The 235,388-nt window shown below is 40.8% G+C and overlaps 5 protein-coding genes and 1 pseudogene across 8 annotated transcripts; 3 read left to right on the top strand and 3 right to left on the bottom strand.

Moving 5' to 3' along the window:
* Window positions 1-50,173: 50,173 nt before the first annotated feature.
* Window positions 50,174-76,168, bottom strand: aarsd1 (alanyl-tRNA synthetase domain containing 1). The gene is made up of 12 exons (XM_072249659.1): window positions 76,028-76,168; window positions 70,653-70,781; window positions 66,781-66,940; window positions 64,929-64,986; window positions 61,880-62,036; window positions 58,027-58,143; window positions 55,818-55,948; window positions 54,895-54,961; window positions 53,429-53,520; window positions 52,282-52,336; window positions 51,531-51,625; window positions 50,174-50,638 (listed from the first exon to the last, which is right to left on the bottom strand). Exons 1-12 carry the CDS (start codon window positions 76,064-76,066, stop codon window positions 50,500-50,502), a joined length of 1,239 nt encoding a protein of 412 aa, XP_072105760.1. The 5' UTR covers window positions 76,067-76,168; the 3' UTR covers window positions 50,174-50,499.
* Window positions 76,169-82,921: 6,753 nt separating this feature from the next.
* Window positions 82,922-105,399, bottom strand: ptges3l (prostaglandin E synthase 3 like). Its single transcript, XM_072249660.1, has 8 exons — window positions 99,128-105,399; window positions 97,703-97,816; window positions 93,582-93,648; window positions 91,783-91,881; window positions 90,853-90,939; window positions 89,010-89,063; window positions 86,537-86,561; window positions 82,922-84,255 (listed from the first exon to the last, which is right to left on the bottom strand). The coding sequence occupies exons 1-7, from the start codon at window positions 99,148-99,150 to the stop codon at window positions 86,556-86,558; spliced, it is 450 nt and encodes a 149-aa protein (XP_072105761.1). The 5' UTR covers window positions 99,151-105,399; the 3' UTR covers window positions 82,922-84,255; window positions 86,537-86,555.
* Window positions 105,400-107,161: 1,762 nt separating this feature from the next.
* LOC140191862 (ceramide synthase 6-like) lies at window positions 107,162-136,724 on the bottom strand (annotated as a pseudogene).
* Window positions 136,332-162,165, top strand: rundc1 (RUN domain containing 1). 2 transcript variants are annotated; one of them, XM_072249656.1, is made up of 6 exons: window positions 136,332-136,605; window positions 146,500-146,936; window positions 151,694-151,852; window positions 153,422-153,620; window positions 154,064-154,174; window positions 154,813-162,165. In XM_072249656.1, exons 2-6 carry the CDS (start codon window positions 146,571-146,573, stop codon window positions 155,667-155,669), a joined length of 1,692 nt encoding a protein of 563 aa, XP_072105757.1. In that variant the 5' UTR covers window positions 136,332-136,605; window positions 146,500-146,570; the 3' UTR covers window positions 155,670-162,165. The 2 variants fall into 2 exon arrangements, with proteins under 2 accessions (XP_072105757.1, XP_072105759.1); XM_072249658.1 differs by lacking the exon at window positions 136,332-136,605 and adding an exon at window positions 136,716-136,810.
* Window positions 162,166-179,068: 16,903 nt separating this feature from the next.
* Window positions 179,069-183,290, top strand: rpl27 (ribosomal protein L27). The gene is made up of 5 exons (XM_072249229.1): window positions 179,069-179,171; window positions 180,156-180,238; window positions 181,281-181,450; window positions 182,375-182,485; window positions 183,205-183,290. Exons 2-5 carry the CDS (start codon window positions 180,158-180,160, stop codon window positions 183,251-183,253), a joined length of 411 nt encoding a protein of 136 aa, XP_072105330.1. The 5' UTR covers window positions 179,069-179,171; window positions 180,156-180,157; the 3' UTR covers window positions 183,254-183,290.
* A 5,231-nt stretch (window positions 183,291-188,521) lies between these two features.
* On the top strand, window positions 188,522-206,809 carry ifi35 (interferon-induced protein 35). Of its 3 annotated transcripts, none has more exons than XM_072249708.1 (10): window positions 188,522-188,625; window positions 189,900-189,955; window positions 191,799-191,882; window positions 193,874-194,032; window positions 196,002-196,118; window positions 196,947-197,094; window positions 198,734-198,840; window positions 200,276-200,462; window positions 202,461-202,573; window positions 204,413-206,809. In XM_072249708.1, exons 2-10 carry the CDS (start codon window positions 189,932-189,934, stop codon window positions 204,596-204,598), a joined length of 1,125 nt encoding a protein of 374 aa, XP_072105809.1. In that variant the 5' UTR covers window positions 188,522-188,625; window positions 189,900-189,931; the 3' UTR covers window positions 204,599-206,809. The 3 variants fall into 3 exon arrangements, with proteins under 3 accessions (XP_072105809.1, XP_072105810.1, XP_072105811.1); XM_072249709.1 differs by lacking the exon at window positions 188,522-188,625 and adding an exon at window positions 188,691-188,803; XM_072249710.1 differs by lacking the exon at window positions 188,522-188,625 and adding an exon at window positions 189,461-189,605.
* Window positions 206,810-235,388: the final 28,579 nt, after the last annotated feature.

Here is a 235,388-nt window from a genome sequence, read left to right as displayed (position 1 = left end):
ACTAACAATCTGAATCCATTAATAACCTTGATCAACGAGAATGAGCCTGGGGATAATATATGAGGAGTGTTTGATGGCTCTGGGCCTGTACTGACTGAAATGTATTGAATATTGAAAGGCCTAGATAGTGTGGATGTTTCCAATAGTGGGCAGTCTAGGACTAGATGACACAGTGTCAGAACACAAGAAAGCCTCTTTAGAACAGAGATGAGGAGGAATTTCTTTAAAAGGTGGTGAATTTATGGAATTCATTGCCACAGACAACTATGGAGGCCAAGTCATTGGGTATATTTATTTATTGAGATACAGCTTGGAATAGGCCCTTCCAACCTTTCAAGCCATGTCACCCGCCCAACAATCCCCCAATTTAATCCTAGCCTAATCACGGGACAATTTACAATGACCAATTAACCTACCAACCAGTACATCTTTGGCTTGTGGGAGGAAACTGGAGCACCCAGAGGAAACTCATGCGGTCACAGTGAAAAACGTACAAACTCCTTACGTTCATGGTTGGGTGTGAAGCAGATCACTGGCTTCAAGGTTAAGGAAAGGAAGATCGTGGGCTGCCTGGATAAGGCCAACGAGTTGAACTTGTTTATCAACATATTCAGCATGGGACCTCCTGCTGTCCCCTCCCCAACTTGCCCAAACCACACATCCTCCCTCTCCTTGAAGCCTTTTTCCTTCACCCCTCCCTCCCCTCTGGTGAGTTCTTGTGTTCCAAACTCCCCCCCACCTCCCAACTTTGGAGTATCCTGCCTCCATGGGGATGACCACTTTCCCCACCTGACTGTGACTGCAGGTCAGGTTAGGAGACAGCTGGAGAGACTATATCAAGGCAAGGCTGCTGGGCTAGACGGTATCAGCCACAGGGTGCTGAAGGCCTGTGTGAGCCAGCTGTCTGGTATTTTGCAGTATCTTTACAATCTGAGTCTGAGTCAGGAAAAGATACCAGTGCTATGGAAGACTTCCTGCTTGTTTGCTGTACCCAAGAAGGCAACTCCGTCTGAACTTAATGACTACAGACCAATTGCCCTCACATCTCATGTGATGAAGGTGTGGGAGAGGCTGGTCCTGACTTTACTTGGGCCACAGGTGAGATTTTCATTGGACCCTCTACAGTTTGCCTACCAGCCTCATGTGGGAGTGGATGATGCCATCATCTACCTGTAGCACAGAGCTCACTCCCACCTGGATGATGCTGGTGGTATTGTGAGAATCACATTTTTTGATCTCCCTAGTGCCTTCAATACAATCCAGCCACTTCTTCTGAGTAAGAAGCTGCAAAGGATGAGTGTAGACAAATCTACTATCTCCTGGATTACTGACTACCTGACATACAGACCCCAGTTTGTACGGCTGGGTGGTTCTCTGTCTGAGATGGTGGTAAGTGGCTCTGGAGCCCCACAAGGGACTGTCCTGTCTCCGTTTCTAATCACACGGTACACCTCAGATTTTCAGTACAAATCTGAGTCTTGTCACTTGCAGAAGTTCTCTGATGACTGCAGTGATTGGGTGTATCAGAGGTGGGCAGGAGTTGGAGTACAGAGGACCGGTGGACAAATTTGTGGAGTGGTGCAGGAGGAAACAGCTGCTCCTGAATGTGGCCAAAACCAGGGAGGGTGGTGATTGATTTTAGGAGGAAGAGGACTGTGACGAATCCTGTATACATTCTGGGAGAAGAAGTTGCAGTGGTGGAGAAGTACAAATACTTGGGTGTTCACCTCCACAACAGGCTTGACTGGAAAACCAACACCAAGGCTGTTTACAAGAAGGGGATGAGCAGACTCTATTTTCTAAGGAAGCTGAGATCCTTCAATGTGTGCAACAGGACGTTGGATATCTTTTATCAGTCTGTTGTCGTGAGTGCAGTTATCTTTGCTGCTTTATGTTAGGGGAGCAGCATCGGTGCTGGTGATGCAAAAAGACTAAATAAACTCAACAGAAAGGCTGGATCCATCCTTGGCTACAACCCAGACTCTTTTGAGTTAGTGGCGGAGAGGAGGTCACTAAACAAACTGTTATCCATTACGGACAATCTGGCACATCCTCTCCATGACCTACTGAATAAGCAGCAGAGCACCCTTTCAAACAGGATCATTCAGCTCCTCTGTCACAAGGATTATTCCAGAAAACCTTTCCTACCAAATGCAATAAGCACATACAACAGTTTATCTCTGTGTGACAGGAGAACACACATCATCGTACAATAGTCTCTGCTTTATTATTTTGTAAATTATTATTGCACATTGGTAAATTATTATTGTATATATTATTATTCTGTACTTTATTATCAGTTAAGTCTGCACACTGCTCAGTGTGTTTTTAAATGTTGCTGCTGTAACGATAGAATTTCCCATGGAATCAATAAAGTATTTATTAATTATTATTATCATTATTACAGGCAGTGGTAGGAATTGAATCTGGGTTGCCTCTACTGTGAATTGTTGTGCTAACCACTATGCTACTGTGCTGCCTGAAGTGGATGTTGATAGATTCTTGGTTCGTAAGGGTGTCAAAGGTTACGGGGAGAAGGCAGGAGAACGGGCCGAAGAGGGTAATAAAGCCTAATTCTGCTCCTCTATCTTATTGTCTAATTGTCAAAACATAATTTGTAATGGTCATTTTATCAGGGTTCAGATGCGCTTTGTATTAGATAAATTTATTGGATCTAGAACAACCTAAAGCTGCCTTTCATTTTTTAAGTATTGCTTCCATGTGTACGTCATGAACTATCATTGGACTGAGAATGTGTGAGATTCCCTACCCATCACAAAAGCCTAACTTTCTTTTTTTTGTGTGTGTGCCATACTCTGCCAGAGCCTTGGTGACTACTTTTTCAAGTGGTTGTCTTGGAGGAAAGATTCTGTGAGTGGTCCCCCACGTCCTTCTCACAGCGCAGTATTTTTTACGAGGCCGAGTTGCGAGCTCGACACTCAACCCGGCACGGATGGAAAGCGTGCCTGGGAGCAGCCCGACTGGATTTGAACTCGGGAACCTTCACTCCGGAGTCCGGCGCTGATCTCACTGCGCCACCAGCCGGCCCCTGATTTGCTTACCATATGGAAATCTCAATTTAGTTAATGAAATTGCTGTGACATAAATTATTATCTGTGTTGAAGGCATTCAATAAGTTAATAACCCTGAGTAATGTGAAGTTAACGTTCTGACTTGTAACATGTTTATCTGCAGAGTTCAATGTTCAATAAGGTGCTCTTTTGAGCTTCCACAGGTCACACGCTAAATAAAGCTACACCGTTGAAAAATATAAAGAAGGGTTTTCTGAAAACGTTCAAGATTCAAGTTAATTTATCATGTGTACGTCGGAACATGCAGTGAAACGTGTCGTTTGCGTTAACAACCAACACATGCAAAGGTGTGCTGGGGCAGCCCGCAAGTGTCGCCACACATTCTTGTATCAACATAGAATGCCCACCGTGCCCGGCAGAACAACACAGAACACAACAAGTGACAAAACAACAACCGCAAAACAAGCCCCTTCCCCCCCCAACTTCCCCCCACCCACTCACAAACACAGTCCTCCAACACCAGGGCTTTCCGTCTTCTTCAGCTTCAGGCGGGCTTACTGATTAGGTTAAAGGACCAAGGCTGGGAAATCCAATAGTATGGACATGATTTAATTTGAGTGGGACGCAACAAATGATAATTTCTTTGGTTAAACGGCACAGATCTGGAAATTTAATTGGCTGTTCTCAGTCATCCACAGAAAGTGTGCTTCTGCATTGGACTGCACATAATAATGCAGCACTCACCTATAACTTTGCCTCGTAGACCTGTCCTTAGGTGCTCTCAGCCCAAAGAGGATTTAGGGCATTGGTTCCTCTGCTGCAAAATTACTTAAAAGGGGCCTCTCTGAACAGGTCCGAGTCCTACATTAGGAAATCCACCCAGGATGGTTCCCTTTAATTGATATACTAACTTGCTCTCCCACTAGCATCGACCCTTACTTTTAACCTCCAGGATCACAATCTTCACCCAAACTGACTCACTTTATCCTCAGGTTCCAAACTCTCAAACTCTAGACCTTCCACCCACCACCAACTGAGCCCTAGCTCACTCACTTCCATCCGAAGCAACGATCGGCCTCTGATTAAACCACCAATCTCCCTCAGCTCGACATAAATTGTAGGCCCCACAAGCGGTAAACAGCTGCAAATGGTGAACAGTTGCTCCAGACCAGCATATCATTTCTAATCTCTGGCCTCTCTTTCTAGAGGTTCTCCATACCTGCCCGTGGCATCTCATCTGGTTGCCAATACTGCTTTCCACCACAGCTTTAATTCCTTGCTCAGTGTATGACTAATTAAGTAGTGCTCAACACTTGAGCACTTATTGCTACTAAATTCTCAAGAAGCCATGGTCAAAACCTGCTCGCAGTGCCATATGCTGTAATGGTCTATGTTCCATTGATAGCGACAGATACATTAGAGACATTTAAAAGACTCTTAGATAGGTACAGGGATGATAGAAAAATGGAGGGCTATGTGGCAGTGAAGGGTTAGATTGGTCTTAGAGTAGGTTAAAATGTTGGCATAATATTGTGGGTTGAGTCACCTGTACTGTGCTGTAATGTTCTATGTTCTTACAATGATTGTTTCTGTGCTGTGGCACAATAGGTTAATGTGCTTCTGTAGTAAATAACTGAGTTATGGATCATTGTTCTGATGAAGAATCATTGACCTGAAATGTACATTCTGTTTTTTCTCTTCACAAATGCTGCCTGAGATGCTGAGTATCCCTAGCACTAATTGCTTTTACTTATTAAAGAAGATTAGATTAAAATAACACACGGGGTTAGGAGAATAACAATGTATTTTGTACTTGATTTCCAAAGGATGCTGCTTCAGGATTTTTCAACCATTTAATCCAATGTCCTCAAGAGGTTCAAACATTGCCATTTTAAAATAGAAAATAAGTAAACTCTTCTATTCAAAACAAGTTAAAGGAGATTAACAAGGAATTTACATTACTGATTAGTGTATTGTCAGTTGTGGGAAGTTACCAGAGTCCATTGTTAGAGACAGAAGTTTCCAATTCTGCGTGAGCATTGGCTACGAATCACACATTGCAATGCATCTGCAGATTCTGTTCCAAATAAACCTGGATCTGGCACTAGCAATTAAAGCCAGATTTCTCTCCTAGGTAATTAAACATTTGGTCAGAAATGGGATAATCAAGAAAGGGGAATGGGGGTGTAAAGGGTGATTTGTCTCGTAGAAGCCTAGTTATTTGTCAGGGTAACAATGTGGGGGGATCTAGACCGGTAATTCTCTGGATTTACAGAAAGCATTTGACAAAATTCCACACAAGAGGTCATGGAATTGGAGGCAGCCTACCAGTATGAAAGTGGAGTTGTTAGGGGTGTAGGAGATTTGGGGACAGCTGTCCCAGCCACACTCTAGCCTGCCCTTTTGCAACTGCACAACCAGTCTCATTCCTTCCATGGTGCCTACATACCTGGCTCCATTCCCACTGTGTTCCAGTCACATTCTGGGCTTTATTCACATCCATGCCCCATCCACACACACCTCACCCTGCTCTATGTTCCCATGGTCCCCTGGCTGCCTAGCAGCAGCCATGTTGAATTGGGTTCAAGAACAGAAAAATATGCATTTGCACAGGACAACAGCCCACAGCTATCTGACTATGGTTATTGTGAGCACAAGATTTTTTTTAACTAGGCACCATAGAACTCCCACTTGCCTATGTATAATGGCATTTCTCTTTTGTTCTATTTATTTATTTTTCCAACAGTAATTTTTTATGTCTTGCATTGTTGCCACAAAACAAACAAATTTCAAGACATACGTCAGTGAAAACAAAATTGATTCTGATTCTGATAGTAGTTTCATGAATATTTGGCAGAATTGAGTTAGGTTTTTGTGGAGTACAATAAACATTACGAGTCTGAAAATATGGCACAGTTTGTCGTTTTAGTCAGGGCCATCCTGTTAAAAAAAACAGGAGGTGTACTAACCTTACTTTGCTGTATTTAATTTAACCACTGTCCCTAACATTGGTAATAACCAGTCACACATTTCAATCCAAGAGTGAATTTCTTCACCCTGCGCAGCTAATCACTGCCACACAGCTCTTAACATTTAGTCACCTGTTATATTTAATCTTCTTTTCAAAATTTATTTCAATTTGAATTTACAGTAGTTCCACTCCACACCTTCATATTGGAGAATTAGCTTAATAAAATGTACAGAAAAGGACAATCAGCAGATGTCCCTGACCATGTGGTAGAATTTTGGACTTGGCATATATTTAATTATACAAATCCATCGATCATTGATATGACCTGAACCAAACTCACTGAATGCTACTCACGGGACTTGTATATTTTTGTACAGATTCAGTTTATCTTTTGTTTTGTGCCTTGTCAGTGCAAAACATTAAAAAGTTTATGTTTGTAAGAGGTTGGAAGTTACTCATTAAAATGCTGCCCTTTGCTTTTTGCCCCACTTACCATATCATTAATTAAACAAACTCTGGTTTCTCTTTGAACTCTTCAAAGATCGTCAGTAAGAGTACAAGTAATGGGAATAGGATTAGCCCATATGGACTCTTAACTCTACTGCTCCATTCAATAAGACTGATGGTTAATTCATACCTCATCCACCACCCTGTCCTATTCATAATTCCCTTCACTTTCTTGGTGAAAAAGATTGTAACAGTTTCAGGTTTTAATAGCAAAGAGCTGTAAGTGCTGAAGATCTGGAATAAGAACAGAAAAATATTGGAAGCACTCAGCAGCATCTCTCTACTGCCCATTACACCACTGGTGTTTAGGGCAGGGTGGAATATTCTCCATCTCTGGTGGTGTTCAGGGCTTCCTTCATCATGTCAGCAGCTTCCACTTGGTTTTCACTACTGTCACACATGCAAGTTCCGGGTGGAGACTCAGGAATACTGTTGCACTCAGATGTAGGAGGATTCTTCACTGCTGTTTCCATAACGGTTTTGTTTAACCAGTCAGGGTTGTTAGCCCTGAGCTGAATTTGAGGATCAGTGGACCACTCTTAGTCTGGCCTCTACTCTTTGACCTTTTTGGCATTGGTGGCCCTACCAAGAGCCAAAGCGTAAAGACCTGACTCCAGCCAACATAGCTCTCCGGGTCACTGAGGCATGCAAGCCTCCAAACCCCAACAAGGTTGTGGTCCTCTTGGTGGTCAGCAGCATCTGTGGGGAGAGAAACACAGTTAACACTTCATGTCCTTAAAATCCTTTGTTAAATGTTAATTTTCCAGGGATATTGCTTGGCTTGGGGCTATTTCCAGCATTTTCTATTTTTCTTTCAGGTTTTAGCATACCTTAAGATTGACTATCCAAACCCTTTTAGAGAGAGAATTCCATAGCAGCCCTCCAAGCAGAGAAATTTCATTCTTAAATTGCCCAAGTAGTATCAGGAAACCTCCCGCCAGGATATAATCCCATTCTACTGCATCATTCAATGTGATTAATTCTTTAACAAATTTACATTTGTGCATTAATAATGAGAGAAGAGCGCTGTCAGATAATTTTTCTTTTATGTTGCAAATATGTGTTGATGGTATCCAATATACTTAAAACAGGAAGATTTAAGGTGCAGAATGGGAGAATAGTGATGGCAGTAGAAGTCAGAGCAGGGAGCAGCAAAAAGGATACTGAACAGCAATTATTGCAACATGTATTCAGCTCAATAGTCCAAGATCATAGCGGATATGGAAGAGCAAACTGCAAAGGAAGGCTAGGGTTAGATACTAGTCAAACCAGTATCAGAAGCAGGTTTGACATACTAGTGTTGAGAATGCATAGCAACCTCCTGTGTTGTATTACTGAGGTCCCAACAAAAGGGGGTTTTACCATATGCTTTCAATGCTGACATACCGTAGAACTTCACACCTATAAACACTGGCACTGAAAATTTGACCTATTAGATGGATCTGTATCCCTATTTGGAACCAGATCAGGAAGTTTTGTTTATTTGCTTTAGGAGGGAGCGCATCCAATTAATGTAATTGTTTTATCACACTAAATTTTGCAAAGATGCATTTCGATCCCATTAAGCACACTGGAAAAAGGATTTTCAAAAAGATTCTGTCACTTCAGGCTAACTGGAACATCACCATGCTAATCAATTACAATCACTGTTATTCTAAAACATGCTAATTTTATTTAGATTAGCCAGAAGTTTTATATTTTTTAGAATGCCATTAAAATATCATTAGAACTTCCTTCCAATAATGGGAAGGAAGGCGCCAGGATGGTGGGGAAATAGCATACCTTTGTGAAAATAGGAAACCTGACCTCAGCCAAGCAAACTTCCAGAGTTCCAGTATAACTCCATGGTTGAGGGGTCAGAAGCATATCTCCATTTACAGTCAGGGAATTAATTGCAGCATTCAAAGTCTGGCCTCCTGATATTTTGTCAGTGATCGGGATTAAATTGTTGCAAGGTTTGGGAAACCTGGCAGCTGAAGGGAATCAGGAACTGTCATTAACTGTCATTGAAACTCTTACCAGGTGAGGCAGAGGAGGTTTGTCCCCCTTGAGCGCCCCTCTCCACCTAACAAGGCTAGCTTCCTTGTCAGGTAGCTATGAGTACCAACAAGGTACTCCTAGCCAACCCACCTTCTTCACCATGATCTTTCTTCCCTCTAGCCCCGTCAGATTCACTGTGTTCTAATCCAAACCCATGGTTGCTCTCCAGCAAGCCCCCACCCACAGTCAGAGTCCAGCCCATAATCCAAGCTCACCACAAGATCTAGCCTAACTTCCACAACTGTGATCTGAGCCCATCCCATGATCTCTCTCAACTTAATAGATTAGTGAATACTGTCCCAGGTGGCTCCCAGCTACAGACTTCTTCACAGGATCTCCTGCCAGTCAACTTTCAGTCTACGGGGTTAGAAACAGAATGAATAACTCTGATATGGTCTCACTATTGAACCCAACAGGATTCTCAGCGGTTTGAGACTCCCTATCACTAACAGATTCCTTCCCTGAAAATCCAAAAGACTGCAGACACTGGAAATCTGAAATAAAGGCAGAAAATTCTAGAAATACTTGGCCCGTCAAGTGGCATTTGTAGAAAAAAAACACTAAGTTAACGTTTCAGATCGGAGAACCTGACTCAGTTTTGACGAAGGGTCTTCAACATGGAAAGTTAAATGTGATTTTCTTTCCACAGATACTGCCTAATCTTTAGGTGGTGAATCTGTGGAATTCAGTGCCACAGATGGCAATGGAGGCCAAGTCATTGGGTATATTTAATATGAGGTTCTTCATTAGTAAGGGCATCAAAGGTTATGGGGAGAAAGCAGAAGAGTGGGTTTGAGAGGAAAACTAAACAAGCCATGATGGAATGGCAGAGCAGACACGGTGGGTGAGTGGCCTAATTCTGCTCCTGTGCCTTAAGGTCTTATGATCCGTCAAGTGTTTCAAACAGTTACTTCTTTCATTTCACAAACCTTCCCTGTCTTCCTGAAAATATTGGGACTGCAATATTAATAATTAGAAATAGTTGTAAACTGGGGTGGGTTCATTATCTTGATAAAAGCTGAGCAGAGTTTATTTTGCAAACAGCCTGATTTTGCTGTCATTGGGGCATTACATGTTTCTGACTAATCAGTGCCGTAGAATCAATCAATAGGTATACCGCTTTGAGGATAAACATTATAAATTGTATCACGCTTGTGCTCTTGGGAAGAGGGATGACAAAATATTACCTGTGTCAATACTCTCAACAGGAGCAATAGAAAAGAATCCTGCAGGCAAATTTCCTGTGTTCCAGAGAGCCCACATGAGCCCAACCCTGAATCCTATGAGACCATTCTGCCCGACGACATTCAGTTGGATAATGAGAAACTTGTTGAGAAGCCACTGCAGGTGATTGCTGGCTCTTAGTCTCCGAATGGCTCTGGAAGCTCCAACCTGCCTCCAGTGCTGGCCAGCCTCATGGACAGCCTGATGGTGAAGGCACATCAGGCTGGCTCCTATTCCAACTCCAGTGTTAACGTCCGGGAGCTGCTCACCTCCATCACGAGCAACGAAAATCTCATCGTGGAGTTGGTCAGAGTTTTCAGATAAAAACATTCAGTTTGGCCATAGGATGTTCTCACTTTTTGGTTTACATATTATTCTCTAGCAATGATACAAACACTCAATGTGCTTAATGGCATGGGTTTAAAATTGATTTGCAGTTACTAAAAGATGCAACATTCTTTATACCAGTATTGCCACATCACTCAGTGAATTATTGAGATAAATTCATATTTCTTTTGGTGACTCACACATTGCATTAGGGCAGGACATTGAGAAATCAGTTAGTCTCCGATGTCCCAGGTGCGACAAAGAGTAAAACCAGCCCTACAACCAGCTTAGCTGAGAGAAGCTGAACTTAAGTCTACCTGAGGCATGCCAGTTTGAAAGAGAGGTGACCCCAGGGTTTCAATGCAATGTTCTTGATAGAAGCTACAAGGTAAAACAATATTAAATTGCCGAACGAAGAGTAACAACTATGGAGAAAGTGCAGTGCAGGTAAACTATAAGGTACAAGATCAAAATGAGCCAGATTGTGAGGTCAAGAGTCCAGCTTACTGTACTGGGAACCATTTAATAGTCTTATAGCAGTGTGGCAGAAGCTGTCTTTGAGCCTGGTAGCACAAGCTTTCAGGCTTTTGTATCTTCTACCTGATGGGACGGGGAGAAGAGAGAGTGTCCAGGTTGGGTGGGGGTCTTTGATTATGTTGGCTACTTTACTGAGGCAGCAAGAAGAGTAGACATAGAGGGGAGGCTGGTTTCTGTGATGTGCTGTGCTATGTACACAGCTCTCTGCAGTTTCTTGCAGTCACGCACAGAGCAATTCTCGGGCCAAGATGTTATGTGTCCAGATAGGACGCTTCAAATTGCACTGTCCCTTTAGCAACAATAACATTAGTTCATAAATCAATAAATATTTTGGTTAAATTTACCTGAAAAACTTTCAAATATATTTATACATTTGTTCTGAATGTTAAACCACATAATTTTAAGGCTTATATTACTGAAACTGACTGCGTCAGAATCAGGTTTAACATCACTGGCATACGTCGTGAAATTTGTCTTTGTGGCAGCAGTACAATGCAATACATAATAATAGGAAAAAATGTGGATTACAGTATATATATATATATATATATATATATAATAGTTAAATTAAATAAGTAGTCCAAAAATAGAAATAAAAAAGTAGTGAGGCAGTGTTCATGGATTCAATGTCCATTTAGGAATCTGATGGCAGAGGGGAAGAAGCTGTTCCTGAATCATTGAGTGTGTGCCTTCAGGCTCCTGTACCTCCTTCCTGATGGTAACAATGAGAACAAGGCATGCCCTGGGTGATTGGGGTCCTTAATGATGGATGCCTCCTTTTTTGAGGCGTTGCTCCTTGAAAATGTCCTGGATACTACGGAAAATTCCCAAACAATAGGACAATATTGTATTGCAGGACTATTTGTGGTTACTGCTTTCACTTCTTGTATGAGCCTCTAAATTATTTGTTCACTGTTTTAATACTAGATTCTACAAAACTTTCTACCAGCTCAGGCAGGTTTATTATATTGTGAAATTTTAATGCTGCCGTTATTCAAAAATAACAATGATGAAGGTTCTCCACCCACAATGTTGACTGTTCATCTTCTTACATAGATGTTGCTTGACTTGCTGAGTTCCTCCTGCATTTTGTGTGTATTGCTCAAGTTTTCCACCATCTGCAAAGTCTCTCATGTCTATAATAGGTTATAGACCACTGCTCATTCTGTACCTATCTCCCCATTGTAACTCTGCCCATCATAATTCTATTGATTTATTAAATAACTACAAGGGAATTAACTCATTATTATAGTGATGTACGATATGATGCTTCATGTTTATTTAAACATTATGTTATAAATATACCAGTATGATTCAAGAAGGATGTACTAAAGATATTTTGATCTTTTCCATTTCATGAATGTGAAGCATTCAAAAAAACCTCCACAAGTACATTACCTGTTCTTTGGGGTTTCCACCTCAAATTTTAATGTAAATCTTTTAGCATCTTTACTATCTTTGATGAAAACAGTAAATGCCAAACTTCAAAAAGTTGAACTCAATAAAACTCTTTCACATTCCCATTCCTAACTGATTTTCACCAGGGATACGGTGCATTCTTAGAAACGGTGTACATTAGATAATTTACATTATTTCAGATTGTAGTTAAACCTTCATTTGTGTGTGATTGCTGAGTGGAAAAGATGATCACATAAAAAGAAGCATTACTTTTCTGTAATGGTTGGAGGAACAACATCTTATATTCCGTCTGGGTAGCCTCCAACCTGATGGCATGAACATCGACTTCTCTAACTTCCGCTAATGCCCCACCTCCCCCTTTGTACCCCATCCGTTATTTATTTTTATACACACATTCTTTCTCTCACTCTCCTTTTTCTCCCTCTGTCCCTCTGAATATACCCCTTGCCCCCCCCCCCGTCTTTCTTCCCGGACCTCCTGTCCCATGACCCTCTCGTATCCCTTTTGCCTATCACCTGTCCAGCTCTTGGCTCCATCCCTCCCCCTCCTGTCTTCTCCTATCATTTTGGATCTCCCCCTCCCCCTCCAACTTTCAAATCCCTTACTCACTCTTCCTTCAGTTAGTCCTGACGAAGGGTCTCGGCCTGAAACGTCGACTGCACCTCTTCCTACAGATGCTGCCTGGCCTGCTGCATCAACCAGCAACTTTCATGTGTGTTGCATTACTTTTCTGTAGCCATATTCTCCTTAGAACAAGAAAGCTGAGACACCTGACATGCTTCCTTTCCGAGGTGGCCTTCCATTACATTTTAACCTGATGTTGGCTTTGGCTATCTTCATCTGGTGGAAAACTGTTTTTCTTAAAACTCTGTCCATCAGTTCCTTCGGTAATTTCTCTCCTCTCCTAGTCATTATTAGAAATTAGTTGTTACATATGCACAGAAGTCCATAATATTGAATCTGGGTTCTGATCTGACCTGATTCAGGATAATTACAACTGAAGTCTAATGGCTTTATTCTGTCTTCTGCAATATAACTGTGATTATAACTTCATCCGCTTATTTAATTCTAGAGAAAGATTAAAGAAAAAAAATTAAGATAACCATGCAAAATTCTATCCAGTCAATTGAATTGTTACATAAGCGTGTTACTTAAAACCCATTGACATTTCACTGATTAGGTACAATGAACTATTTTCTCATGCTCAGCTCTTCTTATCATGTACAGATTGTTTATTTGAAAATCACGGACTTCAGTACATGGAGTTAATGTGTGACTTGCAAAAAATGTGCAGATCATAATGCACTGAGGGAAGGATCTATACGAACCTGCTAGACTTCACTTATTCATTTCTCACGGTAAACTGAATCTAACATTGGCATAGATCTTTACAGAAACTTTTCTAGTGTTTGTAAACTTACCACTAGTGCCACATTCACCAATCATACATTCTGCTCAGAGGCACAATCACTTTCTTCCAAATGAACAACCCCTCTAACGCTATCATCATCCTTGTAGAGTCACCTTACCAAACCCACATAGAGGCAGCTCACCAATCTTCATTCTATACTGCCTACTCTTGTTTTCAGGATCTTTGTTAACCACAATCGTACTTATAGAACATAGAGCATTACAGCACAGTACACGCCCTTTGACCCACAATTTAACAAACTCCAAGGTCAATCTAACTCTTCCTTCCTACATAACCTTCCATTTTTCTGTCATCCACGTGCCTATAATTTGCAGGATTATTCTAATTTCTCTTCTGAGACAAAGGAACAATATCAATTATTTGCCAGTGCTCTAGTGACCTCACCTTTGGCTAGAGAGGACGCAAAGATCATGGTCAAGGCCCCAGCAATCTCTTCTCAGATTATGAGTGGCATAGATAGACAAACTAGCATCTTTCTCTCAGCATCAAAGTTTCTTATACCAGACAGCATGCATTTAAGGTGAGGTGGGATAAGTTCAAAGGGGATGTGTGGGGCAATTATTTTTTACACAGTGGTGAGTACCTAGAAAGAGCTGCCTGGTGTGGTAGAGGAGGCAAATCTCATAGTGGTGCTTCAGAGGCTGTTAGATAGGCACATGAATGTGTAGAGAATGGGGGGGATATGGACATTGTGTAGGCAAAAAGAACTCATTTAGTTTAATTAGATTGACAAACCATGGTGGGCCAAGGGGCCTGTTTCTGTGCTGTATTGTGACAACAGTCAACTGAGGTCTGATATTCTGACTTTAATTGAAAAAGGTTATGAGTAACAATGGTAGTTATCCGTATGTCTGCTGTCGAAGCTTTTTTTCTGCCTGTCCCTCCATCTCCCTTTATGATAATGTTGAGGTCTTTCTCGTGCATCCACACTTGTTTATATCAACAGTTCTTTATAACACATCATTTCTTTCCATCTCTCTCGCCTCTCCTGTTAAAGAGCTGCTGCTTTATTTATTCATTTCTGGGCTGTGAACATTTAGTACATCTCTAATTGCTAAGCCATTAGCGAGCTACTTTCTTAACCAGTGCCAATGAAGGGTCTCAGCCTGAAACGTTGACTGTTTATTCCTCTCCATAGATGCCGCCTGACCTGCTGAGTTCCTCCAGCATTTTGTGTGTTGCTCTCGATTTTCAACATCTACAGAATCTCCTGTGTCTCTTAACCATTGCAGTCCTTGTGTTTGTTGTACCATTAGATTGGGAACTTTAGGATTGAGACCATTAGATTCAGGTTTATTATCACTATTTTGTGAAATTTGTTGTTTTGTGGCAGCAGTACAGTGGAAACATAAAAATTACTATAAGCTAATAAATAAATAAATAAACAAATGGATAGATAGGTAGAAGGTACAAAAGAGGAATAGCAAGATAGTGTCCATAAGCTCATGGTCGATTCAGAAATCTGACGGCAGAGAGGAAGAAGCTATTCCTAAAGCATTGACTTCATGTCTTCAGGCTCCTGTTTGATGGTAGTAATAAGAGACTATGTCCTGGATAGTGAGGGACCTTAATGCTGAATGCAGCCTTCTTGAGTCACTACCTTTTGAAGATGAAGAATCCATTTTATAAGAACAACAATGGTTCTCCATTTCAGGATAATGTATTTCGAATTTCTATTCATTCTGATTTGATCAGGTCTCCTTTGGAAGACCAATACAATTAGTTTCAGTGTTACTGTGCAGTTCATACTGTATGTAGCTCAGGAATCTCTTGCAAGATGGAAGAGAACTTCTTTTTACCCTTATTGGTTAAGCTTGGATTCGATAAGGTTCGTATCTGAGTCATAGTCCCAGGTAACAAAGTGGCTAAATCTGTCTGTCTAGTTCATTAACAGAACATAGGTCTGATTTTTCAAATGTCTAACATAGATTCAGCCCTATACCCAGACATTATTTCTCTACCAATAGACTGCTAAGCTATTTGCTTTAGCCAAATCCAAACTGCACTCTCTGATTCCTGTTCAACTCAGTACTGAGCTTTGAATACCACATCCTAAACCTCACTAACACCTCATACTTCTACTGATGCCTTATTTTGCGTCTATTTCCACATCTCCTGTCCACATCTGCTGAAACACCTGTCAACTGTTTTAAATATGCAGCTCTTCCAAATGCCCTTCTGATATTTTCACAACCCCCACCCTTTCAAAATGCCTCCATCCACATCCTGTCCCCTGTACCATTATCTCCATTGTCTTCAATGCTTTCCATTCGAAATACTCAACTTCACTTACACATTGGTCATGGCTTTGCTCTATCCAATCCCTGCACAATCTTAAACTCAAGAAATTTTGCAGATGTAGGAAATCCGGAGCAGCACACACAAAATGCTGGAGAAACTCAGCAGGTTAGGTAGCATCGACGGAGAGGCATAAACAGTCATTTCGGCCCAAGACCCTTCATCAGGACTGATCGTTTTAACCCTACCACGACTGCATGGTCCATTCTTTCTTCTCTATTAAGTGTTGGCCCGTGGCCAAGTGGTTAAGGCGTTGGTCTAGTGATCTGAAGGTCGCTAGTTCGAGTTTTGGCTGAGGCAGCGTGTTGTGTCCTTGAGCAAGGCACTTAACCACACATTGCTCTGCGATGACACCGATGCCAAGCTGTATGGGTCCTAATGCCCTGCCCTTGGACAACATCGGTGTCGTCGAGAGGGGAGACTTGCAGCATGGGCAACTGCCGGTCTTCCATACAACCTTGCCCAGGCCTGCGCCCTGGAAACCTTCCAAGGCGCAAATCCATGGTCTCACGAGACTAACGGATGCCTGTATTATGTATGGATCAATGTGTTTTCCCAGTTAAATTTGCTACAAGGCAATGTGTTGTTAACAATTCAATCTGCCTGTCAGTCACCACCGCTACAATTGTAACCACCACCCCCTCCGCTGGGGATAACCCCTCACACATTGAAAAAGTGCCAAGAGCTCTTTTACACTCCTAAATTTTAGGCACCTCCTGATTGGTTAAGTGCCTTGCTGAAGGACACAACACGTAGCACTGAGTGTCTATTCATGGTCTTCTGCTGCTGTAGCCCATCCACTTCAAGGTTCAATGTGTTGTGCCCCACTGTTGTAAAGTGTGGTTATTTGAGTTACTGTCACCTTGAACCCATCTGGTTATTTTCTTCTGACCTCTCTCATTAACAAGGCATTTTCACTCACTGCATGGTTTCTGTTTCTCTGTTAACTCGAGACTGTTGTGTGTCAAAATCCCAGGAGATCAGCAGTTTCTGAGATACTCAAACCACCCTGTCTGGTGCCAGCAATCATTCCACTATCAAAGTCACTTAGATCGCATTTCTTCCCCATTCTGATGTTTGTTCTGAACAACAACTGACTCTCTTAACCATTTCTCCATGCTCTTATGCATTGAATTGTGCCACATGATTGGCTGATCAGATATTTGCATTACCAAGCAGGTGTACCTAATAAAGTGGCCACTAAGTGAAAATCAACCTGAGAAATTAGACAGGGCTTCAATTTAGCATCTTATCTGCAAGGTGCAATAATTGACAGTGTAATAGTCCCTTTGACCAGAATTCGCAAACTCAATGAACCCTAACCATGACAGTAATGCCAGTTGCACTCAGAACACTGAAGGGTTCAATCTTTAACTGAGGGAAGTGATTTGTCAAGGAGAAGTACAATTGGCACCACTTACACTTGGCTTATTTCCAGGCCTCTGCCAAGACCAGTTACAACTGGCCATCAAATGGTATGTGGCAGCAGCCCAAGTTAACTGTGTCTGCACTTCAGTTATTCTTTCTTTCTGTTAAGCAGCCAACTCTCTCTCGTGGTCCAGCCTCTGATGCTTAAGATGTGTTCAGTAGCTTGGCAGGTGATAATTCGAGAGTGTGAATTCAAAGCAAGCCAGATGTGGTGACAATTGTTAACCTGGTAACCTAGTTAGCCTACCTTTAGGCCTTGGGAACAAACATCATCTTGAATTTCATAACAGCAGCTGAGAAGTTCAAGCTCCACTATTTTTTTAAACCTTAAAATCATAGAAATTTAATGAAATAGGAGCCCACTTAAGACTCAGAGAGTATTTTTATTTGTCACATGTACATCGAAACATACAGTGGGATGTGTCTTTTGTGTTAATGACCTACACCGTCCAAGGATGTGTCCACAGTGTCGTCACACTTCTGACACCGACATAGCAACCCTAACCCATATGTCTTTTTGGAACGCGAGAGGAAACGGAAGCACTTGGAGGAAAACCGTTTGGTCATGGTGAGAAGGTACAAGTTCCTTCCAGACAGGAGCAGGAATTGAAGACCAGTCAGTGATCTCAAGTGCTGTAAGGCACTGTGCTAACTGCTATGCTACAGTGTCACTCTCATTATCAGTAAGCATGACTATGTAACCTCAGTAGCTCACTAATATTCCTTCGGCAAATAAAGAGTTTGCCTTTACTCAGTCTTACTCTAACTTGTATGTGAATACAACACCTAGATGCCCCTTGAATTGGCTTGGTGAGATGCCTAATCCCAGTGCAATTAGAGACAGGCATTAAAGCAATTAAACCCACATAAATATGAATGAAAAAAAATCTGAAAATTATTTTACAGAATATCAAATGTCAATGGCTTGTTCTCAACTGTTCTCAGGATGAGGGCACCATCCCAAACTGAATGGCTTGTTACACCATTTCGGAAGACAGATAGCATTCGGTCACGTTGGTGTGTGTCTGCAGCGAGGCCAATGTTGGAAATGCAGGCGGGGAGTTGTTGCTGGGGTCTTTGCGCAGGAGGCTGGTGTTGGGAGTGTGAAAAAGGCTGGCTTTGGGGCTGTCTGTGGGGGGGATATATGCTGGAGGGAGTTACTCATGGGGATGTGTATGGTGTGTCAGCGTTGGAGAGTGTGTGGGGGTAGAGACTGGGGGGTGTCGTTGTGGAAGACTTCATGAGGGGTTGGTGAGTTGGAGCCGGAGGGTGTGCAGGGTATTGGTGAGGGTGTGTACAGGCGGGAGTTGCAGGTGTCTATGATGGGTTGGTGTTGGGGGAGAGTGTGGCACTTGGTGTTGTCATCGTGCAGTGGGTTGGTGCTGATCATGTTTGGGTTTATGCATGGGAGCTTGTTGCTGAATGTAATTATGGGGGGGAGGTGCATAAGAAGCTGGGGTTGATCTTGTGTATGGTGATTGGTGTTAGAAATCATGTGTGGAGCCTTGTGGCTGGGCATTTCCCTGATGGCTGGTGTTGAGTTTGTTTGGGGCTCAGTTGTAGGGGTTACCTAGTGTTGGGCTTGTGTGGGGTTGGTGTTAGGGTGGGTCTGGTGTTGGGGGTTTCTCTGAGGGATGAGTGTGCAAAGGGTGCATGGGGACCAGGGGTACTTTGGGGTCGTGCAGAGGGGCACTAGAGTTGTGGGTGTGCAGAGGCTAAGCTTGTCTGGAGAAATATGGAGCAGGTCCTTTGCCCCACGATGTCTGGGCTGCAACACTGCCAAATCAAACTAATCCCTTCTGCCTGAACATGATCCATATCGCTCCATTCTCCCCAAAGCCTCGTAAATACCACTATCAAATCTGCTTCCAATATACCATATATTTATGAATTTCTGATATACCAATTAAATATATTTCTACCTATTTGCTACTTAGGCTGCAAAAAAAAGTCATAAAACTTTTCCAATGAGATATACTGAAGTTTGGTACAGAGTCCAATGTCTACGGTGACTGGAGACCAAGGCTGCTGATTAAGCCTGTTATTAATTTGTGGTCCTCGTGCAAATGTTATTCATTAACCCAGCCAAGTAGTACCTTTTTATATTTGTGTTTTCTTGTGTTTTTTAAATGTCAATAGCAAGGTCAGTAAAGGTTTCAAAACCACTGCCATGCAGTCATCAATAAGTTAAACAAGACCACTTTTCCTTCTTTCAGTTCCCACAAACTTGGGTTGTTTTCTCTAGAGCACCAGAGACTGAGGGGGGACCTGATGATGGTTTATAAGATTATGAGAGGCATAGACAGAGTGGACAGACTGTACCTTTTTCCCTGGGTTGAAATATCTAATACCACTGGGCATGGAGTTAAGGTACTATTTATTTATTGAGACACAACGCGGAATAGGCTCTTCCAGCCCTTCAATCTCCCAATCTAATCCGACCCCAATCACCGGACAATTTGCAGTGACCAATTAACCTGCCAACCCGTACGTCTTTGGACTGTGGGAGGAAACCAGAGCACCCGGAGGAAACCCTCGTGGTCATGGGGAGAACATACAAAGTCCTTATGGGCAGTGGCAGGAATTGAACCCAATGCAAAGCATTGTGCTGACCGCTACATTACCTTGTTACATTACTTCTTTGCGTTCTCAGTCATTGGTGAGAGGGGGCCATTTCTATGGAGATTACGAGGGGCCAGTTTTTTACTCCACTCTTCATGGATCTCAAAAGACCTCTGCCTAGTATTAGAAAAACAATATAAAAACACACAAACATTATTTTGATCCATACATCCATTGCCAGGACAGTCATCTGCAGCTTGCTAATGTGAAGTACTCAATAACCGCCTGCCCAACACATGTCATTATCATTGTGACAGATACGAAGCTTGAAGATAAATATGAGCATATTATGAACTTTAATCAACCTCAAGGATTGATTTTCATGTTTGGACAACTTGCTTGCACGTATATGAAAATAAATAAAGTTTTTTATAGATGTAATTGACATGCTAAACCAACAGATTAAATGCTTTGTACTTTTCTTCCAAAATTCCATCAGTTTACCTCAAAGGGAGTAACTTTCAAGAGCAGAGTAAAACTGCATGATAATCTTCCTAAGCAAGCACAAATGTTCTTCCATTCATTGGAAACTGTAATTCTCCAAGAAACTGAATAGTATGCACTGGTAAACACAAGGAATTCTGCAGGTGTTGGAAATTCAAGCAACACACATCAAAGTTGCTGGTGAACGCAGCAGGCCAGGCAGAATCTCTAGGAAGAGGTACAGTTGATGTTTTGGGCCGAGACCCTTCGTCAGGACTAACTGAAGGAAGAGCTAGTAAGAGATTTGAAAGTGGGAGATGGAGATTCAAAATGATAGGAGAAGACAGGAGGGGGAGGGATGGAGCCAAGAGCTGGACAGTTGATTGGCAAAAGGGATATAAGAGGATCATGAGACAGGAGGCCCAGGGAGAAAGAAAAGGGGAAGGGGGAAAAAAACCCAGAGGATGGACAAGGGGTATAGTGAGAGGGACAGAGGGAGAAAAAGGAGAGAGAGAGAAAGAATGTGTGTATATAAATAAATCATGGATGGGGTACAAGGGGGAGGTGGGGCATTAGCAGAAGTTTGAGAAGTCAATGTTCATGCCATCAGGTTGAAGGCTACCCAGACGGAATATAAGGTGTTGTTCCTCCAACCTGAGTGTGGCTTCATCTTTACAGTAGGGGAGGCCATGGATAGACATGTCAGAATGGGAATGGGACGTGGAATTAAAATGTGTGGCCACTGGGAGATCCTGCTTTCTCTGGCGGACAGAGCGTAGGTGTTTAGCGAAACGATCTCCCAGTCTGCGTCGGGTCTCACCAATATATAGAAGGCCACATTGGGAGCACCGGACGCAGTATATCATCCCAGCCGACTCACAGGTGAAGTGTCGCCTCACCTGGAAGGACTGTCTGGGGCCCTGAATGGTGGTAAGGGAGGAAGTGTAAGGGCATGTGTAGCACTTGTTCCGCTTACAAGGATAAGTGCCAGGAGGGAGATTGGTGGGGAGGGATGGGGGGGGGGACAAATGGACAAGGGAGTCGCATAGGGAGCGACTCCTGCGGAAAGCGGGGGGGGGGGGGAGGGAAAGATGTGCTTAGTGGTGGGATCCCGTTGGAGGTGGTGGAAGTTACGGAGAATTATATGTTGGACCCGGAGGCTGGTGGGGTGGTAGGTGAGGACAAGGGGAACCCTATTCCTAGTGGGGTGGCAGGAGGATGGAGTGAGAGCAGATGTGCCTGAAATGGGGGAGATGCGTTTGAGAGCAGAGTTGATGGTGGAGGAAGGGAAGCCCCTTTCTTTAAAATAGGAGGACATCTCCCTCGTCCTGGAATGAAAAGCCTCATCCTGAGAGCAGATGCGGCGGAGACGGAGGAATTGCGAGAAGGGGATGGCGTTTTTGCAAGAGACAGGGTGAGAAGAGGAATAGTCCAGATAGCTGTGAGAGTCAGTAGGCTTATAGTAGACATCAGTAGATAAGCTGTCTCCAGAGATAGAGACAGAAAGATCTAGAAAGGGGAGGGAGGTGTCAGAAATGGACCAGGTAAACTTGAGGGCAGGGTGAAAGTTGGAGGCAAAGTTAATGAAGTCAACGAGCTCAGCATGCATTCAGGAAGCAGCGCCAATGCAGTCGTCGATGTAGCGAAGGAAAAGTGGGGGACAGATACCAGAATAGGTTTGGAACATAGATTGTTCCACAAAGCCAAAAAAAAGGCAGGCATAGCTAGGACCCATACGGGTGCCCATAGCTACACCTTTAGTTTGGAGGAAGTGGGAGGAGCCAAAGGAGAAATTATTAAGAGTAAGGACTAATTCCGCTAGACGGAGCAGAGTGGTGGTAGAGGGGAACTGTACCAGTATGGACTGGTATATTTTTTAATCACTTTCATATTACTCGCAGCTGAGCCAGATTGCAAATAGTCATTTAGTTGCATTGCATTTGCATCACCTGGTAAAAACACAATAAATGCTTATAAATAAGTGGAAACATCAATTATATTCCACAATGCTGCTTAATTGCACTCATTTATGGAAGAATTCAGACCTCTGATTAGTCAAAATGAGTTTTAATTAAGAGTTAAATTGCAATCTAACGAATAAAAGTTCTCAATCAACCACCCTGACATTATTAGTCCTTTGCTAACTGAAAAGCAAGGTATGTTGGAAATCTGAAATGCTCTGATGCAGTATTTTGTTGATTGTTGGTTGTTGATTGATTCCCATCCACATATGCTGTCTGACCTCCTGGATATTTCCGCTTTTTCTATTTTTTTTATTGATAGTTCCTCTTTCACATTCCTTGATCAATTGAGCTGGGTGATTACTTGTTCTGAAACTCTGTGGTATGAAGGGTTGATGCACCAAAACATTTGTCTCCGGCTGGGTCCGAATAAGAATTCAAATATATTCCCAATACATTTTTTTCACAATCCCCTCAATCAGAAATATAATGTCAATGAGCAAAGATTAGTTTTGAAAAATAAGATTATTTCATCTCAGAGAAATTATAGGAAATAAGATAATGGAGTCATCGTTGAGTGAGATTCATCTGGGTCTGTCTGCAGTACACCCATATATGAGCTTAAGGTGAACAGAGACATAACACAGCTAGACCCAAAGCACCTCACAAGTAGTGCTGCAAACTTTTCAAGTTTTCTAGTGACCAGGTTAACTGAGAAAATTAGCTGTTGACAGAAAGGTAAACAGAGGTTCTTAAAGTCAGAGTGTATTGTCATATGCAATCACAAGACAACATCAATTATGCATGTTTTTGTTGTCTTAATTAAATAGGTTTAAGTTCAATTTTAGTTTATTAACTTTTAAATCTTAAAAAATAATTTTAAATTATTTGTCATTTAACTCAGATGGCAGCTTAGACAGCTGGTGAACCTGTTGGGGAAGCCTTACCAGCTATAAGCTCCCGCTGAGCTGCACAGCACTGCCTGGGGCCTCACCCTTGAGCTGGTGACTGGGCTCGAGAGGAAGACCAGTCCACAATGCAAGGAAATGCATGGTCATGCCCACAGGCAACTGGTGACTTTTGGGCTGAGGAAAATTTGACCCCATAAAAATTCTTAAAATCTTAAGTATTCAAAAGTTGACACGTGTTTAATTCTTGTACTTTGTTTCTGTATTTCAAATGTCCAGAATTTACTATATTCTTAAAGATTTCAATACTCCTTCCTCAGTAACTACCAATGTAGTAGATCACTGCAAGAATTAAAGGCTTGATAGAGGCCTCCCAACAGTTGTGAGATGCAAACCTCAGCACTATCATACACCGCTCCAGAGAATCTCTGTGGGTTTACTGTGCACGCACTTTCTGCATGCTTACAGTATGGTCACTAGATGCTGTGTCATCTGTTACACAATAGGAAACTTGCTCACCAAGTCCAACTTGTCCAATTACGAGCAGTGAATGATTACACAGGAAATCCTGATACAATTGAAGCCCTTTACCATGTGATACCACATTTTACAGATTTCTGTGCTCCATATCAGTGTCTCACTTAAATATTGCAATTGGAATTGACCTTGGTTTGTTTTTGTTAAATGTACCAAGATACAGTGAAAAGCCTGATCATACAGGTCAAACCATTGAGTTAGAAAAGCAATAACAGTGCAGAACAAAGTTCAAAAGCAACTGAGAAAGTGCAGTGCAGGTAAACAATAAAGTGCAAGTTCGTAACCAGGTAGATTGAGAGGCAAAGAGCCCATCCTATCGTACAAGAGGTCTGTTGAATAGTCTTAAAACAGTGGGACAGAGCTGTCCTCAAGACTGGTGGTACGTTCTTTCAGGCTTTTGTATCTTCTGCCCGATGGGAGAGAGAAGACAGAGTGTCCGGTTGATGGGTGTATTCAACATGATTTTCCTTACACTCACATTGCATGGCAATCTCAAAGTTTTCAACTCTGATTAGATCTTCCAGAAGTCCTCAAGATGACTAACAGGAATTTATCCTTGGTTTTTTGTGCATTATAGGCTGTCCTTGACCCTGGTGGAACATGCTTTCAGATTTTTGTATCTTCTGCTCGATGGAAGTGGGAAGGTGAAAAAATGTCCAGAGTGGAAGGGGCTTTTGATAATACTGGCTGCTTTACTGCGGCAGCGAGAAGTATAGACAGAGTCCATGGAGGGAAGGCTGGTTCTGTGATGTGCTGAGCTCTGTGACAACTCCCTGCAGTTTCTTACAGTCACATGCAGAACAGTTTCTTACCAAGCTGTTATACATCCAGACAGAATGCTTTCTATCATGCATCAATAAAACTTGGTAAGAGTCATCCGATACATGCTAAATTTCTTTAGCCTCCTGAGCAAGTAGAGGCGTCGCTGAGCTTTCTTAGCTGAGACATCAGTGTCGTTGGACCAGGACAGGCTCTTGGTGATGCTCACACCGAGGAGCTGTACCTTCACATGCGTATCCAAGATATTCCAGAAACACAATTTTGGCAAGTGACTGGCCAGATTTATTCAACCTGTATAGTGAAAATATCTTGAGAAGTATCAAAGACATCAAAGGATTCACAATTGGAGGCCATAATATAAATAACATCAGATATGCTGATGACATCATACTAATAGCTGACTCAGAAACAAAACTTCAAGAACTACTCACTATGGTGGCAGCAGAAAGTAATCGCAGAGGCCTCTCAATCAACACCAAGAAGACAGAAAGCATGGTCATCTCCAGAAAGACAAACATCCCATAATGTGTGATCAAGATCGGAAATACAAACATCAAACAAGTCAACAAATTCAGATATCTTGGCAGCCTAATAACAAGTAATGGCAGGTGCGACCACAGATATCAAATACAGAACAGCAATGGCGAAAGAAGCTTTCCAAAAAATGAAGACCATATTAACAGACAGAAAGATGAGCACGTACACTAAAAACAGAATACTTCAGTGCTACATTTATTCTATCCTGACTTAAGGAAGTGAATGCTGGACCATTACCCCAGCAATGGGAAAGAGACTAGAAGCAGCTGAATTATGGTTCTACAGGAGAATGTTAAAAATATCATGGACCACACACACATCAAATGAAGAAGTTCTCAGAAGAGCCCAAGCAGTTCGATCACTCATACCAACAATAAGAGAAAGACAACTCAGATTCCTAGGACACATCATGCGGAAAGATGAACTAGAAAAACTCATACTCTCTGGAAAGATTGAGGGGAGCAAACCTAGAGGAAGACCTCGGCTTATGTACATCAAAAGCATAGCCAGGTGGCTACACATCGAGGAAATGGAAGTCATCCAAAGAACAAAGGATAGATCTATATGGAAAACCATGGTCACCAAAGTCCGCATCGGATATGGTACCTAGACAGACAGACAGATTGGTATTTGATCACAACAGGAGTTCCCTTTTGTACTTTGTTGGAGTTTCTCCAGATTGATCCTCACTGATGCCATCAGCACTTAACTTTCCAGGCAACAAAAGTATTGCAAATATTTAAAGAAGCAGATGGTAAAAACAAGGAATGGAACAGATTGCGGCTCTCTTAGAAATGGTGTCCATTGTTTCTGAATTTAACTGTTAAATTACGCCAACCTTCAAAAAATAAATTCAAGAAATCTTTGATGTTGATGTTGTTTGTCTCAAGTATATCAGGCACTCAAAGTACTTTCAACATAAATCTCTGCCTCCACCACCCTTGCAGAGAGTGAGCTCCTGACCTCCATCTCTCAGCAGACAAAAAAATTTTTCCTCATCCCACTAATTCTACCTTAAATTCACAAGCTTTGGTCACAAAATTCTTTGCTGTGAGAAATGTTCCTTTTCCTATCTATTCCACCTGGGCCTCTAAACATTTGATAAACATTTGCTGTTGTTTAAGTTGAGCTCTGATATCACTGTCAAAGGAACTGGAAAATCACTAGGGGAGGCAGAGCACAGAGCAAAAATAGTTAAAGTGCACAGAGGAGCATCGATGGTGCATGATTCCATCTGTAGCGGGAGCTCCTTCACAGACAAACTCAGCAATACCACTGAAAAAATGATCAACATTCCCCTGCTGATCTCTAGTTGGTGAAAGACCTGCAGAAATCCCAGCAACTTGTGTCATTAGTTTGGGCATGAAGGAAAACCATTCCAGAAATTCATGAACACAAGAGATTCTGCAGATGCTGAAAATCCAGAATAACATGCACAAAATGCTGAAGGAACTCTAGCGGGTCAGGCAGCCCTTTGACTCTTTATTCCTCTCCATGGATGCTGCCTGACCTCCTGAGTTTCTCCAGCGTTTTGTGTGCATTACTCCAGAAATTCATCCTGTCTCTGAAAGATTTCTCAAAATGTTCATTTAAACCTAAAAAAAAATAGTTTCAAAGTGCTATACTGGAAAAAAGTTTCAAAACTTCGTGAAACTTTCACTTAAGTTTAGGATATCACGATAGCACAGTGGTTAGGATAACACTATTACAGCACCAGCAACCTGGGTTTGATTCCGCCATTGTCTGTAAGGAGCCTGTATGTTCTCCCAGTGACTGTGTGGGTTTCCTCTGGGTGCTCTGGTTTTCTCCGACCTTCCAAAGACATACAAGTTAGTTCATAGGTTAATTGGTCAAATGGTCGTAACTGGGACAGCAAGAACTCATTGGGCCAGAAGGGTCTGTTTATCTAAATAAAAAAATAAACCACAAACTCTCTGCAGTTTCACAACCAATAAGACACATAGTTTGTGTTTAAGGGGCGAACGTTACTTTGATGAGGGAGATTTCCTTTTCATTTTAAAATAAAGCTGTGATATCTTTGACATCCACTGGGATGGTCATGTGGTGATTTGTGTCAAATTTCATCTAAACAAAGCCACTTTCCCTCATGTCAGCACATTCCATGCAGTACTGCTGTGTCAATCCAATCCATGTGTTCCAGTGCCTGACTAGAGTTCAAACTGCAAATGTTCTGGTGCTGGTATCACAGCTACTCCAACCGGACCAAGCTGAAAAGTATGTGCTAACCCTTAGGTTGATTTTAATGCAAATATCACTGACGACAACCCTGAAAGCACTTGGATCAATAGAATCTTGGGTCATCTTCTGCTTTGCTGTACGTTCGCTAGGTCAATGCAGTGTCGTACACTATTCCAACAGATTTGTGCCAAGTAAACAACAAAATGAAAATGTAAAAACTTGTCTTTCCTTAATTGTGGCTACCCCTCAGCATTGCGAACAGTACTAACAATTGAGTTGATTCCTGCTCTTTCACTCTGAGCAAGATTAGGGTTTTCCTCTGGCTCAATGCCCACACCATAAGTAGTCACTTTCAAAAGATCGTTCTCTATAATTTTTGCCATTTTCATGTTGTTTAGAAAACCCACCAGTTTTAGTGACTAAGTGCACACACAAAAGTATGGTTGTTTTGCACTAAAACTATCTTTTGCGAAAATGTTATTCACTTTGTTATCTTGAACTTATGTTCCTGATAACAGAAAGTCCATGTGGTTTCAAAGTGGTAAACCATTAACCCAATAATAGAAACAGAAACTGTGAGCTGAAGACATAGTAGTTCAGGCTGCACTATGGAGAGAGAAACAGAGAAAGCATTTCAATTAGATGGTTTTCCAGGGAGCAAATTGAAATAAATAGCCAAAAGTCTTGTGCATCCAGCGCACAGATGCGCTTGGGATGCATAAGGTTGAAATACTGTTGGCTGCTTCAGGAACTCTCCTCTTGCCCTTAAAAATCTGCCAATCCATTTTTCCAACAGAAAAGAGGCCATTAGATCTATTGTGTCTAACCAGCTCTCTTTCGGCCCTTTCTGATATCTGCTGCTTTTTCTGTAACTTTGCAAGCTTTTCTTTGCCATATAATCCCCTTTTGATGGCCATATTAGACCTGCCTCCAATACACCCACTTTCCAGCTTCCTCCTCTCAGGCAACACACATCAAAGTTGCTGGTGAACGCAGCAGGCCAGGCAGCATCTCTAGGAAGAGGTACAGTCGACGTTTCAGGCCGAGACCCTTCGTCAGGACTGACTGAAGGAAGAGTTAGTAAGAGATTTGAAGGTGGGAGGGGGAGGGGGAGATCCAAAATGATAGGAGAAGACAGAAGGGGAAGGGATGGAGCCAAGAGCTGGACAGGTGATTGGTAAAAGGGATATGAGAGGATCATGGGACAGGAGGCCTAGGGAGAAGGAAAAGGGCGGGGGGGGGAAACCCAGAGGATAGGCAAAAGGTATAGTCCCTCTGTCCCTCTCACTATACCCCTTGCCCATCCTCTGGGTTCCCACCCTCCCCCTTTTCCTTCTCCCTAGGCCTCCTGTCCCATGATCCTCTCATATCCCTTTTGCTAATCAACTGTCCAGCTCTTGGCTCCATCCCTCCCCCTCCTGTCTTCTCCTATCATTTTGGATCTCCCCCTCCCCCTCCCCCTCTCACTTTCAAATCTCTTACTAGCTCTTCCTTCAGTTCGTCCTGGCCAAGGGTCTCGAACTGAAACGTCGACTGTACCTCTTCCTAGAGATGTTGCCTGGCCTGCTGCGTTCACCAGCAACTTTGATGTGCGTTGCTTGAATTTCCAGCATCCGCAGAATTCCTCGTGTTTGCGTTCCTCCTCTCAGGGTCCACCCTGAGCTGGCTGGTATTCAAACAAGCACCAGAGGCTAGCTTGAGCTGCCAATAACCCAGGCTTGCTGCCGCAGTGACAGCTCATCTCCAAAGACCAGGCCCATTTTCCTCGGGTGCTAAGTTGTGACCAGTGCTCCCAGTGGCTCTGCCCTCATTGACGTGTTTGCCCCTTTGCAGCTAAACGCAACACTGCAGCCGCTCCTGAATGGTGATGCCAGCAACAATTCTGGATGCACCTCTTTTTCCCTTATTAGGGAGAGGGAGATCCTATAGTATGTCGAATACTGGGTGAACAAGTAGTCTGTATCTTTACTGATGCTTTGCTGCATGCTTGAGTGCTCGGTGGGGGACACCGAGGCTTTTTTTGCTGGTGGGGGAGGGGGGTCATTGCTTTGTTGCTGCTTATATGTGGGAGGGGAGCTGGGGGGGAGCTTTGGGGTTCTAACATTTAACTGTCATTCATTCTTTGGGGCACTCCGCTTCTTGTGGATGGTTGTGAAGAGAAAGAATTTCAGGATGTATATTGTATACATTTCTCTGACGTTAAAAGCTTTGAAACCCATTGAAGTTGGCTCTGTGGACTGCACAAGAAAATCAGAAAATGATAACTACCTTGGCTTCTCATTTGACTTTCCATATAAAAACTAAACAGCTGGTAGCCTTGCAATTAATCATTTGGATTCATATGCTGCTTCAACGCCACAGAATCGGGTCATGAAATAACTTCACAAAAATGTAACTGAGTCTATAAGGCAGAAACAAACCACTTGGGCCAACTTGCCCTGCAGATGTTTGTGTTCTATATATGCATCTAAAACTGGACACCACTCTTTAATCTCTGCAACAGTACCCACTGATACTTGCAGTAATATGCTTGCTGTAAAAGTAACTATACGAGGGGTGAATCATGAGTTCGTGGCCTAAGGTAGAAAGAGATGAGTTATTAACTTCAAACTTTCTGCATTTACACTCAAAGGGTTGAAGTGCAGGTGCATGTAACGAGAACTGTATAACTCATCTCAGTCTACCTTAGGCCACGAACTTATCAATCACCCCTGCTGTAGACCACTTCTACAAAGAAGGGATCCGTATGCTCCACGGCCGCTGGACTAAGTGTGTAAATGTAGGAGGGGACTATGTTGAAAAAGAAACGTGCTAGGTTTTCTAAAATTGACTCCTTTTACCTTAGGCCATGAGCTTATCAATCACCCCTCGTACATAAAAGAAAGGCCAGAAATCTGAAATGGGATATGTTTCCCTCCACAGATGCTTAATACTTCAAAAACTTCTGTTTTAATTTACAGTATCTTCAGTATTTTGTTTCAGAATATCTAAATTTGAGACCTACAGTATAGTACCTGCATTACTTGAAGTAACAGAGAACCCTGAAAGTACACTGTAAGGCCCTGTTTATTTATTTATTGAAATACAGTGCAGAAAAGGCCCTTCTCTCCCTTCGAATCTCGTCACCCAGCAGCCCCTGATTTAACCCTAAACTAACGAGAATGAGAATCAGAAACAGGTTTAATATCTCCGGCATATGTCGTGAAATTGGTTAACTTAGCAGCAGCGGTACAATGAAATAAATGGTAAATAAATATCGGGAAAAAAGTGAGTTACATTAAGTATATATGTATGTCTATTAAACAGTTAAGTTAAAACAAGCAGTGCAAAACAAAACAGAAATAAAAAAGTAGTGAGGTCAGGACAATTTATTATAACCAATTAATCTACTGACTTGTACGTCTTTAGGCTTGGGAGGAAACTGGAGGACCCCGAGAAAAGCCACAAATTTCACGGGGAGAACATGCAGACTCCTTACAGATGATGTCAGAACTGAACTCCGAACACCAATGCCCCAAGTTATAATTGTGCTAAACACTATGCTACCATATCAGTGGCTATACCTTAAACATATGTAACTGGCTGTAAACTGGGAGTGGGACAAGTACATGCTTAAAATGTGAAAGACCTTTCTTTTAAATCTCAGATGTCAATCCTGTCAGAAATTGAAACTTAAACCAGCCTTTACCCTTTCAAAAGTTGTTTAGTTCTCGTACTTTGTTTCTGTATTTCAAATGTCCAGAATTTACTATATTCTTAAAGATTTCAATACTCCTTCCTCAGTAACTACCAATGTAGTAGATCACTGCAAGAATTAAAGGCTTGGTAGAGGCCTCCCAACAGTTGTGAGATGCAAACCTCAGCACTATCATACACCGCTCCAGAGAATCTCTGTGGGTTTACTGTGCACGCACTTTCTGCATGCTTACAGTATGGTCACTAGATGCTGTGTCATCTGTTACACAATAGGAAACTTGCTCACCAAGTCCAACTTGTCCAATTACGAGCAGTGAATGATTACACAGGAAATCCTGATACAATTGAAGCCTTTACCATGTGATACCACATTTTACAGATTTCTGTGCTCCATATCAGTGTCTCACTTAAATATTGCAATTGGAATTGACCTTGGTTTGTTTTTGTTAAATGTACCAAGATACAGTGAAAAGCCTGATCATACAGGTCAAACCATTGAGTTAGAAAAGCAATAACAGTGCAGAACAAAGTTCAAAAGCAACTGAGAAAGTGCAGTGCAGGTAAACAATAAAGTGCAAGTTCGTAACCAGGTAGAATGAGAGGCCAAGAGCCCATCCTATCGTACAAGAGGTCTGTTGAATAGTCTTAAAAGCTGAACTCGAGGCTGGTGGTACGTGCTTTCAGGCTGTTGTACCATCTGCATGACTGGTGACAAGTGATGTTCCACAGGGGTCAGTGTTAAGACCACTTCTTTCCACATCATATGCTAATGACTTAGATGACATAATTGATGGCTTTGTAGCCAAATTTGCAGACGATGTGAAGAGAGGTGTTGCAGCAGGTTTTGTTGAGGAAGCAGGGAGTCTTCAGAAGGCTTGGGAGAAATGGGCAGTGGCAGATGGAATATATTGTAGGGAAGCATATGTTCATGCACTTTGGTAGAAGGAATAAAGGTGCAGAAAGTTCAAAAACTCTGAGGTGTAAAGGCCATTGGGAGTCTTTGTGCAGGAGTTCCTAAAGGTTAACTTGCAGGTTGAGTCAGTGATAAGGATGGCAAACACAATGTTAGCAACATGATCCTCTTTACATTCTCTCTGCATGACGATCACAATATGATCTTCCACTCTAATATAATCTTCCAGAAATCTAGAGGTGTCACAGAGGTGTAGCAGTTAGCATGATGTCATTAGAGTTCAGGGCATCAGAGCTTGAACATTCTCCCCATGACTGCATGGGTTTCCTCCGGGTGCTCCAGTTTCCTCTCACAGTCCAAAGAGGTACCGGTTGTCCCATGATTAGGCTTGGACAGCGCAGCTCAAAGGGCTGGAGGGGCCTATTCCGCACTGTATCTCAATAAGTAAATAAATAAATCCTAAGGTTAAATTCTAATATTTGTGAAGAAACATTTTTCTCAAACAGGTAAAGGCAACTAGTTCAAAGTTCAAAGTTCAAAGTTTCTGGTTGCCACTGTAATGTGGGAGAGCAGGTTCGAGGATCCAATGAGTGAAACCGGAGACACAGAATTAAAAATGAGTGTGTGAGGTATTTATTTAAGAAAAGAATATTAAAATACTAAATTGGGCATCTAGCTCAACAAGTGTTCGTCTAAGCTACCCGAAACCACTTCACTATACATTCAGTTACCCTTCAAATGAACAGATACTCTGCTAAACCTCCCTGATTTATTAAACCCAAGAAGTAAGCATGCTACTTAACTAAACAAACCGCGGGGGTGGGGGGTGTTTATGTCTGCAGTGCTCTTTGTCAGTTGTCCTTCAGGACTGATCACGAATTCAGCCTGAAGATGGGCAGAAAAGAAAGAGGGCGGACCCTCTGTACGTGCCATCCTTTATACCCCCCGAGTTCCCCGGAACTGGAGATGGGCTCCAATGCGCCCATAAGTCAACCATAGGAAAAGAGCGTTGCAAGCTTTAAATGGACCAATCTGCGTGCTGGAAGTGGCTTTTGATCAGAATGAACTACGCCCTCAAGAAGACAACTGCGGCTTGTTGGGACCCCATGACTTCATAGGGCCTTTGTCACCATCATTCTCCACGTAACAGATTCGAAAGCCAAAGCCTTGCATGATTATGTCTGGACTCTCTTAGTATTACTGTAGTACTTTGAAAATTGGCAATGTCCTTTATTGGCATGACACTTCACCTTGCCTTCACAAAAATATGTTATTTTTATACAGTTTCCCAGTTAAATTTCACAAAGTGCACTTGTTCTACTTCAATACTCAAAGTGTCACACCCTGCTCAGAGTTTAATCAAACAAAAACTCCTGAGGGTAGGAAAAGAATGCCGGACAGTCGTTAGTCTGATTAATGGTGTCACAAGGAAGGGAAGTGACAATGGTTAGTGGAAGAACTCCAGAGATCGGAGCAAAGAGCATTGAAGTCATTTTCATTCAACTGGGGCTAAATCAAGTGAAGAATGCACAAAATCTCAGAAATGGAGATACGTAGTGCTCTGAAAGAACTGTAAGATATACAGAGTTGTGAAGATCCAAAGCTGTGCGGGAATTTCAAAATGAGAATGAGAACTCTAAGAATACAAGAGTTGGTGGGTTAGGACCCAAAGACTGTCAACAAGCAGAAGATGGAATCAGGTTTTCATTAGAGTACGGAGAGCAAAGGTATAATGCTTATGAAGTTAAGAGTTAATCAAGCATAGGGGTAATTGAGTATTGTGGTTACAAAAACATCAACAACAATTTGAGCAACAGCTGGGCTGAATTAAGGGAACAAGTAACATTAAGGGAATGTCAAACACTAGCGAGCACAGTCTTAAGGTGAGAGGGGGAATGTTTAAAGGAGATCTGAGGTATTTTGTTTATACACAGAGTGGTAGGTGCCTGGGAAGTGGTGGAAGCAGATACAATGGCAACGTTTAAGGGGCATTTAGAAAAGCACAAGAACAAACCTGGCATGGAGGGATGTAGACCATGTGCGGGGAGATTGGATTGGCATGGACCTTGTGGGCCAAGGAGAAGATTCCTGTACTGTTCCATGTTCTATATGGAAACGTAAGTTCTGTGATGAAGAGGAAATGGATCTGATCAGCTCAGAGGAAAATGAGAAACTAACTTCAAGCAACACACATCAAAGTTGCTGGTGAATGCAGCAGGCCAGGCAGCATCTCTAGGAAGAGGTAACGTCGACGTTTCAGGCCGAGACCCTTCGTCAGGACTAACTTCAAACAATTGGTTTAGCCTTCGTCAATCCCATTCTCCTGCTTTCTCCCTGTAACCCTCAACTCCCTTATCAATCAGTAACATATCAATCTCTGCTTTAAATACACCCAATGGCTTGGCCTCCACATCCCTCTGTGGTAATGAATTCCACAGGTTCACCATCTTCGGGCAGAAGTAATTCCTTCTTATCACAATTCTAAGGGGACGCCCTTTCTGCCTGGTTCTGCTCGCTGCTCCGCAGCGTTTACTCAGCTCTGCGCTGCACTGCGGCCGTGGCCGGCTCCAGCTGCAGTGATGCCAGCCTTCGTGTCTTTCATAAAACTTCCGTTCTGAATGCTATTTGCTTACTTTTATTGTTTGCATGATTTTTTTTCTCTCTACACACTGGGTGTTTGAGAGTCTTTTTTTTAACTAGTCCTTTTGGGCTTCTTTGTTCTGTGGCTGCCTGAAAGGAGATGAATCTCAAGATTGTATATAGTATACGTACTTTGATAATAAATGTACTTTGAACTTTTCTTCTGATCCTGTGCCCTCTGATCCTAGCTTCTCCACATCCATTCTATCCAGGCCATTTGGAAAAGACAATTCCCTATTAAAGAAACTTTTGCTCATTCAGGCCTAGGTGTCAGACAAACACTCTGATGGCACAGAGGAAATCAAGTAAAAGAAGACATTGGCTTCTGGATAAAAATATTGTTCTTTTTTTTTTAGCATCTTATAGATTTAAATCAACAGCTCAGTGACAGAGCTGCAGCATCAGCCAATTCCTTGACCTGCACAAATTCTGAAGTATAATATAATACAGAAATTCTAATTTAACTATTTAACAGGGAGCTGTGAAAGCGTTGATCAGCAACCACAGAGGCAAAAACCTAACAGAAGTGTGTGGCCACTTGAAGGAGTAGGAGACTGTTGAAGATTAATTCTTGTGGATGAAATGCAAAAACATTGCCAGCCATGTTTTCATTACATTCCCAATGCAAGGAAAGAAATTTTGCACTTTTCACAAAGCATTTTGGTTTTTTGTACGCTCACTCACAAGCAAAAAATATGGGCATTTATAAACATTGTCATCATTGCTAAATTCTGAATACTTTTGCACGCTCAACAATTCAGGAGCAGCTACTCACACTGTTCAGCCTTCCCCTCCGCCATCAGATTTCTAAATGGACATTGAACCCATGAACACTACCTCACTTTTTTTCTGCTTTTGTACTACTTTTAATTTAACTATTTAATATACATATATACACTTACTGTAATTGATGTATTTATCTATTTTTCTTCCTCTCACCGGGGATCGTATACAAACGTTGTTCCTCAGATAACTCTGCTAACAGCCATGTGACTCAGCGGTGAGCAGACCACCTTTTATAAATAATATACGTCTAGGGTCGGTACGGTTTGGGGTTCAACCAAACAGGAACGTTGGGATCTTCTGATTAAAGGAATCTTGATTTGAGTGAGTGCTGTGTAAATACTACCCACACACAATTAGCAGTCGCCAAGAAATAACAGATCGTACACTAGCATAAAATTATAAAGAAAGTATATTTACCAACTTTCAACTTTATCAAACAGTTAACAGAGAAAGAAAAGATAAAAGGACCTATTACAGTTAAATCAGTCTAAATGTGCACATAAACGTTGGAGTTCGTTTCTGTAGTAGCTGGATGTATCACTCTACTCACTGCGCTGAATTCTCATCATCAGCCACAGGAAGATCTTCCCATCTCATGAAGCACTCCTTGCAATAGGGTCTCCCCTTCAGATGGGATCCCCCCGGCGTCTTCTCTGGTGCTCATCTCTCCGCAGCTCCCCCCAAAAGAACACAAACCAAACTACTGTCCTTCAGAAATCGCTTCCCACTCAGCTCTCAAGAATGCTCTGTGCCATCCAACTCCTGATTGGCTGACACAGCATTCCTAAATTGGACAATGTGGCTCCTTATCTTTAGCCAAAGCCAAAACACTTAACAGCAGGACGCACCGCTTTTACAGAAAAGTGCTAAAACAAAATATCTCACAGCATAGCAGTAGAAATCTTAACGGGGCATAACAATGTATTTCATTATACTGCTGCCGCTAAGTGATCAAATTTCACAACATATGCTGGTGATATTAAACCTGATTCTGATTCTGATGAAGTCAATGCTATGTAATGACCTAATCATCAATCATTTGGTCAGGTTCTGAGATATTCCAGTAACCAAGGTGTAGGAAAAACATGTGTTGGAGACAGTGCAAAGGAGATTCGCCAGGATGTTAGCTGGGATGCAGCAGTTCTGGTTTGAGGAGAGAATGGAGAGGCTATATCTGTTTTCTGTGGAACGGAGCAGGTTATCAGAAGACATAAATAAGATATATAAAATTATGAGGGGTTTTGATATGGCATACTGCAGAAAACTTTTCCCTAATTCAGAAGGAAATTTTAAAACCAGAGGACACAGATTTAGCAAGTGGGCAGAGGCTTAGAGGGGATTTGAGGAGGACATTTTTCACCCAGAAGTAAGTATGTGGAATGTACTACCTGAAAGGGTGTTGAAGCTGGGCTGCTGACAGCATTTCCGAAATCTAGATCAGAATCCGAATCAAGTTTAATATCACTGACATATAATAATAATAATAATAATAATAATAGTAAGTACTTTTTTGATCCTGAATGGGAAATTCTTTCATTACAGCAGCAACATTTAAAAACAGCAGTATGCAGACTTAACTGATAATAAAGTGGAGAATAATAATATACTCAATAATAATGTATCAATGTGCTATAATAATGTATGAAATAATAAAACAGAGACTATTGTACGATGATATGTGTATCAACAGAGATGAACTGTTGTATATGCTTATTGTATTTGGTAGGAAAGATTTTCTGTAATAATCTTTGTGACAGTGTGGAGCTGAATGATCCTGTTTGAAAGGGTGCTCTGCTGCTTATTCAGTAGGTCATGGAGAGGATGTGTCTGATTGTCCATAATGGATAACAGTTTGTTTAGTGACCTCCTCTCCACCACTAACTCAAAAGAGTGAAGAGTGAAAATTATGTGAAATCTTTGTTTTGCAGCAGCAGTACAGTGCAATACATAAAAACACAAACTACAATAAGAAATATATATAAACATTAATTTAAATACATAGTGCAAATAGAGAGCAAAAATAGTGAGGTAATGTTCATGGGATAGTTCATTGTCTGCTCAAAAATCTGGTGGCGGAGGGGAAGAAGCTGTCCCTAAAGTGTTGAGGGTGTGTCTTTAGGCTCCTGTACCTCCTCCCTATGAAGAGCTTGCACAAGCAAAGAATAGATGCAAATCTCAAGATATTGTTATTGTCATGGGAGATCTAAATGCTAAAGTGGGATAAGGTGCTGATGGAAATACCATAGGAAAATTTGGACTAGGGGAAAGAAATGAAAGAGGTGAGAAATGGGTAGAATGGTGCAAGATGAATAATCAGGTCATTATGAATACCTACTTTAAAAACCATCCAAGACACTTGTGGACCTGGAAAAGTCTAGGTGATAACACTAGATATCAAATTGACTTTATTACTATAGACCAAAGATTTAGAAACTCAGTGACTCAATGCAAAACATATCCAGGTGCAGACTGTAATAGTGACCATAACCCAGTAGTATGTCATGTAAAAGTAAAACTTAAAAAACTAAAGAAGCAAAGACCTGAATAATCCCTTGACTACTTGCAATTAATTAAAGAAGAAAACTTAAGACAAAAATTTACAATTGAAGTAAGGAATAGATTTCAAAGTCTAGAAACAGAATCTGTTGAAGATGATAGCAATCATGTAGAAATGAAATTTAACTCTCTAAAGGATGCCTTGGTAAAATCAGCAAAGTCAGTGATTCCTAAAAAAGAAAGAAAGCACAAAGAATAAATGGATGACAGATGAAACCAAAAATCTAATGGAAGAAAGGAGACGGAAGAAAACAGATCCTATAGAATATAAATCCTTAGATTAAAAAAAGTTAAAAGCTTATGTCAAAAAGCCAAAGAAGAATGGTTAAACCAGGAATGTGAGCAAATAGAAAGAATCCCTGTTACTGATCCAAAAAGGTTACATCAACAAATCAAGAATATCACTGGTAAAAAGCTCCTCTGTTCTTCAGGTGGATGTTTGAAAGCAAAGGATGGTACCATTATCATGGAAAAAGATGAGATTATGAACAGGCGGACTGAGTATATTCAAGAATTGTTTGAAGACGATCGAGGCGAAAAACCGGAAATTAAGAAAAACATTGAAGGTCCAAGTATTTTAAAATCTGAAGTTTGTAATGCAATAAATAAGATGAAGAAAAGAAAGGCAGCAGGTCCTGATGAGTTAGTAACAGAACAAATTATTGCCCTTGAAGATTATGGAATTGAAAAACTTGCTGATTTAATCAATGACATTTATGAGACTGGAATAATACCAGAAGAGATGAAAAAATCAGTATTTATCACTCTTCCTAAGAAAGCTGGAGCAATAGAATGTGAATTACATAGGACCATAAGTTTAATGAGTCATATCACCAAGATACTTCTAAGAATTTTGATGACAAGAACTAAAGGTAAGATACAAGCTGAAATAAGCAAAGAACAATGTGGTTTTGTGAAAGACAAAGGTACAAGAAACGCAATATTGATGTTGAGGATACGATCAGAATGAGCTATTTAAGTGCAAAAAGATTTGTTTGTTTGTTTTATCAACTACACAAAAGCATTTGATAAAGTGAAGCACAATAAGTTATTTGAAATATTACAGAAAACTCTAGATCTAGATTTGAAACACCTCTGCCTAATCAGAAATCTGTACTGGGAACAAACTGCTGCTGTAAGAATAGATGGAGAAGTGAGTCAGTTTACAAAAATCAAGACAGGCATTAGATAAGGGTGTGTTTTCTCCCCTGATTTATTTAATGTGTACAGTGAAACAGTATTACAAAAAATAAGAGACATCTTGGGAATCAAAGTTGGCGGTGAAAACATCAATAATTTCAGATATGCAGATGACACTGTGTTAATTGCAAGTATGGAGGAAGAACTACAAAATTTAATTGATATAAATGTTGAAGAAAGTGCAAAAATGGGTCTATCTATCAATTGCAAATAGACAGAATGTATGGTGATATCCAAAAAGAAGGAGAATCCTATCTGCAGGCTGAGAATAAATGGGGAAGACATAAAACAAGTAAAGAACTTTTGCTACTTAGGAAGCTGGGTGACATCAGATGGCAGGTGCGACTTGGACATCGAAAGAAGAATAGAGATAGCAAAAGACAACTTTACGAGAATGAAGAGTATCCTGACCAATACTAAACTAGGCATGACAACCCGCCTCAGAGTACTGAAATGTTACATTTATCCAGTTATGTTATATGGCTCAGAATGTTGGACAATATCTAGTAACATGAGGAAACGAATTGTAGCAGCAGAGATGTGGTTTTTGAGGAGGATGCAAAGAATATTCTTTATATCCATGATATAAAGAAGAAGACAAAGACAAATGATGATGGAGACAACAGCCAGAGAATTGGAAATGAATACCAATGAATTGATCCACTTGACCCGAAACAGGAGTGTGTGGGGCACTGCACCTGATGATGATGATGACCTCCTCCCTGATAGTAGCAATGAGAAGAGAGCAGGTCCTGGGTGATGGGAGTGCTTAATGATGGACGCTTGGAGACATGATTAATAGGAAAAAGTGGCCACCAATTGGCTTAGATGAGTAGGGTCAAATGGCCTCTGTCCATACTGTACAATTCTATGACTTTATAACATGACAATATGCCCCACAGGATTTCAAACATACATGTACCAATTATAAGTGCTTTACCACTGATTTCAGCTTACCTCCAAAGGGAACTGATGTATGTTAGGAATCTGATCTGGGCAGAGAGCAAATTACAAATCAGAGAAAAATTGGGTGAGTGGCAAAAGGTAAAGAAATTCAGCTGGTAAACTGCTTCCTAGATGAAGAATTTCAAATGCAATACTATAAAGTAATAATGAATCATGAAAATAATTAACCACATCTTGCCCACTTGGCAATAATATCATTGGTATTATGTCAGCCAAATCGCAGAATCCCTCTGTAGTTGAGCAGAATAAGAACCAAGGAGACTGCTGCCACCTGCTGCTGAAGGGAGTTACTGCACATTCATGCTGAACACCAGATAATGTCTATCTGTTCAGAAAAAATAAGTAGATCACAGAATTACAATGGGGTTACTAAAAGTTTTCTGTTCACAGTATGGGTCAGAGCTTTAACTAAATGGTAGACTTCCTACCTAATAATAAAAGTGTGGAAATTGAATTTGGTTGTACAAAAGTCTGATGAGTGGAGATAAAAGCTTTATTAGGCTTAATATGTAGTCTGATGTCTCTACAATTCCTATTAGGGGAGGATTATTGTTCTCAAGGTAGGAACCCATCGAAGTCTCTTGCTGTGCATACCTATCCAACCTACCAGTTCAATGCTATGAAAGTTTTGAATGGAGGTAGTGCCAGGATGCACTTTTAATCATCGTTTAAGATTAGCCATGCAGCTGGATGTGAAGTATTAAAGACAATTCCAATGGAAGGAGTTTGTGGATTGGTCATCTAGGTTTAATTCCTCAGTATTAAATGGGATTATTTAAATCTTAAATGTTACTATTAATACAGGACTATTCTGGACTTGGCAAAGGTGGAAGTAAGTTGCTTACATAGTGATTACAATAGAGAAAGCGGCCATTTGGCTCATCAGATGCAGTACTTAAGAACCTCCAGCAGAGCAACACCCTGGTCCCATTACCCCTCTGATTCCCCCTGATGTCCTGTAACTTATTCTCTCTCACATACCCACCATATTCTCTTTCTTTTGCCACTTACCTACACAAGGCAGCAATTTACAGCGGCCAATTAACTGATTAGAATTTGGGAGGAAGCTGGATTCCTGAGCTGAAACCCACTCAGTAATAGATAGAGTGGACAGCCAGCAACTCTTGCCCAGGGTGGCAATAGCCAACACCAGAGCACACCCATTCAAGGTGAGAGGAAGAAAGTTTAGGGGGGATGTAGGTGTAGTTTTTTTTTAAAACACACGAGGAGTGGTGGGTGCCTGGACTGCACTGCCAGGGCTGGTGATAGAGGATGATACATTAGGCACATTTAAAAGGCTCTTAGATAGGCGCAAGCATACAGGAAAATATGGTGAGTTATAGGCTGTGTAGTAGTGAAGGGTTAGATTGATCATGGAGTATGTTTATATGGGTTGACACAACATCATGGGCCAGAGTTGTGGGCTCTGCTGCACTGTACTATGTTCTCATAGAAAGAGCATGCAAACTGCAGTCAGTCAGGATGATTGAAACCAGATCCCTGATGCTTATTTATTTATTGAGATATAGTGTGGAACAGGCCCTTCTGGCCTTTTGAACAGCACTACCCAGCAACCCCTGATTTAAACCTAACCTAATCACAGGACAATTTACAATGACCAAGTAACCTACTTTGGACTGTGGGAGGAAACCAGAGAACCCGGAGGAAACCCACGCGGTCACGGGGAGAACGTACAAACTCCTTACAGACAGCGGCGGGAAATGAACCCGGGTTGCTGGTACCGTAAAGCGTTGTGCTAACCACTACGCGACAACACCACACTGGTGCTGTGAGGTGGCAGCATGATTCAATGATTTACGCTATTTAAATGAACGGAAATCAATCTTTCATTGTAGCCGTTGGTAGGTTGGCATGTATCTTGATAACAGAGAGCATTTAAACAAAAGAGGACAAAATTAATGTGTTTTCTGCATTGAACTCTCAAGCACATGCTGCTTAAAAATGTCATGCTATAAATTCCTGTTTAGTGCATCAATATAAAGTTCAGCTGCAGCTACACCATATATTCTGTGATATTGGCAGAGATCTGTCAAGAGTAAGACAGTTTGTTGCAAGTGCCATTACAAAGTAGGCACAGCAGTGCCTCTACTTCCTTAGAAGATGCATGGTTGACTTGCAATACTCAAAAGATGTTGGCCAAAAGTTGTGTTGTTTCATCATGAGCTTCACAAAAATCCTATTTCACTAGCTGCCTTGCCATTGAAGTGTACTGAAAGCCATGTACGTTTCAGTTCCATGGGTCTGTTGTGAACATGGAACTGAAATTCCATCTACAGGTATTTAACCTTATCTTTCTAGTTCAATTCTCAGTCGTGCTAGATGAGCTAAATTCAGTAAGATGCAAGTACATTAATAGACACACGACTGCTAACGTACCTGCATTGTAATCAGTTATCTTAGTTGATTGCGTTCAGCTGGATTCCAGTGCACATCAGTTGCCAGGCTCCACCAAGTTAGTTAAGTAGGACACGCTAGAAAATGCACTGAACCTCTACCTATATAATCCTTTCATTGACTAGGTTTTGATACGTTACCTTCTCCACTAACATACCGACGACATCTGAAGGCACTTGAAAAGTTCTATCAACGCTGTCTTCGAAACATCTTAAATATCAGCTGGGAAGATAGAAGAACCATCGTCAGCGTGCTGAATGAAGCAAAAACAACAGGCATTGAAGCCTACGTCATCAAGAACCAACTACAATGGAGCGGTCATGTTGTTTGGATGAAAGACGAACATCTGCCGAAACAAATCTTCTACTCCCAGCTTAAAGAAAGCAAACGCAAAAGAGGCAGACAACAGAAGAGATTCAAAGACGTCTTAAAAGCCAACATGAAGAAATGTAACATTGACATCAACAATCGCCAAGGACAGGAAACTAGCTATCATCCGAGAAGGAACAGCAACTTTCCAAGCCAACAGATGTGCAGAATTAAAAGAAGAGAGAAGAAAATGGAAAGAGAGGCAGCAACAACCAAAGTCTGATCTGCCACCTGGAACTACCTACCCTGAATGCGGAAGAACTTTCAAAGCTAAGATTGGAGTTATAAGCCACTTGAGAGCCCATAAATAGATCAACAGAACGAAGACCATCATCCTCGACCTCGAGCGATAGCCAGGACGATTCAATTTGCCCATCTCCCACACACACCTCCCACTGTGTTCCCCCACCACCACTACTGTTCCCATCTGGCCACACCACCTCCCTTATTTAGTTGCAAGCTTCAGCTTCCTTTCCTTAGCAGATTCCATTACTCCCAAGCCCCTGTAGCTCTTTCCATTCTTCCCTCCTCCATCTGCCATTTCTCACCTCAAATCACTAACACTCAGCAGGTCTGGCCCCACCCCTTCCCCCTCATCTCTTTATATCGGTCATCTCCCCTCCATTCTTTCCATCCAAATGAAGGATCATGACCTGGAACATCAGTAGTCCTTTTCCCCTCTACTGTCTGCATTGCTGTATTTCTTCAGCAGTTGTGACATTTTGCTTTTATACATTTAAACCTGCCAACAATCAGTTGGGAAAGCCTCAATTACTGCTACAAGATTAACTCAATCAAGAAAAAAATCCTTCCCCATCCTCAAAAATTTCTCAACCCCTTCCAGCAGCATTATGGTACAAGAGCTGAATCATTTCATTGCTGACATCACTTGGGCAGTTGATCAGCAGCTTTGTTTACTATTTTGCAAATTAAAATCCTTTCTTAAGCGATGTTCTTGTTATTCAATTACAAATGCCAGATGCTGGCTTGTTCCCAGGGTAATGATCTAATACCTCAATGCAAAGGCAGAAAGTAGTAATTTCTATGGGGCACTGATCTTTGGAGCTTTGTAAGGATGTTATGCCAAAGAATTGGAGTCCAACTGAACAAAGTACAAAAACCAAAAAAGCATCTTACATTGATTAAACACAAAAAAGCAGCCCAATTTTTGTGTCAGTTCTGAAAATGTCAAAGGAACAATGAAACTATACATCTATGAGAAACTATTTTAGATGCTGAATGCACTGAAGGCCCTTTGAAAGTTCTACAAACTATGTAGAGATTTATAGCAGGAGCCAGCCATTCATCCCTTGGAGTATTGTGCACTTGAGAATGTTATGTGCGGTTCTGGTCAAAGTTCAAAAGTTCAAATTAAATTTATTATTAAAGTACATATATGTCACCATATACAACGCTGAGATTCATATTCTTGCAGGCATATTCAATAAATCCATAACTGAATAATAACCATAATAGAATCAATGAAAGACCGCACCAACTTGGGCATTCAACTAGTGTGCAAAAGACAACAAACTGTGCAAATACAAAAAGAAAGAAATAATAATAATCAAATAAGCAAAAAATATCAAGAACATAAGACGAAGAGTCCTTGAAAGTGAGTCCATATGTTGTGGGAACATTTCAATGATGGGGCAAGTGGAGTTGAGTGAAGTTATCCCCTTTGGTTCAAGAACCTGATGGTTGAGGGGTAATAACTGTTCCTGAACCTGGCGGTGTGAGTCCTGAGGCTCCTGTGCCTTCTTCCTGATGGCAGCAGTGAGAAGGGAGCATGTCCTGGGTGGTGGGATTCCCTGATGATGGATGCTGCTTTTCTGCGACATTTCATGCAGATATTCTCAGTGATGGGGAGGGCTTCACCCATGATGGACTGGGCCACATCCATTACATTTTGGAGCATTTTTTGTTCAAGGGCATTGGTATCTCCATACTGGGCTGTGATGCAGCCAGTAAATATACTCTCCATACACATCTATAGAAATTTCTCAAAGTTTTAGATGTCATGCCAAATCTTCACAAACTCCTAATGAAGAAGAGGTGCTGCTGTGCTTTCTTTTTAATTGCCCTTATGAGCTGGGCCCAGGACAGACCTTCTGAAATTATAACACAGAGGAATTTAAAGCTCTGACCCTCTCTACCTCTGATCCCTGATGAGGATTAGCTCCTGGTTTACTCCTCTTGTGTCACCTCTCAGCCAGAATTTCAATCTCCCTCCTATATGTTAATTCATCACCACCTTTGATTCAGCCTACAACAGTTGTGTCATCAACGAACTTTAATATGGCACTGGAGCTGTGCTTAGCCATCATAAGTATAGAGCAGGGGGCTAAGCACACAGCCTGTAGTGCACCTGTGCTGAACGAGACCGTGGAGGAGATGTTCTTGTCAATCTGAACTGACTAGTGCCTGCAAGTGATGAAATCGAGGTTCCAGTTGCACAAGGAGGAATTGAGGCCAAGAACTTGAAGCTTATTGATTAGCTTTGAGAAGATGATGGTATTGAATGTGAAGCTGTAATTGATGAAAAAAAAACATCCTGATGTATGTATCTTTGCAGTCCTGATGTTCCAGGGTTGAGTGAAGATCCAATGAGGTGGCACCTATTGTGGATCTGTGACTCCGGTAGGCAAACTGGAGCTGATCCAAGCTGCTTCTCAGACTGGAGTTGATATGTTTCATCACCATCCTCTCAAAACACTTCATCACTGTAGATGTAAGTGCCACTGGAGAATAGTCATTGAGGCAGCTTACCACGTTCTTCTTAGGCATCAGTATAATTGAAACCTGCTTGAAGCAGGTGGGTACCTCAGACTATCGTAACAAGAGACTTAAGTTCTCAGTGAATGCTCCAGCCAGTTAATCAGAACAGGTCTTTAGTACTTGGCCATGTACTCCATCTGGACTGGATGCTTTCATGGGTTCACCCTCCCGTAGGCTGCTCACATGTCGGCCTCAGAGACTGAAATCACAGGATCATCAGGGGCTGTGAGAGTTTGTGATGGTTCCTCCATGTTTTGAGAGTCAAAGCAAGCATAGAAAGCATTGAGCTCATTTCACTTTATAAGAGGTGATGGCATTCAATCCCTGCCACAATGGTCGGGCATCCTTCGTTGATTCAAGTTTAGTCCAGAATTGCCATTTCACCCATGAGGTAGCTTTCTGGAGATCATATTTGGACCTCTTGAAACTTTCTTGGTCACCAGACTTGAATGCCTCTGATCTGGCCCTCAGCAAATTGCAGATATTATGGTTCATCCAGGGCTTCTGATTGGGGAAGACTCTGGATGATCTTGTCTACGACTGTTTTTATGAAGTCTTTAACAACTATGAATATTCAGATCTACAGATGAGTCCTTGTACATGGCCCAGTCTTTTGACTTGAAGCGATCCCTTAGCCACTCTTCTGCCTCCCGCGACCACCTCTGGAGTTTTGTTCTTTAGCCTCTGCCTGTGTGCAGGTAGAAGGACAGCCAAGTGATCAGATTTTCTGAAATGTGGTCTGGGCATGGAACAGTTGGCATTCCTTATCTTAGTATAACAGTGGTCTAGTATGTTGGGACCTCTGGTGCTGTGGGTTATAAGCTGATGGTAATTGGGCAAGGTTTTCTTCAAACAAGCCTGGTTGAAGTCCCCGACTGTGATTTGAAATACATCAGGATGGAGATGATATCATGCAGAATCTCGGGCACTTTTCATAGTCAGCCACTGGTGGTATGTAAACTACAGTCAGGATGATGGAGAATAACTCTTAGGTAAATAGAACAGACAGTATTTGGTTGTTTAGTGTTCAAGGTCAGGGGAACAAAAGTTCAACTAAACGGCCACATCAAAGCACCATCGAGAGTTTATCATGAAACACACACCTCTACCTTTTGCATTTTCCGAATCAGCAATTTGACCATTCTGTAAACTGAGAAGCCCTCTGGCCTGTTTACTGTACCTGGTGTGCTAGGAGAAAGCCAAGTCTCGCTCAGACATAGAACACAACAATCCCTCATTTCCCTCCAATACAGCAATCTTGACCTCGGGCCCACAATTTTGTTCTCCAGCGACTGCACATTTGCTGACAAGATGTTGTGTAGATGGGGCCTCATCCCTCTGTGTTTCAGCCTGGCTTAGAGTCATCACTTCTGACCATGGCGATGAACTTTCCTCCACTTAAAGGTGCCTGACCTGCTTCATCCACCAAGTCCTGACGAAGGGTCTCAGCCCAAAACGTCGACTGTACCTCTTCCTAGAGATGCTGCCTGGCCTGCTGCGTTCACCAGCAACTTTGATGTGTGTTGCTTGAAATTCCAGCATCTGCAGAATTCCTCGTGTTTATATATTTTAAAGTATTGTGTGCAGCTCTCAGGATGTCACTGTGGTTCACCATGTCATCACCTCCTCCTTTTATAAGGAGGACATCATTAAACTATAAAGAATGCAGAGAACATTTACGAGGATGCTGCCAGGACTTGAGGCCTAAGTTCTAGGCAGGCTAGAGTTTTATTCCTTGGCGTGCAAGAAACTGAAGGATGGCATTATAGAAAAGCATAAAATCACAGAGGGGGAAAGGACATAATCATTTTCCCAGGGAAGAGGAACTGAAAACTAGATGGTGTAAGGTTAAGGTGAGAGGTGAAAGATTTAAAGAGACCTGAGGGACTTCTTCACACAAATGGGGGCAGCCGAGGCAGATACCGTAACAACATTTAAAAGACAGTTGATAAGTATCTGAATAGGAGTAGTTTAGAGGGATTTGGGCCAAAAGTGAGCAGGTGGAATTTGTTTGTTGGGTGTGAGGTCAGCATGGGCAAATTGAGCCAAAGGGCCCAATTCAATGCTGTATTACTCTGACTTGATTTCCACTTACTCACTATCCAACTCCTTTATCTTAATCACTTCTGCCTGCCTTTTTGGCATTCATTCTTTGTCTGTCCAATCTCACCTGAACATTGACAGTTCTCACTTGATTACTGAACTCGGAATGACATCTAAAACTTTGACAAACTTCTGTAGATGCGTGGTGGAGAATATATTGACTGGCTGCATCATGGTACAATGCTCTTGAACAGAAAATCCTATACAAAGTAGTGGATATGGCCCAGTCCATCACAGGCAAAGCCCTCCCCACCATTGAGCACACCTACATAGAGCACTGTGACAGGAAAGTACCATCCATGATCAGAAGCCACACACACAAAATGCTGGAGGAACTCAGCAGGCCAGATAGCATCCATGGAAAAGAGTAAACAGTCAATGTTTCGGGCCTGAGACGCTTCATCAGAGACTATTTATTCTTTTCCATAGATGCTGCCTAGCCTGCTAAGTCCCTCCAGCATTTTGTGGGAGTTGTTTTGGATTTTGCAGAATTTGTCATGTTTGTTATCCATGATCAGGAACCTCCACCATCCAGGTCATGCTCTCGTCTTGCTGCTGCTATCAGTAAGAAGATACAGGAGCCTCAGGACTTGAACCACCAGGATCAGGAATAGTTATTACCCCTCAACCATCAGGCTCCTGAAACAGAGGGGATAACTTGACTTACCCCATCACTGAACTGTTCCCACAAACTACAGACTCTTTTTCAAGTACTCATCTCATATTCTTAATATTTATTGCTTATTTAGTTATTTTTCCCTTTCTTTTTGTATTTGCACAGTTTGTCTTTTGTACACTGTCAGCACTGTAACCGCTGTCTTTCATTGCTTCTATTATGGTTTCCAGATTTATTGAGTATGCCCACAAGAAAATAAACCCTGGAGTAGTATATGGTGACATATCGTATGTACTTTGATAATAAATTTACTTTGAACTTTGACCTCCACAGCTTCCCACACCCTGCTATAAATAAATCTCCTGAAATTTGCATCTTCCATTCTTGATTTATTGGAAATATTCAAATCTTATTTATTCTGTCGCACCCATCATAACCCAACATTTATTTACCATGGTTTGTTGGTATACCCAATGCATTTTGTACCAATGTAACCTTTAAACATGTGTCTGCCTAACATGCTTAATATCAATTTTCAACCAGCATTGGGGATAATTATCTTCACATTGCTAGCGCACTGAAAGGCACTATCCCAGAATACAACCAAGGCCATTTTCAACAGAAGGCATGGCCAGTGGCCATGAGCCTGATAAGGGCTAATGCTGTGGTCTGCAGAAGACACATATGGAGAGACGAGCAAGGTTCATGATCAGAGCTGATGAAGAGTCTCGGCTCAAAACATCAGCTGTTTATATCTCTCCGTAGATGCTGCCCAACCTGCTGAGTTCCTCCAGCATTGTGTGTGTGTGTTACTCTGGATTTCCAGCACCTGCCAAATCCCATGATGAAGATCAAAGCTTTTTGATGTTGGGTCGAATCAGAGAGACCTCGGGCAGTTAGGGAGGGTCTAAGTTTGAGACTGGTCCTTTGGGAGGTGGGGGGGTGGTCAAAGGCAACACCACTGGACAGTCAATGAATTGGGAGTACAAGGGCGGACAAGTTAAGGACTTCTGTAACAGAGAGCCCATTCCACCTTTGTGAGAAGACCCTGCTATTCCAGGCCTAACTCATAATAGTCATGGATGCATAATTAATAATAGTCTCTTATGTGACTAAATTCCCTTGCACTGGAAAGTAAAGTTGATTTTCAATTGCTGTAAAGGAATGTTTCGCAGCATTTTCTCAAAGCTGCACTGACAGCCATATCTCACAAATAGGTAAAACTACAGAGTATATCACACACATCAAGGACCATGCGATAAAATACTCGTGTGCTTAGATACTAAATTGACAGAAAAACATGAAAATTAATACAAGGGACAGATGTTAACAATGAGTACCAACAATGCTACACTGTCCTCAACTTTCTCCTCTCCCCAATGAATCCTGACATTTTTTTCCCTGTTCCATGTTAATCTTTCCTATCTTCTCATGAAGTCTAAAGTTGATGAATGATGTCACTGTCATCCATCCTTTAAAATGGATCCTAGTTGTAAACAAGAACATAGATGTTTAGAAATAGTAGTATTATTAGCAGCAGTGATGTTGATTCTAAAGAAAAATAAATGCTGGATTCAAAAGGACATTCCAGCAATATCACAGGCAAATGGACGGGAAAAAATAACTGAAGCATGGATATTTAAAACTTCCCATTGGCATAAAGACAGTCAATGTAATTGGGAATGCTGGGATTTATTATCCATCCATACATTCCCCCTGAACTGAATTACTTCTCTGAAATAGACTAAGAGTCAGCCCCAAAAGTTGGTCTTGAATCACACACAGGCCAGAATGAGCAAGGACAAAAGAAGTATGAGTGAATCTGATGGATTAAACAAGCAATTAACCTCCAATAGAGCAATTTTTCTTTCATAGGGCATATTTTGGAAATGTACGGGGTGATGAACAAAATTTGGTCACATTTACAAGTGAAAAACTTCCACCTTCATTTATGACAGAATCATTTTATTTATTAAACTTGATATGACAATCAAAACTTTGGTAGGAAAGAGTGATTATACTTTCATCATTCATTCTGACTCACAGTTACAAAGTGAATACAGCCTGAATCTAGTGCCAAGGAGAAACAGTGCTTCCCTGAGGTAACCTCACTTCCTTTTGGAACCAACTTGGTACTAACATTGAACTTACAAGGTTGGATGTGAGAGAAAATATATAGTAATACCAAATTAATATAAATATTCATTTAAAGAGGAAGTATTTTTCAAATAAAACTAAAACGCCAAACATTTAAATTTTCATCTATCTCCTCTGTAAATTCATTCTTCTTTTTTGTCCTTCATGAGCACATATTGCTGCAGGAGGGCTTCCACTTCTGGACGCCTGCTCATTTTATTCGCTTTCCCCTGATAACGACCATGTTTTCCAGCTCCTTTTCCATCAAGGATTCCAGCAACTCTGCATTTGAAAAAAAAACAAGTCAAAAATTCCACTAAGTAATCAGCCAGGAAATTATACTCTCCTTAAAAATTTATTGAAACCATGCCATTGCTCTTTTCTAATAAGTACTTTCCCCAAGCAGTGTGATAAAACCCTGTTTTCACTATATGAAGAACAGAATATAATAGATTTGGTTTGTGGTAACAATTCTTTCCCACCTTTTCTCCATTTAATTCCCTCCCTCTTAATTCCTAACTTAATTGAGAGAAACTTCAGCCACCCCACCATCATCAACCCTGAGATATTTACAAGAATGATATATTAGTTTCAACCTTCTGTTTCTTAAAAGAAGAACCAAGTCTCTGCTGGGCAACAAAACAGGACACTGAAATCGTCATTCACGTTTCTTATTACTATTTGCTAATTTTGTGTGGTGTTGAAACATCAGCTTCAAACAGTATTTTTTTTTAAATGGGGTAAAGTCAGAAATAACATTTTCATTATCTTGTTTTAAAAAAAAAAATTAGATGTCGACAACTTCTATCAGTTAAGAGGTCAAAAACTAGAAAAATCCCCCAGACCTGTGATGTTCACGTCACTGCACAGTTCCCCGGAAGAATTTTGGGGCACATAATGAGTAAGCAAAAATTTGTTTTGTATAGAAGGGAATACTAACATGACAGGACTGACTTTAGTACTTACAAAGGGAATTATTTGAGTATTCAGGAACTCTGGCACAAACATCAAAATGTCTATGTTACAAAACATTCTCTCTTTTATAAAACCAAGTGATGAATGATTAGTGACAATATAAATGATCAAAGTGGTGCATAAGCCCTCCAAATATATTAGGCAACCATTTTGCAAGTTGCCCCAACACAGATAAAGAAATCAAGCAATAATGTCTTACTTTGTTCCTAATGCTTCAACAGCATCCACTTGACCTGCCAAAAGGAATAACCCTGCTCCTTTTTCATCTCCAACTGTTAAGAACAGCAGTATGACCTAAAGATAAAAAACAATAAACATCAGTAATATTTCAAATACTTAACATTCCTGGACTACCTGAAGGTGATTTCTTTCATACAGTGGGAAATAAAACCATGCTCTGCTTTTGGATTCTGCATCAGTTTCATTCTGAACTTTGGTATAGGTGAAATGTTCCATTAGATTAATGCAACAATTCTTTTTGATTTCCATTAATGGTTGCATTAGTGTGACATGTTTCTATTGTCCACTCCAGTGGCCTTATTGATTGGCAATTTTGTGTTCATTAATACCTACAAGTTTTGATTAATTTTGTTATGGGAATTGTCAAATAATACACTAATTGAAACTTCCAAATTCAATTTGTTCTTAAACATTGTCGTCAATAGAAGTATGCCATGTCAGAATGGGAACTTGGAAATCACCAACTCACACGCATGGGGAACTGAATCAGCAGCAGCTTGTATTGGAATAGCTGATTCACTGAGGCTCACATTTAGGAGTGTATAAGAAAGGGCAAAGGATTTGAGAAGGCATAAAGAAAGAATGGGCAAAAGCAAGACAAAAAAAAAAACTAAGAACCAGCATACAGTAAAACAATCCAAATCTGAAGGATAAATGACAATGTTTCATAATCTCTATTTTACACTGCCTATAAAGGGTCCCTGTCTTACCTCAGTGACAATTTCATTTGCTATTATGTTCATAAATTCACTGTCCCCTTCTTTCCTGAAATAAAATACACAAGTTCCAGAAGTCCAATTCATAATAATGTAACAATCAGTAGAAATACATGATTATAGATTTCTCCACAGAGTATATGTTAGCCAAGTATGATTTACTAAACTTCCCTGTTGTCTAAATTTGAGTGCTCCCAGTAGCCAGTGTCAGATACAAGCAGCCCAGTCTGCACTAACAGCAGCTTTACAGTGTCTCCTGGCAGTTCGTTCCATACAGCCACCAACTTCCACGTGAAACCTTTCTTCTCAAGTCCCTTTTTCGACCCAACCAAGCTCTGAACGTTCTGCAATTTCTACACACCGTTTCAACTATCTTTAAGATTCCATTCGTATCAAACCAATCAGGCGAGCTCAGGTTTCCTCAAACAACAGCAGGAAAGATTGCTTCGATCACCTAGTAGCTGTTAACTGTTTCCAACGTCTCCAATAAACTATCTGCTGCAGCCTGTATGAAGAGGTATCCACAGTGCTGTGGAATATGGTGTACTAATATAAATACCACCAACAATGGAAAGGTAATATAACTACCAATCAGACTAATGTAGCAACTTCAAGAGGAATCTGTACCTGGGGATGTTGCCATTTCCTGCTGTCTTTCCCCTTCTCTATAATGTTTAGGAGAAGTTGCTCAAGAATGTAGAATCTCTGCAGTGGATCCAGCAGGTGGTGCACACTACAGCCATACTCTACCGGAGACACTGAATGTTTAAGGTGTATGATGGAATGCTAATTTGTCCCAACTGGTGTTGAACCTATTTGAGCTACACAAATGCAGACAAATGCAGGGTATTCCCCCACATTCCTGACTCGTGCCATATAGATGATGAAAGGGCTCTGGGGAGACTGGAAGTGAATAACTTGCCACAGAACATTTAGTCTCTGCTCTATTCATGTGGGCGTGTTTAGCTGGTCCCATTAAGTTTCAGGTGATATAAAAGAGATCAGTGATGCAGAGGTGCTCAGCAACAATAATACTTAATTATCTGCCGTTGCTTTCAATGAAATAATGCAAGAGCTGTGCCCAAAACTCAACCATCTTTATCATATGTTAAGAATATTGGTAGAATATCCAGTTACTCACCTATGCAAAACAAGTATCTTGCATTTGTTTGGATCACTTTTAAAGTTCTTTGCAGTCAACAGAGCCAAATCCCTGAGCAGACTCAAGTTATTCTTCAGATTAAAAAAGAGGCATCGTGAATATTCTATCTGAGAGCTAAGTTCTTCCCAAGATTGCTCAAACTAATATAATATAATTACGTACATGCCAGAGTCTAGTATCTGGTGGCAGCTACAAAATACCTGTTTTAACTATAAATATGAGTTAGGGTATTATTTTAAAAGGTTTTCTACTAATAAAAACACTTGTGCAAAAGTTCAAACTCTGATTTCTGAAGCACGTAGCATTAGGCCTCAGAATAAACCCGTTTATTTAAATGTAAATTTGTGTAAAATTTTAAGATTTCTGAATCTAAATACTAGAAGGCCCTATTCATAACACTATGGGAGGTAGAGTGCTTTCCCCAGAAGGAATACAGTAACAAGAACACAGCTCATCACTACCTTTTCAACAGCAATTGAGGATGACTAAAGTTGTTGATCTTGACAACACTCACATTGAATAAGTGAACTAAATTCAAATTGACATTTGTATACAAATCCCTCGTATATTCTACTGGCATGTTAATATGACACCAAGAAGAAAAATTATATCAAATACAAGGAACTCATGAGTTAAAATTGTTTGCGATAGGACATGAAAATGATTGCATAAATTTAGTAACCATTTAGCAAGTACATTGGAACTAATTGTTTGACATGAAAGCTAAAAGTTGAAAGTAATCATGTGGCACTCACAGCTGGATGCAGGTGGGATATAGTTTTCAACTGAACTAACTTGAAGCTTGGAGGTAAAATGTACAAGGATTTGACAAAAGAATGTTTCTACTTCTTCCTAAGCAACAGAATTTGTAATTTATTTTCCTTCTTCAACAAATCCTACCATTTAATATAAAACAATACTGTCAGAACGAATTAAAAACACTCAATTGAGGTAAAGATCCCTTCAGCTGCAGATGATAAAGAATGTCCACTTGAAGTCCTTTACTGTCAAATCCACTAACATCTTGTTGTAATATGCAAGGATTAGGCCAGAAATGACTTTGATATTAATCAAGTGTTTTACTATTAATTTTTTTTCTCCTATTTATAAGACGGTATTAGTCCCATTTATTTTATATGGTTTAAATGCTGTGAAATAATAGTATTGCTACTCTTCGGTTTATTTTGGAAGTGGATTATATATGATAACATTCTAAACAAACTATTTCTACAGTTGAAAAATGATAAAACTAAATTTAAAACAATATAATTTTCTGAGACAGCACTACAGCCAAAAAAACTTTCAACAGAAAACTCCTCCCCCCCACCCCCCAAAGATCTTCGAAAATTTTCCCTTGTTATTTCATTTTGCTTTTTGGATACATAGTGGCAAACTAAAGTCCTGAATTGGAAACATATGCAATCAGACTGAAGTTTCTGCAATACCTTTTGAAGCAATTTAACTGATTTTTGCAGTCTGTCCACAGCTTCAACGTGTTGCTCTGGTCCATTTCTGCAAAGTTACGTGAAGATAATTCACATCAAACAGCCAGTAGTCTGCATTAATTTTACACACAACAAATATCACACATTTTGAACAGCGTAACTTGTGCTTTTTATACTTTCACATGATATTGAAATGGTACAGGTAGTAGGGCTAACAATGACTGAAACAGTCTTTCAACAGTCCCTAAAACAATTATAATTTAAGAAGCTTTTGATTTATGGGCTAGAAGCCTGTTCATGAATCTAAAGACTTGTTGTTCTCATTCCAGCAGTTCTTGAAGTATGGCTTTAACAGTCAAAGCCAACTGTTACCTTTGAAAGGAGCTACAGCCCAGAACACACTCAAAGAAACCAGAGTGCCGTTGCTGCAGCCTTATGGTTTTGTTTCTGCTGTAAATGTACACGAACTCCAATATCATAACAACATAAAGAGAGAAAGGTACTTCTAACACAACTTCTGGAAAAGCTGAGCTGCAGTAAAGAGAGTCATATGCCATCAGAAAGTAATCACAAAAAACTATAGCTCTAGATCATTATCCTGAAAACCTGCCTAGTACAACAAAAGCTATTTACTCAGATTTCTCATTCTCAACAAAATCAGACGTTCTACCTTTTAATCAGTTTTTAATTGATAAACTGTAAGCTGCAATCATATATTGAAATCCTATTATAATATTGCCAGTCCATAAGCTGACAACCAAATACATAATTGCTTAAAATTACTACATATCATAGGTATTTTTACAATGATGCAGTTTAAAGAAATTAGTATAATACAGAAATAGAGCTGTAAAGTGCAAAAGTCGATGTAAATTTATTTTACATTGTGACCTACTGGGAAGAATAAAGAATATTCCACTTACTTGAGGAGCGATGTCAATGCCTTTTCCACTCTCAAACTCTTCTCTGCATACTTTAGCACTCTGTTCCCGACCAGGAAAAGCAAATTTATTTTTTTCTTCTTACCTTTTTCTGTCCCCAAAATTTTAATAGCCTGAATAATGAACCAAGACAAAATTAAAATTTGATTATAATAGGATCAACAGCAATAGCATTACTTCTGCCTGTCTAGCTAAGCATTTTCTGCAGTATTTTGTTTTTGAAAAACAAATACTCATGTGATCTGTATGTGTTATCAGTTGAGCGGAGTCACTAACTCTGGAGGAACAGTGATTGAGGAGCAAGACACTGCATTATGGCATTAGATTAGATTCAGTAACAAACGATAAGAGAGGAAGCCTGACAAAAAGCTCAGTCCAGCAAAAAATAAGTCTACATTAGACTACATATAAATTGTTCAATTCACATGGTTATGCTAAATGGCATGAATAAAACATATAGCTGTCAATATGAGTGAAAAATAAATGTACTGTACACAATCTGGCTACAGTCTGACTAACCAAACCAGGCCCACGTGTAGATTAAGTCAGGTTTTAACTTTACACCCATAAATAAATAAAGGCATCCATTAGTCTTGCGAGACCATGGACCTGCACCTGTCTTCATTCTTCAGGGCGCAGGCCTGGGCAAGGTTGTATGGAAGACCAGCAGTTGCCCATGCTGCAAGTCTCCCCTCTCCACGACACCAATGTTGTCCAAGGGAAGGACATTAGGACCCATACAGTTTGGCACCAGTGTCATTGCAGAGCAATGTGTGGTTAAGTGCCTTGCTCAAGGACACAATGCATTTTGCCTCATGACCTTCAGGTCGCTAGTCCAATGCCTTAACCACTTGGCCACATGCCTACACTACTTTACACCCAAGTGTGACAAAATACCAGAAGTTATCGGAAGATTGATGCCGATAAGAGAGATAAGAGAGAGACAAATGGGGGAAACATTCAAAATGCTAATAAGAGAGAGACGAGAGGGATTAACGAAAAGAGACACAGTTCCGAGTATTGTTTAGACCGGTTGCTTTGAACCTGAACTGTTTGAAGTTTGATGGACAGGTGATACCCCAGCAGGGGGATAAAAGGACCAGGTTCGCTAAGGCAAGACACACCACGACACCACGAGATAACGAGACCCTGGAAAAGTGGTGTGCCCCCACAAGTTGGTGGGAGTTTTGGAGGTCTGCTTGCGGGACCAACCATAGACGCACAGGGTGAGAAGGTATGATTGGCGGGAACCTGGTGCGTGTGTCCGCCCTTGCCTGGGTGGGGGGTTCACCGCAGAAGAACGATTGTATCCGGAACGGAGGGGTCACAGTCGGTGACCTCAGAAGACATTAAAAAGGGCTCGCGCCAAAAGCTAACTGCGAGGAATATCAAAGGTCTGTCGAATCCAATTTGAATATCAGCATTCGCTCTCTCTCTCTCCCCAACGGCACAACAGCGATTACTGCGAACTGAACTAAACTGAACTGAGTCACTTGAGACTGATCATTTTACCCCTAGACTGCGATAGAGCTTGATTGATCCTATTATCCTAGTTCTGTGTACATGTGTGTTTTATCATTGCTAACCTGTTGCATTTATATCCGTACGATTAGAGTACTGTGTTACTTATTTCTTTAATAAAACTTTCTTAGTTCCAGTAATCCAGACTCCAACTAAGTAGTCCATTTCTGCTGGTTTGGCAACCCAGTTACGGGGTACGTAACACAAGAATATATCTAATTGAGGTTTCCACTTAGCTTGAGCATTAACATTTTAATGTGTCTGTGTACACAGAAAATCAATCACATTTTCAGAAAAGCACCAATGAACAATTGCTCATTTATGCTGTGGGATCAGTATTGGTCTGATCTTAATTCCCAGTACTTTCAAACAGCTGAGGGGCAAAATTTTTATGACTAAAGATTAAAGACTCTTGAAAACTTGTGACTGAACTACTAGACATTAACAGCTGCTAGAAATTAACTTTCTCTTGGTAAGCTAGCACAATAGAAGTTGTTTACAGGTTGAAATCATGCACCTTAATGTGATGAAAATTGCACTTCATTAGCCAGTGTAAAACTACTTCAAAGCACCTGAACCATGTCATGAGTTCTTCCCTGCTTTCAAGCAATAAATTACCTCCATCATAACTCCATCATTTACTAAAAACAAGGTAAAATCTTTTACTCACCTGTAGGTGACTGAGATTTGATACATGTGTTCCACAACACATATTTTCATCAATTCCTACAATATCAATAATTCGCACTGGACCCACATGATCTTCTGGCAGACCCTGACTTCTAGCCTGGAAAGCAAACATTATTAACAGAATTTTTAAAAAAACTCTGAAATATTCTGTAAACATTTTGACCATGACAGATCATTAACACATTGCACATTGACACTACAGGACTTAAAACTCTAGTTTCTGAAGTAAAACACTCACTCTCAAGAGGAGCATGACAACTGCTCAGCCAAAAAAGTGTTTTTGTACATTTTACAAAACAGAACATGATTCAACTTACTGGAAGTAAAAGTCATACTTAAACACAAAATAATAGGAGTAGGATATCTGGTCCAACAAGCTGGACCGCCATTCAACATTATCTTAGCTGATCTGCTCCAATACAGTATAAATGCTACTGGTTTTAACATTGGCAAGGAATATGGCATTCTTTGATGTAACAAATTGCTACTAAATACCCTTCCAGACACAACCAATTAATGAAGAACTTCATTAGAATCTGTTCACAAGCCATTAATTCAGCAACCAGACTTTGCAGCCAGACACCCACGAGTGCCAAGAGACTCAGCAGCACAACACCTCATCTTACAGGAGAAATATAAACTAACATTAGAAGTGCAACCAATCTACAATGAGTCAACCACTGGGATACAATCCTGAAGGGGTTGATGCTGTGCCATGGTTTTATGGAATTGGACCCCCAAGCTTAAAATGTTACCCGAGGAATTTAAATTTGACTGCTTTTAAAGGTTTTTTTTAAAAGATTATAAATACAGACACTAACATGCACTTCCTTAATGTACTTGACTGTATTATTGGAGTGAAGGTAGTGGAAAGAAACATGACCAGGTTGGTCACACCCACTTCAGCCTGTCGCCTGCCTTACAGACCAGTCACACATATAATGCAATCATTATATCTGTATGTTTTTGACAAGTTTTCTTTGCTCATTCTATTTTACATTAATGAATTTTCCTTTTAGTAACTACTTGAACTCAAAAAGTTGTGAATTTACACTGCTATCAAGTGGCATGGTGCATTGAGTTAGTGTCCACCATTGTATTCCAATGGCAGACTTTGGTAACATGGGTGCGCCCTCAATAATAAACTAACTTGGTGTCCTCCTTGTTCACACAACACTTCTAAATCAGTATCTTATATAGCCTCGGTGTGTTACTGACAGAGGGCCCTTAGTTATTACCTACTTGATGTTCTTCTAGTGTAACATCAAGCCATATACCATGAAAGACCACAGGTTCAGTTTCCAAGACATGGATAATTATAATTCTGACTGAATGCAGTAACTGAGAACAATACTTGGGTGCAGCACAAAAACGGATAGACTTGGCAAGGAAAGAGAAAATAACCAGGGTTTCCATTCCAGATCATCAACAATTTCTCCTTCTTGCAAAGTCCAAACAGAGTTCAGGATCAAGTTTTTGTACAATTCCTCACGTCAGGCGCACTCAAACATAAGAGGGAGAGCTACCCTTGGCTTGGCTTACTAAAGGATTAGGCTCCTGAAAATAACTATAAACTTACATTTAAAGTTTGCTTGTCAATACATTCCAGTTATAATTCCTAGCAGTCATTAAAAATGGTCACAAGTTGCGAGTCTTCCCTCAGCCACTGATATTCCAGAAAAAACAAAGTTTGTCCAAGCTCATACCCTCTTCTAATCTAGGCAGCACTCCATTAAACCTCTTTTGTACCCCTTCCAAAGCCTCCACATCCTTCCTACAATGGGACAACCAGATTTGCACAGAATACTCTAGATGCAGCCTAACCAAAGTTTTATACAACTGCACCATGACTTCCCGACTCTTGTACTCTATGCCCCAACTAATGAAGGTAAGCACAACACATGCCTTCTTATTACACTATCTACTTGTGTGACAACTTTCAGTGAGCGATGGACTTAAACCCAAAGTACTTTCCCCTTACATTAGACCTTACAAGGTGTACTACCTCACTTGCTCAGATTGAACTCCCATCTGCCATTCCTCCACTCATATCTGTAATTGATATACATTCTGCTAAATCCTTTGACAGCCCTCTATCCCATTCACAACTCCATTATTCTTTGCATTGTCTGCAAATTTACTCACCCACTTATCTACATTCTTTATCCAAGTCATTTATATACATCAAAACAGAGGTACAAGCACCAATCCATGTGGAACACCACTGGTCACAGACTTCCAGCCAGAATAATGGCCTTCCACTACTACCTTCTGTTCTCTATAAGGAAGCTAATACTGTGGATGCCATACATCTTCACCTTCCTGACCAGCCTACCTTGAGGGAACTTATCAAATGACTTGCTAACATCCATATATGTAAATATCTACTTCTTATACTCCTCGATCACCTTTATTACCTCTTCACAAACTCAACCAAGTTTATAATACATGATGTGCCCTACACAATCATGCTGACTATCCCAATCAAGTCATGTGTAGGAGGTTTCTTATTTTATGTTACTGCGTATGTTAATCAAAATGGCTTCTTTGTTATGTTATAATTAAAATGGCTTCTTTGTTATGTTAACTGCTGAGAAAGTTCTCCCGCTGGCAGCTTGTTTGGATTATGTTATTGATAAGAGAGCTAACGAACCAAGTGGGATAGATGTTATTCTTTCTAGTGTGTAAGTTATTGTGATGCACGGGTTTCTGGGCAGAAGGCGAGATAGAGAGAGATAGATAGAGAGATAGAGATAGATAGAGAGAGAGAGAGAGATAGAGAGAGAGAGAGAGATAGAGAGAGAGAGAGAGAGAGAGATAGATAGATAGAGAGATAGAGAGAGAACGAGAACAGACAAGGTACTGTGAGCTGGCTAACAGGGTCAGACCCTGAGCAGGAGTCTGAGGTCCAGGGTTTTCGGCGAGGAGAGGAGATGGAGACAGACTCGTGTGGAGCATCTGGTCGACCACTGGGGGTGGGTCCCAGGTGGCAGGTCGAGGTGGTCAGAGGGGATCGAATGGTGAAGAGAGGATCATTACTGGAGCTCCAACTGTTGTGCACTAAGACCTTGAACTTTGATAAGTGTAGCACCTTTTATTTTCCTTTTATATTTTATCTCTATTAATTATATAGTTCCAGTAATATCTATAAACTGTAATTCATTTAATCGTATCTGGTGTATTGTATGTTATTTGGTGGGGTGGGGTACATCACACAGCATCCACACAAACTTAATTACCCAGTTTGGCGGGGCCAAAGGCTGTTTCCATAGACGACAGCAAGTTGAGCGACCCTGAGGCTTGCCAGGGGGCTACACATGTTTTTTCTGACTATGCATAAATCCTATTCAAAATCAAAATTCATCTGCAACTACAGGACAGAATTTGGCCAATCAAGTCTATACCAGCACTTGGACCAGTTTTATCAATCCCATTTCCCCACTTTCCTCCCTGTAATTTTTTCCTCTCACCATACAAACACACTCAGGGCAATTTACAGTAAGCAATTCACCTAAATGATATGTTCTATTTTAATATATTGCTATGCTTCTGCAAATTTTAGTGCAGTAGAAGTAATAAAGAAATTATGTATCTGTCATACAGAAATTTAACATGGTGTATATTACCTTAAGGTCTGTCCTGAAATTGACTGAGCAAGCACAAAATTGTAGACAACCCTACTCTTACAAAAGGTATTGTAGGTGAAGAATATCACTTACACAAGATTTAAGCAGACATGGAATTAAAACTGCAATTAGGAGCAAGGATTGAACTGGACATGGCATAAGGGAAGCCAGCAAAAAACAATGAAAACAAAACTCTCAATCATTTACCTGTTCTATTTCAGGATCATCCACAGGTATGACTCGTACATTGACAGGAATGTGCTCTCTTATTTTCTCATTTACTGCCTCCTCCAAAACTTGAACCTGCTCATCAGTCATAGAAAGCGTATCCAGTTCAATGAAACAGCGCTGTTGACCCAACTCCCTGCAAAACAAAGATTATAGAATTATTCCCTCACATTTTTCCTGCAATGGAGAATGCTGTTTGCACTGGAGAATTTTGTCAACCAATTATATATAAACTGAAGGCACCAGGACCAATTCTCAACTGAGGAAGAAGCAGCATCACATAAAAGGCAAGCAGATTCATAATAGCAAATACATTGTCCGAACATTCGCCTTAAAGTATCAGACAGAAATTTTTACAGAGTTTTATTCACTCCAGTCTTTGGGTTTCTCATTATTATTTTTCCTCCTTTTAGAATCAGAATCCAAAATAAGGTTTATTATCACTGACATAAGTTGTGAAATGTGTTGTTTTGTGGCAGCAGCATAATGCAAGACATAAAAAAAATATAAATTACAATAAAAAAAACTGCAAAAGTGAGTTAAATAGTGAGGTAGTGCTCATGGACCATTCAGAAACCCGATAGCAGAGGGGAAGAAGCTATTTCTAAAACATTGCATGTGTATCTTCAGGTTCCTGATGGTGGTAATGTGAAGAGAGCATGTCCTGGATGGAGGATGCTTCATGACAGATGCTGCTTTTTTTTTTTGAGTCATTTGAAGATGTTCTTGATGGTGGGGAGGGTTGTGCCCATGGTGGAGCTGGCTGAGTCTACAGCCCTCAGGAGCGTTTTCCAATCCTATGCATTGGACCTCACCATCACACAGTGATGCAACCAGTCAGAATGCTCGCCATGGTACATTTGTAGTAATTTGCTAGAGCCTTTGGTGACATACCAAATCTCCTCAAACTCTTAATGAAGTATAACCGCTGGCATGCCTTCTTCGAAATTGCATCAATATGTTGGGGCCAGGACAGTGAGTTAGTTAATGAGATGAGTGTGTGAACCAAAAACCCTTCCAGCAAAGAGTGGTGTCAAAGTTTCAAACCATTGATAAAGCAGGTGAGAGGATGGGCCTTACACTCAACACTTCCTTTGCAAGACAAAAGTCCCCTACCAACCTGTCCCCGTTGTACTACACTGCCCTCCTCATTAATTATTAACCAGATGGCTCTGTAAACACCAGGATTACTTAAGTAATCCTTACCTCACAGTTTCAGAGACATTCTCTTTTTAAAAAAAAATCACTCCCTCCCCCACTCTTTTATGCATCTTAAAACTAACATGTTGCATCATTTTTCCAGTTCTGAAGAAGTCTTCAACATGAATCAGTAACCATTTCTCCATCCACAAATATGCTTGGCCTTCACAGTACTTCCAACATTTTAGTTTTAATTTGAAAAATATAGGTTTGTTTCCTAAACCCTTATACCAGCCGCCTTATAAAGATAGCTGGTATGGGATGATGACTGGAAAATACAATAGATTTGTCTGGATATCCCACAAACCACAACATTACCCATCATTTCAGCAAGAAAAGTAAGCTTTAAAAGTACAGGTTCGTTACGCATTTAGAATGCTTCAGTCCTTAGGACACTAGATAACAAACAGAAGCCCCAATGATTAATAGTATTTACCTCTGGAGAAAAGACCTCAAAATTTATAAATGAAGAATGGTATTAATCAGGTTTAGGAAAGTCTGACACTGAACAAAAATGGAGATATAGATTTAAACAGAATGCAAAGGCGGCACAGGCCATACAGACCATTAGTCTCTGCTGGTTGTTTATAGCTCTGAGACCCACCCTCAATACTGCCTGATCTAAGCCACCTACATATCCTTCCTCCTTTGTTTATCCATCTTCCCCTTAAATCCATTTATTCTTCTTATTTCAACGATAACTTGTAGTAATGTGTTGAACATTTTAACCACACTAACAAGTTTCTTCTAAATTACCTACTGAAAGTATCTCATTTATTATTAGTAATAAAACTACAGGGACAATTCATAGCTAAGACTGAAGAACAGAAAAATTACCACCATTAGATTAGATTAGATTAGATTATGAGAACACTCAGTCCTCTTTTATTGTCATTTAGAAATGCATATATGCATTAAGAAATGATACAATGTTCCTCCAGAGTGATAGCACAGAAAACAGGACAAGCCAAAGTAACATTGACAGAACTACATAATTATAACATATAGTTACAGCAGTGCAAAACAATACCATAATTTAATAAAGCACAGACCGTGGGCACTGTAAAAAAAAGTCTTAAGTCCCGATCGACTCCTGAGTCCCCGACAGCAGGCGGCAAAAGGGAGAAACTCCCTGCCATAAACCTCCAGGCACCATCAACTGCCAATGCATTGGAAGCGGTCGACCACAGCCGCCACTGAGTCCGTCCATCCGAAAACTTCAAGCCTCCGACCAGCCCCTCCGATACAGCCTCCCGAGCGCCATCCACCTAGCCCCGGCCGCCGAAACAAGCAAAGCCGAGGATTCCGGGCCTTTTGCTCCGGAGATTCCCATTACCACACATTAACAGTGGCAGCGAACAGTGGCATTTCAGAAGTTTCTCCAGATGTTCCTCCGTACTCTCACGTCTGTCTTCATCAAATCAGAATTGTGCACAGTACTCTACTTGACGGATTACAGATATCATTTACCGGAGAGGCCGCGCACGCTGCGTCGCATCGCCATCTTCTCCTCCTCCATGCCAATGGAACTCAGGGTGCTTTCCCAGAATTTAAATTGTATCTTTAAAAAGGGATCTGTATCAACTTCTTCTGGGGAATTAAAGCTGGAATTATTAGTCACATGGCTTGATTTTACTCAAGTGAAGCTGAAGGAACATGAGAAGGGTGGCTAGCATAGAGTCAGACATTAGCAGTGTTTTGATAAAAACTGAGTGGGTTTTTTTCATGCCAATCTCAAATAAAGATATATTAAATGATAAGCCATATAAATGAAAGGAAGAAATTAGAAGAGATCAGGAACAATTACAGTTTATCAGTTTGTGCTTACCAGGAGGTTGTTTTGAAACCAAACATTGAATCTGCTATGGCTGAAATTAAATGTTGCCCTGAAACGAAATGCAATAAAAGATACACAATTATAAATATTTGTTAATCATAATTTAGAAAAGTGACAAAGTTAAGATAAAACATTAAATGTCACACTTGCTCAGTAATCAAAAGTTATGTACTGTTATTTAAGAAATAAGTTCCAAAAACTTTTACTGAGAAGCCTTCAAGATATAAATGGTGAGATGAACCTGCACAAGACCTCCATTACAAATCTGCTGAAGTTCCCAGAACCTCCTCCTGATCCTGTGATTTCAAATATTTCAGAAAACTCTAATCTATTAAAAAAAGACAGTGATTAAATAGGGGCCATAGCCACGATTCCCAGATAGATCCTTAACAGCCCTCACAATCATACTTGAGGCAACAGAAGAAAAACAATTTACTTGAGGAATTCAACAGGTCAAGCAGCATTTGTGGAAAGAAAGCAATTATCGACATTTGGGTTCAGACCCTGCTTCAGGACCACAGTCTTGACACAAGGTGGCAACAGTTCCTTTCCCTTTATAGATGCTGCTCAACTTGCTGAATTCCTCCAGCAGTTTATCTTTTGACCAAGCTCTGCAGCCTCCTGTGCCTTGATCGGAGACAAGCAAACAGAATGAGGAAATAAGGGTCAGGGTAGGCCTGGAAAATTGGGCCTCAAAAGAAGGCTGGCACATCCCCTTTTGGAGTTCCCTTAAACTAGCAATGCTATACTGGAACAACACAAACAAAGTGCTGGAGGAACTCAACAGGGCAGGCAGCATCTATGAATAAACAGTTAATGTTTTGGGCCGAGACTCTTCATCAGGACTGGTAAAGAAGGGGGAAGAAGCCAGAATAAGGTGGGAGGAGGGGAGGAAGAAGTACAAGGTGTAGGTGATAAGTGAAACTGGGAGTGGTGGAAGGTGGGTGGGTGGGGATGAGAGGATGTGGGAAGTTGGGAGGTGATAGGTGGAAGAGGCTGAAGAAAAAGGAATCTGACAGAAGACAGTGGATCATGGGAGAAAGGGAAGTAAGGTGGTCACCAGAGGGAGGTGATCGGCAGGTGACGAGAAGGGGGGAATGAGGGGTGGAAAAAGAAAGGAGGGGGAGGGAGGAGAAATTAACAGAAGTTGGAGAAATCCATGTTCATGCCATCAGGTTGGAGGCTACCCAGATGGAGTACGAGGTGTTGCTCCTCCAACCTGAGAGTGGCTTCATTGGGACCATAGAGATGGCCACAGACCGACATGGTGGAATGGGAATGGGAACTAGAATTAAAATGGATGATATACTGAACTCCTGAGAAGCCATTTTTGAAATATAAGTGCTCACAGGACTCAGCATGACTAGAGTTGTTTCTCAGGTTGTTCAGTTTTTTTTTAAAAAGACAACCACCATAATACACACTACCTTTTCCCAATATATCATCTGAGCAGAACTTTTTCTGCACTTGTGTCTCTCAGACAGGGCTGTGTTTCCAACATAACATGTCAGAAGAGAGTCAGGCTATAAATTTCTTCCTTGAAATATAAGGCTCCTTCACCAGAAAATATGGAATTGTTAAACACTTACAAATGAACTGAATTGAAGACTAAACAAAAATCCTACTGAAATATTAATTTGTAAGCAATCAAAATATGGCAATGGCATTGGCTATATTGAAAATTCATTCCTTGTCAGATTATGACAAATTAGTGAAAAATGGGTTTTCTTATTTAAATTCCATCTCTATTGTTGGGAATATATATAGAAACAACAAATGTAATGGTTTATTTCAGAAAAATGCTAAAAGTTTTGAAAATGAATGGGAACGATAAACTACATACCTGAATGTTGCTGCATATGGTCGAATCGTCTTTCCCAGTTAACTTTTAGCTGAACCTTAGACAATGGCTCCAAGGGTGACTGCACAAAGTGAATAGCCTCAGCTCCTTTTCGTGTCACTCTTAACACAGGGATATCATTAATGAACCCACGATCATCTGGCTATAAGGAATAGATGATAGGAGCTTAAAGAAGCACTTTCACAGATCAAAATCCACCCATACTTGAAGTATTTTTAATATCTGAATAATAAATAAAATTTATCAGGCTAATTTATCCACTTAATTAAATGAACTTAACACAATGATGAAATTCTATCTTGCTAACTGTTGCACATGGTATTAACGTGAAGGAAAGTTTGGTTCATGTTATCCATGGATCATTTGGATAATGACAGCTCTTCCACTGTTAGTTCTGCCTTTAGTTTATTCCATGAATTAAAATTCATCCGCATTCAGCTTACAAACCACTCCTAATTCAACTGGTATATTTGTTGCAGAGCACGTTAAATTTCTAACCACTTAACTTTAATCACACTACGTTAAGACTTCAATTACTACTGGATATACTAATCTGTGTGGATTACATTCAAAGTGGTGCTGACTCTTTGAACCTTGCAGCATCTCCAAAGCAAAGGTTGGTCTGGCATATATCTAAATATAAATAAGAGAGGAGGCATCACGGATACCTCCTCTCTTATTTACCCCTCGATCGTGACCCCACCAAGGAGCACCAGGCCATTGCCTCCCACACCATCACCGACTTTATCCGCTCAGGGGATCTCCCATCCACTGCTACCAACCTTATAGCTCCCACACCTCGCACTTCCCGTTTCTACCTCCTACCCAAGATCCACAAACCTGCCTGTCCTGGCAGACCTATTGTCTCAGCTTGCTCCTGCCCCACTGAACTCGTTTCTGCATACCTCAACACTGTTTTATCACCCCTTGTTCAATCCCTTCCGACCTATGTTCGTGACATTTCTCACGCTCTTAAACTTTTTGATGATTTTAAGTTCCCTGGCCCCCACCGCTTTATTTTCACCATGGATGTCCAGTCCCTATATACTTCCATCTCCCATCAGGAAGGTCTCAAAGTTCTCCGCTTCTTTTTGGATTCCAGACCTAACCAGTTCCCCTCTATCACCACTCTGCTCCGCCTAGCGGAATTAGTCCTTACTCTTAATAATTTCTCCTTTGGCTCCTCCCACTTCCTCCAAACTAAAGGTGTAGCCATGGGCACCCGTATGGGTCCTAGCTATGCCTGCCTTTTTGTTGGCTTTGTGGAACAATCTATGTTCCAAACCTATTCTGGTATCTGTCCCCCACTTTTCCTTCGCTACATCGACGACTGCATTGGCGCTGCTTCCTGCACGCATGCAGAACTCGTTGACTTTATTAACTTTGCCTTCAACTTTCACCCTGCCCTCAAGTTTACCCGGTCCATTTCTGACACCTCCCTCCCCTTTCTAGATCTTTCTGTCTCTATCTCTGAAGACAGCTTATCCACTGATGTCTACTATAACCCTACTGACTCTCACAGCTACCTGGACTATTCCTCTTCTCACCCTGTCTCTTGCAAAAATGCCACCCCCTTCTCGCAATTCCTCCGTCTCCGCCGCATCTGCTCTCAGGAAGAGGCTTTTCATTCCAGGATGAAGGAGATGTCCTCCTTTTTTAAAGAAAGGGGCTTCCCTTCCTCCACTATCAACTCTGCACTCAAACGCATCTCCCCCATTTCAGGCACATCTGCTCTCACTCCATCCTCCTGCCACCCCACTAGGAATAGGGTTTCCCTTGTCCTCACCTACCACCCCACCAGCCTCCGGGTCCAACATATAATTCTCCATAACTTCCACCACCTCCATCGGGATCCCACCACTAAGCACATCTTTCCCTCCCCACCCCCTGCTTTCCGCAGGGATCGCTCCCTACGCGACTCCCTTGTCCATTCGTCCCCCCCATCCCTCCCCACTGATCTCCCTCCTGGCACTTATCCTTGTAAGCGGAACAAGTGCTACACATGCCCTTACACTTCCTCCCTCGCTACCATTCAGGGCCCCAGACAGTCCTTCCAGGTGAGGCGACACTTCACCTGTGAGTTGGCTGGGGTGATATACTGCGTCCGGTGCTCCTGATATGGCCTTCTATATATTGGCGAGACCCGACGCAGACTGGGAGATCGTTTCGCTGAGCACCTACGCTCTGTCCGCCAGAGAAAGCAGGATCTCCCAGTGGCCACACATTTTAATTCCACATCCCATTCCCATTCTGACATGTCTATCCACGGCCTCCTCTACTGTAAAGATGAAGCCACACTCAGGTTGGAGGAACAACACCTTATATTCCGTCTGGGTAGCCTCCAACCTGATGGCATGAACATTGACTTCTCTAACTTCCGCTAATGCCCCACCTCCCCCTTGTACCCCATCTGTTATTTATTTATATACACACATTCTTTTTCTCCCTCTGTCCCCCTCACTATACCCCTTGCCCATCCTCTGGTTCCCCCCCTCCCCCACCTTGTCTTTCTCCCTAGGCCTCCTGTCCCATGATCCTCTCATGTCCCTTTTGCCAATCAGCTGTCCAGCTCTTGGCTCCATCCCTCCCCCTCCTGTCTTCTATCATTTTGGATCTCCCCCTCCCCCTTTCAAATCTCTTACTAGCTCTTCTTTCAGTTAGTCCTGACGAAGGGTCTCGGCCCGAAACGTCGACTGTACCTCTTCCTAGAGATGCTGCCTGGCCTGCTGCGTTCACCAGCAACTTTTATGTGTGTTGCTTGAAATTCCAGCATCTGCAGATTTCCTCGTGCTTGCATATCTAAATACTTTACTCATTACTAAAATTAAAAACAAAACTTTAAAAACAAAATCTGTATTGAATGAAATTCAATTTCAATAAGTATAGGTTTATAATGTGTTAAAGCAAAGAGTCAGCATTCATCAAAAATTCTGTTATCACCTAATCTTGAGGAGATTAGAGTTCCATTAATGCACTGCACACTTCAAAATGAGTTTGTACCTCTCTCTGAGCAAAGACTACTTTTATTCACTCATTTGACTCAACAGTAATTTTCACATCATGAACAAATGTATTGTTCAAAGCAAGTTTCAAATCATGATAAAGATTAGAGAAATTTCCCCCTTGGGAAATAACCCACTTGGTTAGACTAGGTCATGAGATACTGTAGTCTTGTTTCATAAACATACGGGAGCTCAGCCCCAACATTTATTGCTCATCTGTAATTGCCATTGTCCAGGTGATGATAAACTAACTTTGTGAATGATTGCAGTCCTTCTGATAAAGTTACTCCCACAATGTTGCTGGGCAGAGAGCTAAAAGATTTAAATTCAATTTTTATTTATTTATATAGAGATACAGTGTGGAACGGGCCCCTCCGGCCCAACGAGCCGCACTGCTCAACAACACATCTATTTAATCCTAGCCTAATCACAGGAGATTTTACAATGACCAATTAACCTACTAACCAGTACATCTTTGGACTGTGGGAATAAACAGGAACACCCAGAGGAAACCCAAGAGCTTATAGGAAGGTTGTACAAACTTCTTTCAGAGGACACTGGAATTGAACTCTGACGCCCTGAGGTATAACAGTGTCGTGCTAACCTCTACGCTACTATAGCGGCCCATGACAGTGAAGGATTGGCGATATATTTCCAAGTCAGAATCGTACATGGCTTGAAGAGGAACATGGGGCTATGTTAAAAACAATTAGCTTGCATGTATTTAGTATAGTAGCCAAAGACAAACCACTAAGCATCAAAATTGCATGATCTTTTTCCTTTAATTGCTCACATGAATCAATGCAAAATCAAATACACAGTTTAACTCTTTGAGTAACAAACCATTCTGACCTGCCCACCTCCCTCTGGAAATAGCAGTGTGTCCTCAAGGATCACATTGAAACCTTTCAGTGTTTCCTTTTTCCCATGAAGTGCGGTGTTCAGCTCTGCTGGCGTACATGATACCACAGTAGTCTCAAACTGGAACGAAAGGTAATGTGTAAACAAGAAAAGGAACAAAGGTAACTGGGGCATTACAGCAGTACGCAAATATATTAACACTATTGATAAGAGTAAAAATGAAAATATTGATCTGCTACAAAACCTTGAAAGATGAAAAATGTTAAAATTACTTCTCTATTTGTAAAAAAGTAAATAACATCCAGTCAAATTAATTAGACACATGATAAGGACAAGAGATTGCACAGATACTGGAAATCCAGAGTAACACACACAAGATGCTGGAGGAACTCAAGTCAGGCAGCAACGATGGAAATGAATAAACATTCGACACTTTGGACCTGATGGAAGTTCTTAGCCCAAAAAGTCGACTGCTTATTCCCCTCCATAGGCGCTGCCTGGCCTGCTGAGTTCCTCCAGCATTTTGCAGGCAAATAATAGACTGGAGAGCATTTCGGCAAACTAGTGAGGGATCTGTGAGAAAATAGACATAAACTGGTCCCATTGTGATGAAATCCTCAAGTATACTCCAACAGCTTGCTTTGTGGCTACATATGCATGCAAATCACTCCAACTGTCACAGCAGTAATAATATAAGAAACAATAAATGCTCTAGATGCAGCAGATTGATCTCTTATTACCACTGATAGTGAAAGTTCCACAAATTATGGGAAAATAAGACGCAGTTGCTTGCACGATACAAGTTTTACGACCAACAACAGCCAGCTTCGCCCGCTGTCTCCAATTCACTTTTAGGTCCTGATTTAAAAATGTAATTCCAAAAATAGCTCCACGGAGGAGCTTTAGGAAAAGGTCCTAGAACGACATTGTACTGTTAGTGCATGAACCATTTGGAGGGCAAGCAGGGAAAGGAGGTAGGAGCAGTGTTAATTCTGGAGGAGTTCTGAGCTGAGGGGGAAGGATGAGGGTGATGGCTGTTATTGAAAGATTTTTAAGGACTTGAACAAAAATCTTTCCCTTTTTGTTTAAATAAGAAAAATAAATGTTACCTCTCCTGAGAAACCCCAGGAATGGCAGAAAAGTTGGAATAGCCCGCAGCCTGTGGGCTCTGCCCATTTGTAGTGTGATCAACATTGCACAAAAAGGGTAAAACAACAGTTTGTGGATTTATGCACATCTCACACAAGAGAAGTTGCACTTGGCACAAGTTGAATCCTGCAGGAAAAAGGAGTGTTCAATCACCATTGGTATATTTACACATTTTGCATCTGAATTTTTTTCCTTTAGCTTTAAGAAAAATTATAATTAAACTACAGAACTTTTTAAATAAATGCAGAAGAACAGAGGAATGTCTACTAATAAAAAAAACACTCTTAAAGTGCAGTGGATAAACATGTCACCAGCATTTGTTTCTCTGCAGCAGATTAATTATTTTCTATTTCACAACTGCTTGAATGGGGTCAATTGAATGGTAGCTTTTCCACTCAAGTATAGCACAACCCTAGTATTGGCTTCTCAAGTAGACCGACTTGAACCAAATTACATGTTGAGGAATTTTCAAACAACGGTAATCTCGTTTGCCTTCTAAACTTATACTGTGGCACACAGTATTTGTTCTGTCATTGTGCAATAACCCATGTACGATTTTTGTCACGTATTAATTTTCTGGTATTTGAGCATGATTGGATTTAGTGAAACTTCTCAACTGACTGTATTTAGTTAGACCTAAGAATGGTGAAGGACTGATGATATCTTTCCTAATCAGAATGACGAGTAACTTGGAGGGAATTATGCAGATGGGTCTGTTCCCATTTGTTTGCTGTTCTTGTCCTTGGTTTTTGGAAGGTGTTGTCAGTGTCATGAGCAACTAACAGCAATGCACTTTGTAGATGGTACACATTGCAGTCGTTTAGGCTTGTTGATAGGATGCCAGTCAAGTGAACTGCTTCGTCCTGGATGGACTCAAGCTTTGACTATTAATGGAACTACACTCAGTTGGGTAAGTACATCAACAGGCTCTTGCCAGTAATGTCATTGAACAGGTGGTTAAACCCTATCATATCAGATAAGGTCATTGCCAGGGCATGTCTCTGGCATAAAAGCTGATTTATACTTGTGCGTACTAGCTTATGCCGTAGCCTACGCAAGTGGGCTACGCCGTTGTGAGCATTTATACTCATGCTTTGGTGCGTCTGCATCACTCTGCAATTCACCGCCAAAATGCTAGTTGGCAGTGGGGTTCTATGCCACTGTGTTGAGTTTCAACACGAAGAAATTCAAACTTCAAACAATGGCGACTGAAACTGAAGGAGGGTGAATTTTTTGTGCTTGTCCGGCCACTGAAAGACATGGACGAGGAAATGCACTTCAAATATTTTCGGATGTCAGCACGTAGATTTGACGATTTGGTTCATCGTCTCCAACCATTTATCTCACATCAGTGTACACACAGTATACTCAGAGACTGGCAATCACCATTCGAGTTTCAGCTTCAGCTGGAAGTCAACAGGCTGTGGCAGCTAGCTACAAACTGGCGTCAAGCACAGGGTCCTCCATAATTTCGGAGGTCTGTAAAGCTTTATGGAAAGCATTGCAGCCAGAGTTCCTTCCCTGCCCTTCAGTCGCCCAATGGCAAGCTATTGCAGCGTAGGAGGAAATGCGATGCTACCAAGCGGACCAATCACAGTTGTTGCGGTCTGCGTTGCCGCGACGCGTAGTTACATTTTTGGGGAGGTGCGCGTCAGGCTACGGGGTAGGGTACAGCGTAGGGTACGGTGTAGGGTATGCGGCTACGCCATACCTACGGCGTCAATTTGACGCACAAGTATAAATTGGCTTTAAGTGCCACTTATCACTCGTCTGAGCATCCTGTTGCCTGTATATATGGATGGCTTAATTTGCTAAAGAGTTGCAAATTAAATTGAACATTATGCAAACACCCTCCCCTCTCACTTTATAACTGAATGCTATTCATTGATGAAGCAGTTAAAGACTATTCTAAAGACACTGTCTCAAGATATTCAGACATTGGAATGACTGACCTCCAACAACTAGTCAACTTCCTTTGTACAAAGCACGACTCCAATTACTGCAATGTTTTCCCTTTGATATTACTCATTAACTTTTTGCTCAATGGGATGTCTTTCTGAGACATTCCTACGAGGGGTGATTAATAAGTTCGTGGCCTAAGGTAGAAGGAAATGAGTTATACAGCTCTCATTACGTGCACGTGCAGTCCAACTCTTTGAGTGATTATGCAGAAAGCTTGAAGTAAATAACTCATCTCCTTCTACCTTAGGCCACGAACTTATCAATCACACCTGTTGTGGACCACTTTCTGGAGGTCCAAGGCGCTGACTTCTACAAAGAAGGGATCCGTATGCTCCACGACCGCTGGACTAAGTGTGTAAATGTAGGAAGGGACTATGTTGAAAAATAAATGTGCTAGGTTTTCTAAAATTCTGACTCCTTCTACCTTAGGCCATGAACTTGTCAATCACCCTTCGTATTTTGATACAGGCCTTCACTAGCAGCACCAAATTATTTTCTCTCTATAGATAGTAATAGATTTGCTAAAACAGTGGATTCTGGTTAATTAGGACACATCGAGACCAGTATATTTCGGCCCAATTAAGCGGCTGTCTCAATTAGTTTCATGGAAATAGTTAAAAAGGTCTTAAGAAAAACTACCATTTAACCAAGTAACAAATTATGTATCTAAATGAAATGCAGAACAAATTAGAACACTATCAACACTACTACAATAAAACTGTGTATTTGATCCTCATAGTTATCAGCGAAAGAATTCATCCAGTGTACACTGCTGCATTCTTTTGACTGATTGCAAATAAACATAATCGGCACAGACACCTAGAAAAGATCATGTACTGCTTTCATACAATGCTATCAATGATTGCATTATCCAAATCTTCATTTTAATTGTAATATTCAAGGTGATTTGTCGATACCTTCAAATTCTTCGTTGTTTCTAACTTGAAGAGATGAAATAATTTCATTTTCACTGCCGGCCATTTCTGGCATCTCCAAGCCTGAATGCTTGAAACCGCAGTGAGCAAAACAGTTCTGATTTGTCTTGCTGCTCATTTCCAGCCAACTATTAGCAATGAAAATCACTGCTTTTTGAACACAAGCTCACACAATTTGCACTATTTAAAAATGGTTCACTCTAAGTACAGTGTAGTGTCTAAGTGCCATTCAAGTGCAACCGTCTGACGCTAGTTAGAAACTGCGGCAACCGTCTCCTGTCCCAATTAAACAGCATAGTGTGCCAAATAAACAAAGAGAACAAATTTCATGACTTATTGCTGGTGATATTAAACCTGACTCTAATTTAAGAGTTGTCCCAAATAAGCAGCTGCTCCAATTAACCTATAGCCCAATTAACCAGAATCCACTGTATTTGCTTTTATTCAGATCTTTTGAAATCTGTACTCTTAAACAAGAAAGGAAAGAAATCAAAAAATTAGCAGGAGTTTGAATATAGACTAATATTCAGTGATTTCCTGACAAATATGCAGGGTCACCATTCACATTGATCAGTCCAATTGATTTAGAATAGGTACATGGTGAAAGTGATGCTAATCATTGAAAACAAGTTCAAATTTGAGCATGGAACTAAAGATCACATGGCATCCATTGCTTTACACTTCCCTGGATTAAATTTCATTTGTCACGTTTCTGCCAATTTAAACATCTGCCCTCCAGCAGTCTAATGCTTTATTCCTCACTCTCCACGACAGGGGCAATTTTACATCATATGCAAATCTTTTTATAATTCCCCTGCATTTGTCCAATTCATTCATAAAAGATTAATGACCCCCAATTAACCTCGGCGGTAACTGATTTCCAGTCACAAAAACAACCACTTAACTTCTCCCACCCATATATCTTAACACATAACCACACATTTGTACTCCCACATCTACTCTCAAGGATTTTTCTCTTTTTTCTTTGCTCTTACCCTTGCCCCTTCCCGACCCTGAATCCTCTTCCGCCCCTCCTTCCCCTCCTCCCTGTGAAACTCCCTCCAGACTCGTATTTCCTCTCTGATAGTCTCTAGTCATTAACTTGCAATAATCAAAAAAAAACTGCTGAGGGAACCCAGAAGGCCCAGAAGCAACTGTAGAGGTCGAAGTTTCGGGTCGAGAACCCTCATCAGGATTAAACCGTCGACCCACCTCTGCCCCCACAGATGCTGAATCCTTCTAGAGTGTTTGCTGCCCCGGATTCCAGCACCTGCAATCTCATGTGTCTCTATTTACTTGACCTCCCTGGCTTATCCATACCTCCTTCAAATAGGATTGTTTCTGACACTGAAACACCATTGCGCCAAGCCGTGCAACTACCTCGGAAAGCTTAAAAACAATTAATAGGGACACTCCGCTTCAACATCCGCTCTGAACATGCGCGAATCCAGATAAGGGTCGACGCGAGGGACAGACATTATCGCGCGTTCCAGTTTTGGATTGCATCAGTCGTTTTGACATTCCATAGAGTTAGCAATTGCGTCATGTTTGCGCACATGAAAGTATAAACTGAAATACTCGTAAATTATTATAACAAATGTAATATCATGAACGATTTTTTTGGGAATACGTTATCCAAGAATTGCTTAAAGTTTGCAATTAATTACTGAATATTTATATATTTCTCTTATTGATAAAATATATTTTAAATTTTGTTCTGTTTATTATCGTTACCTATTTAGCTCAGTTAGTTTCCAGCAAAAAAAAATCTACACAGCCACGTTTGAAGAAAAAGTATTTTCAAAGATGCAGCTATCATGACAATCCTGATGCAATGCCAATCTCTAAAAATATCGTTTTGCCTTCTTAGAGATATAAATAATTAAAAAACAATATTTAGCCACTAAATATCTGAGGGATAGTGTCACAGCAGTTATTGGTTCTGTCTCATATCTTGAAGGACCTGAAATTGATCTTGACCTTTATTGCTTTGTATGTGTTATTTACAGAAGTCACAGCCTCAGAATGGAGGGATGTCAATTTAGAGTGGAGATAAGGAGGAATTCCTTTAGCCAGAGTGTGGTGAAACTGTGGAATTCGTTGCCACAGGCAGCTGTGGAAGTCAAGTCATTGGGTATAGATAAGGCAGAGGTTAATAGATTCTTAATTAGCCAGGGCATGAAGGAATATGGGGAGAAGGTAGGAGATTGGGGCTGAGAGGGAAAATTGGATCAGCTCTGATGAAATGGTGGAGCAGACTTAATGGGCCAAATAGCCTAATTCTGCTCCTACTCTATATCTTATGGTCTTATGTTCTCCCTCCGAAAGGGCTTTCAAAGGATACTTGTATTTCCTCTCACACCTGAAAGAGGAGCTAGTAGGCTAACTGGTGCCTGTAAATGACCCCATAGTGTAGGTAAATGGTAAAGGAATCAATGTGTAGTTGCTGAGCATGTAAAGGAAAGTAAGTTGGAGGGGTACAAAGGGAAGAGAGGAAATGGGACTGATGGCATTGTTTGGGACTTGCAAGGACCTGACAGGCTGAATGGCCTCTTTCTGAATTGTATGTAATATTTCAATGTCAGTATTCAATTATATAAAACTGTTAAAATAATGTGCTGCTTCTCACACACAATGGTCATGGATCCAAAGGAAGAGGTTTGGATTTTAAATAAAAGGTTTCTCAAAGAAAGGGAGGTATATACTGTATAAAATTAAATAAGTAGTGCAAAAATAGTGATTTTCAATGCTCAAAAATTGGATGACTGAGGGGAAGAAGCTGTTCCTAAAACATTACGTGTGTATCTTCAGGCTCCTGTACCTCCCTGCTGATGGTAGCAATAAGATGGCATGTCCTGGGTGATGGGGGTCTTTAGTGATGAATGCTGCTCTTTGAGGCATCGCCTTTTGAAGATGTCCTTCATCACCTTAGTAACCTTGGTCACTTTAGTCAATGTTCTAGTCGCTTGTCACTTTAATTCTCCATCCCATACCAACTTTGACCTTCCTCTCTTTGGCCTCCTGCATTGTTCCAACAAAGTTGTCAATACCTCATCTTTGATTTATACACACTGCAACTCCCAGGACTCATTACTGAATTCAACAATTTCAGACAGTCAGCATTCCCTGTTTGTGTCAGAACTAATGTAGAATAAACCATCTGTAACAGTGATTTTTATCTCTACAGCTGCTAATAGATCTATTTAGAATTTTCAGATTTCAAACAACTGCTGTGTTCTTCATCTCACAGTTCCAGCATGCTTTTTTCTAATCTGTCTCGAGCTCTTTCATTTATCTATTACTTTTTACATTTCTGTAGAAATCAGTTCACTCTCTTATATAGCTATGAAAGCAATTGACCACGACAACCTTTGTTTCCATCCTATCATAGACATTCCATCTGTTTTCTTCACCCCTCCCCAAACTCAGTTCACACTTGTTTCCTCACTCCAAGTTTTTCTATAAGGTTTTTGATTTTTAAAAGTAACTGTTTCTTTCTCCGCAGATACTGCCTGACCTGTGAAGTGGGCCCAACTTTTTCTGTTTTTATTTCAGATTTCCGGCAGCTGCAGCTTTTCTTTTTTGTTTTTCAAGGTGATCTGGAACTCCCCGCCCATAAAGATGATGGTGTTGAGGGAATTACTCTAAGTCCAGAGAGTTAGACCAGAAATTAAGTAAACTTGACATTTAAAGATAAAAGCTGGTATTAGGAATAGTGCCTGCTGAAGTGCTGGATTCTCATAAAAACTCACCCTTCCCAAGGTAGAAAATCTGCCTTTCTTGACTGGTCAATTCTATTTGTGACTCCAGACCACCACTGTGGTTGACTCTTAAATGCCAATGCATCAGGATTGGAAAATAAGTAACACCTTTTCATGAGTTCATGAGTGAATGAACAACACCCTCCTGAGAACAAAAGTTGTATTTAGTTTCATAGCCCCCATTATTCTTCAATTAAGCAATATTCCAAGTGCTCAACATCATTTGAGAATGGGCACAGATGGGGAAATTTATATATATATAGACCATCTTCTGCGTGCAGTGGGTTCAGCTAAAGGTTTTATTATTTGTTTGGCCTCTATATTCAATTTTTCAAGGAGGACTTAAAGGGACCCCGCAATCCTAGGGAACCTGCAACCTTTCCTTTTGCTTTGTCCTAACTATAGCATGGTATTTTTGCAGTCTCCTCTATATTCATTTTATGGAACACTCATTGTAATTAAACACTCACTTTGCTTTGTCTGCCATTCCATTAAAAACAGAACACTGAGAATCTATTGGTATTACTAAAAGAGGTAAACAGCTTACACAATGCAAATCACCACGAGGAAATCATGAAAAAGTCAGTGATCTCCTTAGGCCCTATTTTGACTGCAATATGATTGTATGGAACTTATAACCAGTAGCTGCACAAACGTAAAACTGTATTGTTTAAATGTCAACTGTGGCTTTGCAAGATTGCCCTTGTCTCTGAGAACACGAAATTCCAAGTCTGGAGGTGATGCCTTTCGCATTATGAAAGCAGACCCCATCTTCTGCTATCTGGATTGCTAAAATCCCAAAAAGTGCTTAGAAGTAAAGTGAGAAAGCTTATGCTGCTGCCCTGGCCAATATTTGGCTGTCCAATACCATGATTAGAACTGATGATCTAATCACTGAAAAATGTGGGGGTGTGCTGAATGCAAATTTACTGTCACATTTTCCAACAGTAATAGTAACAGGCCCCTCCAGCCCAACAAGCCCCATGTGAGCAATGAATCTACTATCCCTCACATCTTTGGAATGTGAGGAAACCAGAGCACCCAAAGTAAATCCACACGGTCACAGGGCGAACATACAAACTCCTCACAGACAGTGATGGGAATTGAACCTGGGTTACTGGCGCTGTAATAGCATTATGCTAATTGCTACACCGCCGTGCTGCGTTTAAGCAATGACTGAGTACCTCACTACTTGTTAAGTACTTTAAGATAATGTATGCCATGCAAAAATTTTATTGTTGCAAAACCTTCTAATATATGTATTTGTTTATTAGTATGGAGAAATTTTCTTTAGCTAAGCAACAAACACACAGGTGTGCTTTGTGTGGAACTACAACATTTTTTTGCCCTTTGAGGAACTTACCATTACTTGGAAAACAAATAATCATCCTCAGGAGAATGAGAGTGAAGAGGCTGAAAGACTCATCAAGGCCTGGGACAGTGAGCTCTGGCCAAATTTAATGGCATGAACTCATTAACATTGTCAATTCCAGGCCAACAGTGACAAAATTGATGCTGGTTCAGCCACTGGGCAAGAAAACTAGCAATGGGAGACTATAGCAGGCCAGGCAGCATCTCTAGGAAGAGGTACAGTTGACGTTTCAGGCCGAGACCCTTCGTCAGGATGTAGGGTCTCGGCCTGAAACGTTGACTGTACCTCTTCCTAGAGATGCTGCCTGGCCTGCTGCGTTCACCAGTAACTTTGATGTGTGTTGCTTGAATTTCCAGCATCTGCAGAATTCCTCGTGTATGGGAGACTATGGCTGGTCCTGGGTAACTGATGGTAAGACGTCCATTGGAGTTTGTTGAGGAGTTGGAGGAGCCATCAAGGGTTGGGAGAAGGTGGCCTGTGATTGGCAGGAGGAGGCTAAAGGCTGAGGGGGAAACACTTCCACTCCTTTTATCCAGAGTCTCTTGCAAAAGCATTACCATGTGGCGCCAGAAGTATCCGTTTCCCTTTTACTGCTAAATTTCTCAACTTGCTCAGCAATCCTAAAATTTAAATCAGACTTCAACCTATTTGTGCTGTATTTAAATACTTTACTCAAGCATCGAGCTTTTCCACAAATGGAGACTGAAGATCACAAAACCCAGGGCTATGAAAATGGCAGCTGGTTCATACAGATTAGTGCATTGCTTCCTTATTTTCTTTCATTCTTGTCCTTCCTTGTGGAGTGGAAAGGGTGAATGACAAGGCCTATAGCCTCCAAGAGAGAGTGGCTTTCAAACCAGATTATTTGTAACTAGTTTACCTCATTTTGTTCCCTTACAGATCCAACAATGAGTCAGCTCAACTAATGAATTTCTTGGCCAGACCTAATACGCTCAGACCCCGGAGAATCTTCATTCCTAGGGGGATGATTGATGACACAAATAGTGCGCAATTCATTCCAGCTGCGGCCTCAATTACATTCTGATTTAAGTTGTATGCACTGATAGCAATCAGCACCAATCCAGAAGAATATTAAAAACTCCTTGTTGTGGAAAATGGTGGCACTGACGTGTACCTTACTGTTTATTCCTTTCATTACTGTGTCAACAGCACTAATAAAAAGCAAGGTGTTAACGGAGTTCAAATCTAAGGCACTAGGTCTCTACACACAACAACAAGGGGTACATGTACATTATGTTGCCACAATTACTGAGAGATTACATCTGAAGGCTATAAATCGACCTTTTTCCCCCAGTGACGATCATACATTTAACTTGACCACTGAAAATTTCCACTTTGCAATCACACACTGACCACACAGTGTGGAAACATTGCTCTCCTGAGGGGTCACTGCATTAGCGAAGTATATCTTTTTATGGATCTCTCTCACAGCTTTGACAATTAGGGAGTTACAGCATTTTGACCTGTTGACAATAATGGAATGGCGATTATATTTCCAAGCTCTGTAATTTGAGGTGAATCGGCAAGCGTTCCTTTGCTCCTGTTCTTTTCTTTCTAGCAGTGCGATTTATAGATGGTGTGCATTTACAGCTGCCATTGACAGGGAGTGAATGTCTAAGGGCTACTGCTAACCAGTGAGCAAACTGGTTGATTGCCAAGTATAAAGGATCAGAATCAGATTTATTAATACTGATTTAGATCGTGTGAACTTGAATTTTCACATGAATTTATTGGTCAATGTACAGCTAATGAATTAAACAGTGATAACGGTGGCATCTAAATTATATCCAAGATTTTTGGAGATAAGCTTCTCCTGCTATAGCTTAGCAATATTATTTTTTTATTTGTATGATTTAACCCAGTTACAAATATTATTCCCTTGCTTCCTCCAGTGTGTGACTGCAGTAATCAAATTGTTGTCGAGAAATGGTGCCAGCCAACACAGGTTATTAGAAAGGTTCTTGAACAGCTAATCAGGGTAGACTACGAACAGAAAAGATGGCCACTGTCTTTATGACACAAAAAAACAGAAAATGCTTGAAACACTCGGCAGATGAGGTAGCATCTGTACTGCCACCTCTTGCTGAATGTTTCCAGCACTTTTTATTTCATATTTCTAGGTTTTCCACCTTAAGTTTTTACATCTCACCAACAGCCAATTTAATGCCCATAAACTCAGACATGTATGTAGTTTTGTTTATCAAAGCATCATAAGAGCAAGTGGCTAGTCAACCCACTGACTATGCTGGCTCCTAATAGAGCAATCCTGTCAATTCTATTCCCCTGTCCTTTCTCCATTGCACACTAAATTATTCTCTTTCAAGTACTTATTCAATTCCCCTTTGAAGAGACCAATTGAATGTATATCCTCACTCTAGCTTCTAATTACTTTCAATAATGATGATTTTGCCTCACATCACCTTCACAATTTCCTAAAGTTTTAAATCAGTGTCTCATTCAGTGGCTTAACCTATCTACTAATGGATACAGTTTACATCTAATTACTATTTCTCAATCACTCTCAAAGTTGTCCACCTCTATTAAGTCTTCTCTCGGGTTTCTTTGTTCCCAGCAAAACAATTCCAGGCTTTCCAGTGTAAAAAAACCCTCTTGCACGAAACTATTCTAGTAAATAGACTTTCCACCTTCCCCAGGACCTTCATTCCCTTACTAAAAGGTGGCAATCAAAATTTTCATAGAAACAGCAAAACTCAATCTATATTTACACACTTATTACATTGGCGTCAAGAATACTGATCCACAGGCTTTTTTAAAGTGTACTGGGAAACTTTACAGGGTCCAACTGGACTCTGGAGCAATCATTTGTTTTGGAGTCAGTTCAGGCTTTAAGCAACTTGCAGACTGTAACCTTTGCACAAAATTATTGTGGTTGTGAGAAATTCTGTTTCAGAAAATGTCAGTATTTTTGAATATGTGGAATTCATTTGTTTTACTTTCTGATTTTTGGCTAGAATAAATTTAAAAGACAAAATCTGCTAGGAGTAGTGGTGTCTCTAGTGTATCATAGCTATTCAAAGACCATTATTGGAATTTTGCTTTTCAGATTTTATTCTTCCTCTTTATTTCAACATTGCTGCCATCCAATGCAAGAGCTTTAATCAATACCCTGGGTATTATAATCTCTTTTCCATTAGTAAAGCCTTAAAGTCACAAACAATTCTTTAAATTGGAGACAAGCAATATACCAGCACATCTGGGATCCATTCCAGTGCTGCCATGCAGATGTACAGGTCTTTTCAAATTCGAGGGCTTAAAATTCCTGTTCACTTCAAATGGTGCCAATATTCTGCTAGGTTACAAGGTCAAGAATAAACAGATTTTAGCTGAATATGCACAAAACAGAAGTTTTTAAACTCTTCTCATAAACTTCAATCATGCATCAGTAACCAGCAATGTATCAAATATCCTCAATAAAAGCCATCTCTGTAGCCAACATTTTACATTTGTTTGTTGCCTTTCAGTTTCAATACGAGAAGGAATAGCTGAATTAAAACAAACACATTGAACAGCAAGCCAAACCATAAAAAGGGGACACAGCTGTTTCATTTTTATTGCCACAATTTAAAACAAGATAGATGTTCTGGAAAAGGAATTAAAAAATTATGGGAGATAACACCTATTAAAAGAGGCCATTTAAAAACATAGCAAATTGCCTGTAGAGCATCGGTAATCAGTTTGCAATGGGTCAAAAATGTGAGAAATACAATGCTACCATCAAGTAGAAGCAAGGATGTGTAAACAGCAGAGTAACTACTGGAGTAGAAATCATGATCATAAATGCACCGGTTGGAAGAATACAGCCGAAGCACTAACTCAACTCAACAGACGTGGCAATGTGTCCATTAGAGAGACCTTGCCTTAACGCTGAAATGTTTGACAGTTAATATTCTAAAGTGACAGGATTAACAGGCTGAAACAAGAGGGGGAAACAAGAGGAAAGAAAAACCTTGATGGAAGACAAAATGACAGTTGGGGTAAGACACATCAGCAAGGGTTAGCAGGGATTACTATTCCAAAAACTATTAGCAAGTGTTTCTTAGTCAGTTTGTTTTGCATTGGAAGAGGCTTTGAAGAACGTTCTTTTTCACCAAGTGGGTTTTGTCTTTCATCCGTTTCTTTATTAGACAGTATAGTATAATCCTGGTCATAATTTACGAGCATGTACTGAATAGTCTGGAGATCACAGTTTTATTTCATACCTCAAATACGGTCAATGCTTCAATTAAAATAAACATTAGACAATTTGCCAATCTTCAGCAGTTACCATTATAAGAATACGTTTTCTAAATGATTAAAAAAAATACAAAATCGGTTGTTCTGACAGCTCTTGTGGCATCTTCCAGTTTTGCGCTGTTGGTGTCCTGGCTTTAAACCTAGAGGAGGTAGTTTGGAAATAAATCAATAGGTTCAATTTAGTGTCAGAGAAATGTATACAATACACATCCTGAAATTAATTTTCTTTGTGTGTTCAGAATTATTTTGTCAACAAACTGTTAAATCTCTAATAATTGATCATTTCATGTTCCTTAATGTAATTTTTCAGAATTGCCAGGTGAAAGTTTATTTTAAATTGAGGCAAGTGGGAAAAGAACTAAGATTTTTACTATTTATACAGCCAAGCATAACAAGTCAATATTTTGATTTTTCTGTATGAAACACTAATGTTCGAGAACGGAAAGGCCTACAGAAAATGGTGGATAGAGCCCAGTCCACCATAGGCAAAGCCTTCCCCACCATTGAGCACATCCACAAAGAGTACTGCCACAAAAAAAGCAGCAACCATCATCAGCGATCCCCACCATCCAGACAATGCTCCCCTCTCATTCTGCTGCCATCAGGAGGAGGTAGGGGAGCCTTAGATCCCACGCCACCAGGTTCAGGAACAATTATTGTCCTTCAACCATCAGGCTTCTAAACCAGCATGAATAACTTCATTTACCTCAACTCTGAACTGATTCCACAACTTTCAAGGACTCTACAACTTATGTTATCAGTTATTTATTTACTTATTTATTATTATGGTTATTATTGTGTTTGCACAGATTGTCTTCTTTTGGACAGTGGTTGTTTGTCAGACTTTGTGTGTAGTTTTTCACTGATGTTATTGTATTTCTTTGTTGTACTGTGAATACCTGCAAGAAAATGAACTTCAGGATTTTATATGGTGATATCTATGTACTTTGATAATAAACGTACTTTGAACTTTGATTTTATTTCGTCTGGTGCACCAGGAAGCATGATAGAAATAGCATTCTTCCTCCTCCTGGGGCCTTAGCAGTCATGATGGTTACAGTGCATTTTAATGGACTTCTTGATTTTGATTACTTAATATACATTTGTACTTTGACCACTCCACTGGTTATAGGTGCCTTGTCAACTTCCCAATGTTCAGCATGTAAATGATTATTTCATTCAAGGGGCTTCTAAGCTTATTGTTTGTACTAATACAAAACAAAAAATAGTTCTTAAATTTCAGATATACAAATTGGTGTGCCTTCTGAATGGAACAGATATGCACATACTTCATAAAATCACTATTCTATCTGTTAGGTTATTGCACAAGCTTCTATCAAAGACAGCAACAACCAGCTCCCATTTACAATACCTTACAACTCAAATTGCTAGCCTTTCATCTGCCTGTCACCCAAGCAGTAAGAGATCCATTGACTGAATAAGTCAGGAGAGGTATGAACAGCACCTGTTAAGATTTAACACATGCTGTCATTATATTTGGTAAAATATACATGAAAATAAATTTCAGATTATCATTCTACACTTTGAGGGGACACAAACTGACAATGCATTTTCTGTCTGCAAATCTTCATTCAAACTAAAAAAGTTTTTAAAAAATTGGTTCACAGTTGCTAGCTGCAATATAATTAAGGTTGCATGTTATACTATATTGAACTTCAGAAGGACTAAATGCACAAAAACTGGTATTTGCATGTTTGAGATGGAGGACGAATTCCTGGTCTTTTTGCTATGTTTATGCATTTTTACTATTAATATTATACAACTTCCCTATATGTGCATCCTTTCAAGTTTTCCCTTTTTCCCAGCGTATACATTTCCACCAAATCCTCATTATTCATTAGTGGACGTCATGCAGGTAATAACAGAGAAACAACAAACTCCACTCAGGCCGCAGCCTCCGATCTCTCCATAGAGTTTTGTCTTAATGCAAGGTTCAGCTTGTCAAAATAAGCTGATATATATCAAGCACTCTAGACCTCGATTTTAGCCACAAAGCTGCTCTTATTCCTGACCCTCCAAACCTGTGCACAAGATCTGTCCTCACTGCTGAACTTGGGTCCCTACACACCTGGCCCATATTCTGGACCTCAGTGTTCCCAATCCCAACTCCAGCCATACACCAACTGTTGGTATTTCACTGCTTGCCATTACAAAATATAAGATAGAGTCCTTCTCATAGCAAACAGGATACACCAGATGCCATAGAACAGGGCTCTGGAGATTGTCTGACATTTATCAATGCTCCTAGTGAACTTGGTCAACCTTGTGAGTACACACAAAATAATGGCTTGGTGCACGCTGCTCACGTAGACGTGGCACTGTAACTACATACATTTTATCTCGAAGTATTGTTGCAAATCCTGTGTCATTCACACTAGCAACTGTTTTTTTTAAACATACCTTCGACACAATCCTGAAGCTAATCCTAGAAAGAGAGAAATTAGGTAAAATTAGTGTGTAACAAACAGACAACATTGTGCATGCAAATAAAAGTCAAAAATGTACCATCATATCTCAATTTGCAAAAGGGATATGTTCTTAGAAATATTTTGCAAAGCAAAACTTTGTAATTTAAAAGGGCTAAATGAAATGCATTATGAGTACTTTGGTACAGCCTATTCCTCTGTGCAGAGAGTCCAAGCAATCAAAAGTTTCAAAGAATCAATGACATTATTACAAAAATTTATTCTCTGAGAAATTATCACAACTTCCTGGAAGGGTTCCATGTTTGTTTGTCCGTCCTTGTGTATAATTTTTTTTTTAATTGATTCTAATGTATTTCTTTGTTCTAGTGTCAATGCCTGCAAGAAAATGAATCTGCATGTAGTATATGCTGACATATACGTACTTAAATAATAAATTTACTTGGAACTTTGAAATTTTAACTCCTCATCTGAAATCCGATGGGAACTGGCAGTCAACAGAAAACAGCTGAAATTGAGCAGTGGAAGCACACATCTATCTGGCATTGGATATGATTTGAAAGCACCCAACTTTTCATCCAATGAGATCTCTCTCTATGTCAGGCAGCGGTCTTATGCATTTATGCAAATTAGAGTTATATCTTGTCCACAAGACCCAAGCAGTCAGCAGATGCTATGACAGCAGGAACTTAAACAAACAGCCAGATATACCTTTAAGTTCAGAGACTTCATTTTATTTTGCAGGGGCAACGGAAGCAAGGCATCAACTGGTGTATGAAAGCTTTAAAACCACATGGATCTCTATCCATTACACCTACACTGTCTGGGCCAGCTGCTTTATAATGTCTTAATATTTTATTGAGGTAGAGAAAGAACACCCAAACCATTCAAATAGTCCTGATGAAGGGTCTTAGCCCGAAACGCCGACTGTACTTCTTCCTATAGATGCTGCCTGGCCTGCTGCGTTCACCAGCATTTCGTGTGTGTTGCTTGAATTTCCAGCATCGGCAGATTTTCTCGTGTTTGCGCTTTTAAATAGCCTTTCTGTTCCTTTCCAAGTAGTTGGATCAGACATGGGTGTGACATCAATTAATTCCACAAGGCGTTAATCAGTATTTATCTATTATTTTTTCTGGCTGGTAGTTGTGCAGAACAACAAGCTGCAGTGATAATTGCTGGACAATTGTTGAAGTGCTTCCGAATGTGGGAGGTTTCCAGCAGAGTGGCAAAGTAAATGCAGGATAATTAACAGAATACTTTAGAAAATGACTAAAATAAACATTTTAGTTCCATTGTCAATTATAATGCACTCTTATAATGATTGCTTGTCAGATTCTGCCTCAATTTGAATCGACCAAGAGCACTTTTAGGATATGTACAATGCCAATACATTTATAATCAATCCACTCCCACTGTTATTCTTGCTCTGGAACGTCAGAACAAACTAAAATGCCAAATATATACTGTACAAGACACACCAAGTTTGTTAATAAATCACATTTGTACATTATAGGATGCCAGCCTACAAATTATGAAATTTATTGATTTCAGCTTCACAACTTGTTATGGGAATGTGATTATTAGTTCCATTTTCACCACAAGGGAATTTTGTTTCTATTTAATGTAATCAAGCACAGATAACACTGCAACTAGAACTTCAAAATGACCAGTCATTTGCCTGCAACACACAAATAAAGGTGTAGGTGGCAAACCAATTCATCTCCCTACACTCTTCCAGTCACTAGGCATAAGATGTTCTTGGGGTTTTTGATGAGCATTTATCAACGAAGAGCTACCCAACCCAACAATATAAACACAAGAGATTCTAAAGATGCTGGAAATGCAGAGCAACACACCTCTTCTCTTCACCTGCCTATCTCCTCCCCCTGGGGCTCCTCCTCCTTCCCCTTCTCCCATGATACACTCTCTTGTTCAATCAGATTCCTTCTTCTTCAGCTTTTACCATTTTCATCTATCACCTCCCAGTTTCTTGCTCCATCCCACCCTCCGCCATTCACCTGGCTTCACTTATCACTTTCTATCTTGTCCTCCTTCCCCACCCCCCTTTGTTCCCTTGCATAGATGCTGCCTGACCTGCTGAGTTCCCTCAGCATTTGTGCATGTTGCTACCCAAAAATAGTTGTCTTATTTATTCTCTCTCCATAAAAGCTGTTTAAGATGTCTAATAGCTGAGAATGCCAGACTACATTTTCCAGTTCCTGCACTAGAGGCTGATGCATTTACATTTATTCCTGTCCAGTTCTCCTACATACACTGTCTATGTGACCCAAAAGCACTTGGGAAAGGAAGTCTGTCCTTGGCTTCTACTGTTGGCAATGTATATAGAGAGACTTTCTCCTTGCCGGACTTTGGCTAGCAAAGTAAACTTCAAATTAAGGTTAATTGATCTGTGTCAATTAATAACATTTTCACTATGATTGAATATTTACATCTAGATCATCCATTGTAGGAGGCGGCCCAGTGTCCTTTAGATCTTTCAACATCTGAAAAATAAAAAATTAAGCTGAGTGAAAAAATTGCAAGGTCCTGATGTACAACCTCTTGAAATTAAACATGTTTCCTCACTAAAAGAGCAAATAATGATGATTTTAAAATACGTTTTATAGATAATATGGTAAAAAGTTTACATCCTGGTACTGTAGATAAAAATCGTACATGCCTGTGTAATGTTCAAAATCTGACAACGCAAGATGGAAAATTGGAGTGAAGTCTGGGATTTCCCCTTCAAGTATTCTGAGTTTAGTGCATAAAGGATGGAGCTTACACAGCTGGACACCATTTGTCTGATTTTTATTCATACCCCATAAGATCCTGTGTGGCCTGCTTTTGTACAACTTGAAGGGAAGTTATTCTTCTTGAACCACCGTCAGGGATGCTCCTTGAGAAAATTTAACTCCCTCAAGATACAACACACCCACCACTCTCCAACTGCATTTCCTCCTATAAGATATAGGAGTAGAAGTAGGACATTGAGCCCATCAGGACTATTCTGCCATTCAACCTCACCCATTTCTTTCTCCTGCTTTCTCGCATAACCCTTAACCCTTTACCAATTAAGAACTTATTAATTTCTGCCTTAAATACTTGACATCCATCACCCTGTAGTAACAAATTCCATAAATTCACGCTCTGCCTGAAGATATTCCTTCTCATCTCAATTCTAAAAAAAACTTACTTTCATTCTGAGGCTGTGCCCTTGAATCCTCAACCCTCCTACTAATGGAAATGTCTTCTTCATGTCCACTGAATCCAGGCCTTTCAGTATTCATCAAGTTTCAGTGAGATCCCCCCTCATTTTTCTTAACATTGAGTACAGGCCCGGAGCTGTTAAATGCTCCTCCTACGCTAAACCTTTCATTCCTAGGATCATTCTTGTAAACCTCCTCTGGACCCTCTCCAGGGACAGCACATCTTTCCTTTGTTATGGGGCCAAATATTCCAAACACAAGTCTGGCCAATTCCTAATAAAGCAGTATACCCTTGCATCTCCTTCTCTCGCCCACCGTGCAAATTACAACCTCATGCACCTCGCCCTATCACAGCCTGACAAAAACAAGAGAGAAAATGTGTTAGTGAGAAAGAGGTGTCAAATGACAGTCTGTCAGCCTTTAGCAGTAACACAGATCAAATTCACAAGGGAATTGATTAGTAACAGCCTACTTTGTATTATTTTATTCATCTGTTATCTTATTTTCCAAAGTACTTAATGGGGTGCATTATGATGAAGAAGTACACATACTAATTTAAAAAAATAATAATCAGAAGGGAATTCAACGATTTAACTATAGGGAATGTAGAAAAATGAGTTTTATTTTAATGTCAAGGGAAAAATGTTGTTATACTGGCTGTTCTAACAGTAAACTGAGCACAAACTTCATCAGGGACAGAGTTGAGGGAAGGATGCAGAACATGCAAGGTTTAAATGGTATTCCAGTATACCTGGTGTTTGCTTTACAAAAAACATGTCAGTAATGGGGAAATGTAAGTGTAGCTTTCTGAGAATCATGCTACATGATTGGGCAAGTCTGCTAGTGACAGGTAGTGATATAGTGATGAGTATTTAAGAACCACTAAATGAAATTAAAATAACAAATTTGACTAAAGGAGTTAATGGTCAGTTCAATAGTTACAATGACATGTAAGAAAATCATCCTACCCAAGCAGCCTATCTTAAATTATGGAGGTTCTACAATATATTTGTTATTATTTTGCACGACAAGTGAGTTAAAGGTCTCTAACACAAGCTAATAGTGTTGCAGGGGTTCAACTTGCATTTGCATAGTGTTCCAAGTCAATCATCTGCTCATCATCATCGTGCCAATCTCTCCAGTTATCAAAGTCCACAACTAACCAAGCGTGCTGTGAGAGAGAAACAGACAGAGGTTAGTATGATTTTACAGCCTGTTCTATAAACATTAGCAAAACAAGACATCCTGTTCATGGGTTACCATTTTACCTTTGGAAAATGGGTATTTATTGAAATAAAGATTGATTATGAAAACAAATCATCTAGTTGATCCTCAACAATGAAAATGGTTTAAGTTTCCAATTTGTGATCCTGGGCTGGGCACTCTGACATGCAACAGAATTGCAAAATTTGCTTTCCGTTATGATAAGTGGGTCCTTTATATTAACACTGAGCTAACATGCACCAAATCACTTTACTATTACTACAATGACAAATGAAAGTACACACAAAAAGGGAGCAGCAAGAAATCCTAACAGGCAAGAATTATAAGACCATAAGATATAGGAGCAGAATTAGGTCATTTGACCCATCGAGTCTGCTCCGCCATTTCATCATGGCTGATCCATTTTCCCCCCGGCTCCAATCTCCTACCTTCTCCCTATATCCCTTAATGCCCTGACTAATCAAGAATCTATCAAAAATGCAACAAATTTTGGAATTTTCACCCACAATAATTGCATTACTCCAAAGCCAAACTTAAAAGCACAATCTCCAAGCTCTCAAAATCATAGTTCTCAATGAGAACTGTTGCTTGAACATTCTGAGCAGCTTTTGCTGAGCCTGGTTAGTCGGGTTGGGGAACAGGCATTAGGCATCTTATAATTATGATGGAAGACTGCACAGGAATGACTAAAGACACTGCAATGCCTTCAATCTTCCATAGATTTTATAACATCAGGAACGATGCTCTCAGTCATTAGCAATTCATTCACTTAATTAATCTGTAACCATACCTTGGTTTTGTCTTTTGTTAACCTTGGCCAAGCTTTTTTACCTTCGATTTTCCTCATGAATAGGGTAATAGACCTATCGGAGCGTTTGTGCCTTGAATCCTATTGGTTGGAAGAAGAACAAAACAATGACAAAGGCGAAAAAGATGTCTTAGCTTCTAATGCAGTAAAGCAGCAAGTTATGCGCTATTTAATGATGGCATAATATGCTGTCTTTTTCTCTAAGTAACCCATATTCAAAAGCAAAATTTAGCTTTGCACTTCGATACTTAGTGACATTTTTAGGATCAGACTCACGAGCTGTCTGATTAACAGTTTTCTAAACTAAGGACCCACACATCGATGAGATACTTTGAAATACTCAGCAAGAACTACCAATCCTGGTTGCATCTCCAGTCAGCTCATCGGAGCACAGATGTCAAGGAACCTGCCAGCCTCATCAGCAATGACCTTTATGTCTGTCCTAGGAAGGGGACTGAGAACTTATGGCAAAGACGGGACAAGAGGTAGTGGCCAAGCATGGCTCCTGCAAAACTGGATCACCACAACTTTCCATCAGGAGTTTTGGAAAAATATTTGAAGCTCATGATGGTGGGGGCTGGTAAAGATACCAACACCTGCTCCACACTTTGTGGATTAATTTTTCAATGGAGAATTTCAACTGGCATCAGGCTCTTAACTTGTATTACTGCCCAAGCTGCATGCTTAAAGGCACCATGGATTTAGTAAAGAGGCCAACTTCTTGTAATCCTATTGATGAGCTGCAAATATCCTCTCAATATTTCAACTAATCTTCAAGATAAACTTGAATTTAGCGATAATTTAATCTAGTGATAATTAATGGTAGATGATATCCAGTTAATACCAGATTGTTTAAGGTTTAGCTTAGCTACAGATTGATACAAAGCATCTTGAACTTTAGGAAATGGAGAAGGGACTCATTTCAGGGACGGGGTGGAACTGAAAGAGAGCAAGGTTTTCACAGGGCCAGAAGGCTTTCAAATGGTTAAACAAGGGATATTTGGGTGAATCAGCAGATATAGAATGGCGGGACAAATGCAAAGCAGTTAGGAATTAGATATCATGGTTGTGAGAATCAGAGAAGCAAGGCAAAGAAGAGGAGGAAGTCTTTAAGCAGCAGACGGAAGTGGAACTGAAGATGTTCATAGTGAGAGGTAAAATGGTATAATTGAAGGAGGCAAGTTTAATGATGAAATCACTAAAGAGGCCATTACAAATAGTCAGGGATTAGAAGGAGCGGTGATGGGCTCCCATAGAAGAGGGAACATTTAAGCAATATAATTTTAGAACAATCGAAAAATGAAATTTGAAGAAATGAGAGCAAGAGGAGGCAAGGAGTTCTTTGCTGAAGAGGCTTAGAAAACAAATAAACTCGGCTCAGGATTCCAGTGGGATACAGGTATTGATTTTTAACCGACGTTTCGATGACAAACTCTGCCATCTTCATCAGGGATGAATATCAGGCTTAGAAAAGCTGGTCATTTTTCACATTAGCTCAGAGGAAATAAAATCAATTGCATCAGCTCACCAGCTGCCCAGTATAAAAGTCAGCTGACTCAGCAGTGACAAAGATTTAAAATTGAACCCTTTGGATTGTGTTGCTTCACACTACACCAGACAAGGTCTTCAGACACTAGGCCAATATTATTTTGGTCTATCTTTCAGCTTCCCACTTTAAATATTGTGTAAAATCAATACCTTTCTCATGGTGCTGGGCATAATGAGAGTTTGCCACTGAACACATGCCTAGGCACTGTCAATCATTCAAAGCGCATACTTACATTTGGCTCCACTTTGCTATACAATTCAATGTTATTGTATAGTTTGGTATTATCTGCTGTTCTGCAACTGTTGAATTTAAAATGAAAAGAAGTTATCATTACATCAGTTCATTATGCCTCAACTATCAAGATAATGACTTGCATTTACAGGATTTATATTAGAAATTTGCCTCGGGCCAATAGTGCTTAGAAGGTGCTGGATGCTGGTAGATAATCAGAAGGGGTAGCTGATCCATCACCCATTCAGCATTGCAGACTAAGTGTCAATGTTTACTGCCACGAGCAAAAAAATTCTTGCAGTTTTCTGAAGTCCTTTGGGGTAAGAAATCTATTGTCTTTCTCTAGTCTGGCCTACGTCACTCCAGATCCACCAATGTGGTCGAGTTAAATGCTCTCCAAAGGGCAATTAGGGATGGGCAACAATTGCAAGCCTTGCCCAGATCCTGAAACAATAAATAAAAACACTCTCCAATATATCCATTCATTCATGTTACAATTACGGAGTCTTGAATGGGATGCCTGACAGAAACAAAATGTTTCACCTCAAAGATCAAAATAAGCACAACTGTTTTTAATCCCTATTCTGCTGCATAGTCTTTGGAAATTTAGGATTGTCCAGCCAATGTTTCAATGCCAGACTATTCTCATCTCAGCTGTACATGTGACCAATGAACTACGTTTAAGAAGTACTAAGCAATTAGCTTAAATGTCCTCTGTCTGTATTACATTCCAGCTGTTCCATATAATGACATAGATCACTACAGCACAGAAACAGGCTCTTCAGCCCATCTAGTCCATATCAAACCATTATTTTGCCTTGTCTCATTGACCCACAGCTGGACCACACCCTTCATACCCCTCCCATCCATGTACTTGTATGTTAAAATGAACCCCGCATCCACCACTCCCACTGGCAGCTTGTTCCACACTCTGAGTGAAGAAGTTCCCCCTCATATTCCCCTTAAATATTTCACCTTTCACCCTTAACCTATGACCTCTTGTTCTGGTCTCATCCAAGCTCAGTGGAAAAAGTCTGCTTGCATTTACCCTATCTACGCCCTGCATAATTTTGTACACTTCTAACAAATCTTCTCTCATTCTCCTACACTCCAGGGAATAAAGACAAATCTGAAACAGAATCGATGAATCTATAACTGGAAAAATTCCACTTGGCTGCAGTTAAGATAAAATATTTTAACTAAGTTAATATATTTTCCACTGAGAAAGGATTGTGTATTGTGGATATTACTGGATACATCAGACTTTCTGGGTAATGCTGAAATTAGTGAGCTCCTCATCTTTCAGGCAATTCCAATAGGTGCTTTATTTGCATTATTTCATTCTGAAGAGCAAGTCAAGAGATTAGCGGCAGTGTAGATGTTTCTTTTGAATGGTGGAAATGCAAAATACTGTACATTGTATTGATTTTTAAATGTTGCTCATTCAAAATGTCAAGAATAGTGTTAAATACATTCTGTAATTCACCCATTATGTTCTCTCCTTGCTGTTCCCCATCAACCAGGAAAAGTTGAATGCAGTACTGTATAAAAGACTTAGGCACATATATATATAGTTAGGGTGCCTGAGACTTTTGTATAGTACTGTATTTGTCAATTTGGACCGAATAGTGAGTTTGTAAATCTGGCAGGAGCAAAGTTTGTTGGGAATGGTGAGGGAGGAGCACAGTGGGAGGGGTGTGGGACAGGTAGCACAGAAGGAGTGCCAGGGGTGAGGGATGGTACGGGTGCAGACACACCCAGCCCTGAGACACCAGGCAAGGTCATTTAATTCCAAGCAATTGGTGGTTTATCGATCATTACAGAATGTTTCTCTGCTAGTTCCCGCCCCCTTCTTTCTCCCTTCCCCTTTTCCCAATCATGATTCTCCTCTCCCTGGCCCCTTTCCACTCTCAGTCCACAATAGAGACATGTATCAGAATCAGGTTCACTGGACACATGTCATGAAATTTGTTTTTTTGTGTGACAGCAGTACAGTGCAACACATAAAATTACTACAGTACTGTACAAAAGTCTTAGGCATCCTAGCTATACATATGTGCCTAAGACTTTTGCACAGTATTGTACTTTGAGGGGAAAAGACAATAATTTGCATCTCCATATATTACTGGACCTCAGTTTGATTAATATTGGGGAAAGTCTCTGATCAGTATGAAGAAAACAATTCACATGGGTCTGCTATTTGCAACAATTTTGCATCATAGCAAGGTATAGGTTCTTGATTAGTCAGGGTGTCAAAGTAAGAGAACGGGAGTGAGCGAGAAAATAAGTCAGCCATGATGGAATGGTGGAACATTCTAGATGGGTTGAATGGCCTAATTCTGCTCCTATTGGTGATAAGTTACTTAAGTACATCCATGGAAATCTTAAACTGTATTTAGTACATGTAAAAGAAAATGGCTTACATCAGTTCACAGTATCACAACATTGTATGCAGTCCATATAGAGAGAAATAGTCAACTGCATAAAACTTAAGAACTCAGTAAAATTGAACTGGGTCCTGTTTGCATTAGAGTACAGAATTTTTAACCCATTTCAGGCTGGAAGCCTAAAGAACTATGGAAGAGCAATAAACATTGATCTTGCTAGCAAAGCCCTTATCCTAATGATGAATAATTCTAAACGATTTCTAAGTGCCAGGCAAATAACCTCTTCCTTAATGTCAACAAGACAAAGAACATGGTTATTATCTCAAGGAGAACTTGCCTCACTCACATCCCTCTTTATAACCGTGGCACAGCAGTGGAAACTGTAAGCAATTTCAAACTCCTGGGAGTTCACATCTCACACAACCCAGAACCCACCATAAGCAATCAGGAAAGCTCACCAATGCCTCTACTTTCTGAGGAGGCTGAAGAGAGTTGGACTACGTACATCTATACTCACATCATTCTACAGATGCACAGCATCCTGACAAGCTGTGTCACTATTTGGTACGGAAATTGCTCTGCAGCAGACAGGAACGCTCTACAACGGGTAGTCAGAACTGCCCAATGCACCAGTACCAGCCTACCCACCATCAAGGACATATATATTGAAACGTGCTGGAAAATGGCCAGTAACATCATAAATGATCCCACCCACCTTGCTCATGGACTGTTTGTCCCATTCCCATAAAGGAGGAGGCTACATAGCATCCATGCCTGGACCACCAGACTCAAAAACAGTTACTTTCCTCAAGCAGCAAGGCTGATTAACCCCTCCACCCACTAACCCACCCCTCCACACCCCCAACCATCCTAATTTATTATTTCCTGTCAGTCTCCTTACAGTATGTACAGATACTCCTGTCTCTTGCATCACTTTATGGGCATACAATCAATGAATACAAGTTATCTTATGTACTTATATTTCTTTTTTTATCATTATTGTGTTCTTTATCTTTTGTGGGTTTTATTGTACTGCATCAGATCTGGAGTAACACTTATTTCATTCTCCTTTACAGGAAATGACATTAAGCAACCTTGAACCTTGAAATGGTATTTATGACTGAGGAAAAGCATAATCAATGCAGGTTGACTAAAGGGCAGTCTGCAAAGGCTTTATCACCCACCAATGAGCATTTCACTCCTTCTAGTAGCAGAAAGCACATTGAGTCATGCTGCAAGACATTATAGAATTTATATACAGTATCAGGAAGTATATGGTCATGCACTTCCTGACACTGTATATACAATTCCAAGAATGGGTGGGGGGATCTCATTGAAACCTATTAAATGTTGAAAGGCCTTGATAGTGTGGATGTTTCCTATGGTGGAGGAGTCTACAACCAGAGGACACAGCCTAGGAATAGAGAGATGTCCATTTAGAACAGAAATGAAGAGGAATTTCTTTTGCCGGAGAGTGGTGAATCTGTGAAATTCATTGCCACAAGCAGCTGTGAAGGGATACAGAGAGATGGCAGGAGATTGGGGTTGAGAGGGAAAATGGATCAGCAATGATGAAATGGTGGAGCAGACTCGATGGGCCAAATGGCCTAATTCTGCTCCTATATCTCCTGGTCTTATTTGATGGCAACTTTATAATCACATATCTATTCACCAGTGCAGATTTAAATGAATAACAATGAAATGAATAAGTTATGGTAAATGCAGGGTTTCTTACCTAAAGATCAGCCTAAATTTTTCAATTTTAACGTAAACATCCTTACTATCTTCTACGCAGAACTCAACAAACACATAGTTCTTGCGATCATACCACTGAGTTTTTGCTGGTTGACTGAAGAAATAAAAGAATACGTGAATCAAACAGCAGTCAGTCATTTGCTAATTTAAATTTTCACATTTAGAAACAGAACAATAAAAAGGCAACTGTTTGTTTTTGATTTTACAGCTTTGCATGGAAAAATAACAATTAAGTTAGGGGTAAAATTAGGAGAAGTGGGTACTCGACCATTCCTTTAAAGATATCACTTCTTTGTGTCTCAACTTTAAAACTGAGAAAGTTTATTCTAGAAACTTATTGTTGTCTTTGGGTAGAGCATACATGTCTCTGAATGCAGCAGTTTGTTTCAGTTTGAACAACAAAATGTTTTAAACACCACAAGCTTATTTATTTTCATCCTATCCTGTTTTTCTGATACCTCCATCATTACTGTGGCAGTAATTGCATTCTCTTAGTGAAGCCAAATGCTCAGCATTTATTAAATAACACACCCTAGCCTTCTGCCTCCACAAGATCAATTTATTTTTGGTTCCTAAATGCCCTCACCCTTCTTTTGGTTACACTTTCAATTTATGTTACTTGTTAAGCTCATCTCATACTTCCCTTTTGACTCTTTTAATGTGTAATACAATTCCCTTTTATGTGGTAATGAATGGGTTTCTCTCTTTAAAACAGATGTCCATAAATTGATTTGGGGGGCGGGGGGGAAGAGTGAAATCTACTAGCTCAAACTGGTGCTCGGAACCATCAGCAACAGCAGAAATGTACGTCACTAATACCATGGTTTGACATATCCCACACTTAGCCACGCAATCAAGCCAGGGGATCAAAATAGAAACTATTGTGCTTAGTGATCTTACATTATTGCTTTCATTCAAATCAGGATGGTGAAGGCTGTCCTAGAGTGCCACTGATAACTCCCTACTGCATGCATTTTAACGGTACCTTCACTGGAGAACTCATCTCTTCACCAACTTCTCAATACACTGAACAGCAAACAGTGGACTTGTCAACAATATCTAGATCCCAAAAATATGAGTGAAAAGGAAAACTTATAACAACTCAGAAACTAACCAGGGAACTTTTGGCGCCACATGGAAAACCAGCACCATAATGGGAATATTAAGCATTTAGAAGACCACATAGTGAGCAAACAAACAGATCACCTCCCATGATCTCCATTCACTAGTATATTCAGTGAACAGCCTGAAAGCATCGAACTACATCATTAACTATGCTAAACTTTTAGATGGAGGGTAAGTCATTCTTATTGAATAAAGACCCACTTGGTTTTAGTCATTGATGAAAACTAATCTGTAACGTTCATGACAAGTGTGGGTGCACACAGTTCACACCGTGACCTACCTGTACTCAGCTTCTTCACACATAGTCACTTTACCCAAATTCCCGTCAAAACTTCCAAAGGAAAATAAGTGGGGCAGATTGCTCAGAAAAGTTTGCTGAGATTGTTTGTTCCTAGCATGCAGGACAGAAGCAGCTGCTGCTATTTTTAGCTGGTTGTTTCCCTGCAGGACGTTACTGTTTTAGACCCTGCACTTTGTCAAGACTTCTCTGCTCCGCCTCCACTGCCCAATTTTTACCAACAGCTGTTCCCTTGGCTTCCTCTTTCCCTTGCCTGTCCAGGCTGTCAATCAGTCTTGTTTATCTTTGGCACAAATTGAAGCTTAATTACTTAATTAGTAAGTCAAAGGCAAAGCAGGAAGAACACCAAAAAAGACTTTTTTTTCTAAGTTATGTGATTTATTCATACCACTATAGATGTATCGCACAGGCACACACACACACACAAACACTAAGTCCACAGAGATCGTCTCTGACTACACTCACACTATGAACATGGATGCATTGCTTGAACTCTATTTTTGCTTTAGTTCTCCTCCCATGCCCCATCTCTCTCGCTACCTGACTCCTTTACTATATTGTCCCTTCATTTTCCCCAATTCCTTTGGCCCCTATCTTCTCATCTCCCTCCTTCTTTTCCTACCTCTTTCCTATTTAGCCCATTCCTTTCTCCTTTCTTTATTCTTGCTCTCTCCTGCTGGCTGCTTATGCTCTCTAAGCTTGAGACGGCCTATTCATTCCCCATTTCCCCGCTCTGCCCATGCACATTCCCAACAGTTGTGTCATCTCAAACTTGCAGCCTCATCCTGATCCCTCACTCTCTCAGAAAAACACAAGGGGAACTTTCATCCACCCTTCTGGTGATAGCAGATCTTGGCACACTGCAACATCCTCCGACCAGTTATCAGTTGAAAAACATTGTCAAAAACATCTTTGTACTTATTTTGATCTTATTTCTACTCTCCTTTCTGATTTACTGCAGCCTATAGCTGAGTCCTCTTACAAATGAGCTTGGTGAATAAGCCCGCCAAGGCTCATCTTCTTTCTATCTTTGACTGGTTCCTGCTTTTCATTAATAACTTTTTTTCTTTAATTTTCCATGATTGTAAATTATATTTTGTTTCATGAAGGCAGATTTGAACCAACCAATTGCCATTGTGAGATAAAAGTTCACATACAAACAATCTGAGAAGCGATTGATCTGGATAATTGCTAAATGATGTTGGCCAGTCTAAAAGAGTAAGTGGTGTGAAAGTATAAATAAAAAACATAAAATTCTAGAAACAGTCAACTGGTCCAGTAGCATCTGTGGAAGGAGAAGCAGAGGTAACCTCTCAGGTTCTAGAGTCACAGACCTGAAACATTAACCACTTCTATCAGTTAACTGCTAATGGTTTCCATTTACTATCAGCTTTCTGCGATCGTAAGAACATTAAACCAATAATACAATCCAGTATTCAAAATGTGGGAGTCACCTATCACCAAGGTAGCTCATTGTGGATCTGCCAACTTTATATTTTGAATGGTGAGAATCATTAATTCCTCAGTCTTAGCATTTTCTCTTTAAAAAAAATACACACTTGAGTTGCATGAGTTAGTAAGCCGTATAATCACACTAATTCCTTTTAGTGTTTAGTGCCTGATAGCTTGCAGATCAATAGAAGACTGCCAATGCACAGAAAGGAAGGCACATTTACTCAGCAGCTTTGGTGGACTCAGTGATGAACCAAAGTAGAATTAGGATTCTCAACTCTTTATACATTTATTAAGAGAAGATATAATGGAACAGAACTGATCATAACTTATTTGACTAGAGAAATAACGGGTAACACAATTTTAGAACAGGTCTCTTAAGAATTAGAAGTTAAAGAATAACTGGCCAATAGAAAACCATAAGATTTTCAGAATGTTTTATCACCACTCCTTAAGCATGCTACAATTATTATTTGAGGTAATTAGAGGAGAAAGTGGATTTGGTTAAAGGTATTAAAATAACCAAAGGCCTATACACAAAAGGCATTTAGTAAGGTTGATTTATTTTGGCTTTTATCTTAGTGGGGTGCAGGGAAGAGCTGGTTGGGAGTTGGAATGCAAAACTGAGGAAATATTCCTCCAATTACACAAAACTTGGCCACTACCCCATTTTGAAAGCACTAAATCTCAAAAAAGACATTTCTACAGTACCTCCAGACTTGCTGAGCTCTGGGCATTGACCTTCAGCTTTGCCCTCAAGACTTCACTGACTTCTGGGTATAGTCTTCAGGACTCACCGATCACGGGTTTGTCCTTCAGGCCTTGACCCAGGACTCACCAATCACAGATTTGACCTTCAGACCTCAACTCCGGACTTGCCAATCATTTTAATCTTGTTGTTAAAGAGATTAAAAAATACTATGGGTATAGAAATCTTTTTACCTTTTAAGAAATAATAGGTCATAGAGAACCATACAGCATGGAAACAAGCTACTACTACTACTACTACTACGTCAACTCAGGCCTAGGGGGCCGACGTCGGACACGATGATGGACTCTCCACTTCTCCCTCTCCCTCATCAGTGTGTTCAGTTCATCTACATTAGCCGCGTCGCTGTCTTCTAGGAGCGTGTTGACCATAGTCTTGGGAGGGCGCCCAGGGTTCATCGTCCCATGCTTGGGCTCCTATATGATGACTAGGCTGGCAGGTAGCTCAGGATGGCGTAGACAGTGCCCTGCTAGTTGCAGTCTTCTCGCCTCGATTTTAGTGGTGAGCATCGGTAGGTCATTATAGAGCTCGACGTTTGTCATGTGCTGTTGCCAACTCACGTCAAGAGCCATCCGGAGCATTCGTGTATAGCAACCATCTAGAGACTTTCACATAGTCTTGGTGAGTGTCCACGTCTCGCATCTGTACATGAGAATGGACTCTATGACTGCTATGAAGATCCTCTTTTTAGGCCCTCTGGTCAGGTTCGACTTCCAGATTTCTTTCATGTCGTTCATAGCCCTCCACGCCAGCGCCTTCCATATCTTTATGTCCTTCTCCGAACTCATCATTCTTGACCCGAGGTACTCGTAGTCAAAGACTTTCTTAATGGTACCATTCTTTACGGTCTTGAGAGTACCTTTGTCACAGTTAATGCCATGTACTCTATCTTTTTAGTGTTTAGGTGAAGTCCAACTTAATTGCACTCAATTTCCACTTTTGTCAGTAGCTGCTGTGCTTCCTCCATCTGGTCAGAGAGCAAGACTATGTCATCTGCAAAATTGAGATCTGTGAGTGTAACTGGTCTGACCCTTTTGGTTCGTCCTGGTTTTATGGTAAAACCAAGCTTGTCATGATCTTTGGTAGCTTGACGCAGAGCGTAATCAAGGACAATTATAAAGATGTCGGGTGCCAGAGTGTCTCCTTGCAGCACTCCAGCTAGGAGCTGCTGTTTCTCCATCTGGTGATATAACTTTCGCCATGGTTTTGGTATAACTGGACTCTATTGCTCTCAGTAGATGGTCTGGCACTCCGTAAGCTTTCAGGATCTTCAGCATTTTACCTCGGTGAATGGAGTCAAAAGCTTTGCGGAAATCGATGTAAGTAAGCACGGCTGGTAGGTTGTTCTCCTTGACTTCCTCGATGATTCTACGGAGAGCAAGTATTTGCATCACTATTGTACGCTTCTGCCAAAAACCATTCTGATTGAATCTTAGCTTAGGGTTAATGGCGGTGCGAATCCTGTTCAAGATCATCCGATTGTATAGCTTTGCTAAGATGCAGGTCAAGCTGATACTGCGGTAGTTATCTGTCTTTGTGAGGGATCCAGACTTGGGGACTGGGATAATGTTTGAGAGTGACCACTGTTCTGGTTTGTCGCCTTTCATCAGTGCCGTATTACATGTGTCCAGCAAGATGTCGTCCAGGTCGCGGTTCTTCAGGACATCTGGTGGTATCCCATCTGGTCCAGCGCTCCTGCCCTGTCTGAGTGCATATTTGGCCTTCTTCAGTTCCTCAATGGTGAATGGGCCGTCATCGACGTTGAATTGCGTTAGTATCGTGGGTATGTCCTCTTCTTCTTCTGTGATCGTTGGAGGGCTTCCCAGCAGGTTCTTAAAGTGGGTAAACCATAGTCTAGACACAGTCCTCTGCTGTTTTATCACTTATTTGACCTGATGGGGACTTCTTCCGTCTGCTGATCTTGTTGACTAGGCACCATGCTTCTCCATGCTGCTTGTCTTCATTAGCAGCCTCTACCTCTCTAATCCTCTCAGCTAGTTCCCCTTCCTTCAACCCAACTCCTCTATGGTGACCAAGATGTCTTCCAGATCTAGTCCCGTTAACCTGTGTTTGGCACAAATCCCTCTGAACCTTTCCTATTCACAAACCTGGCAAAATTCCTTTTAACTCGGGTCACTATCGACTTAATCTGGTAGTTCATGTCATATATTGACCATCCTCTGTTAAGAAGCCAGCCCTCAGGCCCCCTTTAAGTCTCTCCTTCTCACCTTTAATCAATGCAATCTAGTTTCAGGCTCCTAGGCTCCAAGGAAAGAATATAAAAAGAAATGGGAGTCAGGAATGAAATTAGAAATCTTACTTTCACATAACAGTGGTGGAAATACTTCACCTAAAAGCTGCTAGGTCAAGTACAGGTGACACCATTTACATTACGGCAGATCAGGTTACAAAAATTTGCCCTTATGGAATTTACAAATCACAATCAAAATATCTAGGTTTTGCATTACGGAAAACAATGTTAGTTTCCTCCACCCCTCTCCCCCAACAAAGGGAATGACTCCAATAATTTTACGGCATAAATCAAGATTTTTCATGGCATCATCCAGCAGGAATACAGGCCCTTTGGCCCACCAAGTCCATGCTAACCATTGAGTACCCATTTTATACCCATACCACACTAATCCCATTTTGCTCTCCCTACATTCCTTTTGGCTTTCTATAGTTTTTACCACTCACATACACACCAAGGAATAGTTAAAACAGCTACTTAACTTGCCTTTCAGATGTGGGAAGAAACTGGAGCATTCAGGAAAAAAATCAAAAAAATTCAAGAATACTTTTCACTGAGGGTGACTTAATATTTTTAAGGAAGTGAAAATGGAAGTTGTCACTGTTCCTGCTCTAGGGTTAATAAGACCATAAGACATAGGTGCAAAATCAGGCATTTGGTCCATCGAGTCGGCTCTGCTATTTCATCATGGCTGATTTATTATCCCTCTCAACCCCATTCTCCTGCCTTCTCCCTATGACCTTTGATGCCCTTACTAATCAAGAACCTATATACTCAATGACTTGCCTAATAAAGCATCTGTGGCAAAGAATTCCACAGATTCACCACCCTCTGGTTAGATATATTCCTCACCTGTTTTAAAGTGACGTTCTTCTATTCTGATGCTGTGCCTTCTGGTCCTAGAATTCCCCAACATAGAAAACATCCTCTCCACACCCACTATATATAGGTCTTTCAATATTCAATAGGTTTCAATGAGATCTCTCTCATTCTTCTAAATTCCAGTGAGTACAGGCCCAGAGTCATCAAATGCGCCTCATACATTAACCCTTTCATTCCCAGGATCATTCTCATGAACTTTCTCTTGACTCTCTCCAGTCAGTCACTATGGCACTCCTCCTCTTCCCTCTTCCTTTCTGAACCACAGAGTCAGTCTCAGTCCTAACGACCTGGTCCCTGCAGCTATCCCCTGGTAGCTTGTTCCCCCTCAACACTATCCAAAGCCAGTGTTATTAAGGGGGACTGCCACAGGGGTACCCTGCACTGTTGGCCGATTCCCTTTCCCTCTTCTGACAGTCACTCAGCAGCCTAGAGATAACTACCTCCCTGTAGCTCCTATCTGTCACCTCCTCATTCTCCCGTAAGAGCCAAAGGACATCCAGCCACAGTTCCAGTTGCCTATCTAGGGAGTTAGATATGGCCCTTGTGGCTAAAGGAATCAGGGGGTATGGAGGGAAGGCTGGTACAGGGTTCTGAGTTGGATGATCAGCCATGATCATACTGACTGGCGGTGCAGGCTCGAAGGGCCAAATGGCCTACTCCTGCACCTATTTTCTAAGTTTTCTAACACAGTAAGTGCAGCCTCTGCAAGCAGCTTTCTGTTTTAACTACCAGCAAACTTGAGCACGTTCCTGCTCTTCTGCTAGTCAGCCCATTCATTTCTGTATTCATGCTATCGGCCCAAAGTCCTTGACATTGGTTGGGTAGCTGGGGGTATGGTGGGAGAGTCTGGTGAGAAAATGCCAGCAGTTTCCAAAATGTTTTTATCCAGTCATAAAATCTTAGGCTGTGAGCAGCCTTTCTTTACATTATACATCCAAAACGTTGGAGGAACTCAGGATGTTTCTGGCTGAGACATCCTGATGAAGGCTCTCAGCCCAAAACATCAACTGTTTATTCCTGTGCATGGATGCTGCTGAGTTCCCCCAGCATTTTGTGAGAGTTACTCTGGATTTCCAGTATCTGCAGAATCTCTCATGTTGACTCTTCCTTTATATTAACATAGAAATGACTACCTTCATTGTCCACATTAACCCGACAGGCAGTATCGATTTGTCAAAGGATTGCACCAGCTACTCAGAGGGCAGTTATTGACTTGAAGAGCAAATATTCGTTTCCACAATGTCATGTTTTACATAGAAAGCAAAGAATTTTGTTGAACTTTTGTGGCCAACTGCCACATTTGTAGATTCATTTTAAATTGGGAACAATTTCTTCAAGTATATAAGTTTTATATAAATTGTTTGACTAGAAATTCAGTTCTATAATGCTGTGTTTTCTCCAGTGTTATGAGACTGAAAAAAAAAATTCCGTGAATAGAATAGAAAATTATTTTGATTTGAGAAATTCAACAAGCTTCTTGCTGTCATGAGTCACCTTTACAATGTTGATGTGAGTTCCATGTCAGAGACGGACAGAATTATGTCATTTACCCTGAAGAACTTGGACCACATTAACCTAAGGATCCCCATCACTGGGCAGTGTCAGCCCAGCATTACCTTTTGCGTACAGCTTCAGGACAAGGTATCTGCAAGTGAATGCAAACCGAACACCTGCGAACTCGACCCTACAAACAATCTACTCTGCATGTTCCACTCTTCAGTTCCACCTCACCCCCCCCCCACCCTGACCCCATAACCAATATCCTGGCTGCAAGTTCCCCCCACGCCCCACTGTAGTGCAAGACAAGTCTTGATCTTTCCCAGCTCCTGCATACCCACACCCACAGACACACTCATAAGCTGCAACATCAACAAAGTCCTCAATGTCCTTGAACAATGCCTGAGGAGAGGAGGACCAGGCAACACATTTACAAATGCTAATATGGGCAATATTGCATTTGCTGACTCATTACATCAAAGTCAATTAGCAGAATGACCACTGCAATTTCCTCACCCTTCCCCATTTTATGCCTTTAAGATGTGCTAGAATTTGGCAAGGTTGGAATCCTTCCTCAGGAACCCCTGATCAGCTGGATGACAGAAATTTCAGCAAATCAGGTGCACCTGGGTGTATGCTTGTAAAGAAATCATTTCACCTTAATAAAAACTTGTTACACCCTGATGATCCAGCATACTTGGACTAACTCAAGGAAATTTTCATTTTATCCTGTAGAAAATCTCTTCTTTTTTGTAAACAATTGCCTTGCAAACATAGAATATTGCTTTCTTTGTTATTCTCCTGAGACATGTGGGGACTATTGTTCCACAGGAACAGGCAAGCATATGCTTCTTTATCCATGTGAGTGAATGAGTCTCGATGGTTGATTGCCAAAAGTTCCATACAGTCATTGGTGGATAACAACTTACATCTTCACTTCCAGTGTCAACATAGATCCACTTTCCATCTGAAGTCAGATACAGGAATCTCAGCTATATTATATTCCTGTTGTCACTCCCATCCAACCCCCACCCCTCAGAATAGGAGAAGACTGAGACTACTTTTATAACGTCAAAACAATTTTTTTCTGATGTAATGATCCAACTTCAAAAAGTCATTTTTACCTTGCTTATAAAGCAAATGACAAAGCTTATTCTTATTTAGAAACATATGCCTAAAGAGTTTATTTAAAAGTCAAAAGAATTTAATTCATGCTAAAATATCCACATTATTATTATTATTACTATAGTAATTTGGACCTTAATGATGTCGTATAATACTCTGATCTAGGAAATACATATATTTTTCATATCTTTGTAAACAGCCACAATGAATATTTTTCAGTCATTTATGTTGCAAACACATATGTAGTGAATAACAGTTTTTTCTTTTTTTAAATAAAATGCTTCCCATTTCCTTCATAACTTGGACTTGCATCCTGAGAAAGTGTGGAATATCTTGGTCAGCCATTTCAGAAGGCTATTATGATGCTTTCTCATGGGCATTTTGTTCAGATTGCTCCTCCTCTTCAGAGCTACTTTCTACATCACTTCTCTCATCTTTAGATACCTGACCATAAAGAAAATCACATTTTAGATTTCAACCAAAAGGCTTTCATGAATGTTTTTCTGGTGATTTAGACATGAGTGCTTTAAAATAAATGATTTATCACTTAACTATGTTATAGATATTCTTAAGTACCTTCATGGATCTTTATATACTGTTGTTATACTTTTGCGGTAGACCTTGAATGCATCAAGGAAAAGTGGTAGTGACACATTGCCACCATGAGCAGGTAAGTAGCAAACAAATCAAATAGGAATGCTCTGTTGCAAGGTTAAAAATAAATAAGGAGAATGGAAATAGGACTGATGGGATTGCTCTGTAGTGAGCTGGCAGGGATCTGTGAGCTTAACAGCCTCCTGTGTTATAATAAGCAACCACAGAGATACCATAGGACCAATGAGCAAGGAGCTGAAAGATATTGACACATTCAAGGGCTTTGTACAGGAAGCATGAGGTTAGAGCTGGAGAGAATCTGCCCAGGCTTTGAAAATTAAAAATATATATGGATGCTGGAAATCAGAAAAACAGAAAATGATTAAAACACTGCACTGGTTCTTGGAGATAAGAAGTATGAGGGAGGAAATTATTTAAACATATTAAGATCTTAAAGGGGCTTGATAAGGTAAATGTTGAGATGTTTTCAAAGTTCAAAGTAAATTTATTATCAAAGTACATATGTCACCATATACTACCCTGAGATTCATTTTCTTGCAGGCATTCATCATAAATAAAAAGAAACACAATAGAATCAGTGTAAAACCACACACCACAGAGTCGGTCAAACAATCAAGGTGTAAAAGACAACAATGTGCAAATACAAAGCGAGAAGAAAATAATAATGAAAAATAAATAAGCAATAAATAACAAGAAAATGAGTTGTAGAGTCCTTAAAAGTGAGTCCACACTGTAGGTTGTGGAATCAGTTAAGTGTTGGGGTGATTGAAGTTATCCCCTCTGGTTTAGGAGCCCGATGGGTGAGGGGTAATAACTGTTCCTGAGCCTGATGGTGTGGGACTTGAAGCTCCTGCATCTCCTTCCCAATGGCAGCAATGAGAAGAAAGCATGGCCTGGATGGTGGGGGCCCTTGATAATGGATACTGCTTTCCTGTGACAGCACTCTGTGTAGGTGTGCTCAATGGTGGGAAGGGCTTCATCTGTGATGGACTGGGCCGTATCCACTGTTTATTGAAGTTTTCTTTTCCATTCAAGAACATTAGTATTCCCATTCCAGGTCGTAACGCAACCAGTTAGTTGTATTCACGAGTCACAAACAAGGAAACATAGCTACAAAATAAGGGCTGGTCATTTACTAGTGAAGAATTAGAAATTTATTCTCTCAGAGGTGATGAACCATAGAGCATACAGCACAGAAACAGGCCCTTGTCTATGCCAAACTGCTTTTCTGCCTAGTCCCATCAACCTGAACCTAGACCATAGTCCTCCTTAACCTCTGCTCTCAATGTACATATCTAAACTTCTCTTATATGTTGAAATCAAACCTGCATCTACCAGTTCCTCCAGCAGCTCGTTCCACACTCACACCATCCTCTGAGAGAAGAGGTTCCCCTTAAATATTTCACCTTTCATCCTTAACCTATGACCTCTAGTTCTAGTTTCTCCCAACCTTTGTGGAAAAAGCCTGCTTGCATTAACCCTGACTATACCCTTCATAGTTTTGTATACCTCTATTAAGTTTCTCCATGTTCTCTTGTGCTTGAATCTCTGGAATTCTCTGACCCAGAGGTAGGTGGAAGCCAGGTCATTAGATAGATTTAAGATGGAGATAAATAAATATTTGAAAGATTGAAGTCAGAGATATAATGAAATGGCACAGAGATTTAGGCCAGCATAGATCAGTCATGATCACATTGAATAGCAGGGCAGACTTGAGGGCCCTGATGGCCTACTCTGCCTTTATTTTCCTGTGTTCTTGTCTTCTTATGGCAACATCTATAGAAAGGGATGTTCCATTCCAGGTCACCACATCAAAACCATTCTGATGCAAGCTTCTGGATGTCTTGGAGCAGACTCGATAGGCCAAATGGTTTAACACTGCCCCTATGTCTTATGGTAGTGCTAACTGCTTTACATTGCATAGATGCTGCCTGACATGCTGAGTGCCTCCAGAAATTTGGTTTTATTTCAGAATCTAAAGATTCTGAATTAAGATAGGTTGTCTGTTAATTAAGAAGCTGAGGACTCTTGTTACCTTCAACTTCCTGTGGACAGTTATGATGGAGAAAGATGAATCACTATGTCAAATGACATTGGATCTGAAACTGGAATGAAGGACTCACTGATAATGTGTTAAAAACCTCAACTATATTGTCTTCTGAAATGATTGAGAACTACTGGCAGAACAGTGGGTTTGCGATGACCCTCCAACAGCTCCAAAGATGAGGTTGAAGCATTGGCCAGGAAGAGCAAAGGGTATCATTTTTAAATCCAGAGAGAAGAATAAATACTAAGTCTTCCCCAATACAGATACACCTTTCCATTATCAGTGGATGTGTTTACTCTGCTTTACAAATGTACAATGACAACTCAGTGTAATGAAGTTCATGTTTGATTTTTCATTTTCACATCTGTCCATAAAGGTAATCCACTAAAAATTATAAACTCATCAGTATCCAGGGAAGATAAGTTACCTTTCCTTTATGAAATGCTTTAAGCACCATACGGATGATTAGGTATGACCAGTAGATGTGCATAATCAGCAGTATGATAAGAAGAAGATTTATAAAGCCCCAGATTTTAAATGGTCCAATGATCTCCCAGCTTTCAAAAAATACAGATCTGATGCTCCTGTAAAATAAAATGTACCTTTAATTTTGAAATAGTTCAGATATGCAAGAAAAAATTAAATCAAAATTAGACAATGGGTGGATTTTGATTCCTACTAATCTACCTGAAAAGATCTTTTATCTATTTCATAAATTTATTGAAATCTGTGAAATGACAATCAGACACATTCCGTAAAGTTAGGGAAATCTACCCTTCCAGGTTACCGCACATACAGTGACAACAATTTATGCCAATTATTTGCTTCTCCCTATTAGTTAACTAAAATGAGCATGGGTAAAATGCCATTTCCAATCAAAATGAGAGTCCCATCCCTGAATGAGGCACAGTGACAATTTAAAAATAGAACAGGGGACACAGCCTCAGAATACAAGGACATCCCTTTAGAACAGTAGCCAGAGAGTGGTGAATATGGGAATGCATTGCCAAAGACAGCTATGGACACCAAGTCACTGGGTATATTTAAAGCAGTTTGAGAAATGGCACAGCAGACTCGATGGGCTGAATGACCTAATTCTGCTCCTATGTCTTAAAGTATTACATAAAATTATTTAAAATAACTTTAATGCATGCTATATTTTTGCTACAATTAAAGCTGTGGCAGAAATCATTGGGTTCTTGAGATTAAGGGGTATTTTCAGTTCCTAAAGAATGCTTATGCTCTTAAAGTGGAAGGACAGATTCTCATCATTCCCCTTTCACCTCAATTGCTGACAACATGGAAAAAAGGGTCACAGGCATTCTTGCGACAGTTGTTCACAGGCATGTAACCTAAGGAATGACATTAATACGAACTCATTAAATAGAGCAGCTCAATAGTATCATGCCTCAGAACGAGTGAAATACACAGCTAATATGATACATGAGTTGTTTTTCAGGGATGAGATCTTGTGAATTTCATTATGAACAAAATATGTATGTTACAAGCTACCCCTAAATTTGTGGAAAATTTTGAAATTCATTTACTTTTCTCATTGAGAATAATTGATGTCATTCCATTTGTGAGCAACTTGGGGTGGCTATTTAGATCAATGTGAGAACTACAGACTCTTCCACTGACAGATAGGTAATAGCCAAGAGGACAGGTGAATGGGGAGCTTGAGAGGTAGTCCACTCCTGCCATTCATACAGAGCTTCTGGGTGCTCTTAATGTAAAGCATCTAAATTGTCATATCATCTCGAATGCTCTTTCCAGAACGAGGGGTCACAGTTTGAGGATAAAGGGGAAGCCTTTTAGGACCGAGATTAGGAAAAACTCCTTCACACAGAGAGTGGTGAATCCGTGGAATTCTCTGCCACAGGAAACGGTTGAGGCCAGTTCATTGGCTATATTTAAGAGGGAGTTAGATATGGCCCTTGTGGCTAAAGGGATCAGGGGGTATGGAGGGAAGGCTGGTACAGGGTTCTGAGTTGGATGATCAGCCATGATCATACTGAGTGGCGGTGCAGGCTCGAAGGGCCAAATGGCCTACTCCTGCACCTATTTTCTATGTTTCTATGTTTCTTCACTTTGAGCAGTTGTGGCTCAGAAGCACCCAGGAAGCAGTGGAGACACTACACTTTTTCAGGGTAACCATGTTCTCTTTCCTCCTGGTCATCTCTTCTCATGACAGAGCTCAGAATGGAATGACTGTTTATTTCGACTCAGTGGATGACAGAACTCCTAAACCTCTTTCACTTTATTATTTTGGGAAAAAAGGCACCATTGAGCACTCTCCCTCCTACTTCTGACTGATATGTAATCCTCTGTGACTGGCTTAGTTATTAAAGGAGATAACTATCTCTTATAATCATCTTTAATGAAACTTTAATTATGATCTAAAACATGTGAAGAAACATGTTCCAGTACAAGTCACACATTTTTATTATGCTATTCCCAACCTAATTTACTTGGATTAACCTGACAAATAATATCTGAATTGTAATATGATGTAATTAAAAAGTGGACATGCCCAAATTATTTACGAATTTCAACTTCACTGAAGCAAATTTTGCAAACTAATTAAAATATTTTTTCCATTTCAGGTAGCATTCAAATATTTTATTTCAAAAAATTTATTCATAAGGTTTGCAGAAATGTGCTTCAGTAATTGTCACGTTCACAAAGTCCAAAAGAGACCACCTTAGTCAACCAATAATAAACTTTGGCTCTAATATTAGTCTGCGGATGCTACTAAATTTATCTTAACCTGTGTCTTTGACATTGCTCTCTCAAGCATTATTTATACAAAGTGCAATGAGCGAAACATCTTTTGTATTAATCCATCTTACTTTCAACTGCAAAAACTGAACGTTTAAAGTAAATATTGTGTTATGAACATCTCAAATTTAATCCAATTACATGCAATGAAGATCTGTTACAATAGAAATATATCCTGTTCAAATGCAATAAATTGCCCTTGTTCACGTGTACCAGGTTCAATAGTACAAAATTTCAGAAGCTGCATAACTGTTAGAATGACACTTTTCACATATGATAACTTTCTATCTCATTGCCTTATGTGGTCTTTTATGCCAGTTCTGCAGCTGTTTCGTCTGCAGAACTGGCATAGAACTTGAGCTATAGAAAATGGACTGTCCCAACTTTTCATTGAGTATGTGCTGAAGTAGCTAATTTCAGCCTTAGCTGGTGTGGGAAAAAGTAAGCACTTTGCTTTGAGTTTTGATCACTGAAAATTCAATGTATCCCTGTACCGAGTGAGGTAAGAATTAGGCCCAATTTGACGTCATGGTCAAATAACCTAACAAGATTCCAACTCACACGTGAAAGCTGAACAGTAGCAAGGGTCTATGAAACCATATGGAAAGCATGCTCGAAAGAGGAAGCTAAGAATGAAAATTACATGGTCAGGAAAAAATGACATCCTGTATAAATTAATGATCTTACTTCCCTATAAGTAATATAAATTCAGCTGTGAAAAAGTTAAGAGGATATTACTCACGTGATTGGATATATTACCAGACGGGTCACAATGAAGACCACAGCGAACATCAAGAAGATAATGTTGCAGAGTTTTTGCCATTTAGCATAGTTTGCCATTTTAGCAAGCTAGATTTAAAGGAAAATATAATTGGTATCATGAACCTATCAACAGATTTGAAAGAAACATGTCCATATCCAAGTGCAAACGCATACAATTAGTAAGAATTAGTTATCCTTGGAATAAATCATTCAAATCATAGTCTGAGATGAATGATTCTGATTGCCATATTACAGGAAGCATATCATTGCATTGGAGACAAGTTTCACAAGAATGTTGCTTCAGAAGGAGAGACTGGATAGGTTTGATTTAATTTCCAAGGGATTGATGAGGAACTGCTGGAGATAAACAAAATTATGAAGAGAATAGATATAATAAGAAACTTCTCTCCACAGCAAAGATATCTAAAGTTAGAGGGCATTAATTTAGGGTGAGCAATAAGAGGCTTAGAAAAGAATCAAGTTAGAACTTTTTGGTTGGAATCTGAATGCACTGCCTGAGTTGGTGGTGGATGCAGGTTTTCTCACAGTATTTAAAATATAACCAGACAAGGCTTGAACTACTAAAGCATGCAAGAGTATGGACTAAGTGCAGGTAAATGGTTGAAGAATAGATGACTGCTTAGTCGGTATGCACTTGGTGGACTGAAGGGACCATATACATGCTCTATGACTCTATAATGCATGGCCTTTCAGTAACCAGGTGCTTTTTGGACAGATGACATTCCTCATGTACTTAAACCTAGGGTGCAACAAAGATTCTGATGGAGCGGCTTTCAGTTTTGTCCATTTATGGTGACAGAACTCAACACTACAGCCTGCTTTTACCTTAACTGTTTGTGAGGCAGCTAATTTCATTTCATTATGTAAATAATTGTCTTATGGAGGAACAAGGGAGAGAAAGATGATAGAGCTTAGGAAGTAAATTCTAAAGCTCAGGTATTTGGCTGTTTACAGTGTTGTAATTAAATTCAAGGACGATCAACAAGCCAGCTTTTGAAACTGCTATAGAACTGATTGCCATCTGGTAAGGTTTGTTATGAAAATTAACTAGCGTTACTACTGTATCTCAAATAGGACACTGTTTTCCCCATTAACAATATCTTCAGATTCAGCATTCAATCAAAGCCAAAGATCGAAGTGTCCTGAAGATAAATTGGCCAAAAGCATCCAACAATTACAGTAATCCTTTTTTTTAAAGATCCTTTTAAAGTGTTGGATAAGGAAGTATCCATTGGTCAAGAAACTAGCTGGTTTGCCTGGAATAAAGCGACATTCACACAAGGCTAATTAATTAGGAAGAATATCAGATAAAACAACAGATCAAAATAAATTTATCAAGCATTGAAGAATAAAATATTTAAATACTTCCTATAATGAAAAATCTACCAAAGACACAAGATCAAGACTGAAATTCAACAAGAAAAATGTAATTGATCCACTCGTAGAAGGATAATAGAAAAAATAAGTATAAAACTAAGAGGAAAATTAGAAAATCTAACAGAATATGAAAAGATGGACAATCCACAAAAAATACCAAGTGCTTTTATGAACTGATAAATAAACAATGTGAAAGAGGAACAGACCCTAATGAAAGGGTCCTAATCTATTTGTGTCATGGAATGTCAGAAATATTTAACCAGCATTTTGTCCTGCTCCTTAGCTTTTACCACTCCTTTTGAGAAAGGAAAATCAATTGGAAGTTCAAGTATCTGAGAACAGGTAGAAACTATAAATGCACATAAATATTTAAGCAATCCAAGCTTAAGCAAGATGCATTGTAAAATATTGAGGAAGACTGAGGAATATGGCAGCAGAATCAGCTAAGCATTTTTCACTAATGTTTATAAAATAGAAATCAAAATTTTTGGACAGCGGCAAATAATACATCTACGTTCACAAAAAATGATAGAGACCAGACAGAAAATTATAAAAGTTATGCTAACTACAGGTGTGTGTGGTAATCTTCAAGGGCAGATCTTTACTTTGTACAGAAGTGCAAAATGATTTATAGCACGTTCATGGCCTATTTATATCTTCCACAGTTCAACAGAGAAGCAATTAGGTAATCTGGTTTGCAATCACCCTATCTATATTAAAGCCTCTGCTGGAGGAACTCAGTGGGTTGAGCAATGTATGATGCAGAGTCACAGCCCTTTGCCCCACAACAGATGCTGCTCGACCAGTTGAATTCTTCCAACAAAGTCATTTTTGGCTTCAAATTTCAGCATCTGCTGGCTCTTGTTTCTCCACCCTATCTGTAGCTTTGCTTGAAGACCAGATTAATACTACTGCTCATAATATGGGATGAAAGTGATGAAGATTTATATGACATCTGGGGAAAGTCAAGAATGGGGACATAGCAAGTGTCCAATGTATTAATTTGCCCCAACAAGAATCTAAACCATCAGCTCTGTGAGCTCTGCTGCTCCACGACCCCATGGTCACCAAGCCTCACTACCACAGCCACATGTCTTTCCTGGATATTTGTCTCTACTGCCATGTTGTCCCACTCGGCTTCCAGCTCCATTTCCAGCAAGGATCCAAGGTATTTTCCTATCAAATTCCAAAAACTTCAGCCCTTTATCACCTTTTGTCTATTAAATCCCAGCTTCTGATTCCCACTCTCACCTCCTTCCTCCCCCCCCCCATCAGTCTATCACCCCTCCCCACTTCCCTCACTTGAATCCAGCTGCCAGTTCTTGCTCCATGCCTCCCTTCCACCTTTTCATACTGGCTATCTCCCCTCTATCTTCTACCTTTCAGTTCAGATGAAGGGTCTCAACCTGAAATATTGATTGTCCATTCCCCTCCATAGATGCTGCCTGACCCACCGAGTTCCTCCAGCACTATGTGTGCAGTTACAGTCACCAATGGTCTGTAAAAACAAAATCTTTATAAGATACCTCAGCTGAACCATAAACACAAGAGAATTTGCAGATGCTAGAAATCCAGGGCAACACACACAAAATGCTGGTGTGAACAGCAGAATATTGAAAAAAATCCTGTAGGTTTTAGTATGATGCCTATAAAATAGCCAAACATCAGGAATGGATATTATATTTTATTTTCCTTCTTTCAATTATTTAATATGATTGTATACAAAGTCCACTGTTACAGGAGAGTTTGGCCCACTGGGCCTGTTCTGCCCCGTGCTTTTCTATCATTTAACCTGACCTGCAACATGCCCCATTCACAAGGTGTCCCTTATTAGCTGGTAACTATAGAGGGTAAATAGAAAAGCCTATAATAGGTTAAATGAAAGGACTGAACATAAATACTTTTTTCTCCACAACTTCTTTTAGAATATATTTTGCTTCACTACAGCTGGCTTTCTGACAGGATTGTTACTGTTTAACAAAGTTGGTTAGATAAGAATCTGAAAAGAGATGGACAACAGAGAGAAGGGTTAGGGTATCCATTTAAATATGAAATAAAGAAACAAGTGTAGGAGTCGATGATCTCTTCTATAACACTACTTCTATTTTTTTTTAAGTATCTTAAAAGGATGTATCATCTTCATTTTGGTTGAATGATAACAACACCGAGAACAAGTTAAAGTAATTTAACAATTCAGATGGATGTAGTGTGTCTGCTATTTTAAACAATGGTTTTGAAGAACTGCTTTCATCACTCTTTTAAACTGTAAGTGATATATATAAATGTGGATGTAATGTACACCCCTGTGGGAGTATCTGTAGAGCATTAACGGAAAAGAAGCTGAGGGGAAATGATATTAACTGAATACAAAATCTGGCTAGTTGATGCCCATTCTTACACTTACCTCTAGAAAAATGTCAGCAGCATCATGCAAGAGGAGGATAATTGTTCCTACACGTGTCATGTTAGCAATGTAGGCAGTTGTCAGCAGCAGAATGGTGACATTATGATGGATGCACATAACAAAAAAATCCTAAAAAGCAGCAAGAGAAAGTTACCCCAGATTATTTGGATCTTAGATCGCTTTAATTTGCTTTTGTGAAGATCTTGAGTTTGATACCATTTCTACAGCTCTTGGCTCAGATTGATATGAGCGACAAAATGAAAGCTGAATTGCAGCATATAAGTTGCCTGTCTAGTGAGGTACTGAAGGAATGCAGGATCCACTGAAAATTTCCTTAAAATTCCACTAAAACTTTAAACAGTTAAAGCAAATCTATTCACTCTATTGATACTATTCATTTAACTACACTATCTGATCCACAGTATACAATATATCATAAAGTAAGTAAAGGCATCCGTTAGTCTTGCGAGACCACGGATCTGCGCCTGGAAAGTCTTCACTCTCCAGGGCGCAGGCCTGGGCAAGGTTGTATGGAAGACCAGCAGTTGCCCATGCTGCAAGTCTCCCCTCTGCACGACACCAATGTTGTCCAAGGGAAAGGCATTAGGACCCATACAGCTTGGCACCAGTGTCGTCGCAGAGCAATGTGTGATTAAGTGCCTTGCTCAAGGACACAACACGTTCCCTCGGCTGGGGCTCGAACTCACGACCTTCAGGTCGCTAGTCCAATGCCTTAACCACTTGGCCACGTGCCCACACACAAATGCAAATAGTAATAAAGGGTGCAGCAACACTGTGGTTAAATTGTTGAATTAATAATTCAGAGGCTTGGACTAATTTTCCCAAGTCTCAGCAGTAGCCGACTTTAAGCTCAATTAAATCTGCCATAAAAAGTAATGTCACCACAGTAACCCTGACTCTACTGAGCCTACCTTGTTCAAAAATTTCCTCTTGGAAAAGAAATATGCCTTCCTTAACCGTTCTGTACTATCTGTGATCTCGACCCACCGTGATGTGGTTTGCTCTTAACCCACTGAAATGTATAATGACAATTAATGATGCCTTCATTCATTGGATGTGAGCAAGAAATTAGAACTATAGGGTATCTATGTAAACAGAGGATGTTAAAAGGAGATGGAAGAAAAAACATCAAGATTAAAATACAGAATTGGTTTTTAAAATTCCAAAGATTTTTATGATATTCCATTGATAGTTGATTCACATTTTATAAAACTACTTCTTTTAAATTATGTCCTTTCTTTCAACATATCCTTTCTTTCCATCTCACCCAACCCCAATTTCAGCACCTCCATCTTGCCACTTAACCACTGCCAACTCCAACACTTCCTGCAGGCAATGATGTGGTAGGGGATGCTCAATTTATTCAATTGGGAACCAGTTTATTGAAGCCTGTATTTTTTTACAGTTGGTGCATAGAACCTTAAAGTCTTGAGATCTTGCTATTCAGTCCATGTAAACCCTACAAATAACTTGAAGCATTTTTTCCTTTGAATGTACACAAAAGGCATATACTTATGTGGGGCAGGTGCAATTTACATCCTAAGGCACTAAAAGAGAAAATATCTATATTTTTGGAAGATTGTGAAACTGAGGATTATGTGGAACTGACATAGAACAGGAGCCATGATCATATTGAATGGTGGGACACAATTAAGAGGTTAGATGGCCTACTTCTGCTCCTATTTACTTGTGTTCTTGTGCCAGCTCGAGATGGAATGCTGTCATCGTCAGCCTATCACATGTACAGAGGAACTTTACACTATGGTACTTCTTGCGAGCTACATGTACGCTTTGCTATGAAAATCTTGTGTTTGTCATTTGACCTTTCAGCAAAAAGAATGCTTCATAATCCAATGATGACTCTTACTTCACATATTTATTCTTTTGTTCAATTCCATAGTGTCTACTTTTTTGTTCCCTGAAAAGGAAAGTTTGGTAAACCAATGAAACATGGCTCTGCTTTCGAGACAAAGTAATATAAACAGCTTTCATTACTGGTAAAGGCAGAACATTTAGAGTGATAACAACCATAATAAGAAACAGAGTCAGACAAGTACTTGGAAACCAAATAAATCCCAAGTAAAATTTATGAAGCAACAGACAATGTTCTTTTAAAATAAACTTCAGAAACAATAGTGATCCTATATCCATCATCATAATTAAGATTTGAGGGTGGGAAATGAAGAATTACAAGAAATGCATTTCACTTGCAAGTGAAATAGCCATATTGAATGGGCAGGTTATATTATAACTCATTAAAAGAAAGGACTAAATTATATGCCATCATATTAGTGTTTATTATGTATTTATATTCATAGTTTTGATATAACTGTTATACATTTTCAAAACTAACTGGATAGGATACATCATTAAGTTTCAGTTGGGTAGATGAATAAATATAGCATTATATTCCAATGGTACAGATTCAGGTTTCATCTACCACGTGTTTTCCCTCCTAAAATATAGTAACTACTCTAGATATCAACTGTCTAATGAGTGACTCAATGATCTTGATACCAAGCTTGCCCCAAACTCAGTCAACAAAAAGTTGCTTTACACGACATGGACTAAGCATCCTATTGAGTAACTCTGCTGATAAGTACTGGAAAAACTCAGCCCAAAACACTATAAACAAAAGCTATTTGAATAATACACACTGTTATAATATCATCAGAGATACCAAAATAATGTGAGTCTTACCTTTCTTTTAACATCAAAAAACTGTGAAAATATCAGAGACCCATAAAAAGCAAATTCCATCATGAAGTGTATATAGACTTCAAATGAAAGTTCCTTTGAACGAAAAGATACAGAAGTTAACTTTGTTTTTATAAGGAATACTAATACTTCCTTAAAATGGGCACTAAAAAAGACAGGAAAAATACCACATATCCTTTCTAATTGCGTAGAAAGTCACACCAATTGATAGTATTAGAAGAAATATATAAGCAGTGACCTTGCATTCCACTTTGCTTTTGAAATATTGCTCAATTGACTTCAATGGAACTAAATTTTTTATGTTGTATAGAGTATGAAGCCACTACCTCATAACCTACCAGAAATAGGACAGAGTTAAAATCAGGGTTTTTGACCATAGTAAAAGGTTAATCAGCCAAATGTTAAGCAAACAGTCGCTCAATAATCGGCTAACAATCTATTCTGTTTTTATTTAGTTACAGGTTAAATTAATATATTTCAAAATTAGACCAAATCTTTTTTTTCCATGAGTTGAATTATTAACTTCAAACTTTCTGCATAATCAAAGAGTTGAACTGCATGTGCATGTAATGAGAGCTGTTCAAGGGTAGCAAGGACAGGCTGGTGAGCCTGGCTTCAGTTGTAGAGAAGTTACAGGAGGGAATTCTGAGGGACAAGATTTACCATCACTGGATAATCACGATGATAGATCTCGTCCCTCAGAACTCCTGATCAGAAATATTCAGCCTGGTTTTGTGCATGGGATGTCATGTCTGATTAATCTTTTGGAGTTTTTCAAAGACGTAACTAAGGGGATAGATGAAGGTGGACAGTGAATGTTGTCTATATGGTCTTTAGTACTGCCTTTAGCTAGGTCCCATGTGGCAGGCTGATCTGGAAGATTAGGTCACATGGGATTTACGGGGAAATAGTGAGGTGGATTCAGAATTGACTTGATGATAAGAGGCAGAGAGTGATGGTTGAAGGTCAATTCTATGATTAGTGGGGTGCCTCAGGGGTCAGTGTGGGACTTCTTTTATTCATTATTTATATAAATAATTTGGATGTGAACATACATGGCAGGATTAGCAAGTTTGCTGATGATTATAAATTAGGGGTTTTGTTGATTGTGAAGCAGGTTACAACAAATTATAAAAAGTTCTGGATCATTTAGGGAGAAAGGCTGAGAAATGGTAGATGGATTTCAAAAACACAAAAAAGAATAAAAAGGTGGGGGGAAGGGGTTAGAAGGATGGCTAGAAGGTGATAGGTGAAGCCAGGTGGGTAAGCAAGGCCAGAATGGGGATTAGAAGAAGAGAGGAGATGGAGGGAATTTTTTTACTGGAAGGAGAAATCGATGTTCATGCCATCAGGTTGGAGGCTATCCAGATGGAATATAAGGTATTGCTCCTCTACCCTGAGAGTGGCCTCATCGTATCACAAAAGGAGGCCATAGACCGGCAAGTCAGAATGGGAATGGGAATGGGAATGGGAACTAAAATGTTCGGCCACCAAGAAGTTCTGCTTTTGGCGGATGGAGTGGAGGTGCTCAACAAAGCAATCCCCTAATGTACAGCGGGTCTCACCAATGTAGAGAAGGCCGCATCAGAATAGACACAATAGACAACCCCAGTAGTTTCATAAATGAAGTGTTGCCTCACCTAGAAGGACTGTTTGGGGCCCTGAATGGAGGTGAGGGAGAAGGTGAATGGGCAGGTGTCGCGCTTTGGCTGTTTGCAGGGATAAGTACCGGGAATGAGATTCGTGGGGAGGGACGAATAGACAAGGGAATCACAGAGGGAGTGATCCCTGCAAAAAGCAGAAAGAGGGGGGAGGTAAAGATATGTTTAATGGTAAGATCCCTTTGAAGATTGCAAAAGTTGTGGAGAATGATGTGTTGGATGCAGAGGCTCATGGGACCCAGGCCCTGCTATTTTAATACACTCTCGGGCCTGGGCCTAACACTTAAATCGATTAAACCTCGGAACTTTCTTCACTCTCAGGCCCAGACCCTGTTGCCTTGTCTCTGCCTTGCCTCAGTTCTGCTGCATTGAATCGCCTCCAAGTCCCCTCCAGCATTGGCTCATTCCCTGCTCTCAGGCCCAGGGCACACCACTTCAACTCAGCCTGTACATGCCACGCTGCAACCATCCTACACCTTCGAGACTTCAGGTCCCACTGCAAAAATGCCAGGTTGTACAGGCAGTTCAAAAAGCCCAACTCCAAAAGGAAAGTTACAGACTATTGATCACAGTGATCGTTTACCAGAAAAAGTGTGATTAATAAAGTAGTTAGTAGTTTTGTTTGCTACCAGCAAGTAGGCACTGTGCTTCACCAGCGCCATCTTAAACTGGAAGTGGACATCAATCAGCTTCAATCTGTAGAGGCTTATTCACAGCCACACACTGCTCATTACTATGCTGTAGTGGTATGGTTACCAAATCAAGTGATTTGTGTATTTTCCAACCTGTTGACAAAATCATCTTGTAAGCGTCTGTAAAAACAAAACCCAGGGATAACCAGTATATGGAAAAAAACAATTCCAATTTGCGTAGGTTGAGCTGGAAACGATTATTTATTAAACTTTAATGAACATGCAGAGTTGACTACTATGATTAAGTAATGAAATACAATTTGCACATTGGACTGAAGCTGGATTTAAGCTACAATAAGTAAAAGCAGTTCACAAATATGATAAAAGCTCCAACTATTTGTTTTAGAAACCAGCTCAATAGGGCAACAACTCTCCTCAATTCTACATCTCTGGTCCAAGTGGAATTTGCAGCTCTGAATCATCCTTTCCAGGTGCAAGAGAATGGTGAATTTCCTCTTTAATTCTTTTAATAGAAGCTTATTTTTATCATGTATCATAGGCTTTCTTTTACACAAAAGTTAATCATTACATAACAAAACAATTCTTACGTGAAAGGGATAGTTGTACCAGTACTCTCTGCTATCCCACATCCAGGGAGTCTAGAAAAGTACATAATAAGTACAAATTAAAATGCCATCGCATTTTACAAGGGAAAGTATATTTGCTTAAAATAATTTTTTTTCTGATAAATGTAATAATGGAGAAGCTTCACTCATTCATATGTTTTGGACATGTCTAAGTCTTGGAAAATACTGGAAAGAAGTATTTCAAACTTTCTCGGTACTTTGTAAATTAAACTTTAAGCCTAATCCTTTGACCGCTTTATTTGGTATTGTTGGAGGAAAGGATATTATTTTGGAGTCATCTGACTTGCACATTTTGGCTTTTATTTCTCCTATGGCCAGAAGGACGCTCTTGCTTAAATGGAAAAATGTGGCCCCTCCTATTCACGCCCAATGGTTACGTAATGTGATGTCATGTTTAAATTTAGAGAAGATTCGATGTTCAATCTCTGAATCTAGTCAAGACTTTCAAACATTGTTGGGACCTTTTCTGAATTATTTTCAAAACCTTTGATTTGTTGTTAAAGCACAGATGATGACTAATAATTTTTTTTCCTTTTTTTCTTTACTAATCAGCTTCAGTTTTGGTAGTGGGTTAGATTTTTTTAATATAATAAAATTACTATATTTCAATGCTCCAAATTAATTAACCTGTATGAATATAGGGTAAGGAGTCTTTATACGTGATTTAGTATAATGTATTGATATATGTTTCCTGTGCTCTGTATTCTTATATGTAAATTATTAAAAATATTGGAAAAGAAATAATCTTTTTTCTAAATGTATCTGTGAAATAAGACACAGGAATAAGGTGGATCAAAAAGAGCAAATCCAGGTACTAACTTTAAAACTAATCACAAGACCAGTGATTAAAGTGAACAAGGAAACTGAGCTGCACTTTATACATTGACTAAAACCATGCGGAGTTCTTAAAATCCTATTAATGCACTATCAAGACATAAATCACTGGGACAAAATAATCCTTCAAACTTCCAGTGAGCTGCTTCCTTCCTGCATGCCATGACCAGTGTTTGTACTGGAGTTGCAGATTGATTATAAATTAACCAATCTGTAAATTTGTGTAATTTATCTGCTGAGAGCATAGTTGAGCTTTCAAAATCAAAGATTCTAGGGGAACTTATCTACAGTTTACTGAACCACGTAGCCCATAAAATTCCAAAGTTGATCCCTGTTCTGTATTGAGTTGGCAGGTAGATGGTAAATAGAAAACAGCAAGGCTACTACCTAGCTTCAACCTATTATACTGTGATAGGCAAGGAAGAAAAAAAATCCAGGGTTCCTAATGACTTCCAACAACTGCTGATGAACATGAAGTATGAATGAAACATGATCATATTCTGAGGTGGTACCCCTGGCCATAAAACAGCTTGCTGACAATCACTAGTGAGGTTTGCCTTCAATAATGATCACTTAGGTCAGATATCAAATCATATGAACCAGAATCCAGCAAAGAATAAACATTTTCAAGATAGGACAAGTCAAGAGCAAAGAAAAACCAACAGAGACAAATTTAAAATTATAGAATGTAAAATTTACATCACACTGAATAGTCTATTTCCACACAATTATAATCCATTGCCCCTACATATTTCAACATAAATAATAGTAATACTTGCTTACCTTTGACAGGTAGTAAAAACTGAACGTGAAAGCCCCTAGATAGAAACTGAACTTCCACCTACAAGCAGAAAATTAAAACTTTACTTACACTGTAAAACATTTGTAAGTAGAAAAATATTTTCCTTTCGATGCCTCCCTTTGTGTTTATGTACAAGCGTATAAATTAAACTGCTCTTCATTGTTTATCATATGCTGTTGGGCAATTGCATTCCATTAAATGATTTTATAAAAAAAAAAGTTGAAAATGAGTTTCATTCCACAGTTTCTCAGCAATTTTCAGTCTCAGTGAGGCCTGCTTCTGGTTCAAAGTGGTCAGATGTTGGGCTGGTAGACCAGAAAGAATGAGGGCTGGTGGTTCCCTAGGTCAGTAAGTCATTGGCAGGTTCCAGGATTGAAGTTCTATGTGGGCAGGAGGCATAAGGGCTAGTGACCCGCTAGGTATGCAAATTGGCAAGACTGTTGTTCAAGCCCTAATGTTCGGGGTCCGGTCATCAGTGAACCCAGGGTTCGAGACCTAGTGTTTGGGGTCTTCATTTGTCAACATTGGTGAGTCCGGGGGTCAATACTGAAGATCAAAGTCCAATGGTTGATCGATAGTCTGGAAGTCTGTGGAAACCTAGATTTGCAGATCTCTGTGAGTCTGCTGGGGAAGATGAAGACCAATGTCTGTGAATCCACGAGTCCGCTGGAGGCCAAAGATAGCCTGTCCAGGGGGTAGAGGACTGTGGTTGGTTTTGTTGCTTGTTGTGTCCTGTGTTGTTCTACCAAGCATTGTGGGCATTCTATGTTGGCACCAGAATGTGTGGCGACATTTACGGGCTTCCCCCAGTACATTATTAAGTTGTGTTAGTTGTTCATGCAAACGACGCATTTCGCTGTATGCTTTGTCAATCATGTGATAAATAAATGAATCTGAAAATTCAAAGTAAATGTATTATCAAAGTATGTGCTGTATGTGTTACCATACGATTCATTTTCTTGTAGGCATTTACAGGAAAAAAGTCAAAGTTTATGGTGCATGCCAAATCTACGCAAACCTCTAAGAAAGTAGAGGTGTTGTCGTGCCTTCTTTGTGTTGACACTTATAGACTGGTCTCAGGACATATCCTCTGATATGTTAACATTAACAAATTTTAAGGTTCTGATTTTCTCGGTCTCAGTTCCCCTAATGAGGACTGGCTCACGGACACATAGCTGAAGGCTTTATCATATCTCCTGCCTCCAACCACTCCACCCCTCAGTTATTCATCAGCCACCATCTCTTCATGTGAAACAGATATCTTTAGGACTATTCATGCCCATTTCATTATTCTTGATTGTCAAACAAACATTTCCCTAATAGGTCCTGGTGAAAGATCTCAACCCAAAACATCAGCTATCCATTTCCTTCCATTGATGCTGCCTGACTCGCCAAGTTCCTCCAGACTTTTGTTCATTGCTCCAGAGTTCCAGAATCTGTAGTCTCTTTTTATTCCATCAATCCATAAGACCGTAAGATATATGAGCAGAATTAGACCATTTGGCCCATGAGTCTGCTCCATTTCCAGTTTCCTATATTTGATATCACCACTTCTAAACAAAAAAAAGCACCCATGATAATTTAAAAACCACTATTTTTAACACCTCTCTGATTTTTTTCCCTGGGAAATAAAGACTATAAGACACAAGAGCTGAATTAGGCCATTCAGCCAATCAAATCTGCTCCGCCATTCAATCATGGCTAATTTATATTCCCTCTCAATCTCATTCTCCTGCTTTCTCCCCATAACCTTTGATGACATTACTAATCAAGAACCCGTCAACCACTGCTTTAAGTATACCCAATAACTTGGCCTCCTACAGCTATCTGTGGCAATGAATTCCACACATGAGGGAGACTTTGTTGAACCCATGGGCACTGAATCTGTGTCCACTGCAAAAATAACACGAGGACATGGTGGCTGATGAATAACTGAGGGATGGAGTGGTTGGAGGCAGGAGATATGATAAAGCCTTCAGCTATGTGTCCGTGAGCCAGTCCTCATTAGGGGAGCCGAGACCGAGACAATCAGTAGCTTAAAATTTGTTAATGTTAACATATCAGAGGATATGTCCTGAGACCAGTCTATAAGTGTCATCACAAAGAAGGCACGACAACACCTCTACTTTCTTAGAAGTTTGCGTAGATTTGGCATGTACCATAAACTTTGACTTTTTTTTGCTGTAAATGCCTACAAGAAAATGATTCCCCTAAATAAATTCCTCCTTATCTTTGTTCTAAAGGGACATCCTTGTATTCTGAAGTTGTGTCTCCTGGTCCTAGACTCTCCCACGAAGGGAAATATCCTCTCCACGTCCAATCTATCTATGCCTTTCAATGTTTGGTAGCTTTCAATAAGGGTCCCCCTCCTCATTCATCTGAAATCCAGAAAGTACAAGCCCAGAGCCATCAAATGTTCCTCATACCTTAACCCTTCCATTCCCAGAATCATTCCTGTAAACTTCCTCTGAACCCGCTCCAATGCCAGCACATCCTTTCTTAGTATGGGCTTAAAAACTGCTCACAGTACTTCAAATGTCATCTGATCAATGTCTTACAAAGCCTCAGCTTGCTTTCAGCTGAGTCTCAGACAAGTCTCAGCTTGTTTGCTTCAAGATGCTTGCTGTCATGTCCTGAAGATATCAGTGCGATACTGGGAGAGTTGGCAGCCTCAATCCTAGTGGCACTTAAGCTGCCTACAACTGAGGAAGTAAGTCTAGTGAATTGCCTGGATGGCTCTTGATTACAGCCAGTACAGTCTCAACAGGCAAAGCAGCCCCTTTCCATGCCATAACCATTCAGATTCTGTGATCTTTAGTCAACATTATTAAAACTTATTAGCTGTCATTATCTTAATGCTATTTGCATTAGCTTACTTTGCACAAACCAGGAACCACATTTTTTATATTGCATTACTTCAAGGAAACCTCATTGGTTGAAGTGTCTTTGAAAGGAACTCTATATATTTCTTTATATACTAATGTACATAAGTACATCCAATTTCAGCAATGTTTTTCACATTTAAGAATGAAAATTTTAATTTTCCATACTTAAAATCTTTTACAAAAGATTACCTTTTTTAAAAATGTTATAGATTTATCTTATTAATTATCTCATTTACTTCCAGACCCAAAATTTTATTTTCAATTTCACCTTCTTAAGCACTGGAAAACTGATGCCAGAAATAACTAGGATCACTTGTGACTATTGCATGGAAAATTTTAATTTTTAACTTAGAGATACAGTACTATAACAGGCCCTTCTGGCCCAACAAGCCTGCACTGCTCAATGGTACCCATGTGACCAATTAAGCTTCTAACCCATACATCTTTGGAATGTGGGAGGCAACTGGAACATCAAGAAGGAAACACATGCAGTCACGGGGAGAATGAACAAACTCCTTACAGACAGCATCAGGAAAACCTCAATTTCTTTCCAGAGCTCTTCTCCCAGTTTTTGCCCCAGCCTTTATGTCTCAGATCAAGAAATGCAGGGAGCAATATATTGAATCTACATCACACTCTAGCAATGGAAATTGCACATTTCCACCAATCCATCTTAATTTGAGAAGCAATCTACACCAATGAATACCATGCACTACATAAATACTATTCATCAAAGGCACCAGGTGTAGTACAGATTCTTTGCTCTTGGAAAGCAAAGGAAATCAGCATTAGAAACATGCTGATAGGGAGACTTTGGTAGCCGCTCCCACTTGCTTTGGTTGGAGTACAAAATGGAGAAACAAAATAACTCATGTTACTTTGGAAAAAAGGATAAGGAAAAATCAGTTACATGCTCTCGCAGAACTTCGTCAAGAGACTTGGCTTGTCCTGGTATCGCCGTAGCTTGAACCATTGTATCACTTCCTTTGTATCCCAATCTAGCTGTTTTGCCAAACGAGTCAGATGGTTTTTACTGGGTTCCTGAAAGATGATTAAAATTAACAGATAAAATCAGAAAATATCAAATAACTTACCTGGATTACAAATTCCCAGAAAGCACAGTTGTAAGTGTTTAATACATGTCATTTGAAGTGTAGAAACTTTGGAAATATTTTGACATGGGGGAAGAAGGGAGAATGAAGGGCAAATAAACAACATGTTACTTGTCCTTTATAGTTCACCATTCAATATATACTGATTAGTTTCAACACTAATTCCCATATTTTTTCTATTTTCACTCTGCCCAAGCACAATGTTTGCAGAAACATTGAAATGCCTTTGTGACATCCAGCCTTAATGGTTTTAAACTTCCTGAAGAAGTTTAAACGTCAACTGTACTCTTTTCCGTAGATGCTGCCTGACCTGCTGAGTTCTTCCAGCATTCTGTGTGTGTTGCTTTCGGTTTCCAGCATCTGCAGACTTTCTTATGTTTGTGTTTTAACTTCCCTGTCTGGTTTCCTATCCTCCAAAATCTAAAGGATTATGTTTTTCAAATTTTAGCCACATCATATCCTCACCAAACACTGTCCTTGTTGACCAACACTTGCTTCCCAAGACCTCACATATACAATTCTTTTACACCAAACTATGTTCTTAACTGGGAAAGGAGACTGTTGCTGAACAGCTTCTAACTAGCATTAGTCACGTGCACTTGCGTGGTCATTAGACACTACAAAGCAGAATGAATGGTTTTTAAATAGCGTCAGTTGCATGTACTTGTGTTCAAAAAGCAGTGATTTTTGTTACTGATAGTTAATGAGAAAGAAGCAGTCAGACATTCAGAAGTGTTTTGCTCACTGAGGTTTCAAGCAAAGGAACTGCAGAGAATTTGAAGGTATCAATAACCATCTTGCTTGTTACAATCAAAATGAAGATTTTGAAGATGCAATCGATGAAAGCATTGTATGAAGGCAGTCCATTATCTACAATAGGTGTCTGCACTGATTTTGTTCACTTACAGTCAATCAAAAGAACACAGCAGTGTACCATTGATATCACTGTATGAAGGCAGTCCATTACTTGCACTAAGTGTCTGTGCTGATGTTACAGTCAATCAAAAGAATATGGTAGCATACACTGAATAAATTCCTCCGTCAACAATTATTAGGAAACAATAGAGTTTTATAGCACTGTAGAAATATTGGTAATGTTTTAATTTGTTCAGTATTTCAGTTAAATACATAATTTGTTACTCAGTTAAATGGTAGTTTGTCTTTTTTACAACACACATCAAAGTTGCTGGTGAACGCAGCAGGCCAGGCAGCATCTCTAGGAAGACCTAGAGATGCTGCCTGGCCTGCTGCGTTCACCAGCAACTTTGATGTGTGTTGCTTGAATTTCCAGCATCTGCAGAATTCCTGTTGTTTGTCTTTTTTTATACCTTTTTAACTATTTTCATTAAACTTCGACTATTTGGAGCAGCTGCTTAACTGGGCTAAAAAGTACTGGTCCTGATGTGTCCCAATTAACCAGAATCCACCGTACTGTGTATTCATTATAAGCATTATAATTTAGATTAGATCATATGATCTTACCGTGGTTATATCTCTAAACACCTTTTCGAGAACAATGTTTTGCTGAGCCTTCTGGATAGGCTTACAGTCCACTCCAAGGGATTTAGCAAATGGTGCTGCAATAAACCTAAAATATTAAAAATTTAAAAATTGAACATACACCAATAAAAAAGTAAAACTCCACACTACCACCATACAGACGTAATACGGTAAAAATTACCTCGTAAGTGTACAGTTCCAGTCTAATAGGACTGCATTTAAACCTTCTAAATATGACCATAGCAACTGCCAGTGTCAATCAATAAATGCATCAGATACAGCTACACTTATGGAACATACATCAAACTATAACTAAGACAGTGTTGCACACTTTAAACTTCTCAGTAATGTTGTACTATATTCATATTTTGCAATTATATAAATAGTATCCCTATAAATTCATGATTTATTTTGCTTCCATTGTATACATTGTAGATTTATTACAGACATCATTATGAACACATTAAATTTAAAATCCATGACCAGAAAAGAATAACACTGTTATTGCTGTTATGGATTAGAGGGCATGTGCTATGAGAATAGGTTAGGCAAACTCAGGTTGTTTTCTCTGCAGCAGTGGAGGCTGAGGAGAGACCTGATTGAAGTTTATAAGATTATGAGAGGCATGGAGAGAGTAGACAGCTGGTATCTTTCTTCCAGGATTGAAATGTCTAATACTAGAGGGTATGCATTTAGAGTGAATGACAGTGTGTTCAAAGGAGATATGTGGGTCAAGTTTTCATTTTCCCCTACATAGAGAGTGGTGGGTGCTTCTGGGGGTGGTGGTGGAGGCAAATATGACAGATGTGTTTAAAAAGCTCTTAAGAGGCACATGATAGGCAGAGAATGGAAGAATATTGACATTGTGTAGATTGTGTAGGCAGAAGGGATTAGTTTAGTTAGCTGTTTAATTACTAGTTTAATTATTTCAACACAACATCATGGGTCAAAGTGTCTGTTCTTATGCTGTACTGTTCTTTAATCTATGTTTTATGTAACATAATATTGAAATAACAAGCATGGATAACACAATGGCAACACAGTAGTGAAGTGGTTAGCACAATGCTTTACAGTACAAGCGACCTAGGCTCATTTCCGCCCCCCCCCCCCACCCCACCGTCTGTGAAGAGTTTATACATTCTCCCCGTGACCACGTGGGTTTCCTCTGGGCGCTCTGGTTTCCACCCACAGTCCAAAAACGTACCAGTTAGTAGTTTAATTGGTCATTATAAATTGTCCCGTGATTAGGCTAGGATTAATCCCAGCTAGGCAGCGCAGCTCGAAGGGCTGGAAGGGCCTATTCTGTACTGTATCTTAACAAATAAATCACAAGATTAAGTTCTAATATTTGTGAAGAAACATTTTTCAAAAACAGGCAAAGACAACTAGGTCAAAGGGTCTAAAGTCTGTTATTGAAGGAGTTGATGGAATAGCATGAAGCAATTCCTTTAAACCTCTTAGATGGATCTGAGGTGTCGGGTACAGAGCAAGCGTTTTCCAAACTCCTTCATCTAGATAAGGGCAACTGTGACAAAAGATAAAGAGATTAGGGAAGTTAAAAAGAGCAGAATTGGAAAAGAAACCTGTGAAACTAAATTAAAAAAAGAAAAATGAGAGATCCTCCCTGTAGTCCTTCCTCATAATTATTGTTTCAACAAAGTTGTTATAACTCATTACCTTTTTGTGCAAGCTTGTTATGCACAAATTGGCTGCCTTGTTGAATGCATTAATTATAGTTACTTCAATAAAGAAACACTAAAACACATTGCCATGTTAAAACATTGTGAAAGTTCAAAGTAAATGTATTATCAAAATACATATATATTACCATATACTATCTTGGGATTCATTTTCTTGCAGGCTTTTACAAGAAGAAAAGAAATACAATATAAATACAAGCTGTTCTTCACAAGGAAGAAGCCAAAGCCATTGAGAGGGCACAGGTGTGACGTTTTAAAAATCTATGCATGGGTATGAAGAGAATCTGGGAAATCAAGAGATCTCAATTGATCAGAGGAGATTAAGAAGAAACATGAAAAAACATTATTCGAAATTGTAAATCATTTGCATAAGCTGGGAGTTCATAAGGAGGAAAGCATCTTCACTTGATGAGTGCTAATAACAAGACAAAGTTTTCTTAACCAAAATAAATTTTATTCATGATAAAGATATATATCAGTGAATAAACTCTACAAAGTATTTTCATTCATACACAATGAGTTAAGTAATGTTAACATATATTTATAAACTAACAGCACCACACAGGAAGTCCCTTGGGGTGTTACACTAACACAATAGTTAAGAAGCCACTAACTAGAGAGAATAAGTTTAACGTTACTGAAACTGACAAAAATGCTAGTAAATGCCAGAACTGGTAATCACTCTACTGTCAGCAGCCACACCTTTCTTTAGCTTATGACTCTAGCTTAGACTCGGCAGGCAGTTCTCTCACGAAATAGCTAATTTTTCTCTCTTCCTTTAAGATTCTCCTTAAAACTTAATTCTATCAAACAGTTTTCAGGCAAATTCTGTAAGATAATGCTCCCATAATTCACCTTTCGAGATTTTATCAAACTAAGAGGCACTACGTGATCGCATGTTGTTGCTGGCAACTTTTTAAAAGGCAAGAAAAACTTAAATAAGATGTGTATACACTTGCCTTTCTCTTTCAAAGATGGACCAGATGGAGCACACTGTGAGATCTGCTTAACCTTAGGTCACTTCAATCACTAAAAATGAAGTGATTTTACTGGAAAATGGGAGGATGTACAACTCAGAATTGTTATCATAGTTCCTGCTAAACTAGTTGTGTTTTAAATTTTCAGGACCCTGTTTTCAAATATTTTCAAGAGTCTCTCTCTATCTTGACTGTGGAGGTTATTGTGCAGGAATTTATGCTGATCAAGACAAATTTATTGAAAAATATTAAATGCATAGCTTAACACTCTAAAGTAAATTAGAAATTATTTTCCATGTCTTTGCCCGCCATATCTCATATTTTCTTTTGTAGCTGTTCTTTAGTGTCTTTACTGATTTTATGTAATGCTGTAACGCTCTCTAGAAGTATACAACCATCCACACACCTCAAACACTCTTTGAAATTGATAATCATCCTCGACTGTCACGTGGAACCGAATGCATGGGGATATGCAAACCCCAATGTACAGGCAAATTCGATGTAACCAGATGTGTACTTTGACATTAATCAGTGTGGCAAACTTTGTGGCTCTCCATGTTCAAGCAAATTTACACAGGAATTGGATGGCAGAGGAAGGCCTTCAAAGTTGGATTTCCAATTACATTAAGGGATTGCTGCTGATGTGTTAGTTGCCAATTCAGGTGCAAATTTGGTACAAGAGATAAATGCAAACAGCAAAGACCACAGCTTAGAAATTAATTTTAAAAAACACACACACAAGACACAGAGGCTGGGCTTAGTGCCCTTCTAACTAACCTCCACATACCTGAGCCAATATCTTAATTGTCTTCACTTCTGCGCCCACATTTATATTGTGTTATAATCTGAGTAATGCTGGCTGCTAGTGCTTCAAGACACAAGCAGGAACACAATTTCTCATGTCTGCTCTAAGGAATATAAATCAGACTGGTGCAAGAGATTATCAACATTCAAGCACAACAGTTTCTCTAATGATCTTTTAATAATCGTTTGACTAATAATTATTTCCTTCAGTTCCTCATTCTTACCGAGATGTTTAGTTTTACAATATATCTGGCAGATTTTGTGCATTTTCTTCCAATGAGCACAGATGCAAAATAATTATCTAATACTTAAGCTATTTCTTTTTTTGCCCATCACTGTTTCTAGGGATCTCACACTTGTCATCCCTATTTTTCTTTGATCTACTTATAAAACCTCCTGCTGTCTGTTTTTATCTCTTTTTTTGCCACTCTACTCTCATATTCTGCCTTGCCTTTTAAAATCAATTTCTTGGTCTTCCTTTTGCTGACTTTTAAAATGCACTTAATCCTCAGGCCTAGTGCTTTTTCTGGCAATAGTATAAACCTCTTCCTTGGATTTAATGCTATTTTTAAATTATCACATCAGCCAGGATGAATTGTTTGTCCTTTTGGCTTTTTAGTGCCTTAAAAAAGGAATATATATTTTTGCAACTTCTGCAATATTTCTTTAAAAGTTGCATGTCCACATCAAATCTCCCAGTGCATTCTCCCAGTCATCTGTAATCAATGCTCCTTTTACACTGTTTATTTTTATCTTTGAAGCTTAAAATCTTAGCTCCCTTGTTTCACATTCAGTTAAGATCCATTCTTTCCCAAAGGCCCATGGCAAGATTACCAATTTGCCCTTTCTCAATGCACAAAGCAAGCTACAAATAGTTTTCTTTCCTTTGTTGATTTCATCACATATACTTTTTATGAATACATTGCACACTTTATTACAACAAAGTTGATTCTCTCTATATGTCGATTGGAACATCTCATTGTATTACCATGTTATATATATTTCTAATTTCTTGACATGGCACACCTAATATTACAACTATTAGGCATAATTATTTGAATGAAAATTTGATTTTTTTTTCTGTACTTTGACTCCCTTTACTTACTGACTTTGATTTTTACTGGCCACTTATTTCACACACTGCTTCATTAATTCTGCTGCTGTCCTTCCCAAATTCCGTTTGAGGTTTCTATCTCCCAACCAAGCTAACTTAAAACTTCCCATCTGCACTGACAAACACCCTTGCAAATATATTGCATGCTTTTTCCATCTACACCATGAATTCATACAACAGATATTTAATCCCATTGATGCTGTTCAGCAGGATTTCCTCTGCTCTGAATACAGTTGCTGTACGGACATGGTAACATTTTGACGAGTGGGGTGGTGCAGAGATTGAGCTAAGTAGCATGCTCTGGAATGGAGTAAAGGACACTTAACACAAATCTTCAGTCTCAGTTCATAAGTTATTTGAAAAGCTCCCTTCTAGCAGAGTCTGGCTGCTTCCCTGTCTTTCATAAGCTCTCCTCTATTCTTGGCTACTAGTGGAGATTGTCTTTGTGCCATGGATGATCTTGACAGATGCAAAGTCCACAAGTGATTATCAACTAGTTGTTGGCTTCCTATGCTTTTTCAACCTACTGTTTCTTGCTCTTGGTGGAATTCAATATTCAGATGCAAGTAGATCTGTTTTTCCCCCTGGCTGAGAAATAATATTATAAATCGCAGAACATTTGGTATTTATGATTAATTAGCTCTTGGACCTCTGGTCATGCTCATCAAACCAATCTCAATATTTTATGTTAAAGAAGCCAAAAGGTTCTTCACAAGAAATAATTATAGCAGACAAGGGACCATGGAGAGTCTGTTGCACATGCTGGTTAGAAATTATCAGGTTGTGTGGGAGATGCTAACCAAGTAGAACTTTGGAGGGTTTCAGTACTTGACATTTCTTTTCCTATGGCAACACTGCCATAGAAAAGCTTATTTTTGATGGCCTAGCCTATGCCATGAAGACAATTTGCCCTTCTGTTTTGCCAGTCCTGAGAAATACATAATCATGATTAACTTTTAAAAAATAAGCCTTCCCCTGCTCATGTCTCACATTTGATTTCCAGACTAAAGTTCAAAGTAAATTTATTATCAAGGTACATATACGTCACCTGATACTACCGAGGTTCATTTGACTATGAAAGTAGAGCAAAATTTATATCTGCTCTTCTTGGGGTTATCTGTGATGGTCCTAAAGTTCCAGTTCCCAAAATTCACACTGCAGAGTGGAGGCTGTGTGTGTGTGAATTTTTTTAAAGTGTGATACTCGTTGCATATCAGCTACTGCAAATCTTGTCACAGTAACGTATTAGTTCTTCAGCAATTTGGTCCAGGCTTACTGCATTGACTTAACATACTACACAAGTGGCCACATGCATACACACATATACATACCAACTCTCCTACCCCTAATCTTTCTGCACTTGTAATTACCCTCCCCTCTCCAAACTAATTTTAATTAACAAAACCCTTTCCCTCTTGCGATCACTGACAGCTCTCCCTCTGCTCTCCTTGCCCCTAATTAACCTTCCTTCACTTCTCCATTCAACTGACATTCTCCCCTTCCCTAATTATTCTATTCCAGCGCTCCCCCTTCCCTTTCTCCAATACCCTGCCACCCCGCTACCCCAAGTTTTCTGCCACTGACCACAATAGCCTCGCGCCGCCTATCGGTAGCACATTGCCGCGACGCGTATTTGCTAAATTGGGAGTTCCGAGCAGATATGACACCCGTCTCCCTTTACAAATTTATGAGGACTCTAAGAGGCGCTGACGTGAAATTACAAAATAACATGCTTTTCAAAAAAAATCCTTCATTAGAACTTGTCCATAGACTAAAAATCTTAGCAGCAAAAGAAAAATCCACGTATTGCCCCGTCTACTCGTGGATGCACTTCCCTTTCCCTTTACCTCTCAAAGAGAAGTCGTAACACGTAGATAGCCCAAATCCAGGGCAAAAGAAAGTACAGATCCTTGAGCCGGGGGTAGACTGGGTTCTGCGAGTTTTCTAACTGTGCCCTGCTGACGTTGTGTGGAAGCCAGAAGCCCTCGTCCCAGACTGAAATAGAAAGCCACAGCGGCAGCCAAGCGCTGCCTTCCATCGTCGGAGCTGCCAAGCGCACACACTCACACAGTAAGTCTGCAACGAACGTGACCTCTGCCGTTCTGTACCATCGATTGGTTAAACATATTCGAAAACAAATTCCTGCCCTCGAGTTCCACAATCCAGCGCACCATTTTGTATCAAAACATTTCGGATAAATTAAAGAAAGACGGGTGTACGATAGCAGATAAGATAGCTGTCTATGAGATTAGATAATATTCACGTAATCAAACAGGTAAGAAGAGTTAAACAGTGGCTAAAATAAAACGTTCGTCAAAGGGTTTTGCTCTTGGCGTTTAATATTAAAAATCCAATAGTTCATTGATTCAAAAATATAGTATTTTAATAAGGCATAACGGGGAGGTTAATTAAATCGACAGTAGGGCGGTTCCAATTTAACACACAAGACTAAAACTTCAACAGCCGTGTACAGATTCTCACACAAAGATGATTCATTCACTGTGCCTCGTAAGTTTCCAATGCTTCGTTGTTTTTGAATCATGGTGTGTGTATATATACAGTATATACAGAGCGTCATTTTAGCCAAACTTTATTTTAAAACTGAATCTCTAAACTTGTATTATAAATACGTTTAGATATTTTTGCAAAAGAATATTTAATAAAATGTCCAAAGAGGTACTTTGATTTGCTATTAACAGCAGATAGCACGGCTGGTTCGGAAGCCATTTTTTCCTCAACCACTGACTTAGCAGAGTTTAATGCATATGATAAAGCCTTTTAAAATTGAATATTTTTTCCATCTGATCTGATTAATTTGTCAGCTCTTTGACATTCTTCACTTGAAAGATGCTAAACAAACCTATACTATCAGTAGAATATGGAAAACTGTGAAAACCAGTTAAATCAAATGTTGCAGGGCTTGGAGGCTACTAAAAATCATTTTGTTTTTCTCTGATATTGGTTAAAGACAAAAGTTGCCAGACAAAATAGTTTAAGATGAGCTGGTGTTTCTGAGCACCACTGTTGCAACAGTTTTATTATATCGGAAAAAAATCTTCAAAAGAAATAAACTTTTAAAAGGTACCTTTTAACATTCTCTTAAGAGTAATTTTCTGCTGTATGCCCAAATGTTGTATTAAATAACAATCTTTTTTCATGACTATTTGAAGATTTTAAAAAATGTGGATCTTTCTTGCTTAAAATGCTTTTAATTAAGCATTTCTGCCACTGGGCTTTGAGAGTTTTCAGTTTTGAGATAAAGAACAGAATGAAAATATTAGTACATCTTATTTAATTCAAATACATTTTACTGGTTCTAACTGAGCAGTTTATTACAGAGTATACAAAACATTGATTTACTTTTGTGAATCATAGTACTTGATTATGTTTTTAGTAACCTGCAGCTTTTGCTTTGTTTGCACACCCATGGGTGAGGTTCAGTTTTCAGTATCCAGAGCAAGGGCTTGTAAATTAGTCAATATCAGAGCAGACAATATCCATGGACAAATGACAAGAACACGAGAAAATAAAGTAGATCACCTGGCCCTTAAAGCCTGTCCTGACATTCATTATGATCATGGCTGATCCACCCCAGGCCTCAACTCTTCCTTTGTGTCTGCTTGTATACAGCAGATAATAATGTATCTGCTTCCTTATTAAATACTAATGAGATAGTGTCCATAATCTCTGGGACAGAGAATTCTAGAGATTCACTACTCTCTGCAAGAAGATGATTAATCAGTTGATGAGATGGTCAGATAAATGGCAGATGGAAATTAATACTGAAAAATGCGAGTATTACTTGTTTTAGAAATACTGATAAGGCTACAAACAACTCTGGAGAAACTCAATATGTAAAGTAGCATCTAAAGTAGATGTCTTGGGCCTTCATCTGGACTCTGGAAAGATATGATTCAAACAATTGGCTGAATCCTAGGTATAGAGAGGAGCAGAGAGATCTGCATGCACAAGGACCACCGAAGGTGGTTAAGAAAGCATATAGAAAAATTCTGAGAAAAATTCTTCATTAGTCAGGGAATAGAATGCAAGAGAGGGTATACCCATTTATTACATCAGTTATGCCACAACTGGAGTACTATGTACAGTTCTAACCACCACACTATAAGAAGTACGTAATTTCACTGGAGAAAGTTGCCTGGGATGAAGCATTTTGGCTTATGCAAAGCCTGGAGAGATCGGTTTAGTGGACAAGGAAAGTAGGGGATGGAGGCATAATCTGATAGAGGTTTGCAAAACTATGAGCAGTGTAGATCATGAGAAATATTTCCTCAGCTGCAGTGTTTACAGCCAGAAGGCATAAATTTAAGGTACGGGGTATGACATTGAAGGCTGCAGACTGAATGTTGGAAACTGTGATTAGTATAAGACCATAATATATTGGAGCAGAATACATACGTACTTGATGGCCAGCAATTACACAGTGCGCTGAAGGCCCTGTTTTCATACTGTATGACTCTTTGACTCTAATAAAAAAAAAATGGGTTACAAACTTCAGACAAATACTACCCAGGCCTATGTGAAATCATACAGTTTTGCTCATCTTTAAGTATCTTCTGTGTCTATAATCCTTGCCCTTTCTTTCCCAGCTCTATTGGCCCAACACCCCAACTCCTGACTACTGATCTGAAACCCTTCACCTTAATTATCAAGGTTACCATCCAAATGCCAAGACAACTTCATAACTAGTATTTTTTTACACCTCCAATTCTATCCCAATGATCTTGGACTACCTCACTTCTGGTTCTAGAATTATTGTATTTTTACATGCAATCCACTGATGGAGCAGGTGGAATCTTGAATTTTCCATTGATGGGTTCTTGAATGGAATGTTACTTGGCCAAGTGTGAGTCAATTACACCTTTATAGACACCAACTGGCCTCCAAGTGCTTGTTGCATGCATATGCAGTGTTATATAGTATATTCAGAAGGAACGAATCACAATGCATTAGGAAGCAAATTCAATAAATTTCCGGTACAGCAGGTTTCTCATCACATGAACAGTGCTGGAAATAATTTGTAGATATTATTTTTTAAAAAGTATCTGTTCTGATTTCCACAATCAGAATTACTTTAACTAGATGTTATAAAACCAATTTTAAAAACTTCAGCAATCAATCACATCCAGAAGTAAAGTCAAAGTCACAATTGACTCAACTGTAACATTCTCATCAGAAGTCAGAAGTTTGTGGGTTCAAGTCCCACTCCGCTATATTAAAAATTAAAGTCTGTCACGAGCCTCATGGCCCATCAGGCCGGTGCTTATGCCATGGCGTGAAGCGACTGAGAGAATGAGACTCCCCTCCCCCCCCAGATAGGATGCCAGTCTATTGCGAGGTTAACTCATTGCCGGTACCCATTCTTAGCTGGGTAGACTGTAGCATTGTGTGGTTAAGTGCCTTGCTGAAGGACTCACTGCCTCGGCCAAGGATCAAACCCACGACCTTCAGATTGCTAGTCCAACGCCCTAACCACTTGGCCATGCGCCACACACTCCACTGTATAATATAGGTTAACATTCTAGTGTAGTACCAATTGATTGGTTTTTTTTCAGTTGGTGCATTATCAAATCTACTTTGTTTTACATGAGAAGTGTTAAAAGTTCTGTTTGCCATTTTGGATGGATGTAAAAGGTACTTCAACTAAGCTTAGGGAAATTCTCTCTAATACCCTGACCAGTATATACCTTTCAAATATGACCAAAATAGATTGTCTTTTCATTGCTATTTGGGACGTACAAATTGGTTGCTTTTGTTTACATGACAATAGAGAAGATATTTTAGATATACTTATTTTTTAAAGTGTTAGGCTTTCAAAAAAAGTGCAAGCAAATGTTTCTTAATGTCTCATCTAGGGTGACGGCAGGTAGCACAACATTAGGCTCTAAATCCCTGAGCACATGAAAGAAAAACAAAATTGACATGGTTTCCATGCCTAAGTACTATCTAGGGACTCATTGTTAACTGATTGTGTAACAACAAGATTAGCTCATGGCTATTGCTTTCCTGCAATCATAGAGTCTTGTGACAGGAAAAGATTTGGGAGGGATGTGTGGCAATTGCATCATAAACCTTAAAGAAACTTATTTTCTCTTGACACCAACACTACTCCCTCTGGAGGTTGTGTGAAGAAAAAGCTACAAAGACAATTTCTGACATTCAAGATCCCAGATACAAGTAAATATTTAACAATAGATCTAGAATATCATATAATATAGAGGTGGGGAATTTCATAATAATATGTAAAGGTAAACACAGAAGATTAATTTTAAATTAAGAGGAGATGGTTGTTGTTAATAACATCTGAATAGACCTTGCCATGTTCCCTATAAGCACCAACACTACAAAAATCTACATTACCATCACCTTTTTTATCATCTCCAAGGTCTTATTTGTCATGCTACCTTCCAAGATCCAGTACTGGATAAGCACAAGTTTTGTTACGTTAAATGTTGGAAGCAAAAAACCATTATCTTCATTCCATGATGTAAACTCTGAACCCCTCACAACAGCACTCCTCTTCCTGGGACCGGACTGTTCACAACCTGTTTGAATATGATCCCAGTTCATGACCCCACATCTCCTTCATTCCCAAGTCTGTCTACTGCCTCTTGCTGTGACATGGATCGTTTTGCCTCAAGAAGGGATGGGGAAAGAACCTAGACTGTGTTCTAGGAGCCAGTCACACTCATCAGATTAATTTCTTCATGTTTGATCAGTGATTAGGAATGGAGGGGTTTAACTGTGAAAGAGACAAAAAAAAAGGGATAATCCTGAGAGACTCAGCCCTTGCCCTTGTGTAATAGGTATGAGTTTCCCACTCCCTGTTTGGATAAGGTCAAGAACTGCAGGAAAGATGTGCAAGCTGCCCCACGGCACCATGACAGAGAGAGCCATTCAAGTGGGGACGGGGTTTAAGAAAACGGTAACATAGTAGTTATCAGGTATAGCATAATTAGGAGAACAAATACTGTACTATGCAGTAAAGGTAGAGAGTTCTGGAGACTATGTTGCCCATGCACAATCAGGGTTAAGGAACATAAAATGCTGAAGGAATTCAGCAGGTTAGGCAACATGTATGCAGGGAAATGAACAGTCAAAATTTTTGGGCTGAGACCCTTCATCAGGACTAGAAAGGAAGGGGCTGGAAGCCAGAGTAAAAAGGTGGAGGGAGAGGGAAGAGCACAAATGATATGCAAGTCCAGGTGAGGAGCAAGTGGGATGAAAGGGAATGATGTGAGAAGGTAGGAGGTGATAGGTTGAAGAAGAAGGAATCTGATAAGAGATCATGGAATATAGGGAAGGAGGTGGGGACTAAGAGGGAGATGATGAGCAGGTCATGGGGGCAGGGGAGGGAAAGAGAAGGGGTGAAATGTCCAGTACCTATACACTTCCATCACTCATCAGGAAGCCCTTAAGGCTCTCCATCTCTTTCATGACAACAGACCTAACTAATTGCCCTCTACCATCATCATTCTCTGCCTCCCAGAACTGGTACTTACCCTCAACAATTTCTCTTTCAGCTCCTCCCACTTTATCCAAACTAAAAGTGCAGTCATGGGCAAATGCATGGTTTCCAGCAATGTCTGCCTTTTTGTCAGCTAATAGTACAATCTAAGCAGTCCAGGTTCCAAGCCTACACTAGTAACACTCCATAATTCTTTCTCCACTGTGTTGAAGACTGTATTGGTGCTGCTTCCTGCACCCATGCTGATTGAGCAGGTCAATTTCATCAACTTTGTTCTTTACTTTCACCGTATCCTCAAATTTACTTGATCTTACTCGGCCGCAACGTTGACTGTTCATTTCCCTGATTTGATTCTGCCTGCGCTGCTGAGTTACTCCAGCATTTTGTGTGTGTTGCTCAAGATTTCCAGCATCTGCAGACTTTCTTGTGTCAGGGATAAGGAACATGCCTTCTGGGCTGAAGAAGAACTGAGTGGGAAAGAGAATATCCAGTTGCCATGGTTTAGGTAGGCGCTAACAATAGGTAGGATCTTGAAGGTGGTTCTGATGAGGGATTATAAACAATTGAGACAAAATTGAAAAGCAGAACCACATACAAATTGGCAAAAGGTAAGTAAGATTAGAGAAATAAGCCCATGGTACAAAGAATGGTGTGAGAGAAATGAGTTCAGATTCATGGACATTGGCATCAATATTGCTGAAGGAGAGAGCTGTTTCTTTGGGATGGGACTAATCTGAACAGTGCCCTGGTGAGTTGTTCAAAGAAAAGGCTTTAAAATAACTAGACGGGTCTAGTGGTGAGAAGTTCAATAAATCAAGCAGAAATTAAACTTTGGGATCCCTGGAAAACAAAACTGGGAATTAATTACAGAAAACGAAGAAGTACACGCTTTGCATCAGTCTTCACAGTAGAGGACACTACAAATATCCCAAATATTCAGTTCCGGTCGCCTCACTACAGGAAGGATGTGGAAAACATAGAAAGGGTGCAGAGGAGATTTACAAAGATGTTGCCTGGATTGGGGGGCACGTCTTATGAGAATAGGTTGAGTGAACTCGGTCTTTTTTCCTTGGAGCGATGGAGGATGAGAGGTGACCTGATAGAGGTGTATAAGGTAATGAGAGGTATTGATCGTGTGGATAACCAGAGGCTTTTTCCCAGGGCTGAAATGGCTAGCACGAGAGGGCACAGTTTTAAGCTGCTTGGAAGTAGGTACAGAGGAGATGTCAAGAGTAAGTTTTTTATGCAGAGAGGGGTGAGTGCATGTAACGGGCTGCCAGCGACGGTGGTGGAAGCGGATACGATAGAGTCATTTAAGAGACTCCTGGACAGGGGTACATGGAGCTCAGAAAAATAGAGGGCTATGGGTAACCCTAGGTAATTTCTAAGGTAAGGACATGTTTGGCACAGCTTTGTTGGCCGAAGGGCCTGTATTGTGCTGTAGGTCTTCTATGTTTCTATATGTTATGTTTTTGTTTCAAATTAAAGAACTTGTAACAATCCCTAACATGGAAGAACAATTTGTAGGAAAACTAATTATCATTAGATCCCAGTGACCTTTATCTAAGTCTATTAAAGGAAGCAGTTGCAGAGATAATGGAGCCAATGCTGAATTTTTCCAAAGCTCATTGAGATCCAGGAACATCCTATCAGATTGGAAAATTGCAAATGTGTCTTCGATGTTCATGGAGGAAACAAAATGTGTACAATTATAAGCTTGTTAACAACCTCTGTTATGGCAAAATGTGGGGGTTTATAATCAAGGAAGAAGTAAGTTAGTAATTTAGAAAGCTTAATGTAATGACACCATTGGCAACATCATTTCATGAAAGGTTTGACAAATTTGTTTAAGCTTTTCTTGAATGTAAAAAGTAGAGTTAATAGAAGGAAATGAAAGGGTTAACATATAAAGAATATTTGTTGGCTCTGGGACTGTACTTACTGGAGTTTGAAAGAATGAAAAGGAGGGGAAATGGAGAGGATGGTTCCTATAGTGTGGGAGTTGTAGGACCAGAAGGCACAGCTTCAAAATAGAAGGACATTCCTTTAGAACAGAGATAATGAGGAATTCATTGCCACGGACAACTGTGGAGGGCAAGTTATTGGGTATATTTACAGCAGAGGTTGATAGGTTCTAGATTAGTAAAGATGCCAAAGGTTACGGGAGAAGGCAGGAGAATAGGATTGAGAGGGATAATAAATCAGCCATAATGGAATGAAGAAACATACTCGATGGGCCAAATGACTTAATTCTGCTGCTTTGGCTTATGGTCTTACAGTCTAACCTGTATATGTAGTGCACTTGGATATGCAGAAATCATTTGGACAAAATGCCAGCCACATAAAAGGCTGGCACACAAGATAACAGCGCATGGTATTGTGTGTCGGGGGGGGGGGGAATCAATTATTAACATTGCGGATTGGCTATCACATAGCTAACAGAGTCAGAATAAATTGGTCTCTTTCAGGCTGAAAGGAAGTTACTTGTAGAGTCCCTCAAGCGTCAGTTATTGGCCCTCACTGGTCTCTGATCTGGAAGAAGGAGTAGAGTGTAAGTTGTCCAAGTTTACCAATGACACAAAAATAGGTGGGAGGGCATGCTGCAATACAGAAATTTGGACTCTGCTACAGATATGGATAGTTTGTGTATGTGGACGAAAATTTGACAAATGTAGTTTAATATGGGAAAATACGAAGTCACACACATTTTGTAGGAGGAACACACGTTACATGAAGGAAGACTGTAGATGAATAATGGGATCTAGGTATTTTATATGTACAAATTGTAAAAGGTTAGTAGGTAGGTGCAGTAAGTAATGAGGAATGTGAATGGTGTATTGGCCTTCATTGCAAGAGGTTTAGAGTTTAGAAATAGGGAAATATTCTTATAGTTCTACTGAATACTAGTGGGGCCACTCCTAGAGTGGAGTACACTGATCTGTATTCTTTGCATAAGATATACTGGAGGTAGTACAAAAGAGAGAATCACTGGGCTAATTCCTAAAATGAGAGGGTTGACCTATCAGCAGTGACTAAAGAGATTAAATCTATATTCTTTGGAGTTCAGAAGAATGAGGGATGATCTTATTAAAGTATATAAGATCCTGAGGGAGTAGAGCAGGGTAAATGTCAAGATGTTTCCGCTCGTGGAGAATCTCTAATCTGGACATATAGTTACAAGCTTTAGAGCGGGTCATGGTCATCTAGATCTAAGGCATGTATGAGTTTTCAGACACTGCAGACATTCTCTCTTCTTCCTCCTCCTCCCATCAGTTAGAAGAAACAAAAGCCTTTAAGCATATACCACTAGTCTCAAGAACAGTTTCTATCCTACTGTTATAAAATTATTGAGTGGTCCTCTCAAAGAATGAGATAGACTCTTGACCTCAAAATCTACCTTGTTATGGCCTCGCACCTTACTGCACTTTCTCTGGAACTGGAACACTATTCTGCATTCTGTTATTGTTTTCCCTTGTATTACCTGAATGCATTGATGTGATGAAATAGTCTGTACGAACAGCATGCAAAACAAAGTTGTTCAACATACCTCAGTACATGTGACATTAATAAACCAATTTACCAATTTCAGAATTGTAGTTATTGTCACTGACATTGTGAATTTGTTGTTTTGTAGCAGCAGTACAGAGCAAGTCATAAAAATTATTAAAATTCCAAAAAGAAATAAATAAGAGAAACAAGATAGTGTTCCTGAGGCTTATGGAGGTTAGATCAAAGAGGAAATCAACAAACTTTTGAAAGATATGGATAATTGCAAATTTACACAGAAGAGGAAATGAAGCTTGGAGTAGATCAGCTATGATCTGATTGAGGCAGGCTTTCTTCTTCTGGTGCTATTTTGTTCTGTTCTTCTTCAGCTTATCAGGTGCTTAAAATATCATCTGTGTTTCTGCATTTAACCATTCCGAAGGTCTCCAAGCTGACTCTGTTGTTATCTTTAACTTACTGAAAAATCTGGTACCCCTATCCTTACTCGCTGTAAGTTCTGCTCACCCGTCTTCCATACTCTCGATGGCCTACATTGGCTCCAAGCCCTGCAATATATTAATAATACAATCTCCCAAAGTACTGAACCTCTTCCAATTCTAGGTACTTGCATCTCTGTAGTTTCCTTCATTCAACCATCGTTAAGGCGTAAGTTTCCAGAATCTGTCCACATTTCGCACACATTTCCTCCCATAATATCTAGTTATTTGACCAAGGTTTTCATTTGGCTTGTCACCTAGAGCGCGTCAATAGCAAATTCTGTTTGTAACACCAAATGTGCCACATAAGTGCAGTTTGTTCCGGGAATCACTCAAGGAGTAATCAAACTGAGGTTCTGGGACAGCAAATAAAGATAATAGTTTTGACATGAAGATCATTCAATAGAAAAGTGGTACATTCACCTAGACTTACCTGACAACCAGCCGGTTGCTGCTCACTGACGTTTTTATGACGTCGTGTGTGCTTGGTTTCAGACGGAAGTTGACGCCAAATGGCGGTCGGTCAGAGTGGCTCTGGAAAAAGCTGCGGGTGGTGACGGAGAAGGATGGACGACGTGTCCTTGTCGGATTCGGAAAGGGTGGCCGGGGAGCGATGGGCGCCGGTGGGGGCCGTGGCGAACCCCGAGGAGGAGGAGAGCAGCGTGGCTGGAGTGGGCCTGGCGGGCGGCGCGGCGGTGGCGGTGATGGCGGAGAAGATGCAGCGGCTGGAAGGTGAGCAGGAGCTGCTGAACTCGTCGCTGCTCGCACTCACCTCGCACTTCGCCCAGGTGCAGTTCCGCCTCAAGCAGATCGTTAACGCGCAGAGCGATGAGAAGGAGCGGCTGTTGAAGGAGCTGGAGGACTTCGCCTTCAAGGGCTGTCCGCAGCCCTTCGTAACCCGGGCACTGGACGGACAACAGCTGGACAGTGCGGTAAGGACTTTCCTGTAATATCTGCTTCATGTCAGAGTTCTTGTTTAAAGCCATGGCCCAACGTGCACGAATAGTTTTTAACGTAAATACCCAACTTCTAGAAAGCGAATTGTATTTATTGTATTTCTGATGCTATGTGCTGTTGATGTTACTGTAAGCTTTACATTGTACCTTTACATGCATACGTACACTTTTGCGGATGACGAACTCGACTTTGATTTTGAGAAGTTCAAACCCATAACTTAGCGACAAACTTTATCCCATGATATGGGACACCGGCCTCAATCAATGAAAATTGGGTATTACCTACTCAGTTTAAAACAAGCTAGGTACACGAGGTGCATTATCAATTTGAGGACTCCATTTTCTGTATTCTCTGCACATTCCTTTTGACTTACTGCTAAGAAGGCCCCACCTGTGTCTTTTGTTAAATAGCTGTTTGACCATTCCCACGCCCATGTATAACTGCATGTTCTGAATAGCAAGGTCACTGTAACAAAAAAAATGCTGCTCATTTTTTTAAATTACCTATATTGAAAGAAGCTTTTGACTTTACAATTGAGATTTTAGCCAGTGTATCGGTTATAACAGAGCTTTGGATGGCGAGACTGTTAAATTTCACCTGACATAGCATATGGGTTGCATCTGCCAGAATGCCCCAGTGTAAAACTCTGTAGTTTATGTAATATTACCTCTTACTTCACCTTGCGTTGTATGAAACTGGGTGAGTCAATATTTTCATTAGTCTTGTGTTATAATTTCCTCTGTTTTATTTAATAGATATTACAGCATAGTTATTTGTGGCGCTTAGCCAGATGTATATCACTATTCACAATTCAGTAACTATAATTTGTGACTGTTTATAGTTTGGTAGACTCTAAATCCACTTATGAAATCGGCATTCAAGATCAAAAGCATACTTGTGTTTCTATTGTACTGTTATTTTTCTCCATTAATTCCTTGACAAGAAGCTTGACAAGTGACTCTGCTAACAAAGTTATGAAGACTGAAAGTTTTGTATTGTGAAACTCATTGCCTGTGGTTAATAGCTATTGTGAATGAGCCTGATACAATCCTGAATGTTTCACATATAAAACCAGGCCTTAATTGTGGATGTATCCCAGCACTAACAAAGATCGCCATTAACAATTTCTACAAATACTAATTACAGGATAATCCAGCTGACAAAATTGTGGAAGGCAAAGTTTATCATTTTGATTTGTAATTGGTCATTAAGTTTTTAAAAATTACAATTGTAGTATGGCTTAATAAATACAGCCTGAACTTTGTGTTCCAATTTATTAAAAGTGATCAAGCTGACCTGTAATTTGAAGCAAGTGATTGTAACATATCAAATTAATCTCATCTTCATTTAACCATCCAAAATAAGTGTGTTTTGTAAGCTTGCAAAACATTTTTTATAATCAATAAGACATTGTGATTGTGATCATTTGTGTGCAGCAACATGGAAAATTAATGCAAAAATTACATAACTGAAGTTTGACTTGCAGGCATTAGATGATGGCTCAAATCATAAAAATGTATAACTTGTATCTCATCATTGTGTACTTTGAAACTAAGCTGTAAGCATAATGCATTATCCTTATTTAATGATTCTTCAATCCATATCTGATATTATTTCTCAAAGTTTCCCTTTAATGCATTTTTGTTACCCCCAATGCTTTATTACATTCAATCATTTAGAGATTTCTTTTCAGAATAGATGTCTATTTAATTGAAATAATTGTGAAGGTTTTTATGATGCAAAAATTATATAATCTATTCTCTCAAAATGGAAGGTGAAACAGAGCAAGATTGGTTATTGTTTTGAGTTGTGCACTGCGGGTGAATGACTGGACCTGATGCCAAGGCAGTAAGTATGAGCATCCTAGAGGAATTGAACACGGAAGCAGGCCCTTTTGCCCAACTCATCAGTGCAGACCGAGATGCCCATTTAAGCAATTTGCCTTTATATTTAAGCAGAGTTAGGAAATATAGCACTACCTCAGAATGCATTGTAAGTATTCAATAGCTTGTCATTCTGTTGCCTGCATTTGACCCACATCCCCCTGAATCTTTTCTATTGATGTGCCTTTGCAAATTTCTTATAAACATTGTTGTTTTACCTGCCTCAAATAGTTCCTCTGACTGCTCATTCTATACAAAGCGTTTGGGAAGATGGCGACACACTTGAACGCAGCGGCTTCCACGGGGCCAACTGAAGGTGGTATTGTCTTTTTTTAAATGTATTTTTTTACGATCACAAGACCCTGCTGGACATTAAGAACTTAAAGTACTGCAGGTCTACCCCATCAATGAGTTTATTTTATTTATTGTGATACAGTGCGGAATAGGCCCTTTGAGCCACACCGCCCTGCAATCCCCAGTTTAACCCTGGCTTAATCACAGGACAATTTACAATGACCAATTAACCGACCAACCGGAACGTCTTTGGACTGTGGAAGGAAACCAGAGCACCTGGAGGAAAGCCATGCAGTCACAGGGAGAACATACAAACTCCTTACAAACAGTGGCAGAAATTGAACCCAGGTTGCTGATGTTGCAAAGCAATGTGAGTTTCAGGTTAGCAGTGAAACTGAAGGTGCTGGACTTGGTGTGGATCATGCTGCTGCCTGCATCGGAGTGGGTGCGTGAGGAGTGTGCAGTCTAATAACGAATGATCATCTTAGTCACTTTTCTTGTAATTGTAAGGCCCTGTGGACGTTGTTAATGTGAAATGCTGCAAGGCTGATTCACTAGTTTATTGGTGAACAGCGGGGAATCTACATGGCCTCGGTTGTAGCAAAAACTGGGCCTCAAGCTGCAATGTCGCTTGTTTGCAGCCACCAGGGGAGCAGCATCGGAGTTGGTGCTGCCCTCCAGTGTTTGCTTGGCAGAAGACAAGACAAGATGTATTGTGTTCAACTGCTGACTTCTCCAACTTTCATGGACTCGGGGACTTGGACTATCTTATTGTATAACTGTATTCTACTGTTATCTTGTGTGCCTTGTTTTGTGTAGAACTGTTGGTACTGTCTCTTGCACCTTGGCCCTGAGTAATGCTGTTTCATTTGGCTGTTTTCATGGGTATTCATGTATGGTTGAATAACAATTAAACTTGAACTATATATACACCACCCTCTGCTGGTTCAGCCCACAGATATTTTTAAATCTGTCCCCCTCACCTTAATTTTATGCTGGCTAGTTCTTGATTCTATTTTGGTGGGTAAAAGACTGTATGCATTCATTCCACTCTCCCTCCCCAGTCTCCTGTGCTGCAAGGAATTAAGTAATAGCCTGCCCAACCACCTGATTTATTGCAGCAATGGAAGAAGGAAAATCCTCACACTCTCCAACCATGTGAACTTTGTAGTTCAATGAAGCTTTGAGAGTTGTACAAGAATAAAAGAAGCTGAAGTATCCTTAAAAATACTGTTGTCAAAACCCAAAAGATAAACCAATTGAAAGCTTCCATGCAAATTAACAAATTGTAGTTTATGAAGCAGAAGGCATTCTATACAAGCATTTCTTGTTGGTAATTTCAGATATTAGCTCTCCCACCAACACTTCATGTAGACTTCTCTTTATTTACATGCGCAATTTATGCCTTATTTGCCTTGAACCATCATTCCTTTTTGACAATTAAAGAAAGAAGCTAGATGTGAACCGTTTGCCCTGTTATCCTATCCTATCACAGCCTTTCCTTGCTCCTGTTGCCTGTCACACACTCTATCTTGCGTCCTGTCCTTCAAACACCTGTGCAGGTGATACTGTCTAAACTTGAAGCTAAGATAGGTGAAAATGTTGTCCCGTAGCCCTAACCATTGTTATTGTGGGATGGGGGTATCCTCCTGATTTGTTCATTCAACAAGTGTTCATTCATGTTGAGCCAGGCAGACAAGGCACAGGAATGCAAATGGATCATGTGCTGTGTGGTAAGAGAAAATAGCTTGCAGGTGGTTGTAGCTATCATTGAGATCCATTGATGTTCATATGCCTATGTCTGTGGAAATCAGAGAGGGCTGGTGATAGCAATTAGGACAAAGCTACATTCATAGGTAAAGGGGGAAGTAATCACAGACATGGAAAAGTGCCAGTGCAAAATTAGATGACAAAGACAGGGGTGCCAGTATGGAGGTGCGACAGAATCAACCATTTTGGCACAGATCTACACCTGACCAAAGAAGTACTAGGTGGTAGAGGTCTGCACCAGTTTGTTCACAGTATGGTGTGAATAAGAGCTTTTGTGCTGTTGGTCATTATTAATTTATTTTGCAGTTAATAATTTATAAATTTCAGCATTGTGCTTCTCTAAACTGTTTACCTAAAAACTATATTAATCTTTTTAAAGTTTGAATATTCAGAATTGAAAGAATTAAGTACAACAAAACTATTATGAATCATTTGGTTTAGCTAATAACCTTGCTATTACTTTGATAACTTTTAGTAACTTGCATATATTTGATTTTCTTTTCCTCTAGGATGTAGTTCTGTTTATTTGTAATTATCACTCAGCCTTTTCCAACCTCATTTAATCTATTTTGCTTTTCAGCCTTTGAGCTTGTCTTTCAAGAGTTGTCAGTGGAAAAAATACTTCAAATTGTTTCTTTGCAATCTATTATGCATTTGTTTTTTGAATGTAAATACATGGTCCTGAACTGTTTTAGCCATGGGTCAGACTGTAAGATGTGTATTTTTTTTAAGGACATTTTAAATAAAAACTGAAAATGAGAAATATATTTTTGTGTTTCCTTCAGAGTGAAAGGGAAAAACTTGAAAGGCTCGAGGCCCAAAGACAGAAGCAGAAGGAACTGATTATACAACTAAAAACACAGTTGGATGACTTGGAGACATTTGCTTATCAAGAGGGCAACTATGAGTCTCTCCCACAGTCGATTGTCCTAGAGCGCCAGCGGGTGAGGCTTGTAGCTATGTGCTATAAATTATCAAGGTGTACCTTGGACATTACCTCATTTCATGTGTGATCAATTTCATTAAGAAGTGCACTTGGCCAATATTCCTAGCGTCCTCAAATATTTAGACATGAAGCCACTTTGGCTCCAACACAGCTAATGAACAAAATTAAAAGAAAACATTAATACTGAATTTGGTAGAGAGAGAGGGGAAAAAAGCAGTTTATCTTTCACACCTTTCATTGAGTCAACAGAGTCATCACCCTAGAATGTTATTGAGGAGTATGCTAATTGTAATATTTTGATAACTTTTGGTTAGCAAGGATATTCAGGGAAATGGAATTGAAGGAAAAATTAACCATACACCAACTGAAGGTGGGAGTATACTGAGAAGAGCTTTTTTTTTCCTTTGCTTTTTATTATTTATGGAATCTGGGTATTGCAAGTGACCAACATTCATGGTCTATCTTCATTTGCTGTTGTTGTAGTTGTGGAATGCTGTCTTTTTGAACCATATAGTGTTTTGGTACAACTGTGAGGATGATTAGGAGTTATTCATGTTGTTCAAGACCTGGTGTCCCAAATAGCCAGGCCAGCTCTACCTAATGCACTGGGGGAAAAAAAACATAAATGTTGTCTCTGCAAAACGCTTCAGATTCATTGACAGGGCAAACAAACAAATGTAAGTGTTCTTCTCCTAGTCAATATCCTCAAGTGGAGGTTCTAGTTCCCTCTAATCAACTACATTGGACTGCTATGTTGTATACCTGTCCAACACCAGGCTGGTGCAGTGGGCCTTTTATTCTGAGCCCTGTCTTGGGAAGGGAAACTAGCTGGACAGAGAAAGACTCAAGGACCTGCTCAAAATAACCTTGAAGAAATGCAACCTACTCACTGTATTCTTGGGGTTCCCTGCCTATATCCACTCAGTGGAGACGCAGCGTTCAGATGTTATTGCTATTCTAGTCCATGCATCGTAACGCATGGAACGGCCATATTAATAGCAGAGGAAGTGCACCGCTACACACAATACCCAGTTGGTCGCCCTGTCAGGCACCTCTGCCCCATCTGGCATTCCCATATTATCCTTTACAACGCACAAATCTGGAAAGGAAGCAAATCTTCCTTGATCCCAAAGGATTGTCAAAGAGGGATTCCACAACACATTACAATTGTGGTTACAATCAAGGAAGTACTTTTAATGTAGGGGGAACGCTGTCAGCCTGTTTGTGCAGAACAAATTCTCTCTAACAGTAATGAAATACATGGCTAAATTAACTATTTAGTAAGTGTTTGAGGGTTAAATTTTCGCAGAGCACCATATAAACTCCAGTTCTTTCAGTAATGTATGGGATCTTTTATATTTTTCTGAAAGACAACTGTGGCATTGTTCTGATGCCTCAATGGATGATATATTTGATATGCAGCATTCCCTTATTATACTACAGGAAGAGCTGCTGAAATTTTGCACTCACACTTGTACGGAAGTTAAACTTGCAGGGACAGATGTTCAAGGGGTAATTGTACATGGAGCCTAAGAGAGCTTGCATTGTTTTGTCTTTTTATTTTTAGGTGATCATTGATGAATTGATTAAGAAGCTAGATGTGAACCTAAATGAAGACTTTAGCAACTTGTCGCCAGATGAACTCCGACATCGTGTTGATGCAGCAATTGCTCAAATAGTGAATCCAGCAAGAGTGAAAGAACAACTGGTGGACCAACTTAAAACACAGATTAATGACCTCGAAATGTTCATCAATTTTCTCCAGGGTGTGTATGTCTATTGACCCACACTCCTTGATCTTAAAATTGGTTGGGTTGAAGTGTGAATTATGTATGCTTCAAAAGTTAGTTCAAAAAATTCTGTATCATTGTGCTCTTGTGAGATAGAGCAAATAGTTCCTCCTTGCTTGAACAGGAACAAAAATATTTGAATATCTATGAATTTTCCTGGATTTGTGTGCCATAAGTAGTTCACAAGGAGTTTTGTTTCTAATAGCAAATCAATATGAGCCTTCAAATATTGATTTGCTCTGTTGAAACCTTAAATTGGAATTGAATTCAATTAACCTGGAATTCAAATCTTAGGTTTTATTTTCGCCCCAAGTAAAAGAAATGAATGTAAATTCTGAAAGCATTACAAAAGTTCACTTCATTCACTGCCTGACAATTTTATCAATTTATCTTGGTCTTTACACATGTTTATCACACAGGTGAAGTTGGCAGTCCCCCACAAATTGAGATTGGGAGGTGTACATGTCCTGTACATGGAGTAAGTGGCTCCAAAGCATCAACTGCAAAATTATCAAGTGGAAGCCAGCACGGTGAGGTCCAGTTTCTCTAAAGCACTGTCTCTGTTCTGGATTTATGGGCTCTTTTGATAGTCCAGACAAACTCCTCTTCTATAACAAACTACTATTATACCATCAAGTTTTACCACTTGGTAGGAGGTTACTTGAATATATAGTATACTTGAGGAAAGTTATCCTGTTTATAATCAAGACTGACTCAAGGTATCAATTATTGGCTTTTGTATTGTGAAGAAAAGTCAGCACCATTAATTCATGATTGAGTTTATTTTTACTATTTTCAAAATACTTTTGTGTCCAAAAGCAATTTTAGCTGACTTTGCAATGATGCTGTGTTGTTTTTCCTTCTCCAATGTTTTTGTAGGTTGAAACAATTGTTTCTTGTTTAACTTGACTTTTGAAATGTGTTAAGTTTTTGAAAATCCAATGCAAATTTTTACATTTGTAGAAAAGAAACTTGAGAAAATTCAAGTAGCCCAACTGTGAACATAATCCTTTATTCCAACAACTATTTCTGATTATTATTGGATTTAAGAAGCAATTAATTTTGAGACACAATCATCAGATGTGAGTAGGATTGCATGCAGTATATCATCCAGGAACTACTTTTGTTGTTTTTTTTTTTTTGAAAGGTTGACTTTTCTGTTTTGCAGTGGATCCAGAAATGGCGAGAAAAATGAGGGCAACTGGGCTAAGTCTCATGCGCAGAGCCCTGGCAGTGCTGCAGATATTTGCTGTTAGTCAGTTTGGGTGTGCGACTGGTCAGATCCCGCGTGGATTGTGGCAGCCTGATGAAGCTAACAAGGACTACAGTCCACTGCTACTGAAACTAGAAGGAGCTGTGGATAAAGTAAAGCATCTAGCGTTAAGCTATCAGTCGGAAGAACGTGTGATTACCTGCCGTGACCTCAGTCTTAATAGGAAAAATGAGCTAACAACTGCTGTTCGAAAAGAGCTGGCAATATCTCTCAGGGACCTGATGAGCCATGGTTTGTATGCTTCTTCTCAAGGAATGAGTTTGGTTTTAGCTCCAATTGCATGTATTTTACCCTCATTCACAGCAGCCCCGCAAACTATACATCCATGGCAACTTTTTGTGAAATACTACACCACCAGAAATGGCAGAGCCTTTGTAGAGTCTCCTGCTCGTAAGCTGTCTCAATCTTTTGCCTTGCCAGTGTCTGGAAGTGGTGTTGTGACTCCTAAACAAAGTTTACTGTCTGCGGTTCACACTGTGCTTACTGAGCATGGCCCCTACAAGCGCAGTGCAGATTCAGAATTTAAGGCCTTAATATGCATGGCGTTGAATGAGCAGCGTTTGGTTTCCTGGATAAATCTGATCTGTAAATCTGGAACACTTATCCAGAGTCACTACCAGCCATGGAGCTACATGGCTTCAACTGGTTTTGAGAGTACACTCAATATTCTTAGTCGTCTTAGCAACCTGCACTTTGATCTGCCGTTCGACTCTGCTGTTCGACAATTAAAAAACATCAAAGATGCTTTTTAGTGTTTCTTGATCGGTATATTTTATTCAAAGCATTCTATTTTCTCCTATTTAAAATTAATTTAAATGTTACTTACAAATTAAACTATGCTACTCCTTTATGAATTTAAAGTTTTAGTTGAGTGGTTGAGGCATGTTTAGAATTGATTGGATCATTTTCTTCCCCCAGTGATCAGTTACAGTTCTATTTTAATTATTTAAGTGGCAACAGGTATCCTTTTATGAAACTCCAGAATTAAAAATTTATAAGAATATTGCAGATTGTTCACTGAATTATAGGATGTACTTCCGTATGTCATCAGCAAAGTATAATGGGATAATTGCAAGGAATGTGACATTTGGTTGAAGTGCATATATTATCACAGATTAAATTGGTCTTCTGGACAAGTTACAATTGTTTTTGGAAAGCATGATTGTGAATTTTGTACATAAGCTTGAAGCTGGGTGAAGGTTGAATGTTTTTTCATATTTTTGTCATTTTTAAGAGGAATGTCTGCTAATGAAAGCTGAGGCATTGCTGCAAACTGGTTAAGTAAAAGAACAGCAAACCATATATTATATTTAATGAGGCCTCTTATGACAGAAAATCGTGTTCTAAAGCAAAAATTTTTGAGGGAGAGCCTTTGTCAAGTTTAATGGCAAAGGTACAGTATTTTCTCCATTCTTGATCTGTTGGTTAATTTTTACATTTAATCATTTCCTAGTCTGCACATCAGGCATCAGCCTAGAAGTAGCCGAGCTTTAGATCTGTAGTCGAAAGGACTTATTCAAGCTGGAGGTCTGTAATTAGTGGTGTTCTGCAGGGATCTATGGTGGGACCTTTGCTGTTTGTGATGTATATAAATCATTTGGATGAAAATGTATGGGTGTGTTCGTAAATTTGTGGATGATACCAAGATTGGTGGAGTTGTAGATAGTGTAGAAGACTGGCATTAGAATACAGCACAATATAGATCAGTTGCAGATATGGGCAGAGAAAAGGCAGATGGAATTTAACCCAGATAAATGTGTTGCACCTTGGTAGGGCAAATGCAGGGAGACAGTACACTGTTAAGGGCAAGATCCTTAATGGTGTTGCTAAGCAGAGAGATCTTGGGATCCAAGCTCTTTGAAAGTGACTGCGCAGGTCGATAGGGTGGTGAAGAAGGCCGATGGAATGCTTGCATTTTATTATTCAAGGCATTGAGTTCAAAAGTCAGAAGGTTATGTTGCAACTTTATTGAAATTTAGTTGGGGCACATCTGGAGTATTCCATACAGTTCTGATCGCCCCATTATAGGAAGGATGTTGAGGATTTGGAGAGGGTGTGGAAGAGTTTTACTAGGATGCTGCCTGGTTTAGAGAGCATGTGCTATCATGAGAGGCTGGTCAAACTTGGGTTGTTTTTTTTTTTGAGGCACCTGAGGGGAGATCTAATGGAGGTTTACAAGACTATGAAAGATAGAGTATCTTTTTCTGAGGGTGGAAATGTCTAAAATCAGAAGGCATGAATTGAAGGTGAGAAAGGGGATGTGAGGGGCAAGTTTTTTTACGCAGAGTGGTGGATGCTTGGAATGCACTGCCTGGTATGGTTGTAGGAGCAAGTACATTATGGACTTTAAGAGACGTTTAGATGGGCACTTGGAGGCCATTCATTCAGCATTTTCATTTGATGTAATTTGATCATTTCCAAACTTGTTTTATCTTTCTGTACTGTTGTTGGAGGGGAATGGAGTCGTCGACACTAAGGTTTTCTTCTTTTCCATTTTTAAGTTGTTAGTTTTGCCCAAGTCTTTTAGTTTAGTTGATTAATTCTGTTTTTCTTTGGGGATGGGGTTTGTTTGTTTTTTTTTCTTTTTCATGGTTTTTTTTTCCAGTTTTTTTGCTTTGTATTATCCGTTGTTAGTTCTACATGATTGGGAGCTTTGTTAATTTACACTATTTGGTTTTGCAATTACTTTTTTAAGTGTAACAATATATCTCCTACTATTTGTATTATTGCTATGTTTTGTTTCTATATTTTGAAATTAATAAAAAGATTGAAAAAGATGGGCACATGAATGTGAGGAAGATGAAGTGATATGGACAGTGTGAAGGTGGGGGGGATTAGTTTTTCGGGGGGAGGGTTTGGTTTACTTTTTAAGCTAGTTTGACACAACATTATGGGCTGAAGAGCCTGTCCTTGTGCTGTACTGTTCTATGTAAAAGAATTTTTGACACTGTTCTGACATTGCTCCAATGTATCTCCCTTTTTGTATAAAAAGAAGTTATGAAGAACCTGCCCTTATGCCTAATGTTTGAGCTTGTTACATGGGAAATTGCTGTTTAAGCCCACACCTACCATTGTTTCGTGTGTTCCAAATGATCATTCTGTATTTTTGTCTTGCATATTAATTTTGTACTGTCTGGATATTGTATATGACCAATGATGTAATTGACTACTGTAAGTGTTTGATATGGGGTGTGACATTTTCTTTAATTTCTCGTGTATTAATTGTTCTTGCTACCAAGAATATCTATTATTACCTGATCATTATGATCACGTAGCTAAGTAAATATAAATCTCTAATATCTTAAATTTAAATTGTTTATTTGTTTATACACATTAAGATGTAATGTATTCAATTAAATCATGATTGCCTAGGAGGTCATGAGAAATCATGGAAATCGGCTTTCATTAACTGGCTTTGCATTTTTTTTGCTGAGGTATTATTAACATAATATTATACTTTTTTTCCTGGTCAACACTATTCTGATATGTAGCATTTGAAGGTAACATGTTGGATGAAATATATTGACATCTTAGTTATTTTCTGTCCAGTAATCCCATTTTCTCTCAATTATCTTAGAAGTTATGTATGTCGTATTCATTTTATGTACTTAATCACTTCATTGTGAAAATGGGATCACTTGATAACAGGGTCAATTGAAAATGGGACCATTGCACTGTTTAACCTATAATCTGTGGCAAATTCTTTCTTTAATTTGGGTTAGGTTTGGAGAAAGGTCTAGTCATGTGAGTGCAAATTCAAAGTCCTCAGTTATGCTAAGAAAAAAAATGGATCAGGAGTGTTTCATTCTTTTGAAACATTTGAAATGTGCACTACACCAGAGCACAAGAATGGAAAGAAAAATCCTTGTAACATAACAATGCCCAGACAATATTTCTCATCAATCTTCATTTTAAAATGGGAGCAAACCTTAACTAAACAGAAAATTGTTATTTTTTTACCTCATAAAACAGTAAGGTATGTAATCCATATGTATAATCTGTGTTGTAGAAAGTTGATAATTTGATCAGTTTGATTTTTATTTTGCTAAAGGTTTAAGCAAAGAAAGAGCTGAAAATTTTTCAAGAATTAAACCAAATTTGATGCCTTTTGATAGCCATTGTTAGTTTGATCAGAATTCCCTTTGGCATTTGTAAAGGTGAAACTTACTAATTCAGAATTTATTGGTTATTGTACTGTCTTGTATTGTCTAGTTCAAATCACTGGGTAATTAGATTTTTTTAAATCATTCCCCAAAGTCTCTATATCTCAGTTACAAAGGAGTATTTGTAACTTCTGTCAGAACCTTGATTCTATTGAATTGCATTAGTTCATGAATGTACTTGCCCTGGGGTTAAATGAAACATTTTCAGAAAAATATCAATGTTGTATATTTTGCATTATTTTCCACTAAAACCTGTCGGAAACTTCACCCAGCTACTTGAAATCCTCACACTTGAATATTGGCTTCCTCTTTAAACGGCTTTAAACAAATTTGTAAAGTATGGTATTAAATCTGGAGTCAAATTCTACTTTAGTCCATTGGCTATGGGGGGTGGTGGGGAGGCGTGCGTGGCTTGCACCTATATGGTTAAGATGTTGAGTTGCTTGAGATGAGAGTTTGTTCACTTTTATTCAAGTGCCCTTAGGTGGGTGTTCCCACCATGACATTTTTGCATTTCCCAATGAAATGTGTTTATTGGCTTTTGTTATTTGCGGTCACTTCAAAACAATATCCTGCAGTTACTGCCAGTTGTGTTGGATATACTTTCTGTCTCCTGGTTAGTGAAGTCGTATCAGAGACATTTGACAAAAGTATGTGCTGACCTTGCCTGTGTGGCTTCTGCGTACCTTCCCAGCCACCCCCAACCTCTGTGACAGTAGAACAGTACATTTACAATATTGATGTTCTTGGTATGGACAACTAATAGAATAGTTAATCTTGATATAACTTCTACTTGAAGTGACTCCAGATTGCCATTCAGGTCTGTTTTAATTTCTGTTTGCATTACCATTATGGAATAGTGTTTTTTGTTTGAGCTGCTTATTCTGCAGGTAACAGGATACTATATTTACGTCCTGAGACAAGTCAGTTTTAATTGGCTGTCAAAGGCAGGTGGATTCAAATCACCTGTGTTACATGTACACTTAATCTGTGGTTGCTTTGTTTGATTTATGGATGCTTTGGAGTGATGTTGGCACTCATCCTGGTTTGTATTGTATTTTTGCTGCTATTCTGAGTCTTGACACTCAATTATAAATTTGTACTTAAGGGATGTTACTGAGGGACTGCTGTCTTTTTACTGAGATTTAACAACAAACCTGTTCAGATCTTTGATAAGATTCTTGATGTTCATGCCAATGTTTCCCACCAGCAATCACCTCCGAAAGCACATGAACCAATTAAGCATCACAATTGATGTTACTGATTCACCACACTTCAATTCATGTTGAAGGGGGCTTGGGAAGTCATATTTGATGATGCACAATGCCAGGTATATTTCCAAAGATGAATGGAATCTTGAGGATTATCCAGCTCAGTAATGAAACACTATCAGTTTCTGGAATTCTTCAAACTGATCTGGTTAATTTCAAATGCTATAATGCTCCTGCATTAAATCCTCAGCGCACAGTTTTTTTTTGGTCTAATATTTAACAATTTCAGTTGCAGCTATAGTTGTAATTGGTAAATTGTGTGTCTGGAACAAAATAACAATTTGCAGTAAATACACAGCAGATCAGGCAGCATCTGTGTAGATGAGAATACATAAAGTAGAAGTTGTGAGCAGGCCAGCAGAGCCATTCAAGCCTGCCCTGGCATTTACTTTAGACAATGATTGCTTCTGTGGATCATCACCACACACCCTGACCCACTTCAGGTTGATGACCCAGAGCTTTGGATCAGTGCTGCCAAATCTGAGTGTTTTATTTTTATTGAACTTTCCAAAATCTGTGTTTTACTTTGGTCTGAAACTGAAGATTATACCAAACCTTGTTACTTTTCAAGACCCCAAAATGAATAAAGTCTTGTAATTGGTAAACATGTTCAAAGTAAATTTATTATCAAAGTACATATTTGTCACCATGTACTACCCTAAGATTCATTTTCTTGCGGGCATTCACAGTTGATATAATGGATTCACTGGAAAAACTGCGCACAGCATAGACGGGCAAACAACCAATGTGCAAAAGACAAACTGTACAAATACAAAAAGGGAAAAAACAAAATAATAAATAATAAATATTGAGAACTTGAGTTGTAGAGTCTTTGAAAGTGAGTCCATAGGTTGTGAAACCAGTTCAGTGTTCAGGTGAGTGAAGTTGCTCCCCTCTGGTTTGAGAACCTGATGGTGGGGATCCTTGATGGATGTTGCTTTCCTGCGATAGTGCTTGTAGATGTGCTCAATGGTGGGGAAGGCTTTACCGGTGAAGGACTGTGCTGTATCTACTACTTTATGTAGGATTTTCCATTCAAGGACATTGGTGTTTCCATACCAGGCTGTGATGCAACCAGTTAATATGCTCTCCACAATATGTTTTAGATGATATGCTGAATCTTTGCAGACTTCTAAGTAGAGATTCTACTTTTATTGGTATGAGAGAGGAAATCAAAATTGGTTGAGTGTTAGACTATGGTTGAGTCACTCGGCCATATTGTGTAGTGTTACAATATGTAATTTTAGATCTGTATATCAGATAGGAGGAAGATTATTATCTTCATAACTTCCCAGGTTTTAAAAAATACTAGTTTTTATTGAAAGCTGTAAAGATAATAATTACCAGCTCACATTTTATGCTACTGGTCTTAGTAAATTATTTTGACTGCACTACATGTATCAAGGAAATGCCTTTACTCGCCAAAGGATATTGACAATTACATTAAAATGAGCAGCATTCTGTTATTTAAATGTAACTATGCAGTCAATATACACATTTTTAAAGGCCTTTGTTCATTCATGAAAAAAGCTCAGATCTTGAAAATTTTTGTGAAATCACCAAAAAAATTGATAAACAAGGTGAATGAAGACCAATTGACTATGCTATATCACTTGAATAAATGTAATTTCTTTGCTGAAATCTTTATTTGTCATGTCTAGGTTATAAATTTCAGGATGATGGTGAAAGCTGTGGAATGTAATTGTATATAAAGCTAATGTGTATATTTTGGAGTTGTAAAATTATGCAGTAGCATAAGTAGCATGAATTATAGTTCTGTCCTATTCTAAGTATCAAAGATTAAGAAATAAAATTCTGACTATTCCAATATTTGCAGTCATAGTTTGTATTACTATAGTTATAATGTTTAATCTTTTTCTATTTCAAAAAAACATATTCACCAGTTTGCTCTGGTTGAATTCAGATCTTCTGAATTAAAATTTCATAACACTTACTTTCATTTGCAATGTCAGGTGGAAAACTGACATTTGGTATTCTATGCTTAAAATGAAACAAGGCCTTAACCCAAAACATCAACTGTCCATAGATGCTGCATGAGTGCCTACAGCACGTGATGTTGCTCCACACTTGGAATGCATTGCAAACCAGTTCCAAAAATCTTTTGTCAAAACTTACTGTAGAATTGTCTTACAAATGGCAGCATTCACTGTAGGCTCCCTTCAATAAAAGGTCTCGCATTCTATCTGGTTCCTGATAGCACAAATAGATTCTTGTCCTCTTAACTAGTTACATTTTAATTATAATTATGTTAGTGACATTTTACTGCTCCAGGATTTCCAAATAGGTTTTTAAACTATACTTCTGTGAAGAGGTACAGGAGCCTGAAGACCCACACTCAAACATTTTAAGAACAATTTCGTCCCCTCTACAACACACATCAAAGTTGCTGGTGAACGCAGCAGGCCAGGCAGCATTTCTAGGAAGAGGTACAGTCGACGTTTCAGGCCGAGACCCTTCGTCAGGACTAACTGCAGGAAGAGCTAGTAAGAGATTTGAAAGTGGGAGGGGGAGGGAGAGATCCAAAATGATAGGAGAAGACAGGAGGGGGAGAGATGGAGCCAAGAGCTGGACAGGTGATTGGCAAAGGGGATATGAGAGGATCATGGGACAGGAGGCCCAGGGAGAAAGACAAAAGGGGGGGGAACCCAGAAGATGGGGAAGGGGTATAGTCAGAGGGACAGAGGGAGAAAAAGGAGAGTGAGAGAAAGAATGTGTGTATAAAAATAAATAACGGATGGGTTACGAGGGCTCCCTCTCCTGTCTTCTATCATTTTTAGATCTCACCCTCCCCCTCCCACTTTCAAATCTCTTACTAACTCTTCCTTCAGTTAGTCCTGACGAAGGGTCTCGGCCTGAAGCGTCGACTGTACCTCTTCCTAGAGATGCTGCCTGGCCTGCTGCGTTCACCAGCAACTTTGATGTATGTTGCTTGAATTTCCAGCATCTGCAGAATTCCTGTTGTTTGCGTCTTCCCCTCTACCATCAGTTTTCTGAACAGTCCATGAACACTACATTATTCACAGTTTGTACTATTTGTTTATATCTGTAACTTAGTCATTTTATGTCTTGCACTGTACTGTTGCACTTATAGGGGAGTCCAAAACCACAGACAAGAAAAACATAAATCCATCAATAAACCCAATGAGGAAATGAGTAGTGATTTATTTTTTTCCCTCTGAGGTGGTATTTTGATTGTATTGCTATTTATGTGAATAGCTGATTTCCCAACACACGTTAGTGAAAATAAACCTGATTCTGATTCTAATTCTTATCAACAAATCTGTATTTGTTTTTCACACTTTCTCTTAAGTGCATCTGTTATTCACCTAAGTGGTGGTACCTACTTCAATGTCATCACTTTTTAAAATCTCCATCCTTCTGCTGGGAAGATCTTGGAGTGTAAACATTTTTCCTCCACTTGCTGATATTTTGAGTTCATGTAAATCTGTTCCCCTTAGATTTGGATTCCAACAATGGTAACTACAGTTAACGATTATAGCAGTTTAGGTTTTCCCTTCATTGTTTCTAAAGAAAACTTTTAATTTTTTTGTGTAATTATGATCCCCACATGTGTTTTTACTCTCATTCACTATCATGAAGGAAGTGCTCACATACAGGATTGTTCAGTGGTCCTGGAGCCTTTTGAAAGCTATGTACACTATTTTCTACTCAAAATGTAAATTCTATATGGTTGACATCTAATTGCTGGTGGATATTTTCATTGCTGTTCAAAAGAATCTGCTTTTTTTCCCCCAAGTAGGCTCTGGGTGTTATGTTTCAACTGGTTAAAATCAGATCTTGCAAACAAAAGTAAAGGGCTAAATATATTGTTTAATTAAATACTTCAATTAAAGCAAGACGAAAGAGAGCCATTGGGCAAATTGTCATTTGCCTTGGCTAGCGTCTTGAGAACTACTGTGCCTTGTCAATCAAATGATTTCAGAAAGTAAAACAAAAAGTTGTCCAGTCACTTAATTTGCCACTTGGATCTATTGGAAACTGGGATAGTAAGTGACTCATCCTCTTTCTGCATCCATTTGCAGAATAGAAAGAGATATAATCTTAATGTACAGCATAGTCCTGATGAAAAGTCTCAACTTGAAACGTCAACTGTTTACTCTTTTCCATAGCTGCTGCCTGGCCTGCTGAGTTCGCCCAGCATTTTGGATTTCCAGCATCTGCAGATTTTCTCGTGTGTGTTTTAAACAAAGATTTTGACCTGTTTTGCCCTGCCCATTGCTAAGCTTTGTGCTCAGTTGTCATTCTTTTTAGTTAACCCACAATCTGATTTTATTTAATGTCCTCTGTAATAAAGCTTATTTTGAATTGAACACAGTGTTCTCTGCTGGGATTAATCTGGGCACAGTTTTACTTATTTGCTCATGTTTACAGCTGCATCATTATGCAATCACCCGTGTAAGAATTTCATTCCTAAGCAAGCACTGCCATCTGCTGACTACTGCGGGTGTTGACATAATCCAGTTCACTGAAGAAGTGCAATTACATAGTCACGAAATGTTATTAAGAATGCTGAGAAAACGCAATAGATCAGGCATTACCTGAGAAGATGTTTACATCATCTGAGAAAAAGAAACAAGTTAATCTAAGTAGCAGAGAGAGTGGGGAGGTAATGTACGTAGCAAAGGGAATTTCTTTCCTTAAATAATCGTGCAGTTGAGATTAAATCTACAATAGTGGCTGGCAAAAATAGCTAGTTCTAGTACAAACAGAAAGAAAGAGTGAATTCTTTAAAGTTAAACTTTTTTTGTTGAGTCAACATTCTCAGACAGAAGATGAGGAGTTGACCCTTAAATTTGTGTTGGGCCTCATAACACTGAGAAGAGGAGAACTGTCGTCATTGGAAACTCTATAGTCAGGGGAGCAGACAGGAGATTTTGTGGACGTGAGAATGACACCCGCATGGTTTGTTGCCTCCCGGGTGCCAGGGTCCGGGATGTCTCTGACCGGGTGCACGACATCCTGGTACGAGAGGGAAAGCAACGAGAAGTCGTGATACATGTTGGGACCAACGACATAGGCAGGAAGAGGGATGAGGTCCTGAAGTGTGAGTTTTGGGAATTAGGCAGAAGGCTGAAGAACAGGACCTCAAGGGTGGCATTCTCAGGATTGCTGCCAGTGCTACGTGACGAGATGGTAAGAATTGGAGGAGATGGCAGTTGAATGCGTGGCTGAGGAGTTGGTGCAGGGAGCAGGGTTTTAGATTTTTAGATCATTGGGATCTCTTCTGGGGAAGGTGGGACCTGTACAGATTGGATGGGTTGCACCTGAACTCGAGGGGGAGCAATATCCTTGCAGGTAGGTTTGCTAGCATGGTTCTGGAGGGTTTAAACTAATTTGCGAGGGGGATGGGACCCAGAGCGATAGAGCAGTGAAAGAAGTGCATGGAGTAAGCCAGATCTAACATAGAGGCTTTGAGGAAAGAGAAGCAGAATAAATGGTGTAAAGACAGTAAGGTAGAAGGGCTGAAATGTGTGTACCTCAATGCAAGAAGCATCAGGAACAAAGGTGATGAACTGAGAGCTTGGATACATACACGGAATTATGATGTAGTGGCCATTACAGAGACTTGGCTGGCACTAGGGCAGGAATGGATTCTCAATATTCCTGGATTTCAGTGCTTTAAAAGGGATAGAGAGGGCGGAAAAAGGGGAGGAGGGGTGGCATTACTGGTCAGGGATGCTATTACAGCTACAGAAAGGGTGGGTAATGTAGCAGGATCCTCTTTTGAGTCAATATGGGTGGAAGTCAGGAACAGGAAGGGAGCAGTTACTCTACTGGGGGTATTCTACAGGCTCCCTGTTAGCAGCAGAGATACAGAGGAGCAGATTGGGAGGCAGATTTTGGAAAGGTGCAAAAATAAAAGGGTTGTTATCGTGGGTGACTTTAACTTCCCTAATATTGATCGGCACCTGATTAGTTCCAAGGGTTTAGAGGGGGCAGAGTTTGTTAAGTGTGTCCAGGATGGATTCCTGTCACAGTATGTGGACAGGCCGACCAGGAGGAATGCCATACTAGATCTAGTACTAGGTAATGAACTGGGTCAGGTCACAGATCTCTCAGTGGGTGAGCATCTGGGAGACAGTGACCACCGCTCCCTGACCTTTATAATTATTATGGAAAAGGATAGAATCAAAGAGGACAGGAAAATTTTTAATTGGGGCAAGGCGAATTATGAGGCTATAAGGCTAGAACTTGTGGGTGTGAATTGGGATGATGTTTTTGCAGGGAAATGTACTATGGATATGTGGTCGATGTTTAGAGATCTCTTGCGGGATGTAAAGGATAAATTTGTCCCGGTGAGAAAGATAAAGAATGGTAGGGTGAAGGAACCATGGGTGACAAGTGAGGTGGAAAATCTAGTCAGGTGGAAGAAGGCAGCATACATGAGGTTTAGGAAGCAAGGATCAGATGGGTCTATTGAGGAATATAGGGAAGCAAGAAAGGAGCTTAAGAAGGGGCTGAGAAGAGCAAGAAGGGGGCATGAGAAGGCCTTGGCGAGTAGGGTAAAGGAAAACCTCAAGGCATTCTTCAATTATGTGAAGAACAAAAGGATGACAGGAGTGAAGGTAGGACTGATTAGAGATAAAGGTGGGAAGATGTGTCTGGAGGCTGTGGAAGTGAGCGAGGTCCTCAATGAATACTTCTCTTTGGTATTCACCAATGAGAGGGAACTTGATGATGGTGAGGACAATATGAGTGAGGTTGATGATCTGGAGCATGTTGATATTAAGGGAGAGGAGTTGTTAAAATACATTAGGACAGATAAGTCCCCAGGGCCTGACGGAATATTCCCCAGGCTGCTCCACGAGACGAGAGAAGAGATTGCTGCACCTCTGGCTAGGATCTTTCTGACCTCGTTGTCCACGGGAATGGTACCGGAGGATTGGAGGGAGGCAAATGTTGTTCCCTTGTTCAAAAAAGGTAATAGGGATAGTCCGGGTAATTATAGACCAGTGAGCCTGACGTCTGTGGTGGGAAAGCTGTTGGAAAAGATTCTTAGAGATAGGATCTATAGACATTTAGAGAATCATGGTCTGATCAGGGACAGTCAGCATGGCTTTGTGAAGGGCAGGTCGTGTCTAACAAGCTTGATAGAATTCTTTGAGGAGGTGACCAGGCATATAGATGAGGGTAGTGCAGTGGATGTGATCTATATGGATTTTAGTAAGGCATTTGACAAGGTTCCACACGGTAGGCTTATTCAGAAAGTTGGAAGGCATCGGATCCAGGGAAGTTTGGCCAGGTGGATTCAGAATTGGCTTGCCTGCAGAAGGCAGAGGATCGTGGTGGAGGGAGTACATTCAGATTGGAGGATTGTAACTAGTGGTGTCCCACAAGGATCTGTTCTGGGACCTCTACTTTTTGTGATTTTTATTAACGACCTGGATGTGGGGGTAGAAGGGTGGGTTGGCAAGTTTGCAGATGACACAAAGGTTGGTGGTGTTGTAGATAGTGTAGGGGATTGTCAAAGATTGCAGAGAGACATTGATAGGATGCAGAAGTGGGCTGAGAAGTGGCAGATGGAGTTCAACCCGGAGAAGTGTGAGGTGGTACACTTTGGAAGGACAAACTCCAAGGCAGAGTACAAAGTAAATAGCAGGATACTTGGTAGTGTGGAGGAGCAGAGGGATCTTGGGGTACATGTCCACAGATCCCTGAAAGTTGCCTCACAGGTGGATAGGGTTGTTAAGAAAGCTTATGGGGTGTTAGCTTTCATAAGTCGAGGGACAGAGTTTAAGAGTTGCGATGTAATGATGCAGCTCTGTAAAACTCTGGTTAGGCCACACTTGGAGTACTGTGTCCATTTCTGGTCACCTCACTATAGGAAGGATGTGGAAGCATTGGAAAGGGTACAGAGGAGATTTACCAGGATGCTGCCTGGTTTAGAAAGTATGCATTATGATCAGAGATTAAGGGAGCTAGGGTTTTACTCTTTGGAGAGAAGGAGGATGAGAGGAGACATGATAGAGGTGTACAAGATAATAAGAGGAATAGATAGAGTGGATAGCCAGCGCCTCTTCCCCAGGGCACCACTGCTCAATACAAGAGGACATGGCTTTAAGGTAAGGGGTGGGAAGTTCAAGGGGGATATTAGAGGAAGATTTTTCACTCAGAGAGTGGTTGGTGCATGGAATGCACTGCCTGAGTCAGTGGTGGAGGCAGATACACTAGTGAAGTTTAAGAGACTACTAGACAGGTACATGGAGGAATCTAAGGTGGGGGCTTATATGGGAGGCAGGGTTTGAGGGTCAGCACAACATTGTGGGCTGAAGGGCCTGTACTGTGCTGTACTGTTCTATGTTCTATGTACTACAAGAGGCCATAGTTAGACAGATTGCAGTGGGGTGGTGAATTAAAGTGGCAGGTAACCAGAAACTCACGGTCACTGACTGAAAGTACTCTGCCAGCTAATACAGAATATGGTAAACTAGAATGGGGGAAAAATACAAGTGAATTCCTCTTTTGCCTGGAAAGATATTTGACTTCCTCGGTGGTGGAAAATGGTGGGGGAAAAAAGTGTTGCGCAGAAAAATACTATACAATACATTGTACGTTGGGATGGAGGGACCAATAAGTCACAAAGGAAGAATATGTGTGCCTAATGGTGGAAACTTGTTGGGGTTGGCAAAAATAGCAAAGGATGACCTGGTGAATATGGAGGCTGGGGTGGAAGGTAGGGAACAGGGGAATTCTATTCTTGCTCCATGCAGGAAATAAGTTGTCTGCAGTGATAGAGAGAAAGCACGATGAGGAAGGGAGACATTTGCAGTATGTAGGCACCCACTTCAACATGAAGCATTGACTCTGCATTTCTTTTTCCACAGATGTGGCTTGAGCTGCCATTATTTCCAATATTTTCAGTTTATATTTCGGAGCTCCTGGGTATTTGGAAGTCTTGGGCCTGAAGAGTCTTAAACCACTGAGTGCATTTACAAGCAACGCTGCCACAAGAAAGCAGCATCCATCTTCATAGACCCCCACCATCCGGACCAGCTCTCTCCTCACTACTGCTATTGAGAAGGAGATGCAGCAGCCTTTGGTCCCACACCACCAGGTTCAGGAACAGTCATTACCCTTCAACCATTAGTTTCCTGAACCAGCGTGGATAATTTCACTCAGCTCAACACTAAACTGATTTTTCAACCTACAGACTCACTTTCAAGGACTCTACAACTCATGTTCTCAATATTATTTACTTATTTACAGTACTATGCAAAATTTTTGCACAATACTGTATTTGTCAACATGGAGCGGAAAGGGAGTTTGTAAATCCGGTGGGAGTAAAGGATGTTGGGAATGGCGAGGGCGGAGCACCACGGGAGGGGTGTGGGACAGGTGGCAGAGAAGGTGTGCCGGGGGTGTGGGGGGGGGGTGAGTATGCAGCCACACCCAGCCCTGAGACACCAGGAAAGGTCACTTGATTCCAAACAATTGGTTTATTGGTCATTACAGAATGTCTCTCTGGTGTTTCCCGCTCCCTCCCCTCTCCCTTTCCCTTTTTCCAAACCATGATTCCCTCATCCTGCCCCCTTCCCACTCTCAGTCCATAATAGAGACCCATATCAGAATCAGGTTCATCATCACTCACATGTCATTTTTTTTTGCGTCAGCAGTACAGTGCAGTACAAAAAATTACTACTGTACTGTGAAAAAGCCTTGGGCTTACACACACGCGAGCCTTAGACTTTTGTACTGTATGTATTTACTTTTCTATGTGCATAGTTTGTCTTTTGGATATTAATTGTTTGTCAGTCTTCGTAGTTTTTCATTGATTCTAATGTATTTCTTTGTTTTACTGTGAATGCCTACAAGAAAATGAATCTCAAGGTAGTATATGGTGACATATATGCACTTTGCTAATAAATTTACCTTAAACTTTAAACTTTATGAGCCCAGTAAAGCCTGTGTTGATATTATTCTAAGTAGAAAAGATGTTCCCTAGTTATCATGTGTGTAACCGCTGAGCCAGTTAATAGTGTCCTCAGTGGAAATGTGTGAGTCCTATACAAGACCAATGCTGGCCTAAGTCTTCAAAATGACTTACCCATTGGGTGCCAGATGGGTTGTTGCAAAGTCCCCAAATGTGAAGACTGATCACACATGAGCCTTGCATTATCTACAACCAATTCACATGGCCAATGGCACACTGTAGCATCTGCAACAAGAAATGTGTTTGCTGGTTTCCCATTCGTTGGTGTCACTGGCTTAGCAGTTTGGACTAGGAGGGGAGTTGACATGGGCGATATGCAGCAGGAACACTCAAAAGGTTCTGAGTTGATACCTAGGGTAAGGTCCATGAGCCAGTCCTCATTAGGGGATTAGAAGCAGAAAGGGTCTGTAACTTTAAACTCCTTGGTGTGCCAGATACGGCGTATGAAGGGCTATCTCAAGACCAAAAGAACAACTATGGTTGAGGTTAGAGGCAGAATTGGATGCACGTCAGCTCTGACAGGGTTTGCAGGCCAATTACTTCCAAAGTAAAACCTATCATGATGAATTCACTCCCAGATGAGCTCAATGCATACGAAGTTTTAAGTTAGAGATGTGGAAGGTGGGATCTTGGGGACCTGCAAGGTGTAAGCCACCGGGTTTATTTTCCTCAGGACTTTGAAGGGTCTAATGAACTTGGGCACCAACTTCCAAGATTCCACTCAGAGAGGTAAATCATTAGTGGACAGCCTGACCTGTTGCCCAGGTTGCAAAGTGGGTCCCTGTCTTCTCCTTGGGTCCACCTTGGTTTCCACTTTCTGTTCCGAGTCCAGCAAAATCTCTCTTACCCTCATCCATTTTTGCTTGCAGAGTTGGATGAGATCTTCCGCCGCAGGGACCCCAACCTCGGCCTCCTGTTCCGGAAATCTCCGGGACCCCAATCTCGGCCTCCTGTTCCGGAAATCTCCGGGACCCCAATCTCGGCGTCCTGTTCCAGAAAACTCAGGGACCCCAACCTCGGCCTCCTGTTCTGGAAAGAGAGGTGGAGGATAACAAAACTGGCACTTGAACAGTGACCCCCTGTTCACTGAATGCTGTAAGATGTTGTGGACGACCTCTGCCACATCAGAAGGTCACACCACTCATCAGGTCTGTCTGAGGCCAGGCATCTTAGGGTACATTCTAAATCTTGGTTGGTTCACTCCATCTGGCCGTTGGACTGTGGGTGAAACCCGGAGGGAAAGCTTGCTGTTGCTCCAATCAGCTTACAGAATGCCCTCCAGAAATCTGATATGAATTGTGGACCACGATCCGAGGCAATGTCCATCGGGAATCTGTGGATCCTGAAGACCCGGTCAAGGACAATCTCAGCTGTCTCCGCTGCAGATGGTAGCTTCTCCAAGGCAGTGCACTTGTAGGCTTTTGGAAACCAATCGACAACTACCCTGATGACCAACTTCCCTCTTGGATGGCGGGAGACCCATGGAGTCCATGGAGACGTGTGCACGGGATCTTTCCAGAACAGGTAGGGGCGGAGCAGCCCTTGAGGTCGGGTACAGGGATCCTAGTTCCTGCACATACTGCTGAGCCTCTTTGATCATTCTGGGCCACCAATGCCGCCTCCTGATAAACCCGAGGGTCTCCAGGTGTGCAGTCATTCTTGATGAATGTCCCCTTTGGAGTACTTTGAACCGGATGGAACTTGGGATGAACAGCTGACCCAGAGGACTGTTCTTAGGAATCTCTCCTTGCACCTGGGCCTTGTGAGTAAGTGCATTGATTCCCCAACGAATTGGCACTTCCACCTTGGTTTGAGGCAAAATGGTGATAGGCTGCTTCTCGCGTTCCGGTTCATAAACTGGTGGGACAGGGCATCTGGTTTCTGGTTCTTCAACCCCGGTCGATAGGTCAGGATGAATTCAAACAAAGCCCACCTGGCCTACCTGGAATTCAGCCTCTTGCATCCTGAATTTAAGCCAGATTCTTGCGGTTAGTCTAAATGATAAACGATAACTTAGCCACGAGAACGTCCTGATTCCCGATGTCATAGTTCCTCTCTATTGGGGATAGCTGCCTGGAAAAGAATGCACACGGGTGCAATTTACTGTCCAAAGGTGATTGTTGAGACAAGATGGCACCCACACTGATGTGTGAGGAGCCCACCTCCACGATGAAGGGAAGTTCCGGGTTAGAGGAAACCAAGAATGGAGCTGGTGTGATCCACTGTTTCAGCTCTGCAAAAGCAGCCTCCGCTTCAATCAGCCAGACAAAAGGCCAATAGCTGAGCTGCCACTGAGCTGAAGTTCCTGATGAACTTCCGGTAAAAGTTTGCAAACCCCAGGAATTGTTTGATACTGGACATTTGTGGCCAGTCTCTGACTCCCTGTGTCTTAGTTGGGTCTATCTTGAGATTGTCATTGGAGATGAAGAAACCCAAAAATGAAATGGTCGTCACGTGAAACTCAGACTTCTCCAACTTGACATACAGTCCATGCTCTAGAAGCCTTTTTAAAATGTCCTTGACGTCCTCCTCCATAGACTTCCAGAAGATGAGGATATCATCCAAGTAGACGAAGGCTTGCTTATGAAGAGTATCCCGGAACACGTAATTTATAAAAGCTCAGAAAACATCTGGAGCAAGGCCGAAAGACGTGGCCAGGTATTCGTAGTGCCCTGTCAGTGTATTGAATGCAGTCTTCCCTAATACGGACCAGATTGTATGCACTCTACAGGTCTAGCTTTGTGAATACTCTCGCTCCTTGGAGCATCTCAAAGGCCGTATTCATGAATGGAAGGGGGTAACAATTCTTGGCCATTATGTGGTGTAACCCCCTATAATCAATGTATGGCCACAGACTCCCAACTTTCTTTTGTATGAAGAAGGAGCCTGTGCCAACTGGTGAGATGGAGGGCCGAATGAATCCCATGGCAAAAGTTTCCTTTATATGCTCTTCCATTGAGCTTATCTCTGGGCCTGAGAGTGCATACAATTGACCCGTGAGGGACAAGTACCAGGCAGCAGGTCTATGGCACAGTCGTAGGGTCGGTGCGGTGGAAGAGCTGAGGCCTTTCCCTTGCTGAAGACCTCCTCCAAGTAGATGGAAGGGATTTTGACCAGTTTGGGAGTTGCTGTCTCCTCTGGTCCTTCTTTTGAGGATGACTCCTGAGGCATCTTAGGTGGCAGGGTGATTTGACAGACCTCAGAGTTCCCCTAGGCTCACAAAGCTTATTCGTAGAAACAGTGGCAAAATCAGAGTCCAAATTCCCATCTGTATCCTCAGATGATGGCGATGAGGCGTTACAGATGGTCCTTGTCTCGCCGGGAATAGGCTTCAAGGATCTGCATATAGGAGTCTTTCCTTTCCTCGACCTGGCGGCTGGATTCCTCAGGATTAGCTATGTTTTCCAGACTGCTCAGGCATCTCCCTGGTCTTCTCCTGAACTAGACATTCCCTCTCTCTAGTTCGCATACGGTCCCGACTAGACAGTGTCGGGGCACACACAGTCCCATTGGCTGGGACCGGCTTGCCTGTCCTTGAGGACAGGACTAGGCCTCCAGAAGGCCTCAGGTTCCCTTGCGCTGAAGGCCACGTCCTTGTTGGCCGTTGGTCTTGGGAGAGTCTCGGGATTGGAACACCACACCGCAAACAAACTTTCTTACAGTGACCAGACCAAGAGTGATTCTTCCCTCCCTCCAGTCCACAGATGGGTTATGCTCGGACAGCCAAGAGTACCCAAGGATAGGTGGACGAGTGGAGAGTCAGTAATGATCCCCTATCCTCATCTGCAACACCACAGTCTGTTGCTGGATCTGCCTAGAACCCAGTGGCTAGCCGTCCAAGATGGTTGCGGGATGGAATGGCTCAACTCTCACAGCGATATGTCGAACCAACAGGCTGTTCCTAAATCCAGAAAATGACCCACTGCCCCAGAGTCCACAAAAGCCTTCACCTGTCTCAAGTTCTTACCCCAGGTGAACTCCACCTTCAGTACAAAACCAGAATCCATGGGATTGGGAATAGTGGCTCCTACCATCACAGTCCTCCTGACACTGGACCGTCTTAGCAGTTTTCCAGGTGGCTGCAGCTTCAGACATTCAGCCTGCAGGTGGCCTGCTTCCCCACAGTAAAAGCAGCAACCTTGACTCTATCACTGGGACCTCTCATCAGCGCAGAGTCTAGTGCCACCTATCAGCATGGATTCGACTGGATCTTGAACAGGCAATAGTCGCGGTCCGAGTTGGGGAGTGAAACTACAGTGCGTAGGGACCAGGCTCTGACTGGCTGTCTTGGATCTCCTGAAGTGGTCCCACTCTCATTCTGCCAGACAATTATCGAGACGGATGGACTGGCCAATCAGAAACTCTAAGTTCTCTGCTGGCTCTCCCAAGGCGAGGGCACTCTTCATCTCGGAGTCCGTGGCCAAGGCTTCCCCGTCCCAACCATTTTGCTGGGCCAAGGTCCGAAATTTGATTGTGTAGTCAGCCACTGACTGACTACTTGAAAAGGATGGGTTGGACCCAAAAACTGGGGTATCCAAAGCAAGGTTCAAGACACGGTATCAAACTGGATCTGAGCACAAAACCAACACTAGACGATATCGCCAGTAGGCTTACGATTGAGCACTAAACCACAGTTCAGGTGTTCTTTAAATACTTATTTCTTGGCACCCAAAACATGATTACCAATTATCGGGACCATCCTGAACCCTTAAAGGGGCCACGCCAGCTATCCGTACTCCGGGGAGTTAGGGCGTCGAAATCCGGGAGGCTGGCATGGTTGGAAGCATCTTGTAACAATGGTGATGAACTACTTTGAGAGCTTCGTCATGGCTAGAATTAACTCCTGTCTCAGCAAGGACCTGGAGCCACGGCAATTTGCCCATCGCCACAATAGGTCTACAGCAGATGCTTAACTCACTGGCTCTCCATGCAGCCTTGGATCACCTGGACAATACCAATATTCACATCAGTCTGCTGCTTATTGACCACAGCTCAGAGATTAATGCAATCATTCCTACAGTTCTGATCGAAAACCTCCAAAACCTGGGCCTCTGTACCTTCCTCTGCAACTGGATCCTTGACTTCCTCACCAGAAGACCACAATCTGTGTGGATCAGAAATAACATCTCCACTTCGTTGACGATCAGCGCTGGTGCACCTCAGGGATGTGTGCTTAGCCTACTGCTCTACTCTCTCTATACCTGCGACTGTGTGGATAGGCACAGATCGAGGACCATCTATAAATTTGCTGACGATACAACCATTGTTGGCAGAATTTCAGACGGTGATAAGGGGGCGTACAGGAGCAAGATCGATCAGCTGGTTGAGTTTTGTCACAGCAACAACCTTACGCTCAACATCAGAAAGATGTGGACTTTAGGAAGGGGAAGTTGAGTGAGCACACACACCAGTCCTCATCGAGGGATCAGTAGTGGAAGGGGTGAGCAGTTTCAAGTTCCTGGGTGTCAACGTCTCTGAGGACCTATCCTGGACCCAACATACTGATGTGGCTACAAAGAAGGCATGACAACAGCTTTATTTCATTTGGAGTTTGAGGAGATTTGGTTTGTCAACTAAAACACTTGTAAATTTCTACAGTTATATACTGTGGAGAGCTCTAACTGATTGCATCTCTGTCTGGTATGGTGGGGGGGTGCGGGGAGGGGAACACTGCACAGGATTGAAAGAAGCTGCAGAGAGTTGTAAACTCTGTCAGCTCCATCATGGGCACTGGCCTCCCCAGCAACCAGGACATCTTTAAGGAGTGATGCCTCAAAAAGGTGGCATCCATCATTAATGACTCCCATCACTTGGGATGTCCCTCTGCTCGATGATGCCATCAGAAAAGAGGTACAAGAGCCTAAAGGCACACACTCAACGACTCAGAAACCACTTCTTCCCCTCTGCCATCAGATTTCAGAATGGACATTCAACCCATGAACACCACCTCACTACGTTTTTTCTCTCTTATTGAACTCACAGTTTTTATTATGTATTTCATTGTACTGCTGCCACATAAAACAAATTTCACGACATATGCCATTGATGTTAAACCTGATTCTGGTTCAGAGGATCGTTCTGGGACCTGCATAAAGTGCCATCACAAAGAAGGCACAACAGAGCAACACACACAGAACGCTGGAGGAACTCAGCAGGTCAGGCAGCATCTATGAAAATGAATAAACAGTCGAGGTTTTGGGCCAAGGCCCTTCTTCAGAACTGGAAAGGAAAGGCAAAGACACAAGAATCAAAAGGTGGGGGGGGGGGGAGAAGAAAAAGGATGGCTGGAAGGTGATGGGTAAAGCCAGGTGAGTGGGAAAGGTCAAGGGCTGGAGAAGAAAGAATCTGATAGGAGAGGAGAGTGAACAATAGGAGAAAGGGAAGGAGGAGGGGACCCGGGGGAAGAGATAGGCAGGTGTTAAGAAGTGAACGGTCAGAGTGGGGAATGGTGGGCGGTGGGGAATTCATTTACTGGAAAGAGAAATTGATTTTATGCCTTTAGGTTGGAGGTACCCAGATGGAATATAATGGTGGCCTCATCTTAACACAAGAGGAGGCCATGGAGCGACACATTGGAACAGAGCCTCGACTTTCTTAGAAGTTAGTGTAGATTTGGCATGTCATCTCAAATTTTGATGCACAATGGAGAGTATCCTGACTGGTTGTATCACAGCCTGGTATGGAAACAGCAATGCCCATGAATGGAAAAGCTGACAAAAGTGGTGGATACAGCCCAGTCCATCACAGGCAAAGCCCTCCCCACCACAGGGAGTGATGCCACAAGAAAGCAGCATCCATCATCAAGGACCGCCCACCATCTTTGCTCTCTTCTCATTGGGCAGGTGGTAGATAGGCCCCAGCTCACCAGGTTCAGTAACAGTTATTATCCTTCAACCATCTGAACCAGCGTGGATAACTTCACTCACCTCAAAACTGAATTGATCACTGAACACAACCAATGGACTCACTTTCACGGACTCTCCAACTCCTGTTCTCAGTATTATATATTTATCCATTTGCATAATTTGTTTTCTTTTGCAGATTGTCAGTCTGTATTTATGTGTAACTTTTCATAAATTCTATTGCATTTGTTTGTTTTCCTGTTAGTGTCTGCAAGAAAACTAATTTTAAGGTGGCATCCGTCATTAAGCATCCTCACCATTCAGGACATGTCCTTTCCTCGTTACTATCATCAGGGAGGAGGTACAGCAGCCGAAACACTCACCCTCAACACTTTAGCAACAGCTTCTTTCCCTCCATCATCAGCTTTCTAAATGATGAACACAAAATGCTCAAAGAACTCAGTAAATCAGGCAGCATAACTACTGTAACACACATCAAAGCTGCTGGTGAACGCAGCAGGCCAGGCAGCATCTTTAGGAAGAGGTACAGTCGATGTTTCGGGCGGAGACCCTTCGTCAGGACTAACTGAAGGAAGAGTTAGTAAGAGATTTGAAAGTGGGAGGGGGAGGGGGAGATCCAAAATGATAGGAGAAGACAGGAGGGGGAGGGATGGAGCCAAGAAGTGGACAGGTGATTGGCAAAAGGGATATGAGAGGATCATGGGACAGGAGGTCCGGGGAGAAAGACAAGGAGGCGGTGGGGGGGGAACTCAGAGGATGGGCAAGGGGTATAGTCAGAGGGACAGAGGGAGAAAAAGGAGAGAGAGAGAGAGAGAGAGAGAATGTGTGTACTCTAGCTCTTCCTTCAGTTAGTCCTGACGAAGGGTCTCGGCCCGAAATGTCAACTGTACCTCTTCCTAGAGATGCTGCCTGGCCTGCTGCGTTCACCAGCAACTTTGATGTGTGTTGCTTGAAATTCCAGCATCTGCAGAATTCCTCATGTTAGCATAACTACTGCCTGATTTGCTGAGTTTCCCCAGCATTTTGTGAGCAGCCACTGAGCACATCTACATGAAATGCTATCATAGAAAAGCAGCATCCATCATCAAAGATCCTCACCACCCAGGCCATGCTCTCTTCTTGCTGCTGCCATCAGGTAGACAGCACAAGAGCCTCAGGACTCTCACCACCAGGTTCAAGAACAGTTACTACCCCTCAACCATCAGGATCTTGAACAAAAGGGATAACTACATTCACTTGCCCAACCATTGAAATGTTCCCACAATGATCTCACCTTGAGGATTCTTTACCTGTCTAGTTCATACTCTGGTTATTTATTGCTATTTATTTATATTTACATTTGCAGTTTGTTGTTTTTTGGTTGATCTTTCATTGATCTTGTAGATTTGCTGAGTATGCCCACAGAGAAATAAATCTCAGGTTTATATGTGATGACATAAATGTGGTCTGAAAATAAAATGTGCTTTGAACTTTGAATGTTGTTCAAGATTTCCAACATCTACAGAATATCTTGTGTTTACAATATTTCTGAATTGGAATCAGAATCAGGTTTATTATCACCGGCATGTGATGTGAAATTTGTTAGTTGCAATTTCTTTTTCACATCATTTATTTATTTTTGTAACTTTTAGTGAAGCTTATGTCTCGCATTGTGCTGCTGCAAAACAAATTTCCCGTCAGTGATAATAAACCCGATTTTGTGTACAAATTGCTACATTGTTAGGAAAAAATATAAACTGCAGATGTTGGAAATTGTTAACAAAATCATGAAGTGCTGATTATGATTATGAAACACTCAAGGGAGAGAGACGCGGTAAACATTTCAGATGGAGAACCCTTCGCCACATTGTACATTGCCTTGCTAATGTAGGTTGTTGCAGCTCTGCAGCAAAGGAAGTGACGTCGCCGGGGAGAGGTGTCAAAGTTCAGCGAGAACGCTCTGTCTTCCTCTACTGTGGGCGACGGCCATCGAGCAACACCGCTGGTATGTCTTCCTTCACCATCTATTGCCATCCTTCGCCCTTGGGTCTCATAGCCTCCTTACCGCCTCACGCCGAGAAACAGGCGGTCCCTCTCCTAGTGTTCAGCTACTTATTTGACGACTTGATGTCCGCTTTATCAGTGGATTTTAATGGTTGATTGTGGGGGGGGGGGGTGATGAGGAACCTTCCCGGGCAGGCAGCACCGAGACTCTGAAGCCCCACGTCCCGCCGGCTCCTGCAGCGAGGGTAGCCGCTCTACAGATGGGGCAGGCTTTGCATTAAATCCACCGGCATGCTGAAGCTGGGCTGTTGGGCTTCATGCTCCCGTACAGAGGCAGCAACCCATGGGGCCAGGCTGGGCAATAACCGTAGGCCCCCGCTGCGGGAGCCGGCGGGACATGGGGCTTCAGAGAGTCTCGGTGCCGCCAGACCGGGAAGGTTCCTCATATGTATCTGAGTCGTCTTCCAGACGAGTCCCTTTTCACATTCCATGTCGTGGGTTTTGAAACACAAATCATTTTTTGCGGAAACCGGGAATCAGCACGATCCTATAGATAAAAATTGGACAACCTTTCGTGAAAGCCTTTCTTAAGTCTGGCTTCTTTCAGCGTGTCCCAGGCACTTTGTGGGGGTTTGTGTTCCCATAACCAGCAATTTGAGAACTAAATGAATGATTTATTTTAGTCATTTAGATTTGAGGGATCATTGTTGGCCAGGTCCCAGGGATGAATGCTCTCAGCCTATCAGCACTGCCTTTGGTCTTTGAACTAGTCCGATGGGATCTTGCTACGTTTTCAACCTCGTCAGAAAGAGAGCACCTTGCAGCAGTTTCCTCAATGTTGTATTAGGTCGTGCTAGGATTTGTGCCTAAGTTGGTTGCAGGTTTAAAACTTCCCTTACAACTAAGGAGAGCATACTGTCTGTATATCAGAGTTACTTGTTTTTGATGTACTGTTTTTGTGATAGTCAACCTTTGTTTCTTGCAGAAATGGGAAAATTTATGAAACCCGGGAAGGTGGTTCTGGTGCTGGCTGGTCGCTATGCTGGACGCAAAGGTGTTATTGTAAAGGTACAATTCCTATAATTGTAGTTCTGGGTGGAATTTCATGACTCAGTCATTAAGAAAAGGTTGGCCTATGAATAGTGAATTTACATTTCATTTTTAAGGAAATTTTGCAACCGTCTATAAAACTTAAACTGCTTCTCAATGCATTAACGTATTTCAAAAACAGCTGTACTTGAAGGTGGAAATTTGTGTAGTAAGGTGTCACTGAATACTTCATAGGAATTTGGTTAATGGTTTATTCTTGCTAATAAGTTGATATTGGCCATATAGTCCAGCTTCTGTATGTTGGTCTGGTTTTTGAAGTCAATAGTATTGACATGATGACAGGCAGAAATGGACTATTTGCATGTGACACTTAACTTCATAGCGTCAGATATGATGGAAGCATTGGGATAAGTGGAAGTGGTGAAGGGTAGAGGTGGGCTACTGGAAATCAAAATAATACACACAAATTGTTAGAGAAACTCAGCATTTTGTGCGTACTACAGATTACCTTCTGTGATCTCTGCCCCCCTCCCCCCTCTGGGGGGGTGGAATAATGAATATTGATTTCTCAAATTTCCAGTAATTGCGCTTGCCCCCCTTCCCCCATTTCCTGCTCTCACCTCATCTCCTTACTTGCCTGTCACCTCCCTATGGTGCTCCTACTCTGACTTCTCATCTCTTTTTTCCCCCGATCCTAATGAAGGATCTCGGCCCAAAACGTTGACTGTTTATTCATTTCCATAGATGCTGTCTGGCTTGCTGAACCTCTGTTGACCTTTTATCTTGGTGGCCAACAGAAAAATGTGGGTTGATAGTCCCGAAAAAAACTGCAGATACTGGAAGTTTAGAGCAAAGAAACAAATTACCGGAAATATTCAGCAGGTCAGCCTGCCCCTTGGTGTACTCTGTTACTGAAATGCGTTGGTTCATGATTCCAGGGACATGGGTTCTGAGAACCTAATGCTGCAGTATACTGCCTAACCACCAGTGGTAGCTAGATTTTGAATAGGAATTGTCTCAGTTGCAAAGGGCGATAAATTTAAATGTGCTTTTCTTGTAGAACATTGATGATGGGACTTCTGACAGACCTTACAGTCATGCCCTTGTTGCTGGTATTGATCGTTACCCTCGAAAAGTGACTGCAAAGATGGGTAAGAAGAAGGTGGCCAAGAGGTCCAAAATCAAATCCTTTGTGAAAGTCTACAACTACAACCATCTGATGCCAACCAGGTGAGTATTGGAACATATTCCATGTCTTCATGTGATTCTCTTTTCTGCCTCTGTAGTAATGTGTTCTGAAATGCCTTTCGGAAAGATTACTCCTCGGTGGAAAGGCTTAAATTTAGATGTAAGAGGATCAGATTCTAAGGTTGCCTACCATCTTAAATAGCTTCACAAAAGCCCTTCAGAATTACTGCAGAAGTTCATAGGTGCTGTAGGATGAGGGTAGGGTGTGGGGTTTTATCTTAATCTGGCTCTTCTGAAATGAATTGATGTTATCCTGCAAGTGTAGTTAGTCATTGTCTTTACACAGTGAGTTAATTAGAGGTGGAGAGAAAAGACTGAAAAGGTAGGTTGTTCCTCACTATGGAATATTTGCATGTGTGGCAAAATGAAGGGAAGCATAGTATACTGATGGTTTGTTTTGCTTACTTTTATCAAACCCACCGTACCCCTTTCCATACCTTGCCGTTCATTAGCTGAAATATGGAGATGCCCCTGTATGAGGAAGTTACTGCATTTGAATATTTGTACTTGTCCAATTGATAACAAGGGAAAAAAGAGCTCTCAACCACTCTTCATGTGCCTGGTATTTTATTCAAATAGTGGTGTTGAGAACATGGATGCATGCCTTTGCTAGATAGGCCACATCCACCCCACCTTTTACAAAGCAAGAGAATTTACTACCCCCTACTGTGTTCCTCCACATTTTCAGCATCTTCACTCTTGTACCTCCACAGTATAACTTAACTAATTTTGTATACATTTATCTATTATGAATGCATTTTCAATACAGGTTGCCTGATGTTCTAAAATAGTTGCAAAGTTTATTGTGGAGTAGATAGCCTTGTGTACCTGCATATATATGAATCAGTCTATTTCAAGTTCCCCATAGTCACTGGTAATTTGGATTTTTTTTTGTTTTATTCGCAGATACTCCGTTGACATTCCCTTGGATAAGACCATTGTGAACAAGGATGTTTTCAGGGATCCTGCTTTGAAAAGAAAGGCCAGGCGGGAAGCCAAAGTAAAATTTGAGGAAAGGTATGGAAAAATGTGAGATTGAGATGAAGAACCTTGTACCTGAGTATTAGTCATTTGTGCTACTGTCGCTGCTTGCTTGAAGGTTTTCTTGCAGCCAACTTTCATTTTGGGGGGGAAAAATTGTCCTTTAACATGAACATAGCTGTGGAGGGAATGTACTCATTGATCTTGCAAATAATGATGTGTTTAAAAGCAGAACTGTCCGCATTTAAACTGGTGAGACTCATGAGGAATCTAATTTGATTAAATGCATATGAATGATCAAGTTGCGCTCCCAACTTCATTGATGTGCAGGTGATTTTTCCCTCCCCAAAATGTATAGACCTGTGACGTGCATATTTAACAAGTTACTAGTCTCTAGATTGATATGTTCCATCACATCTTTCACCCCTTGGTGGGAGGGAGGGGGGGATCAGTAATCTGTATCTAAAGTAAATACATTTTAAATCCAAGCCTTTGTGATTTAACTTATTTGGTGCAATATTCATTGTTGGGGAAATACAAGCACAATAGCTTTTTAACCAAAGAGTAATTTTAGTTAAAGATTATTGCCAAGCATTCATCTGAAGAGAAAACTTTTACTTCAATATTTGAGAGGTATCTTCAGTTGGTAATAATGCAGAGTAATTGATGTGCTAATTGATTGCCTTATATTTGTGGCAATAAAATTGTAGAATACTTGTATTTCGAGGAAATAATTTTTTTTTAATTTTGTGCAGGTACAAGACAGGAAAAAACAAATGGTTCTTCCAGAAGCTCCGGTTCTAAGTTGTTATCAGATAAAATAAATTTCATTTAAATTGTATTTAATATCAGTGTCATTCATTGCCTGAGTACTGGAAATTTGTTGATCTGACGTTACCTGTACCCGGCTAAAGCCCACGAGAAAAGCTTATTTGTTGATCTGGCATTTTCAATAATTTCTGTATTGGGACAGCCATGTAGAAAGGGGATGTCCCATTTCTCTGCATTTGAGCCAGAGATGATAGTCTTAAGTTGATTTTTAGCAAAACTTTGCTTAACATACTTGGGTTGAGAAGTAATGGTTAAAATAATACAGAATCCTGTAAATTGTGGCAGATTTAATGGTGGTGTAGTGGAGGCAGATGGATTCTGGTGAAGAAAATAGCAGATTAGAGAAATCACATGCTAATTTTGTAGTAGTCAATTGATTCTACTTGGGATACAGCTAGTGTGCTAAAATCTCAACTGAGCTAAGCAATGAATGAGAAAATACTTTAATTCTGTCAGCCTTCTACAGTGTGATCATCTACATAACTGGTTCATGGGGTGTACAAGCAAGGGAGAATGATGTGATTTTTTTTTAAAGTTAATTTTAGAAATATAGCATGGTAACAGGGCCTTCCAGCCCAATGAACCCAAACTGGTATGTTACACCCATGAGACCAATTAACCTACTGAACCATGTCTTTGGAATGTAGATGAAACCAGAGTACTGGGAGAAACACCTTATGGCCAAAGGGAGAACGTACAAACTCCTTATAGACAGTGCCGTACACATATTTGTACCCTTAAAGTCATCAATATATTTGGGAAGTAGAAAATTGTTTCTGGGATGATGCAACTATAACTCCAAGCTGGTAGATTTAAATATCAAAGTTTTGCAGTTCAAAGTTTGCATCCTAAATTATTCCCAACTTGGGGGTGGATATTGGGTGTACATTCAAAACCTAAAAGCTTGCTTTTAAGGGTTCCAACACAGTTTGCAATATAGAATACAGCGCAGGAACAGGTTCTTCAACCAATGATGTACTGAATTATTCAAGCTAGCAATGATTAATTAAACTATCTGGCTGTATGTACACCATCTACAGCTTTGAGATTCAGCATCTTGCAGGCACCCACAAAATAAAGACAAAATCCACAAGAAAACACTTACCACGAAGGCTGACGAGTATCCAATATGCAAGAGGACAAATCATGCAAATATTAAAAGATGTAAATAATACAAAGAACATAGATTGCAGTTACAGAAAGTGAGTGCACACTCAGTTTAGCACTCAGGTGAGTGAAGTGTGTACCTGCATATACTCTGTATTAATGTGCGTATCTAAGAGCCTCGATCACGACCCCCAGCAGCACATTCCACACACCCACCACTTGCCATATATACTTTGAACTGCATCCTTAGTGCATGCCTTCTGGTATTGGACATTTTGACTGGGCGGGAGGGCAACTTGCCTACTATGCTTTTGATAAATGTATGCTTGGTACCCATGGTTCTTTAAAGTTACATAACACTTGCAACTCCAACTTGCAACAAGCTTTAGCTTACTTTCTCTTCTAGCTGCTTAATTCAATCTGAAGTGTTACAAGTAATTTTAAATAATGTTCCAGGTCTTTGAGGAAGTTCAGTAGTTGAGTTTACACAGTTTGATAGAATTTCACATTCATAGTGTATTTTAGGAGGAAAATTACACCTCCGAATCTTCATTCACCTGCTTGTGTTGAATGTACTGAAAGCTAGTTATTCCCATGAGAATAATTTGTGTTTGTCAGAGACAAGGGACTGCAAGTGCCCCTTCATCTATTTCTAAAAGCTAAAGCAAAATTCAGACATGAAGCTTCCATTATCAGTTGATAATGTGATTACTGCGAATGTTATGGCCCTGTGGGTAATCAAGGCCATAAGTCAAACCCTGTCTCCTTCATTTCTGTCACATTTCAGAGCTTTGGCTTTCTCAATGCACCCTGGGTTATGGTGATTTTAGTCTGTTTCTGGAAATGTGGGCATAGATTCTCGTATTGTACAGCACCAGCACAGCCAAAACAATTATTGTAGATAATGCAGATACTTATCCAGCAGACATATAGTTCAACTGCAATTTAGTAATCTGAGTACTTGGACCCAGAATTCTCTACGACCCATTAGAAATTGACTTATTTCCCATTTTAGTTTGAATGGTGGCTTCAGTTTTAGAATCTGAGATAATTTATATATAGGGTTTTAAACAAGTGTTGCTGAAATAATTTCCTGTGTTATTGTGTAAATTTGAACATGTACACACAAAAGAAAATTATTAATATGAAACCCGTATCACTGCCCAAGTTATCAAAACATGTTTAGAAACATCAGAAAGAGGTTGTTCGGCCCATTGTTTGTACTGGCTCCCAGTAAACCTATCAGTCAAATGCTCCTACATTTCCCATAATTCAAGCACGAGAAAATCTGCAGATGCTGGAAATCTGAGCAATACACACAAAATACTGGGGGAACTCAGCAGGCCAGGCAGCATCTATGGAAAAGAGTAAACAGTTGACATTTCAGGCTGAGACCCTTGATCAGGACTGGAAAAAAGGATGAGTAGTCAGAGGAAGAAGTATTAGGTGACAGGTGAAACCCGGAGGGGGTAGGGGTGAAATAAAGAACTGGTAAATTGTTCGGTGAAAGAGATAAAGGGCTGGAGAAGGGGAAATCTGATGGGAGAGGGCAAAAGTTCATGGAAGAAAGGGAGGAGCACCAGAGGGTGGTGATAGGCAGGTAAGGAGACAAGGTGAAAGAATGAATTGTGAAGGAGGAAGTTAGAGAAATCGATGTTCATGCAATCAAGTTGGAGGCTACCCAGACAGAATATAAAGTGTTGCTCCTCCAACCTGGGTGTGGCCTCATCATGGCAATAGAGGAATCTATTTTCTCATCCCATTAGCGTCCCAGTGATTTACCATCTACACTACAGGCTAGTTACAGCAGCCAATTTAACAAGCAGCATGAAAATGGAGTGCCCAGGGCATCACCATGCAGCTATAGAAAGAATGTGTTAACACTATACACACCGCACCTGATGTCAAAATTGAACTGTGAACCTGTAGCTGAAAGACCACTGTACTATCTGCAGTACCACTCTGCTTTCTTGGACCAGGGCCTGAAATAAGTAGCTAGAGGTTCTACTAATTGATAGCTGTTCCCAAATACACTCTGGTGACTTACCCCCTAAGAGGCCAGTGAGTGTATGTTCGTGGTCTTCTGCTGCTGTAGCCCATTCACTTGAAGGTTCAACGTGTTGTGCATTCAGAGATGCTCTCTGCACACCATGGTTGTAATGTGGTGTTACCTGAGTCACCTTTCTGTCAGTTTTAACCAGTCTGGCCATTCTCCTCTGACCTCTCTCATTAACAAGGCGTTTTCACCCACAGAACTGCCACTCGCTGGATGCTTTTTGTTTTTTGCACCATTCTCTGTAAACTCTAGAGACTGCTGCGCATGAAAATCTCAAGAGATCAGCAGTATCTGAGATACTTGAACCACCCCATCTGGCACCAACAATCATTCCACAGCAAGTCACTTGGATCACATTTCTTCCACATTCTGATGATTGGTCTGAACATCAACCGAAGCTCTTGACCATGTCTGCATGCTGTTATGCATTGAGTTGCTGCCACATGATTGGCTGAGTAGATACTTGCATTAACAAGCAGCTATATCTAATAAAGTGGCCACTGGGTGTAAATCCCCAGCTGTGTTCAAAGTTCAAAGTAAATTTTATTATCAAAAGTACGTAAATATTACCATATACTATATTGAGTTTCATTTTCTTGCAGGCATTTATAGGAAAAAAGAAATACAATAGAATTTGAGAAAACTGTACATAAACAAAGACTGTCAAACAACCAATGTGCTAAAGAAGACAAACAGCAAATATATAAAGTAAAGGCATCCGTTAGTCTTGCAAGACCATGGATCTGCGCCTGGAAAGTCTTCACTCTCCAGGGCACAGGCCTGGGCAAGGTTGTATGGGAGTCAGGCAGTTGCCCATGCTGCAAGTCTCCCCTCTCCATGACACCAATGTTGTCCAAGGGAAGGGCATTAGGATCCATACAGCTTGGCACCAGTGTCATCGCAGAGCAATGTGTGATTAAGTACCTTGCTCAAGGACACAATACGCTGCCTCGGCTGGGGCTCGAACTCACAAACTTCAGATTGCTAGTCAAATGCCTTAACCACTTGGCCACGTGCAAATATATATGCATGTGTGAATTTGGCTGAAATGTGCCCGTTGACAGGTGTAGAAGCATAGTCAATACCTTCAAGATTTAAAAAATATTCAGTTTATACTGATGGGATGCAAAACATTCTAAAGGGATTGGACTGGCTAGATACAGGAAGATTGTTCCCGATGTTGGGGAAGTCCAGAATAAGGGGTCACAGTTTAAGGATAAAGGGGAAGCCTTTTAGGACCGAGATGAGGAAAAACTTCTTCACACAGAGAGTGGTGAGTCTGTGGAATTCTCTGCTGCAGGAAACAGTTGAGGCCAGCTCATTGGCTATATTTAAGAGGGAGTTAGATATGGCCCTTGTGGCTAAAGGGATCAGGGGGTATAGAGAGAAAGCAGGTACAGGGTTCTGAGTTGGGTGATCAGCCATGATCATACTGAGTGGCGGTGCAGGCTCGAAGGGCCGAATGGCCTACTCCTGCACCTATTTTCTATGTTTCTATTCAATCAAAACTGTCTTGAATGCCATGAGATTTTAATATATGAGATTATATTAAATGATTTAATTTCACAGATTAAATAAAAATTCCCAGCCAGGAGTACAGAGTCTGGTTTGCTGGGCACTTGCTCCTCATTCTGATGAGGGGGATTGGGTTCATCTAAATAATGGAGCACAGGGAGAACTGGTGGGAAATGGCACCTGATTAGTTCTTCCGCTCCTAGAGTACCTAAACTATAGAATTTATGTGAATAAACCAGTAGAAGTAGGCCTTTCAGTAGTTTTATAATCATTTGGTTTCCGGAATGATTGATTACCAATAGAAAGCAGTATTGGTAAACAATGAAAAAATTGCCAGTAATGTCTCAGCCCAGAAGCTTGGCAGATACCAGGAAATCCATCTTATACCAATCGCCATCCACAGGTTCAGGACAAAATCTACAGCAGTCAGCAGAGTAAGGCTTGAACAATTTTGACCAAAACCAGTCAACCACTGTTGCAGGGCAGTGAAGAGGAGTTGGAACTGGAGCCCCGAATCCTTGGACCAAACGTTCCGCTTCTGGGCTGCGTCTTTTGTGATACGTTCGAGTCACAGTTGCAACACCCAAGGGTTTGTTGGTTAGTTTCACTTTCCCGAACTTCCGCGGAGTTTGCCTGCTGCTCTCATTTACCGAAGGTTGTTTTCAGCGTAAGTCCTCGAGTTTTCCATCCACTTTAATTCACGAAGTGTCGAACAAGTTGTACCATTGCCGATTTCCTTTAGTGCTTTACCGGGTAGGAACGCCAGATCCACGCGGAAAAACAAATACAGGGGCGAATGGGACAGAACTCCAGTTCACAACTCGTCATGGAAAAAGAAAATGAAGGTTTTAAATTTCACATGCCGGGGATCTTGTATACTGCATCAATTTGGCAATTTTTATTTTGTGGGAAAGAACAACGAGCAGAGTATATGAAAAATCGAAAGTGAAAGTGCTGTCGCTCTTTAGAAAATAAGATGTAACTTGCTTTTCATGAATGTGTAAACAATCTTTAGTATGTGTTTTCCTTTGGTTATATTGTTAAAATGTTAGTGCGAACATAAAATATCTATTAGAGTAATTCAACAGGGATATAGGCCATTCGGCCCAACTAGTCCGAGCCGACCAGCGCAAATTTTTCCGTATGAATTCCAACTCCAAACACTTGGTTTCTAACCTAAATGATTCAAATGCTCATCTAGATACATATGCTGTCGGCGACCTAGCATCATTCACTCACTCCAGTAGGGTCTGAGGGTCGCTGCATGCACCATATACCACTGTTGCATTAAGTAATGATTGAACTTTTAGACTGATCCACCCTTTCCCACTCTGCGCCAGAGTCATAGGGTTACCGAAAGGGGCTGCATTGAAACAGGCATTTTGTCCCACTGAGACCATGCTGACCAGGCTAGGATGGGATAGGAATTTCAATGAATATAAATAGCTAGTGACCAACCACGGCACTTTGGGTCAGAACGTTTAAAAGGACCACATCCCGTGAGTGAAGGAAGTTGTAAATGTTTGACTCAAATTCTGAGAATGATCTTGCCTCCAGACTGAAAATCAGCGAATTTCAGATCACCATCAAGAGAAAATAATTGGATTACCTGGATTCGAGTTGAAGATCACTGATTATATGTCTAGGGTACAAAGAGTTTTTCTTTTTTTATGCAATCACATACTGTAAAACTAAAATACTACACGATCTGAATTTGGAGATCACAATGGTTTGGCTTCAGGCTCACTTGGTGAAATTTGCTGTGCTCCAGTTAACCACAGGGAGGCCTGCCCTGATCACTGCGCTCTCTTTCCCCCAGCAAGACTTCAATTCCTGTGCTGCTTCACTCACTGCAACCCCACTTCCCTTAGCCACATGTGCATCAGCATATTGATTATTTCCTTGTGAAATTTAACGCAAAACTTCACATCTTTGTGACAGGTTTACAATCTTGAAGCTTTGGAAATTACACCATGGAATTCTCTAAAAATAAATGGGTGAGTCCATTTTTTGAACCAGTTTATATATGAATCAATTACATGAAATATAATTAAGTGGAGGCAATGCAGCCCTGCAAGCCTGCTCCATCATTCCTTACCTCAAGCCTGCTATCCTACCTGATCACTGTATATTTTGATATGCATTCCTCTGAAAAATCGATCAATCTCCGCCTTGAATTTACTCAACTGCTGTGCATCAATGCTGGAGAATGCCAAAGGTTTATAATCTGCTGTGTAAAGAAATTCCTTATAGAATGAAGTTTCTAGACACTTACTATTGAACCTTGCCCCGGTTCTAAACTCCAGCACAAAGAAATGGCATCAACTCTGTCAATCACCCTCAGTACCCCGAATGAGCCATATCACATTCTACTGAACTCCGGGGAGTATAGAACATTATTACTCTCTCTTGCCTCAAAGGATAAATCCTTCTTTCCAGGAATCAGCTGAGTGATTTCACAAATTACTGTCTCCAGTGTTTAAATAGATCTTGTACTCTACTGAATACAACCCTTTTCTGGAGCACAAGTGCATAATGTCCTTTTTTTTAAAAACAGTGGAGTGTGTGTATGCTGGTGGACAGGTTAGTTCCCCACGCTTCAAGTTAGGATGACACAGTGCCTAAGGACAGGAGCAAAAATGCTCCCCAAATTCACCCAAATGGCCTTGTTCTTATTTGAAAGTTTTGCCTTTTGCTCAGAAGTAATGTTTTATTTTATCTCCCTGATCGAATCTATAATTTTAAAACTGTTTAACCAAATTCACTGGCAACTTTCAAACCACATGGAGTACAAATCATATTTAAACCACATACTGTAACTTTCCATTGTTGCTACTATTGGTAATGGTATCATTCCATTGTCACCAAATCCTGGAAATAACTACTAAATAGTTTTATTAGGTATCTTCACTTGAGGTACTGCCGTGGTTCATGCTGGTGGGGGAGGTGGATCGTTGCTTTGCTGCTGCTTGTGCATGGCAGGGTGAGCCGGTGGGGGGGGAGGGGATGTCTTTGGGGTTCTAACATTTAAATGTCATTCATTCTTTGGGGCACTGCTCTGTTTTCGTGGATGTTTACGAAGAAAAAGAATTTCAAGATGTATATTGTATACATTTCTCTGACATTAAATGTACCTATTGAAACATGGCTCGTCATTATCTTCTCAACAGTAATTAGAAATGCTCCCCAAAAATACAAACAAAAAATTACAATGAGCTTCCACAAGCCACAAAGAATTAATATACTGGATATTAAGATGATATTAGCTGAGACAGGAGTCTTGATTAAGACATCAGGAAAATTCTAACTTGTTTGGATGAAGTACCTTCTTTGTTCAAATTCCATGATTTTAAGTAGGTATTTTGCCACATTTTATATTTTTTTTGTATTTAGATTAGTTGGAATACAGCCTTAAGACAGAAGGCACATAGGTTTATCGGTGGCTTTGTGATTTCATCCAGTTAAACTTTACTTGGAAGCATTTAATTTAAAAAGCATAAAATAACTTACAAAGACGCAGTTTTTTAAATTTTCTTGGCGAAGAAGGAAATCACCTTTTGAATCTGGATGTGGTTGGTTTTATATTGTGTGTTGGGATTTGTTACATTATAGCTGTGGACAGGGGCTTCAGTGCAAATCACTGCAAAAGACAATTTGTTGGCAACATAACAACCATTGCCTCAGGATTGTGTAGAGACTTGTGAAATCATCAGCGAGTCTTGAAGTTACAAACGTCTGAAGCAGAGCTGAGAATACTACTTATAGCTATATCAAACTGTGTTTAGTAAGAAAATACGCTACAAGTATGCTCCTTATTCACATGTTGCTTCCTTTTCACAGGGCTTGCCTGTCAATCCACAGAACCAGGCCATGAATGAAGCCTCACAGCTGCAAATACTGAAACAGGAAATAGAAAAGTGCAAGGTCAGAACGCTGGGGTATTTTTTAATTACTATGAATATGAATTCAGGGCACTGTAAATCCGTTTGAGAAAATCTCTTTTTTTTCCAGTATTTCCAGTGAAACTACAAATGTACATTCCCAGATGCATATAATAATTATTACGAGTTTCAGAAAGTTACTGTGCAGTACAGCAAACATTTAGGAAGTGACATGGCATACTGTCCTTTACTGAAAGCTAGAAAAATATGAGCAGCACACACAAAATGCTGAGGACCTCAGCAGGTCAGGTAGCATCTATGGAAAAGAATACGGTTGACATTTCGGGCCGAGACCCTTCATTAGAACCTGATGATCTCGGCCTGAAACGTCAACTGTTTATTCATTTCCATAGACGGTGCCCGACCTGCTGAGTTCCTCCAGCACTTTGTGTGTGTTGCTCTGGATTTCCAGCATCTACTGAATCTCTTGTGGTTTAGAAAATTATGAGTAAGGAGAGGAAAGATGAAGGACAAAGGAGTTGAGAGCTTAGAAGTATGAGTGGTGATCACAGTGGAATGGATAAAGTTCTTGAATGATCGCAGGGTGGAAGCTGAGAGAGAGCTTCTCTTGACTGAAGAACCTAGAGCTGGTAGTTGTCACAGTCTCAGATTGAGGAATTGGCGAGACAGAACTGAGATTGGGAAACTGTTATGAATCTCTGGAATTCTCTGTCCCAGAGCACTGCTCATTTGTTGAATATAAATGAGTGCAAAGTGGAGAGACTACAAAGTCTAACAAAGTCAAGCAAGAAGGAGACAGCGACACATTAAATGATCTTATCAAATGGCAGGAGTGGTACTTGTGTACAGTAGACTGCTCCTGTTCTCCTTCTACTCTGACATTACATTATATTACACAATATGAGAAGCAATTTTCTTGCCCCTTATAGACTCTGACAGAGTTGATCAAAGTAGCAAGGAAGGAGTTTAAAGTCTATTTTTAATATGCTGAAACTCAATCAAAATTATCTCAGAGAGTCAGGTTGTCAGAAAAGTCTTCCACAACAGTTGTATGTATTAGATATGACGCTATGACAGATGAAAAAATATGATTAGAAGAATGGCAGGTCCTTGCCACTTTTCCTAAATCCAGTGGATTCCAGTTAATTGGGACACATCTTTGGTCCAATTAAGTGACTGCCCCAGTTAGCTGAAGATTCATGGAGATAGTTGAAAAGGTATGAAAAAAACAAACTACCATTTAACTGAGTCACAAATTATGTATTTAAATTAAATACAGAACAAATTAGAACATTACCAATGCTACTACAGTACTATAAAACTGTGCACTAGTTCCTAATAGTTATTAGTGGATGAATTCATCCAATGTACGCTGCTATGCTCTTTTGATTGACTATAAATGAACAAAATTAGCGCAGACACCTGGTGCGGATAATGAACTGCCATCATACAATGCAGCCTCCAAATCTTCATTTTAATTGTAACAGTCAAGCTGATTGTCGATAACTTCAAATTCTTTGTAGTCCCTAACTTTTCCAAGTAGTGACATTTTTACTCCCGGCTGTTTCTGACATCTCTAAGCCTGAATGCTTGAAACCGCAGTGAGCAAAACAGTTCTGAATTGACTTACTGCTTATTTCTAGCCAACTATCAGTGACAAAAATCACTGCTTTTTGAACATAAATACAGGCAACTCAGGCTATTTAAAAACTGCTTGCTCCAAGCACGGCGTAGTGTCTAATGGCCACACAATTGCTTGCGACTGATGCCAGTTAGAAACTGTTTGGCAACAGTCCCCTGACCCAGTTAAGCATCATATTGTCCCAAATAAATGAAGTGATTTCTGGCTATTTTCTCAATTAGTTTTTGTTCTTTTACAGTTGTCCCAAATAAGTGGCTGTCCCAATTACCCAATGGCTCAATTAACCAGAATCCACTGTATTTGCAATTTTGCAATTCACTTGGACAGCAAAAATGGTTCTTTAATTAAAAAACTATTTTATATTCTACCAGGGCCGTTATAATTTGATGTCAAAGGACAAGGATGACTTGTTTCGAGCAAAACTTGAATTTGAAGACCTGACAGCAAAATACAATGCCCAGATTCAAATGTACCAACGAAACTCTGAGGCTAACAAATCTGGAACTACAATTCAGGACCTGAACATGCAGGTTGACATTTTTATAGTTTGTATTTATTTTTATTTATGACCAACTTAATAACACTTAATATGAAGCAATAGTTTTTCCACTTTGTGCATGGTGCTTGTAAATCTGGTATTTGAACAAGGTGGTTTAATAATCAGGACAAGCAGAAATTGTGGATTAAACAGCAAGAAGATTCTGTTATAGTTCTTTAGGTTCCATTCTTGTTCTCCTGTTTACATCTCCCCAGATACCTGTCTACCTTTGCTTCCACCGAGTCATACCCAGACTTTCATCTTTGATCTCTATGCTTTTGGAAGAACCATCTTATTTTTGCTTTATATTAAATTAGGTTAATACTTCATCAGGATGACTGCAGAGACATGGTACGGTACGAGTGTGCCAGCTCTGTGTACCTATTACTGCTCAGGCTGCTGATCCTGTCTTACTCTGTATGTGGATTAACAAGTGACCAATGTAGGATTGTTGTGACTGGCTTCATTTGAGAGGCTTAGTTTTTATCAAATGTATGGAATAATGTTTGATTTGGGGGAAGTGGTTGCAATGAATGTAGATTTAATAGCAGTGCTCTAAACTGTGCAACCGTTTGGAGAAATGAAGAAGAGTTGTCTACACACAAAGCACATTCCTCCTGATTTTAAGGCAGGCTTGACAGGTGAGTGGTTTACTTTCTTGGCCTGTTATTTTTGTTTATTTGTACTGTAAGTACGTATGTTAAATACATCTAACATTGGCAGGAAGTCAACATGTACTTAAAAGAGAAATTAAATGGTGACACATTCTTTTCAAATCTTTTTATTGTTATATTATACAAAAGAAATAACATGAGTACATTGAAGTAACAACACTTACAATGTCTCAAAAAAGACATTATCTTAAAGATTGAAAAAAAATTGTGATAACAAAAAAAACCTACTAAGCAGAAAAAGTGGGGAAAAAAAGAACCCATTAGGCGTACAACCCCGGAGCCATGCGTCATACAAAAAGCTTCTAAATCTAAACATCAAACCTCCAGTAAGAAAAGAAAATATACCAAAAAATTTACAATTAGATCGTGGAAAACATCTATCAATTAGCTCAAATGATAATAACGAGCAAATGAGCCCCATCTTTTCTCAAAATCAAATAAAGGTTCAAAGGTTCGACTTCTAATTTTCTCCAAACTAAGATATAGCATCACTTGAGAGAACCATTGTGACAAAGTGGGAACTGATGTATCCTTCCACTTCAACAAAATGGCCCTCCTAGCTATCAATGTAACAAATGCAACAACATGTTGGTCAGACACAGAAGTACCATGAATATTTTGAGGAATTATTCCAAAAAGCATGGTTAATTTATTAGGTTGTAGATTGGTGACCCATTAATTAATAGGTAGCACGGTAGCTCAGCAGTTACTGTAACAGTGCCAGCAACCCAGGTTCGATTTCGCTGCTGTGTAAGAAGTTTGTACATTCTCCCCATGTCCACATGGGTTTCCTCTGGGCACTCCAGTTTCCTCCCACATTCCAAAGACGTAAGGGTTAGTAGGCTAATTGGTCACATGGGTGTAATTGTGTGGCGTGGGCTTGTTGGGCCAGAAGGGCCTGTTACCGTGCTGTATCTCAAAATAAGCATACATACAAACAAATAAATAAATAAAATGATGAACGAATGAATAAACAAACAAATAAACTTACTTTTTATGCAGTTCAGTGGCTGATCTTACAAGGGGAGCACCTTCACTGAAGCTGTTTCTCAGATTAGGACTGAGATTTTCTGGAATTACTTTCTGGTCACTTCTGCTTGTTACTTTTGGCAGAATGAAAATGCTCAGTTGTCATAAATTACAGGAACAGATTGGTATGTATGGTGCTCTCTACTGTATGCAGCTCTAGAATATGCTTCATCAAAGAAGGAAGTCTGTAGTCTGAACTCACTAAAACTACCTCATAGAATTCAGTACTTTTATTGATCTATGTTTGCTCTTTGGCAGGAGAAATTGAATGAAGAGGAGAAAAAAATTGAGAATGTTATCAAGCAGCAGAATACAGTAAAGGAGAAGTTAACAAAACTCAGAGAGCAGAAAACAATGTTGGAGAGGCAGGTCAAGGTAAGACAGAAACAGAGTTCTGTTAGTTGACCAAAAGTCATAGAGAAAAGTTGTCTCTGCGCAATGGTCAGGATCGACTAATCACATAAGACAACTATCTTGGTGATGACCTGCACTGGCAGGTGCCCATGAATTGTGACCTGGGATCATGGTGGGTAGTGGTATGAGCAAAAATAAGAAGCAACAATTTGAAGGTCAGAGGAAACCAATGGCGTGTGCGAGACGTCTGGAGTTACATTGAAGTAGTTTGGAGAGAAGAAATTCTCCCAGGAGATTCTCTCTCAATGATTTCTAGTACTCTGCATGCATACATTGAATAATTGTCTTACATAATTGGACTTTCCTTGTGGATACTGTTCCCTCTAAGCTGTATGGGTACTCAGCCACGCGGTAACCGAAATGTTCCCGTGCACGTAGTCTTTGTTGCCACGCAAGTGGAATTGGAGCTAGAGAACATTTACGAAATGTGATTTTCTTTCTATTTCATTATACCCTTCAATTAATGAATAAAACCAAAAGTATATGATTTTTCCATTTTCATTCTAAATTTTCATAGTAGAGTTGTACAGTTTTCAGGCCTGTAAACATTTCCTGCTCAGAGCAATGGTTAGTTCATGCAACCGTAAAAAAAGATTAGAGGGAACGTTGCTTGCAGATAATACTTTGCACAGATGTCTCATTAAGAACAATCTGGCCAATCACAGCCTCTAATATTGGGCTATATGTCTTAATAATCTCCTGTCAATGTATTAATGAAAAGATACGTTTACATAAGTGCTACACTCTTGTTTTCCATGTTAATCACATTCACATTTGGGCTTTCTATAGGTTTCTTCATGTATGCCTGAGAAAAAATGGGTTTTTGCTGGCCAAGAAACAGAAAAGATTAAACAGGAAGTAAAATTTGATGTCAAGCCAAAGATACAATATCCAATCAAAGGGGGATGTGCCCTGATCACTTTTGATGATGTCAAAGGTAGGATACTTCTCCTCATCAGTAAGTTTAGGGAAACGGGATGAATTATAACAATCACTACCAGCGCCAATTCAATCCAGATTCTGGTGAGCAAGGTTAAAGTGTTAAACACTGAATGTGGAGTTAGCTCATTGTTACACTCATTTTGTTCCCAGTATGGAGAAGACTGTTTACATTCTGCCTGTAACTGTCCCAGAGAAACATTGTAAATGCATTGCTAAATCAAATACAAAAGATCCTGATCTCAGGGCATTTCCTCAATGTTAACATCTTATGATGTAGACATTTCTGGCAAGACCAAAATTTGTTGCCCATTCCTTGTTGCCCTTGACAAGTTGGTGCTGAACCATCGTCTTAAACAGCTACAATCCTTCTGATGAAGCTAAGAAAGGAGTAGAAGCACTTATGTTAATGACGAATGAACGATCAGCAATATGCTTCCAAGTCAGGATTCTGTTCGACTTGGAGGAGGATCTTCAGTTTGTGGTGTTTCCTCGCAGCAGGTCCTTTGTCCGTCCTGGTGGTAGAGGTCACATGTTTGCAATCTGCTGCTGGAGCTGCTGGGTGAGTAATGAGCCAAATAACAAGAGTGCATCTTGTCAATAAGATGAACTACAGCTACTGTTTTGGGTAGTGCATACGGTACTTATTAAGCAGGCTGCTTTCCCCTGGATGGGGTCAAGCTTACTGGGTGTTGAATGAGATGCAGCTGTCAGAGAATTGGAAAGTATCACATTACGCTCCTGACATGTGGTTGGTGGAAAGACTCGGAGGTGTCAGGAGGTGAGTTATTTACCACAGGATACTCAGCCTTCCTCTTGCAGTTACAATATTTACACGTTGGGTTTCTGCTTTAACATTAGCTTAAAGATTAGCTTTATTTGTCCCATGTATATTGAAACATCCAGTGAAATGTGTTGTTGCATCAAATCAAGTCAGGTAGGATTGTGCTGGGAATCCCGCAGTGAGTGATGACTGCCCCCAGGATGCTGTGTTGGAGGATTTGGTGATGGTAAAGCTTATGAATATTGAGGATAGGTAGTGATCCTGAATTCTATTAACCAATATGACAGAATGAATCTGTAATCTAGTAGAACTTCTTATTCACCATCTGGCACACCAAGTGACGATTGCACACTTTCCGAACACTTGCCAGGACTCCCATCCCAGCACTCCTTTTAAAGTTACTAGTCCCTCAATCCTGCACTCTCTTTAAACTTACCAATAAGATGGAGTATGACTCTGTAACCTCTGACAAAAAGCAAATTTGAAATGTATTGGAATATAGATAAAATAACATCTGACAGGCCAGATGATTTGCAGGCCCAGCACTGACAAAGTCCTGAAAATGGCAAATTAATAAGGTTATACTATATTAAGGGTTAGAAATTCAGTTGCAATAAACACAGCTTTCTGTAGTGGCTGTTTGAGATTTTTTTTATTGAAGTTGATCTAACTGTAACTCTGAAACAGATTAAATGCACAGACTATCTTTCACATTTCCTGCAAGTGACCAGAAAACACTTTCTACCCATTGTGGTTTTCATTGTATTACCTGGAAGTACCTATAACTACAACCAGAAGCATCAAACTTACATTTTATAAGTCTTTAAAATTGTTTTTTAAATTATTATTACAGTTGCTAGCAAGATATTGGAGATGGGATATCACAAGATTGAACTTGGAGAGTGTTCAATTAATATAGAAGCTCATCCAGTGAAGCTGCCGACAGTGGAAGAAATTGAAGTAAGTCTGATTGTTGCCTGCAGATCATCCTCCCAGTGAAACCGGAGCCTATTCTCACCAACAGAACCTTTCCCATTATTGGTCCTTGTCCCAATAATTTTGCCTTCTGTTTTCTGGTTATAAGTTGGGATCAATATCATATATCAGAGCCAGTTAAGTAGTTTGGTTACTTGTATCTTGCATGTGTACATTGGCCATAAAGAAGGGCACAAGTGTAAGGTAGTGTCCTTTGCTATGCTGCCAAAATACTCTTCAATTTATCTGCATCTGGTTGAGTACAATGTTCTGTCCAGTGCTATGCCCTAATAGGTGAGCCTGCCCTCATTTCATCCCATGGTTGGCATGAAAGCACTTCAACAATGAATATTAAGGATTAGAAACACAGCTACACTAAACATACCCTTGAAATTTGTTTCAATTAAAATCAGCAATTACTTTTTCCCCCAAGCTCCTGCAACTTCCTTCGAGTGTTAACCGTTGGTGCCCCACTCCCTTTCCTTATTTAAAAGCTACATCTTGCTGGCACCATCTAGTGGTGTGTGATCAGCTTTCATCAGTACACTGAAGGCACCTAGGTCTGTCAGTTATAATGAGCCCTCAGCTGTCATTCAGTTAGTAATTCCAAAAAGGGAGGGTTGTAGATTCCTCTCCGGACAGATGATGAATGGAAAAATCTATGCTGCCCTTCGCTGCACCGCATTCGGAACTCTCCAGAGTCAGAGATATTGTCTTACGGATGAGTTGTTAAACTGAGGTCTCATCTACTCAAGATTCAGTGCTACTTTTTCAAAAGAGTGCAGTGGAGTTATCTCTGTGCTTTCACAATTTTTAGCTGCCAATTAAAACCACAAAAAGAAATTATCCAGCTACTGTCATACTGTCGTTTGAGGGAGTCTATACTTGGAAGATATATTTCATATGTTAGAGCTGTAGCCCACTTAGTTCCATCATGTATAATGCTGATTATTTACAGAGCTTATTGCTTCCACAAAATCCTGAAGGAACTCAGCAGGTCAGGCAGCAGAAATAAGCCTGAAGTATTGACCGTTTATTTCCCTCCATAGCTGCTGCCTGACCTGCTGAGTTCCTCCAGGATTTTGCGTGTGTGTTACACTTGAGTGTGGAGATGCTGGCAACAAAGACTGCTGTTGGCTGGGTTGGGCTGTTTGTCAACATGTGGAGTAGATGCTGCATGTTCACTACAATGGGCTGGGCTCTGCCAAACAAAGGTTCAGTTGCTATATATTGACGCTATCATAATATATCCTGTGGCGATTCCGGATCCCAGCCTGTCAGCCACTATAGAATGGATATTAAGTTGCAATCTCTCGTGAGTTTTATGTGGTCAGTTAATGGCTCTGACCTGTGCTGAATCTGCCATCTGTCTCCATGAAGTAAGAAAATCGATACTGAAAATTATGAACTCTTCCTGCAGATTCAGACCAAAGTTTGCAAATACAGAGTGCTGGTTTCAGACGTCCCAAAGTTTCTTCCAACTGACCAGTTGCTGGACAAGTTAGAACTCCATTTCAGCAAATTCAAAAACAATGGAGGAGAAGTGGACAATATTGAGTTCTTGGAAGATTCTGGAAATGTGGTGATCAAATTTGTTGATTGTGGAGGTAAGTTATTAAAAGTAATGTTTTCTGAAAATCTATGCCTGTATCCTTGATATTATTAATCTTTCATTGATGACTGTTCACAGATTTTTACTGAGCTTCGTGCTGAGGGATGACCTGGTTCTGGTTCTTCTTAAGCCCATCACCGCTTTCACTAAAGGACTTCATATGTCTTCCACATGAAGACCCTTTCTCCTTCAGGGTTGAGGTCTTTGGAGCTTCTGTTGGCATTTCTGTAGCTCTGGGTTTTTATGGGATGGGGTTGCTAGCTCCATGCCCAATCCTCCTCCTTTCACAGCCAGGTTTGGAACCGTCCATGGTGGAGTTGGCGACCTGATAGAAATATACAGAATTATGAGAGGGATAGATAAGATAGATAGTCTTTTTCTGAGGGTGGGAATGTCAAATACTAGAGGACATAGTTTTAAGGTGAGGGAGGAAAAGAGATTTACAAGGCAAGTTTTTTACACGGAGAGTGATATGTACCTGGAATGCATTGCCAATGGAAGTGGAGGAAGCAGATGTGACAGCGGTGCTTACGAGATGCAGACAGCCAGAGAGTGGCGGGATATAGACTATGTGCAGGCAGGTGGGATTAGTTGAAATTGTCAGCATAGAAGCTGTTGGCTGAAAGGCATGTTCTTGTGCTGTGCTGTCTTAAAAAGCTCACGAGTATCTTTGACCAACATTGTTTCCAGCTTTTCACCCTTTCAAGAATGCCTTCACTTTTTTAGAATCGCATTTGCCTACTGGTCTTGTGAGGAGCTGAGACTGCTTACAACAGTCCAAAAAGCAGTTGTGAAGGTTTTATTTAAGCTCAGTTATGTTAGTTTATATTAGGTATTCCTCTGAACTACATTTGTAAAGCCAGTTGGAATATCCTACCGTGCCAAAAATGCGATATAAATAAACAGTCAACGTTTCCCATCAAGAACCTTCATCAGGACTGGAAAGAAAGGGAGAAGAAGCCAGAATGAGAAGGTGGGGAGGGAGTACAAGTTAGAAGGTGATACGTGATGCCAGGTGAGGGGGTAGATGGGTGGGAGAGGGGGAATGAAATGAGAAGCTGGGAGTGATAGGTGGAAAGGGTAAAGGGCCAGGTAGGAGTTCCTGGTGCCCACCTATTTTAATTCTACTACCCATTTCCATTCCAACATGTCTGTCCAAGGCCTCCTCTACTACCATAGTGAGGTCACTCTCAGGTTGGAGGAGCAACACCTCATATTCTGTCCAGGTAGCCTCTAACCTGACGTCATGAACATTGATTTCTTTAACTTCCAGTAATTTCTCCTCACTCTAGCTTCTCTCTTTTTCCATTCCCCTTCTGGCTCCCCTCTTACCCCTTCTCTTCTCCTCACCTGCTTATCACCTCCCTCTGGTGCCCCTCCTCCTTCCCTTTCTCCCATAGCTCACTCTCCTCTCCTATCAGATTCCTCCTTCTTCAGCCCTTTACCTTTTCCACTTATCACCTCCCAGCTTCTCACTTCATCCCCCTCTCCCCACCTTCTTATTGTGGCTTCCTCCTCCTTCCTTTCCAGTCCTGATGAAGGGTCTCGGCCTAAAACATCGACTGTTTATTCTCCTCCGTAGATGCGACCTTACCTGCTGAGTTCCTCCAGTATTTTGTGCGTGCTACTGTGATCCTGAATCTTGCGTCTGTCTTCAAAATTGAAGTGCATGAATTCTTCCTGCAGAATCAGACTCACGTATGCAAACACAGAGTGCACATCAGGCAGGTTGGGTGTTCTGGCCACAGGAAGGGATACACATTTGGTGATTTCCCCCCACCCCACCATCTTTTATTGTCATGTGCCTTGCTGCCAGATTACCCAGCAGCCTGACCTCTGGGTAATTTGCTGCCCTGGTGGGAGTGGGGAGCAAGTTGGAAGGAACAAGTGAAGGATATTGGAGACGTTAACAAAGTAATTGCAATGACACGGAAATACTTGCAAGACATTACCTGGATACCGAACGGTTTAATACATTTAATTTTTTTTGCAGTTGCTGAGAATTTGACAAATACAGAGTTTCATCGGGTGACATTTCGGGGATGTGACAAAACAGCCATTTTAAGGGTCTCACCATTTATTAACGGAGAAATTGTGCACATAAAGGTATAGAATTTACTTCTTATTTTATCAGGGTGATTGTAAATCATGTAAAATTATACCATATAGGAAAGCAAGAAGAAAATGCATGCATGATATATTTCTGATGGGTGTATTGAGTTTGTGGTTGTAAGTTTATATAGTAGAATTGACCATTTGGCAGGTAGAGGTGTTGATCAACTCTATGGCTGGAACAACTGATAGGAAGATCGAACACACATTTTAACATTGCCAGCATTTGATACTTTCTTTTCTATCACTTCAATCTGTTTGCACTATTGCTCTGGCTCACCTGATGGCACTCATGTTTCTCTGTCAGAAGGTTCCAGATTCAAATCCCACACCAGGAATTTGAGTTTGGAAATCTAGGCTAAACTCAATAATCTGATGAGGATTGCCTGCTCAGTGATAAGACCATAAAACAAAGAAGCAGAATTAGGCCATTCAGCCCATCATGTCTGCTCCGCCATTCCATCAAGGCTGATTTATTATCCCTCTCAACCCCATTCCCCTGCCTTATTTCTGTAACCTTTGACGCCCTGACTAATCAAGAACCTATCAGCCTCTGCTTTAAATATACTCAATGACTTTGCTTCCACAGCTGTATGTGGCAATGTATTCCCCAGATTCACAACTCTCTGGCTGAAGAAATCTCTCTTCATCTCTGTTCTGGAATGGGTGTCCCTCTATTCTGAGGCTGTGCCCTCTGGTCCTAGACTCACCACTGTAGGAAACAACCTCTCCACATACACTCTACCTTTTTTTTGTGTGTGTGCCATACTCTGCCAGAGCCTTGGTGACTACTTTTTCAAGTGGTTGTCTTGGAGGAAAGATTCTGTGAGTGGTCCCCCACGTCCTTCTCACAGCGCAGTTTTTTTTACGAGGCCGAGTTGCGAGCTCGACACTCAACCCGGCACGGATGGAAAGCATGCCCGGGAGCAGCCCGACTGGATTCGAACTCGGGAACCTTCACTCCGGAGTCCGTCGCTGATCTCGCTGTGCCACCAGCCAGCCTAGACCTTTCTGCCTCTGTCTAGACCTTTCAATATTCAACATGTTTCAATGAGATACCCCCACATTCTTCTAAATTCCAGCAAGTACAGGCCCAGAGCCATCAAATAGTTCTCATACGTTAATCCTTTCATTTCTGGGATCACCCTTGTGAACGTCCTCTGTACCCTCTCCAATGCCAGCACATCTTTTCATAAATAAGAGCCCCAAAACTGCTCACAATACTCCAACTGTTGTAATGTCTTTTGGTCAAGATTTTAAAATGGGGAAATCCCAGGACATTATTTTGAAAAATAGGGAAATTATCTCTGATCTCCTAATTCTATTTTATCATTCAATTTTTTGGTAAGGAATAATCATTTGGTTATGGGAGCTTGTTACATGAAAGTTTCATATTACCAATTTTACACTTGCGATTACAATTTCAAAGTTAATTGTCTATAAAACACCAGGATGACTGGAAAGGGATGCATAAAGTGTTAGGGAAATGTGCATCCTGTCCAAATACATGTGTGCTATATTTTTCACCTTTTTCTTTCATCTTGTTCATTCATCAACTATTAACATACGGATGAAAGAGTGTACTAGTTGAAGCTGGCTCAGCAAGCCAGAAAGAAAATGGGCAACATAATCAGTACAAATGGGGCAATGTTGGCAATGTCACAGCACCATAAGTGGTTCAAGTTACTTTCCACCCACTACATTATCTACCTTTTTCTTTCTCTTCAAAATACTGCCTAACTTGCTTCCGCTTTGTGCTATACACTGCTGCTATACTTGCCTGCTGCACTCCGGACAACTTACACATTGTGTTATTTTCTGTTCTATCCTCAGGTAAACGAAGTTATTTCTAAAAAGAGTGTGCTGCTTACTGGAATTCCAGATATACTGGATGAAGAGCAGCTTAAAGACTTCCTGGAGATTCATTTTCAGAAACTGAGAAATGGAGGCGGGGAGGTGGATGCGATCACATATGTCCCTCAGGGGAAAAGTGCATTAGCTTGGTTTGAGACAGACTGATCATTAACGTAATGTATTCATTAACATAATATCTTAAGGTGTTATGAAAGGAATACAAGCGTGTTAAATATTACTTCGGAATGGCTAACTTCTTCTCATATTTGATTTTTAGATAATGTTAGTGTCCATATTACCCAACTGGACTATAATGTGTCTGTCAAAGGAGTGTGCTGGGAACCAGCCATAGCATGGGCCTATCCCTCTCCCAGCCTGGCCAGTACTTAAAAATACGTTAAAGATGAATGTACACATCTAATATGTGCACCTGGTTAAGGTGTGTTTTCAAAATGTTTCAAAATTAAATTCATGCTGGTGGGTGGTTTGATATTAAACTGGGGAAAAGGACGTGCAGTTCTTCCCTCTATCTGAAGAGCATAAGACTCACAGTAGTTGTGAGGCGAAATTATTTTCTCCAGAACCATTGCTATAGGCACCATAAAGCCATTAGGAATGTGTTCTGCCTTTCCCTGTGGGCTGTTGACATAATTATGACCCAACTGTCTTGTAATGTTAGGTACTTTTTACTCCCGGTGAACAAAACGAGATGGCAGAGAGTCTAAATTGGAACAAATGCCCATTGTGATGCCCAGAATAAGTATATAAGTATCCCTCAGTGATTTTGCTTTGATACCCTCATTGTTGGCTGCCTTTATATTTATAGACCATGTTGCAATAAAATATAGGACTAGTCATTATGGTCCAATTACGGGACTTGAGTCTCAGGTGGACCTAATTCTGGTGAATGCAGTAAAACTAACTGTAAACTCCAAAATCTCTCTCAGCTATGCAAGCCCCACTTCTTTGTTATTTCTGAAGTTAATCTCACCACCATTCATGGTTAAGGGCCTAAGCTCTGGAATTTTTTCCCTCACTTCCTCTGCCTCTCCCCTTTTAGGACACTTCCATCTGAAAAAGATTCATAGGTACCCAGCTCGAAGGGCTTGACTACCATTGGGCTATTAATGTTAATACTCCAGCTTAATATCTTAAGATATACATAGTTTGCATTTTTGCAGATAAAATTTATCTTTTGGTGACTTTATGCTATATCCGTTTATGTTGGTGAAGGCGTTACAGAGTTTTGTGGTCAGGACAGCTGTTGGAACTCAGAAGGTCAGGCAGCATCTATGGAGAGGAATAGCAGTCAACATTTCAGGCCGAGATCCTTTCATCAGAACTGGAAAGGACGGGGACGAAACCAGAATAAGAAGAATGGGGTGGAGGGAAGGAGTAAAATCTGGCAGGTGATAGGTGAAACCAGGTGAGGGGGAAGGTGGGTGGGTGAGGGGGAGAATGAAGTAAGAAGCTGGGAGCTGATAGGTGGAAGAGGTAAAGGGCTGAAAAAGAAGGAATCTGATAGTAGAGGACAAAGAAAGGGGAATGAGAAGGGGAACCAGAGGGAGGTGATGGGCAGCTGAGCAGAAGAAATTGGAAGAGAGGGTAACCAGAATGGGGAATGGAAAAAAAGAGAGTGGGGGGGGGAAGAGAAGAGGAGTAATCCCCAGAAGTTAGAGGAATCGATGTTCATTGCCATTAGGTTGGAGGCTACCCAAATGGAATATGATATGAATTTCTAGAGTGCTCAATAGTTCCATTTAATATCAGAGGATGTATATAGTATACAACCTGAAATTTTTACTCTCTGCAGACATCCACAAAACAGAAAAAAAACCCAAAGAATGAATGACAAAAAAAAGTTAGAACTCCAAAGCCCCCTCTGCCCCCTCGCGTGCACAAACAGCATCTACCCTCCCCCCCTTCCCGCCCCCATTTACCAAGCTATAGCACAGCCCGTAAAGAGAGACCACGATCTGCAGTACAACAAAAACTGTTGTTCACCTGATGATTTGACAGGTCACAGGCTCTCTCTTTCTCACTAACAAGAGACAGCTGTCACCACAGCGAGAGGGGAGAGCAACAATTCAGTGGCTTAGCAACATCTTAACTGTTGCCAGTGACCTAGAAATGGTGGGTGTAACATTCCCATTCTGGGAAAAATCAATTTCAACTTCATAATGTCAAAAATCACCACTTAATGTTATTAAATTTCTAGGTACCTATATAAATCTCTCTGAAAAAAGCTTTTGGTCATCGATCTTAATAACTTCTCATGTTACTCGATGTCTGATTGTCTTTGCATTTAAACTCTTGTGAAGTGCCTTCGGACCTTCTTCTATAGACCTCATACAAATAAAAGTTGTTTATTTTGAACAGAGGTTTGTGATTTTCTATTAATATACATACAGTTACACATGCAAACACAAGTGACCATTTTAAGGTTTATAATCAATATCAGGGGCATCTGTTAGTCTTGCGAGACCATGGATCTGCGCCTGGAAAGTCTTCACTCTCCAGGGCGCAGGCCTGGGCAAGGTTGTATGGAAGACCAGCAGTTGCTCATGCTGCAAGTCTCCCCTCTCCAGGACACCAATGTTGTCCAAGGGAAAGGCATTAGGACTCATACAGCTTGGCACTGGTGTCGTCACAGAGCAATGTGTGATTAAGTGCCTTGCTCAAGGACACAACACGTTGCCTCGGCTGGGGCTCGAACTCACGACCTTCAGGTCACTAGTCCAATGCCTTAACTACTTGGCCATGTGCCCACACATAATCAATATATTCTTTTAAAATAACTAAATATTGAACAACCTATTTTTAATGTTCGTTAGACCATAAGACATAGGAGCAGAATTAACTCATTTGGCCCATATAATCTGCTCCACCATTCCGTCATGACTGATTTATTATCCCTCTTAACCCGATTCTCCTGCCTCCTCCTGTAACCTTTGAGGATCTGACTAATCAGAAACCTATCAACTTCCGCTTTAAATGTACTCAATGACTTGGCCTTCACAGCTGTCTGTGCAATGAATTCCACAGATTCACTACACCCTGGCTGCAGAAATTCCTCCTCATCACCATTCTAAATGGATATCCCTCTATTCTGAGGCTGTGCCCTCTGGTCGTTAACTTCCCCCACTAAAGGGAAACATGCTCACCACATCCACTCAATCTAGATAGGTTTCAATGACACCACCCCCACCCCCCACATTCTTCTAAAATCCAGTGAGTACAGGCCCAGAGCCATCAAATTATCCCTTTACGTAACCATGTCATTTCCGGAATCATTCTTGTGAACCTCCTCTGGACTCTTACCAATGCCAGCACATTTTTCTCTTAGACAAGGGCCCCAAAACTGCAAGTTTCCAGTCCTTTGGAACTATTCCAGAATCTAGTGATCCTTGAAAGGTCGTTACTAATGCCTCCACAATCTCTTCAGCTACTCCTTTCAGAACCCTGGGATGTAGTCCATCTGGTCCAGGTGACTTATCTACCTTCAGACCTTTCAGCTTTCCAAGTATCTTCTCCTTAGTAATAGCAACAACACTCATTTCTGCTCCCTGACACTCCCAAATTTCTGGCATACTGCTAGTGTCTTCCACAGTGAAGACTGTTGCAAAATACTGATTAAGTTCATCTGTGATTTCTTTGTCCCCCATTGCTACCTCTCCAGTGTCATTTTCCAGTGGCCCAATATCCACTCTCATCTCTTTTGCTCTTCATATATCTGAAAAAACTTTTGGCATTATCACTTATACTATTTCCTAGCTTATCTTCATATTTCATCTTTTCTCTCCTATGGCTATTTTAGGTGTCTTCTGTTGGTTTTTAAAAGCTCCCCAATCCTCTACCCTCCCACTAATTTTTGCTGTATTATATGTCCTCTCTTCTTTTTATGCAGTATTTGACTTCCCTTGTCAGCCAAATTGACTCATCCTCCCTTTAGAATATTTCTTCATCGTTGGGATGTATCTACCCTGCACCTTCCAAGTTGGCCCCAAAAACTGCAGCCATTGCTGTTTTGCCATCAACCCTGCTAGTGTCTCCAACCAATCAACTTTGGCAAGCTCATCTCTCACACTTTGGTAATTCCTTTTACTCCACTGCAATACTGATGCATCTGGCTTTATCTTCTTCCTCTCAAACTGTAGGTGAATTCTATCATATTATGATCACTGTCTCCTAAGGGTTCCTTTACCTTAAGCTCCCTAATCAAATCTGGGTCATTGAACAACACCCAATCCAGAATTGCCTTTCCCCTATTAGGCTCAACCACAAGCTGTTCTAAGAAACCATCTCATAGGCATTCTACAAATTTCCTCTTTTGGGATCCAGCACCAACCTGATTTTCCCAATCTACCTCCATGGCTATCTTGGCATTGCACTTATTGCTTGTCTTTTCTATCTCCTGTTGCAATTATATCTCACATTCTAGCTACTGTTTGCAGGCCTGTATATCACTCCCATCAGGGTCTTTTTACCCTTGCAGTTTCTTAACTCTACCCACAAGGATTCTACATCTGATGCTATGTCATCTCTTTCTAAGGATTTGATTTAATTTTTTCACAAACAGAGTTACCCCACCCCCTCTGCCTACCAACCTGTCTCTTTCATACGTTTATCCTTGGATATTAAGTTACCAACTATGATCTTCTTTCAGCTAGGTTGATGCCCTCAAAATCATACCTCCCAATCTCTAACTGCACTACAAGATAACCTACCTTATTCTGTATACTGCATGCATTCAAATATAACACCTTCATTTCTGTATTCATCACCATTTTTGATTTTGCCCCTATGTTGCACTTCATCTCATCCCACTGACTGCAATTTTGCCCTATCATCTGCCTGTCCTTCCTCACAGTCTCACTACACATTGCATCTAGTTGTATATCACTGCCCCATCCTCAGCCCTATTACTCCAGTTCCCCAAGCTATTGATTTTCAATAGACAATAGACAATAGACAATAGGTGCAGGAGTAGGTCATTCGGCCCTTTGAGCCAGCACCGCCATTCACTGTGATCATGGCTGATCATCCACTATCAGTACCCTTTTCCTGCCTTCTCCCCATATCCCTTCACTCCGCTATCTTTAAGAGCTCTATCTAACTCTTTTTTGAAAGCATCCAGAGACTTGGCCTCCACAGCCTTCTGGGGCAGAGCATTCCATATATCCACCACTCTCTGGGTGGAAAAGTTTTTCCTCAACTCCGTTCTAAATGGCCTACCCCTAATTCTTAAACTGTGGCCTCTGGTTCTGGACTCACCCATCAGCGGGAACATGCTTCCTGCCTGCAGCGTGTCCAATCCCTTAATAATCTTATATGTTTCAATAAGATCCCCTCTCAGCCTTCTAAATTCCAGTGTATACAAGCCCACTCGCTCCAATCTTTCGACATATGACAGTCCTGCCATCCCAGGAATTAACCTTGTGACCCTACGCTGCACTCCCTCAATAGCAAGAATGTCCTTCCTCAAACTTGGAGACCAAAACTGCACACAGTACTCCAGGTGTGGTCTCACCAGGGCCCTGTACAGCTGCAGAAGGACCTCATTGCTCTTATACTCAATTCCCCTTGTTATGAAGGCCAGCATGCCATTAGCTTTCTTCACTGCCTGCTGTACTTGCATGCTTGCTTTCAGTGACTGATGTACAAGAACACCTAGATCTTGTTGTGCTTTCTCTTTTCCTAACTTGACTCCATTTAGATAATAATCTGCCTTCCTGTTCTTACCACCAAAGTGGATAACCTCACACTTATCCACATTAAACTGTATCTGCCATGCATCTTCCCACTCACCCAGTCTGTCCAAGTCACCCTGCATTTCATAACATCCTCCTCACATTTCACACTACCTCCCAGCTTTGTGTCATCAGCAAATTTGCTAATGTTACTTTTAATTCCCTCATCTAAGTCATTAATATATATTGTAAACAGCTGCGGTCCCAGCACTGAACCCTGCGGCACCCCACTTGTCAACGCCTGCCATTCCAAAAGTGACCCGTTAATCGCTACTCTTTGTTTTCTGTCAGCCAGCCAATTTTCAATGCATGCCAGTACTCTGCCCCCAATACCATGTGCCCTAATTTTACCCACTAATCTCCTATATGGGACTTTATCAAAGGCTTTCTGAAAGTCCAGGTACACTACATCCACTGGCTCTCCCTTGTCCATTTTCATAGTTACATCCTCAAAAAATTCCAGAAGATTAGTCAAGCACGATTTCCCCTTTGTAAATCCACGCTGACTCAGACCGATCCTGTTACTGCTATCCAGATGTGTCGTAATTTCATCTTTTATAATTGACTCCAGCATCTTTCCCACCACCAACGTCAGGCTAACCGGTCTATAATTCTCTGTTTTCTCTCTTCCTCCTTTCTTGAAGAGAGGGACAACATTAGCCACCCTCCAATCCACAGGAACTGATCCTGAATCTATAGAACATTGGAAAATGATTACCAATGCATCTATGATTTCTAAAGCCACCTCCTTAAGTATCCTGGGATGCAGACCATCAGGTCCTGGGGACTCATCAGCCTTCAGACCCAACAGCCTATCCAACACCATTTCCTGCCTAACATAAATTTCCTTCAATTCATCCAGTACCCTAGGTCCTTTGGCCACTATTACATCTGGGAGATTGTTTGTGTCTTCCCTAGTGAAGACAGATCCAAAGTACCTGTTCAACTCGTCTGCCATTTCCTTGTTCTCCATAATAAATTCACCCGCTTCTGTCTTCAAGGGCCCAATTTTGGTCTTAACTAATTTTTTCCTTTTCACATACCTAAAGAAGCTTTTACTATACTCCTTTATATTCTTGGCTAGTTTACCTTCGTACCTCATTTTTTCTCCACGTATTGCCCTTTTAGTTACCTTCTGTTGCTCTTTAAAAGTTTCCCAATCCTCCGGCTTCCCACTCATCTTTGCTATGTTATACTTCTTCTCTTTTATTTTTACGCTGTCCATTACTTCCCTTGTCAGCCACGACCTCCCCTTACTCCCCTTAGGATCTTTCTTTCTCTTTGGAATGAACTGAACCTGCACCTTCCGCATTATTCCCAGAAACACTTGCCATTGCTGTTCCACTGTCATCCCTGCTAGGGTATTGTTCCATTGAACTTTGGCCAGCTCCTCCCTGATAGCTCCATAGTTCCCTTTGTTCAACTGTAATACTGACACTACTGAGTTTCCCTTCTCCATCTCAAATTGTAGATTAAAACTCATATTATGGTCACTACCTCCTAATGGCTCCTTTGCCTCGAGGTCCCTGATTAAATTCGGTTCATTGCACAACACTAAATCTAGAATTGCGTTCTCTCCGGTAGGCTCCAGTACAAGCTGTTCTAAGAATCCATCTCAGAGGGACTCCACAAACTCCCTTTCTTGGGGTCCAGTACCAACCTGATTCCTCCAGTCTACCTGCATGTTGAAGTCCCACATAACAACTGTAGCATTACCTTTGTGTCATGCCAATTTTAACTCTTGATTCAACTTGCACCCTACATCCAGACTACTGTCTGGGGGCCTGTAGATAACTCCCATTAGAGTCTTTCTACCCTTAGAATTTCTCAGTTCTATCCATACTGACTCTACGTCTCCTGATTCTATGTCATCCCTCGCAAGGGACTGAATATCATTCCTCACCAACAGAGCCACCCCACCCCCTCTGCCCATCAGTCTGTCCTTTCGATAGGACGTATATCGTTGAATATTCATTTCCCAGGCCCTGTCCACCTTGAAGCCATGTCTCTGTTATTCCCACAACATCATACTTACCAATTTCCAACTGTGCCTCAAGCTCATCCACTTTATTTCTTATACTCCGTGCGTTCGTATACAATACTTTTAATTCATTACTCCCCTCACCTCCCATATCAATTCCTATTTCACTTGGCCATACTGTATGATCCCTTCTTGAGCTTTCTGCTCTGTTGATTCTGCTGTCTTTCTTAACTTTTCTTATTCTCACTTTCCCTTCATCTCTATCCTTATGTTTCCAGATCATCCCCTCCCCCCCCCCTACTTAGTTTAAACACACCCGTGTTGCAGAGGCAAACCTGCCTGCCAGAATGCTGGTGCCCCGCTTATTAAGGTGCAACCCGTCCCTTTTGTACAATTCATCCTTACCCCGAAACATACCCCAGTGGTCCAAGAATGTAAATCCTTGCTTCCTGCACCAGTTCCTCAGCCACACATTCAGATCCATTATCTCCCTGTTCTTGACCACTCCAGCATGAGGAACTGGAAGCAAACCGGAGGTAACCACCCTGGAAGTCCTGCTTTTCAGCCTTTTTCCAAGTTCTCTGAAGTCACGCTGTAGAATGCCTTTCCTGTTCTTCCCCACGTCATTAGTGCCGACATGCACCACCACTTCCGGATGTTCACCTTCACTCTTGAGGATTCCCTGCAATCGGTCCGTGACATCCTGGATCCTGGCACCAGGGAGGCAACACACCATCCTTAAATCTCACCTGTTGCCACAGAAACCCCTTTCTGTACCTCTCACTATGGAGTCCCCTACTACCACGGCTCTGCCTGACTCTGTCTCCTCGGGTTTCCTATCACTATCACTCTGCCTGACTTTACCCTTCCCAGCTGAGCCTCAGGGCTGGCCACAGTGCCACAGGGCTGGCTGCTGCTGCTGTGCCCGATTGGTCATCCCTCCCCCAGCAGTATCCAAAAGAGTATACTTGTTGCTAAGGGAAATGGCCACAGGGGAACCCTGCACTGACTGCTTACTCTCCTTACTTCTCCTGGTGGTCACCCATCTCCCACCTGAAGCCTGCACTCTGGGTGTGACCACCTCAATAAACGTCTCATCTGTGAGGTTTCCATCCTCCCGGATGGTCCTGAGTACATTCAGCCTCAGCTCCAGTTCCTTGACCTTGGCAGCGAGGAGCTGAAGTTAGGTGCACTTCCTGCAGATGTAGTCATCAGGCAGACCATTAGGTATGTTTTAGAGGAGGAACATTCCAATGTCTTAACTACCATCTTGCCTACTCTTGTCATACTTCTATCTTCTCAAGATTAAGTTCTAACCTGTGCCTGTTCTCACTGAAGCCTGTTGAGCCAAAGACTGACCACTCTAACACTGACCCCACAATGGCCACCCCGCTTACACCTCGCTTCTTTTTATTGGCTCCTGCCAAATACCTAAGAGATTGTTACGATTGCAGCCCACCCAAAAGTTCTGAAAGGCCCCAAGCCTTTGCACTGCCTCACCAACAAATGACCACTTGCGATGATTGCATCCCGTGGTTTGAGAACAGCACACAGGAACTTGATGCATTGTAGGCAGGGGAAGTTTGGTTATGGAGAGGACATAATGAGGCTGAAAAGAGATATAGGTAGGTTAAGTGAGTGGTGCGTGGCCAAGTGGTTAAGTTGTTCATCTAGTGATCTGAAGATTACTAGTTCAGGCCTTGGCTTAGGCAGTGTGTTGTGTCCTTGAGCAAGGCACTTAACCACACATTGCTCTGCAATAACACCGGTGCCAAGCTGTATGGGTCCCTTCCCTTGGATGACATCGGTGGCGTGGAGAGGGGAGACTTGCAGCATTGTCAACTGCTGGTCTTCCATACAACCTTGCCCAGGCCTGCGCCCTGGAAACCTTCCAAAGCGCAAATCTATGGTCCCACGAGACTAACGGATACCTATAAAGTGGGTGGACAAAGAAGTGGAAAATGGAGAATAATATGAGAAAATATGAAATTGCCCATTTTGGCATGGAAAAAATAAAATAGAGGCCTATGATAAATGGTGAAATATCACAGAGCTCAAAGATGCAGCGATTCCTGGGTGTCTGAAGGCATGGTTCCCAAAAAGCGAGTTTACGGGTACAGCAGGCAGTTAAGAAAATTAACAGAATATTGTATTTTGTTGCCAGAAGAATTGAACACAAAGTAGAGATGTTATGCCTGTCATTGCTTAGACCGCATCATGAGTATAGTGTATAATACTGGTATCCTTACTTAGGATAGGATGCAAAGAATTGGAAGCTGTTCAGAGTGGTGTACTGGACTAATCCATGGAATGGATGCATTATATATGAGAAGGAGTTGGACGGACTAAGCTTATTTCTGCTGCTTTACATGACTGAGAGGGAACAATTGAATGAACCATCCCATCAAGGAGACAGAATGGTAAACACAGGATGCCTGACACCACTTACATATTCACCCATGCAGGACTGTGCCTGAGCTTGCTCAGGAGTTTCCTCAGGTCAGTACTACTGTTGTGACCACCTGCAAGGGAAGGAGGTGGGCATAACTTGTATTTTGATTGTGGTGTTAATGTGGGCATCTGGTTGATGGAGCAGTACCCTGTGGAGCAGAGGAGAAATGGACCACCTGGAATACTCGAAAACTCCTCCAGAACTTAGCTGACTGTCGGAAAGCTAACACAGTGAAATGGGCTGTACCCAAGATCTGTGGTCAGAAGAGGCAAATCAAGCAACACCATACTGACTACATTTATCCACTGGGTTTGTTGCATTCTCCTTGTAACAAGAAAGTGACAGAGTGGGCATTTTTCCAGATCATGGCTTAGTTGCAAGCTATGGCCCTGGCTTGTGATAGTTTGCACAGCTTTACCCACCACTGGAGGTCCTTTTCATTACTTTACAAATACTGGACCTAGATCAGATAAATTTTACAAGAATGTTGCCAGGACTTGAGGACCTGAGTTATAGGGAAAGCTTGAGCAGTTGGGACTTTATTCCCTAGAGTGTAGGAGATTGAGGGGAGACTTGATAGAGGTATAAAATTATGAGAGATATAGATAGAGTCAACGCAAGCAGGCTTTTTCCACTGAGATTGGATGAGACGAGAACTAGACGTCATGGGTTAAGGGTGAAAGGTGAAATGTTTAAGGGGAACATGAAGGGGAACTTCTTCACTCAGAGGGTGGTGAGCGTGTGCAACGAGCTGCCAGCAGAAGTGGTGGATGCAGGTTAAATTTCAACATTTAAGAGAAATTTGGATATGTGCATGGATGGGTGGTTTATGAAGGGCTATGGTCTGGGTGCAGTTCATTGGGCTAGGCTGAGTAATAGTCCGGCTTGGAAAGGATGGGCTGAATGGCCTGTTTCCATGCTGTAGTGTTCTATGACTCTATGACACTATCAGCATTCGCAACATAATATTCAAGGTTCTGCAGTCAGTGGCAAACTGATGGCACTCACCTCTAACCTTGAAGAAAGCTACCCTCCAGCATCTGACCATCTCCGTGTTCTCCTTTCCCAACTCAGATGGAGCTACACATTATTCTGTGGGGATCCTCTGCTTCCAGCAGCAGTGAGATCATCAGGCTGACCCAGGAGTTAATCAAAATGAAGAATCTGCAGATTCTGGAGTGGCACAGTGGTGTAGAATTAGAGTCAGAATCAGGTTTATTATCACTGGCGTATGTCATGAAATTTGCTGTTTTGTGTCAGCAGTGCAATACAATACATAATGATATCAATGACATAGGAAAGTAAAGAAAGGAGGTCCAAAAGAGAGAATATAGGGAGTTAGGCTGAAAGCTGAAAAGCAGGGCCAATGGGGTAGTAATCTCTGGACTGCTACCTGTGCCACGCGCCACTGAGGGCAAGGATAGAATGACTTGGTAGGTGAATGCGTGGCTGAGGAACTGGTGCAGGGGGCAGGGGTTCAGATTTATGGATCATTGGGATCTCTTCTGGGAAAGGTGTGACCTGTACAAAAGGGACTGGTTACACCTGAACCTGAGGAGTTCCAAGATCTTTGCGGACAGGTTGGCTAGAGATGTTCAGGTGGGTTTAAACTAATTTGGCAGAAGGATGGGAACCGAAGTGATAGGGCTAAGGATAGGGATGTTGGTTTACAAGCAGAGGCAGCGTGTAGTGAGACTGTTAGGAAGGACGGACAGATGATAGGGCAAAATTGCAGTCAGTGGGATAGGTTGCAGTGTAAAAGGGAGATAAAATGGAAAGTGGTGACAAATACAGGACTGAAGATGATATATCTGAATTCACAGAGTGTGAACAACTTTAATTTCCTCAGCATACACATCACCAAGGACCTCACGTGGTCTGTACACACCAACTGTGTGGTGAAAAAAGCACAACAGCGCCTCGTTCACCTCAGATGGTTGAGGAAGTTTGGTATGGGCCCCCAGATCCTAAGAACTTTCTACAGGGGCACAATTGAGAGCACCCTGACTGACTGCATCACTGCCTGGTATGGGAACTGTACTTCCCTCAATTGCAGGACTCTGCAGAGAGTGGTGCGGACAGCCCAGTGCATCTGTAGATGTGAACTTCCCACTATTCAGGACATTTACAAAGACAGGTGTGTAAAAAGGGTCTGAAGGATCATTGGAGACCCGAGTCACCCCAACCACAGTTCCCATACCAGGCAGTGATACAGCCAGTCAGGATGCTCGCAATTGTGCCCCTGTAGAAAATTCTTAGGATTTGGGGGCCCATACCAAACTTCCTCAACCGTTCGAGATGAAAGAGGCGCTGTTGTGCTTTTTTCACCACACAGTTGGTGTGTACAGACCATGTGAGATCCTCAGTGGTGTGTATGCTGAGGAATTTAAAGCTCTTCACCCTCTCAACTCCAAATCCATTGATGCCAATAGGGGTTAGCCCATCTCCATTCCTCCTGTAGTCCACAACCAGCTCCTTTGTTTTTGTGACATTGAGGGAGAAGTTGTTTTCTTGATATCACTGTGTCAGAGAGATGACTTCATCCCTGTAGGCCACCTCATTATTGTTTGAGATTAGGCCAATCAATGTAGTATCATTGGCAAATTTAATTAGCAGATTAGAGCTGTGGGTGGGTGTCATGGGTATACAGGGAATAAAGGAGGAGACTTAGTACACAGCCCTGAGGGGCACCTGTGTTGAGGGTCAGAGGGGCAGAGATGAGGGAGCCCACTCTTACCACCTGCCGGCGATCTGACAGGATCCAGCTGCACAAAGCAGGGTGAAGGCCGAGGTCTCTGAGCTTCCTGCCAAGCCTGGAGAGAATTATGGTGTCGAATGCTGAACTGTAGCCCAAGAACAGCATTCTCACATGAGCATCCTTCCTCTCCAGATGTGCAAGGACAGTATGCAGAGCAGTGGCTATTGCGTTGTCTGTCGATCGGTTGTGTCAGTGAGCGGATTGTAGGGAGTCCAGTTTGGGTGGTAGCATGCTGCAGATATAGTCCTTGACCAGTCTCTCAAAGCATTTGCTTATTATTGAGGTGAGTGAAACAGGACGCTAGTCGGTCAGGCATGTTACCTTGGTCTTTTTTGGTACAGGGACAATGATGGATAATTTGAAGCAGGAGGGCACTCTACACTGGGAGAGGGAGAGATTAAAAATGTCAGTAAACACACCTGCCAGTTGTGCTGCGCACATCCTGAGTACTCGCCCTGGGATGCCGACTGGTCCCGCAGCCTTGCGACTGTCCACTCATTGGAAACATTTGCGTCCCTCAGCCTCAGAGCTGAACAGGTTGCAGGCTGTAGCGGTGGCTTTCCTCGGAGGCTCTGAGTTAGCGACATCGAACTGAGCATAAAAGCCATTGAGCTCATCTGGGAGTGAGGAGGCGATGTTGGCAGCACAACTACGTTTGGCTTTGAAGTCTGCGATATGTAACCTTCGCCACAAGTCACGTGTGCTATTCGTTGCGAATCTTGACTCAATCTTGTCCCTGTATTGCTGTTTCACAGCCTTAATAGCTTTGCACAAATCGGAGCTGCTTTTCTTGAGCTCCTGCACTGATTGCCGGCAGTGTAAGCTCTGTGTCGCATGGTAAGTGCTGCTGGCATGGAACTATTGATCCAGGGCTTCTGGTTTGGGAAGACCCTGACCGACTTCTGGGGGACAACATCGTTGCTGCACTTCCGAATGAAGCATGTGATTCCATCCGTGAACTCAGAGGCATCCTCATCATGGAAGACATTGCAGTTGACGTCATCGAAGCAGTCCTGCAGCGTGGAGACCGATTGGTCAGACCAACAGTGGACGGTTTGAACTATGACCGCCTCTTGTTTCAGCTTCTGCCTGTACGTCGGGAGAAACAGGATCGAAGAGTGATCTGATTTTCCAAAAGCTGGGCGAAGGAGAGCTTTGTAAGCGTTGCAGAAGGGAGTGTGAAAGTGGTCAAGTGTCTTATCTCCACGAGTGCTCACCCGGATGTGCTGACAAAACTTCGGAAAGACTTTCGTCAGTGATGCTCAATTAAGGTCACCGGTGACGACAAAGGCAGCCTCTGCGTGTGCACTTTCTAGGACTTACACCCCAGGATTCTAAAGAGGTAGCTAAAGAGATTGTGGAGGCATTAGTAATGATCTTTCAAGAATCAAGGGATCCTGGCATGGCTCTGGAGGAATGGAAAATTGCAAATGTCACTCAACTCTTCAAGAAGGGAGAAAGGCAGAAGAAAGGAAATTAACCAGTTAACCTGATCTCAGTGGTTGAGAAGATGTTGGAGTCAATTGTTAAGGATGTGGTTTCAGGGTACTTGGAGGCTCATGACAAAATAGGCCAAAATCAGAATAGTTTCCTTAAGGGAAAATCACGTCTGACAAATCTGTTGGAATTCTTTGAAGAAATAACAAGCAGGGTTGAGAAAGGAGAATCAGTGCATGTTGTGTACTTGGATTTTTCAGAAGGCCTTTGACAAAGTGCTGCACAAGGTTCCTTAAGAAAATAAGGGTCCATGGTATCTGGCATGGATAGAACATTGGCTGATTGGTAGGAGGTAAAGAGTGGGAATAAAGGGAGTCTTTTCTAGTTGGCTGCCAGTAACTAGTGGCCACAAGTGGTGGCAGGGTTTGGTGTTGACACCACGTCTTTTTATGTTGCATATTCATGATTTGGATAATGAAATTGATGGCTTTGTGGCCAAGTTTATGGATGATATGATGATAGGTGGAGGAGCAGGTGGTGTTGAAGAAATAGAGAGGCTGCAGAAGGACTTAGACAGATTAGGAGAATGGGCAAAGAAATGGTAGATGGAATACATTGTCAGAAAGTGTATGGCCATGCACTTTGGTAGAAGAAATTAAAGCATAGGCTATTTTCTAAATGGGGACAAGATTTAAAAGTCTGAGGTTCAAAGGGATTTGGAAGTCCTCATGCAGGATTCCCTAAAGGTCATATTACAGGTTGAATCAGTGATGAGGAAGACGAATGCAAAGTTAGTAATCATTTCAAGAGGACTAGAAGACAAAAGCAAGTCTTAATGTTGAGACTTTATAAGGAACTGGTGAGGCCTCACTTGGAGTATTGTGAGCAGTTTTTAGCCCCTTATTTAAGAAAGGATGTGCTGACTTTGGAGATGGTTCAGAAGAGGTTCATGAGGATGATTCTGGAAATGAAAGGGTTATCACATGAGCAGCGATTGAAGCTCTGGGCCTGTTGTGGGGAGAGGGCAGGAGAATGGGGTTGAGATGGAAATGGATCAGCCATGATGAAATGGTGGGACAGATCCGATTGGCCAAATGGCCTAATTTTGATCTTTTGTCTTATGGTCTAAAATTACTAAGTTACAATAAATAAAAAACATTTTAAAAAGTACAGAAGATGAATACAAGCATGGATTCAATGACTATTCAGAAAACTGATAGTGGAGGGGAAGAAGCTGTTTCTAAAACGTTGAGCGTGTGTCTTCAGGGTCCAGTACCTCCTCTCTCATGGTAGCAATGAGTAGAGGGCATGTCCTGAATGGTGAATGCCCTGGATGATCAATGCCACCTTCATGAGGCACCACCTCTTCAAGTCAAGTTAAGGTTATTGTCATTTAACTATCTACATGTATATAACATATATGGTCACCATAGAATGTATATAGAAACATTTCTCTGAACCAGGGTGTAAAGCACATAACACACTCCAATAACCACTAATCACCAGTAGCCAACCAGAAAAGACTCCCTTTATTCCCACTCTTTACCTCCTACCAATCAGCCAATGCTCTATTCATGCCAGATACCATGGACCCTTATTTTGTTAAGGAACCTCGTGCAGCACTGTGTCACTCTGAAAATCCAAGTCCACAACATCCACTGATTCTCCTTTCTCAACCCTGCTTGTTATTTCTTCAAGAAATTCCAACAGATTTGTCAGACATGATTTTCCCTTAAGGAAACGATGCTGATTTTGGCCTATTTTGGTAAGGATAAAATCTACAGATGAATCACACATAAATAACAAACTAAAGTGCATTAATATTAACTCTTCTAAGGTATGGAACAGGTTAACCAGTGACACTCCAAATGCAATGTGGCAAGCAGTTCAGAAGCCTGAAGGCCTGAGGGAAGAAGCTGTTTCCCATCCTGACTATTTTTGTCCTTATGCATCGGAGTCTCCTGCCTGATGGTAGAAAGTCAAAGAGGATGCTGGATGGATGGGTGGGATCCTTAATAATACTAAGGGCCCTGGGTACGCAGCGCTCCTGATAAATCTCCCTGATGGATGGTAGGGAGAACCCTATGATCCTCTCAGCTGTTCTCACAGATGTCCTCCATGTTGTGGAGGGTTGTACCCATGATGGAGCTGGTTGAGTCTACAAATGTCTGCAGCCTCTTTTAATCGGGCACTTTGGAGCCTCCACACCAGGCTCTGATGTAAGAATGCTCCCCATGCTATATCAACAGTAACTTCCAAGAATCTTGCAAGTGAGGGGAAGGGGGAGAAAATGGCAGCGCGCGCGGCCACTTTGGTGATTATATCTGTTATCTGTCAAGTAGGGGACCGTGCACAATTCTGAGTTGATGGAGACAGACGTCAGAGTACGAAGGAACATCTGGAAAACTTCTGAAATGCCCGCTTTGCTGCCGCTGTTACTGTGTGGTAACCAGAATCTCCAGAGCTGAAGGCCCCGAAATCCTCGCCCTTGCGTGTTTCAGCAGCCGGGGCAAGGTCGAAGGTGGTCGGCAGAGGATGGTGCTCGGGAGGCTGGTCGGAAGCTCGAAGATTTCGGACGGATGGATTCAGTGTCGGCTGTGGTCGGCTGCTTCCAAGGTATCGGCAAGTTGTCGGTGCCTGGATGTTTATGGCGGGGAGTTTCTCCCTTTTGCCGTCTGCTGTCAGGGATTCGGGAGTCAATCGACTCGGGGACTTTTGAGACTTTTTTTTACCGTGCCCATGGTTTGTTCTTCATCAAATTATGGTATTGCTTTGCACTGCTGTAACTATATGTTATAATTACGTGGTTCTGTCAGTGGTAGTCTTTGGTTTATCCTGTTTTCTGTGCTATCACCCCGGAGAAACATTGTATCATTTCTTAGTGCATGTATGCATTTCTAAATGACAATAAAAGAGGACTGAGTGTTCTCATAATCTAGAAAAAAGTGACGTATGAAATCTCCTCAAACTCTTAATGAAGTAGAGCCACTGGTATGTTTTCTTCGTGATTGCATCCTCTGAGACATTTATGCCCATGAACTTGAAGCCTTTCCACCATCGACCCCTCAATGATTGGTGTGCATTCTCCTGACTAGTGCTTCCTGAAGTCCACAATCATTTCCTTGGCCTTTCTGACGTCTAGAGCAGCAGCTTCAGCAAACGGGGTTCAATCCTGACCTCTGCTGCTGTCTTTGTTGAGTATTTATACATCGATTGCATGGGTTTCCTCAGGGTGATTTCCTCAGGCAGATTGGTTGGTTATCTAGACCATGTAAAAAGCCTCTGGTGTGTAGGTAAATGTCAGATTCAAATTGGGAGTTGATGGGAATGTGGGAGAATAAAACAGGATTAGAATCAGCATACAAGTGTGCTTGATGGTCAATGCGGACTTGCAGAGGTCAAATGGGCACTTTCCATAATATATAATTATACAGTTCACACCAGGAAATTAGACGGACAATCTTTATCGAAGGTGAAGCAAAGTCAAGGAGGGGAGAAGTTTTAAATATGAGCTGAAATATCAAACCTTTAAAAAAAATTATTTTAAAATCCACCATATTTTGAAACTTTTACTCAATGGATCTACAGTCCACAAATAACATGTTTATTTTCTTCAGGCCAAAACATTTGGTAAGTAGTAATTACGATGAACTATGCCATTAAGAAGCCAATTAACCTTATGAAACAGACTGTAACATTTTTGAAGTACTTTACAATGGCAGCAGTTCGCAATTTTTTTTCATCACATCAGCAATTTTCAAAATTCTGGCTGGAGAATACTGCAACAGTGCCCCTATGTGGAAGAGTCAGTGATCACAGAGGACAACTTGTGAATGTCAGCGTTTAACACTGGGTGTTGCTATCTGTTTTAGTGTAAAAATCACAAACACTAATAGATCGGTCATCCATACTCCCTAGCCACCATTTCTGCAGAAGTGAGGGGTCAGTATATCATGTATATATGGACTATGAGAGGTTGCTGAAGGGGCCGCTCCTCAAGTTTTGGCTTCACTTCAGCCCCGTGCTTCTGCTCTTCGGTCATCCGCTGCAGAGGGTGTGTGGATCTGTTGGGGGATCTCTTGGCCAGAATGCTCCTGGGCCTGGCCAAGGTGGCCATTCTCTGCTCCAGGCAGCGGGCTGCTGAGAGTTTTGGCTGAGCTTCTTGCCTGCTCCTCTTCCAGGGTTGCGTCTGTGCACAGGTGTCCCTGGAGAAGTAACATGTGGTCTTTCCAGAACCTGTGGGTAGCACAGTGGGTCAAGTGCATTCTGGACAGAGATGACTCTGTTATAATTTTATAACTCCTTATTTGAAATTCCTTATCTAAGCAAGGATGTGCTGGTAGTGGAGAGCTTCTCGAGAATGATTATGGGGATGAAAGGGTTAACGTATGAGAGGCATTTGAGGGCTCTGGGCCTGTACTCACTGGAGTTTAGAAAAATGAGGGGGGTGGGTATCTCATTGAAACCTATTGAATAGTGAAAGGCCAAGATAGAGCGGACATGGAGAGGATGTTCCCTATAGTGGGGGAGTCTAGGACCAGAGGGTCCTAGAGTAGGATGTCCCTTTAAAACAGAGATAAGCAGGAATTTCTTTAGCCAGAGGGCAGTAAATCTGTGGAAATCATTGCCACAGACAGCTGTGGAGGCCAAGTCTTTGGGTATATTTAAAGCGGGGGTTGATAGGTTCTTAATTAGTAAGAGCGTCAAAGTTATGGGAGGAGGCAGGAGAAAAGGGGAGAGAGGGATAAGAAATCAGCCATGATGGAATGGTGGAGCAGACTCGATGGGCTGAATGGCCTAATTCTGCTCCAATGTCTTATGGTCGAATGGAAACTACAGATTGTAAATAGTGTGAATGGTGATATACTGTAGTAAGAACGTGATGCTATAATGGAAAAGGAGTTGAAAAACAGATTGGTCATTAGTGTATCTGCAAAATCTAAAATACTTTAGGTAGGTTTTCACCAGTGGGTAAAACATACAGACCTGATCTCAATGGTCTCAGAAGAATGAAGAACACACTACAAGGACACGTGTCTATCATCCCATCTACTTCCATAAATATTCATTGTTTCCAGCTCCAGCATTCCATGCTGTCATTAACACTGTCTATAAAAGGCACTGTAGTTAATCACCTGAGTTACTCTGACAGCACCTCCCAAATCAGTGACTAGCATCACCCAGGAAGACATGGGCAGCAGACGAGAAAAGGTGTAAATTGGATGAGACATTTTAGTATTGGAGTGGGGAGGGGTGGAATGAGAGGAAAGCAAGTATAGACTAGGGGTGATAGCATGGGGAGCAAGGGAGAGGACATCAACGAGTATGAGAGGAGTGAGGGGAGAGTGCGATTCGACAGAGTAGAGAAAGTCAGAGCCAGCTGGGCGGGACATATGGCGTAGGGAGTAAGGAGAGGCCAAATGAAAAATTCGAAATGATGAAAAGTGATCAAAAACTGGGGTTATGCTGGATGAGATGTTGAGGGTTGCAAGGAGTCAGAGGAGAAGCAGTTATTGGGCAGGATTGCAGTTAAACTGACAATAATTTATCCAAGGAATTGGTAAAACAACTTTGGAGGGTACTGAACAGTCTTGGAGGATGTGTTTATTAACTGCTCTGAGACTCTTTGGGATGAGGTGTGGGATTAAGGCTAGGGAGTAGGGTGCCCAAGTTTAACCAGCACAGCCCTGACCTACAAGGACCCAGTTCTGAAAGACTACAGGACAGTGTTTGAGTAGAGAGGAGTGGGGTTTGGATGAGGCAATGAGCAGGCAGAGGGAATGGCAGCAATGGGTTTGAGCTTGTGGTGGGGATGGAGGCTGCAGTATCCACCTACGCAGCCCAGTTCTGCCTCTGAACGGGCCCCATATTTTTTGATCACCTGCTGCAGTACCAGGTCATTCATTGGCTAACCAGTGCTGGCAGGCACTTTCCTGCTTTACAGTACCTCCTCCAGGACTCAAAATCAACCTAGCAAAATAAATATTTGGATCCAACATAATGTGGCAAGCGCTTCTGTAGTACTCCTGATAAAGGGAGACGAATGATACATTCACACTACACTGTACTGTTCACATGACATCACACTGTATACATTCACATCAGTAACTTTATGGCAAATGTACAGTACAGCGTGTACTGCACCCCCCCCCCACACACACACACACACACACACACACACACACACACACACACACACACACACAGACATTCTGGCAGTCATGACGAATCAATCACGTGCTGAAGATTGGTTGCAAGGCTTTACAAGTCAATGGCAGATTCAGAGCTCAATACTTCTAATATCTTGCATACAGATTCTCAGAATTTTCAGCTAAACATATTTGCATGTTTATAAAGTAATTTTTTTCTCAACATAAAATGATATTCACATTAAATAAATTATTTTAACTCTTTTTAATATTATCTAAATGCTTATTCATAACTAAATTGAACAGATTTCAACCTTGTGACACTTGTGTACCACCAGACTAAACAGAGAGGATCAACGCACACCCTGCTCATAACGGTGACCATATTAGGATCTGATTTCTTTACCCAGCCTGAGAACAATTTCATTTTTTGCTTGTGAAGGCAGTCACTCTACAAGATACTTATTCATCTATTTCATAGCTTAAGTTAAAATCATGCCTAAACTATTTACAGTTCTGGTACCTGTTTCCAGCCTTATTCTGCTGAATAAGTGTTAGACACAAATGCATTTGTCACCTTGTTGCAGATATTAATTAAATTGCTTACGTACTTAGTGTTGGGGAGTGAATGTCAAATTTAATCAGGAGTTTTATATATATAGCAGCCCTTAAAACAAACAAGGACAAGTCTTCAACAAACTTGTACATACGTAACTTGCAAGCAGTAATCAGATAGAAGTTATTGCCTGGTAAAGAGCAACACACAAAAAATGCTGGAGAAACTCAGCAGGCCAGGCATCTATGGAAAATGTTGACTGTACTCAGATTACCACTGTACCATTGAGAGCATACTCACCAACTGCATCTCAGTGTGGTATGGCAATTGTCCTGTATCGGACCACAAAGCACTCCAGCGAATGGTGAAAATTGCCCAGCGGATTATCGGCACCCAATTGCCCACCATTGAGAACATGTACCATAAACGCTGCCTGGGCAGGGCGAAAAGCATTATCAAGGATGCATCTCACCCTAACCATGGACTTTTCACTCTCCTCCCATCCAGTAGGCACTACAGGAGCCTCTGCTCCCGCACCAGCAGGCACAGGAAGATCTTCTTCCCTGAGGCTGTGACCCTGCTGAACCTCACATCACAGCGCTAAGCAGTATTGCACCCATATTGTACTGTCTCAGTACTTTTATATTTGTGTGCTGTAGCATTTACTTTTTATTGCAGTTATTTTGTAAATAACACTATTCTTTGCATTTCTGGTCAGATGCTAACTGCATTTCATTGGCTTTGTATCTATACTCGGCACAATGACAATAAAATTGAATCTAATCTAAATCTAATTCCTGGCCTGCTGAGTTCCTCCAGCATTTTGTGTGTATTTCTTGGATTTCCAGCATCTGCAGGTTTTCTCATGTTGTGATTTGATCACTTAAGAGATGTGTTTTTAAAACTGAGATGACAATCTTCCCTATAGATACTTGTACAAAGATACTTCAATAAAATGCAACATCAATCAATATTTTAAAACCAGACTTTCTGGTTTTGCACTGTTGCAAGCTATGCAGGGAAAAGCAATAAATAATTTTATATTAGTCAATCCACATTGGAGCTCTCAGCATGAGATTAGAGAAGGGATTAAATGCCCATCCTGTCATTTAGCACATAGTTACGGAAATATTTGTCCTGTCCATCAATATTTGCAGTGTTTGTATATCCAGGGAACTGTCCCTCAATACTATGATAAAATACCTATATTCTGAGTGTCAGGAGTTTTGTGCCCAGAAAGCTTCGGACCATCTATAGGTGCTTGAATATTTCAAGGTTTTGTCAGTTAAAATGTGTTCCCATTGTAAATATGTAAATCTGTAAAGCTATTTGTCCACACTCAAATTACTAAACCACAGTATATTGTAACTATTCAAAATGTGCTTAATCACCTGCTGTTATTTTTGTGATTGAAGTATAAATCCTCCATGTACTTTGAGTTTAGTGAGATCCTTTTGAGATTCAGCCAAGAGGGATTCTTCAAAAATGCCTGTTTGTTTGCTGAATAAATACCGTATACACTTGCAGCTGCAATTTCTATGTGACTCATTCAACGTCACAACAAGCGGTGAGCAGGAAAGCCACTAACCACAGTGCACATCATGTGCAAAGCCACCCAGAGAAAAACAATGACAAAAACAGAATAAATTGCTGCACCTTGCTAGAGGCATTGATCTCATCAGGTGATGCGTCCATCAACAAGTTCTGACATGTTTGATCAACATCAGATGGTTAAGCAAGGAAAGAAAAACAGTCAAGCTAAATATCAGAGAGTCCTTGAATGTGGAGAAAATACTCTGCTTAGTTGCACATCTAGAAAACACATACCGACCTCCCACAATCAACACTTTTCAACATTGAGCTTTCCATTTTCACTTCCTGTGCTTCTTTCTCTCTCTTTCTCTCCTTCTGGTTCCCCTAACCCAACCCCTGACATCCAATTTCATTCCCTTCCCCTGCCTGGTTCCATCTGCCTTTCACATACACACCTTCTAGTTCCCCTGACTTCTCCCCCATTATGCTCCATCTGCCTTACTGGGGTCCACTCATCACCTTCCTTACCTATCAGTGTCCGGCAACTGCACCCTCTCGTGTTTCCGCTTACCACCTTTCAGCTCCATCTTCCTCATCCACCCCTCCCCCTCTCCCATCTGGCTCCACCTGCCCATCATCCCCCTCCACACATGGTTCCATCAATCGCCAGCCAGCCCCTACTTCACCCCTCCCTTCCACCTCTTTATACCACCTCTCTCCACTCTCTATCCCAATGCAGAGACTCAACTCCAAATGTCGGACTATCCCTTTGTCTCTACAGAACCTGCAGAGTTCCTCCAGCAGTTTGCTCCACACACCAGTATCTGCGGTCTCTTTTGTGTCAACACTTCCAGATAACAATTTGCTTTTCCTATATACACCTCTCCTGTTGTATGTTTAGTCAATCCTTTAGCCTTTGTCCAACATTGTTTTACACCTTTGATTTCCCCTTCCTTCCCCCAATCACAAATCTCTCCTTTACTCCCACCACCGCCACCCCAACACCAATCCTCTATTTAAAATCTTCCTTTCTTCCTCAGCTCAGATGAAAGATCATGAGCTTGAAGTGTTAACTTTAACATTGTTTCTCCCTCTGCAGATGCTGCTTGGGCTGGCAGGTATTTCCAGTAATTCCTATGTTGTTTTAGATTTTCAGCAACCAAGTATTTTAGTTTTACATGGTAGATCAATGTGTGCTTGGGTTGACAAGAGGTTTATACTAACTAAGAGCAGAAGGAGCTAGAGATATTCAGAAGTATACATAAAAGGAAAAAAAAATCAATATTTCAGATTAGAAAGCTTAGAATTGAGAAAATTTAGAAATCAGACATGTTTTAAGCTACTGAGAATAGGAAGATGTGGAGTCAATAATGGGAGAACAGTAAGAGAGTAATGGGTTCTTCTATGTAAAGGCTTGTGACAAAGCAGGGTCGAAGGATATGAACGGCGCCATTGCCAGCTGACAGTGGTGTAAACATATTCATTGCAAACAATTGCCCTGGAGGAGATGTAAATTGGAGGTGAATGAAAAAGAAGAGAAGAAACAGTATTGGAACTGGAAGATACAAACTGGAGAAATAAAGCGCTGCAGATGCTGGAAAACTGAAATAAAAACAGAGAATGCTGGAAATATGGAAAAGTTATGTTGCAGATACAACCATTGTTGGTAGAATCTCTGATGCGAGGAGTGAGATATATAACTAGTTGAGTGGTGTCACAGCAAAAACCTTGCACTCAATATCAGTAAGAGGAAAGAGCTGATTGTAGACTTCAGGAAGGGTAAGACAAGGGAACACATACCAATCCTCACAGAGGGATCAGAAGTGGAGAGAGTGAGCAGTTTCAAGTTCCTGGGTGTTAAGATCTCTGAGGATCTAACCTGGTCCCAACATATTGATGTAGTTATAAAGAAGGCAAGACAGTGGCTATATTTCATTAGGAGTTTGAAGAGACTTGGTTTGTCACCTAAAACATTTGAAAACTTCTATAGATGTAGTGTGGAGAGCATTCTGACAGGCTGCATCACTGTCTAGTATTGGGGGTGGGTGGAGGGCACTACTGCACAGGACTGAAAGAAACTACAGGAAGTTGTAAAATTAGTCAGCTCCATCTTGAGTACTAGCCTCCGTAGTATCCAAGACATCTTCAAGGAGCAATGCCTCATAAAGGTGGCATCCATTATTAAGGACCCCCATCACCCAAGACATGACCTCTTCTCATTGTTACTGTCAAGAAGGAGGTATAGGAGCCTGAAGGCACACACTCAGCAATTTAGCTACAGCTTCTTCCCCTCTGCCATCCAATTCCTAAACGGATATTGAACGCATGAACACTACCTGACTTTTTAAAAAAACATACAGTATATTATTTCTTTTTTGCTCTATTTTTAATTTACCTATTTAATCCACAAATACAGGTATATACTTTCTGTAATTGATTTACTTATTTATTTTTTCTTTCTATATTATCATGTGGTGCTGCAGTTTCCTCCCACATTCCAACAATATTCTATGCAGGTGGTAGGAGAATTTGGGGAAGCAGAGAGAAAATAGGTTACAGAAATCAAAGTAGCCAATGGGGTTAATGAGATTGCTCTGAGTGATCTAACACAGATTTGATGGGCTGAATGATCATGCTGTAAGGAATTATGGGAAATATAGGAATATGAAAAACTTGAATCTAACATGGAGCCCTGGGGACATTATGTGTTACGTAAGATGATGAGATTGTACTCTTTACGTTGGGGCTTTGCTAAAACAATGTAGGAGACCAAAGACAGCCAGGCCAAGTGCGATTGGGAATTAATAGTATATGGAAGAATGCAGTCAATATGAGAGGTGTGTACAAATCAATCACCCATTGTGGTCTACAGATCTCACTACAAGCCACACATGATCCTGACGAGGCTATGAGTCTAGTCCACCATCTTGGATGACACTTCAATGGCAGTTGTTTAAGAAGGTGGTTCACCACAGATTTTCAAATAGAATGCAAGTAAATACAAAAAGCAAACTCCTTCTAGCTGAATAAATAGTGGAACATTATATCAAAGCTGACTAACACCCTACATCTCTTGTGATTTCAGTGTTGTAGATAGGAAAGGCCAGAAATTAGAGAGCTGAGTGCTGATAAATAAAAGCCAGAGTAAGAAGATAATGGAGAGGTTTCAAAGACAGCTGAACCAACTATAACAGAAGTGCTTGGATCTACAGGACCTCAGCCTATTCTACTGGACTGTAATGCAATAACTGTTCTCAAATCAGATTTGTATATACTTGGTGCAACATCAAATACAGCCCATACTAAAATCTGTATTGAACTGCCTTTTTAGACTACTGCCATTGTTCTACTGAAAGACTAGCCACAGGGCAATGAGGTGACATCCAGGATGAAGAACTGGTGTTGCAGCCTCAAGTCGGGATGATGCGTGGCTTGTAGAGGGATCTGTAGATAGTGGCATTACATTAAGGTGAGTGTCATACTGATGCCAGTGATGGACACAACCCATGCCCTGCAACCCACCATATCCAATGCAGAAAGCAGCATCCATTATCAAGACCCTCACCATCCAGGCCATGTTCTCTTTTTGCTAATGCCATCGGAAAGGAGATACAAGATCCTGAGGTCCCAAGCCACCAGGTTCAGGAACAGTTATTACTCTTCAACCACTAGGCTCCTGGACCAGAGTGGGTAACTGCACTCACTTCAACACTGAACTGATTCCACAAACTATGTGACACACATAAAAATTGCTGGTGAACGCAGCAGGCCAGGCAGCATCTCTAGGAAGAGGTACAGTCGACATTTCGGGCTGAGACCCTTCGTCAGGACTAACTGAAGGAAGAGCTAGTAAGAGATTTGAAAGTGGGAGGGGGAGGGGGAGATCCAAAATGATAGGAGAAGACAGGAGGGGGAGGGATAGAGCCAAGAGCTGGACAGGTGATTGGCAAAGGGGATATGAGAGGATCATGGGACAGGAGGCCCCGGGAGAAAGACAAGGGGAGGGAACCCAGAGGATGGGCAAGGGTTGTAGTCAGAGGGACAGAGGGAGAAAAAGGAGAGTGAGAGAAAGAATGTGTGTATAAAAATAAATAACAGATGGGATACGAGGGGGAGGTGGGGCATTAGTGGAAGTTTCAGAAGTCAGTGTTCATGCCATCAGGTTGGAGGCTACCCAGACGGAATATAAGGTGTTGTTCCTCCAACCTGAGTGTGGCTTCATCTTGACAGTAGAGGAGGCTGTGGATAGACATATCAGAATGGGAATGGGACGTGGAATTAAAATGTGTGGCCACTGGGAGATCCTGCTTTCTCTGGCGGACAGAGCATAGGTGTTCAGTGAAATGGTCTCCCAGCCTGCGTCAGGTCTCGCCAATATATAGAAGGCCACATCGGGAGCACCGGACACAGTATATCACCACCACCTATGTACTCACTTCCACATTCTCAATATTATTCATTTATTTGCTCCTTTTTTTCTTCTTTTGCACTTTGGTTGTTTGTCAGACTTTGTGTGTAGTTTTTCTTTGGCTCTATTGTATTTATTTGTTCTACTGTGAATGCCCGCAAGAAAATGAATCTCAGAGTGGTATATTATAGTGGCATGTGTACTTTGATAATAAATTTATTTTGAACTTTGAACTTTTCCTTAGATAGTGGCATTTCATTAAGGCGGGTGTCCCAGACTCCTTAGTGACAGAATGCCCCTCCCTGCTGCAGGTTTGAGCCAAGTTGTGGCTCTCCTCTCAAGACCTCACTAACACTTTCCTAATTGAAAAACTGGGCTTGCACTCGAGGTCTCATTGTGTAAGTCTTCTAACGGTTAGAGTCTAACCCACCCCACAACAGCGCTAAAATCTTTAAAATCTAACACAATTGTGTTCAATGCCCTAATGAATTTTGCCTCAAGCCTTTAAGATTCCAGGAGATCCCCGGGACAACATTGAGGATTCTGGCAGCCCCACGCTACCGCCGTGTCCCTGCCTGGTGTGCCTTCCCTAAGGTTTAAAAGATGAATCCCACATTTAGCAGAAAATCGAAGCTCTGTGTGACTGAGCAGTGGAAGTACTGGTTCTTGCAACTAGGATCAGATTGAGGGTTGAAACCAGACTTTCACTTTCGATACTAATATTCTGGCTGCGTTTTTTTACTTGTTTTTCAACGCGGATCTGGGGGTCAGATGGTCGGCAGAGGTAGGAATCCGAGGCATTTCTGTTCTGAAAAATATTCACAAACTCCTCGGGGCTTTTCTTCATCGGAAGGGGTCGGTGGTGGGGTTTGCGGGTGGTTACAAAAGAAAACAAGACAGCAACATCTGCATTAAGCTATTTGCAAAAGCGAAAGCTTCGACAAGAGTAAGCGGGGGATCCTACGGTGGGGTCGAACTTTGTTTGGATAAACGGCTCACTCTGAGACTGGTTGTAATCGTGATGTATTTCGCCAGCACAGATGGTTCTGCTTTAAACGAACGTGGCCTCGCCACTTGGCTGGTTATGTAGTTGCTTTCAGGATCCGGAGGCCTGAGCTAATCGCCAGAGCTTTCAAATTCAATACCATCATAACATAGTTTGACGATTTAAATCTGGGTGTGCAAAGTTCAAAATAGTAAGTTGGCACCCGGCGGCGAGTGGCGCCCTTAATTCCGACCCTCAGCATGGTGGGTTCGGGTCCCAGCTAAGAGCTTAGAAATTTAGTCTCAGGCTCTTGTCGACAGTAAGGAAGTTGTAGTTTAGCTTTAAAGGGAGACGCCAAATTAAGGCCCTGTGAGAAATAAAGAATTATACAGCACGGAAACGGAGACGTGTATCCTTGCCGGTCAAGATGGCTGTTGATGATAGTCCCATTTGCCTGCGTTTAGCCCATATCCCTCTAAACTTAAGTGTAGAACGCTATTTGCTTACTTTTATTATTTGCACGATTTGTTTTTTTCTCTCTCCACATTGGGTGCTTAACGGTTTTTCAAATGGATTTTATTGGGTTTCTTTGTTTTGTGGCTGCCTGTATGAGACAAATCTCAGGGTTGTATAAAGTACAGATACTTCGATAATAAATGTACTTTGAATTACTCCTTCTAATTGTCTTTTAAATATAGTAATTGTATCTGCCGTTACCACTTCCTCTGGCAGTTTGTTCCATATACCTACCACCCCCTGTGTAGAAAAAGTTACTTCTCAGGTCCCTTTTTATATCTTTCCGCTCTCAGCTTGGACCTATGCCATCTAGTTGTAGACTCCCCAACCTTGGTAAAAAGACCTTATCTACACCCCTCATGTTTTACAGTATATACCTCTATAAAGTCACCCTTGAGCCTCCTATACTCCAGGGAACAAGGTAACAAAAGAGGGCATAATTTTCAAAGTTCAAAGTACATTTATTATCAAAGTGTACTTCATACAACCTTGAGATTTGTCTTTTGTCTCATTCCAGGCAGCTACAAAACAAAGAAACCCAATGGAACCCATTAAAACAAGAAGACCATCAAAACTCAGTGTGCAGAGAGAAAAAAGACAAATCATACAAACAATAAAAGTAGCAAACAGCAATCAGAACTGGAGTTCACAAAGCCAGGCATCAGTGCAGCTGATTCAGAAATCCGTTAGTTGCAGGTCACAGGTGATTGGAGGGAAGTATGGGGAAATGTTCTTTACACAGAGAGTGGTGGATGCGTGGAATGCCTTGCCACTCTGTAAAGAAGTTACCTTTGATACCCCCCCCCCATAGTTTCCTCCAGTCACCTTAAAATTATGCCCCTTGTATTAGCTATTTCTGCCCTGGGAAATTTATCATATGTCATGAAATTTGTTGTTTTGTGGCAACAGTACAGTGCAAGAAATATATTAAAAAAATACTATCAGTTACAATGTTCATGGGTTCATGGACCATTCAGAAATCTGATGGTGGAGGGGAATAAGCTGTTCCTAAAATGTTGAGTGTACGTCTTCAGGCGCACCCTCTGATGGTGGTAATGAAAAGATGGCATGTCCCAGATGGTGTGAGTCCTTAATGATGGATGCTGCCTTCTTGAGGCACCACCTTTTGAAAATGTCCTCGAAGATGGGGAGGGTTGTGCCTGTCTGTGATGGATCTGGTTGAGTCTGTAACCCTCTGTAACCACTTTCAAACCTGTGCATTAGAGCCTCTGTTCCAGGTTCTGATGCAACCAGTCAGAATGCTGGTCATGGTACATCTGTATAGAAATTTGCTAGAGTCTTTGGTGACATACCAAATCTCCTCAAACACCTAATGAAATATAGTCACTGCCAAGATAGAACCTCTCAGTGTTGATGTATGACTCCATGAATGTCAGAGATAGGTGAGATTCCCATTGAGCCGTGAGTGATGTGACACCAGCTTTTTATTTTGAAATTTGTTAAACTGATTTGAATCCTCAAATTTGTGTGCTACATGAAGCTGCAACGAGCTATCAGGTCAGCGGAAAAGGTCATTGGCTGCAGTCTACCATCACTGCCAGACTTGTACAGTATGTTTGTGGTCTTCTGCTGATGTAGCCCATCAGCTTCAAAGTTCAATGTGTTGTGTATTCAGAGATGCTCTTCTGCTAGAATGTGTGGTTATTTGAGTTACTGTCACCTTCCTGTCAGCTTGAACCAGTCTGGCCATTCTCCTCTGACCTCTTTCATTAACAAGGTGAACTACTTCTCACTGGATGTTTTTGTTTTTCACACCATTCTCTGTAAACTCTAGAGCAGAGGTTCCCAACCTTTTTTATGCCATGGACCAATACCATTAACCAAGGGGTCTGTGGACTCCAGGTTAGGAACCCCTAGAATCTCGAGACTGTTGTGTGTGAAAATCCCAGGAGATCAGCAGTTTCTGAGATATTCAAACCGCCCTGTCTGGCACCAACAACCACTTCACGGTCAAAGTCACTCAGATCACATTTCTTCCCCATTCTGATGTTCGGTCTGAACCACAATGGTTGATTCAATATTTGCATTAATTAGCAGGTGTACAGGTGTACCTAATAAAGTGGTCACTTGAGTGTATGTGTCCAGGGCAAAGAAGTGGGCAACGATTGTGGACACTACCCACCCAGTAAACTGTTTTTTCCAAATGCTCCCTTCGGGAAAGTACTATAGGACTATTAAAACAAAAATTTCACACTATCTTAAAAATTCCTTTCCCCAGGCAGTTAATCTGATTAATTATTCTAGTCAGCTCCCCCCCCCCCCCCAATCTATTACTTCCGGCACTGCTCTGCACTGTAAACACTTTAGACCACTTTTTATAATTTTATTTCTTATTTACCAATAATTTTATTTGTATATAATTCTTTATAATTGTTGAAAGTTGTTGTTTCCAGTTGCACATCAAGCCCT

This window comes from Mobula birostris, chromosome X (genome assembly GCF_030028105.1).
Source record: "Mobula birostris isolate sMobBir1 chromosome X, sMobBir1.hap1, whole genome shotgun sequence".
Lineage (NCBI taxonomy): Eukaryota > Metazoa > Chordata > Chondrichthyes > Myliobatiformes > Myliobatidae > Mobula > Mobula birostris.
The sequence above is the reverse complement of the archived record's forward strand: the minus strand, read 5'-3'. Positions and strand labels throughout refer to the sequence as shown.

Coding starts and splice junctions, on each gene's coding strand:
- aarsd1 (XM_072249659.1), bottom strand. CDS start 76,066: ATGGTGTTTCAGTGTCAGAAACAATCCTATTTGAAGGAG. Junction 64,987..66,780: donor CCATATGCAGCAACATTCAG/GTATGTAGTTTA, acceptor ATTTCGTTTCAG/GGCAACATTTAATTTCAGCC. Junction 51,626..52,281: donor CAAATGAAATTGTCACTGAG/GTAAGACAGGGA, acceptor TTTTATCTTTAG/GTCATACTGCTGTTCTTAAC.
- ptges3l (XM_072249660.1), bottom strand. CDS start 99,150: ATGTGTGAAGAAGCTGAGTACAG. Junction 91,882..93,581: donor ATAGCAAAGTGGAGCCAAAT/GTAAGTATGCGC, acceptor TCCAACCAATAG/GATTCAAGGCACAAACGCTC. Junction 90,940..91,782: donor TAACAAAAGACAAAACCAAG/GTATGGTTACAG, acceptor TCTCTCTCACAG/CACGCTTGGTTAGTTGTGGA.
- rpl27 (XM_072249229.1), top strand. CDS start 180,158: ATGGGAAAATTTATGAAACCCGGGAAGGTGGTTCTGGTGCTGGCTGGT. Junction 181,451..182,374: donor AACCATCTGATGCCAACCAG/GTGAGTATTGGA, acceptor TTTTATTCGCAG/ATACTCCGTTGACATTCCCT. Junction 182,486..183,204: donor AAAGTAAAATTTGAGGAAAG/GTATGGAAAAAT, acceptor AATTTTGTGCAG/GTACAAGACAGGAAAAAACA.
- ifi35 (XM_072249708.1), top strand. CDS start 189,932: ATGGAATTCTCTAAAAATAAATGG. Junction 191,883..193,873: donor AGGAAATAGAAAAGTGCAAG/GTCAGAACGCTG, acceptor ATATTCTACCAG/GGCCGTTATAATTTGATGTC. Junction 197,095..198,733: donor CACTTTTGATGATGTCAAAG/GTAGGATACTTC, acceptor TTATTATTACAG/TTGCTAGCAAGATATTGGAG.
- rundc1 (XM_072249656.1), top strand. CDS start 146,571: ATGGACGACGTGTCCTTGTCGGATTCGGAAAGGGTGGCCGGGGAGCGA. Junction 153,621..154,063: donor GTTCATCAATTTTCTCCAGG/GTGTGTATGTCT, acceptor TTTATCACACAG/GTGAAGTTGGCAGTCCCCCA. Junction 154,175..154,812: donor ATCAAGTGGAAGCCAGCACG/GTGAGGTCCAGT, acceptor TCTGTTTTGCAG/TGGATCCAGAAATGGCGAGA.